Raw genomic sequence first — 288,358 nt, 5'->3', positions numbered from 1 at the left:
TGTAGTAGTAATCATATTTCAGTTAGATTTAGCACAGTTATGGAAAAGGGTGAAGATGAATTCGGAGTAAAGTTTCTAAATTGGGGGAAGGCTAATTTTACTAGGCTGAGAAGTGATTTAGGAAATAGTGGACTGGAGACAACTACTAGCAGGTAAATCGGTGCCAGAGCAATTGGAGACATTCAAGAGGGAAATTTAAGTGCTTAGGGTAAACATGTTCCCACAAATGAAAAGGGTGGGACAGCCAAATCTAGAACCTCCTGGATAATAAGCTGCATCGAGGGTAAGATAAAAAGGGAAAATTATGTCACTGAGAGCTTAATACTGCAGAAAGCCTAGAAGAGTACAGAAATTGTAGGGGTGAAATTAAAAGGGAAATTTGAAAAATAAAGAGATAGCATGAAAAAATACTGGCAAGCAAAATCAAGGAAAATCCAAAGATGTTTTATAAGTCCATAAAGAGCAAGAGGATAACTAAGGAAAGAGTAGGGCCTATTAGGGTCCAAAGAAGTAAACTTTGTGTGGAGGCAGAGGATGTGGTAAGGTTCTTAATGAATACTTTGCGGCTGCCTTCACAAAGGGGGCAATGATGACATCGTAGTTAAGGAGGAAGAGTGTGAAATATTGGATGGGGTAAACATTGGAAGAGAGGAAGTATTAAAGGGTTTGACATCTTTGAAAGTAAACAAATCACAAGGCCTGGACGAAATATATGCCAGGTTGTTGAAAGAAACAAGGAAGGTAATTGTGGAGGCTCTGACCATCATATTTCAGTCAATCTTGGCTATAGAAATGGTGCCAGAGGATTGGAGCACTGTCAGCGTTGTACCATTGTTTAAAAAGGGAGAAAGGGTTAAATATAGGCCAGTTAGTTTAACCTTGGCTGTTGGCAAATTATTGTAATTAGTTCTGAGGGACAGTATAAACCTTCTTTTAGAAAGGCATAGATTAATCAAGTAAAGTCAGCATGGATTTATTAAGGGAAGGTCGTGTCTGACTAACTTGATTGATGTTTTTGAGGAGGTGACAAGCAGGCTTTATGAGGGCAGTGCAGTGGATGTGGTCTACCTGGATTTTAGCAAGGCTTTTGACAAGGTCCCACATGGCAGTCTGGTCAAAAAGTAAAAGCTCTTGGGATCCAAGGGAAAAAGACAAATTAGATCCAAAATTGGCTTAGTGGCAGGAGGAAAAGTATAATGGTTGACAGGTATTTTTGCGACTAGAAAGCTGTTACCAGTGGGGTTCCGCAGGGCTCAGTAGGTCCCATTTTGTAGTTTATAATAATGATTTACACTCAATGTAGAGGGCAAGATAAAGAAGTTTGCAGATGATACAAAAACTGGCTGTATTATTGACAGTGAAGAGAAAAGCTTTAGACTGCAGGAAGATATAGATGGTCTGATCAGTTTGCCAGAGAAGTGGTAAATGGGATTCACTCTGGAGAAGTGTGAGGCAATGCATTTTGAGAGCTGCAACAAGGCAAGGAATTACACAATAAATGGGAGGATACTGAGTCGTGTGAAATAACAGAGGCACCTTGGAAGGTATGTCCACAGATCCTTAAAGGTAGCAGGACAGATTGATAAATTGGTTAAGGCTCTGGACTAGTAATCCAGTGGCCTGGACTAATCCTCTGGGGGCATGAGTTCAAATCCCATTATGGCAGCTGGTGGAATTTAAATTCAATTAATTAATACATCTGGAATTTAAAAAGTGCTAGTCTCTGTAATGATGACCATGAAACTACTGGATTGTCATAAAAAAAATTTGGTTCACTGATGTCCTTCAGGGAAGGAAATCTGCCATCCTTACCGGGCCTGGTCTACATGTGACTCCAATCCCACAGCAGTTTGGTTGACTCTTAACTGCCCTCTGAAATGGCCTAGCAAGCCACTCAGTGTACCAAACTGCTACAGAAAAGTTGAAGAAGAATAAAACCAGATGGAACATCATCCTAGGCACCGGAAAGGACAATGGCACACCCTGCCCAGTTGATGCTACAAAGTCCTTCTTAATATCTTCTAGGGACTTGTGCCAAAATTGGGAGAGCTGTCCCTCAGACTAGTCAAGCAACAGCCTGACATAGTCATACTCACCGAATCATACCTTACAGCCAATGTCCCAGACTTCTCCATCACTGTCCCTGGATATGTCCTGTCCCACTGGCAAGACAGACCCATCAGAGGTGGTGGCAATGTGGTATACAGTCGGGAGGGAGTTGCCCTGGGAGTCTGCAACATTGACTCTGGACCCCAAGAAGTTTCATTGCATCAGGTCAAACACAAACATGGGCAAGGAAATGCTCTGCTGATTATCACTTTCTGCCCTCCCTCAGCTGGCAAATCAGTACACTTCCATGTTGAACACCACTTGGAAGAAACACTGAGGATAGCAAGGGCACGGATTGTACTCTGGGTGGGGGACATCAATGTCCATCACTAAGAGTGGCTTGGTAGCACCACTCCTGACCGAGCTGGCCGAGTCCTGAAGGACATAGCTGCCAGACTGGGCCTGCGGCAGGTGATGAGGCAACGAATAAGGTGGAAAAAACCTGCTGACCTTGCCCTCACCAATCTACCTGTTGCAGATGCATCTGTCCATGACAGTATTGGTAGGAGTGACCACCGCACAGTCCTTGTGAAGACAAAGACCCGACTTCACACTGAGGGTACCATCTATCGTGTTATGTGGCGCACTACCACCGTCCTAAATGGGATAGATTCAGAACAGATCTAGCAGCTCAAAGCTGGGCATCCATGAGGCGCTGTGGGCCTCAGCAGAATTGGATTCAACCACAATCTGTAACTTCAGAGCCCAGCATATCCCTCACTGTACCATTACCCTCAAGATTGGGGACCAGCCCCGGTTCAATAAGGAATGCAGGCGACCATGTCAGGAGCAGCACCAGGCATACCCAAAAGTGAGGTGCCAACCCAGTGAAGCTACATCACAGGACTAATTCCATGATACACAGTGGAAAGAGCATCTGATAGACAGAACTAAGCGATCCCACAACCAACGGATCAGATCAAAGCTCTGCAGTCCTGCTGCATCCAGTTGTGAATAGTGGTGGATGATTAAAGAACTAACAGGAGGAAGAGGCTCTAACAAACATCCCTATTCTCAATGATGGGGAAGCCCAGCACGTAAGTGCAAAGGATGAGGCTGAAGCATGTGCAACTATCTTCAGCCAGAAGTGCCGAGTGAATGATCTATCTCAGCCTCCTCCTAAGGTCCCCAGCATCACAGTGCCAGACTGCAGCCAATTCGATTCACTCCACCTGATATCAAGAAACGGCTAAAGGCCCTGGATACAGCAAAAGCTATGGGCCCGACAATATCCCAGCAATAGTACTGAAGATTTGTGCTGCAGAACTAGTTGTGCCCCTAGCCAAGCTGTTCCAGTACAGCTACAACACTAGCATCTACCTGACAATGTGGAAAATTGCCCAGGTATGTCCTGTACACAAAAAGCTGGACAAATCCAATCCAGCCAATTACCTTCAGTCTACTCTCAATTATAAGCAAAGTGATGGAAGATGTCATCAACAGCGCTATCAAGCGCCACTTAAACAGCAATAACCTGCTGACCGATGCTCATTTTGGGTTCCGCCAGGGCCATTTGGCTCCAGACCTCATTACAGCCTTGGTCCAAACATGGACTAAAGAGCTGAATAGAAGAGGTAAGGTGAGAGTGACTGCCCTTGACATCAAGGCAGCATTTGACCGAGTGTGGCATAAAGGAGCCCAAGTAAAATTGAAGTCAATGGGAATCGGAGGGAAGCCTCTCCACTGGTTGGAGTCATACCTAGTACAAAGGAAGATGGTTGTGGTTGTTGGCGACCAAACATCTAAGCCCAGGACATCGCTGCAGGTGTTCCTCAGGGTAGTGTCCTAGGCCCAACCAACTTCAGCTACTTCATCAATGTCCTTCCTTTCATCATAAGATCAAAAGTGGGGATGTTCGCTGATGATTGAACAGTGTTCAGTACCATTCGCGACTCCTGAGATACTGAAGCAGTCCATGGCCACATGCAGCAAGACTTGGACATGTGAATTAAGAGCAGAAGTAGACCATTCGGCCCCTCTAGCTTGTTCTGCCATTCAATAAGATCATGGCTGATCTGTTTGTGTCTCGAATTCTACACTCCCATCTACCCCTGATAACCTTTGATTCCCTTGCCTATCAAGAATCTATCTACCCGCGCCATAAAATTATTCAGTGACCCTGCCTCCACCACCTTCTGAGCCAGAGTGTTCCAAAGTCACACAACTCTCTGAGAGAAAACATTTCTCCTCATCTCTGTCCTAAAAGGGTGGCCCCTAATTTTAAAACAGTGCCCCCTAGTTCTGGACTCCCCCACAAGAGGAAACATCCTTTCCACATCCACCTTGTCAAGACCATTCAGAATCTTATATACTTCAATCAAGTCTCCCCTCACTCTTCTAAACTCCAGTGAAAACAAGCCCAGTCTGTCCAACCTTCCCTTATAAGACAACCCGCTCATTCCAGGTATCAATCTAGTAAACCTCCTCTGAACTGCTCCAATTCATATCCTTCCTTAAATAAGGAGACCAACACTGCACACAGTATTCGAGATGTGGTCTCACCAATGCTCTGTATAACTGACGCATACATCCTGACTTTTATTTTCAATTCCTCTCGTAATAAAGCAAAACATTCCATTAGCCTTCTTTATTACTTGTTGTACCAGTATACTAACTTTTTGTGACTCATGCACTAGAACATCTAGATCCCTCTGCACCTCAGAGTTCTCTGTTTAAGTAATACTCTGCTTTTTTATTCTTGCTGCCAAAGTGAGGAACTTCGCATTTTCCCACATTATCCTCCATCTGCCATATTTTTGCCCACTCATGCAAGCTATCTACATTGGTCTGCAAGCTCCCTGTGTCCTCTTCACAACATACTTTCCGACCTATCTTTGTGCCATCTGCAAATGTAGTTACCATGCCATCGTTCCCCTCATCTAAGCCATTGATACAAATTGTAAAAAGTTTGAGGCCCAGCACAGACCCCTGCAGGACTCCACTCGTCACGTCCTGCCAATCAGAAAAGGACCCGTTTATGCATATTCTCTGTTTTCTGCCAGCCAGACAATCGTCTATCCATGTTAATATGTTACCCACGACACCATGAGCGCCTACGTTGCGCAATAACCTTTTATGTGGCACCTTGTCAAATCCAAGTACAGTACATCAACGGGCTCTCCTTTATCCACATCACATGCTACTCCTTCAAAGAACTCCAATCAATTGGTTAAACATGATCTCCCTTTCACAAAGCCATGCTGATTATTCCCGATTAACTTACATTTTTTTAAGTGCCCAGCTATAGCCTCCATAATGATCGATTCTAACACCCTCCCCACGACAGACGTCAAGTCATCTGGCTTATAGTTACCTGTTTTCTGCCTCCCCATCTTCTTGAATAGAGAGGTTATGGGTGCTATTTTGCAATCTGATGGAACCTTTCCAGAATCTAATGAATTTTGAAAAATTAACACCAACGCATCTACTACCTCATTAGCCACGTCTTTTAAGATCCTAGGATGAAGCCCATCAGGTAGGTAGGTAAATTGGCCATTATAAATTGCCCCTAGTATAGGTAGGTGGTAGGGAAATATAGGGGCAGGTGGGGATGTGGTAGAAATATGGGATTAGTGTAGGATTAGTATAAAGGGGTGGTTGATGGTCGGCACAGACTCGGTGGGCTGAAGGGCCTGTTTTAGTGCTGTATCTCTAAAACTAAAACTAAAAAAGGACCCGGTGATTTGTCAGCCCACAGCTCTATCATAATAAAAACAAGAAATGCTGGAACCACTCAGCAGGTCTGGCAGCATCTGTGGAAAGAGAAGCAGAGTTAACGTTTTGGGTCAGTGACCCTTCTTCGGAACAGCTCTATCAGTTTAGTCAGTACCGTAATTTTGTGATTGTAATTTCACCAAGTTTCTCTCTTCGTTCCACCTCCTAGTTTTCCACTCTTACTGGAATGTTTTTTGTATCCTCTATAGTGAAGACAGAAGCAAAATATTCATTTCATTCTCCATTTCCTTATTATCTATCATTAACTCCCCATTCTCACTGGAGGACCAACACTCACTTTACTTACTCTTTTCCTCTTTAAATACCTGTAGAAACTCTTGCTATCCATTTTTATATTTCTAGCTAGCTTCATCTCATACTCTAATTTCTTTCTCCTGATGAAGCTTTTAGTCATTCTCTGCTGTTCTTTATATTCTGACCAATTATCTGACCTGCCACTCATCTTTGCGCAATTATATGCCTTTTCCATAAGTTTGATGCTTTCTTTAACTTCTTTAATTAACCACGGATGGTGGGTCCTCCCCTTAGAATTTTTCTTTATAGTAGGAATATACTTATCCTGAATATTCTGAAATCTCCCCTTGAATGTCTGCCACTGCTTCTCTATTGATCTAGCTCCTCACCTTGTAACCCAATTCACTTCAGCTAGCTCAGCTTTCGTGCCCACATGGTTGCCCTTATTTAAGTTTAGACTTAGACTCACTCTTCTCTCTTTCAAACTGGATGTAAAATTCAATCATATGTTGTCTATAGGCCACCAGCTGGTGGGAAGGACATGGAGGAACAAATTTGCAAGGAAATTACAGAGAGGTGCAAAAATTATAGGGTAGTTATAATGATGGACTTTAATTATCCAAACATAGACTGGGATAACAGTAGTATAAAGGGCAGTGAGGGGCAAGAGTTCCTAGAGTGTGTTCAGGCAAACTTTATACAACTGTATGTTGCTAGTCCAATGAGAATGGAGGCACTGCTAGACCTGGTTCTTGGGAATGAGGTGGACCAAGTGGATTAAGTATCAGTAGGAGAGCATTTAGGGGATCGTGATCAAAGAACAAAGAACAGTACAGCACAGGAACAGGGCATTCGGCCTTCCAAGCCTGCGCCGATCTTGATGCCTGTCTAAACTAAAACCTTCTGCACTTCCGGGGACCGTATCCCTCTATTCCCATCCTATTCATGTATTTGTCAAGATGCCTCTTAAACGTTGCTATCGTACCTGCTTCCACCACCTCCCCCGGCAGCAAGTTCCAGGCACTCACCACCCTCTATGTAAAAAACTTGCCTCGCACATCCCCTCTAAACTTTGCCCCTCTCACCTTAAATCTATGTCCCCTAGTAACTGACTCTTCCACTCGAGGAAAAAGCTTCTGACTATCCACTCTCTCCATGCCGCTGATAACTTTGTAAACCTCTACCATGTCGCCCCTCCACCTCCGTCGTTCCAGTGAAAACAATCTGAGTTTATCCAACCTCTCCTCATAGCTAATGCCCTCCAGACCAGGCAACATCCTGGTAAACCTCTTCTGTACCCTCTCCAAAGCCTCCACGTCCTTCTGGTAGTGTAGCGACCAGAATTGCACGCAATATTCTAAGTGTTGCCTAACTAAAGTTCTGTACAGCTGCAGCATGACTTGCCTATTTTTATACTCTATGCCCCGACCGATGAAGGCAAGCATGCCGTATGCCTTCTTGACTACCTTATCCACCTGCGTTGCCACTTTCAGTGACCTGTGGACCTGTATGCCCAGATCTCTCTGCCTGTCAATACTCCGAAGGGTTCTGCCATTTACTGTATACTTCCCACCTGGATTAGATCTTCCAAAATGCATTGCCTCACATTTGTCCTGATTAAACTCCATCTGCCATTTCCCCGCCCAAGTCAACCGATCTATATCCTGCTGTATCCTCTGACGATCCTCATCACTATCCGCAACTCCACCAACCTTTGTGTCGTCCGCAAACTTACTAATCAGACCAGCTACATTTTCCTCCAAATCATTTATATATACTACAAACAGCAAAGGTCCCAGCACTGATCCCTGCGGAACACCACTAGTCACAGTCCTCCGTTCAGAAAAGCACCCTTCCACTGCTACCCTCTGTCTTCTATGACCAAGCCAGTTCTGTATCCATCTTGCCAGCTCACCTCTGATCCCGTGTGACTTCACCTTTTGTACCATTCTGCCATGAGGGACCTTGTCAAAGGCTTGACTGAAGTCCAGATAGACAACATCCACTGTCCTTCATCAATCATCTTCGTCACTTCCTCAAAAAACTCAATCAAGTTAGTCAGACACGACCTCCCCTTCACAAAACCATGCTGCCTCTCGCTAATAAGTTCATTTATTTCCAAATGGGAGTAAATCCTGTCCCAGTACTCATTTAGTACCTCGCCCATTTCTACTGGCTCCACGCATAGATTCCCTCCTCTGTCCTTGAGTGGGCCAACCCTTTCCCTGGTTACCCTCTTGCTCTTTATATATGTATAAAAAGCCTTGGGATTCTCCTTAATCTTGATTGCCAATTACTTTTCACGACCCCTTTTAGCCCTCCTCACTCCTTGCTTAAGTTCCTTCCTACTGTCTTTATATTCTTCAAGGGCTTCGTCTGTTCCCAGCCTTCCAGCCCTTGCGAATGCTTCCTTTTTCTTTTTAACTAGGCTCACAATATCCCTCGTTATCCAAGGTTCCCGAAACTTGCCAAACTTATCCTTCTTCCTCACAGGAACATGCTGGTCCTGGATCATTGTATCATAAGGTTTAGGCTAACTATGGAAAAGGACAAAGAGCAATCCAGGGTAAGAATAATTAACTGGGGGAAGGTCAACCTCAATGAGGTAAGAATGGAGCTGGGGTGAATAAATTGGAGTCAAAAGCTGGCAGGAAAACAGGTCGATGAACAAGGGGCTACCTTCAAAGAAGAAATAGTTTGGGCACAGTCGAGGTAGGTTCCCTCAAAGGGGAAAAGTAGGGCAAACAAATCCAGCGCTCCCTGGATGACAAAAGAGTAGAGATTAAAATAAAAAAGAAAAAGTGTGCTTATTAGAGATGCCAGGTAGAAAATACTATTGATAACCAGGCTGAATATAGAAGGTCCAGAGGGGAAGTGAAAAAGAAAATAAGAGAAGCAAAGAGAGAGCGTGAACAGAGCAGCTAGCACTAAAGGAAATCCCAACATTTTCTATAGGCATATAAATAGTAAAAAGGTGGTAAAAGGAGGAGTGGGGCCGATTAGGGACCAGAAATGGGATTTACACATGGAGGCAGAGGGCATGGCTGAATATTTTGCATCTGTCTTTACCAAGGAAGAAGATGCAACCCAGGCAATGTTGAAAGAGAAGGTAATTCAGACACTAGAAGGGTAGAAAATTGATAAAGAGGAAGTATTAGATAGGCTGGCTGTACTTAAAGTGGATAAAGAACTAGGGCTGATGAGATACTGTCATGCTAGGCCCCCACCTGCCAAGAATGAGGCACATTAATTTTGTCATGAGCATTGATTTTAAACTGTTACTGGAGTGAAGAAAGGACTTGTTAAACAGATCAGACATGGCTGGAAAAGTCATTTGCATAGTAGCAGACGGTGATTGGAAAAGGACAAAGGACCATTCCCTGACACATACAACCCACGATGGACCTTGATCACCAGGTATTGTGTGTAAGAGGAGCATTCCAGAGACTGCTAAGGTGTCACATGACTAACCTGCTTGGCAACCTGGGGTTTTCTGAACTGTGCAAACAGTTTGAACTCAGAAAGCCTGTTTGCACCTGAACTGAGTAGATCTCTCCTGTCTGCTCCCATTTCTTTCTCACAAGCCTCTGAATCCACTGAAGACATATGTACCTCAAGAGAGAAAATTCTCCTACAGCGAACAAGGTTTAAGAAGAATACTGGACCCCAACGAAAAGCAAGATCTACCGACAATCAAGGACTCTACAGTGAGCTCGAAGAACTGTAACAAAAACTCTTCAGATATTGCCTCAAACTTTTCCACTTTATTTTTCTTCTCTTTTCTGGCTCTATTTGCATGTATGTATTGTGTATGCATGCTAGCATGGGCGCGTCGTGTAACCGTAGGCGTCGACTGAATTAGAGTTTAAGTTTCAACTTTTCTTCTTTGAACCTGAGAAAGCCTGTTTGTGCTGGTTTCTTGGCCTTATAATTGGAAAGTGGTGGACAAGGATTCACCAAGGGGGAGCTAAAAACAGTGTGTTTAAAATTAAACTCTGTTACGGTAAGATCAGGTGAAAGCTGAGAGGGACTGTTCGATTCCTTTCTCACCTGGTGGTAACAGATGCATCCAAGGATACTGAGGTAAGTGAGAGTGGAAATGGCAGAGGCACTGGCCATAATTTTTCAGTCTTCCTTAGACTCGGGGGTGGTGCCAGAGGACTGGAGAATTGCAAACGTTACACCCTTGTTCAAAAACGGTGTAAATATAAGCCCAGCAACTACAGGCCAGCCAGTTTAACTGCGGTGGTGGGAAATCTTCTTGAAAAAAATAATAGGGACAAAATTAGTAGTCACATGAACAAATGTGAGTTAATTAAGGAAAGCCAGCATGGATTTCTTAAGGGAAAATGATGTTTAACTAACTTGCTGGAGTTTTGTGAGGAGGTAACAGAGAGGGTCAATGAGGGCAATGCTGTTGATGTGCTGTTCGTGGACTTTCAAAAAGCGTTTGATACAGTGTCACACAACAGACTTGTGAGCAAACTTGTAGCTCATGGAATAAAACGGACAGTAGCAACATGGATACGAAATTGGCTGAGTGACAGGAAACAAATAGTAGTGGTTAATGGATGTTTTTCGGCATCGAGGAAGGTTTATAGTGAAGTTCCCCAGGGACTGTGAGAAGAATAGTGTAGTACTTCAAAAGGGCATAGACAAGTTGGTGGAATGGGCAGACAGGTGGAAGATGAAGTTCAATGCAGAGAAATGTGAAGTTATTCATTTTGGTAGGAAGAACATGGAGAGACAATACAGAATAAAGGGTACAATTCTCTAGGGGGTGCAGGAGCAGAGGGACCCAGGTGTATATGTGCATAAGTCATGGAAGGTGGCAGGACAGGTGGAGAGAGCAGTTAATAAAGTAAAGTATCTTGGGCTTTATTAATAGGGGCATAGAGTACAAGAGCAAGGAAGTTATGTTGAACTTGTATAAGACACTAGTTCAGACTCAGCTGGAGTATTGCGTCCAATTCTGGGCGCCGCACTTGAGGAAAGACATGAGGACATTGGAGAGAGTACAGAAAAGATTCATGAGAATGATTCAAGGGATGAGGAATTTCAGTTACGAAGATAGATTGGAGAAGTTAGGACTGTTTTCCTTGGAGAAGAGAAGGCTGTGAGGTGATTTGATAGAGGTATTCACAATCATGAGGGGTCTGGCCAGAGTAGATAGAGAAGGATCGAGAACGAGAGGGCACAGATTTAAAATATTTGGTAAGAGAAGCAAAAGTAACATGAGGAAAAACTTTTTCACACAGTGAGTGGTTAAGGTCTGGAATGCGCTGCCTGAGAATGTGGTGGAGGCAGGTTCAATTGAAGCATTCAAAAGGGAATTAGACAGTTTTATGAAAAGGAAGAATGTGCAGGGTTATGGGAAGAAGGCACGGGAATGGAACTGAGGGAGTTGCTCTTTCAGAGAGCCTCTGCAGACACGATGGGCCGAATGGCCAGCTTACTGCGCTGTAACAATTCTGTGATATTGTGGTCGCTGCTACCTAGAGGTGTCTTTACTCTGGGGTCATTAATTAATCCTGTCACATTATGCAATACCAAGTCTAATATAATCTGCTCTCTGGGTAGTTCCAGAACGTGCTGCTCTTGAAAGCATTCTATGAACTCCTCATCCAGGCTACCATTGCCAATCTGATTTTTCCAGTTTATATGTAGATTAAAATCACCCAAGATTATTGCTGTCCCTTTATCACAAGCACCCCACATTTCTTCTTGTATACTTCGTCCTACATTATAGTTACTGTTAGGGAGCCTGTAGACCACTCCCACTAGTGATTTCTTTCCCCTACTATTCCTCATCTCCACCCAAACCGATTCTACATCCTGATCTCCTGAACCAAGGTCATCTCTAACTATTGCACCAATGTCATCCTTGATTAAGATTGCTACCCTTCCACCTTTACCTATCTTCCTATTCTTCTTGAATGTCATATACTCCTCAATATTTAGGACCCAATCCTTGTCATCCTGCAGCCACGTCTCCGTAATGGCCATCAGATCATATTTATTTACTTCAATGTGTGCTTTCAGTTTGTCTACTTTGTTATGAATGCTACATGCATTCAGATGCAGAGCCTTTAGTTTTGTGTTTTTATTATCTTTGTAACATCTAGTCTTGACTGTTGGTTTGTTATTCGTTTTTTTCCCTCTGTCCCTTCCTGCCATTCTCTGACCTTCATTTCCCATATTACTATTCTGCTCTCCTGCCTTGACTCTACCCCTTGGTTTGCTACATTTACCCAGGCTTGAAACCTCACCCCCCCTTCTTTAGTTTAAAGCTCTCTCTACTTCCTTCGTTATATGGTTTGCTGGAACACTGGTCCCAGCACGGTTCAGGTGCAGACCCTGCCTATGGTACAGCCTCCACTTTCCCCAGTACTAGTGCCAGTGCCCCACAAGCTGAAACCCACTTCTCCCACACCAGTCTTTGAGCCACATATTCATTTCACTAATCTTATGTGCCTCTGCCAATTGGCACGTGGCTCAGGTAACAATCCAGAGATTATTATCCTTGAGGTTCTGCTCTTTAGTTTGGTGCTTAGCTCCTCATATTGTCCAAGCAGAACCTCTTTCCTAGTCTTACCTATGTCTTTGGTACCTACATAGACCATGACAACTGGATTCCACCCCTATCCCCCCGCCCCACTCCAAGTTCCTGTCTAGCCCTGAGCAGATGTCCTGAACCCTGGCACCGCCTTCTGGACTCACGCTCTTGGCTGCACAGAATAGTGTCAATCACCCTCACTATACTATCCCCTACTACCACTACACTCCTTTTTGCTCCGCCCACTTGAATGGCTTCCTGTACCACAGTGCCATGGCCAGTCTACTCATCCACCTTACAGACCTAGCTTTCGTCCACACAGGTTGACAGCACCTCAAACCTGTTTGACAATTGCAAAGTCTGAGGCTCCTCCACTACTGTCTGCTCGGTCCCTTTATCTGCCTCACTCACGGTCACATCCTCCTGTCCCTCACTGCTGACCAAAACAGATGACCCTGGAACAAAATGTCCAGGTATTTCTCCCCTTCCCTTATGTTGCGCAGTGTTTGCAGTTCGGCTTCCAGATCAATAACCCTGATCTGGAATTCCTGTAGCTGCTTACACTTTCTGCAGACGTGTTTGCCCTGGATCGCCTTGGCATCCAAAAGCTCCCACCTACCATAGATGCAACATAACACCTGTCCTGCCAGTGTTACTTATGATATTAGTTAATTCACTTTAATTACTTAATCACTTCCTTAATTAATTCTCTCACTGTTTCCCAATCTACTATCCTTAACTAGTATTACCAAACAAAAACCTTACAATTTCTAAAATTACCTGAGTTTTGAAAGATAAATGATAAAACACTCACCAACCGATCACCTACCTTGGAGTCAAAGGAAGAAGAGTCACCAGCTGTTGGAGGCTAAAAAAGATAGGAAAAGAAGACCCTCTTTCCCCCTCTGCACAGAACTTCCCACGTGCACAAAATTCCAGCTTCACTCTGGCAATCTATCACTCAGACAAACGTCTCTTCTCATTGCGTCCCCTCAAAGGACAACATTCAGGCTTGGGCTGATAGGTGGCAAGTAACATTTGCGACACACAAGTGTAGGCAATGACCATCTCCAACAAAAGAGAATCTAACCATTTCTCCTTGACATTCAATGGCATTACCATTGCTGAATCTCCCAACAATTACATTCTGGGGATGCCTTTGACCAGAAACTGAACTGAACCAGCCATATAAATAATGGTGGCTACAAGAACAGGTCAGAGGCTAGGAATTCTGTGACAAGTAATGCACTTCCTGACACCCTGAGGCCTGTCCACCATCTACAAGACACAAATCAGGAGTATGCTAGAATACTCTCCACTTGCCTGGATGGGTGCAGCTCCAACAACACTCTAGAAGCTTGACACTATCTAGGACCAAAGCAGCCCGCTTGATCGGCACCCTATCCACCACCCTAAACATTCCCTTCCTCCACCACCGGCGCACAGTGGCAGCAGTGTGAACCATATACAAGATTCTTGCCAAGCCTCCTTTGACAGCACCTCCCAAACTCGCGACCTCTACCACCCAGAAGTTACAAGGGCAGCAGATGCATGGGAACACCATCACCTGCAAGTTCTCCTCCAAGTCACACATCATCCTGACTTGCGTATGTATTGCCGTTTTTTTCTCTGTAGTTGGGTCAAAAACCTGGAACTCCCTGCCCCAGCACCTGCTTCCTGACAGATGTCAAAGAAATACTTAACTCAGAGCACGGCAAACAGCAACGATGCGACCTACCCTTTCTGGCCTCAACTGCAGGGCACCACCCTATCTATCCAGGCAGCGGAATCGCATTTTCAGCATGCTGATCACCTGCTCAATGGAGGCTCTTGTAGCTCCGTGGCTGTCATTGTATCGCTCTTCTGCAGCAGTGCTGGGGTGTCTCACCGGTGTCAGGAGCCATGTCTGCAAGGGGTAGCCCATGTCTCCAAGAAGCCACCCCTCCATCTGAGCCATTTCAGTGAACAGCAGCGGCAACTGTGACTGGCGCAGGATGAAGGCGTCATGGCAGCTGCCTGGAAAGTGAGCACAGATTTGCATGAATTGCTTCTGGTAATCACATACGAGCTGCACATTGATTGAGTGGAAGCCCTTACAGTTTACGTATTCAGCTGGTCATCCAGCGGGAGCCTTGATGACCACAGGGATACCCCTTGCACCTGTGGGAATCCTGCGATGGAGCCAAAACCAGTGGCCCTCTCGGCTTGGCTTTCAGTGTCCGTCGTGAAGTGGATATAGTCACCAGCCCTCCAGAACAGGATACCGGTGGCCTCCCTGATGCAGCAGTGCACTGTTGACTGTGTGACCCCACAAAGGTCTCCGGTGGGCCCTTGAAATGATGCAGAGGTGTAAAAATTGAGAGCTGCTGTCACTTTGAGGGCCACAGGCATAGGATGTCCCCCGAAGCCCCTGGGCTGCAGGTCATCATTCAGTAGGGCACAGAGATGTGTCACTGCCTCTCTTGACATCCGCAGTTGCCTCTGATACTGGCGCTCTGACATCTGCAGGTATGTCATATGGGACCTGTAGCTGCACGGCTATCTGTAGTGGCGAGCTCTCCTTGGGTGCTGCTGGGGCCTCTATGTGTGCTGCAACTGTTTGTTGGTTTTGCCTGCGGTGTATATGGATCCTCTCAAGGAGCGCATCAATGAATATAGGGTGAACCACCCCCATCTTCAAATTGCAATTCAACTTGGTTCCTTCAATGCTTCAAAGGTTCTTGACAGGGCAGAGATTGATGTTGAGTGGTACATCAGGTGCTTTCATGCAGCAGCTGTGTGGTATGGCATAACATTGTCCGTCTTAGCTCCCACTAAGAGTGGCACCGCATGACCACATAAAAATTGAACAAGCTGCATAGACTGTGGCCCACAAAACATATAAGCTTCACATTAAAGGCCTGTTATCCGACCCGAACCCGACGGGACCCGAGGACGTATTGGGTTCGGGTCGGGTCAGATTGCACTTCCGGGTCTGGCATTAGGGCTCGGGTCGGGCCAAGTAGGACACGCTCTATCACAGGAAAGTGGCTCCACTGTTAATTTAATTTTTGGACTATAAAGGTGGTTTTGTAACAGTTATTTTAAGCTTGTGCAGATGAGCAAGAAAGTGAAAAACGGAAGTTAAGTTAACTTATGGGTGGGTCAGGTCGGGTCGAGCTCGGGCCGGATGTGGTTCTGTCGGGCTCGGGTCGGGTTTCTTTTGCAGACCTGAGCAGGCCTTTACTTCACATGCTTACTGTCTCTGGCACTCTCCCCACATACAGATTGACTCGAGTGCCATTGTTCCTTTAATGACAGAGGCAGTCAATGGCACAGAGCTGCCAACCATTACGGAGGGTGGAATTGCAGAGGCTCCCTTTGGTAATGCAGAGTGCAACCCCTGAATATTCCCCCTCCCTCCTCCCTTCCAGTATGCAGAGTGAGACCTCTGATATCCCCTCTCCCTCCTCCCTTTAAGAATGTAGAGTGAGACCCCTGAATATCCCCCCTCCCTTCTCCCTTCTGTAATGCAGAGTGAGACCCTTGAATAGCAGGACTAACCTTCGCTGGCAACAACTTCTGCCTCTGAGGACCTGCCAGCTTTTCAATCGGAAACGGGATGGCACGTGACGGCCGCCTGTTTAGCGAAAAATCCTGAAGTGTTCATGGAGAGGCGGCGGGCTGCATAATCTGCAGCGGTAAGTACCATTTAAAATATTCAAATAGGGGTGCCGCCACCATGCGGTGGGATGGGGTCGCATCGAGGTCCCCCTGCCACTGGTAACTTGCGGTGGGCCCTTCAGAACGTCGCGGGTTGAGGCGGGCTGCTCCCCGAAGAATTTTACCGGCCCCCGCACTGCGACCCGCGCCGTCGAGGGGCCAGTAAAATTCAGCCCCGTGGGTGTACCTACAGCAGATGGACTGCAGTAGTTCAAATTCACCACCACCACCTTTTAGTTTTGGTGACTGCAGCTTGACAGTAGCGAAGGTGCGAGAGCGAGCTTACAGCTGGGAAGTCAATTTCAGTGTAAGTTTAAAAGTTAATTCCCTTTTGTTTTCAGAGGACCAGGGGACTGCTGGGTAAGTAAAAACTATATATTTGGGTGGTTTATAATCTCTTTCTTTTAGTTTTGGTGACTGCAGCTTGACAGTAGCGAAGGTGCGAGAGCGAGCTTACAGCTGGGAAGTCAATTTCAGTGTAAGTTTAAAAGTTAATTCCCTTTTGTTTTCGGAGGACCAGGGGACTGCTGGGTAAGTAAAAACTATATATTTGGGTGGTTTATAATCTCTTTCTTTTAGTTTTAGTGACTGCAGCTTGACAGTAGCGAAGGTGCGAGAGCGAGCTTACAGCTGGGAAGTCAATTTCAGTGTAAGTTTAAAAGTTAATTCCCTTTTTGTTTTCGGAGGACCAGGGGACTGCTGGGTAAGTAAAAACTATATATTTGGGTGGTGGTTTTTCAGTAGATTTGTTGGGAATTTAGAATAGAGGGAATCGAAGTTAAGGCAGTTGTATGTTCCTCCTGCAGAATGTGGGAGGTAAGGGTCGCCAAGAGTGTCCCTGCTGACTGCATCTGCGGAAAGTGCACCCAACTCCAGCTCCTCGAGAACCACATTAGGGAACTGGAGCTGGAGCTGGATGAACTCCGGATCATTCGGGAGGCGGAGGGGGTTATTGAGAGGAGTTATGGGGAGGTAGTCACACCTCAGGTAAAAGAAGTAGGTAGATGGGTTACCGTCAGGGGAAGGAGAGGGAACCAGCAGGCAGTGCAGGGATCCCCTGTGGCCGTTTCCCTCAACAACAGGTATACCGTTCTGGATACTGTTGCGAGGGACGACTTACCAGGGGTAAGCAATGGGGTACAGGTATCTGGCACAGAGTCTGTCCCTGTTGCTCAGAAGGGAAGGTGGAAGAGGAGCAGAGCATTAGTCATTGGGACTCCATAGTTCGGGGAACAGATAGGAGGTTCTGTGGGAACGAGAGAGACTCACGGTTGGTATGTTGCCTCCCAGGTGCCAGGGTTCGTGATGTCTCGGATCGTGTTTTTGGGATCCTTAAGGGGGAGGGGGAGCAGCCCCAAGTCGTGGTCCACATAGGCACCAACTACATAGGTAGGAAGAGAGATGGGGATTTAAGACAGAAATTCAGGGAGCTAGGGTGGAAGCTTAGAGCGAGAACAAACAGAGTTGTTATCTCTGGGTTGTTGCCCGTGCCATGTGATAGCGAAGCGAGGAATAGGGAGAGAGAGGAGTTGAACACGTGGCTGCAGGGATGGTGCAGGAAGGAGGGTTTTGGTTTCCTGGATAATTGGGGCTCTTTCTGGGGTAGGTGGGACCTCTACAAACAGGATGGTCTTCACCTGAACCAGAGGGGTACCAATATCCTGGGGGGGAGATTTGCTAGTGCTCTTCGGGGGGGGTTTAAACTAATTCAGCAGGGGAATGGGAACTTAAATTGTAGTGCCAGTGTACAGGATGTTGAGAGTAGTGAGGTCAGGGACAAGGTTACAAGGACGCAAGAGGGCACTGGCAAGCAAGAACCTGGTTTAAAGTGTGTCTACTTCAACGCCAGGAGCATCCGGAATAAGGTGGGTGAGCTTGCAGCATGGGTTGGTACCTGGGATCTCGATGTAGTGGCCATTTCGGAGACATGGGTAGAGCAGGGGCAGGAATGGATGTTGCAGGTTCCGGGATTTAGATGTTTCAGTAAGAACAGAGAAGATGGTAAAAGAGGGGGGTGTGTTGCATTGTTAATCAAGGAGAGTATTACAGCGACAGAAAGGACATTTGAGGACTCGTCTACTGAGGTAGTATGGGCCGAGGTTAGAAACAGGAGAGGTGAGGTCACCCTGTTGGGAGTCTTTTATAGACCTCCAAATAGTTCCAGAGATGTAGAGGAAAGGATAGCGAAGATGATTCTCGACAGGGGCAAGAGTAACAGGGTAGTTGTTATGGGGGACTTTAACTTTCCAAATATCGACTGGAAATACTATAGTTCGAGTACTTTAGATGGGTCAGTTTTTGTCCAGTGTGTGCAGGAGGGTTTTCTGACACAGTATGTAGACAGGCCAACCAGGGGCGATGCCACATTGGATTTGGTACTGGGTAATGAAAACAGCCAGGTGTTAGATTTAGATGTAGGTGAGCACTTTGGTGATAGTGACCACAATTCGGTTAGGTTTACCTTAGCAATGGGCAGGGACAGGTATATACCGCAGGGCAAAAATTATAGCTGGGGGAAAGGAAATTATGATGCGATTAGGCAAGATTTAGGATGCGTAGGATGGGGAAGGAAACTGCAGGGGATGGGAACAATCGAAATGTGGAGCTTATTCAAGGAGCAGCTACTGCGTGTCCTTGATAAGTATGTACCTGCGAGGCAGGGAGGAAGTTGTCGAGCGAGGGAGCCGTGGTTTACTAAAGAAGTTGAAGCGCTTGTCAAGAGGAAGAAGAAGGCTTATGTTAGGATGAGACGTGAAGGCTCAGTTAGGGCGCTTGAGAGTTACAAGCTAGCCAGGAAGGATCTAAAGGGAGAGCTAAGAAGAGCAAGGAGAGGACACGAGAAGTCATTGGCGGATAGGATCAGGGAAAACCCTAAGGCTTTCTATAGGTATATCAGGAATAAAAGAATGACTAGAGTTAGATTCGGGCCAATCAAGGATAGTAGTGGGAAGTTGTGTGTGGAATCAGAGGAGGTAGGGGAAGTGTTAAATGAATATTTTGTGTCAGTATTTACAGTAGAGAAAGAAAATGTTGTCGAGGAGAATACTGAGATTCAGGCTACTAGGCTAGATGGGATTGAGGTTCACAAGGAGGAGGTGTTATCAATTTTGGAAAGTGTGAAAATAGATAAGTCCCCTGGGCCAGATGGGATTTATCCTAGGATTCTCTGGGAAGCTAGGGAGGAGATTGCAGAGCCTTTGTCCTTGATCTTTATGTCGTCATTGTCGACAGGAATAGTGCCGGAAGACTGGAGGATAGCAAATGTTGTCCCCTTGTTCAAGAAGGGGAGTACAGACAGCCCTGGTAATTATAGACCTGTGAGCCTTACTTCGGTTGTGGGTAAAATGTTGGAAAAGGTTATAAGAGACAGGATTTATAATCATCTTGAAAAGAATAAGTTCATTAGCGATCGTCAGCACGGTTTTGTGACGGGTAGGTCGTGCCTCACAAACCTTATTGAGTTTTTCGAGAAGGTGACCAAACAGGTGGATGAGGGTAAAGCAGTGGATGTGGTGTATATGGATTTCAGTAAGGCGTTTGATAAGGTTCCCCATGGTAGGCTATTGCAGAAAATACGGAAGTATGGGGTTGAAGGTTATTTAGAGCTTTGGATCAGAAATTGGCTAGCTGAAAGAAGACAGAGGGTGGTGGTTGATGGCAAATGTTCATCCTGGAGTTTAGTTACTAGTGGTGTACCGCAAGGATCTGTTTTGGGGCCACTGCTGTTTGTCATTTTTATAAATGACCTGGAAGAGGGTGTAGAAGGGTGGGTTAGTAAATCTGCGGATGACACTAAGGTCGGTGGAGTTGTGGATAGTGCCGAAGGATGTTGTAGGGTACAGAGGGACATAGATAGGCTGCAGAGCTGGGCTGAGAGATGGCAAATGGAGTTTAATGCGGAAAAGTGCGAGGTGATTCACTTTGGAAGGAGTAACAGGAATGCAGAGTACTGGGCTAATGGGAAGATTCTTGGTAGTGTAGATGAACAGAGAGATCTTGGTGTCCAGGTGCATAAATCCCTGAAGGTTGCTACCCAGGTTAATAGGGCTGTTAAGAAGGCATATGGTGTGTTAGCTTTTATTAGTAGGGGGATCGAGTTTCGGAGCCACGAGGTCATGCTGCAACTGTACAAAACTCTGGTGAGACCGCACCTGGAGTATTGCGTGCAGTTCTGGTCACCGCATTATAGGAAGGATGTGGAAGCTATGGAAAGGGTGCAGAGGGGATTTACTAGGATGTTGCCTGGTATGGAGGGAAGGTCTTACGAGGAAAGGCTGAGGGACTTGAAGTTGTTTTCGTTGGAGAGAAGGAGGAGGAGAGGTGACTTAATAGAGACATATAAGATAATCAGAGGGTTGGATAGGGTGGATAGTGAGAGTCTTTTTCCTCGGATGGTGATGGCAAACATGAGGGGACATAGCTTTAAGTTGAGGGGTGATAGATATAGGACAGATGTCAGAGGTAGTTTCTTTACTCAGAGAGTAGTAGGGGCGTGGAACGCCCTGCCTGCAACAGTAGTAGACTCGCCAACTTTAAGGGCATTTAAGTGGTCATTGGATAGACATATGGATGAAAATGGAATAGTGTAGGTCAGATGGTTTCACAGGTCGGCGCAACATCGAGGGCCGAAGGGCTTGTACTGCGCTGTAATATTCTAATTCTAATTCTAAAAAGGGCAATTAGGGATGGGCAACACATGCTGGCTTTGCCACTAATGCTCACATCATGTGGACAAAATGGCATGCTTTCCTTTATTAACCAAGGCATAGAATATAAGAGCAGGGAGATAATGCTAGAGCTGTACACAACACTTGTTAGACCATATCTTGATACAGTTCTGGTAGCATTACTGGAAAGATTTGATTGCACTGGTGAGGGTTCAGAGGAGATTTACAAGGTTGTTGCCAGGGCTGTAAAATTTTAGCTATGAGGAAAGATTGGAAGAGAAGAGGCTGAGGAGTGACTTTAAATAAATTATAATTATGTAATTAATTATGAGGGGCTGATATAAATTAAATAGGGATGACCTATTTACCTTAGCAGAGGGGTCAAAAACTAGGGGGCATAGATTTAATGTAATTGGTAGAAAGATTAGAGGGGAAATGAGGAAACATTTTTTCACCCATAGGGTAGTAGGGTCCTGGAACTCACTGCCTGAAAGGGTGGTAAGAGCACATGGTGTAGTGGGTAACATATTAGCATAGATAAAGAACTGGTTAGCTAACAGGAAGCAGAGAGTAAGGAAAAATGGGTCTTTTTCGCATTGGCAAGCTGTTACAAGTGGAGTGCCACAGGAATCAGTGCTGGGGCCTCAACTATTTTTTCAGTTTATGTCAATGACTTGGACCGAATGTATGGTAGCTAAATTTGCCGATGATACCGAGATAGAAAGGAAAGTAGGTTGTCAAGAGGAGGTAAAGAGTCTACAAAAGCATTAGGTTGAGTGAGTAGGCAAAAATTTGGCAGATGGAGTACAATGTGGGAAAATGTGAACTTGTCCACTTTGGCAGGAAGAATAGAAAAGTTGTATATATTTAAATGGAAAGAGATTGCAGAACTTGGTGCTACAGGGGGATCTGGGTACAGCAAGTGATTAGGAAGGCAAATGGAAAGTTGGTATTTATTGCAAGGGGAATCGAATTTAAAAGTAGGGAAGTTTTACTGCAGCTGTACAGGATCTTGGTGAGACCACATCAGGAGTACTGTGTGCAACTTTGGTCTCCTTATTTGAAAAAGGGTATAATTGCATTAGAAGCAATGGAGACTGGGTCATTGAATTTATTCAAGGCTGAGTTAGATAGATTTTTGATGGACAAGGGAGTCAAGGGTTATGGGGGACAGACAGGAAAGGGGAGTTGAGATCACAATCAGATCAGTCATGGACTTATCAAATGGCAGAGCAGGCTCGAAGGGCTGAATGGCCTACTCCTGCTCCTAAGCCCTAAGTTCCTATTTAGAGGCTGAAAATATGTGCACAAATTGAAGGTGGCAGGGCAGGTTGAGAAAGCAGTTGAAAAGGCATATGAGTACCTGGGCTTTATAAATAGAGTACAAAAGCAAGGAAGTTATTGTGAACCGTTATAAAACACTGGTTCAGCCATGACGGCAGTATTGTGTACTGTGTACAGTTTTGGTTGCCACACTATAGGAATGATGTGATTGCATTGGAGAGGGTGCAGAGGAGATTCACCAGGATGTTGCCTGGACTGGAGCATTTCAACTATGAAGAGAGACTGGATAGGGTAGGGTTGTTTTCCTTAGAGCAGAGAAGGCTGAGGGGGGTTCTGATTGAGGTATACAGAATTATGAGGGGCATAGATAGGGTAGATAGGAAGAAACTTTTTCCCTTAGCAGAGGTGTCAATAACCAAGGGGCATAGATTTAAGGTAAGGGACAGGAGGTTTAGCGGGGAATTGAGGAAAATAATTTTCACCCAGAGGGTGGTTGGTATCTGGAACACACTGCCTAAAGGGGTGGTAGAGGCAGGAATACTCACAACATTTAAGTAGTATCTAAATGTGCACTTGAAACGCCATAGCATACAAGGCTATGGGCCAAGTGCTGGAAAATGGGATTAGAATAGGTAGGTGCTTGATGGCCGGCATAGACACAATAGGCCGAAGGGCCTGTTTCTGTGCTGTATAACTCTATGACTCTATGACTCTTGTGTCCAATTCTGGGCACCGCACTTTCGGAAGGATGTGAAGGATTTATGAGAATGATTCTAGGGGTTAGCGACTTCAGCTGTGTGGATAGATTGGAGAAGCCGGGCCTGTTCTCCTCAGAGAAGAAAGGATTAAGAGATTTGATAGAGGTGTTTAAATTCATGAGGAGTCTGGACAGAGTAGATGGCAGAAACTGCATTAGAGGACCGGTCACCAACCAGAGGACGCCGATTTAAGGTGATTGGCAAAAGAAACAATGGTGACAGAGGGAAATACTCTTTTACACAGTGGTTCGGATGTGGAATGCACTGCTTCATAGCATGATGGAGACAGATTCAAACGGGGCTTTCAAAAGAGAATTGGATAATTATCTAAAGAGAAAAGATTTGCAGGGCCATGGGGAAAAAACAGGGGAATGGGACGAAGTGAGTTCCTCTTGCAGAGAGCCAGCATGGACACATTGACCCAAATGGCCTTCTATGCTGTAACCATTCACAAGGCTGTGTGCCTCAGGTTGAGGGAGAGGGTGGAGTAGTGATAATGTCACTAAGCTAGTAATTCAGAGGCCCAGGCCAATGCCCTGGGGACATGGGTTCAAATCCTACCACTGCAGCTGGTGGAATTTAAGTTAAATTAATTAATAAGTTCAATTAATTGATAATAAAAAAAACTGGAATTGAAAGCTAGTCTCAGTAATGGTGCCATGAAACTATTATCAATAGTCATAAAAACGCATCTGGTTCACTAATGTCCTCTAGGGAAGGAAATCTGCTGTCCTTACCTGGTCTGGCCTACATGTGACTCCAGACCCACAGCAATGTGGTTGATTCTTAACTGCCCTCTGAAATGGCCTAGCAACCCACTCAGTTGTCAAGGGCAAATAGGGATGGGCAACAAATGCTGGCCTTGCCAGTGACGTCCACATCCCATGAAAGAATTAAAAAAAACTTGATCACCATTTTAAATTATACCCTGTCTAGCCCTGTTCCTGCGCCAAGGGAAACCTGGCAGCTAAAGCATTTGAGCAGCGGGAACGGTGAGAGCGCGAGCCAGGGGGCAGCCGGGAAGGTAAGTTGAGCTATAAAGTACTTACCTTGTGATTCGGCAGCTTCCATTTGAGCAGCAGGAGCGGTGAGAGCGTGGGCCAGGGGGCAGCCGGGAAGGTAAGTTGAGCTATAAAGTACTTACCTCGTGATTCGGCGGACGCGGACACGGGGACTGCTGGGTAAGTGAACTTATATATTCGGGCAGTGGCTAAACCCGATTCACTACACGTGTAGTGTCTCCCACCCATCCTCCTCCTCCAACCAAAAAAAAAGGACTCTTGTGTGGAGTGTTTGGTAAGGTAAGGTTTTCCTTTATTTTTTTTTATTTTTTTAAATCTCTGTTGTCAATTTAGAGCGGAGGGGATGGAAGCTAGGGCAGTTGCATGCTCCTCTTGCAGGATGTGGGAGGTAAGGGTCACCACTTGTGTCCCTGCTGACTTCACCTGCGAGAAGTGCACCCAACTCCAGCTCCTCACAGACCGCGGTAGGGAACTGGAGCTGGAGCTGAATGAACTTCGGATCATTTGGGAGGCTGAGGGGGTGATAGAGAGCAGTTATAGGGAGGTAGTGACACCTAAGTTACAGGATAAAGGTAGCTGGGTGACCGTCAGGGGAGGGAAAAGGAATAGGCGCACAGTGCAGGGATCCCCTGTGGCCATTCCCCTCAATAATAAGTATATCATTTTGGATACTGTTGGGGGGGACGACCTACCAGGGGAAAGCCACAGCAGCCAGGTCTCTGGCACTGAGCCTAGCTCTGTGGCTCAGAAGGGAAGGGGGGAGAATAGGAGAGCGATAGTGATAGGAGATTCAATGGTTAGAGGAACAGACAGGAGATTCTGTGGTCGCGAACGAGACTCCCGGATGGTATGTTACCTCCCGGGTGCCAGGGTCAGGGATGTCTCGGATCGAGTCTACAGGATTCTTAAGGGGGAGGGGGAGCAGCCAAAAGTCGTGGTACACATCGGTACCAATGACATAGCTAGGAAAAGGGATGAGGACCTGAAAAGCGAATATAGGGAGTTAGGTTGGAAGCTAAAAGGCAGGACGAGCAGAGTAGTAATCTCAGGATTGATACCGGTGCCACGTGCTAGTGAGGCTAGAAACAGAGAGCGAGTGTAGCTGAACATGTGGCGACAGAGCTGGTGTAGGAGGGAGGGCTTCAGATATGTGGATCATTGGGATACCTTCTGGGGAAGGTGGGACCTGTACAAGAAGGACGGGTTGCATCTGAACTGGAGGGGCACCAATATCCTGGGCAGGAGGTTTGCTAGAGCTCTTCGGGAGGGTTTAAACTAGTTTGGCAGGGGGATGGGAACCGGAGCTACGGATCAGTGGATGGGGTCGCTCTCGAACAAGCAGATACAGAGTGCAGAGAGTCTGCGAGGAAGGTTAGACAGTTGACAGGGCAAAGTTGCAGCCAGTATGTAACTTTCTGAATGAGCCTACCATGGGGAACCTTATCAAACGCCTTGCTAAAATCCATATACACCACATCCACTGCTCTTCCTTCATCGATGTGTTTTGTCACATCCTCAAAGAATTCAATAAGGCTTGTGAGGCATGACCTGCCCCTCACAAAGCCATGCTGACTATCTCTAATCAAACTATGCTTTTCCAAATAATCATAAATCCTGTCTCTCAGAATCCTCTCCAATAATTTGCCCACCACCGACATAAGACTGACTGGTCTGTAATTCCCAGGGTTATCCCTATTCCCTTTCTTGAACAAGGGAATAACATTTGCCACCCTCCAATCATCTGGTACTACTCCAGTGGACAGTGAGGACGCAAAGATCATCCTTGGGTATATCCCGTCTGGCCCCGGGGACTTATCTATCCTCATGTCTTTCAAAATTTCCAGCACATCCTCCTTCTTAACATCAACCTGTTCGAGCATATCAGCCTGTTTCACCCTGTCCTCACAAACGTCCAGGTCCCTCTCACTAGTGAATACTGAAGCAAAGTATTCATTAAGGACCTCCCCTACCTACCCCTCCCCCAATGTGTCTCAGCTTCCTGACCGATCTATGGCCCCCGACCCACGAACTCTCGCTCCTTCCTCTCTGATACTTGTGGCAGCAGCTGGTCAGCCTCAATTTGGCTGGCTAACAGAGCTAAAACATGTTAATCAGGCCCTCCTGTCAATTTCAGCAGGGCCCAAGGCATACTCAGGTTTCAAAACTGCAAAACATCCCCCTCTACTCCACTCCACCTTACAAATCCTTCCCGCCCCACCCCCAGCTTCCAAGTTAATATCAGGGCTTGCATATCCAATTGCATTAAATCAACAGCCAGCTACACACACAAGTTGCTTTTCTTATCAATATTGAAAATATGACCATATTTGCCAATGACAAAGAAGTCTGATTGGATGTGATGGCTCTGGCCACTTAGAAACAGTTAACATTTGGCCTTTTCATTCTGTTTTCCTGAACAACTTGCACCTTGTGAATCCAGCCTGTCTAGTCTCTGGGTTGTCTTTTCTTTGGGAAATAATCTGTTTGAATTTGGATTTTAACCTACTTATATCTTCTTTCTAGCAGTACAAAATACACCAACTAAAAATTCAACAAAGCTAAAAATCCAATTTTTTTATTTTCTGTTGCAGATGTTACAAAATAAAGTGTAGGTCATGGTTTGGAGTTTTACAGGGAAAGGAATATTATATATAAAATAAAAACCACTACTTTATAGTTTTCATTGAATTCTCCAACTCTGTGCATTAAAGCAATGGGAAAATCCTAGCATACTGTGTAATGAAAACTGAAGTTCAGTTGCCTCCGCTGCTTCCCCAGTACCTTAGTTTAGAACCTTTGTTTCTTTATTTTGTATCCCATTCTGCCTGTGATCCATGCCTGTTGCTCCCTCAACCCTATTTCCATTATACTGCTCACAACCTAACTTCTCTGCTGGCCCACATGCTAGCTGACAATGTAATGTCTTCTGTAATAAAAACAGAAAGTGTTGGAAATACTCAGCAAGTCTGGCAGCCTCTGTGGAGAGAGAAAGAGTTAACATTTCAGGTTGATGACCTTTCATCAGAGCTGGCAAAGGTTAGAAATATAATAGGTTTTGAGCAAGTGAAAGGGTGGGGCGGGGGAGGTGGGTGGTGCAGAAGAAGAACTAAAGGGAATGTCTATGATAGGGTGGAGTGCAGGAGAGAGTAAATTACAAGGGTGTCATGGAACTGAAGGCAAAGGGAGTGGTAATAGTTGTAGTAAAAGACAAAGCATTTGTCCAGAGAGTGTTAATGGCAGAATAATGAACAGTTCTGTACAAAAGTAATAACATGAAAAACAAGTTAGTGACTGGCACATGGTTTAAAAAAAACAATTAATATGGGGGTTATGGTCTGAAATTTTTGAACTCAATGTTGAGTCCAGAAGGCTGTAAAATGCCTAATCAGAAGATGAGGTGCTGTTCCTTGAGCTCACGTTGAGCTTCACTGGAACACTGCAGCAGGCCGAGGACAGAAATGCAGGTGTGTGAGTAAGGTGGTGAAGTAAAATGGCAAGAACCGGAAGCTCAGGGTTATGCTTGTGAACTGAGTGGAGGTATTCCGCAAAGTCGTCACCTAATTGGTGTTTGGTCTCCCCAATGTAGAGGAGACCGCATTGTGAGCAGCGAATACAGTATACAAGTAAATTGCTGCTTTACCTGAAAGCAGCATTTGGGGCCTTGGACAGTGAGGAGAGAGGAGGTAAAATAACAGGTTTTACACCTCCTGCGAATGCATGGGAAGGGGACGAGGTGTCAGTGATGGAGGAGTGGACCAGGGTGTTGTGGAGGAAATGGTCCTATTGGCATGCTGACAGGGGAGGGGAGGATGTGTTTGGTGGTGGCATCATAATGGAGGTAGCGGAAATGGTGGAGGATGATCCTTTGGATGTGGAGGCTGGTGGGGTGGAAAGTGAGGACAAGGGGAACGCTATTGCGTTCTATGAGGGAGGGGAAGGGGTGAGGGCAGAAGTGCAGGAATTGGGAGAGACACGGTCGAGGGCCCTGTCAACCACAGTAGGCGGGGTGGGTTGAGGAAAAAGGAAGACATATCAGAAGCGCTGTTGTGGAAGGTTGCATCATCTGAATAGATGTGACTGAGATGGAGAAACTGGGAGAATGGAATGGGGTCCTTACAGGAGGCAGGGTGTGAGGAAGTGTAGTCGAGGTAGCTGTGGGAGTTAGTGGCCTTATAATGAATATTAATAGACAGCCTATCCCCAGAAATGGAGACAGAGAAGTCGAGAAAGGGAAGGGAAGTGTAGCCGATGGGCCATGTGAAGGTATGGAAATAGGTGGAAATTGGAAGCAAAGTTGATGAAGTTTTCCAGTTCTGGGCGAGAGCAAGAAACAGCACTGATTCAGTCATAAGTGTACCAGAACAAGAGTTGGGGGAGGGGGTCTGAGTCAGACTGGAACAAGGAATGTACGTCATAACCCACAAAACGACAGGCATAACTAGGACCCATGCGAGTACCCATAGCAACACCTTTTATTTGGAGGAACTGTGTGGAGTTGAAGGAGAAATTGTTCAATGTGAGAATAAGTTCAGCCAGGTGGAGGAGGATGGTGATGGATGGGCACTGGTTGGGTCTCTCTTGAAGGAAGAAGTCCTGGTTAGGGATGGATGTGTAGACAGATTGGATTTCCATAGTGAAGAGGAGGTGGTTATGGCCAGGAAACCAGAAATTATTGAAATGATGTAAGGCTTCTGTGTTCAGCCAACTTTCCCCTCCCTTTTATCATCCGACTTTACTTATGACCTACTACCCTATCTCCAACCATTTGTTGTTGCTCCCAGATCCATGCTCATCTCTTCAGTCAGGATTCAATTTATCCCGCAGCACCAAAATGACCCTAACCAAAGTCACACATTGTGACTGTGAATGTGATGTGTTCTCCCTCCTCAACCTTTGTAGGCTTTGATACAGTCAACCACACTATTCTCCTCCCAATGCCCCTCCTCCATTATCCACTCTATTTGTATCTGTTCATAGCCATTCCAGTCTGTCTCTTTTCATCGACGTTCTCATTTACCAATGGTTTCTATTCCTACTTCAGCAATGTCAATTTGAGAATTTCCCAAAAGTCCATCGTAGCCTCCCTTTTCCTTACCTACATGATTCCTGGCAACGTCATCTGCGACAATGGGGTCAGCCTCCACATGTACATTGTTTCCCAACTCCACCTCTTCAGCACCTCTCTCAACTCCTCCACCCCCTCTGTGCTGTCAACCTCCTTGTCCAATATCCAGTCTTGAATGAACCATAGTTTCCTCCAGATAACATTCAGAAGGTCTCTGCCACAAATGACATACCCTTGCCGTCAATTATATAGGCCTCCCAGGCCACTGTTTTCAGGCTGAATCACAGTGTTAGCAACCTGTTCAATCTTGAGCTGAGTTTCCAACCCCATATCCTCTTTATCACAAATGTATCCCACTTTCACCTCTAACATCACCTACTTCAGCCCATCTGCACTGATACTCTCATGTTCAGACTTGACTGTGCTCTTTTGGCTAGCTTCCCAAACTGCACCTTCTGTAAGCCTAAAGAAAGAAAGAGAATTGAATCTTCAGACCTTTGTTAAAATCTCTCTTTTTGAACAAGTTTTTGGTTACCCCTCCTTATATTTCTCCTAGCTCCATGTGCATTTTTTCCTTTATGCTTCTGAAGTGCCATGGGACATTTTCAATGCTAATAGGTGCAGTATAAATGTTGAATTTGACTTATTCAGTCACTGTAAATTGGTGGCCTGATATTATACCCTGCATGGTGTAGTGTCCTCATTATAAAATAGCTTATCCTCTGATTCACCAAGTAATGCTGCAGGAAATCTGACAGTATGTAAAGAAAGAAAAGAGTTTTATTCCTTTTTTTTGTTATCTAAAGAAGTCAAATATTCTGCCCATGCTATATAACTACAAGCTGAACAAATTTCTCGAAAAGCGCTTGTTCTGTCCCTCATTATTTAATGTGTTTGCCTGGAGAATTTTCTAGATGAGGTTGACATATTTTATGTTTGAGGAAAACACCGTCAATACTTTACTGTCCCAATTTGTTTCATGAACTGTCTGGCAGCTTCCTATTTGGAGCATCATGCAGGGTGTGTTTACTGGGCTCTTCCCATTTTGACATAGAACATAGGAACAGGAGTAGGCCATTTAGCACTTTGAGCCTGTTCTGCCATTCAATGAGATTATGGCTGATCTGTGACCTAACTCCATAAACTTGACTTTGCCCCATATCCCTTAATACCTTTGTTTAACATAAATCTATCAATTTCAGATTTAAAATTAACAATTGATCCAGTGTCAACTGCATTTGTGGAACAGTTCCAAACTTCTACCACCCTTTGCATGTAGATATGTTTCCTAAAACCTGGCTTTAAGTTTTAGGCTAAGTCACGCCCATGCAATCTGAATTTATGAACTATGAAATGAACTTATGAAGTAAAGCCGAAACGGGCACTTTTCTTGTGAACAATGTGGAGTAAGAGGTCAGGTGAACTTTCCTTTCCTGCCAGTACACACAAAACTTCAGGAACCCTGAGCTAATTTTCATGTCTGGACAAGTCTTGAAGAAGTCATTAAAATATAAATTACCTTTCTGGATGCATCCCCGAGAAATCATTAAAATGCAAATGACCTTTTGTGTCTGCTTCTCTCAAACTGATTGGGTTGACCACTTCTTGGCTCCAAACTCAAATTCCAAAGAATGGGTGTGAAAAGCTCTACTTTATCAAGACGAAATGAGGATGAATGACACCTAGACTCCATTGTCTAACAATGGACTAACCATCAGAAACCATTTATAAGGGCCATTGAAAGAGAAACTATCGTCGCATGGCAGAAACTAGATTTCTGATAAGGAGCTTTAATAAAGGTATATCCTGGGTAGACAAAGGAGATCCATCTTTACCATGGAAGAGAATGGACCCTGCCTAAGATTAACAGCTTTCAACTACATGTAGTCAGTGACTGGAGTTTGGCCTTGAACTCCTTACCTGAGAAATCATACCTGGACTTCGCCAGTGACCTTTGGCTGGAATATAATAAGAGCAATCTGCAACTGCGCATCTGTCTTCTTGAACCTCCCAAGTCTTCAGTGAATAAGGGAAAAGATTACAGGCCTGCACCATTTCAATTCTTCACCCCGGGGAAAAGCAAGTTTAACAGAGAACTCATTAAAAATCATCAGACCTAACGCATGTTACCTTTATACTCTATTTTTTCTTGAGTGTGTGTGTGTATCTGTATGGGAGTGAGAGTGGGTGCTGTATAATAAACATTTATCTTTCTTTTAAACTTATGAGAAAACCTGTCATTTGTCTGTTCTTGGCAATTAAAGCACTCAGGGATTAAAAAACACCTTTTTTTCTTTAAAAGTATGCTGTCTTCAGTCAGTCGAGACATGAAAAAGGAGGAACCATTCCCATCATCTCTTTCCTGTCCATAATAGATATGTCTCCTAGTCCTAGCTGCCCAACCAGTGGAAATAATTTCTCTCCATCAGTCCCCCTTAATATCTTGAGAACTTTGATCAAATCACCCTTAACCTTCTAACTTCCAGGGAGTACAACCCTAGTGTGTATAGTTTTTTCTCTGAATTTAACCCTTAGAGACCAGGCATCATTCCAGTAAATCTATGCTACACTCGCTGCAAGGCCAATATATCCTTCCTAAGGTGTGGTGCCCAGAACTGAACGCTGTATTTCAGGTGTGGTCTAACCTCAGCTTTGTGTAGCTGAAGCATGACTTCTAACCCCTTGTATTCTTATCCTCTAGATGTGAAGCCCAACATTCCATTAGCCTTTTTGATTGTTTTTTTGTTGCTATCCATGACACTTTAATGATCTACGTAACTACATTCCTGCGTCTCTTTGGACCGCCACTATTTCTAGCTTTTCACCATTAAGAAAATAGATCCAAACTGGATGACCTCACACTTGCCTGTATTGAAATCCACTTGCCACAGTTTTGCCCATCCACTTTATCTATTAAGGGGGGGGGGGGGGTGGGAATCACTTCCTTACTGACATGCAGATACCTAATTCAGCTGGTGGTGCTTTGCCATCATAGTGAGGCTCAAATATCTGTTGAACATTGCCTTTGTGTTCTTGGTTTGATAGAAACCTTCATTTAGTGGTACGAAATGCATGTCTCCATCAATTGTTTTTGTTCAACTCTGTCTGGTGTCTAAATCATTCATGAGTAACAGAGTCTGTAAGGATAAATCATCACTTCTAAACCCCCAAAGATTAAATTTGAAGAGGATGTTCTGTTTACGTTCTAGTTGCAGCCTCCACCATCATCCTTGATGCTGCTTCCTTGATGGGATTTTGAAATTAAGTGTTATTTTTGGTCAGGTGCATGTGCCCCTCTTACCCTCACCATGCTCAAGAATCTCCAGGTCATTACTGTGAATTCCATACAGCTAGAATTTCACTCTGTCTCCCATGGAACCCAGTATTTACCTAAGACAGGAAGGCTTGGTTGTAGAATGTCTTTGGGATCCCCAAATATATGTAGGGGCAGTTCTGGAGTTGAACTAGCTAAAAAATATGAGCTTAGCAGAACAATGGACAGATGAGCCTTCCCTGGTTATTCAATCTGGGCCACCCTGTCTGTTGGCTTGTATTATTTTGTTTCCATTGATGGTTCTAGCCCTTCCAACTATTAAGTTGAGGGGTGATAGATATAGGACAGATGTCAGAGGTAGTTTCTTTACGCAGAGAGTAGTAGGGGCGTGGAACGCCCTGCCTGCAACAGTAGCAGACTCGCCAACTTTAAGGGCATTTAAGTGGTCATTGGATAGACATATGGATGAAAATGGAATAGTGTAGGTCAGATGGTTTCACAGGTCGGCGCAACATCGAGGGCCGAAGGGCCTGTACTGCGCTGTATTGTTCTAATTCTAATTCAACTCATAAACTGGGTTAGATGGCCAACCCTGGTGTTATGAATTTGCCTTGCTTGGCGATTGAATTACTGTGTCATCCAGAGATGATTTACTCTGTTCACATCATTTTTTGTCAGGAATGTCATTTTGAAGCTAACTCAATTCCAATGAGTGAAGTCCTAACAATACACATAATGTGAAATTATGCTGTGGAGACTTTACAAGGTTGAAGTTTGTGAGAAATATGTAATTGTTTCAATTACCCGATGTATCAGCTAATTTACAAAAAAGACAGAATTTTAAAATTAGTGTGAACCAATATTTTGCACTTCATGATAATATATAAAATTCCTTTTTTTTACATCAATAGATTATTATAATGGATCGAAAGAAAATCAAAAACCGTTATCTGAAAACTTGGTTTACTGTGGATCTGATTAGTGTCATGCCTGTTGACTATGTATTTCTATGTGCAAAAGTAAGTCATAAATATTTGTAAGTAGCTGGTTTGTCCTTTGAATTTGAGGTATTCTAGAGTAGTTTGATATAATTTTCAACTTTGTCCAAAAAGTAATTCCCTGGCTTCCACTTGCACCTCACCCTGATGCAGATTGATACTTTTGGTACAGCGCTGAAGTCAAAAACCAGAAAGGACAGAGAATGGGCTCATAGCTTGAGTGCTGATATTTGTTTTCTGATGAAAATTCATTGTAAATCATGGTAAGCTCCAAGTAATTAGGGAAATATTTGAAATAAAAACAGAAAATGCTGGAAATACTCAGCAAGTCAGGCAGCATCTGTGGAGAGAGAAACAGAATTAATTTTTCAGGTCGATGACCATTCATCAGGACTGGGAAAAGTTAGAAATGTAATAGGTTTTAAGCAAGTGAAAGTGGAAGTGTGGAAAAATAACAAAAGGAAAGACCTGTGGTAGGGTCGAAGACAGGAGAAATTAAATGACAAAAAAAGGTGGTGGTGCAGGGCCAAAGGGAGTGGTAATGGGACAAGTGATGAAATAAAAGATGTGTCTCGAGGAGGTGTAAATGGCAGAATGAACAGCTACCATCTAGAAGCAAAAACGGGAACAAGAAGAATAAAACTGAAACCTGCAAAGAAAAAGGAAACAAAATGGGACAGAGATTATGGTCTGAAATTGTTAAACCCAATGTTGAGTCTGGAAGGCTGTAAAATGTCAAATCAAAAGATGAGTTGCTTTACCTTGAACGTGTGTTGAGCTTTACTGGGACACTGCAGGAGGGCAAAGACAGAAGTCAGTGGAAAGCAAGGTGGAGAATGAAAATGACAGGTAACCGGTGGCTTGCAGACTGAACGGAGATGTTCGGTAATGTGGTCACCCAATCTGCGTTTGGTCTCCCCAGTGTAGAGCAGATCGCATTGCGAATAGCAAATACAGTTTACTAAATTGAAAGAAGTGCACGTAAAATGCTGTTTCACCAGGTAGGAGCGTTTGGGGCCTTGGACGCCGAGGAGAGAGGAGGTAAAAGGGCAGCTTGTATGGCATGGTGCCATGCAAAGGGGAGGGGCTGTTGGGGGTGATTCAGGAGCAGGATATCGCAGAGGGAATGAATGGTTCCTTTGGTATGCTGAAAGGAGAGGAGAGGGAAAGATGTATTTTGTAATGATGTCATGCTGGAGGTGCTTGAAATGGATCCGTTGAACATGGAGGCTGGTGGGGTGGAAGGTGAAAACAGGGGGAACCCTATCATGATTCTGGGAGGGAGGGGAAGGGGTGAGAGCAGAGGTGCGGGAAATGGGACTGACATAGTTGAGGGCCCTGTCATCCACTGTGGAGGGAATCCTTGGTTGAGGAAGTGCTGGGTATGGAAGGTTGCATCACCAGAACGGATGCACTGGAGACAGAGATGCTAGGAGAATGCACTGGAGTCCTTACAGCAAGCAGGGTGTAAGGAAGTGTAGTTGAGGTAGCTGTGGGAGTCAGTGGGCTTATAGTGAATATTCATAGAGAGCATATCCCCAGAAATGGAGATAGAGAAGTCAAGGAAGGGAAGGGAAGAGTCAGAGATAGACCATTGGAAGGCGAGAGAAAGGCGAACATTGGATGCAAAGTTGATAACATTTTCTTGTTAGGGGTGAAAGCAGGAAACAGCATCGATACAGTCATAAAAATACCAGAAAAAGAGGTGAGGGATGGTGCCTGAGTAGGACTGGAACAGGGAATGTTCCAAATATCGCACAAAAGGCAGGCATGACTAGGCTATGACTCTATGACCAAAAATAAAAAGCAAGTACTGGAAGTACTCAGCAGGTCAGGCAGCATTTGTGGAGAGAGAAGCAGAGTGAAAGTTTCAGGTGTGTGACCTTTCATCAGAACGGCTTTGGGGAGTCAGGAGTCGGGAGTTACTTGCCTCAGGATTCCCAGCCTCTGCCCCATCTTGACCTCTTCCAGAAGTCCCCAGCATCACAGGTGCCAGTCTTCAGCCAATTCAATTCACTCCACGTGATATCAAGAAACGACTGAAACCACTGGATACTGCAAAGGCTATGGGCCCTGACAACATTCCGGCAATAGTACTGATGACCTATGCTCCAGAATTTACTGCACCCCTAGCCAAGCTACTCCAGAATAGCTACAACACTGGCATCTACCCGGCAATGTGGAAAATTGCCCAGCTATGTCCTGAACACAAAAAGCAGGAGAAAACCAACCCGGCCAATTACTGCCCCATCAATCTACTCTCAATCATCACTAAGGTTATGGAAGGTGTTGTCAACAGTACTATCAAGTGGCATTTGTTTAGCAATAACCTGCTCAGTTATGCTCAGTTTGGGTTCCGCCAGGGCCACTTGGCTCCTGACCTCATTACAGCCTTGGTTCAAACATGGACAAAAGAGCTGAACTCAAGACGTGAGACGTGAGAGTGACTGCCCTTGACATCAAGGCAGCATTTGACCGAGTATGGCATCAAGGAGCCCTAGCAAAACTGGAGTCAATGTGAATCGGGGGAAAACTCTCCGCTGGTTGGAGTTGTACCTAGCGCAAAGGAAGATGGTTGTGGTTGTTGGAGGTCAATCATCTGAGCTCCAGGACATCACTGCAGGAGTTCCTCAGTGTAGTGTCTAGGTCCAACCACCATCAGCTGCTTCATCAATGACCTTTCTTCAATCATAAGGTCAGAAGTGAGGATGACTAGAAGCAGCGGCGGCGCCAAGAACGGGAACAAGCGAGAGGGGCCGGGAGGTAAAAGAGCTGCGACCCGAGGCCCGAGACTAGAAGCAGCGGCGGTGAGAGCGGGAACAGGCGAGAGGAGCTGGGAGATAAAAGACCCGAGGCCTGAGACCAGAAGCGACGGCGGCGAGAGGCTTTGTTCTGTTCAGTGGGCCTGCTTGACCAGCAAAAATCAAAGTGTGATGTCACAGGAGAGCTGGTAAGTGATTGGTGGGTATTTCTTTCTTCCGTATCTCTCTTTGTGTTTTTGTTGTTTTGGCCTCGTGATTCAAATCAGGAGACATCATTACAGGTTAAGAGTACACTTAAGTAATTCATTTCTTTTTTTTAAATACTGAGATCCAAATTAATTAATTAAATAGAATAGAGATGGCTGGGCAGGAGATGTGTTGCAGCTGTAGTATGTCGGAGCTGGTGGATGCCGGTCTGATCCACAGTGACCACAACGGCAGCAAGCGTTGGCTGCTCGAGGAACTTCGGCTTAGAGCTGATGAGCTGGAGTCTGAGCTGCTGACACTGCGACACATCAGGGAGGGGGAGAGTTACCTGGACACTGTGTTTCAGGAGACAGTCCCACCTCTTAGATTAATTACATCCAATTTGGACCGTGGTCAGGAACAGGAGGGTGTGACTGCGAGTGAGGCAGGTATGGGGATCCAGAACTTAGCTTTGGAGGAGCCTCAGTCAGTGCCCTTATCCAATAGGTATGAAGTTCTTGCTCCCAGTGTGGACGAGGGCACAGACTGCAGGAAGGATGAGTGAACTGAGCACAGCACTGTAGTTCAGAGCGCCATTTAAGTGGGGGGAGAAAAGAGAAATGTAGTTGTAATAGGGGATAGCATAGTTAGGGGAGTAGATACTGTTCTCTGCAGCAAAGATAGAGAGTCTCGAAGACTGTGTTGCCTATTTAGTGCCAAGGTTAAGGACAACTCTTCTGGGCTGGAGAGGAACTTGGGAGTGGGAGGGAAAGGATCCAGTTCTCATGGTCCACATAGGTACCAACGATATAGGTAGGAATAGGAAAGAGGTTCTGCTGAGGGACTATGAGCAGCTCGGGGCCAAATTAAAAAGCAGAACCATAAAGGTAATAATCTCTGGATTACTACCTGAACCACGTGCAAATTGGCATTGGGTAAATAAGATTAGAGAGGTAAATGCATTGCTCAAAGATTGGTGTGGGAGAAAAGGGTTCCGATTCATGGGACAGTGGCACCAGTACTGAGGAAAGAAAGAGCTGTTCTATTGAACCATGCTGGGACCAATGTCCTGGCGAATTGCATAACCAGGGTTGTAGATAAGGCTTTAAACTAAATAGTGTGGGGGAGGGTTCAATTGAAAGGAAGTTTAAAAAGTCGAAAAGTAATGAGAGAGCTGAGGTGCAGGGTAATGAAGGGGCATACTTTAATCAGAATGTGACAGGAAGGGACAGAGAATACAAGCACAAGTGTACAGCAGAAATTAGAACCAGAGTAGGTAAAAATGGTAAAAAGTCAAAGCTTAAGGCTCTTTATCTGAATGCACGTAGCATTTGTAACAAGATAGATGAGCTGATGGCACAGATAGAAATAAATGAATTTGATTTGATAGCTATCACTGAGACGTGGTTGCAGCATGAGCAGGACTGGAATCTCAATGTTCAGGGATATTTGACGTACCGGAAGAATAGGCTGAAAGGAAAAGGAGGTGGGGTAGCTTTGTTATTAAAGGAAGGGATCAGTGCAGTTGTGAGTAATGACATAGGTGTAATAGATCGTGATGTAGAATCAGTTTGGGTGGAAATACGGAATAGCAAGGGAAAGAAATCATGGGTGGGAGTGGTCAATAGGCCCCCGAAGAGTCGCCTCTCTGTAGGACAAAATATTAATCAGGAAATAATGGAGGCATGTAAGAAGGGCACTTCAATTATCATGGGTGATTTTAATCTGCATATAGACTGGACAAATCAAATTGGCAAGGGTAGCATGGAAGATGAATTTGTAGAGTGCATCAGGGGTTGTTCCTTTGAACAATACGTTGCAGAACCTATCCGGGAACAGGCTATTTTAGATTTGGTCATGTGTAATGAGGTAGGATTAATAAGAGATCCTGTAGTTAAGGATCCTCTAGCGGGAAGCGATCATAACATGGTAGAATTTCAAATTCAGTTTGAGGGTGAGCAACTCAGATCTCAAACCAGTGTCTTCAATTTAAACAAGGGCAATTACAGAGGTATGAAGAAAGAATTGTCTAAAGAGGGCTGGGAAAATAGACTACAAGGGAAGTCAGTGATATTTCATAAAACACAGCAAACATTTATTCTGGTCAGAAGGAAGGACTCGAAGAGAACGATGCCCCACCCGTGGAAAACAAAGGAAATGAAGGAGAGTATCAAATCAAAAACAAAGGTGTACAATGCAGCGAAAGCTAGTGGTAGGCCAGAGGATTGGACTTTATTTAGAAACCAGCAGTGGATGACTAAAAAACTAATAAAGCGGGAGAAAATTGATTATGAGAGTAAATTGGCAAGAAATATAAAAACAAACAGTAAGATGTTGTGCCTAACACGCACTCTACTCTTAAAGAATCCACGGAATCCGATTGGTGAAAGGTATCTCAATATTTTATTCACACACTAAATCATCAAAGTACAAGCTCTCACTACTTGTACAGTATCAAAACTCATCAAAGTACAAGCTCTTACTACTTGTACAGTATAGTACCTGTCAGGACACGAGGTGATCAGTCTCGGACTTGCGGCTGCTGTTCTGTTCTCTGAGCCCCTGGCTCAGGGTATCTTCTCGAGTGTTCTTCCCCGGGGTTCTCATACCTTCCTTAGTTTCAGTCAGGGGTTAAATCTCGTCTCTAAGACCCTTCCCTCTTACTTACTCATAGGGGCCTGGTATAATGACATAATGATAATTCCTTATTTGGCTCAGTGAGAACCTGTTCAAAACTTCACCGTTTCCCATTGTCTACTATGAGTCTAATCATATCTGGTGTCTATGACGACTCCCTATATCTGCTATGTGCAAGGACAGTGTTTGAGATCATCAATATGTCTTTTCTACACTGTCTACAATTCCTGGGCCATCTGTGTACTGTGGCCCCTTGCCACACAGCCCCCCCACTATGCTTTAACACACTGTTCATTGTTGTGTGACTATCCCCTTTGTTTCAAATAAGTTCTTAGGTGTTTTACTATTTGTGTTTTTACTCTGTGTTTTTACTGGGTCTACAAAGAGCTTCTACAGGTATATAAAAAGGAAGAGAGTAGCTAAAGTAAGTGTGGAACCCTGAGTGGATGAGACCAGGGAATTAATAACAGGGAACAGGGAAATGGCAGATAATTAAAACCAATATTCTACATCGGTCTTCACAGTGGAGGACAGTATAAACATTCCAACAATAATAGATGAACAAGGTGTAAATGGGAGGGAGGAACTTGTAATAATATCACGAGGGAAAAGGTGCTGGACAAACTGATGGGACTAAAGGCAGACAAGTTGCCAGGATCTGATGGCCTGCATCCAAGGGTTTTTAAAGAAGTGGCTGCAGAGATAGTGGAGGCATTGGTCATAATATACCAAAACTCACTGGATTCCGGTAGTCTACGAGCGGATTGGAAAACTGTTAATGTGATGCCCCTATTCAAGAAAAGAGGGAGACAGAAAGCAGGAAACTATAGACCAGTTAGCTTAACATCTGTCACTGGGAAAATGCTAGAGTCCATTATTAAGGAAGAAATAGCAGGACATTCAGAAAAACATAATGCAATCAACAGAGTCAACATGGTTTTATGAAAGGGAAATCATGTTTGACAAATTTGTTAGAATTCTTTGAGGATATAACAAGCAGAGTGGATAAAGGAGAACCGGTAGATGTAGTGTATTTGGATTTTCAGAGGCGTTCGATAAGGTGTCACATAAAAGGTTATTGCACAAGATAGGAGCTCAGGGTATTGGGGGTAATGTGTTGGCGTGGATTGAGGATTGGCTAACACACAGAAGGCAGAGAGTTGGGATCAATGGGTCTTTCTCAGGTTGGAAAGCCGTAACTAGTGGGGTGCCACAAGGATCGGATCTAGGGCCTCAACTATTTACTATCTACATTAATGACTTAGAGGAAGGGATAGAGTGTAGTGTATCCAGATTCTCTGACAATACAAAAATAGGTGGGAAGGCATGTTGTGATGAGGACCCAAAGAATCTGCAAGTGAGTGGGCAAAAACTTGGCAGATGGTGTTCAATGTGGGAAAGTGTGAGGTAATCCACTTTGGTAGGAAGAATAAAAAGGCAGATTATCATTTAGATGGAGAAAGACTACAAAATACTGCAATACAGAGGGATCTGGGTGTTCTTGTACATGAAACACAAAAAGTTAGCATGCAGGTGCAGCAAGTAATTAGGAAGGCAAATGGAATTTTGGCCTTCATTGCTAGGGGGTTAGAGTTTAAAAATAGGGAAGTCTTGTTACAATTGTACAGGGTGTTGGTGAGGCCACACCTGGAGTATTGCGTACAATTTTGGTCTCCGTATTTAAGGAAGGATATACTAGCATTGGAGGCAGTTCAGAAAAGGTTCACTAGGCTGATTCCTGGGATGAAGGGGTTGTCTTATCAGGAACGGCTAAACAGGTTAGGCCTTTATTCATTGGAGTTTAGAAGAATGAGAGGTGATCTTATAGAAACATAAAAGATTTTAAAGGGGCTTGACAGGGTAGATGTTGAGAAGATGTTTCCATTAGTGGGGGAATCTCGAACTAGAGGACATAGTTACAGAATAAGGGGGCATACATTTAAAACTGAGATGCAAAGGAATTTCTTCTCTCAGAGGGTGGCGAATCTCTAGACTTCTGTATCTCAGAGAGTTGTGGAGGCTAGGTCACTAAAGGAGGAGGTAGATAGATTTTTGAAATCTCGGAGATTCGAGGGTTATGCGGAGCAGACCCGAAAGAGGAGTTGAAGCCTGAGACAGATCAGCAGTGATCTTATTGAATGGCGGGGTAGGCTTGAGGGGCTGAATGGCCTACTCCTGCTCCTATTTCTTATGTTTGCCTCTGACCTGCTCTGGTAGCCACAGTATTTATATGGCTACTCCAGTTCAGTTTCTGGTCAATGGGAACCCCCAGGATGTTGATAGTGGGGGATTCAATGATGGTAATGCCATTGAATGTCAAGGGGAGGTGGTTAGATTCTCTCTCGTTGGAGATGGTCATTGCCTGGCACTTGTGTGGCGCAAATGTACTTGCCACTTATCAGGCCAAGCCTGGTTATTTTCCAGGTCTTGCTGCATTTCTACACGGACTGCTTCCGTATCTGAGGAGTCGCAAATGGTGTTGAACATTGTGCAATCATCAGCGAACATCCTCACTTCTGACCTTATGATTGAAGGAAGGTCATTGATGCAGCAGCTGAAGATGGTTGGGCCTAGGACACTACATTGAGGAACTCCTGCAGTGATGTCCTGGAGCTGAGATAATTGACCTCCAACGACCACAACATCTTCCTTTGCGCTAGGTACGAACTCCAACCAGCGGAGAGTTTTCCCCCTGATTCACATTGACTCCAGTTTTGCCAGGGCTCCTTGATGCCATACTTCGTCAAATGCTGTCTTGGTGTCAAGGGCAGTCACTCTCACTTCACCTTTTGAGTTCAGCTCTTTTGTCCATGTTTGAACCAAGACTGTAATGAGGTCAGGAGCCAAGTGGCCCTGGCAGAACCCAAACTGAGCATCAGTGAGCAGGTCATAGAGTCATAGAGAAATACAGCACTGAAACAGGCCCTTCGGCCCACCGAGTCTGTGCTGACCAACAACCACCCATTTATACTAATCCTACATTAATCCCATATTCCCTACCACATCCCCACCATTCTCCTACCACCTATCTACACTAGGGGCAATTTACAATGGCCAATTTACCTATCAACCTGCAAGTCTTTGGCTGTGGGAGGAAACCTGAGCACCCGACGGAAACCCACGCGGTCACAGAGAGAACTTGCAGGTTATTGCTAAACAAATGCCACTTGATAGCACTGTTGACAACACCTTCCATAACTTTGGTGATGATTGAGTGTAGACTGATGGGGTGGTAATTGGCTGGGTTGGTTTTGTCCTGCTTTTTGTGTTCAGGACATAGCTGGGCAATTTTCCACATTGCCGGGTAGATGTCAGTGTTGTAGCTGTTCTGGAGCAGCTTGGCTAGGGGCGCAGTACGTTCTGGAGCACAGGTCATCAGTACTATTGCCGGAATGTTGTCAGGGCCCATAGCCTTTGCAGTATCCAATGCCTTCAGTCGTTTCTTGATATCACATGGAATGAATCGAATTGGCTGAAGGCTGGCATCTGTGATGCTGGGGACTTCAGGAGGAGGTCGAGATGGATTTTCAACCTGGCACTTCCAGCTGAAGATTGTTATAAATGCTTCAGCCTTGCCTTTTGCACTGATGTGCTGGGCTCCCCCATCGATTTATGGAGCCACCTCCTCCTGTCAGTTGTTTAATTGTCATTCACGATTCACGACTGGATGTGGCAGGACTGCAGAGCTTAGATCTGTTCCGTTGGTTATGGGATTGCATAGCTCTGTGGTTACAATTTGGCACGCAAGTCTGTGGTTACAATTTCAGAATCTGCAGATCAGAAGGCCCAACATTGAGAGAATGGTATCACACCTTGAAGGACTAGTTGAAATCATGGGTACATATCCACATTTGGCAGTACACTTGTCCTCTGTGAGCATTTCTGAGATGGTGCCATGGAAATGCCACTTTGAAAAAGGTAACTAATGTAAAGGTATATGTGTATTCAGAAGTTTCGCCTGATTTTAGTTTTAAAGAATCTTCCAGAGATTTCCTCAGGAATCAGTGACCTGGGGATAAGCAAGCTGGATGGTCTCTTCCTATTCCATGCTTTCTCCTGAACCATTAAATTGCACGTAGTCAAAACTGAACTCCCTAATGGTGATCAGAATAAAAGGTTTCTCTTCTATTTTGAATAACATCGTGCAGGTTAGAGCTAATTCACATTTGCAAATCACTGGATTAAAATAGATATCCACATTAAATGAAACAAAACAATGCATATTATATGAGATTTTGAATGAGCATAAATGTTTTATGTAATGTTGTATCCTGTTGCTCTGAGCCAGTAACTTTCAGTATTTCTCTGTCAGAAGTGAAATTGCAGAATACATGCCATCACTGCTCAGGGTACCCATGAACTAGCTTTTGGGAATAGTGTACCAGGAAGAATTTACTAACTTGAGATCCTCCATATTGTCAGACACACAATCCTTCACTTCCTGAGACCCTGGACAACAAAGTTCTGTTTTTGAGGTCATTCTTTGGAAGAATAACATTTTGTCTATTTAGTAGATGGTTGCTCTGCACATGCTTGTGCAAGCATACAAATTTTGAATCCTTGGTTCTGTGGCAGATGCTGCAGACCACTGGGGTGGATAAGGCTGGGATCATTAACCTCTGCTCAAAGTCTGCAAAGCCATTCAGATCAATCATGATTGCTAGTTTGTATCAGCAACTGCACTGATGGTGGGAAAAAGTGTAATTTTGAAAATTACAGGTTAGAAAGAAGAGTTTTAAAAGTAGGAATATTTGGAACTTTTACAAATCAATGCCTTGCGGGCTCATTGTTAAGAGCGGAACTGGAGAATTTTTGTAACTGAAATCCAAACTGGTATTGTGTTATAAGTAGTAGTTGCACAATGCTGTAGAACCCACTATCATCAAAGTGAGAGGTATGTCCAAGGGAAAAGAGGAAGTTATCTTTCAACTCAAGTTTTTCTCAAGCTGCAGTCTAGGCCTCAGCTGCACTGGATGAACTATTTATAAAAAGTAGTTTAGTTTTTATTCTACACTGTACTCATAATGTAATTAACTACAGTCTTCACTATTAAAGGCTGTTTTAGTTCATTGAGGCTTACCAGTTTAATCTTGTGTGGTTTCCATTTTATCGTTGTACTTCTAAGAGACCTAATATAACAAAAAGAAAATCTACTGATAGAACTTGACAAATTGACTCCAAAACAAAGCATATGGGAAATTTCTGCCAAATAATCTTCATGGCCAATTTAGCTTCCTAGGCAAAGACAAACCATCAAACAATCAAGACCTTATAGAGCGTTGGAATGAATTAACACTGGGCCACAGGAAGGTAGCTCTGACAATGTTTCTGTCTCCAGACTGGCAATTGGTGCATTGCTACAGCTCATGAGAATGCCATCAAAGAGGCTCAACATTTGAATGCGTTGAATAACCTGAAGTTGCTGTATTTATACGATACATACGAACTCACCACAGAAAGTTGAGGCTTATCAATTCCAGTCTAATTATCCCTTTACCAATGTGATAAGTGTTAATTACTGCCAAATAACCTCTCTGGCACTGAACCTATAACTAGTGTGGAATTTCATTCCTTCAAGTTTTAATTGTTGGAGATTTTTAAAATGTAAATTTTTAAATTAATTTTTTCCTACATTTCCTTTTTGTCTTTTTTTTCTCTGTCTCTCAATCCAGCCTTTTCCTCTCTTCATTTCTCTTTCAGCACCTGATTTGGCATTGAATTTACCCACTCTAATTTGCACATCCTTTTCAGTCCTTGTGCTGTTAATTTCACAGTCCTTCAATCTGATTGGTTAACAAGATACACAATTGCATGCCCGGATTCCTTCACTGTGACACTATCAGCTTGTACTTCCAGCAGCTTTCCACGCAAAGAATTGAGGAACCTAAAGGTGCAAGGGCAGGTCTAACTAACAGCAACTACAACATGAACTCATGGCCTAATATATTCTTTGTAAAATACGTATGTAACTTTGCATATTATTGCCATCAGATTTATTAACATTTTCTAAAAAATAGTTTTAGTTGTTTTGAATATTAAAATGTCCCTGTCTTGAAAGTATGTAGGTGGTGCTGATGTCTCTCCTGTAGGATATGCTACATCTCGATTAGTCCGTCTCATTAAACTAACTAGAATAATGAGCCTACTACGTTTATTGCGTTTCTCGAGCCTTATGCGATATGTGCGGTACTGGAAAGAGGTAAGGGCTATTTTATATTAAACAATTCAAATGGCTTCTTGCATGTACCCATATCAATGTATCACTAGTTTTTTTTTTACATGAGATGTTAGGTCACATGGAGATACATTTGGTTTTTGAGTGAGGCAAAACAAATTCTAGCTGTAGCCTTGTTACTAATTTCCCATTTTTGTGACCCAGTTATTTCATGTATCAATTAAGTTGTTGTGTTTACCATATATCCAATCACTGTGTGTCTGTGAGACTTGACAATCCTTGCCTCAATCAATGACTATATTAACACGATAATACGTGACTGATATATAAGCAAGTCATATGAAATAGAACAATGCAAGTTTACAGCAAGAAAGGAGGCCATATTGTGTCTCTAGAGCAGTTCAAAACTAATGCCATTGCCCTGAGCTGACCATATAACCTGTATCCTACTATGCTGCAAATATCTATGCTGCAAATATCTATGCAATATTCTCTTACAAGAAGCCGATGCCAGTAACCCAACCACTGTAACTCTAAAGGAAGTCCATATTCTATCAACCATCTGCATACATTTCTCATAACTTGTCTCCTCCCTCTTTGTTTTAAATGGATGACACATTGTCAATATGTAAAAATCACTTCACAGTGAATTACTCTTTGGATTGCAAGATACAATAAATGTCAATGGAGGGTTAAATGTTACCTAGGACACAGAGAACTCTTTGCTGTACTTTGAGTAGTGCCAGAAGATCTTTAGGGCTTAATGAGGCCAAACAGTCAGAAAGGGCCTTGATTTTGTGAAGGATGATATCTGGCAGCGCAGTGCTCCCTCAGGATAGGATTAGACCATTTAATCCCCTCGAGCTTGTTCTGCCATTCAGTTAGATCATAGCTGATCTGTATTTTAACTTTATTTATCCACCTTAGTTCTGTATCCCTGAATACCCATGCCTAACACAAATCTATCAATTTCAGTTTTGACATTTTCAAATGACCTGGCCTCAACATTTTTTTGGGAGAAAGTTTCTGATTTCTACTACCCTTTCTTGAATACGTGCTTTCTGACATCATCAAGCTCTAATTTTAAGATTATGCCCACTTACTCTGGATCCTCCCACCAGAGGAAATCATTTCTGTCTGTCTATCCTATCCATTCCTTTCATCATATTAAAGACCACAATTAGATCACCCCTTAATCTTTTATACTTGAGGGAATGCAAGCCTAGTCCATCAACTTGTCCTCATAATTTAACCCTTTTTAGCCCCAGTATCATTCTGGTGAATTTGCACTGCACCCCTTCCAAAGTCAGTATATTCTTGCTGAGCTACCATGCCCAGAACAGATTCAAGTCATCCAGGTGGAGTCTAACCAGAGCTACGTACAGCTGTAACATAACTCCCACTTCTTTATATTTTAGCCCCCATGACATAAAGTCCAACATTACATTAGCCTTTTAAATTATTTTTGATTTCTATAATGTGAAAATGTTCAATTCCATTCGCCAATTCTCAGATAATGAAGAAGTCTGGGCTCACATGCAGCAAGACCTAAACAACATCCAGGCTTGGGCTGTTAAGTGACAGTAACATTCACGTCACACAAGTGCCAGGCAATGACCATCTCCAACAAGAAAGAGTCTAACCACCTCCCCTTGACAATTATCACTGAATCCCCGACCATCAACATTCTGGGCATCACCATTAACGAGAAACCTAATTAGACCAAACACATAAATATTGTGGCTACAAGGGCAGGTCAGAGATTGTGTATCCTGCAGCAAGTGACTCACCATCTGACTCCCCCAAACCGTTCCACCACCTACAGGGTGTCAGGAGGGTGATGGAATACTCTCCACCTGCCTGGATGAGTGCAGCTCCAACAAAACACAAGCTTGATACCATCCAAGACAAAGCAGCTCGCTTGACTGGCATCCTATCTGGCATTTTAAAATTCACTCTCTCCACCACCGGCACAACATGACTGAAATGTGTACCATCTACAAGATGCACTGCAGCAACTTGCCATGGCTTTTTCAACAGCATGTCTCAAACCCACAACCTTTACTACCTAGAAGGACAAGCACAAGGGGCATGGGAACGCCACCACCAACAGGTTCCCCTCCAAGTCACTCACTATCCTGACTTGGACATATAACGCCGTTCCTTCATTGTTGGTGGGTCAAATTCCTGGAGCCCTCTACCTATAGGCACTGTGGGATTACCTTCACCACAGGGAGTGCAGCAGCTCAAGAAGTCAGCTCACCTTTTCAAGGACAATTATCGATGGATACTGAATTCTGGCCTTTGTCAGCAATGTCCACATCCTGCGAATGAGTAAATTAAAAAAAAAACTTGGACAGCTAAATCTCTCTCCTCATCCACATTTCCTAGCTTCTTGCCATTTGGAAAATATTATGATCTATCTTGGGTCGAAAGTGGATGGCTTAACACTTCCGCACATTTTAAAAAATTCATTCATGGGAAGTGGGCGTCACTGGCTATGGCAGCATTTATTGCCCATCCCTAATTGCCCTTGAGAAGGTGGTGGTGAGCCACCTTCTTGAACCTCTGCAATCCATGTGAGGTAGGTATACCCACAGTGCTGTTAGGAAGGGAGTTCCAGGATTTTGACCCAGCGACAGTGAAGGAACGGCGATATAGTTCCAAATCAGGATGGTGTGTGACTTGGATGGGAACTTGCAGGTGGTGATGTTCCCATGCATCTGCTGCTCTTGTCCTTCGAAGTGGTAGAGGTCGCGGGTTTGGAAGGTGCTGTCTAAGGAGCCTTGGAGTGTTGCTGCAGTGCATCTTGTAGATGGTACACACTGCTGCCACTGTGAGCGGTGGTGGAGGGAGTGAATGTTTGTGGATGGTATGCCAATCAAGTGGGCTGCTTTGTTCTGGATGGTGTCGAGCTTCCTGAATGTTGTTGGAGCTGCACCCATCCAGGCAAGTGGAGCGTATTCCATCACACTCCTGAATTGAGCCTTGTAGATGGTGGACAGGCTTTGGGGAGTCAGGAGGTGAGTTACACGTCGCAGGATTCCGAGCTACTGACCTGCTCTTGTAGCCACGGTATTTATATGGCTACTCCAGTTCAGTTTCTGGTCAATGGTAGCCCCTAGGATGTTGATAGTGGGGGATTCAGTGATAGTAATGCCATTGAATGTCAAGGGGAGATGGTTAGATTCTCTCTTGTTGGAGATGGTCATTGCCTGGCACTTGTGTGGCGCAAATGTTACTTGCCACTTATCAGGCCAAGCCTAGATATTGTCCAGGTCTTGCTGCATTTCTACACGGACTGCTTCAGTATTTGAGGAGTCGCGAATGGTGCTGAACGTTGTGCTATCATCAGCGAACATCCCCACTTCTGACCTTATGATTGAAGAAAGGTCATTGATGAAGCAGCTGAAGATGGTTGGGCCTAGGACACTCCCCTGAGGAACTCCTGCAGTGATGTCCTGGAGCTCAGATGATTGACCTCCAACAACCACAGCCATCTTCCTTTGCGCTAGGTATGACTCTAACCAGCGGAGAGTTTTCCCCCTGATTCCCATTGACTCCAGTTTTGCCAGGGCTCATTGATGCCATACGCGGTCAAATGCTGTCTCGATGTCAAGGGCAGTCACTCTCACCTCACCTTTTGAGTTCTGCTCTTTTGTCCATGTTTGAACCAAGGCTGTAATGAGGTCAGGTGCTGAGTGGCCCTGTCGAAACCCAAACTGGGTATCACTGAGCAGGTTATTGCTGAGCAAGTGCCGCTTGATGGCACTGTTGATGACACCTTCCATCATTTTACTGATGATTTGAGAGTAGGCTGATGGGGCGTAATTGGCCGGGTTGGACTTGTCCTGCTTTTTGAGTACAGGACATAGCTGGGCAATTTTCCACATTGGCAGGTAGATGCCAGTATTGTAGCTATACTGGAACAGCTTGGCTAGGGGTGCGGCAGGTTCTGGAGCACAGATGTTCGGTACTATTGCCGGAATATTGTCAGGGCCCATTGCCTTTGCAGTATCCAATGCCTTCAGTCGTTTCTGTAATCGAATTGACTGAAGTCTGGCATCTGAAGCCTGGTAATGCTGGAGACTTCAGAGGGGGCCGAGACGGATCATCAACTCGGCACTTCTGGCTGAAGATTGTTGTAAATGCTTCAGCCTTATCTTTCGCACTGATGTGCTGGGCTTCTCCATCATTGAGGATGGGGATATTTGTGGAGCCACCTCCTCCGGTTAGTTGTTTAATTGTCCACCACCATTCACGGCTGGATGTGGCAGGACTGCAGAGCTTAGATCTGATCCGTTGGTTATGGGATTGCTTAGCTCTGTCTATTGCATTCTGCTTACGCAGTTTGACATGCAAGTAGTCCTGAGTTGTAGCTTCACCAAGTTGACACCTCATTTTGAGGTATGCCTGGTGCTGCTCCTGGCATGCCCTCCTGCACTCTTCATTGAACCAGGGTCTCCTGGCTTGATGGTAAAGGTAGAGCGGGGGATATGCCGGGCCATGGGGCTACAGATTGTGGTTGAGTACAATTTTGCTGCTGCTGATGGCCCACAGCACCTCATAGATGCCCAGTTTTGCATTGCTAGATCTGTTCGAAATCTATCCCATTTAGCACGGCGATATTGCCACACAACACGATGGATGGTATCCTCAATGTGAAGGCGGGACTTCGTCTCCACAAGGACTGTGTGGTGGTCACTCCTACCAATACTGTCATGGACAGAAGCATCTGCGGCAGGCAGATTGGTGAGAATAAGGTCAAGTATGTTTTTCCCTCTTGTTGGTTCTCTCTCCACCTGCCGCAGACCCAGTCTAGCAGTTATGTCCTTTAGGACTCGGCCAGCTCGGTCAGTAATGGTGCTGCCGAGCCACTTTCGGTGATGGACATTGAAGTCCCCTACCCAGAGTACATTTTGTGCCCTTGCCACCCTCAGTGCTTCCTCCAAGTGGTGTTCAACATGAAATAGTACTGACTCATCAGTTGAGGGAGGGCGGTAGGTGGTAATCAGTAGGAGGTTACCTTGCCCATGTTTGACCTGATGCCATGAGACTTCGTGGCGTCCGGAGTCGATGTTGAGGATTCCCAGGGCAACTCCCTCCCTACTGTATACCACTGTCCTGCCACCTCTGCTGGGTCTGTCCTGCCGGTGGGACAGGGCATACCCAGGCATAGTGATTGCAGTGTCTGGGACATTGTCTGTAAGGTATGATTCTGTGAGTATGACCATGTCAGGCTGTTGCTTGACTCGTCTGTGGGACAGCTCTCCCAACTTTGGCACAAACCCCCAGATGTTAGTAAGGAGGACTTTGCAGGGTCGACAGGGCTGGGTTTGCCGTTGTCGTTTCCGGTGCCTAGGTCGATACCGGGTGGTCCGTCTGGTTTCATTCCTTTTTATTGACTTTGTAGCGGTTAGGTACAACTGAGTAGCTTGCTGGGCCATTTCAGAGGGCATGTAAGAGTTAACCACAATGCTGTGGGTCTGGAGTCACATGTAGGCCAGACCAGGTAAGGACAGCAGATTTCCTTCCCTAAAGGACATTAGTGAACCAGATGGATTTTTACAACAATTGACAGTGGTTTCATGGCCATCATTACACTTGCTTTTAATTCCAGATTTTATTAATTAAATTCAAATTCCACCTTCTACTGTGGTGGGATTCGAACCCATGTCTCCAGATCAATACTCTGGCTCGATCTGAATTTTATCCCTTTTTAACTTTCTGTTCCTATCTACACTATTTACTGTGCCGCTTAATTTGGTGTTATCAGAAAACTCAGATATACTCATCTTTATTCATTGATCTAATTGAACTTTTAAATAGAGTGAAAAGTTCATCCCTGGCAGATGTCACTCATCACATTCTGCAAATTTGAGTCTGTACCCATTATCCCTACTTTCTGCCTCCTAGCTCCTAAACAATTCCCTATCCAAGCCAATAGGTTAACTCTAAATCTATGTGCTCTCATTTTTGCTCCAGTCTCATATGTGGAACCTTGTCGAATGCCTTCTGAATGTCCATATAAATAACATCCGTAGACACTACTTTACCTACTATATTATCTCCTCAAAAAAAATTCAACTTTGGTTTATTAGACATGACTTACCAGTTACATAACCATGCTGACTGTTCCTGATCACTGCATATTTGTCCAAATACTCAGTTACTCTGTCCCTAATGACCAATTCTAGTAACTTTCCTACAGCTGATGTTAGAATAATAGGCCTATGATTTCCTCATTTATCTCTCCTACCCTTCTTAAATAACAGAGTGAAATTACCAGTTTTCTAATCCAAGCATACTGCGATGTCTCTTGGGACATGAGTGAGGTTTAGTTGGGTTTGGTATAAGATCTGAGACAGACATTGAGAAGCAGCAAGCTGTTCAACATCATGGAATCTTCTTTATTCTGTTTTATTTTCACTTTTCCTTTCCTAGCACGCGTGTTCTACAGCAGCCTTTAGAGTACACAATGCACAATGCAATTGCAATTTCAAGACACTACAACACTACATCCCTCCCATTCTTAGTAAATGAGAAACATAGCATTTTTCAAACTATCCTTTTCTCCTGTCCTGACTGCAGCCCACTCATGCCTGGTGACTCACCACATCCAAATTCCGACCCTATACTAGCCTCTAAGATACATGCAGGGCCAGTATCTGAGCCAGTGACTGCGAGTGTCAGATCAAGTGACAGTGAATCCTGGTTAGTGTTGTGCTATTGCCCTTTCCCTCCTGGGTGTGCTGTGGCTGGCCAGATGGCAGATCTTGAGTATCTGAAAGCATATAATCAGAAAAGAGGTTTAGGGTGAGGGAAGGAGTGTAGGGGGTCACACAATCTGCAGCTTGCACTTCATGCCAGATATCAGGATGAGGTGTGAGTTGAGAAGCGCCATAAGGCAGTAACATACTATCCTCATGAATGGTCACAGTGACACCCAATGCTTTGGACTCCATTGCAGTCAACCCCATGACTCAGAGCCACATTTCCTCTGTTGGGCTCAGTGGACGAATGCGTGCCTGGCCCCAGCCAGTTCTCTGCTGCTCCTTTGTGTTTCATAGAGTCATAGGCTGGAATTTTATGGGGCCTTTGGGGATGGGCTCAGAGGTGGGAAGGCTGGCAAAATGGTGTAGGAAGGGGACGCCTTCCCGCCACTATGCCATTTTGTCAGCAGCGGGAAAGGTGGCAGGCATCTCACCTACCCGGAACCCAATTGAGCCACTTATGCAGCCAATTAAGGGCCTCTTCCCATCTCCACTGGCATTTTACCAGTGCAGGGGTCCCTCTGCCACATTGGGATGTTAATTGTGTATCAATTGTTTGCTTATATACAGGTGGAAAGCATTAATTGGGGTCTTACCTGAGCACTTATAAGCAGACAGTTACTGAGACTGGTGAAGGGTTAGAGTGAGGAGCCACATGTTTGTAATCCTTTTACTCTGTACAATAAATGTGAAACTGAGTAAAGATAGGCTTCAGCATTATCCTTCCATAACAAGCTTTCTGGAGTTTAACAGGGGAGACTGCCTCGTGAACCCTGGTGGTCTCCCAGTGGGCTCCAGGGGTCAGGGGGAGCCCTCCTTTTTGGGCACTCTTTGGCCCACAAAGAAACCCCCCCGGCGGCAATGGCTACCCCTGTGGCATCGGTTCTGCCTGCCCTCTGCAACTGCCCCTGCATCGCTGGGGCATGCCTGATTGGCCCCAGTATCCCTAGATCCCACTTACCTTACTGTGAGGGCGCACGTCCATCAATGCGCCTTTGTCCTCCAGGTGTAGCCTGGCAGTGGCCACCGCCTTGGTGGCGCTACTGAGCTGCTGACCCTCTGATTGGGCTGGCTGCTTTTGGGGGTGGGCTGCTGTTCTTAATTGGATGGCAACCACTTAATTGGTAATCCAATCAGTCCTATTGACCCACTGTATCCATGTTGCCCTACAAGTTTGTTTCCCTCAAGTACTTATCCAATTTCCTTTTAAAATCATTGATCTATTGACTCTATGACTCTATCTCTGTTCACCAGCCTCGTAGGCAGAGAGTTCCAGGTCATTGCCACTCACTACATAAAAATATTCTTCTTCACAGCCCCTGGTACCTCTTGCCCAAAACCTTAAGTATGTGTCCCCTAGTACTTGTACCATCAGCTAATGGGAACAGCTGTTTTTTTGTCTACCTTATCTAAACCTGTCATAATCTTGTACCCCTTTATCAGATCTCCCCTCAACCTCCTTGGCTCCAAGGAGAATAACCCAAGCATCTTCAACCTAACTTTGTATCTAAATTCCTTCATTCCAGGAGCCATTCTGGTAAATTTATTTTGCACCCTCTCAGGACCTTCATATCCTTCCTTGCCATCTTGTTCTACAAGAGAGAGGGAAAAATATTGTAATTGTGTAGCACTGTGTTTGGGTGGTTTGCCTGCCATAGCTGTTGGCTTCTGGGCCAGACCTGATCAACTATTCACATGTTCCGTGTCACATAAATGCCATTAATTTCTTTGATTTTTCACATTTACCTTACCTTACCTTCTATAGTCTTATGGTAATATCACTTTTACCACATTACCCTCTCATGTTTGCTACTTAAAGACTTTACACATCTTCCTATTTATTTTTTGTGCATATGTGTTTTCCTCCACTCTCCCTTTGGTTTGTTTGCCTGTAATATCTTCCAGTTTTAGATGTGGACCCTTTGTCTCCACAAGATGTGGCCTGCCCAGTGGAGAATTTATAAAATATTCTGTTGGTATTTCAGATTTCCTTCATGTGCAGTTTTTTGCTTTTTGTTTATGTTGCTAACTTAATTGATTATCTTTGTGTTGCAAGAAACAAAAAGTGATGGTAATGTGGATTATTACTGAAAGGCACTTTAGGAGAACATGAATCTGTCAGATTTTTTTTTCACTTCTGGTCCCATAACCTTATTTGGGGTGTGTAGCTTATAAAATCTTCATTTAAAGTCCAGAAATCATCATTTTTCAAAGGCAGCTAGATTGCCTCAGTTGCTAGCATTTACCTGAGTTAGCACCACTTCAGAACTTAACCACATAGTTTGGGCTGACATTTTCATGCACTACTTAATATATTGTTAAAGCTACGATGCTTTGGATAAGTTTTTAAACTGAGGCCTTGTCCACTAATGAAGTCCCATGGCATTATTCAAAGGAGAGCAGGAGTTATCCTGGTGCTCTGGCTAATGTTTCTTCCTCAACAAGCAAAGAAAAAGGCTGATTGGTCATCTCGATCCTGTTTGAGGTACCAGCATGGATTTGTGAAAAGTAGGTTATGTCAGAGTAATACAGCTAAATATTTTGTGGAGATGTATAGGGAACTGTCTATAAATGTTGTCTTTGTGGTCTTCCAAAAGGCATTTTATAAGACTACAAATAAGAGATTATAAGTAAAAGAAAAAGAGAAGGGAATTGGAGGTATCCTTGTGACATGGGTTGGTAATTGCTTGGGAGGTAGAGGACAAAGAGCAAGGATGTTTGATTGGCAGGCTGAGATAAGTGGTGTTCCCCAAGGATCTTTACTGGGTCCTCAGCTTTTCATTTTATATATTGATGACTTGCCAAATGGAGAGTTATATATCCAAGTTTGCAGATGACACAATTAGGAGGCACAGTAAATTATGTAGATGGGAGCAGGAAGTTACAAAGAGGCATTGATAGATTAAGTGAGTGGGGAAAACTGGCAGATGGAGTTCAATGGGTGGGAAGTGTGAGGTCACCTACTTTGGTTCTGAGAAAGACAAATCAGAATATTTTCTTAATGGTAAGAGATGAGGAGTAAATGTATTTAGGTGTCCATGTACACAAATCACTAAAAGCTAGTGCACAGGTACATATTAATTAACAATGCTAATGGAATGCTGGCCTTCATCTCAAGAGGCTTAGAACATAAAAGTAAAAAATGGGATATTTCAGTTGTATTGACCCTTCATTAGATCCTATCCTGGAGTATTGTGTTTAGTTTTGGGCAGTGCATCTCAGGAAAGTCTTATTGATCGTGCAAGGGGTACAGCACTGATTCAGCAAAATTACACCAGGCTTAACATGTTAAATTATGAGGACAAATTGCATAATTTGACTTGTATTCCCTTGAGTTTAGAACCTAAAGGGGTTTAATTGAGCAATTCAAGAGGGTGGATACAGAGGAGTATTTCCTGTTTTGTGGAAATCCAGAACAAGGGGGGCATAATCTTAAAATTGGAGTTAAGCCTTTTGGGAGTGAAATCAGGAAGCCCTTTTTCACATGAAGTGTAGTGGAAATCTGGAACTCTCTTCCCCAAAAGGCTGTGAATGCTGGGTCAATTGAAATTTTCAAATATGAGCTTGCTGGAGTTTTGTTAGGTAACGATATCAAGTAATATGGAGCAAAAGTGGGTAAAGTGATCTAATAGAGTGGTGGAGCAGGCTTGGCGGGCTGAATTGCTTACTCTTGTTCTTATTTCACTATGTTCTATGCATGCAAAATGGCTATCACCTTGGTATATAACTTATCTATCTGATATGAAATGCTTTGGGAAGTCCTGAGACATGTGATAAAGCACTGTATAAATGCAAGTTTAATCTTTCTAATCACTGTTTATACTTCTACAGATACATGAATGGGATGTAGGTATGACAAAAGTCCTGCATTTACTGTATTGGTTTGCTGTTGCTGTGCTTTTCTGTCACTGGAATGCCTGTTTACAGTTCCTCATTGCGATGATACAAGATTTTCCTGAAAAGAGCTGGGTGCATATTCAAGGTCTTACGGTGAGATATGCATTGTTCTTGTACAAACCATCTTGATTTTTCACATCTTTGGTTGCCTTTTAGACTTTTTGTTTTTTTAACTTTCACTGTGCAAAAGATTTTTTTATTAATCTAATGCTAGTGTAAAAGAGTGTTACAGGTATTTTATTTAGAGATACAGCACTGAAACAGGCCCTTTGGCCCACCGAGTCTGTGCCGACCAACAACCACCCATTTATACTAACCCTGCAGTAATCCCATATTCCCTACCACCTACCTACACTCGGGGCAATTTACAATGGCCAATTTACCTATCAACCTGCAAGTCTTTGGCTGTGGGAGGAAACCAGAGCACCCGGCGAAAACCCATGCGGTCACAGGGAGAACTTGCAAACTCCACACAGGCAGTACCCAGAATCGAACCCAGGTCCCTGGAGCTGTGAGGCGGCGGTGCTAACCACTGCACCACTGTGCTGCAATAACCACTGCACCACTGTGCCGCAATGTATTAGAAACCTATATCTATTATCAGCTTACCTACAGCTTACTATGCATTCTTCAACTTTGCTCCAGACTCCATATGCCCTGATTTTAGTCATGAATCTGCCACCTTATCGCATGCCTTTTGAAAATCTAGGTATATTACTGCTGCGGCATTACTCTTATCTGCTCTTTCTGTTACTTCTTCAAAGAATTCAGTAACACTGGCCAATCATGACTTTCCCTGTAGAAATACGTGAGATAGAAATACTAACAATAAGACATCTGGGGGGAAATATCCATTAAGATCCATTCTATGGTGCTGGGATCACGATGCGCAATCGCTCTGCGCCTGGTTCCATCGAGGCAGGCAGCACGCAAACTTCATACCCAGGCAATGGAGCAACAAGCAAGAGAGAGGACTCACAGGTTTTCTAATGTGCACTGGAAGCATTAGTCCAGGAGGTGGAAAGGAGGAGAGATACAATATTTTTGGAGGAGATCAGGAGGCCCTCAAGGCACCCCCTGAGAAGGGAATGGGAGCAGATGGAAAAGGAGGTCAATTCCCAGAATCAGGCACCAAGGACCTGGGTGCTGGAAGAAGTTCAATGACTTCATATAGGTAGTCAAAGTCAATGAATGTATCTTCACATGATATCTCCTACCTACCGCACCACCAACCTCTCACGCTGCTCAATATACCACAGTCCCATCACTCACCCATTAGCAATCTGTAGCAATCAGGAATCCATACCTCACATTCACATACTCCACCTCACTCTCACACACATACCAGTGCTGCCAGCCTCACACCCACCTCTCACTGCTTCTCCAGCTATTCAGCTTTGGCAGGCACATCACCCAAACACATTGCAACACATTCACTGACATTATTCTCTTTCTCTCACAGGATAGGCTGGCCCATAACTGTAGGGAGCAGTGCAGAACCAGTGGAGGACAGGCCTATATCACTTGAGCCCTCTGGAGGAGATGGTGCTCCACGTCATGCGACTGCCTGTGACTATGGCTGTTACATCCGATGTTGCCGAAAATATTCTGGAAGATGGTATGTTCCTGCATTCTCAGATCCCACCTCACCCTCCTTCTCCTATCTGACATGAAGTGCAAACTGCAGATGGTGTGACCATGGCCCTCTTGCTTTCCACCCCACACCCCCTTCCCTCATTCCAACCCTTCCCTTTTGCGTTTATGCTTTCAGCTACCCAAGAACTGACACCTGGCCATCCACTGCAGCCTCATGAGGAAGGGCAACAGCTATATCTGACCTCTGAAGAGGAAGCATGTCACTTGAGCTGACAATCACAGCCACCAGCTCAGATACTGGCACTGTGGGAACTTTAGAGGGTAGTGTAGAGTTGGGATCAGTATGTGGTGAGTCACTGGGCACGAGTGGGCTGCAGACCAGGGGAAAAGGAATGTTTGTGTGCCAGCTCACCAGAGGGAAAGGTCACAGACGAATTCTGCTAGAGGAATCAGATGTGAACTCCAGTGAGGCAGCATACAGGAAAAGGCAGAGGGAAGTTACACTGAGATTCCTGGTGCATGTTTGCTAGATAGCCTTTTGCCATTGTCAAAAAACATGGATGTGTCTGGGTCCAACTTGGTACAGGACTTCATGGCGAACTTGGAGTCTGTCCTTTCAGGACCGAAATGTGGTCAACTCCATGACAGCACTTGCGGACCCATCTGTGATCCAGCGTCTGGTGGCCCATGGCACAAATTCAGAGAGAGCGTGACCGGCGGAGGCCGTAAAAGAGCAGCAGTGGTGGGACGGAGCGAGACTGGCGGAGGCCATTAAAAATCTATGCAGTCCAGCCCATCAGAGTGAACCGACCACATTCTGAGAAAAAAAAAATCAAAGTGTGATGTCACAGTAAAACAGGTAGTTGATTAGTTGGTGAGAGTTTTTCTCCTTTATCTTTCAAAAACGTGGGCAATTTTAGTAATTGGAAAGTTTTTTTTACTAGTAGGAGTAAAGCTTAATGGATTGGCTGCTGAGTATTTCCAAAAGACTTGCAGGTTGGTAGGTAAATTGGCCATTATAAATTTCCCCTAGTATAGGTAGGTGGTAGGGAAATATATAGGGACAGGTGGGGATGTGGTAGGAATATGGGATTAGTGTAGGATTAGTATAAAATGGGTGGTTGATGGTCGGCATAGACTCGGTGGGCCGAAGGGCCTGTTTCAGTGCTGTATCTCTAAAAACTAAAAAAAACCTAAATAATTAAATATTTAAAAAACAATCAGGATGGCAGGGCAGGTGGCTGCAGTATGTGGGAGTTAATGGACACCGATGTGATCCACGGCACCCATGTCTGCATTCAGTGTCTGCGGCTTGAGGAGCTTTGGCTCAGAGTTGATAAGTTGGAGGCCTAGCTACAGACACAGTGATGCATCAGGGAGGGGGAAAGTTACCTAGACACTTTGGCTGGAATTTTACGATGCCCCAGCGGGTCGGATGGTGGCATAGGGGTGGCGTAAAATTGAGTGGCAGGCTACGGGAGGCTGGGGACGTGAAAGCCCGCCCAGCGATAGCTGCCGGCATTTGTGCGACCCGGGCGGGAGCATGGCAGTCGGGCACAGGGTGCCCGATTGAGGGCCATCACCACCTCCCAACCCACCCCCGGGATCCAAGGCACCCCCTCCCCCAAACGACCAACCTAGCCTCACCAGGACACGACCGATCCCACTGATGAGGCAACCCAAACTTACCCACTCTCTCGGGTCCATGGCGTCGGCTGAGCTGCAGTCCCAGCAGTGGCCACCACTCCCGGTGGTGCTGCTGAGACTGAGCTGATTGGCCGGCAGCTCACTAAGGCGGGACCTCCTCTCTCAAGTGGGTGGAAGTCCCGCCTCGGGCCAATTAAAGCTTGGGGATCCATAAAAAATGGGACGGATCCCCAGGCTGGGCGGAAGCGGGTTCATCACCGACATTTACGTCGGAGTCCGGCTCCCGTCCGCCCACTATAAAATTCCGGCCATAGTTTCAGAAGGCAGTCACACCCCTTCGGATCGGGTCTTCTGATTTGCTCAGTGATCAGGGACAGGAAATATGTGACTGCAAGTGAGGCAGCTAAGGAGATCGAGAAGGCAGAAGTGGAGGAGCCCCAGTCCTTGCAGTTGTCCAACAGGTTTAAAGTTCTTTCAGCTTGCATGGATGAGAACAACGGCTGCAGGATGGATGAGCAAACTGATCACAGCACCATGATATAGGAAGCCATTCAAGAGGGGGGAGTAAATAGAAATGTAGTGGTAGTAGGGGCAGTATAGTCAGGGGGATAAACACAGTTCTTTGTGGCCATGAGCGAGAGTCCAGAAGGCTGTGTTGTCTGCCCGGTGCCAGGGTTTGGGACATCTGCTTGGGGATGGAGAGGAACTTACAGTGGGAGGGGGAGGATCCAGTTGTTGTGGTCCATGTGGGTACCAATGACATGGATAGGACTAGGAAAAAGGTTCTGTATAGAGAGTATGAGCAGCTATGGGCTAAACTAAAAAGTAGAACCTCAAAGGTAATAATCTCTGGATTATTACCTGAGCTGCGTGCAAATTGGAGTAGGGTAAATATTAGAGAGTTAAATGCGTGGCTCAAAGATTGGTGTGGGAGAAATGGATTTCGATTCATGGGGCACTGGCACCAGTACTGGGGAAAGAAGGAGCTATACCTCTGGGACAGTCATCACCTGAACCGTGCTGGGACCAGTGTTCTGGTGAGTTGTATAACTAGAGCACTAGAGAGGATTTTAAACTAAATAGTGGGGACGAGGGATCAAGTGAGAGAAGATATGATAAATTAAAGAGAGAGGACAAGGCAAGGGAGCAAGGTAGCAATAAGGGAAATGCTAATCAGGGTGTGGCAGGAAGGGACAGAAGGTACAAAATTAAGAGAGTGCACGCAGCTCAGGCTAGATGTTGCATAAATAGTAAAAAGACAAAACGAAAGGCTCTGTATTTGAATGTGCGTAGCATTTATAACAAAACAAATGAATTGAGAGCTCAAATAGAAATAAAGATGTATGATCTGATAGTTATTACAGAGACATGGCTGCAAGATGACAAATATTCAAGGGTTCATGACATTTTGGAAGGGTGGAAAAACGAGGAAAAGGTGGAGGGGTAGCTTTGTTAATTAAGGATGACATACAATAGAGAGAGGTGACCTTAGTTCTAAAAATCAAGATGTAGAAGCAGGTTGGGTAGAGATAAGAAATAGTAAAAATAGAAAGTCACTTGTGGGAGTAGTTTATAGGCCCCCTAACAGTATCTATACTCTGGACAGGGTATACAGGAATAATGGGGGCTTGTGAGAGTGGTACAGCGATAATCATGCGGGATTTTAATCTACAGATAAATTGAATGAAGCAGATTGGCAAAGGTAGCCTGGAAGATGAGTTCATGGAGTGTTTTTGGGACAGTTTCTTAAAGCAGCAAGTTCTAGAGCCAACCAGAGAGCAGGCTATTCGAGATCTGGGAATGTGTAAAGAGACTGGATTAATTAAGAACCTCATAGTAAAGGCGCCCCTAGGTAGCAGCGATCACAACATGATTGAATTTTACATTCAGTTTGAGGGTGAGAAGAGTGGATCCAAGACTAGTATTTTAAATTTAAGTAAGGGTAATTGTGAGAGTTTGAAGACAGAGCTGGCTAAAGTAAACTGGGAAATTAGGTTAAGGGATAGGTCAGTAGAGATGCAAAGGCAGACATTTAAGGAGCTATTTCATAACACTCGGCAAAGATACATTTCAGTGAGAAAGAATGATTCTCGGCGAAGGACGCACCATCCGTAGCTAACTAAGGAAGTTAAAGATTGTAACAAATTGAAAGAAAAAGCATGCAATTCAGCAAAGAGTGGTGATAGGTCAGAAGATTGGATAGAATATAAAAAATACCAAAGCTTGGGTGGCACAGTGACGCAGTGGCTAGCACCGCAGCCTCACAGCTCCAGCGACCTGGGTTCAGTTCTGGGTACTGCCTGTGTGGAGTTTGCAAGTTCTCCCTGTGTCTGCGTGGGTTTTCGCCGGGTGCTCCGGTTTCCTCCCACAGCCAAAAACTTGCAGGTTGATAGGTAAATAGGCCATTGTAAATTGTATCTCGTGTCAGTAGGTGGTAGGGAATATGGGATTAATGTAGGATTAGTATAAATGGGTGGTTGTTGGTCGGCACAGACTCGGTGGGCTGAAGGGCCTGTTTCAGTGCATTATCTCTAAAAAAAAATGACAAAGAATAATGAGAGAGAAATTAGAATATGAGAGAAAGCTAGCTAGAAATATAAAAACAGACAGTAACAATTTCTACAGGTATTTAAAAAAGAAAAGAGTGAGTGTTGGTCCTCTTGAGAGTGAGTCTGGGGAGTTAATAATGGAAAATAAGGAAATGGCAGAGGAATTGAATTTTTTGCATCTGTCTTCACTGTAGAGGATACAAATACCATCTCAGAAATAATTGTGAATCAAGAGTTGAAAGGGAGGGAGAAACTTGATGCAATTACCATCACTAGTGAGAGGGTACTGAGAAAATTACTAGAACTAAAGGCTGACAATTCCCCAGGTTCTGATTGACTTCATCCTAGGGTCTTAAAAGAAGTGGCTCCTGAGATAGTGGATGCATTGGTTTTAATTTTCCAAAATTCCCTAGATTCTGGAAATCCCATCAGATTGGAGAATAGCAAATGTAACTCTGCTATTCAAGAAAGGAGGGAGACAGAAAGCAGGAAACTATAGGCCAGTTAGCTTAACATCTATCATAGGAAAATTCTGGAATCTATTATTGAGGAGGTTATAATGGAGTCAACATGGTTTTGTGAAAGGGAAAACGTGTTTGACTAATTTATTAGAGTTCTTTGAGGGAGTAACAAGCAATGTGGATAATGGGGAGCCTGTGGATGTGGTGTACTTGGATTTCCAGAAGGCATCTGACAAGGTTACTAAACAAAACAAGAGCTCATGATGTAGGGGGTAACATATTAGCATGGATTGGTTAGCTAACAGGAAACAGAGAGCAGGCATAAATGGGTTGTTTTCAGGTTGACAAGCTGTAACTAGTGGAGTGCCACAGGGATCAGTGCTGGAGCCTCAACTATTTACAATCTATATCAATGACTTGGATGAAGAGACAGAATGTATGGTTGCTAAATTTGCTGATAACACAAAGATAAGTGGGAGAGTAAGTTGTGAAGAGGACATAAGGAGTCTGCAAAGAGATGTAGATGGAATAAGTGAATGGGCAAAGACTTGGCAGATGGAGTATAATGTGGGAAAGTGTGAACTTGTCCACTTTGGCCAGAAAAATAGAAAAGCAGCATATTTAAATGGAGAGAGATTGCACATCTCTGAGATGCAGAGGGATCTGGCTGTCCTAGTACACAAAACAAAAAGTTAGTATGCAGATACAGCAAGTGATTAAGAAGGCAAATGCAATGTTGTCATTTTTTGCAAGGGGAATGGAATATAAAAGTAGAGATGTTTTCCTGCAGTTGTACAGGGCATTGGCGAGAGTATTGTGTACAGTTTTGGTCTCCTTAATTAAGAAAGGTGTCATGCAGACCTCCACCTGCCAAGAATGAGACAAATTAATTTTGCCACATGAATATTGATTTTTAAACTGTTACTGGAGTAAAGGAAGACTTGTTTTAAAAAAGAAAAGCACCAGACCCTTGACTGGAAATACATTTGCATAGTAACAGACAGTACTTGGAAAGCACAAAGGGGCCACTCCCTGCTCCAATTTAATCCACAATGGACTTTTGATTACCAGATATTGAAGGTGGAGAAGCTAGCATTCCAGGTTAACTGCTAAGATGGCCGAATACACAAACAGACATGGTCAGACCAGTTTAGTCACATGACTGTTGGAGTTTTTTGAATTTGAACTTGCCACAGAGTTTTAAAATTCAGAAAGCTGTTTGCTCCTGGACTGGACAAGACCTCTCTCCTGTCTGCTCTCATCTTGCTCTCACCAGCTTTAGAATCCATTGAAGACATATGAACCCCGACAGAGAAAAGTCTACTACAGTGTGTTGTGCCTAACACGCGCTTATTCTTAAAGAATCCGCGGAATCCAATTGGTGAAAGGTATATCAATATTTTATTCACACACTAAATCATCAAGTACAAGCTCTCACTACTTGTACAGTATCCTACCCGTCAAGACATGAGGTGATCAGTCTCGGACTTGCGGCTGCTGTTCTGTTCTCTGAGCCCCTGGCTCAGGGTATCTTCTCGAGTGTTCTTCCCCGGGGTTCTCATACCTTCCTCAGTTTCAGTCAGGTGTTAAATCTTGTTTCTAAGACCCACCCCTCTTACTTACTCATAGGGGTCTGGTATACTGACATAATGATAATTCCTTATTTGGCTCAGTGAGAACCTGTTCAAAACTTCACAGTTTCCCATTGTCTATTATGAGTCTAATCATATCTGGTGTCTATGACAACTCCTTATATCTGCTAAGTTCAAGGACAGTTTCTGGGATCCTCCTCAATACCTTTTCTATAATCATATCTGCAATTCTTCGGCTATCTGTGTGCTGTGCCCCTTTGTTTTAATTAAGTTCTTATGTGTTTTTGCTATATGTGTTTTTACTGGGTCTACAAGTGAACAAGGTTTAAGAAGAATACTGGGCCCCAACGAAAAGCAAGATCTACCTACAAGCAAGGACTACGGAGAGCTCAAAGTGCAGTATCAAAAACCCCTCTTCAGAGATTGCTTCAAACTTCTCCACTATTTTTCTTCTGCTCTTTTCTGTCTCTATTTGCATGTACGTATTGCGTTTTCATGCTAGCGTGGGGTGTGGCGTGTATCTGTCGGTGTTAACCGAATAAGAGTTTAAGTTTTAATAAATTTCACTTTTCTTCTTTAAACCTGAGAAAACCCAGTGTGCTAGTTTCTATGCCTTATAATCGGAAAGTAGTGAACAAGGATTTACCTTGCTCAAGACACGGTGTGTTTAAAATTAAAACCCTGTTACACTAAGACCAGGTGAAGGCTGAAAGAGACCCCTAGACACCTTTCTCATTGGTTGTAACAAAGGATATAAATGAGTTGGAAGCAGTTCAGAGAAGGTTCACTCGACTGATTGCTGAGATGGGAGGGTTATCTTATGAGGAAAGGTTTAACAGGTTGATTCTGTGTCCATTGGAGTTTGGAAGGATTAGAGGTGATTTTATTGAAAATATTAGATCTTGAAGCGACTTGACACGGTGGATGTTGAAAGGATGTTTCCTCTTGTGAGAGAGACTAAAACTAGGGGAACAGTTTTCAAATAAGAGCTCTCCCATTTAAGACAGAGATGAGGAGAATCTTTTTCTCTCAGAGGGTCGTGAGTCTGTGGAACTCTCTTCCCTGGAGAGTGGTGGAGGCAGGGCCATTGAATGTTTTTAAGGCATAGGCAGACAGATTCTTGACAAACAAGGGAGTCAAAGGGTATCAGGGGTAGGCAGAAAAGTGGATTTGAGTCTACAAACAAATCAGCCATGATCTTATAGATTGGCGGAGCAGACTTGAGGGGCTGAATAGCCTCCTCCTTTTCCTAGTTCGTATGTATGTATGTTCAATTGCAGCACAGGTGGAAGTCACTCATCGTCAAAGTGCTGCAGTGAAAGCTTAGGATGAGGCCATACAGGGCTCAGACTGCTGCCATCATGCCTATGGGACATATTGGCTCTCACAGCAGTCCAGAAATCTGTCCTCTAACAGATTACTAAGATTGGTGAGGTACTGCCACAGCAGAGTGCCAGTGGCTTTGTGGAGCATGAGCTGCCGCTCTCTCTCAGGATAACAGCATCCGTGCACCCATCACTGCCACTCAGTCAGTGCCCTTTCTGTTGCCTTTCAGCCACCCAACCCAAATTACTGAACCCATGCTGAGTGGTGCAATCTGAAGCCAGGTCCTCAAGGTCTAAAGCTGCTTGAGGGCGTCCTGCAAGGCCATCTGCAGTCTTGCCCAGTGAAAGTCAACAGCCTTCCACCAGCCTTGTTGCAGCCACTGGGGTAGCACTACATAGCAGCACTAGGACAGGCAAAGGTAACTGCAAGGCAGGTACGAAGGAAATGCACAAGGGTGAATAGATCAGTTTTGTATGTACTATTGTAAACATTGGATAAAGTGGAATTTTTTTTTGGTGGCTTTTATTTCAAGATTTTGGCTAATGGAACACTGTCATGGTAAATAGCAGATGAATTGAAAGGTGGGATATTGTGGAGCAACTGTATACTGGGATGACAGACAGCTTAGGAAACTGGAGTCTCAGTAGCTGCTCACAGACAGTCTGTTTGGAGAGAAGGGATTCTGGATGATTCCTCTTCCACCTTCTCCCAAGGTGGCCTCCGAATGCCTAGTGGCAAGGACTGCGCCCTCATGATAGGTAGGTTTGGACGATGCAGCAGACTATCAACTACTTGGGCATACACTCTGGCGAGTACTGGAGGGTGCCCCCTGAGTGGTCCATGCAGCAAACCATTTCTTTCGGACACCTGTGCTGCATGCTCTTTCTTGGTGCTGCAGTATACACATGCTGTACTCATATGGTTGGGTGGTGGAGGGGAGTCATTTGCCAGGTGTATAGTGGGCATTCCTTGTCACCCAGCAGCCAATCTTTGGTTCTTCGTCGTGGTCCAAATGTGGCAGGTATGGCTGACTGTCGTAGGATGAAGGTGTCGCGGCTGTTGCCAGGATAACAAGATTTACTGAGAGGATCTTTTGGTTTTCGACATCAACTGGACATTGATGAAAAGATAACCCTTGTGGACGGCACACTGGTGCAGTGGTTAGCACCACAGCCTCACAGCTCCAGCGACCCGGGTTCGCTTCTGTGTACTGCCTGTGCGGAGTTTGCAAGTTCTCCCTGTGACCGCATGGGTTTCCACTGGGTGCTCCAGTTTCCTTCCACAGCCAAAAACTTGCAGGTTGATCGGTAAATTGGCCATTGTTAATTGCCCCTAGTATTGGTAGGTGGTAGGAGAATGGTGGGGATGTGGTAGGAAATATGGGATTAATGTAGCATTAGTATAAATGGGTGGTTGTTGGTCAGCACAGACTCGGTGGGCCGAAGGGCCTGTTTCAGTGCTGTATCACTCTATGACTTTATTATAGAAAATCTCCCCTCTAACATGTGGGGCCACAGAGCCACATGCATGCAGTCATTTGCACCCTGCTCCATTAGGAACATAGGAACTGGAGTAGGCCATCCAGCCTGTTCTGCCATTCAGTACGATCATGGCTGATCCACTTCAATGCCTTTTTCTCACACTATCCCCTTATCCCTTTATGTCAATGCTTTTTAGAAATCTGTCAATCTCTACTTGAAACATACTCAATGACTGAGCTTCCATAGCCCTCTTGGGTAGAAAATTCCAAAGATCACAACCTTCTGAGAAAAGAAATTTCTCCTCATCTCTGTACTAAGTGGCTTCCCCCTTATTTTGAAATTGTGACCCCTGGTTCTAGGCTCCCCAACCAGGGGAAACATCTTATCTGCATCTTCCCTGTCTATCCCTTTAAATATTTTGTAGGTTTCAATGCGATCACCTCTCATTCTCCGAAACTCTAGAGAATACAGGCCCAGTTTCCCCAATCTCTCTTCATAGGACAGTCCTGCCATTCCGGGAACAAGTCTGGTGAACCTTCGTTGCACTCCCTGTGTGGCAATAATATCCTTCCTAAGGTAAGGGGACCAAAACTGCATACAGTACTCCAGGTGCGGTCCAATCAAGGTTCTATACAACTGAAGCAAAACTTCACTACTCCTGTACTCAAATCCTCTTGCAATAGTGGCTAAAATTCCCTTAGACTTCTTAATTGCTTGCTGCACCTACATGTTAGCTTTCAGTGACTTATTGACAAGGACACCCAGGCCTCCTACCAAAATGGATAAGCTCACATTTTTCCACATTATATTCCATCTGCCACTAAGTCTGTCCAAATCCCCTTGAAGCTGCTTTGCATCTTCCTCACAGCACACATTCCCAGTTAGTTTTGTGTCATCTGTGAACTTGGAAATGTTACATTTGGTCCCCACATCCAAATCATTGATATATATTGTGAACAGCTGGGGCCAAGTACTGATCCTTGCAGTATCCCACTAGTCACAGCCTGCCAACGCAAGAATGACCCATTTATTCCTACTCTGTTTTCTGCCTGTTAACCAATCCTTAATCCATGCCATTATATTACCTCCTATCCCATGTGTTTTAATTTTGCTAACCAACCTCCTGTGTGGGACTTTATCAAAAGGCGGCACAGTGGCGCAGTGGTTAGCACCGCAGCCTCACAGCTCCAGGGACCCGGGTTCGATTCCGGGTACTGCCTGTGTGGAGTTTGCAAGTTCTCCCTGTGTCTGCGTGGGTTTTCTCCGGGCGCTCCGGTTTCCTCCCACAAGCCAAAAGACTTTCAGGTTGATAGGTAAATTGGCCATTATAAATTGTCACTAGTATAGGTAGGTGGTAGGGAAATATAGGGACAGGTGGGGATGTTTGGTAGGAATATGGGATTAGTGTAGGATTAGTATAAATGGGTGGTTGATGTTCGGCACAGACTCGGTGGGCCGAAGGGCCTGTTTCAGTGCTGTATCTCTAATCTAATCTAAAAAGCCTTCTGAAAATCCAAGTATACTACGTCCACTAACTTTATCAGTTCTTAGTAACATCCTCAAAAAATTCCATAGCTTCATCAAACATGATTTCCCATTCATAAATCTATGTTGACTATGCCCAATCAGAGCATTATTATCCAAGTGTCCATTTATCACATCCTTTAGAATAGATTCTAACATTTTCCCTACTACTGATGTAAGGCTAAAAGGTCTGCAGTTCCCTGTTTTCTCTCTTCCCTCCCTTCTTAAATATTGGGGTGAAATTTGCTACCTTCCAATCTGCAGGAATTGTTCCAGAATCTATAGAATTTTGGAAGATGATCACCAATGCATCCACTATCTCCATAGCTACCTCTTTCAACTCTCTGGGATGTGGAATATCAGGTCCCGGGGACTTATCAACCTTCAGTCCTATTAATTTCTCCAATATAACCTTACTAATACTAATTTTCTTCAATTCCTCATTCTCCCTAATCCCTTGGATGTCTAATTCTGGGAGATTTCTTGTATCTTCCTCAGTAAAGACAGACACAGAGTAACTATTTAGCTTCTCTGCCATTTCTCTATTCCCATTATAAATTCACCTGAGCCTGCCTGTAATGGACCCACATTTGTCTTAGCCAAAAGTTTACTTTTTACATACCTATAGAAGTTTTTACAGTCCATTTTTATGTTTTTTGCTAGTGTACATTCATATTCTATTCTTTCTATATCAGTTTCTTAGTCCTCCTTTGCTGTATTCTAAAATCCTCCCAGTCCTCAGGTTTACTACTATTTCTGGCAACTTTATTGGCCTTTTCTTTTAATCTTATACAATCCTTAACTTCCTCTCTTAGCCACTGTTGACTACCCTTACTTTTGGTGCTTTGGGCCTTGAATGAATGTATAGTTGCTGTAAACTATGTAATAATTCTTTGAAGACTATCCATTGCCTATGCACTGTCATACCTTTTAATGTATTTTCCTAATCCACCTCAGCCACTTTGCCCCTCATATCTTCATAATTTCCATTGTTCAAATTTAACACCCTGGCTTCAGATTGAACTACCTGACTTTCAAACATAACATAAAATTCTATCATATTATGGTCACTCATCCCTAAAGGTTCTTTTAGAACAAGATTATTAATTAGCCCTTTCTCATTTCATGATACTAAATCTAAAATAGCCTGCTCTGTAATCGGTTCCTGAACATACTGCTTTAGAAAACCATCCTGAACACACTCCAGAAACTCATCCTCCACAGCATTAGTGCTCATTACGTTTACCCAGTTTATGTGCCAATTGAAGTCACCCATAATTACCGTATTCCCCATGCTGCATGCTTCTCTAATCTCCTGATTAATTCCATGCTCAACACTACCACTATTGTTTGGTGGCCTATAAACAACTCCTACCAATGTTTGCTGCCCTCGCTGTTTCTTAGCTCTACCCAAACAGATTCCACATTTTGTTCTTCCGATCTGAGATCCTCCCTTACTAATGTACTGATCCCATCCCTTATTATCAGCACAGCACCAGCTCCTTTTCCTTGTTGCCTGTTGTTCCTAAATATCCTTGAATATTCAGTTCCCAGTCTTGGTCACCTTGCAGCCGCATTTCCGTAATGGCAATTCGATCATACCCATTTACCTCTATTTGTGCCTTTCAATGCTGTGTGCATTCAGGTAGAGTGCCCTTAACCTGGTCTTCTTAACATTATTCTGCATTCTATACCTAGTTGATGCTCGCCTTTGTTTTGCCTGCCTTCTAATGTCGCTTACTACTTTTCTACCTCCTGTTACCAGCTTTACTTCCTTTCATATGAGCTACCTCTCAGGTTCCCACCCCCCTGACAAGCTAGTTTAAACATTCTCTGCCCCCCTCACTCACTCTAACCTGTCCCCCTCTGAACTTGAGGCACTCTGTTCTCTCAGGTCTAACCCTGACATGGTCATCAAACCTGCAGACAAGGGTGGTGCTGTTGTTGTGTGGCGTACCGACCTCTACCTTGCAGAAGCTCAACGCCAACTCACAGACACCTCTTCCTACCTCCCTCTGGACCATGACCCCACCACCGAACATCAAGCCACCGTCCAAAGGACTGTCACTGACCTCATCTCCTCTGGAGATCTTCCCTCTACAGCTTCCAACCTCATAGTTCCGCAACCCCGGACAGCCCGCTTCTACCTCCTTCCCAAAATCCACAAACGGGACTGTCCCGGCAGACCCATTGTATCAGCCTGCTCCTGCCCCACTGAACTTATTTCTTCCTATCTAGACTCTATCTTTTCTCCGCTGGTCCAGTCTCTTCCCACCTACATCCGTGACTCTTCTGACGCCCTACGTCATTTTGACAATTTCCAGTTTCCTGGTCCCAACCGCCTCCTCTTCACTATGGACGTCCAATCACTCGACACCTCCATCCCCCACCAGGATGGTTTGAGGGCTCTCCGCTTCTTCCTGGAACAGAGGCCCAACCAGTCTCCATCCACCAACACCCTCCTCCGCCTGGCTGAACTTGTTCTCACATTGAACAACTTCTCCTTCAACTCCATGCATTTCCTTCAAGTAAAAGGTGTCGCTATGGGTACCCGCATGGGTCCTAGTTATGCCTGTCTTTTTGTGGGATATGTCGAGCATTCTTTGTTCCAGTCCTACTCAGGCCGTCACCCCCAATTCTTTTTCCGGTACATTGATGACTGTATCGGTGCCGTTTCCTGCTCCCGCCCCGAACTAGAAAACTTTATCAACTTTGCTTCCACTTTCCACCCTTCTCTCACCTTTACATGGTCCATCTCTGACACTTCCCTTCCCTTCCTCGACTTCTCTGTCTCCATCTCTGGGGATAAGTTGTCTACCAATATCCATTATAAGCCCACTGACTCCCACAGCTACCTCGACTACACTTTTTCACACCCTACCTCCTGTAAGGACTCCATTCCATTCTCCCAGTTTCTCCGTCTCCGACGCATCTGCTCTGATGATGCTACCTTCCATGACGGTGCTTCTGATATGACCTCCTTTTTCCTCAACCGAGGATTTCCCCCCACTGTGGTTGACAGGGGCCTCAACTGTGTCCGACCCATTCCCCGCACCTCTACCCTCACCCCTTCCCCTCCCTCCCAGAACCATGACAGGGTTCCCCTTGTCCTCACTTTTCATCCCACCAGCCTCCATATCCAAAGGATCATCCTCCGCCATTTTCGCCACCTCCAGCGTGATGCCACTACCAGTCGCATCTTCCCCTCCCTTCCCCTGTCAGCATTCCGAAGGGATCGTTCCCTCCGCGACACCCTGGTCCACTCCTCCATTACCCCCACCACCTCGTCCCCGTCCCAGGGCACCTTCCCTTGCAATCGCAGGAGGTGTAATACCTGCCCATTTACCTCCTCTCTCCTCACTATCCCAGGCCCCAAACACTCCTTTCAGGTGAAGCAGCGATTTACTTGTACTTCTTTCAATGTAGTATACTGTATTCGCTGCTCACAGTGTGGTCTCCTCTACATTGGGGAGACCAAGCGCAGACTGGGTGACCGCTTTGCGGAACATCTCCGCTCAGTCCGCAAGCAGGACCCTGAGCTTCCGGTTGCTTGCCATTTCAACACTCACCCCTGCTCTCATGCTCACATCTCTGTCCTGGGATTGCTGCAGTGTTCCAGTGAACATCAACGCAAGCTCGAGGAACAGCATCTCATCTACCGATTAGGCACACTACAGCCTGCCGGACTGAACATTGAGTTCAATAATTTCAGAGCATGACAGCCCCCCACTTTACTTTCATTTTTAGTCATTTTTAGTTATTTTTTCTTCCTTCTTTTTTTTTTACACATTCCTTTTTACATTTTTTACAATCTTTTTTTGCATTTATTTCATTTCATCTTAGTTTGTTCAGTTTGCTTACCCACTGTTTTTTTCAGGTTGTTTTTCTTCAGGTTTGCACTTGCTGCTGTTCAATATTCAGTATATTCACACCTAATCTGTACTAATGCTTTGTCTTTCAACACACCATTAACATATTGTTTGCCTTTGCTGCGTGACCTTTTGGTCAGCTATGTGGCCTGGTCCAATCTGCACCTTCTCCTTTGTTATCTCTTGCCCAACCCCCACCTCACTTGTTTATAATCTGTGACTTTTCTAATATTTGTCAGTTCCGAAGAAGGGTCACTGACCCGAAACGTTAACTCTGCTTCTCTTTCCACAGATGCTGCCAGACCTGCTGAGTGAATCCAGCATTTCTTGTTTTTGAAGCTAGTTTAAACCCTCTCCAACAGCACCAGCAAATCTCCCTGCAAGGATATTAGTTCCGGTCCTGTTGAGGTGTAGCTCGTCCATCTTGTACAGGTCCCACCTGCCCCAGAACCGGTCCCAATGCCTCAGAAATCTGATGCCCTCCCTCCTCCACCAATTCACCAGCCACATGTTCGATCGATCAATCCTCCTATTCCTATGCTCATGAGCATGTGGCACTGGGAGTAATCCTGAGATTACTGCTCTTGAGGTCCTGCTTTTTAATTTCCTTCCTAACCCCCTAAAATCTGCTTTCAGGACTTCATCTCTCTTCCTACCTATGTCATTGGTACCAGTGTGGACCATGACCTCTGGCTGTTCACCCTCCCCCAGAAGGATGTCCTCCAGCTGCTCCATGACATCCTTGACACTGTCACCAGGAGGCAACATACCATCCTGGAGTCACATTTATTGCTGCAGCAATGCCTGTCTGATCCCCTGACTATCAAATCCCCTATCACTATTGCTCTTCCTCCTCCCCTCCTGTGCAGCTGAGTCATCAGTGGTGCCACAAACGTTGCTCTGGCTGCACTCCCCTGTGGAACCATTGCCCTCACCAGTATTCAAAATGGAAAACTGATTAGCAAGCAAGATAGTCTCAGGGGACTCCTGCACTGCCTGCCTGGTTCTCCCAGACTACCTGACGGTCACCCATTTCCTCTCTGCCTGCATACTCCTAACCTCTGGTGTGACCACCTCCCTGAACGTGCTATCCATGTAGTCCTCTGCCTCTCGAATGCACAACAGTAATTCCAGCAGCTTCCTGAGTTCCGAAACCCGGAGCTCAAGCTTCTGCAACTGGTGACACTTCCTGCAGATGTGTTTGTCTAGAACATGTGCGTCCATGACTTCCCACATACCGCAGGATGTACATTCCACTTGGCCAAGCTGATCTGCCATACCGTAGGTTGGAAAACTATTTATTACAATTAAAAGTAGAATAACTTACCCATTACTCACCAATCAGCTTCTTTCCCTGTACCGAGGAGAGAGGCAGCGACTGGAGGCTGAAAAAAGGTAGAAAAAGAAAGATAAAGAATGAAAGGAGCCCCTCCCTCATGCACCAAACTCCCACTTTACACTCTATGCACTCATAGTAGCTCTCAGTGCAGCCAAATTTATTTTCTCTCTTAATTTATAGTTCCCCTCCTTACCAAACTCCCTCAGTTACCGAACTCCCATCTTCATACTCCCTCCAGCAGCACTCAATGGGAATTCTACCTACCTGTCTCATATGCTGTCTCATCCTGCTTTACTGTGGTCAGTGGGAAGACGGTAAAGTCCCATCTCCTATACACAGGGCCTCTATGACCTCCCTGATGCAGTAATGGGCGGCAAGCTGTGAGATGTTGCTAATGTCACCTGCTCCCGCCTGTGGCGTAGAAATTTACAATGACAGTGACCTTGCCTCCACTGGCAGTGCCGTCATTGCCCTGCTGTGTGCCTGCAGACCAGGCTATAGGAGGTGGCACATTTCAGTGACCATCTTCTTATTGAAGCATAGGCACCTCACACATAGTTGCTGACTGAGGTAGAAGTAGAAGTCCCTAAAGTACCTTGGTGGACAGGTCCTTCTATTGACAGCCCACCTCTGCCTCCCTCTGCACTTTGCACCCCTCCCTGCTGCCTGTGCTCCATTTTCATATCATGCTACAGCCAAATAGGGATTACAACTCTAGCCCCTATTTCTGAAGCAGACACTTTCTGTTGACAGGCCAAACAACACCTCTGACCTCTTTGTCAGAATCGAACACCACTCCTTGAAAATCTGAAACGTTAGCAAAATTCCTCCAATAGAACATCGAACAGTACAGCACAGGCCCTTCGGCCCACGATATTGTGCCGACCCTTTAACCTACTCTAAGATCAAACTACCTACATACCCTTCATTCTACTATCATCCATGTACCTATCCAAGAGTCGCTTAAATATCCCTAATGTATCTGCTTCTACTACCACCGCTGGCAGTGCATTCCATGCACCCACCACACTCTGTGTAAAGAACCTACCTCTGACATCTCTCCTAAACCTTCCTCCAATCACCTTAAAATTATGCCCCCTGGTGATAGCCCTTTCCGCCCTGGGAAAAAGTCTCTGGCTATCCACTCTATCTATGCCTCTCATCATCTTGTACCCCTCTATCAAGTCACCTCTCATCCTTCTTCGCTGCAATGAGAAAAGCCCTAGCTCCCTCAACCTTTCTTCATAAGACATGCCCTCCAGTCCAGGCAGCATCCTGGTAAATCTCCTCTGCACCCTCTCTAAAGCTTCCACATCCTTCCGATAATGAGGCGACCAGAACTGAACACAATATTCCAAGTGTGGTCTAACCAGGGCTTTATAGAGCTGCAGCATAACCTCGCAGCTCTTAAACTCAATCCCCCTGTTAATGAAAGCCAACACCCCATACGCCTTCTTAACAACCCTATCAACTTGGGTGGCAACTTTGAGGGATCTATGGACGTGGACCCCAAGATCCCTCTGTTCCTCCACACTGCCAAGGATCCTGTCTTTAAGCCTGTATTCTGCATTCAAATTCGACCTTCCAAAATGAATCATTTCACACTTTTCCAGGTTGAACTCCATCTGCCACTTCTCAGCCCAGCTCTGCATCCTGTCAATGTCCCGTTGCAACCTACAACAGCCCTCCACACTATCCACAACTCCAGCAACCTTTGTGTCATCGGCAAACTTGCTAACCCAGCCTTCCACTTCCTCATCCAAGTCATTTATAAAATCACAAAGAGCAGAGGTCCCAGAACAGATCCCTGCGGAACACCACTGGTCACTGAGCTCCAGGCTGAATACTTTCCATCTACTACCACCCTCTGTCTTCTATGGGTCAGCCAATTCTGTATCCAGACAGCCAAATTTCCCTGTATCCCATGCCTCCTTACTTTCTGAATGAGCCTACCATGGGGAACGTTATCAAATGCCTTGCTAAAATCCATCTACACCACATCCACTGCTCTTCCTTCATCAATGTGTTTTGTCACATCCTCAAAGAATTTAATAAGGCTTGTGAGGCATGACCTGCCCCTCACAAAGCCATGCTGACTATCTCTAATCAAACTATGCTTTTCCAAATAATCATAAATCCTGTCTCTCAGAATCCTCTCCAATAATTTGCCCACCACCGACGTAAGACTGACTGGTCTGTAATTCCCAGGGTTATCCCTATTCCCTTTCTTGAACAAGGGAATAACATTTGCCACCCTCCAATCATCTGGTACTACTCCAGTGGACAGTGAGGACGCAAAGATCATCGCTAAAGGCGCGGCAATCTCTTCCCTCGCTTCCCGTAACAACCTTGGGTATATCCCGTCTGGCCCCGGGGACCTATCTGTCCTCATGTCTTTCAAAATTTCCAGCACATCCTCCTTCTTAACATCAACCTGTTCGAGCATATCAGCCTGTTTCACCCTGTCCTCACAAACGTCCAGGTCCCTCTCACTAGTGAATACTGAAGCAAAGTATTCATTAAAGACCTCCCCTACCTCCTCCGACTCCAGGCACAAGTTCCCTCCACCATCCCAATGACACAACACAGGACTTCCACTAATTCTGCACCTGCAAAAGAAAGTCAAAAACACCTCCTCTGGAACTTGGATGGTTAACCCTTTAAATAACACTAGTGAAGGGGTGGGGGGAGGTGTCCCTCATGCAGCTGAACACATGTTCTGATGGGAGTGATTTTCCGGTCCTCACTGGATACAGGTGTGGTGCCGGAGGATTGGAGAATTGCTAACTTTGTACCTCTGTTTCAAAAGGGAGCGAAGGATAGACTGAATAATTACAGGCCATTCAGTCTAACCTCAGTAGTGGGCAAATTATTGGAATCTATTCTGAGAGACAGGATAAACTCTCACGTAGAAAGGCAGAGGTTAATCAAGGATAGTCAAAATGGTTTTGTTAAGGGAAGATCTTGTTTGACCAACTTGATCGAATTTTCTGAAGAAGTAACAAGGAAGATAGATGAGAGTAGTGCAGTTGATGTGGTCTACGTGGATTTTAGCAGGGCTTTTGACAAGGTCCCACGTGGCTGACTGGTTATAAAAATAAAATCCCATGGGATCCAGAGAAATGCAGCAAGGTGGATACAAAATTGGCTCAGTGGTAGGAAACAAAGGATAATTGTTGATGGCTGTTTTAGCGACTCGAAGGCTGTTGACAGTGGTGTTCCACAGGGCTTAGTACCAGGTCCCTGCTTTCTGTGGTGTATATTAACGATTTGGACATAAATGTAGGGGGCATGATCAAGATGTTTGCAGACAACACAAAGATTGGCCATGTGGTAGATAGTGAGGAGGATAGCTGTAGGCTGCAGGAAGAAATTAATGGTCTGGTCAGATGGACAGAAAAGTGGCAAATGGAATTCAACTTGGAGAAGTGTGAGGTGATGCATTTGGGGAGGTCAAACAAGGCAAAGGAATACATGATTAATAGGAAAATACTGAGAAGTGTAGAGGAAGGGACCTTGGAGTGAATGTCCACAGATCCCTGAATGTAGCAGGACAGGTCAATAAGGTGGATAAGAAGGCATATGGAATCCTTTCTTTTATTAGCTGAGTTATAGAATACAAGAGCAGGGAGGTTATGCTGGAACTGTATAACTCATTGGTTGGGCCACAACATGAGTACTGTGTGCAGTTCTGGTCACCTCATTACAGAAAGGATGTAATTGCACTAGAGAGGATACAGAGGAGATTTACGAGGATGTTGCCAGGACTGGAAAAATGCAGCTATGAGGAAAGATTAGATAGGCTGGGGTTGTTCTCCTTGGAACAGAGAAGGCTGAGGGGAAATACGATTGAAATGTACAAAATTTTGAGGGGCTTGGATAGAGTGGAGGTGAAGGGTCTATTCACCTTAGCAGAGAGGTCAGTGACGAGGGGGCATAGATTTAAAGTGATTGGTAGAAAAATTAGAGGGGAGATGGGGCAAGCCCTTTTCACCCAGAGGGTGGTGATGGTCTGGAACTCACTGCCTGAAAGGGTAATTAAGGCAGAGACCCTCAACTCATTCAAAAGGAGTCTGGATATGCACATCAAGTGCTGTAAGCTGCAGGGCTACGGACCAAATGCTGGAAGGTGGGATTAGAATTGGTGGGTCAGTTTTCGGCTAGCACAGACACGATGGGCCAAGTGACCTCTTTCTGTGCCTTAAATTTTCTATGATTCTATGATTCTATTTTATGATTATGAGAGGGCATTAACTGGCCCTGCACAGCCCCAAATGACACATGATACGCCAAATCAGCTTTACAGGCTGTTTGAAGTCACAATGCATCCACTCTGCCTCTGGCACAGGCAGATGATGCCCGTGCTAGTGCACGGCCAGTTTGGACACACCCCGCTGGAAGCATTTCCGCCAATTTTTTTTCAATTCGGGGCTTCCATAGTGCTGGCACCAGTGGTGCTATGGAGCAAAATTTAATGGTCCTGGTCTATAATTCCCTGGATGACTATATTTACACAGAGGTATATACAAATAATGTTGACTGTGATTGTGCTCTGGTACTATTCCCTTTCCTAATGAATTAAAAAAATATATAATACACATGGACCCCGCTATAATGCGGTCCAAGGAGCCCCCATCATGAAATTACATTATAACACGGTGCTTACAAAAGTGCCATGCCATTGGCCAGAAGAATAAATCAAACAAAATGAAGAAAATCAATTCAAATAACTTATTTTTGTTACCAAAAGAAATAAAAATTGTGAATATACTGTTACGACCAGGTGAGAAAGGGGTCTAGGGTTCCCTTTCAACCTTCACCTGGTCTTAACTGTAACAGGGTTTTATTTTTAAACACAGTGTTTTTAGGTCCCCCTTGGTGATCCTTGTTCACTGCTTTCCAATTATAAGACAAAGAAACAAGCACAAACAGGCTTTGTTAGGCTTAAAGAAGAAAGGTGAAATTTTATTAAACTTAAACTCTAATTCAAGACCATACTTGTGTGTATATGTACATGCAGATAGGGACAGAAAGAGTCGAAGAAAAATAAAGTGGGAAGGTTTGAGGCAATCTCTGAGGAGGGTTTTTTGTTACTGTGTTCCGAGCTCACTGTAGAGTCCTTGATTGAAGGACGGTCTTGCTTTTCGTTGTGGCCCAGTATGCTTCTTAAAGCTCGTTCACTGTAGGAAACTTTTCTCTCTCAGGGTTCATGTGTCTTCAGTGGGTTTCAATTCCGTGAGAAAGAGATGGGAGCAGACAGGCACACAGGAGGTCTTCTTCAGGCCAGGAGAATTCTGCTTTCTCTGCAGGTTCTCAGTTCAAAACTGTCTGTTCAATTTAAAACTTCTCACGTTGGCCAGCAGGGCAGTCACGTGACTGGAATAACCACTCTGGCTTTATGTATTGGGTGGGTCAGGGAATGGTCCTTTGTATACAAATACTATCTGTTAATATGCAAAAATGTCTTTCCAGCCAAGGGCTTGGAAACCCCTTGTATCAGGCCGACTCTTCTTCCCAGCAACAATTTGAAATTTAATGTCCATGTGACAAAATTAATATGCCTCATTCTTGGCAGGTGGGGGCCTGCGTGATAATACATATACAATCAGTCATTATTGAATGGATGGATGCAAATTGCAGAAGTCGGTAACTTTTAACTTCATATTTACTCCTCACCTCTGCTTTTGGTAGATGTAGGATGTTCTGAAGTTGTGTCATACTTGAGGCAGTTGATTTTTCATTGGCTTCCAACTATCTCATCGATTCTTCTAGGTAGTGGATGACTGTATGGGATGATGGTAGTGGCTCAGTCTCAACATCATTGTCGTCATCATCATCATCTTCAGTTTGTTGGACATCTTTAGTATTTGGATCTGTTACACTGGGCAATACTTGATCATCTGTCATTGTCTCATTGGTAGCTTCTTGGGCGTTGATATTCAGCCACGCATTTATGTCATCAGTATCTGTTGTGGCTCCAAGTAGAAACCTGGAATTGTTTAGATCATGGGCATTGAATCCATCATAGTCCACAACTCCCTTCTCACTTTCAAATATTTCTTCTTCAGTGAAACCTTCGAAATCCTCCATGTCATTGCTGTTGGTTTCGGTCTCGAATGCAGCACCCAGGGTATGTCTCCTGTAGTTTTTGATACAGTTGACTAGCACTTCTTGTCAGGCATGGTCGCATATCTATATTCCCTCTTGCCTGCTGAGTTTCTTCAGGTAAGCTGTCATGTCGTCCTTACTGTCCATCATTCTCTTAATCAGTTCTCTTCTGTAGTTACATTTGAATGTTGATATGGTGCCTTGTGCAAGGGGTTGAATTTTTCACAGTTGGTAGATATACGCATTTAATGTTCCCATCTTGTGCTACCAGGTTCTCTGGCGGCGTGTGTGCAGGACAGTTGTTAAGCAGCAAGATGGACTTCTTCAGCAGTTTGTTCTGTCAGATGTTTTCTGACAATTGGTATGAATTTGCGGTGGAACCAGTCTTCAAAAATTTATGAAAGCATCCAGGCATTGGTGCTACTTGCGCATGGTAGTGATTTTAGGTTTAGATGATGGAAGCAGCGTGGTTGGACATATTTTCCAATGGTGAGCGGTGTCAGTTTGCATAGACCAGTTTTGTTGCAGCAAAGGATGACTTGACAATCTTGTCTTCATCTGTTTAAATTCGGATGTTTTGTTGGTGTCGTTTCTTGTCGCTAGTGTTACGACCAGGTGAGCAATGCGTCTCGGGGCCTTTTGCTGTCTTTACCTGGTCTTATTGTAAAAGGGTTTAATTTTAAACACACTTAAACTTTAATACGGTTAACGCCAACGGATATATGACATGCCCACGCTATCATGCACCCGCGGTACACACTTGCAAATAGGAACAGAAAGAACAGAAAGGAGCAGAGAAAAGCTAAATAGAACAGTTTGAGGCAATATCTTATTACTGTTTCTCGAGCTCGCTGTAGTCCTTGATTGAAGATATGGTCTTGCGTTTTGTTGCAGCCTAGTATTCTTCGTAAACCTTGTTCATGTAGGTGATTTTTATCTCTCTGAGTTTACATGTCTTCAATGGTTTCAGTTCCCTGAGAGATGAGCAGGCAGGAGAGGAGAGGTCTTCTCAAATCAGGAGCCAGGAGCTTTCTGATCTCAAGTGCTGTTTTCTCCAATTTAAAACTCTCAGTTCAAACCTCTGCAAGAGCCAGTTAGTCATGTGACTAAAACTGGGTCTGACCACTTCTGCATATTTGGGAAACAACTACTGGGTCCCCATTGTTTCAACTCCATCTGTTACTATGCAAATATCTTTCCAGGCAGGAACTTGCAATTTTTAAGTTTTAATGTTCATGTCGCGAAATCCTGTGTGCCTCAATATTGGCAGGTGGGGGGGTTTGCCTGACGCCGCCACACCCAGGGGAATGAAATGTGATTTGAAGAAAATGGCGCATTTCATGACAGAGTTTGAGAGAAATATAAGATACAGAAAGAAACCATGCATTTCTCTCATTCATTTCCATTCATTCACCAATTTTGAAGCTCATTAAAAATGGTCTGTTCTGGGTTCCTAGGGCTGCTTTAATTTCCCCTTTTTCCCCCTCAGGCGAGTTAGTAGGGGGGGTGGGTCTATCCTGAACTCCGAATCATGCAAAGACTTTTTCCTTCAGGGGATGGGGATTCCCTTTTCCTCTGACGGTAGGAGAGGAGTCTCTATTACTCTCCCCTTTGTTCTCTGGGACACTCCTACCTGCAGATATTTGTGTAGACTTAACTGTATTCACCTGTGACACTTCGACTAGGGGTGAGACATCACCCTCTTGGTTTCTCTGCCCCCTTGAGGTCTTTCTTAGCCTCTGCAGGTTCCTGTAAATGCTGTTAGCAATTCTGGTAGGGTACTTTTAGAGTTTGCATTTACATAGGAGGATGTGGGTTCCAACTTTTCACATTTTTCGGGGTTGGTAGACCAGAGAGTCGGGGCTTTCATCCAGGATCCTTCCCGGAATTCCTTTAACCTGCCCTCTTGGTTACTTTTTTCCCTTCTCTTTCTAAACTTTTGCCAGCCATGTTCCTGCCCTTTTGTTCTCGGCAGGGGTCCCTTACAGTTCACCAGCCTTCTGCTGGAGGGTCCTCCGAACACTGGTACAGGACTTAGGGGTGCAGGTTTTACTGTAGCTTGGGGTTTCCCCTCAACCTGGCACATATGGCAACTCCTGCAGTACTCCACCATATCCTGGTGGAGTTTTGGCTAGTCAAACTGCTGTCTTATGCGGGCTTTGGTCTTTCGTATACCGGCACGTACAGCTACTGTAGTCTCTTAATTTCTCCTCGGTACCTCTGTGGCACTAAAGGCCTGCTACCCGACCCGAATCTGACGGGACCCGACGACATGTGTCGGGTCCTGGTCGGGTCGCCCTTCCGGGTTCGGGTCGGGCAGGGTCCGGGTCGGACACACATAGCAAGAATCGCATTTTGCTCTGCTGGTAAGTGTTAAAAGTCTAAAACCTACCTGAGCTTGGAGTCCGGAACGTCAAGGAGAGAAACTCTGAGTCTGCACAGTGAGCGAGTGAGCATCTGTATGACGTCATCACGCTCATGCTGCAGCTTCCTGAAGATTGGGAGTCGCAAGGTAGATAAAGTGAACATCCCGGTGGTCAGATTGGGCTCGGTACCTCATTCTTTAAAAAGTAGTGGTCAGGGACTCCCTCTGCTTCACTTTCAGACTGGGCAGCCTGTGCTAACTCTTGCAATACTGGGTCAGCGCATTGAGCCTCACCTAGGGAAAATCCATTTAATTTATTTCCTGGGTCTCCTAACTTTCCAAAGAAAGTCTCGGACAGGCAGATCTCATGGTCATTTGCCTGCAGTGCCAATGCAACCTCCTCTGGGGGAGCTGGTTTGATCAGGCCCTGACCCACGACATATTCAGCGGCTCTGTAGGGGACCGTCTCCTGTCATCTCTCTATCTCTCTGACCTCCTGCGGCATTTCTTTCACTATTAGGGGGGCTACCTTCACCCTTGCCAGATCATTACCTCAGAGTAGGTCAACCCCGTCCACAGGCAAACTAGGGACAATCCCTACAGTCACCGGTCCCGAAACTAGGTCGCACTCCAGGTGCACCCAGTGTACAGGTACACTGCCCTCCTATACCATTCACCACCATTTTGGTGTTCACTGCACTCTCTGGGGGAAAAGTCAGGCCTTTTCCCAGTAAAAGGGATCTAGTGGCCCCTGTGTCCCTGAGAATCACTATGGGCTTGCTTGCCCCACTCGAGGGATATGGAGTTACTTTCCCTTTAGATACAAAACCCTGATAACCTTCAGGAATCGTATTAACTTTTTTTGCACTGGCCGTAGTAAGCTTCCTGGATTGCAACCTTACTGCTGTTAAAGCCACAGCTTGTTCTGTGTTTTCCATCAGGGTCCCGTCTGCATTGAATGGGTGTGCCCTGATTAACCCTACCGGTTTCCCCTTTCCTTTCCAGCAGTTAGCTTTTAAATGTCCTGCCTTGTTACAATGGAAGCACACAGGTCTCTGGGTCTCGCTCTTGCTCACAACACCTTCCTTTTTGTCCCATGTCTCCTCCTTTCCTTTCTCTTCCAGGACTGCCTGTGCGGATGTCACCTTCCCATCCTTTGTCCTTTTCGGATTTGTGGAGGTGATTAGGAAAGGTTCTCCCCTGGGAAACCGACTTACAAATTAAAGCAAATTATCGGCCAGAACGGCTGCTTGCCGGACTCCCTGAACCCGCTGCGCCTCCACATGGGTTTTTATTGAGAATGGGAGAGAGTTTTTAAATTCCTCTAACAGAATTACTTCTCTGAGAGTCTCATAGCTGAGCTGTATTTTTAAAGCCCTCAGCCACTGGTCAAAAGCCAACTGCTTACTTCGTTCAACTCCAGATAACTTTGATTGGCTTGCTTTTTGAGGGTTCTAAACTTTTGGCGATACGCTTCGGGTACTAATTCGCATGCCCCGAGGACAGCATTTTTGGTCAGTTCATAATGTGATGAACTCTCATCTGGCAACAAGGAATAAACCTCATGGGCCTTTCCGGTTAGTTTGCTTTGCAGTAAGAGAGACCAGGTCTCAGCTGGCCATTTTAGCTGCCTTGCCAGTTTCTCGAAGGACATGAAAAATGCTTCCACATCTTCCTCATTGAATTTTGGAATTAATTGAGCGAGTTTTTGCAATCTTGTACCCAGCCCTGCATTGTGGTCCTCCATATTGGCCATGCTTTCACTAGGGTTACTCTGTTGCCCCCTGGTTAACTCAAACCGCTTCTTTCTCTCTCCTATAATAAAAGCAAAATACTGCGGATGCTGGAAATCTGAAATAAAAACAAGAAATGCTGGAACCACTCAGCAGGTCTGGCAGCAGTTCCGATGAAGGGTCACTGACCCGAAACATTAACTCTGCTTCTCTTTCCACAGATGCTGCCAGACCTGCTGAGTGGTTCCAGCATTTCTTGTTTTTATTTCTTTCTCTCTCCTGCCTTTCATTTTCTTCAAGTTCCATTTGGAAGGCCCTCTCTTTCTCCCTCTCTCTTGCCTCAAATTCAAGTTTCCTCTGTTCCAATTGTATCTTTGCTAACACTACTCTTATTGGATTCTGCTTCTAAGCCTGTTTCTACTTCTTCAGATTCAAGGGAAAAATGGTCGGCCACTAGCCTTCGGAGTTTAGACTTCCTAGCCTTTGCACGTACAGTGATCCCACTCAGCTATTTTTTTTAACTCCTCCATAGACCGTGCTTTTAACTTATCCCAAGTTACTTCACCCTGGCTTGGAGAGCTACTCGCTTCAGTTGCAGGCGTGTTAGTATACAATCACACACGACCATGAGAAAACCTGTATTTATTTGCTCTTTTTGATTTCCCACTTCAAATTTCACTAGTTTGGCTGTGGGTAACAATCCGGATGCTAGCACCCAATTTCTGTTACGATCAGGTGAGCAATCTGTCTAGAGGTCTTTTGCTGTCTTTACCTGGTCTTATTGTAACAGTGTTTAATTTTAAACACGCTGTGTTTTGAGCTCCCCTTTTTGTGAATCCTTGTTCACAGTTTTCCAATTATAAGACAAAGAAACCAATTCACACAGGCTTTCTGTGGTTTAAAGAAGAAAGATGAAATTTTATTAAAACTTAAATACGGTTAATGCCTACGGATATACGATGCGCCCACGCTAGCATACACCCGCGGTACACACTTACAAATAGGAACAGAAAGGAGCAGAAGAAAAGCTAAGTAGAACAGTTTGAGGCAATATCTTGTTACTGTTTCTTGAGCTCGCTGTAGTCCTTGATTGAAGATATGGTCTTGCGTTTCGTTGGGGCCTAGTATTCTTCCTAAACCTTGCTCATGTAGGTGATTTTTATCTGAGTTTATGTGTGTTCAATGGTTTCAGTTCCCTGAGAGATGAGCAGGCAGGAGAGGAGAGGTCTTCTCAGATCAGGAGCCAGGAGCTTTCTGATCTCAAGTACTGTTTTCTCCAATTTAAAACTCTCAGTTCAAACCTCTACAAGAGCCAGTTAGTCTTATGACTAAAACTGGGTCTGACCACTTCTGCGTATTTGGGAAACAACTACTGAGTCCCCATTGTTTCAACACTGTCTGTTACTATGCAAATGTCTTTCTAGTCAGGAACTTGCAATTTTCAAGTTTTAACGTTCATGTCGCGAAATCCTGTGTGCCTCAATCTTGACAGGTGGCGGGTTTGCCTGAAACTAGTGTCTTTTCTGGTAATATTTTGTACTACAGTGCAGTCTCATTGCATTTGTAGACTTTTCTTTTGGTGTATCTTCCTTTGTGTAAAATCTTCTTTAATTAAGTGGGAAATGATGTTGCAGCTGATTTGTCCACAGACCTGTTATGGACTGGTGGGTGATGGCGTGGCTGGTTTCCACTTTTCACTTCCCGCTTACCAAGATAGTGTTTATGTATTACTAATGTTTCAGCCCCTGTGTTTTGTTTGCCAAATAAACAGACAACGACAGTTTTCTGGTAGGTTTTATTATTAATTATTAAATTAATTAGTATTAAATTAAATACTCGTTGAACAATATTCATCTCCCAAAATGAACGCAACACCACCTGTGCACACATTCATTCTCACAACCACACTCAAGAAGAGATTGATGGAAGGTAAAGGGTAAGAGGTGTTAAGAGTTCAAAGCACAAAAAGTCTGTTGTTTCTGTTCTTTATTCTTTGTTTTTTCAGGAATACCTGAGAGATACTCTCAGAAGGTGAGGTTTAAAGTTGCAGACCTGTTTACTGGTTGTCTTGTATTTGCTGCGTTGCTGAACACTTCTGGCGGTTCACTTCAGTTTGAGGATAGTGCTGATATTCTTAGCTCAGTTTTCACAGGTGGAGGAGTTGTTTCAAAGTCACTGTCTTTTCTTTGCTGCAGTTGGCTTTCTACTTGTCTTAGCAGGGTTGCATATGAACATACGAATTAGGCGCAGGAGTAGGCTACTCGGCCCCTCGAGCCTGCTCTGCCATTCAGCAGGATCATGGCGGATCTGATTGTAACCTCAATTCCACATTCCCGCCTACCCCCGATAACCTTTCACCCCCTTGCTTATCAAGAATCTGCCTTAAAAATATTCAAGGAATCTGCTTCCACCACCTTTTGAGGAAGAGGGTTCCAAAGACTCACAACCCTCAGAGAATTTTTTTCCCCTCATCTCCGTCTTAAAGAGTTGCCCCTTGTTTTTAAAAAGTGACCTCTAGTTCTAGATTCTCCCACCAGAGGAAATGTCTTTTCCACATCCACCCTGTCAAGACCCCTCAGGATCATATATGTTTCAATCACGTCGCCTCTTACTCTTCTACACTCCAGTGGATACAAGCCTAGCCTGTCTAAGCTTTCCTCATAAGACAACCCCCAATTTCAGATATTAATCTAGTAAACTTTCTCTGAACTGCTTCCAACGCATTTACATCCTTCCTTAAAGAAGGAGACCAATACTGTGCACAGTACTCCATAATGGTCTCACCAATGCCCTGCACAAGTAAAGCATAACCTCCCTACTTTTGTGTTCAATTCCCCTCACAATAAATGGTAACATTCTATTAGCTTTCCTAATTACTTTCTGTACCTGCATACTCACCTTTTGCCATTTTGCACTAGGACACCTAAATCCCTCTGCATTTCAGAGGTCTGCAATCTCTCACCATTTAGATAATATGCTTCTTTTTTATTCTTGCTGCCAAAAAGGACAATTTTACATTATCCCACATTATACTCCATTTGCCAGATCTTTGCCCACTCAGTTAACCTATCTATATTCCTTTTTAGCCTCCTCATGTCCTCCTCACAACTTATTTTCCTACCCGTCTTTGTGTCATCAGTAAATTTGGCAACCATACTTTTGGTCCCTTCAACCGAGTCATTTATATAAATTGTAAAAAGTTGAGGCCCCAGCACTGATCCCTGTGGCACATCGCTCGTTACATCTTGTCAACCAGAAAATGAGCTATTTATGCTTCTCTTTGTTTCCTGTAAGCTAGTCAATCTTCTATCCATGCCAATATGTTACGCTTCACACCATGAGCTTTTATTTTCAGCAATATCCTTTTATGTGGAACCTTATCAAATACCATTCTGGAAATCTAAGTACAGTACATCCACTGGTTCCCTTTTATCCACAGCAAATGTTATTTCTTCAAAGAACTCAAATAAAATGGTTAGACATGATTTCCCTTTCACAAAACCATGGTGACTCTGTCTGATTACCTTGAATTTTTCAAAGTGCCCTGCTATAATGTCTTTAATAATAGCTTCTAACATTTTCCCTATGATAAGTGTTAAGCTAACTGGCCTGTAGTTTCCTGCTTTCTGTCTCCCTCCCTTTTTGAATAAAGGAGTTACATTCACTATTTTCCAATCTAATGGAACATTCCCCGAATCTAGGGAATTTTGGAAAATTAAAACTAACGCATCAGCTATCTCACTAGCCACTTCTTTTAAGACCCTAGGATAAAGTCCATCAGGACCCGGGGACCTGTCAACCCGCAGCTCCAACAATTTGCTCAGTACCACTTCCCTGGTGATTGTAACTTTCTTGAGTTCCTCCCTCTCTTCCATTTCCAGATTTACAACTATTTCTGGGATGTTACTTGTATCCTGTACAGTGAAATGCAAAATACCTATTCAATTCATCTGCCATCTCCTTATTTTCCATTATTAAATCCCCAGACTCACTTTCTATAGGACAAATGCTCACTTTGTTAGCTTTTCTTTTTTAAATATGTATAGAAACTCTTACTATCTGTCTTTATATTTCTAGCTAGCTTTCTCTCGTACTCTAATTTTTCCCTCCATATTAATGTTTTAGTCATTCTTTGCTGTTTTTTATATTGTGTCCAATCTTTTGACCTGCCACCCATCTTTGTGCAATTATATGCTTATTCTTTAATTTTAATAATATCTTTAACTTTTTTAGTTTACCATGAATGGTGGGTCCTCCCCTTGAAACTTTTCTTCCTCATTGGAATGCATCTATTCTATGTATTCTGAAATATCCCCTTAAATGTCTGCCACTGCATCTTTATTGACCTATCCCTTAACCTACTTTGCCAGTTCACTTTAGCTAGCTCTGCTTTCATGCCCTGATAATTTCCCTTATTTAAGTTTAAAATACTAGTCTTAGACCCACTCTTTTCTCCCTCAAACTGAATATAAAATTCAGTCATATTATGATTGCTGCTGCCTAGGGGTGCCTTCCCTATAAGGTCATCAATTAATCCTATCTCGTGGCACAATAGTAGATCTAGTTTAGCCTGCTCTCTGGTTGGCTCCAGAATGTGCTGTTCTAAGAATCTGTCCTGAAAACATTCTATGATCTCCTTGTCTAGGCTATCTTTGCCCATCTGATTTTCCAATCTATACGTATATTAAAATCCCTCATGATTATCGCCGTACCTTTCTGACAAGCTCCCATTATTTCTTCCTTTATACCCTGTCCTACCATGTGGTTACTGTTAAGGGGCCTATACACCACTCCTACAAGTGACTTCTTGCCTTTATCATTTCTCATCTCAAAGTGCTTCCACGTGCTGGTTTCTTGAACTTAGATCATTCCTTTCTATTGCACTAATACCATCATTAATTAACAGAGCCACCCCTCCAACTTTTCCTAGCTTCCTGTCCTTCCTAAATGTCATGTACCCTTCAGTAATCAGGTCCAATCGATGTCATCCTGCAGCCATGTCTCTATGGCTATCAGATTGTACTTAGTGCAAATAGAAATAAATATCAGTTCATCTGTTTTGTTTCAAATGCTACGTGCATTCAGCTACAGAGTCTTTAGTTTTATCCTTTTTGTTTTTGTAACCTCTAGCCTTATCTGCTGATTTACTCTTAGATTTGTACTCTGCCCCTTCCTGTCATGGTCTGTTTATCATTTCCCACATTAATACCTTTCTCTTTTGCCTTGTCTCTACTCTTTGATTACCACATCTTCCCAATTTGATCTCTTGCCCCACTATTTAATTCTCCCTCTCTACTTCCCTAGTTACGCGGCTCACGAGAACACTGGATCCAGCACGGTTCAGGTGAAGACTGTCTCGACGGTTCAGCCCCCACTTTCCCCAGTACTGGTGCCAGTGCCCCACGACCCAGAACCCACTTCTACCACACCAGTCTTTGAACCACGCATTCATTTCTCTAATCTTATTTTCCCTATGCCAATTTGCAATGGCTCAAGTAATAATCCAGGGATTATTACCTTTGAGGTTCTGCTTCTTAATTTGGTGCCTAGCTCCTCATACTGACTATGAAGAACCTCTTTCCTTGTCGTGCCTGTGTCATTGGTACCTACATTGGACCAAGACGACTGGATCCTCTCAGTCCCACTGTAAATTGCTCTCCACCCTGAGCAGATGTCCTGAACCCTGGCACTGGGCAGGCAACACAGCCTTCTGGACTCTTGCTCCTTGCTGCAGAGGACAGTGTCAATCCCCTTCACTATTACTTTTCCCAACTACCACTACTTTCCTTTTTGCTCCCCCCCCGCTTGTACGGCTTCCTGTACCATGGTACCATGGCCATTCTGCTCATCCACCCTGTTGACCTCGCTTTCGCCCACACAGGTTGCAAGCACCCCAAACCTGTTTGACAGTTGCAAAGGCTGAGGCTCCTCCACTATTGTCTGCTTGGTCCCTTTACCTGCCTCACTCATGGTCACACCCTCCTGGCCCTCGCCACTGGCCAAAATAGACGATCTATTCTAAGGGGTGTGACTGTCTTCTGGTACAAAGTGCCCAGGTATCTCTCCCCCTCCCTGTGTTACACAGTGTCTGCAGTTCGGCTTTCAAATCAATAATCCTGTTCCAGAATTCCTCTAGCTGCTTACACTTTCTGCAGACTTGTTTGTCCTGGATCATGTTGATGTCCAGCAGATCCCACATTCCACAGCTGCAACACAACACCTGTCCTGCCATTGTTACTTATGTTATTTAGTTAATTTACTTTAATTACTTCATTAACTTAGAATAATTTCTATGTATGCTACAATTTACTGTGCTTATTAAATGCTAGTACCACCTACAACTAAGAGTTATACATTTCTTAATTACACAGTTATGTGTTTTCGATATTTATTTTAAAGTTTTATTTCTTTTGACTTATAGATCTTCCCTAACTCTGGTGTCCTAAGCTGGCTATTAACACACTGTCCCTTACACTAGACACGTACCGGCCAATCAACTTAACAATTACTAAATTACTAAACTTTGCTTGTGCTAATAAAAGCTTAATGTTACTGATAAATTACCTGAGTTTTGAAAGATAAATGAGCAAAATAGCAAATTACTCACCAGCCAATCAATTTACAACTTTCCTGTGATGTCACACCTTGAGTTCCCGCACTGTTTTTAAACTCTCTCTCTTTCTCTCTCTCTCTCTCTCTCTCTCTCTCAATCCCTCTCCCGATGTGCTCTGCTGGTCCTGGAGTTCCTGCGCTGATTTTAAACTATCTCTCTCTCTCTTTCACTTCCCCCTCACCACCACCCCCCCACCCCCCCGATGTGCTTTGCTGGTCCTGGAGTTCCCATGCTGTTTTTAAACTGTCTCTCTCTCTCTCTCTCTCTCTCTCTCTCTCCCGATGTGCTTTGCTGGTCCCGGAGTTCCTGCACTGTTTTTAAAGTCTCTCTCTCTCTCCACACTGATGTGCTCTCAACAGTGTTAGCTGGAACTGCTCTCTCTCTCTTCTCTCTCTTTCTCAGCCTTGTGCTGGAGTTCAAGATGGCTTTCAATGTTGATCATATGACCAGAGAGTCCAGACTGATATTGATGACTAATATTCTGTACTCGAAAGACCCACTTTGTTCTTTAAAATGATTACCTTTAAAGGTGACTTTAGGTTTCTGTTCTTGATGGGCAGTAGCTTTTGATGGCTCCATTTTGATAATATGAGAGCTGTTCACACTCTGTTGTGGTGAAGGGTAGCTGGTGCCATAGAGTCTGGGGAGTGCCTTTGTCTTAGCTTGTTTTGTGTATAGCTTACATCCATGTGTGGTAAGCTGACTCATTTCCATGCAGATGGGATTAATTGGTTTCAGTTCTCGTAGACATGGATGTGGCTTTTAGTGCAGGAGTTGGTATGGGTCATGTGACGTCCTCCATTCTGTTGACAGCAAATGTACCAGTCTTTAAAATTGTTCTAATTTTTATAATTCTTCAGCTTGGTTCTGTATTTTAATCACTGCACTTCTCATGAGCGTGACAGACTGTTGTTCTCCTCTTATAGTAACTTGAAATGCCGTGCTGGTTCTTGAATCTTTCTAACAATCCTTTGCTGGCTCCAAACTCAACTGGAGCATTGGTATTTTCATTCATTTGGTGGAAAAATCTTCTTAGCCTGAGGTTGGATGGAATGGTTACAACACCAACGTAGGCCATTTGGCGAATTGTGTTTGTGCTGTCTCTGCAAGAGCATCTATGCTAGTCCCACTCCCCTGTCCTTCGCTGGTAGCTCTGAAAATTTTGTTCTCTACAGATAATTATCCAATTCCTTTTTGAAAACCACGATTGAATCTGCCTCTACCACATTCTCAGGCAGTGCATTCCAGACCCTAACCACATGCTGCGTAAAAACGTTTTTCCTCATGTCTTGGTTCTTTTGTTGTTCATCTGAAATCAGTGTCCTCTGGTTCTCGACCCTTCCACTAATGGGGACAGTTTCTCCCTATCAACTCTGTCTAGATTCCTCCATGATTTTGAATACCTCTACCAAATCTCCTCTTAACCTTCTCATCTCTAAGGAGAACAGCCCCAGCTTCTCCAATCTATTCCATCTAACTGAAGTCCCTCGACTCTGGAACCATTCTCATAAACCTTTCCTGCACCCTCTCGAATGCCTACACACCCTTCCTAAAGTATGGCACCCAGGATTGGACACAGTACTCCAGTTGAGGCCAAACCAGTGTTCTCTAATGGTTCACCATAACTTCCTTGCTTTTGTACTCTATGTCTCTGTTTATAAAGCCTATGATCCTGTATGCCTTATTAACCACTTTATCAACCTGCCCTGCCACCTTCAACAATTTGCACACATATAACCCCAGGTCCCTCTGTTCCTGCACTCACTTTAGAATTGTAACCTTTATATTATGTTGCCTCTCCTCGTTCTTCCGAGAGAAATGTATCACTTAATACTTCTCTGCATTAAATTGTATCTGCCACATGTCTGCCCAATACACCAGGCTGTTTGTGTTCTCTTGAAGTTTATCACTATCCTTCTCACAGATCACAATACTTCCAAGTTGAATAACAGGTCTGATTATGGGTATACCCTTGGCTCTCTGCTAGGTGAACCACGTGTATATGGCCTTGTAAAGAGCTGTTGTCGGCATTTAAGGCTTTCCTTCTTGCTTGGCTACCTTCATCCACTTCCATCGACACCCTTCTCAACTTCTCTTCATCTTTAAGCCAAATAGGAAGCGTTGATTCAGCGATCCCCATGCTTTGCGAAATGGATACTTGCGTAGCACCTTCCTTGATCTGGGCAATAATTTACAGCTCCTCGGCAATGGTGTAAGATTTTCTCTTTCATGATTTAATACACATGATTTCGTGTTGATCATTGTATGGTGTCAGTGCAAGTTGGACCAGTATTTATAAAGAGAAAACTGGTGCCCTACTTAGTTAGGTGCCTGTAATCTCATTAGCTGTTACTAAATCATTTGTGGAACATTTATATTTCAAAAATATTCTGAAATACATTCTGAAATGATAAATTTACATTAAATTTTTGGGGTCCATGATGCACCTGTGTTATACCGAGCTCTGCGCTACAGTGGGCCATGTTATAGCAGGGTCCGAGTGTAGTGCCTTTGCTATCTGCTCCCTAGCTTCTTTTATTATGTGTGTATACAATCCATCTGAACTATAGAATAGAGTCATAGAATGATTGCAGCACAGAAGGAGGCCATTCTGCCCATCGGGCCTGTGTTAGTCCCACTCCATTACCCTTTCCCTGTAGTCCTCCAAATTTTTTGCTTCAGGTGCTTGTGCAATACCCTTTTGAAAGCCAGGATTGAATCTGCCTATGCCACCCTTTCAGGCACTGCATTGCTGATCCTAATCGCTTGCTGCATCAAAAGGTTTTCCTCATGCCGCCTTTGTTTTTTTTGCCAGTCACTTTAATTCTCTATCCTCAGGTTCTTGACCCTTCCTCCAATGGGAACAGTTTCTCTGTATCTACTCCATCTAGCTGCCTTATGCTTTTGAACATCTCTATCAAATCTCTCAAACTTCTCGAAGGAGAACAATCCCAGCTTCTTCAATCTGCCCATCTAGCTGAGGTCCCTCATCTCTTGAACCATTCTGGTAAATCTTTTCTGTATCATATGTAAAGCCTTCGTACCCTTTTTAAAATGCAGTGTCCAGAATTGGGTACAATAATCCAGCTGAGGCCAAAGAAGTGTTTTGTAAAGTTTCATCACAACAACCTTGCTTTTGTACTTTATGTCTCCATTTAAAAAGCCTAGGATTCACAATGCCTTTTAAACCACTTTCTCAACCTAACCTCCCAGATTCAATGATTTGTGCACATAAACCCCAGGTCTCTTTGTTCCTGTATCCCTCTTTAGAACTGTACCTTTTTTTTATAGTGCCTCACTTTGTTCTTCCTACCAAGTTGAATTGTAGGGGACAGTGGTGTGGTGGTAATGTTATTGGACCACTAATCCCGAGGCCCCAACTAATGCTCTGGGGGCAAGAATTCAAATCCCACCATGGCAGCTGTTGGAATTTAAATTCAATTATTTAATAAGCCTGGAATTTAAAAACTAATGTCAGTAATGGTGACCATGAAACTACCGGAATGTTATAAAAACCCATCTGCATCACTGCCGTCCTTACCTGGCCTGGCCTACATGTGACTCCAGTCCCACAACAACGTGGTTGACTCTTAACTGCCCTCTGAAATGGCCTAGCAAGCCACTCAGTTGTACCAAACCACTACAGAAAAGTCAAATAAGAGTAAAACCGGATGGACCACCTGGCCATCGACCCTCCAAAGTCGTCCTCACGAACACCTGGAAACCTGTGCCAAAATTGGGAAGGCTGTCCCACAGACTAGTCAAGCAACAGCCTGACACAGTCATACTCACTGAATCATACCATATAGCCAATGTCCCAGACTCCTCCATCACTGTCCCTGAGTTTGTCCTGTCTCACCAGCTGGACAGTCCCACCAGAGGTGGCGGCAAAGTGGTATATATAGATGGGAGGGAGCTGCCCTGGGAGTGGCCAACATTGACTGGATCCCCATGCAGTTTCATCGTATCGGGGAAAACATGGGCAAGAAAACCTCTTGCTGATTACCATCTATCGGCCTCCCTCAGCTGATGAATCAGTATTCCTCCATGTTGAACATCACTTGGAAGAAGTACTGAGGGTTGCAAGGGCACAGAATGTACTCTGAATGGGAGACTTCAATGCCCATCACCAAGAGTGGCTCAGTAGTACTACTACTGACCGAACTGGCCGAGCCTTGCAGGGCATAGCTGCCTGACTGGGCTGGCAGCCGATGGTGAGAGAACCAACAAGAGGTAAAAACCTGCTTGACCTTGTCCTCACCAATCTACCTGTTGCAGATGCATCTGTCCATAACAGTATTGGTAGGAGTGACCACCACACAGTCCTTGTGAAGACGAAGACCTGACTTCTCACTGAGGGTACCATCCATTTTGTTGTGTGGCACTACTGCCGTGCTAAATTGGATAGCTTCAGATCAGATTTAGCAGCCCAAAACTGGGCATTCTGCTGCGCTGTGCACCATCAGCAGCAGCAGAATTGTATTCAACTGCAATCTGTAACCTCATGGCCCAGCATATCCCTCACTCTACCATTACCATCAAACTGCGGGCCAACCCTGATTCAATGAAAGAGTGCAGGAGAGCATGCCAGGAGCAAAACCAGGCATAACCAAAAATGAGATGGCAACCTAGTGAAACTGCAACACAGGACTACATGTATGATAAACAGCAGAAGCAGCATGTGATAGACAGAGCTAAGCAATCCCACAACCAATGAATCAGATCAAAGCCCTACAGTCCGGCCACATCCAGTCATGAATGTGGTGGACAATTAAACAACTAACCGCTGGAGGAGTCTTCTTGAACATCCCTATCCTCAATGATGGGGGATCCCAGCAGTGCAAAAGATAAGGCTGAAGCATTTGCAACCATCTTCTTTCAGAAGTGCCGTGTGGATGATCCATCTCAGCCTCCTCTTGAGGTCCCCAGCATCACAGATGACCATCTTCAGCTAATTCGATTCTCTACACGTGATATCAAGAAGTGACAGAAGATGCTGGATGCAGCAAAGGTGATGGGCCCTGACAGCATCCCAGCAGTAGACTTGTGCTCCAGAACTAGCCACGCCCTACAAAATAAAGGCCATCCTCCACAAGAAGCCAAGTTTGCAGATGATAATGTTTTAGAAATAGTTTGTGTGTGACTTCAAGCTATTCCAGTACAACTACAATACTGGCATCTACCCAACAATGTGGAAAATTGCCCAGGTACGTCCTGTCCCCAAAAAGCTGGACAATCCAATCTGGCCAATTACCACCTCATCAGTCGATTCTCGATCATCAGCAAACTGATGGAAGGTGTTGTCAACAGTGCTATCAAGTGGCACTTACACAGCAATAGCCTGCTCACTGATGCTCAGTTTGGGTTCTGCCAGTGACACTCAGCTCCTGACCTCATTACAGCCTTGGTTCAAATATGGACAAAAGAGCTGAATTGACGAGGTGAGGTGAGAGTGACTGCCCTTGACATCAAGGCAGCATTTGACTAGTGTGACATCAAGGAGTCCCAGCAAAATTGAAGTCAATGGAAATTGGGAGAAAACTCTCCACTGGTTGGAGTCATACCTAGTACAAAGGAAGATGGTTGTGGTTGTTGGAGGCTGAACATCTAAGCCTCAGGACATCACTGCAGATATTCCTCATGGTAGTGTCCTAGGCCCAACCATCTTCAGCTGCTTCATCAATGACCTTCCTTCCATCAGAAGGTCAGAATTGGGGACGTTCGCTGATGATTGCGCAATGTTCAGTACCATTCATGACTCCTCAGATACTGAAGCAGTCTGTGTCTACATGCAGGAAGACCTGGACAACATTCAGACTTGGGCTGATAAGTAGCAAGCAACATTCATGCCACACAAGTACCAGGCAATGACCATCTCTAACAAGAGAAAATCTAACCATCTCTTGACATTCAATGGCATTACTATTGCTGAATCCCCACTATCAACATCCTGGGGGTTACCACTAACTAGAAACTGAACTGGACCAGCCATATATATACTGTGGCTACAAGAGCAGGTCCGAGGCTGGGAATTCTGCGGTAACTCACGGTTACGATCCGGTGAGAAAGGGGTCTAGGGTTTCCTCTCAGCCTTCACCTGGTCTTACTGTAACAGGGTTTTATTTTTAAACACACCGTTTTTTTAGCTCCCCCTTAGTGAATCCTTGTTCACTGCTTTCCAATTGTAAGGCAAAGAAACCAGCCAACAGGTTTTCTTAAGTTTAAAGAGAAAGGATTGAACTTTATTAAACTTAAACTCTAATTCGGTTAACGCTTACGGATACAAGGCTGTAGAGTCCTTGATTGTAGGTAGCTCTTGCTTTTTGTTGGGGCCCAGTTTTCTTCTTAAACCTTGTTTGATGTAGGAGACTTTTCTCTCTTGGGGTTCACGTGTCTTCAGTGGGTTTGGAGTTCTGTGAGAAAGAGATGGGAGCAGACAGTAGAGGTCTTCTCAGTCCAGGAGCAAACAGTCTTTTCTGAGTTCAAACGCTCTGTGGCTCGTTCAAAAAAAAAACTCTGGACCAGCCAGTAAGTCATGTGACCAGTTGGTTTAACCAGTCCTGGATTTTGTGGACTGTATCACCGTAGCAGCCTCTGGAATGCTCTTCCTTACACCTTCAATGTCTGGTGATCAATATCCATTGTGGGTTATGTGGACCAGGGAATAGCCCTTTGTCTCCACAAACACTGTCTGTTAGTATGAAAATGTCCTTCCAGGCAAGTTTCTGGTGATTTTTTTAACAAGTCATTTCTTTACTGCAGCAACAGTTTAAAATCAATGTTCATATGACAAAATTAATATGCCTCATTCTTGGCAGATGGGGGCCTGCATGACACTCACCTCCTGACTACCCAAACTACAAGGCACAAGTCAGAAGTGTGATGGAATACTCTCCACTTTCCTGGATGAGTGCAGCTCTAACAACACTCAAGAAGCTGGACAACATCAAGGTCAAAGCATCCCGCTTGATCGGTACCCCAACCATCACCTTAAACATTCACTCCCTCCACTACTGGTGCACTGGCAGCAGTGTATACCATATACAAGATGCACTGCAGCAACTTGCCAAGCCTCCTTCGACAGCACCTTCCAAACCTGTGACCTGTACCACCTAGAAGGACAAGGGCAGCAAATGCATGGGATTGCCACCACCTGCAAGCTCGCCTCCAAGTTACACATCATCCTGACTGGGGCCTATATCACCATTAATTCACTATCACTGGGTCAAAAACCTGGAACTCCCTTCCTAACAGTACTGTGGGTGTACCACACCACATGGACTGAAGCGGTTCAAGAAGGCAGCTCACCACCACTTTCTGAAGGGCAATTAGGGATGGACAACAAATGTTGTCCTTGCCAGTAATGCTCCGATCCCATGAAAGAATTAAATGAAACTTCACATTTCCTTGTGTGAAATTTCATCTCCCACATGTCTGCCCATTCCACCAACCTGACTATGTCCTCTTGAGGTCTATCACTATCCTCATCACAATTCACTATCCTATGCTTCCACATTTTGTGTCGTCTGCAAAGGCCAGGGACCTTATCCTCTCTAAATTAACTCGTTTATTATTGCTCCCCTTTCTGTCTTAAATGTCTTGATAACTTCTGAACAGTTGGTTGAGCCACTCTAAGCATCAAGAGCATACTGTTCCATAAAATGTGACCCAGCAATGGCTTGCTAATTATGCACATTTTGACCTGTTTCCTGGTCCTTTGTTTCGAGGATAAGCACATTTGAATTCATCCAAATTGTTTTTCATTGATCCATCAAGCAGAACAAGGTGAAGACCTACTTTAGCCTGGGAAAGATTGAGCCCCATAAATATACCCTCCACTCAGTGAATCATTTCTATTTTCAAGAGATGGAACAATCTGGAGATGGACTGTATGGCTATTTGTAATGCTAGAGGCAACTAGAGTTCTTCAGATTTCATAACACAAGGCATTTCCCATGGACAGCCTGTTGTAGCCTTGCAGGGTGGGTTCCTGCATGTCTTTCCTCTGGTTCTCTTATTGTTTTGGATCATTCATAAGATTCAGGAGTAGACAACTGTATTGTTTATTGTTCTTGTACTTATTCAGGATGGACTTGTTTCTCAGATAGGTCTTGTCATATAAGGGCAAAACAGGACGGAACACCTGGCAGCAACCTAGGCACCTGATACCACAAAGGCACACCCAGCTCAGTGGACCCTACAAAGTCCTCCTCACTAGCATCTGGTAACTTGTGCATAAATTGGGAGAGCTGTTCCACAGACTAGCAAGCAACAACCTGACAATTGTACTTGCAGAATCACACCTTTCAGCCAATGTCCCAGACTCCTCCATCACCATCCCAGGGTATGTCTTGTCTCACCAGAGGTGGTGGCACAGTGGTATACAGTTGGGAAGGGATGGCCCTAAGATGCTGAACATTGGCTCCAGACTCCAGATGTTTCATGGCATCAGGTCAAACATGGGCAAGGAAATATCCTTCTGATTACCACGTATTACCCTTCCGCAACTGATGAATCAGTGATCTTCCATGTTGAACACACTTGGAAGCACTGAGGGCAGCAAGGAAACAGAATATACTTTGGGTGGTGGATGCAATGTTCTTCACCAGGAATGACTTGGTCGCAGCACTACTGGCTGAACTGTCTGAGACCTGAAGGACATATCTGCCAAACTGGGCATGCAGCAGGTGGTGAGAGAACCAACACGAGGAAAAAACCTACTTGACCTTGTGTTCACCAATCTATCTGTTGCAGATGCATCTATTCATGACAGTATTGGTAGGAGTGTCTTGTGGAAATGATGTCCTGTCTACTTACTGAGGACACTCTCCATCGTGTTGTGTGGCACTTATCACCATGTTAAATGGGACAGTTTCAGAACAGATCTAGCAGCTTATAAGGTGCTGTGGGCTATCATCAGCCAGCAGAATTGTATTCCACCACAATCTGCAAACTCATGGCCCGGCCTATCCCTCACTCTACCATTACCATCAAGCCAGGGGAGCAACACTGGGTCATTGAGGAGTGTAGGAGAGAAAGGAAGGAGCAGCAGCAGGTATCCCTAAAAACAAAAATGAGGTGCCAACCTGGTGAAGCTATAATACAGGACTACATGGATGCTAAAAAGTGAAAGCAGCATGCTATAGACAGAGCTAAGTGATCCCACAATCAATGGATCAGATCAAAGCTCTGCAGTCCTGCCACATGTGAATGCTGGTGGACAATTAAACAACTAACTGGAGGAGGAGGCTCCACTCGCATCCCTGTCCTCAATGATGGCAGAGCCCAGTATGTAAGGGCAAAGGACAAGGCTGAATCATTTAAACTATCTTTAGCCAGAAATGCCAAGTGGATAATCCATCTCGGCCTTCTCCTGAGTTCCCAGAATCTCAGATGCCAGTCTTCTGCCAACTTGATTTACTCTATGTCAGTTGTGGCTCAGTTGGTAGCACTCTTGCCTCTGAATTACAAGGTTCTGGGTTTAAATCCACTCGAGGGTTTGAGCGCAAAAATCAAGGTTGAGGCTCCAGTGCAGAACTGACGGAGTACTGCACTGTCAGAAGTGCGGTCTGTTGGATGAGAAGTTAAACTGAGGCCTTATCTGCCTTCTTGGGTGAATATAAAAGAACCTGTGGTGCTATTTTGAAGAAGAGCAGGGGAGTTTTTCCTAGTATCCTGGCTGTATTTGCCTGCTCGGGTGAATATAAAAGATTCCATGGCACTATTTCAAAGAAGAGCAGTGGAGTTTTTCCTAATGTCCTGGCCGATATTTATCCCTCAATCAAATCAGAAAAAAAAACAGATTATCTGGTCATTATCACATTGCTGTTTGTGGGTGTTGGCTGTGCGCAAACTGACTGCCGCGTTTCCTGTATTAAAACAGTGACTGCACTTCAAAAGTACCTACTAAAATAAAAGCAAAATACTGCGGATGCTGGAAATCTGAAATAAAAACAAGAAATGCTGGAAATACTCAGCAGGTCTGGCAGCATCTGTGGAGAGAGAAGCAGAGTTAACGTTTCAGGTCAGTGACCCTCCTTCAGAACTGGCAAATGTTAGAAAAAACATGAAAAAACAGTGGGTGAGCAAACTGAACAAACTAAGATGAAATAAAAGAAAATAAATACAAAAAGAAAATTAAAAAAAGGAAAAAGAAAAAAATAACTAAAAATAAAAGTAAAGTGGGGGGCTGTCACGCTCTGAAATTATTGAACTCAATGTTCAGTCTGGCAGGCTGTAGTGTGCCTAATCGGTAAATGAGATGCTGTGCCTCGAGCTTGCGTTGATGTTCACTGGAACACTGCAGCAATCCCAGGACAGAGATGTGAGCATGAGAGCAGGGGGGAGTGTTGAAATGGCAAGCAACCCGAAGCTTGGGGTCCTGCTTGCGGACTGAGCGGAGGTGTTCCGCAAAGTGGTCACTCAGTCTGCGTTTGGTCTCCCCAGTGTAGAGGAGACCACATTGTGAGCAGCGAATACAGTATACTACATTGAAAGAAGTACAAGTAAATCACTGCTTCACCTGAAAGGAGTGTTTGGGGCCTGGGATAGTGAGGAGAGAGGAGGTAAATGGGCAGGTATTACACTTTCTGCGATTGCAGGGGAAGGTGCCATGGGAAGGGGACGAGGTGGTGGGGGTAATGGAGGAGTGGACCAGGGTGTCATGGAGGGAACGATCCATTTGGAATTTGATAAAGCGTCTACTAAAACCCGTTTTCACAGCCACATTTCCTTCCTCAGTGACTGTCTCCGGCTCCGACTTGTTCCACATGGATTCCAACTGCAGTTTCACCCAGGATTACAGGTATCTCCGAGAAATGCAATGTTCCTCGGACTGCTATTCTCGCCGCATCCTGAGATCCACTCTCAGTGCTGTGTGCCGCCACATGCACACACTGAAACTTTCTCTCCAGCAGCATCACCTCCCCTTATCTCAAAGCTGTTCTACTCCGCAGTTTCATTTCATCCTTCGTCTCATCTGACGCATTAACAAAAAATTTTTTTTGTCAAGGTGTCAAGGAACGCAAGCTCCAGCAGCTGATGGGGACTAATGCCCCTCCAGATCCTTCTTCCCCTTCACTTCCGTCTGACCCCACCCCTTCTGATCTGACCCCTTGCCGTGTATTCACTATACCCTCTGTCCTCCCCCTCTCTGACACTGAACATTTTGTACTCAGCAAAGGTCTCAGTTTTATCCCCTTACGCCCCCACCTCAATGAATTTCGCGCTTGGCATGACATTGAGCTCGTCTTCTGTCGCCTCCGGGCTCACTTCTTTGACCAGGAGTCCTTCCCCCGATCAATAGACCCATTCATCCGCCTCCAGCATTCTCCCTCTACCTGGACCCCTCCCCCTGGCCTCTTACCCCTCTTGATCGTTTCATTGAAAACTGTCGGCGAGACATTGGTCATCTCAATTTCTCTGCCTCACTCACTCACTCTAACCTGTCCCCCTCTGAACTTGAGGCACTCCGTTCTCTCAGGTCTAACCCCGACATGGTCATCAAACCTGCAGACAAGGGTGCTGCTGTTGTTGTATGGCGTACCGACCTCTACCTTGCAGAGGCTCAGCGCCAACTCTCAGACACTTCTTCCTACCTCCCTCTGGGCCATGATCCCACCACCGAACATCAAACTACTGTCCGCAGCACTGTCACTGACCTCATCTGCTCTGGAGATCTTCCCTCTACAGCTTCCAACCTCATAGTCCCACAATCCTGGACAGCCCGCTTCTACCTCCTTCCTAAAATCCACAAACAGGATTGTCCCGGCAGACCCATTGTGTCAGCCTGCTCCTGCCCCACTGAACTTATTTCTTCCTATCTTGACTCTATCTTTTCTCCCCTGGTCCAGTCTCTTCCCACCTACAACCGTGAGTCTTCTGATGCCCTATGTCATTTTGACAATTTCCAGTTTCCTGGCCCCCAACCGCCTCCTCTTCACTATGGACGTCCAATCTCTCTACACCTCCATCCCCCACCAGGACGGTTTGAGGGCTCTCCGCTTCTTCCTTGAACAGAGGCCCAACCAGTCCCCATCTACCACCACCCTCCTCTGCCTGGCTGAACTTGTTCTCACATTGAACAACTTCTCCTTCAACTCCGCTCACTTCCTTCAAGTAAAAGGTGTTGCTATGGGTACCCGCATGGGTCCTAGTTATGCCTGTCTTTTTGTGGGATATGTCAAACATTCCTTGTTCAAGTCCTAATCAGGCCCCCTCCCCCAACTCTTTTTCCGGTACATTGATGACTGTATCGATGCCGTTTCCTGCTCCCGCCCTGAATTGGAAAACTTTATCAACTTTGCTTCTAATTTCCACCCTTCTCTCACCTTTACATGGTCCATCTCTGACACTTCCCTTCCCTTCCTCGACTTCTCTGTCTCCATCTCTGGGGATAGGTTGTCTACTAATATCCATTATAAGCCCACCGACTCCCACAGCTACCTCGACTACACTGCTTCATACCCTGCCTCCTGTAAGGACTCCATTCCATTCTCCCAGTTTCTCCGTCTCCGACACATCTGCTCTGATGATGCTACCTTCCATGACAGGACTTCTGATATGTCTTCCTTTTTCCTCAACCGAGGATTCCCCCCTACTGTAGTTGACAGAGCCCTCAACCATGTCCGGCCCATTTCCCCGCACCTCTCCCCTCACTCCTTCCCCTCCCTCCCAGAATTGCGACAGGGTTCCCCTTGTCCTCACTTTCCGCTCCATCAGCCTCCATATCCAAAGGATCATCCTGCGCCATTTCCGCCACCTCCAGCGTGATGCCACTACCAAACGCATCTTCCCCTCCCTTCCCCTGTCAGTATTCCGAAGGGATCATTCCCTCCGTGACACCCTGATCCACTCTTCCATTACCCCCACCACCTCGTCCCCTTACCATGGTACCTTCCCCTCCAATCGCAGGAGGTGTAATACCTGCCCATTTACCTCCTCTCTCCTCACTATCCCAGGCCCCAAACACTCCTTTCAGGTGAAGCAGTGATTTACTTGTACTTCTTTCAATGTAGTATACTGTATTTGCTGCTCACAATGTGGTCCCCTCTACATTGGGGAGACCAAACGCAGACCGGGTGACTGCTTTGCAGAACACCTCCGCTCAGTCCGCAAGCAGGACCCCAAGCTTCGGGTTGCTTGCCATTTCAACACTCCCCCCCTGCTCTCATGCTCACATCTCTGTCCTGGGATTGCTTCAGTGTTCCAGTGAACATTAACGCAAGCTTGACGAACAGCATCTCATTTACCGATTAGGTGCACTACAGCCTGCCGGACTGAACATTGAGTTCAATAATTTCAGAGCATGACCTCCCCCACATTTTACTTTTATTTTTAGTTATTTTTTTCTTTTTCCTTTTTTTAATTTTCTTTTTGTATTTATTTTCTTTTATTTCATCTTAGTTTGTTCAGTTTGCTCACCCACTGTTCTTTTGTGTTTGTACTTGCGGCTGTTCAATTTTCAGTCCGTTAACACCCTATCTGTACTAAAAACAAGAAATGCTGGAATCACTCAGCAGGTCTGGCAGCATCTGTGGAAAGAGAAGCAGAGTTAACGTTTCGGGTCAGTGACCCTTCTTCGGAACAGAAACGTTAACTCTGCTTCTCTTTCCACAGATGCTGCCAGACCTGCTGAGTGATTCCAGCATTTCTTGTTTTTATTTCAGATTTCCAGCATCCGCAGTATTTTGCTTTTACCCTATCTGTACTAATGCTTTGTCTTTCAACACACCATTAACATATTGTTTGCCTTTGCTCCACGACCCTCTGGTCAGCTATTCTGTGGCCTTGTCCTATCTGCACCTTCTCCTTTGTTATCGCTTGCCCCACCCTCGCTTTACTTGCTTATAACCTTTTACATTTCTAATATTTGCCAGTTCTGAAGAAGGGTCACTGACCTGAAACGTTAACTCTGCTTCTCTCTCCACAGATGCTGCCAGACCTGCTGAGTATTTCCAGCATTTCTTGTTGTTACTTCAAAAGTACATCACTGGCTGTAAAGCACTTTGAAATGTCCTGTACTTGTGAAAGGTGCAATATAAATGCAAGTCTTTCTTTTTTCTTCCTTTCCACGTGAAACTAAGAAATGGCTGAGTGCACTAGATACAGCAAAATCCATGCGTCCCAACAACATTCCGGCTGTAGTGCTGAAGACTTGTGCTCCAGAACTAGCTGTGCCCCTAGCCGAGCTATTCCAATGCAGCTGCAACACTGGCATCTACCTGAAAAAGTGACAAAATTGCCCAGGTATGTCCTGTTCACAAAAAGCAGGACAAATCCAATCTGGCCAATTACTGCCAATCAGTCTACTGTAATCATCATCAAAGTGACAGCACTGTCAATGGCACTTCCCATCAAGTGACACTTAGGCACTAATAACCTGTACACTGATGAACAATTCGAGATTTGCCAGGACCACTCAGCTCCAGACCTCATTACAGCCTTGGTCCAAACATGCACAAAAGAGCTGAATTCCAGCGGTGAGTTGAGAGTGACTGTCCTTGACATCAAGGCAACGTTTGACCGAGTCTGGTATCAAGGAGTCTGAATAAATTGAAGTCAATGGGAATCAGATGGAAAACTCTCCAATGACTTGAGTCATACATAGCACAAAGGAGCGCCAAGAAATCTCGAGTTCCTCAGGGCAGTGTCCTAGGTCCAACCATCTTCAACTGCTTCATCAATGACCTTCCCTCCGTTATAATGTCAGAATTCGGGATGTTCACTGATGATTACACATTGTTGAGATCCATTCTCAATTCCTCAGATAATGAAGCAGTCCGTGCCTGCATTTAGCAAAACCCGGACAACGTTCAGGCTTGGAGTGATAAGTAGCACGTAACATCTGTGCCACACAAATGCTAGGCAGTGACCATCTCCAACAAGAGAGAATCTAACCACCTCCCCTTGACATTCAATGCCATTACCATCTCAGTATCCCCACCGTCAACATCCTGGGAGTTACCATTGACAAGAAACTTAACTGGATCAGCCACATAAATACTGTGGCTACAAGAGCAGGTCAGAGGCTGGGAATTCTGTGGGGCGAGTATCTCACATCTTGACTCCCCTAAGCCTATCCACCCTCTACAAGGCACAAGTCTGGAGTGTGCTGGTATACTCCCCACTTGCCTAGATCCAAGCAGCTCCAATCACACTCACAAAGCTTGACACCATTCAGGGAAAAGGAACCCGCTTGATCTTAACATTCACTCCCTCTCACCGGTGCACCATGACAGTAGTGTATACCATCTACAATAATGCACTGCAGCAACTCATTAAGGCTTCTTCAGCAACATCTTTCAAACCTGTAATCTCTACTACCTAAAGGAACAAGGGCAGCAGGTGCATGGGGTTACCACCACCTTTCCAAGTTCTGCTCCAAGTCACACACCATCCTGACTTGGAAATATATTGTCAATCCTTCACTGTCTCTCGGTCAAAATCCTGGAACTCACTCCCTAACAGCACTGTGGGAGTGCCACACCACGTGGACTGCAGCGATTCAAGATGGAGGGTCACCGCTGCCTTTTCAAGGGCAATTAGGGATGGGCAATAAATGCTGGCCTTACCAGCAATGCCCACATCCCATGAATGAATATAAAAAAGGCATCAGGATTCCATTGGAGAAGGCCTGTTGAACCTACGTCAATGGTCAGATCTGGCACATTGATTTTTAGAGCTTCCATTTGACATCATAGTTTTTGAAGGAGCTGGTTTAGAGAAGCCAGTGTTCCAGTCATCTGATATAAGAATGGAAAATTCTGAAAATACTCAGCAGATCAGGCAGCATCTGTAGAGAGAGAAACAGAGTTAACGGGCGAGATTTTGCCGAAGTGAAGGCGGTCTTGTCGTCTGGGTGATTTTCGGATGTCTGGCACACTCAGGGGAGGCAGCCAGTTAAGGACAGTGGGTGGGCCTTCTAAGCTGCTGGACAAATCAGAGGACTGGCAGCTCTGGAGCCTCAGCAGCGCCATTGAGAGAAATGGCTGCTGCTGAGGCAGCAAGGAGAATGTGATGGCACTTCCATTTTGAGGCGCCGTCAGAAGGAAGAGCATTTCATAAATTTTTACATGGGCCAAGAAAGCAGGGCGCAGAGAATGGAGAGAAAACCCTTCGGTAGCAGCGTTGGGGCCACAGGGGTATTATTTACTGTGGGCGGCCTCCTCCCTGCAGCATGGACATCTAGCTCCGATGTCCCTCCTGGGAAGCCATCTCCAAGCGGGAGCCAATCTGCCGCTGGCAGAATGGTAGCAGCCAGGGAAATTCACCCTTAATAGGGCCATTAATCATTCAAATTGGCTGCCCGCCTCCATTCAGTGGGCAGCTGAGCCGCTGCCTTTCCCCCAGCTGGGCAAGTTCCCCGGTGGCGGGACTGTGCAGGGAGTCACCCCGATGCGGCCACTCGGTATTTTATCGGCTCCCCCATCTCAGTTCCCTCCACCCGGGGGCCGGTAAAAATATGCCCAACATTTCAGGTAAATGACCTTTCGGATTCTGGATCTGAGAGAGACAACTGGCTCTGATGTAAGGTCATCGTTAACTCTGTTTCTCTCTCCACAGCTGCTGCTTGTCCTGCTGAGTATTTCCAGCATTTTCTGTTTTTATTTCAGATTTCCAACATCTACAGTATTTTTCTTTTGTTCCAGTAATGTTATGTTTTTTAAAAATTTTGATTTCAATCCTGTGATTGAATAACATTGTTTTCTTTATTTCTGCACAGAACGAATCTATAAGGGTGCAATATACGTTTGCTATTTTTAGGGCTCTTAGCCACATGATGTGCCTCGATTATGCAGGTCTTCAGTTACCTGAAGGTAAAAGTCTTGTATTTCTAAATCCTTACATATTAATGATCAAGAATAAAAACAGATGAACCGTTTACAATAATTGTTTTTAACCTTTTGTTTTTAATGATAAACATGCACACATAACTTATCCAAAGAAAATTTCTAGCAAGTAGTGTCCACTTCTGGCAGCCTTCCATGCCATGAAACAATAATTAACACTTTGGTGGTTAATTCTGTATTCAATATTGCCTGGTGTGGCTCAGGAACCCCACTCTGGCCCAGCAGTCTCTGCCGCACTTGCTGCAGATGAAGGTAGTGGGCTGACAGGGTGCAGGATTCGCTGGCCTCTGTATTCTCTGGGCCCTCTTCTCAGCCATCTGATTTTCCATTTCTCCTCCTCTTCTAATCCCCCTATGAACAGTCAGCTTCCAAAGGTCCGGGCCGTCAGTGACTGCCTCCCATTTGTCTATGTTGATGTTTACCATCTTCATAGCTCACTTGCAGGGGTCCTAGTAGTGGATATATGGCCATCCAGCGTGTCGTGACCCAGTGGCCACTTTACCGCACAGAAGGTCTTTGGGTATACGGTTGTCATCCATCTGATCATTGTTGCCGTGCCTTCGCAGACGTTGTTGGCTTAGTAATAAGTGTATACTGATGGAATTAGCCTGCTGCAGGACCTCTGAGTTGGTGACCTTATCTGCCAAATGATGCTGAGGATACGTCTGAAACAGCGAAGTTGAAACTGTTCAGCCTTTTCCCCTGTCTAGCATACGTTGCCCAGGTCTTACTGCTGTAGAGGAGTGCACTGAGGACACATGCTTGGTAGACCTGCAGTTTGGTGTCCTCCATCAGGTTGCTGTTGTTCCACACTCTTAATCAGCTGGGACATAACAGTTGCAACTTTTGCAATGCATGTGTTGATTTCAGCATCAGGTGACAGATTGCTGGTGATTGTGGAGCTTTGATATGTGAAGCAATCAACAACCTCCAACGTCATATTATCAATGCTGATTGATGGTGGTATGGCAACGTTCTGGACCGCAACGTTCGTCTTTTTGATGCTGATGGTCGAACCAAACTCTTTACAGGCATATGAGACTCTGTCCATTTGCTGCTGAAGATGTTCCTTGGCGTACCGACGAAGACCTTCAGCGCAACTAGTGTCCAAAGGATACCAAAAAGAGTACCTTTAAAGTTCTTCACTGACTATCAATAGATGCAAATGCTATCAGGTTTGGTTAGGGGTGGGTTAATTGGTGATCTTGCCAAGGACTGTGTCTAATGGGAGATGTTGGGGCTAAGCATAGTAAGGCCTTTATATAGCTCCTGCTTTATGTAAGAATTCTAAACCCTGTTATTGAATCTGTTAAAATAATTATAAATGTAATTCATTTCCATTTTCGTCAAAAATTGATGCCCTTCTAGCAATTAATGAACAACTTTATTGGTATTTCCATTTCCCAATCTCCACTTTTTCAATCTTAGTTATCAGTTCCAAATGCTTATCTTTCTTCAGTGCTAGTTTATTCACTCTGGCTGAGGGTAAAAATGAACATTCCTTTGCATAAAGAAAAAATGTGTTCACTAAAATGTCAACTGGGTTCATTCTTGCCTCTGAATCAAGAGGTTGTAGGTTCAAACACCACTTCAAGACTTAATCTAGGCCGGCAATTTAGTGCAGTACTGATACTGATGGTGTGCTGCATTTTCCGAGATGCTGTGGGCTAAATTGGATAAGACTGGAAAATGAGTGCAAAGATCCTGTTGCACGATTAACTCGCACTCATTCATTGTGTCGCAGGCAGCACGATAAATTTGTGCTGCCTGCTGTTTTACATGGTTGCTGCATGTAGCCAGCATTACCCGTGCTGTTCATTTGATGCATCAGTAAGGGCCCAATATCGTGAGGCAGTGGGAAGATGTAATAAAAACAAGAAATGCTGGAAATACTCAGCAGGTCTGGCAGCATCTGTGGAGAGAGAAGTAGAGTTAACGTTTGAAGTCAGTGACCTTTCATCAGAAGTGGCAAAGACAACTGGGAAGATGTAGTTTTGCAGGTTAATGCCAGGAGTGTTGTTCCTGGAACATGAAGGCAGTGCAGAAAGAAGTTTAATGCTCTCACACAAGTTGTCAAAGTCAGTGAGTTCATCTTCAAATGGCATATCCTACCAACTGCACCATCAGCCTCACCCACTGCTCAATTCACTATATTACTCACCTACCAACAATCCTAGCAATCAGAACTCAACACTACAATTCACATACTTTATCTCACCCTCATGCACTAAGCACTGCTGTAAGCCTAGCACCCACACAATGGCAACTATTCAACCATGACAGCCACATCACCCACACAAATTCCAAGGCACTCACAAACATATTTCCCTCTTTCTTGCAGGATAAGGTAGCGCATAACAGCAGGCAGGAGCAACCCACTGGAGGAGGACGAGCACACCTGCTTGTTTTAACACTTGTGGAGGAGAAATTGCTGGCCATCCTGGGAAGTGGCATCATAAAGCAATGGCTGCCAGTGGCGCGGAAGCGATCGATAATGAGGATATCATCTTACTGAGGTGGATAGATTAGAGAAGTTGTGACTGTTTTCTTAGAGAAGGTTGAGAGGAAATTTGATAGAGGTGTTCAAAGTCATGAGGGGTCTGGACAATGTAGATAGGGGAAAAGTTGTTCCCATTACTGGAAGGATTGAGCACAAGAGGACACAGATTTAAGATAATTGGCAAAAGAAGCAATAGCAACATGAGGAAAAACATTTTTACACAGCGAGTGGTTAGGATCTGGAATGCACTGCCTGGGAACATGATGGAGGCCGGTTCATTTGAGGTTTTCAAGAGGGAATTGGATTGTCATCTGAAAAGGAAGAATATGCAGGGCTACGGGAGGAAGCCGGGGGAATGGCACGAGGTAAATTGCTCTTTTGGAGAGCCAGCACAGGCATGATGGGCTGAATGGGCTCCTTCTGGGCTGTAACAATTCTGTGATTTTGTGAGCCTTCTCTTATCCCACCTCTCCCTCATCCCTTAATCTCTCTGACTGAGAAACTGCAAAGGGTGTAAGCATGTGCTCCTCACTTTCTCCTCTCCTCTCATCATAATGCAACTCTTATCTCTTTTTCATTTTGGATACCCAAGAACTAGAACATTCCCAGTCAGTGCAGGAAGAAAAAAGTGAAAACGCAGATACCATCACTTGACCTTACAGCAATGGCCGCCAATTCAGACACTGACACTGCACATTAGAGGATCATTTAGGGGAGGGATCATTACGAGTTGAAACACTGGGCATAAGTGTGCAGGAGCTAGGGCTGTGAGGGGAAAGGATAGTGCAGATGCCAGCTTGCTGGAGGGTGGGATTGCATATTAATTCTGTTGCAGAGGACTCAGATGAGGACTTGGATGGTCCAAAGTAAAGAAGAGGGCTGCTGGGTGCACACAACTAAATGCTTAGTGCACTGGAAAGCCGGTGGTCAATGCCAAGGAGCATGGAGGAATTCAGCACCATCCTCGACCCCATCCGTTCCAACCTCAGAATACCTGTGGAACCCATCATGATGCAATGTCTGATGGCCAGTACAAGCAACTTCCATCAAAGGTCTGAGTGCTGCAGTGGAAGCTCAGACTGCTGACATCATGGCAGTGGAGATCAAAGGGGCTTGCAGGGCCTAACAGGAGTCCATCAATCTGTACTCCAACAGATCAGTAGGATTTCTGAGGTGTTGCTCCAGGAGAGCATGAACTTGAGGTACTCTTACAGAATGGCACCATTGTTGTTCCTACCTCTACCACTCCATCAGTACCCTTACTGTTGCCTGTAAGCCAGCAACCCAGACTGCTGCAGCTCAGGCTGAGCTAGTGAGGCTGGGCCTTCTAGGTCCAGAGCTATCTGAGGTCACCCTCCAAGGCCATCTGCAGTCTCTTGAATTGAACTTCAGCAGCCATGCTACAGCCACTGGGGAAGCATCTTGTAGGAGCACGAGTATAGTCAATGGTGCACAAAGACAGATACTAAGGAAATGCACAAGGGTGATTAATTTATTTTTGTTTACAATATGTAATGATTTGAATTTATATATTTTGGATTGGAATGTGAGTTTTCTGGTGGTTTTTATTTTTGTGTTGCCAGAAGAAGGATGATATGGTCAGTGATAGATAGGTAAGCAGCATGGGACTGTTGGTAAATGGTGAAGTGTGGTTGAGTTTACTAGTATTGTTCATTATTAGTTCATCATAGAGCCCAGCAGAAAGGGGTTGTTAACGTTGTAGCTTTCCTTACTCTTTCTGTTCCATTAATTCCTGTTGCACTTCCTCCTCCTTCCTTCTCGTGCTCCTGCTCCTCAGCTTCTCACCTGATCAGTGGTGGCAAGGGCTGTTCCCTCATAATGGTGAGGTTGCGCAGTAGACTACCACAAAACATAATACCTGCTTAGTTGAGCGCTGCAGAGGTTCTGCAGAACCGTCTAGGCAGCAGAAGCATTTCGTGAGGATGACGATGGTGTGCTGTATAATATTCCTTGTGGCAACATGGCTCTCATTGTAGGCTTGCTGTGCATGTGTGCATGGATTCCAGACTGGAGTCATGAGCCATGTCACGAGTGGTTAATCCTTGACGCCCAGTAGCCAGCCTTTGGCTTGCCATGATAATTCAAATGCAGGTGACGCAGAGAACTGCCGCAGAATGAGAGAATCTTGACTACTGGCAGGGTAATGAGCATGCATGATGTCTCTGGTCACATGCTAGTTGCAATTTAAGGGAATGGAGTCCCTTTTAGTTCATAAAAATGGCAAGAGTTCACACGAGTTGCACACAAGGCAATGTGCTGGCAGTCAGTGCCATCCTGCTCTGTGGGGAAGCCCGCAATCTGAGCAAACCCTCATACTTGCTCCACCTGTTTTTCTCTGTCAAGAGGGAATGATATGATGCTGTCTCTCTTTCTATAGAGAGCCTATAAGACCACCTGTATATAGCAGTATACTGCAAACTACAAGTTGTTACTTCTATCTCCAGCAGCAGCCTAAAAAGAAGCCAGAAGCATAAAAATTAAGATGCATAAGTGGTCACCTTGACATCCACAGGCAATGTGATCCTGGCCTTGCTTTGAGGTTGCAGTTGTGGCTGCAGCAGTTGGAAGATTTCAGTCAGGACCTCTTTAGAGAAGCAAAGACTTCTCAAGCATTGGTCATCGCTGAAGTTAAGGTGAGATAATTGCTCCTAAAAACCCTCTGTGTTTATGGCCTCCGGCTGAGTGCCCTTCTTCTGCTCTTTCCTCTTCTAGTAGATTGTCCTGCTGTGGTTGGCCTCTCTTCATTTTCCCAGTTGTGATTAATTCCAAGAGGAAGGCCTACAAGCTCACCCATGTCTGGAAGCAAGTTGTTTAAGCACAAATGTTTAGATGAACAAGAAAATACTTTAGCATCAGCCAGACTACTCCCTGTATACTATTGAAACTTTAGGCAACTATAGGAAGGCTTTGAAAACACGTACGATTGCACCAGTAGCCAGAAGAAATAATCCAGCAACTAACCTGTGTGTAGCGCATGATCCTGCTTTGCAAGGTTAAGACAGGGCTTAGGCTATAGTTTGGCATTACAAATGGCAGTGCAGTATTCGATCAGTGTCACACACTGATTGACATCATAATCTGCCTGCTCTACGTGCTGTTGGTAACCGTTAGATGCGCAAGAGTATATCCTTCACCAAGATAGTGTCTGGCACACTTTCTGTCAGAAATGTGTGCATGTGCATCCTGGACCCCATTTTCAAGCAATATAAAGTTGTACAGTGCCTAAAAGATGGGCACTGCTGAGACTGTTGAGGGTCCCAATGGCGGACCTGGAAGTGGGCGTTGTCCCCGCTAGTCATGTGTGGCAGGCGGCCAGTTATCATAATGGAGGCGCGGAGCCCGGCCAATTATGGGCGATTCAAGGTGCCGAATACAGCGTCAGATGACTCCGGAGCAGATGCTGCCGCCATATTTAAAGCCCTGCCAGCCATGCTTGCATGCTGACTTAGACTCATTTGCTGTCCTCTCTGCTGAAGCCATTGCTGTGGTGACTCCTGGACCCCCCACCCCCGCCCCTACCCCAAGGATAAAGACATGGCAGAATGGGAGAGCCAACAGACAGGATGGCCCCAAGGTTTAGCGATGCCTCCCTTTAGATTTTCCTCCACGCTGTAAGGGAAAGGCGGGAGCCCCTCCTCCCAAGCAATAACAAGAAGAGGTCCACCCATTTGACTAAACAAGCCTGGATGTAGATTACAAAGGAGGTCAGCAGCCGTGGGGGCATACCAGACATCTGACCTCTCTCAGCGGCTGAGGAGTAGGCACTGGAATTAGCAGGACCCAGAGCTGCAGCTCAATGGCTGATGGTGAGACTGGAGTCTCCACGGAAGAGAGTGAGCATTGTCTTCAAACGACATACAGTTCACTTCTGGAGATCCAAATCATGCATGGTTGGCATGACGAGATCTGCACAGCCTAACCCACACATGTTTGTGTTCTGTCATGCAGATCGGTGTCCGGAGGAGTCTCCAGCAGAGGGGGACATAATTTAACCTCTGAGGAAGATCAGCAGTCAAAGAATGCACTGTCGCATAACTCTCCTACCCCTTCCACCAGTGCCGATACTTTCACCTCGGTGGGTTTCCGCTCAGCTTTAGAATCAGGGTAACAAGTTGGTGAGAGGTGCTCATGCGCAACCGAGCAGCTGGCTGAGGCTGAGACAGCTGAGGCCTCTGACAGTCGGAGACTGTGGGTGGCCAGACCCATGCATGACGAGCCTCTGGTGTAAACAGCACAGGGCATTCTGGCGTTGCAAAGAGGGGTAAGGCAACATCTGGCGGAGATGCCAGAGGCAATGCGCAGCCATGAGCAGACGATAGAGGAGTCCATCCATGCCATGAGTGCTGCCATGTCTCAGGCTAGTGAGCACATGGCTTCCTCCATTGAGAGGTTGGCGACCCTCATGGAGAGCCAGATCCCTCAGATGCGCACAGACTGGCACACCATCGCCTTGGTCATGAGCTCAACGCAGTAGTGGCAAGGTGAGAGAAGGACGAGACCCCTGGATCCTTATCCAGCTCCTCGTCCTTCTCTCATCAGCAGGGAGGTTCAAGTGAGCCTTGAAAGAGAGGAGGAGAGGCTGACTTTCACAGCTGGGGGCTCACCTCACGATGCTCTGATTGTGGACAGTGGCTCCTCAGCCCCTCTGCCAATGACCCCAGCTCCAGTAGCCTCAGGCAGCCAGAGAATGCCTGCCGAAGTCTTCACAGGTCAAGTGGCAGCATGATCAGCAGCCTGCCTCCCCCAGCTGCTAGCGCAGGGGTTACATCTCGTAGAAGCACTCGCAAGCATATAAAGAAAACCATGCAGACACACTTGGGCTTTAATGAGTGTTTGAAATTTGCCATTTATTTTGTCTTATGGAACTTTTTTGTTTTTTAAGTTAACTTTCATTGCGGAAAATACTTATTCTATCCTGCCTTAATTGTGAGATGCTGACTTCACTGTTCCCCCTTACTGGCTGCCAGTGTAGGCACAGCGCTCATTTGATTAGCATCTCCCATGGGCCACAACACTTTGTTAAGCTGGGAGCTATGCATGGAACGCAAATAGAAAGGAGGCGACTGACTGAATGCATTGAGGTGAGTCTTTATTGATTTCACTCTGAGCGGCCATCATGTTGGTTGTCTGTTGCCTCCTTTGCCCATCACTTAATATGCCAGGCCTCCAGTGCAAGGGGTTCAACATCCAGTGCTGCCTGCTCATCACCCTTTTCCGCGTCCTCCTTGTCGGTTGAGGACTGGCAGTAAATCATGTCCTTGTCATGCAAGGCCTTCCCCCTCTGCAGTACTAGATTGTGCAGAGCACAGCAGTCCACCATGATATGTGAGACCCTTGCTGGGGCATACAGCAGGGCTCCATTGGATCGATTCAGGCAGCAAAATCTCACCTTCAGCAGCCAAATGGTCTGCTTGATGGTCGCTCAGGTAGAGCTGTGGCAAGTGTTATACCTGTCCTCTGCTGCAGTGCGAGGGCTGCTCACTGGTGCCAGTAGCCATTTCTTCAATGGGTAGCCCTTGTCCCGGAGAATCCATCCCCGGTGATCTGAAGGCGCGGGAGTGCCGGCCACCGGCACGAATATCGCTCTGGGTCGGACGGCAAGAGCGCAATGGTATTTAATTTATTTAAATTGGGCTCCTGTCGCCGAGCAGCTGGGGGGGCCGCCACGAGGCCTCACCGCTGCCGTGTGGGCCGTGCCTTCCCAGCGTCGAGGTCCGTGACAGGTTTCTCCCGGAGGCTATTTCTGGCCAACCCATAACCCCCTCTGCCACGACCCCCGACGTCAGGGGTGTCTGTAAAATTCAGCCCATAGAGTCTGCAAAGGTATGTAGATAGGTTAAGTGAGTGGGCAAAAATTTGTCAGATGGAGTATAATGTGGGGAAATGTGAGGTTGCCCACTTTGGTAGGAAAAATAGAATATTATTTAAATGGAGAGAGACTGCAGAATGCTGTGGTACAGAGGGTTCTGGGTGTGCTTGCACATGAATCACAAAAAGTTAGCATGGAGGTACAGCAAGAAATTAGGAAGGCAAATGGAATGTTGTTCTTTATTGCTACAGCTGTACAGGGCATTGGTGAGACCGCACCCAGAGTACTATGTAGAGCTTTGGTCTCCTTACATAAGGAGGGATATACTTGCATTGGAAGCACTTCAGAGAAGGTTCACTAGGCTGATTCTTGGGATGCAGGGATTTTCTTATGAAGAAAGGTTCAGTAGGTTGGGCCTATACTCATTGGAGTTTAGAAGAATTATGTAATCTTATTGAAACATGGAATATTCTGAGGAGGCTTGACAGGGAGAGGATGGTTTCCCTCATGGGGGAATCTAGAACTAGGGGGCACAGTTTAAAAATAAATGGTCTCCCATTTATGGCAGAGATAAGGATGAATTTCTTCTTTCAGAAGTTTGTTAATCTTTGGAATTCTCTTCCCCAGAGAGCAGTGGAGGCTGGGTGATTGCATAGATTCAAGGCTGAGTTCTAAAAAATTTTGATCGACAAGGGAGTTGAGGACTATGGGGGGCCAGCTGGAATGTGGAGTCGAACTTACAATCAGATCAGCCATGATCTTATTGAATGCCGGAGTAGGCTTGAGGGGCTGAATGGCCTGCTCCTGCAACTATTACGACCTTATGATCTTCTAAAATTAATGCAGTACTTTATAGTTTCCTGGTCCTAGTTTAAACCAATGCCCTAGTTTAAAAAAAAAACTAATACCAATGAATCACCTACCTGCTGTCCTCTGACATCACTCCATGCTTCGTTTGGAAATACACAATCAGGTCACGCATTCCCTTGCGTGCGCTCTCTCTTTGATTGTCCACCACGGCTGCTGGTGTCTCTTTACATGTCTGCACTGCTCCTCTGCTTTCTCTCTCTTTTATCCTCGCCGTCACTGCTGGTGTCTCTTATCAGGTTCACGCTGTTCCCCCGCACTCTCTCTCTCTTTTATTCTCGCTGCCGCTGCTGGTGTGTCTCATTAGGTCCACGCTATTCCCCTGCACTCTGTTTCTCTTTTAACCTCTCCCGCCGCTGCTGGTGTCTCCCATTTTATCAACTTATCCTGCTGCTTTCAAAGATTTGTGTATGCAACCGCCCCCACCCCAGGTCTCTCTGTTCCTGCACCCACTTTAAGATTGTACCATTTAGTTTAAATTGTTTGTCTCTTCTAAGTTTTCCTTCCAAAATGCAACTTCTCTGCATTAGATTTCATCTACCATTTGTCTGCTTATTTCACCAATTTGTCTATGTCCTGAAGTCTGCTACTATCCTCTATTTTTCTGAGTTTTGTGTGATCTGCAGAGTTTGAAGTTATGCCCTGTGTACCAAAATCCAGGTTATTAATCGATATCAAAAAGAGCAGTGGTCCTCATAGCAACCCTTGGGGGTCATCACTATATACCTCCCTCCTGTCTGAAGAACAGTCGTTCATCACTCTATGCCTTCTGCCTCACATCCAATTTCACACCCACACTGATACTGTCCCTTTAATCCCATCAGCTTTAATTTTGCTAATCAGTCTATTATTTGGTACTTTATCAAACATGTTTTGAAAGTGTATATATGCAGCATCTGCTGAATTACCCTCATCAACCCTCTCCATTACTTCATTATACAACTCAATCAAGTTAGTCAAACACGACGTACCTTTATCAAATCCATGCTACCTGCCATTGATTAGCTCATGTTTTTTCAGGTGACAATTAATTTTGTCTCAAATTGTTGAGCAGGATTTTATTTCAACAGACCTGCTCACAACAGGAGGGTGATAGGCAGCAGGCTGGGTACCTATTTGTTTCAGCAGCGGCCTTTGGCCTGGCTCTTTAACTGAACCATGGTATTAGCATTCAGCTTTAGGGTTTCCTGACCAATGACAGAGTGTGGGCATGATGACAATCTGCACCTGTCAATGAAAGGCTCTCTATTTAAAGGAATTCTGGCAGGCATCAGAATGGAAGCATCCTGCATTCTTTCGGAAGGCTGCAGGAAGAAGAGCGTTGGCAGCAAGACATGGGACGACTGCTCCTGTTCTCTGACTCTTCTCTGGAAGTAATGCTGGAGGCAGTAAGTGCCAGAAGAGAAGTCCTGTTTCATGCGGATGCGAGTTAGAAGCCAGTTACCTAAATCAAACAGGTGTGGTTGGAGGTATAAGGAGTATTGAGTAGCAGGAATGTTGTCTGCTCGCAATTGGATACAGTGCTGCAAGAGGTTTAATGATCTAATAAGGGCAGGAAAAATGAGTGGCATAAGACTTTCAGGTGCCAATCCCTACACTCTGACTTCCTAGCATTCTCCTGCACAGCACTGCAAAGAACAGCACACCTTGCAGCTTCACTTGTTCCTCTTTCTCCAGGCACCTTCCCACATGCGAATCTGGACACCCAACACTCATCCTCATCTTATTGATATTTTGCGCCTATCCCTCACAGTCACCCTTCACAAATGTCATTCCATCCTTTCCACACATTTCACTTGTCACACTCATAACTCACTTTTTCTCATTGCAGGAGAAGTTCGTGCACAAGTCCAGGAAGAGGCAGAGAACCAGTGGTTGGAACTGCAGTCATTGCCACATTGATTGCTGCGAAGAAACAGGCTCTGGACATCGACAGGGTAGCACAGTCCATGAGTGTAGATGATGGAGAGATGGGGGTCTCCCAAATATCTGGTGACAGCATGAGATATCACCCAGCCACTTGGCACATAATAGTCACTCATGCTGAATTGATGTCATCACTAACTGAAATATCATGAGATGCAATGTGGAGTTTAAACACCTTCCCTATGTCAGCCATAATTCATGTCTTTCATCTCCCAAAGGTCCTTCAAGCGTGCTGGAGGAGCAGCAGTGGGAGGAGGCCATGGAGTCGTCAGAGGAGGGCGAGCATTCTGAGGATGCACCATCTCATGACTCATGCACACCCTCCACCGAGGCAGGTACACGCATCTCAGTGGATACTACAATGGAGGTGCGCATCATATGTGAGCAGGACCAGGTGCTGGAGACAAACAGCATTAGAGAATCGTGTCGACAAGCCTAGGATGCTTCAACTTTGCTTAATTGGACCTAGATGCAGAGCCTCAGGGGTCATCCACAAAAAGGGCACATCTGCAGTAGCAATGGGAAATGTGCGTGCTTCTGTCAGTATTTTCAGAGGCAGTCCATAGTCTTGGAGAGAGATTAGAGGAGTCCATCTCTAGCATGAATGCCATGATGACTCAGGAATTTGTGCTGATATCACCTCCATGGACAGAGTGGTCACCTGCATGGAGAATCAGATGTGACAGGCAATCGAGTGTATGCTGGCCCTGAATGGCCTGCATACTCAGTCTTCCACTTTACACAGGATAGAGGAAAGCCTCCACACAGTGCACAGCAGACCCTTTTGCACATTTATTTATTTATTTAGAGATACAGCAGTGAAACAGGCCCTTCCTCCAACTGGACCCTTCCTTCTGGCCTCTTACCCTCTCTAGATCTTTTCACTGAGAACTGCCTGCATGACATCAGCCGTCTACTCTCCGTATTCATTCTAACCTATCACCCTCTGAATCTGCAGCACTCCGTTCTCTCAGGTCCAATCCTAACATTGTCATTAAACCTACTGACAAGTGTGGTGCTATTGTTGTCTGGCATACCGATCTCTACCCAGCAGAGGCCAAACAGCAACTCTCTGACACTTTCTCCTTACCTCCCTATAGACTATTACCCCATCACTGAACATCATGTCCAGGACTGGTATGTGATTGAACCTCTTCCTCGTATTAAAAAATGCTTTCGATGAACAATGTTAAACACATTGAAAGAAAAGCCGTTCTGAAATTCAAACTGCACAAGGTCTTCATCTGCTCTGCAGATCTTCCCTCCAAAGCCTCCAACCTCATAGTACCCTATCCCTATACGGCCTGCTTCTATCGATCTCCTTCCCAAAATTCACAAGCAAGACCAGCCTGGTAGACCTATTGCTCCTGCCTGTTCCTGCCCCACTGAACTGATTTCTTCTTATCTCGACTCTGTTTTTTTCTCCCCTTGTCCAGTCTCTTCCCACCTACATCTGTGGCTCTTCCGATGCCTTTCATCACTTTCAACAGTTTCCAGTTTCCTGGCCATAACCGTCTCTTTTTCACCATTGGCGTCTAATCCCTCTACACCATCATCCCCGACCATGATGGTCTGAGAGCTCTCTGCTTCTTCCTTGAAAAGAGCCTCAACCAGTCCCCATTCACCACCACCCTTCTCTGTCTGGCTGAACTTGCTCTCACATTGGACAACGTCTCCTTCAACTCCATTCACTTCTTCCAAATAAAAGGTGTTGCTAAGGGTACTCGCATGGTTCCTAGCTATGTCTGCCTTTTTGTGGGATATGTGAAACATTCTTTGTTCGAAATTAGGTTAAGGGATAGGTCAGTAAAGATGCAGTGGCAGACATTTAAGAAGATATTTCAAAATACTCAGAAAAGATACATTCCAGTGAGAAAGAAAGGCTCTAAGGGAAGGACGCTCCATCTATGGCTAAATAAGGAAGTTAAAGACAGTATAAAATTTAAAGAAAAAGCATATAATTCCGCAAAGATGAATGGCAGGTCAGAGATTGGACAGAATATAAAGAACAACAAAGAATGACTAAAAGGTTACTATGGAGGGAAAAATTAGAGTATGAGAGAAAGCTAGCTAGAAATATAAAAACAGAATGGGGGTAACATATTATATGGATAGAGGATTGGTTTGCTAACAGGAAACAGAGAGTAGGCGTAAATGGGTCATTTTCGGGTTGGCAAGATGTGACAAGTGGAGTGCCACAGGTATCAGTGCCGGAACCTCAAATATTTACAATTTATATCAATGACTTGGATGAAGTGAATGAATGTGTGGTTTTTAAATTTGTGATGATACAAAGATAGGAAGGCAAGCTATTAAGAGGACGTAAGGAGTCTGCAAAGGGATATAGATAGGTTAAATGAGTGGGTAAAAATTTGGCAAATGGAGTGCAATGTGGGAAAATGTGAACTTTGGCAGGAAGAATAGTAAAGCAGCATATTATTTAAATGGAGAGAGATTGCAGAACTCTGAAGTACAGAGGGATCTGGGTGTCCTGGTACATCAATCACGAAAGGTTGGTATGCAGATACTGCAAGTGATTAGGAAGGCAAATGCAATGTTGTTGTTTATTGCAAGAGGAATGGAATATAAAAGTATAAAAGATGTTTTGCTACAGTGGTATAGGGTATTGGTGAGACTACATCTGGACTACAGTGTACAGTTTTGGTCTCCTTATTTAAGAAAGAATATAAATGCATTAGAGGCAGTTCAGAGAAGGTTCACTCGACTGATACCTGGGATGTGGGGGTGGGGGGTCCTTGTTATGATGAAGGGCTGGACAGGTTGGTCTGCATCCATTGGAGTTTAGAAGAATGAGAGGAGATCTTATTGAAACATAGAAGGTCCTGAGGGGACTTGACAGGGTGAATGCTGAAAGGATGTTTCCCCTTGTGGGAGAGACTAGAACTAGGTGACACAGTTTAAAAATAAGGGGTCGCCCATCTAAGACGGAGATGAGAAATCTTTTCTCTGAGGGTTGTGAGTCTCTTCTCTAGAGAACGGTGGAGGCAGGGTCATTGAATATTTTTAAGGCAGAGGTAGATAAATTCTTGACCAACAAAGGAATCAAAGGGTATCGGTGGTAGGCAGAAAAGTGGAGTTGAGGCCACAATCAGATCAGCCATGATCTTATCTTAAATGGCGGCGCATGCTCGAAGGGGCTGAATGGCCTACTCCTGCTCCTAATTCTTATGTTTGTAATCCTACTCAGGCCCCCTCCCTCAACTCTTTTTCTAGTTGATGACACTGATGACTGTATTGGTGCAGGTTTCTGCTCTCGCCCTGAACTGGAAGATATCATTGAATTTGCTTCCAATTCTCTCCCTTCTCCTGCCTTGACATAGTCTATCTTTGACTCTTCCCTTCCATTCCTTGACTTCTCTGTCTCCATTTCTGGGGATAGGCTGTCAACTAATATTCAGTATAAGCCCACTGACTCCCACGGCTACCTCGCCTACACTTTCTCATACCCTACATCCTGGAAGGACTCTATTCCATTCTCCCAGATTCTCTGTCTCTGTTGCATCTGTGCAGACGATACAACCTTCTATAGCAGAGCTTCCGATATGTCTTCCTTTTTGCTCAACTGAGGATTCTCCTCCACCATGGTTGATAGGGCCGTTGATTGTGTCCTTTCTATTTTACGTACTTCTGCTCTCACCCCTTTCCCTCCCTTCCGGAGTCACGATAGGGTTTCCCTCGTCCTCACCTTCAGCCCACCAGCCTCCATATTCAACGGATCATTGTCTGCCATTTCCACCATCTCCAGCCTGATGCCACTACCAAACACACCTTCTTCTCCTCTCCCCTTTCAGCATTCTGAAGGGACATTTCCCTGTGTGCTACCCTGGTCCATTCCTCAGTCACTCCCAACACATGTCCCTTTTCGACAGCACCTGTCCATGTGAGTACAGAGATGAAACACCTACCCTTTTACCTCCTCACTTCTCACTGTCCAAGGTTCCAAACACTCCTTCCAGGTGAAACAGCAATTTACCTGAAACAAAAACAAGAAATGCTGGAATCACTCAGCAGGTCTGGCAGCATCTGTGGAAAGAGAAGCAGAGTTAACGTTTCGGGTCAGTGACCCTTCTTCGGAACTGACAAATATTAGAAAAGTCACAGATTATAAACGTGAGGTGGGGGTGGGGCAAGAGATAACAAAGGAGAAGGTGCAGATTGGACCAGGCCACATAGCTGACCAAAAGGTCACGGAGCAAAGGCAAACAATATGTTAATGGTGTGTTGAAAGACAAAGCATTAGTACAGATTAGGTGTGAATACACTGAATATTGAACAGCAGCAAGTGCAAACCTGAAGAAAAACAACCTGTAAAAAACAGTGGGTAAGCAAACTGAACAAACTAAGATGAAATGAAATAAATGCAAAAAAAGATTGTACAAAATGTAAAAAGGAATGTAAAAAAAAAGGAAGAAAAAATAACTAAAAATGAAAGTAAAATGGGGGGCTGTCATGCTCTGAAATTATTGAACTCAATGTTCAGTCCGGCAGGCTGTAGTGTGCCTAATCGGTAGATGAGATGCTGTTCCTCGAGCTTGCGTTGATGTTCACTGGAACACTGCAGCAATCCCAGGACAGAGATGTGAGCATGAGAGCAGGGGGGAGTGTTGAAATGGCAAGCAACCGGAAGCTCAGGGTCCTGCTTGCGGACTGAGCGGAGATGTTCCGCAAAGCGGTCACCCAGTCTGCGCTTGGTCTCCCCAATGTAGAGGAGACACTACTGTGAGCAGCAAATACAGTATACTACATTGAAAGAAGTACAAGTAAATCGCTGCTGCACCTGAAAGGAGTGTTTGGGGCCTGGGATAGTGAGGAGAGAGGAGGTAAATGGGCAGGTATTACACCTCCTGCGATTGCAGGGGAAGGTGCCCTGGGACGGGGACGAGGTGGTGGGGGTAATGGAGGAGTGGACCAGGGTGTCGCGGAGGGAACGATCCCTTCGGAATGCTGACAGGGGAAGGGAGGGGAAGATGCGACTGGTAGTGGCATCACGCTGGAGGTGGCGAAAATGGCGGAGGATGATCCTTTGGATATGGAGGCTGGTGGGATGAAAAGTGAGGACAAGGGGAACCCTGTCACGGTTCTGGGAGGGAGGGGAAGGGGTGAGGGTAGAGGTGCGGGGAATGGGTCGGACACGGTTGAGGGCCCTGTCAACCACAGTGGGGGGAAATCCTCGGCTGAGGAAAAAGGAGGTCATATCAGAAGCACCGTCATGGAAGGTAGTATCATCAGAGCAGATGCGTCGGAGACGGAGAAACTGGGAGAATTGAATGGAGTCCTTACAGGAGGTAGGGTGTGAAGAAGTGTAGTCGAGGTAGCTGTGGGAGTCAGTGGGCTTATAATGGATATTGGTAGACAGCCTATCCCCAGAGATGGAGACAGAGACATCTCCCACTTCAGGTATAGCAATTGATGCTCTTGATAATGCATCAGCTGTCACCTGATGTTTTCCTGGGACATATTCAGATGTTGTGTCATATCTCACTAGACGTAGTCAAAATCTCTGTACCTTTGCGGTAATTTTGTCAGTTTTGATCTTGACTTTGAGGTGCAGTACCTAGTCCATGTTGCTGCCGCTGCTTCATTTTCAATCACTGCGTACCTTCGTCTGTCTCTAACAAAGAGCGAGAAGCAAAATACACAGGCCTGCGTTGTTAATCTTTTTGAATCTGGAACAGGACAGCACCTAATCCTGTTGACAATGTGTCTGCTGCAATAATGGTTACTAGCTCTGGGTCAAAGAACAAAGAACAGTACAGCACAGGAACAGGCCATTCGTCCCGCCAAGCCTGCGCCGATCTTGATGCCTGCCTAAACTAAAACCTTCTGCACTTCCGGGGTCCGTATCCCTCTATTCCCATCCTATTCATGTATTTGTCAAGATGCCTCTTAAACGTCTCTATGGTATCTGCTTCCACCACATCCCCCGGCAACAAGTCCCATGCACTCACCACCCTCTGTGTAAAGAACTTGCCTCGCATATCCCCTCTAAACTTTGCCCCTCTCACCTTAAACCTATGTCCCCTAGTAACTGACTCTTCCACCCTGGGAAAAAGCTTCTGACTATCCACTCTGTCCATGCCGCTTATAACTTTGTAAACCTCTATCATGTCGCCCCTCCACCTCCGTCGTTCCAGTGAAAACAATCTGAGTTTATCCAACCTCTCCTCATAGCTAATGCCCTCCAGACCAGGCAACATCCTGGTAAACCTCTTCTGTACCCTGCACAAAGCCTCCACGTCCTTCTGGTAGTGTGGCGACCAGAATTGCACGCAATATTCTAAGTGTGGCCCAACTAAAGTTCTGTACAGCTGCAGCATGACTTGCCTATTTTTATACTCTATGCCCCGACCGATGAAGGCAAGCATGCCGTATGCCTTCATGACTACCTTATCCACCTGCGTTGCCACTTTCAGTGACCTGTGGACCTGTACGCCCAGATCTCTCTGCCTGTCAATACTCCGAAGGGTTCTGCCATTTACTGTATACTTCCCACCTGCATTAGACCTTCCAAAATGCATTACCTCACATTTGTCCGAATTAAACTCCATCTACCATTTCTCCGCCCAAGTCTCCAACCGATCTATATCCTGCTGTATCCTCTGACAATCCTCATCACTGTCCGCAACTCCACCAACCTTTGTGTCGTCCGCAAACTTACTAATCAGACCAGCTACATTTTCCTCCAAATCATTTATATATACTACAAACAGCAAAGGTCCCAGCACTGATCCCTGCGGAACACCACTAGTCACATCCCTCCATTCAGAAAAGCACCCTTCCATTGCTACCCTCTGTCTTCCATGACCAAGCCAGTTCTGTATCCATCTTGCCAGCTCCCCTCTGATCCCATGTGACTTCACCTTTTGTATCAGTCTGCCATGAGGGACCTTGTCAAAGGCTTTACTGAAGTCCATATAGATAACATCCACTGCCCTTCCTTCATCAATCATCTTTGTCACTTCCTCAAAAAACTCAATCAAATTAGTGAGGCACGACCTCCCCTTCACAAAACCATGCTGCCTCTCGCTAATAAGTCCATTTGTTTCCAAATGGGAGTAAATCCTGTCCCGAAGAATCCTCTCTAATAATTTCCCTACCACTGACGTAAGACTCACCGGCCTATAATTTCCTGGATTATCCTTGCTACCCTTCTTAAATAAAGGAACAACATTGGCTATTCTCCAGTTCTCTGGGACCTCACCTGTAGCCAATGAGGATGCAAAGATTTCTGTCAAGGCCCCAGCAATTTCTTCCTTTGCCTCCCTCAGTATTCTGGGGTAGATTCCATCAGGCCCTGGGGACTTATCTACCTTAATGCTTTGCAAGACACCCAATACCTCCTCCTTTTTGATAATGAGATGACTGAGACTATCTACACACCCTTCCCCAGTCTCATCATCCAACAAGTCCTTCTCCTTGGTGAATACTGATGCAAAGTACTCATTTAGTACCTCGCCCATTTCCTCTGGCTCCACACATAGATTCCCTTCTCTGTCCTTGAGTGGGCCAACCCTTTCCTCTTGCTCTTTATATACGTATAAAAAGCCTTGGGATTTTCCTTAATCCTGTTTGCCAATGACTTCTCATAACCCCTTTTAGCCCTCCTGACTCCTTGCTTAAGTTCCTTCCTACTGTCTTTATATTCCTCAAGAGATTCGTCTGTTCCTAACCTTCCAGCCCTTACGAATGCTTCCTTTTTCTTTTTGACGAGGCTCACAATATCCCGCGTTATCCAAGGTTCCCGAAATTTGCCAAACTTATCCTTCTTCCTCACAGGAACATGCTGGTCCTGGATGCTAATCAACTGACATTTGAAAGACTCCCACATGTCAGATGTTGATTTACCCTCAAACAGCCGCCCCCAATCTAAATTCTTCAGTTCCTGCCTAATATTGTTATAATTAGCCTTCCCCCAATTTAGCACCTTCACCCGTGGACTACTCTTATCCTTATCCACAAGTACCTTAAAACTTACGGAATTATGGTCACTGTTCCCGAAATGCTTCCCTACTTAAACTTCGACCACCTGGCCGGGCTCATTCCCCAATACCAGGTCCAGTATGGTCCCATCCCTCGTTGGACTATCTATGTATTGTTTCAAGAAGCCCTCCTGGATGCTCCTTACAAATTCTGCCCCATCCAAGCCCCCAGCACTAAGTGAGTCCCAGTCAATATAGGGGAAGTTAAAATCACCCACCACTACAACCCTGTTACCTTTACATCTTTCCAAAATCTGTCTACATATCTGCTCCTCTACCTCCCGCTGGCTGTTGGGAGGCCTGTAGTAAACCCCCAACATCGTGACTGCACCCTTCCTATTCCTGAGCTCCACCCATATTGCCTCGCTGCATGACCCCTCCGAGGTGTCCTCCCGCAGTCCAGCTGTGATATTCTCCTTAACCAGTAATGCAACTCCCCCACCCCTTTTACATCCCCCTCTATCCCGCCTGAAACTTCTAAATCCTGGAACATTTAGCTGCCAATCCTGTCCTTCCCTCAACCAAGTCTCTGTAATAGCAAAAACATCATATTTCCAAGTACTAATCCAAGCTCTAAGTTCATCTGCCTTACCTGTTATACTTCTGGCCTTGAAACAAATGCACTTCACACCACTAGTCCCGCTGTTCTCCTCAACATCTCCCTGCCTGCTCTTCCTCTTAGTCTTACTGGCCTTATTTACTAGTTCCCCTTCATTTATTTCACTTGCTGTCCTACTGCTCTGGTTCCCACCCCCCTGCCACACTAGTTTAAACCCTCCCGAGTGACGCTAGCAAACCTCGCAGCCAGGATATTAGTGCCCTTCCAGTTTAGATGCAACCCGTCCTTCTTGTACAGATCCTAATGGTCCAGATATCTGAAACCCTCCCTTCTACACCTGCTGTTCAGCCACGTGTTTAGCTGCACCATCTTCCTATTCCTAGCCTCACTGGCACATGGCACAGGGAGTAATCCCGAGATTACAACCCTAGAGGTCCTGTTTTTTAACTTTCTGCCTAACTCCCTAAACTCCCCCTGCAGGACTTCATCACTCTTCCTGCCTATGTCGTTGGTACCGATGTGTACCACAACCTCTGGCTGTTCACCCTCCCCCTTCAGAATGCCCCCTGTCGGTTCAGAGACATCCTTGACCCTGGCACCAGGGAGGCAACATACCATCCTGGAGTCTCTTTCACGTCCACAGAAGCGCCTATCTGTGCCCCTGACTATAGAGTCCCCTATAACTATTGCTCTTCTGCGCTTTGTCCCTCCCTGCTGAACAACAGTGCCAGCCGTGGTGCCACTGCTCTGGCTGCTGCTGTTTTCCCCTGATAGGCCATCCCCCCCAACAGTATCCAAAACGGTATACTTGTTAGAGAGGGGGATAGCCACAGGGGATTCCTGCACTGACTGCCTGCCCCTTCTAGCGGTCACCCATCTAACTGCCTGCACCTTGGGTGTAACCACTTCTCTAAAACTCCTGTCTATGACACTTTCTGCCACCTACATGCTCCTAAGTGCATCCAGTTGCCCCTCCAACCGATCCATGCGGTCTGTGAGTTGCTGCAACTGGGTACACTTCCTGCAGATGTAGTCGTCCGGAACGCTGGAAGCGTCACGGACCTCCCACATCTCACAGGTGAAGCACTTCACCCCTCTGACTGCCATTTCTAGCACTAATTAGTTAATCAATATAAAATAAATAAATACTTATTAAATCCTTACTAAATTATTATAATAAACTATATGGTCCCTAGCGCTATATTCCTACAATAAATACTAAATGCTCACTAAATACAGTAATCTCCTCCCTCTGGTTTAGTTACTCTACTTATTAATTAGTTAATTAGTCTTTTAATCAATTTTTATCAGTTTTATTTTCAAATTCGGTACAGATTCCCTACCAGCCAATCAGGTCACAGCTTTCCTGTGACGTCACTTTTTCAGTTTGTGACAACTTCTGATGAAGTTAACATTTCCTTGATCTTCTTGAAAGTATTTTTCTGGCAGTCTCCCAGCACCAGGCATTGTTGCTCTTTAGCAGTTGTTGTAAAGGCTCGTTAATACTGGCTAGATTTGGTAGGAATTTCCCTACCTGGTTAACCATAGCCACGAATTGCTGTAAATCTGTTATGTTCCTTGACTCTGGGAAATCCTTTATTACCTTTGTCATCTGTGAATTTATCTTGATGCCAGATCCATTAATTATGTGGCCAAGGAACCTCACTGTCGACTGATAATACACACTTCTCATTTAATGTGAGACCTGCCTTTTATAAGCGGTGTAATACCGGTCTTACCCTTGCATTGTGTTCTTCTTGGTTTGCTCCATGAGTCAGAACATCATCCATGTGGCAGACGATTCCCTCCAAGCCTTCTAGGATTAACATTGTCCACTGGAAATTCTCAGGTGCTGACGCAATACCGAATGGCAATCTGTTGAAACCAAATAGAAACATAGAAAATAGGAGCAGGAGTAGGCCATTCGGCCCACGAGCCTGCTCCGCCATTCCTTATGATCATGGCTGATCATCCGACTCAGTAACCTGTTCCCACTTTCGCCCCATACCCTTTGATCCCTTTCGACCCAAGAGCTATATCTAACTCCTTCTTGAAAATATATAATGTTTTGGCCTCAACTACTTTCTGTGGTAACGAATTCCACAGGCTCACCACTTTCTGGGTGAAGAAATTTATCCTCATCTTAGTTTTTTTTTAGAGATACAGCACTGAAACAGGCCCTTCAGCCCACCGAGTCTGTGCCGACCATCAACCACCCATTTATACTAATCCTACACTAATTCCATATTCCAACCACATCCCCACCTGTCCCTATATTTCCCTACCACCTACCTATACTAGGGGCAATTTATAATCGCCAATTAACCTATCAACCTGCAAGTCTTTGGCCTTGGTTTAGTCCTGAAAGGTTTACCCTGTATCCTTAGACTATGACCCCTGGTTCTGGACTCCCCCACCATCAGGAACATCCTTCCTGCATCTACCCTGTCAAGTCCTGTTAGAATTTTATAGATTTCTATGAGATCCCCCGTCACTCTTCTGAACTCCAGCGAATAGAATCCGAACCGACTCAATCTCTCCTCATACGTCAGTCCCACCATCCCAGGAATCAGTCTGGTAAACCTTCGCTGCACTCTCCCTATAGCAAGAACATCCTTCCTCAGATAAGGAGACAAAAACTGCACACAATATTCCAGGTGTGGCCTCACCAAGGCCCTGTAATAATTGCAGCAAGACATCCTTGCTCCTGTACTCGAATCCTCTCGCTATGAAGGCCAACATACCATTTGCCTTTTTTACTGCCTGTTGGACCTGCATGCTTACCTTCAGCAACTGGTGTACCAGAACACCCAGGTCTCGCTGCATATTCCCCTCTCTCAGTTTATAGCCGTTCAGATAATAATCTGCCTTCCTGTTTTTGCTACCATAGTGGATAACCTCACATTTATCCACATTATACTGCATCTGCCATGCATTTGCCCACTCACTCAACTTGTCCAAATCACCCTGAAGCTTCTCTGCATCCTCCTCACAACTCACCCTCCCACCCGGTTTTGTGTCATCTGCAAATTTGGGGATGTTCCATTTAGTTCCCTCCTCTAAATAATTAATATACATTGTGAATAGCTGGGGTCCTAGCACCGATCCCTGTGGTACCCCACTAGTCACTGTCTGCCATTCGGAAAAAGACCCATTTATCCCTACTCTTTGTTTCCTCTCTAACAACCAATTTTCTATCCATTGCAATACACTACCAATCCCATACGCTTTAATTTTACATGCTAATCTCTTATGCGGGACTTTGTTGAAAGCCTTCTGAAAATCCAAATAAACCACATCCACTGACACCCCCTCATCAACTCTACTAGTTACATCCTCGAACAATTCTAGTGGATTTGTCAAGCATGATTTTCCTTTCGTAAATCCATACTGACTCTGCCCGATTCTACCACTGTTCTCTAAGTGCTCTGCTATAAAATCTTTGATAATGGACTCTAGATTTTTCCCCATTACTGACGTCAGGCTGACTGGTCTCTAATTCCCTCCTTTCTCTCTACCTTCCTTTTTAAATAGTGGGGTTACATTAGCTACCTTCCAATTGTAGGAACGCGACCGAAGGGTGTGATGAAGGTAGTTGACAATTTAGACTTCTCTACTAAAGGGAACTGCTAGAACCTACTATTTAGTCTAATTTGGTGAATATGGAGCTTTTTCCCAATTTGGCAAGGCTGTCGTCAACTGACACCACAGGGTGAATCTCTCTCGCTACAGCTTTACTGAGTTGGGTAAGGTCCACAGAAATCCTAATAGACCCATTTGGTTTCCTTATTGGAACCATCCCAAAGCAAGACCTAGTGGGTTTAGTCACTGCGGAAATAACTCCTTGGTTTAGCATGGCATCGATTTCCTTCTTAACCTTTTCCAGAAGTGGTTGTGGGACCTTTCTCAGTGTGCACAAACATACTGGTTTTGCCTCTTTGTTGAGAGTAATGTGATACTCTGTTTTTAATTTTCCTAAACCTTCAAATAATTTGGGGAATTCAGCTCTAAGATCGCTGAGCTGTTTCTCTCCCTGATCTTTTACACCCTGCATAACAGCTGGAAGGCTAAATAAGCTTTCTTACTGAGTATTGAACAGGCTTGGTTCTTTATAACATATAAGGTTTCCAGAATGGTGTTATTTCTGTGTGATCAGGTTGTTTGTATTTCTCCTACAACCTTTAATTGAATCCTTCCCAGACCTTATAATTTCTTGTTGGTTTTTCTAAGCCTTTCCTTCCTCAGCCATGGTGTTTTGTCAGATGGGACAGAAACTGCTGCTCCTGTATCTAACTGGAAGTTGGTTTTATTTTTCCCCACAAAGATTTCTGCTTTCCAGCAATCTTCATTTTTATCTTGCACTTCCCCAAGGAAGGGAGTATTGATTGTTTGTTTCTCTTTTATTTCATTTTTTTTTGTTAGTCAGCAGTGTTTTTTTCCTGCTGTGACAGACTTGCTGAAAAGGCCCCCTTTTCTTGCACCAGAAACATTCAGCTTCCCAGCCTGGGCAAACTTCCTGCTTGTGCTGCTCCTGGTCACACCTACTACAATTCAGTGTTGCTGCCTGTAGATGCCTTTCCCACCTCTCGGGCTTTATGGCACCATTATTGTCTGTCTTCTCCACAAACTCATCTGATTCTAGAATTTTTGAGGTTGGACCCCTCCGATTCCCCCCGAACTAGTAGTCGATTCAATTTTCAGACCTCTGTCTGACTGCTTAACAGAATGGCTGTTTCAACTGAAGCTGGTTTGACATTGCTTCGTCTATGACCCCCGACTACTATTCTGTCCTGAATCAGTTCTTCTTACAAGCTCCCGTAGTTGCAATCCTCAGCTATTTTATAAAGATCATTAATGAACAAAACGACACTTTGACTATCTTTTTGGGTGTGTTTGTTGAATTTTACCCTTTCCACGATAACACTGTTTCTGATCTTAAAGTATCTCTCCAAGGCTTTTATTACTTTGCCATACAGGGTTTCCTTTTCATCGATCCCCAGAGTAGTTAAAATATCGTCCGCACTGTCTCCCATGGCATACAGAAAAACATTGACTTGTTCCTTGTCTGGTTGTGCCGCTAGACCTGACACAGAATGGTACTGGCCATTTAGGACTGAAATGAGGAGAAATTTCTTCACTCAGAGGATAGTGAATCTTTAGAATGTTCTACCCCCAAGGGCTATGGATATCAGATGATGTGTATATTCTAAATGCAGATTGATAGATCTTTGGGCACCAAGGATATCAAGGGATATGAGGATACAGTGGGGAAGTGGTAATGATGTAGAAGTTCAGCCATGATCCCATTGAATGGCAGAGCAGGCTCAAGGGGCCCTATGGTCTACTTTTGTTGCCATATCTTTTGTTCTTAAGCCTGGATGAGAACAATACTACCTCCAAGTTCCCCTCCAAGTCACACACCATCATGACCAGAAAATATACTGCTGTACCTTTTATGGTCACTGCTTTATGGCCCTGCAACTCCCTCCCTAACAGCATTGCGGGAGTGCTTTCACCACCACCACCTTCTCAAGTGTAATTAGAGATGGGCAATAAATGCTGACCTTGCCAGCAATGTCCATCTCCTGTGAATGAGTAAATCAATGAAGTAAAATCATGCCTGATAAACTTGATTTAGTTCTTTGATGAAATAGCAGAGAGGACTGACAGTTGATGTGTATGTGGACTTACCAAATTTGTTTGATCAAGTGCCACATAACAGCCTTTTAGAAAAATTGAAACCCACGTGATGAAAGCAGTAGCTGCGAAATTGGATGAGTCGGAAAGTAAAGAGTAGTTCTGAATGGTTGTTTTTTTGGACTGGATGTAAGTTTATAGTGGTGTCCCCTTGGGGTCTATATTAGGACCACTGTTCTTTGAGATATCTTAATAAGCTGGACTTGGGTATGGGGGCATAATTTTGAAGTTTGTTGATGACACAAAGCTTGGAGTTGTAGTAAACAGTGAGGAGAATAGTAGCAGACTTCAGGGGGGTATAGACAATGGGAAGGCAGGTGGCAGATAAAATTTAATGCAGAGTAGTGTGATATGATTCATTTTGGAAGGAAAAATGATGAAAGGCAGTATAAACTAAATGGTACAATTTTAAAGGGGGTGCAGGATCTGAGAGACCTGGGAGTTCACATACAAAATCATTTGAAGATATTAGGATGATCAAGATGTAAACAAAGCATGCAGGGTTCTTGAATATAGATAGAAGCATAGAGTACATAGGAACAGGGGTAGGCCATTTAGCCTCTTGAGCCTGTTCTGCTATTCAGTGAGATCATAGCTGATCTGTGACCTAACTCCATGTACCCGCCTTTGCCCATATCCCGCAATACATTTGGTTATCAAAATTCGATCAATTTCAGATTTAAAATCAACTGCTGTTTGCAGAAGTTCACAACTTCTATCATTCCTTTGCTTGTAGAAGTGTTTCCTAACTTCATTCCTGAAAAGCCTGGCTCCAATTTTTAGGCTTTTTCCCTAGTCCTGGATTTCCCAACTAACAGAAATAATTTCTTCAAGAACAAAGTACTGTGGATGCTGGAAATCTGAAATAAAAACAAAATGTTAGAAATATTCAGCAGGCCTGCCAGCATCTGTGGAGATCTGAACTGTTCATGCTGTTTCTCTCTCCACAGATGCTGTCAGAACTGCTGAGTATTTCCAGCATTTTCTGTTGTACTTTGCTCTTGTATTAATGTTTAATTCACTATTACTTCTCTTCCAGGAAGGCCCACATTGAAAAAGGTCTGCTCTTCTCTCCGACAGAATTTCATTTTGTCTCTTTTACCTTGTTCATCAGAAATAGTTACACTCTATTTAGCCTATCGTTTCTGTTTAATATCTTGAAAACTTTGATCAAATCACCCCTAAACCTTCTAAATTCCAGGGAATAAAGCACTAGTTTGTACAGCCTCACCTTGTAATTTAACCCTTGGATTCCAATAATCATCTTGGTAAATCGATGCTGCACTCCCTCCGAGGCCAATATGTCCTTCCTATGTGGGCGGCACAGTGGCGCAGTGGTTAGCACTGCAGCCTCACAGCTCCAGGGACCCGGGTTCGATTCTGGGTACTGCCTGTGTGGAGTTTGCAAGTTCTCCCTGTGTCTGCGTGGGTTTTCTCCGGGTGCTCCGGTTTCCTCCCACAAGCCAAAAGACTTGCAGGTTGATAGGTAAATTGGCCATTATAAATTGTCACTAGTATAGGTAGGTGGTAGGGAAATATAGGGACAGGTGGGGATGTTTGGTAGGAATATGGGATTAGTGTAGGATTAGTATAAATGGGTGGTTGATGTTCGGCACAGACTCGGTGGGCCGAGGGGCCTGTTTCAGTGCTGTATCTCTAAACTAAACTAAACTAAACTAAACTGTAATGCCAAGAACTGCTCACAATACTCCAGGTGTTGCCTAACAGGGCTTTGTATAGCTGTAGCATAACTTCGACCCTCTTGTAGTCTAGCCCTCCAGATATGTAGGGGCAGCATTTCATTCACCTTTTTAATCATTTTCTGTACCTGTTCATGACATTTTAATGATCTATGTACCTGCCCGCCCCCCATTGCCACATCTCTTTGGACTGCCACTGTTTCTAGCTTTTCACCATTTAGAAAGTATCCTGCTCTGTCCTTTTTAGGTCCCAGGTGGATGACCTCACTTTGGCGTATATTGAAATGCATTTGCCACAGTCTTTACCTACAAAAGCCAGGAAGAACCATAGAAAAATTATGGCACAGAAGGAGGTCATTCAGCCCATCGTGTCTGCACCAGTCGAAAAAACTAGCTGCCCAATCTAATCCCACCTTCCAGCACCTGGTCCGTAGCCTTGTAGGTTATAGCACTTCAGGTGCATGTCCAGGTACCTTTTAAATTCGGGTTTCTGCCTCCACCACCGTTCCTGGCAGTGAACTCGACACCCACCACCTTCTGGGTGAAAAAGCTTTTCGTCGTGTCCCCTCTAATCCTTCTACCAATCACCTTAAATCTGTGCCCCCTGGTAATTGACATTTCCGCTAGAGGAAACAGGTCCTTCCTGTCTACTCTATCTAGGCCCCTCATAATTTTGTACACCTCAATTAAGTCACCCCCTCGGCCTCCTCTGTTCTAAGGAAAACAACCCTAGCTGATACAATCTTTCCTGATACTAAACCTTTATAAATCACTGGCTTAGACCTCAGCTGGACTATTGTGCCCAAATCTGGGCAGCACACTTTAGGAAGGACGCTAAGGCCTTGGGGACGGTGCAGAGGAATTTACTAGAATGGTACCAGGGATGAGGGATTTGGCTACTAAGGGAGACTAGAGAAGCTGGGATTGTTCTCCTTAGAGCAGAAAAAGTTAAGGGGAGATTTAATAGAGAGTTTCAATATTAAGACGAGTTTTCATAGGGTAGATGATGAAATGCTTTTTTCACTGGTCGGAAGGTCGGTAAGCAACAGACATAGATTAAAAATATTGGCCAAAAAGTCACGGGGAAGATGTTCATGTCAATTATCTAATGTCCAAATACTGACTATTCTCTTTGTGAGATTGAGATGTTTCCAATATGACATGATAGGCAATGAAGATTCAGAATCAAATCAACCCAGTGGCAGACCTGAACTAGACAATTCCAAAGTACTTTAGGGCAGGGGTCCTCAACTGGGGTTCTGCGGTCCACTAGTAGTCCACAAAAAGGTTTCTAGGGATAAGCCAAAGATAGACTTTCCCAAAGTAAAGCTGGTGCATAATATCAGTGATCGGACCTGGAATGATGCTGCCAGCCAGTGACTCCCCCATAAACTGCAGCTATAAAGAGTTCGCATTGCGCATAATTTCTGTTTCTGGTTTATTAATTTTAAAAGATTTCCTGAGTGTTCCTTGCCCACAACTACACAGGAAGAGCAGCGAACCAATACAAGCACAATTCCCCTTCAGTTGGATGGCTGTATGATTAATCTGTTTCTCATTGTTCCCCAGAACCAAACTGCTGCTTCGTTTCATCTATTTATATTTTATTTCTAAATGTCACACCTGTGTCTACTAAAACATGTCCGCATCAGAACATTGAGATTTACAGTCACAGGATAATGAAAATCTCTTTCACGCATTCTTCAATCTCCCAAATATAAAGAAAAGCAGAACAAGAGCCTGCAGCCCTAGTGGCCAATTAGAACCAATATTAAATGTGATACTTAGGATAGTTCCATCCAAAGAAAGGGGACATATTGAGGGTGAGTAAGGTAAGAATTTGAAATCGTCAGATCCTTCTAGGAACTGTGACAATTAAAGACACCAATAGATTAGTTCAGTGTCAGGCACTGCAGTGCTGGAGCAGAATTGTGGACGGGCACCTGATAGATTGATGGTTCCAATAAATCAGTGTCAAGAAACAAAAACAGGGCCCAGATATGGATTCCAAGCTCTATTCCTGACAGACATACTCTATTGACTTGATTGCAGAGAGTTTAGCTGCATGTTGACAGAACCAAGGGTTTTTTCTTATTCATTCCATGGGATTTGGGCATTGCTGGCAAGGCCAGAATTTGTTGTCCATCCCTAATTGCCCTTGAGAAAGATAGTGGTGAGCTGCCTTCGTGAACCGCTGCAGTTATCTGGTGCCAATACATTCACAGTGCTGTTCATGAGAGAGTTCCAGGATTTTAATCCAGTGACAGTGAAGGAACGGCGATATATTTCCAAGTCCGTATGGTGTGTGGCTTGGAGGGAAACCTATAGATGGTGGTGTTCCCATGTGTCTGTTGCCCTTGTTCTTCTAGGTGGAAGAGGCCATGAGTTTAGAAGGTGCTGTCGAAGGAGGTGTGGTGAGTTGCTGCAGTGCATCTTGTATATAGTGCACATTGCTGCCACTGTGCATTGTTGGTGGAGGGAGTGAATGTTTAAGGTGGTGGATGGGGTGCCGATCAAGCAGCCTGCTTTGTCCTGGATGGTGTCGAGCTTCCTGAGTGTTGCTGGATCCGCACATCCAGGCAAGTGAAGAGTATTCCATCACATTCCTGACTTGTGTTAGATTCTCTCTTCTTGGAGATCGTGATTGCCTAGGACTTGCGTGGCACGAATATTACTTGCCACTTATCAGCCCAAGCTTGAATGTTGTCCAGGTCTTGCTACATATGGACACGGGCTACTTCAGTATCTGAGGAGTTGCGAATGGTACTGAACATCATACAATCATTAGCAAACATCCTTCTGACCTTGTGATGGAGGGAAGGTCATTGATGAAGCAGCTGAAGATGGTTGGGTCTAGGACACTACCCTGAGGAACTCCTGCAGCAACGTCCTGGGGCTGAGATGATTGGCCTCCAAGAACCACAATCATCTTCCTTTGTGCTAGGTATGACTTCAACCAGTGGAGAGTTTTTCCCCTGATTCCCATTGACTTCAATTTTGTTAGGGCTCCTTGATGCCACACTCAGTCAGATGCTGCCTTGATGTCAAGGGCAATCACTCTCACCTCATCTCTTCAGTTGAGCTCTTTTGTCCATGTTTGGACCAAAGCTGCAATGAGGTCAGGAGCTGAATGGCCCTGGTGGAACCCAAACTGAGCATCATTGAGCAGGCTGTTGCTGTTTAAGTGGTGCTTGATAGTACTGTCAACGGCATCTTCCATCACTTTGCTGATGATTGAGAGTAGACTGATGGGGGGGGGGTGGGGGGGAGTTAATAGGTCAGATTGGATTTGTCCTGCTTTGTGAACAGAACATACCTGGGCAATTGTTCACATTGTTGAATAGATGCCAGTGTTGTAGCTGTACTGGAACAGCTGTGCTAGGGGCACGGCTAGTTCTGCAGCACAAGTCTTCAATACTACAGCCGGAATGTTGTCAGGACCCATAGCCTTGCGTTCATCCATCTCTTGATATCACGTGGACTGAATGGAAATGGCTGCACACTTGCATCTGGGGACCTCAGAAGGAGGCCGAGATGGATCATCTGCTTGGCACTTCTGGCTGAAGATGGTCGTAAATGCTTCAGCCTTTTCTTTTACACTGATGTGCTGGGCTCCTCTGTTATTGAGGATGGGAATATTTGTGGAGCCTCCTCTCCCTGTTAGTTGTTTAATTGTCCACCACCATTCACAACTGGATGTGGAAGGACTGCAAAGCTTTGATCTGATCAGTTAATTGTGGGAATGCGTAGCTCTGTCTATTGCATACTGCTTCTGCTGTTTAGCATGCAAATAGTCCTGTGTTGCAGCTTTGCCAGGTTGACATCTCATTTTTAGGTATATTTTTATGGACCCCAAATATGTCCAAGTGTCTGTGTAGAGTTTACCCAGTGTACTGGGGCCGTTTCCCATTGCAGAGCATTGGGATGGTTCTTGCTGGTTTAGATTCCAGATAATACCTCGATCAGTTGGAGCCCAAGTCTCAAGAGTTTCCTTTTAGCCATGAAATGGGCCAACTGCCATCAGCACAGGGGGTGTGGGATTACATGGCGATGATAGCAGGGTGTCAGCGATCTTGATTTTCTCGATGTTTAAATCTAGTGCCATTTAGCAGGCTCACTCACCATGATATGGGAAATGCATGGCCCCATATCATGGGGTTTAGCAGAGGTATCCTCACCTTGAGATTGATTCTCCCTCTGCTGACATGATCACCCAGAGTTTTCCATCTATGAAACAAGTTACTTTTTTGTCCAAAATCTACCTCATAACTTGGTTGTGGATCTGGTAAATGGCATATCTAGTAGTTCAGATTTCCATGTCTTGACTCAATTGTTCTTCAGCACCAGCAACAAGTTTCACATTAAGTAAGTAAAGCAATAATAATAATAATAAATAAAAGCAAAATACTGCAGATGCTGGAAATCTGAAATAAAAACAAGAAATGCTGGAAATACTCAGCAGGTCTGGCAGCATCTGTGGAAAGAGAAGCAGAGTTAACATTTCAGATCAGTGACCCTTCTTTAGAACTGACAAATATTAGAAATGTAAAAGATTTTAAGCAAGTAAAGCGGGAAGTGGGACAAGAGATAACAAAAGAGAAGGTGTTGATAGGACCAGGTCACAGAGAATAACTGACCAGAAGGTCATGGAACAAAGGCAACGGTACGTTAATGGTGTGCTGAAAGACAAAGCGTTAGTACAGAGAGGGTGAATAGACTGTAAATCACAAAGCACTCCAAGTACATACATTAAATTTTTTTTTAAAGCAGAAACAGTGGGTAGGCACAGTAGAAACAAACTAAACACACTAAAAAACCTAAACTAAAATAACCAAATAAAAAAAAAGAAAAAAAGTAAAAATAACTAAACATAAAAAGGGGGGGCCCATCATGCTCTGAAATTATTGAATTCACTGTTCAGTCTGGCAGACTGTAGCGTGCCTAATCGGTAAATGAGATGATGTTCCTCGAGCTTGCATTGATGTTCGCTGGAACACTGCAGCAATCCCAGGACAGAGATGTGAGCATGAGAGCGGGGGTGGGGGGGCGGGTGTTGAAATGGCCAGCAATCGGAAGCTTGGGGTCATGCTTATGGACTGAGCGGAGGTGTTCCACAAGGCGGTCACCCAATCTGCGTTGTGGTCTCCTCTACATTGGGGAGACCAATTGTGAGCAGCGAATACAGTATACTAAATTGAAAGAAGTACAAGTAAATTGCTGCTTCACCTGAAAGGAGTGGTTGGGGCCTCGGATAGTGAGGAGAGAGGAAGTAAATGGGCAGGTATTACACCTCCTGCGATTGCAGGGGAAGGTGCCATGGGAAGGGGATGAGGTGGTGGGGGTAATGGAGGAGTGGATGAAGGTGTCACAGAGGGAACGATCCCTTTGGAATGATGACAGGGGAAGGGAGGGGAAGATGCATTTGGTACTGGCTAATAATTAATAATAAATATATCTTTAGTTGTATAGTTATGTTTTATGCATAAAAAGTACTGGTGGTACAGGGGGTCTGACGAATGTTTATAACATGAGAGGTGGGGGCCTCAGAAAAAACGAAGTTGAAAACCCCTGCTTTAGGGCACTTCCTGATTGACCAGCTAGCCTGGTTTACGAATGGAACCTAGAGGGGTAAATTTGTGGGCTGGAAGTGTTGAATTCAGATAATCCTAACTGGACAAGCAGCGAGAAGCACTTAATTGTTGTTTCTTTGTAAGGAATGTGACTTTAGCTGGTTAAACACGAGCAGTACTTCACGCATTTTAGGAACCCTAAGCTTTTGATCCACCTACTGGAAAATGTACTGTCTAGCCTTGGTTAGTGGGTATGTTTCTGAAGGCAGAAAGAATGTACTGCACACCAGACAAGCTGTATTGGTATAGAATTGTTAGAATTATTTGGTAATGTGTCCAGGCAATGCAAATACTTGACCAATCATAGAAATACAGCTTTTGGTTCAAAGTTCAATCGTGTATGTACCAATGAGTGCCATTAATTGGCCTGGTATAATTAGTGTGTAATTAATTTTCTGAGTTTTCTTTAAATTTTCTGTGTTTAGGAGTTACTGAAATCTGGATTCTGAACCTCAGCATGCTAACTGGATCTATCATGTATGCTTTACTGTTAGCTCAGGTCACGGCAATGGTTGCCAATTCTGACTCAAGCAGACGTGTTTACAAAGAAAAGGTAAAATTTTTGTTTCAAAATCATGTTAAAGCACTTTTACATAAATTTAGTTAATTGAAACTGACGTTAATTTGAAATTTCAATTCAAGATGGGAATACTTAATAGATAGTTGGAAAGCTGTCCTACTTTGTGTAGAAAAATCGTATTTCATAATTATGGTCATTTTCATTCTTGAGTTTAGTTGCTCACTGAATATTCATCTCATACTCGGACTTCAATTTAAAAGCTAGAAAATAATAGCTAAGCTTAAATGCTCTAGATTTCATTCACTCTCCCTCAAATACATGGATACAGAAAGAAAGGATAAGAAAAATATTGTCTAATTTATTATTTAGTAAAAATGCAAAATATCCTTGCTGATAATTACACTCATTGGGGTAGCCTAACACCACTTCCCAATCCTACTTCATCCTCTATGTCCCTTCCATTTGCTCCATGCGCTGAGATTTTTCTCCCCTTCACCAGCTCCACATCTCCCTGCTTCTGTATTACATCCGCCCACTTTCAAGTCTGAAAAGACCCCGCCCTGCAATTTTTCCTCAAAGCCTTTGAGATTCCGTATCCTCCCCATGCAATTTAGATCCCTCTCAGTGGCTTTTGAGATCCCTTGTTCCCCTCAACGCCTCTCAACTTCCCCTATCTATACATCTTGAAAGCTACTTGGATGTCTCCAATGTCTTGTGATAGCTCTCCATTTAACTCAGTGAGTTTCAGGGCCGGATTTTATTTCAGCGGAAGGCCTAAACGTGGAAGAAGAACCCACCTTGGCCCTCTGTTGGAATCCCCTTGCACTTTAACAGCCGTCCCTTTAAGGCATGAGTTCCTGCCTGTGGAGCTGCGGGCCAATCAGAGGGCCGACAGCTCTGAACGACCGGCAACACCACTGGGAGCGGTGGCCACTGATGGTACTGCAGGAGGTCTGCAGTACTGAAGATGTCGGAGACATGGGACAAATGAATGGGTTCGGGGTTCACTTACACAAATCTTTGAGCGCATCAGGCAAGCTGGTGTTGTCAAAAAGCATATGAGATCCTTAGCTTTATAAATAGAGAGTTAGAACACAAAAGCAAGGAAGTTATTCTAAATCCTTATAAATCACTGGTAGACCTCAGCTAAAGTATGAAACAAAAACAAGAAATGCTGGATTCACTCAGCAGGTCTGGCAGCATCTGTGGAAAGAGAAGCAGAGTTAACGTTTCGGGTCAGTGACCCTTCTTCGGAACTGACAAATATTAGAAAAGTCACAGATTATAAACAAGTGAGGTGGGGCTTACCTCCTGTAAGGACTCCATTCCATTCTCCCAGTTTCTCCGTCTCCGACGCATCTGCTCTGATGATGCTACCTTCCATGACGGTGCTTCTGATATGACCTCCTTTTTCCTCAACCGAGGATTTCCCCCCACTGTGGTTGACAGGGCCCTCAACCGTGTCCGACCCATTCCCCGCACCTCTACCCTCACCCCTTCCCCTCCCTCCCAGAACCGTGACAGGGTTCCCCTTGTCCTCACTTTTCATCCCACCAGCCTCCATATCCAAAGGATCATCCTCCGCCATTTTCGCCACCTCCAGCGTGATGCCACTACCAGTCGCATCTTCCCCTCCCTTCCCCTGTCAGCATTCCGAAGGGATCGTTCCCTCCGCGACACCCTGGTCCACTCCTCCATTACCCCCACCACCTCGTCCCCGTCCCCGGGCACCTTCCCTTGCAATCGCAGGAGGTGTAATACCTGCCCATTTACCTCCTCTCTCCTCACTATCCCAGGCCCCAAACACTCCTTTCAGGTGAAGCAGCGATTTACTTGTACTTCTTTCAATGTAGTATACTGTATTCGCTGCTCACAGTGTGGTCTCCTCTACATTGGGGAGACCAAGCGCAGACTGGGTGACCGCTTTGCGGAACATCTCCGCTCAGTCCGCAAGCAGGACCCTGAGCTTCCGGTTGCTTGCCATTTCAACACTCCCCCCTGCTCTCATGCTCACATCTCTGTCCTGGGATTGCTGCAGTGTTCCAGTGAACATCAACGCAAGCTCGAGGAACAGCATCTCATCTACCGATTAGGCACACTACAGCCTGCCGGACTGAACATTGAATTCAATAATTTCAGAGCATGACAGCCCCCCACTTTACTTTCATTTTTAGTTATTTTTTCTTCCTTTTTTTTGCATTCCATTTTACATTTTTTACAATCTTTTTTTGCATTTATTTCATTTCATCTTAGTTTGTTCAGTTTGCTTACCCACTGTTTTTTTCAGGTTGTTTTTCTTCAGGTTTGCACTTGCTGATGTTCTATATTCAGTATATTCACACCTAATCTGTACTAATGCTTTGTCTTTCAAAACACCATTAACATATTGTTTGCCTTTGCTCCGTGACCTTTTGGTCAGCTATGTGGCCTGGTCCAATCTGCACCTTCTCCTTTGTTATCTCTTGCCCAAGCCCCACCTCACTTGTTTATAATCTGTGACTTTTCTAATATTTGTCAGTTCCGAAGAAGGGTCACTGACCCGAAACGTTAACTCTGCTTCTCTTTCCACAGATGCTGCCAGACCTGCTGAGTGAATCCAGCATTTCTTGTTTTTGTTTCAGATTTCCAGCATCCGCAGTATTTTGCTTTTATCTCAGCTAAAGTATTGTATCCAAGAAAGAGGAGAATTTGTTTCACGGTAAATTGTGATCTTGAATACATATCTAAAAGGGTGGCACAAACAGATGCAATAGTGCCTTTCAAAAAAGAAATGGGTATCTACTTAAAAAGGAAAAATAGGCAGGGCTTTGGGGAAAGAGCTGTGAGTGAGACTAATTGGATAGCTCTTTCAGAGAGCCGGCACATGCACAATGGGCTGAATGGCCTCCTACTTTGCTGTATGATTCTTAGATTGATAATTGGTATTATAGTCGAAGGTTGGTATTATAACAATAATAACACTCCGAACACCTGAGAAACTTTATTGCTGGTATACTAGGTTTTTTTTCAGTGCTATGAAGTATGAGCTAAAAACTTTAAAATATGCCTAGCCCAAGGAAAGCAGAATTTCTAGCAATTGCCAGCATCCTAATGGATCTTGCATTAACAGGTTATGAATTACCAGTTTGAGATTAGGTCAAAGTTCTTTGAAGAGGCATGAAATTAAATGTTTTGTTTACTAGAGTTGGACTCTGTGCTAGAAAGCAAAAGGAATTGTTAACCGTGGAGAGGAGTCAACTCCCCCTTGTCCACAGCTACAGTTACTGACTCAGTACAAAGAGGGGGAACTCAGTCCTTTAACTATCAATTTACTTTATTCACGTTGTTGTACAATGTAAGAATAAGGCTTATACACTTAGTTAGACAAAAACATACAACTCCCCTGAGTTATACAGTTAATAACAAAACTAGCTAGAATTCATAAGCACACCCACTAGGTTCCTCTGACCTTTCCCTGTCCTAGTCACAGAATACAAAGGATATTACCCGAAAAAGGGAGAGTTAACGCTGGCCAGGCGTTCCGTTCTCTTTCTCTCTTCGACGTCGTCGCCGCCGCGTCGCTCACGCAGGGTCTTCCGCTTCCACGATGGTTGATCTCCGGAGTTTTCGCTGGCTCTGTGCCCAAAAAGCTCTATTCTTATCCTGTTGCTTATCTCTCCAAATCTGAGCTGTGTTTTTCCGGTTGGCTTAAACTTGATCACCTCGTTCAAGCTTCTCTTAATTGGCCCAGGCCCAAAGACCCCGGTATCACACCGTGTCCAAATAAGGCCCTTTTCCTGTGTCCTGTTCTTTGTCTTGTCCCATAAAGTAATTAGTTCAAACTGGTTTTTACCAACACAGGCCAGTGTCCGAGCTCCAGGTTACTACAGGTCAAACAATTCCAGCAGTTTGTAACTGATTCTGTGTTTCTTGCAGCCCCTGGCCAACATCTCCCCCCTCATGATCCAAAGATACTTATCTTAGGATCATCAAGTTTCCCTTCTCTGCGAACCATTCCTGAGAATGTCATTGTCCCCCAATGAGTGTGCAATACTGTTACATATAAAAAGCTATGTTATAAAACTTAGCATATACAGTTGTTTTTCTCAGTTTTTTTGTTTATATTGATAACTGTTCCTTCTGTTTCATTATAGTCCCGTCATCCAATCTTCGCAAAAGTTCATTTTTCCACCTTCTAAGCTGATATACATTGAATACAACAATTATTAGCGCACATAGAATCACTATGACAGCAATATGTGATACAATTCTGACCCATGGATGTATTTGAACATTAGATCCCCAATTCCAAAACTTATTCCAAAACCCTGGGTTACGCAACAGTTCATTTGCCTTGTCAGCATGAGTTCTAATTGTTTTAGTGTGTTTATTCCATTGATGAATTATCTCTTTTGCCTCTTCTGCTATTTGTGCCCAAACTGCTGTCAGGTGTGGGATGGGTGGTAATTCAGTGGCAATATATTCCCGTACCTCTTGATCTGTATCAGTACGCTGGACTGTAAGATTTTTCTTTATCACTATCCTCTTTATTGGCTTAGGCAGTACTTGTCCACCAACAACCAAATCCAAGGTTGCATTGTGAATGGCTACATTGTGTCCCTCCAGAGGGCACTGTTTCCATCCCTTGTTGTAGTTCATAGCAGCTATGCTATGTAATACGTTTGCCCCACAAGGGCACATTGTAAAAAGGTCTGGTTATTTACAGGCAAAATGGACAATGAACAATTTTCATAGGTGCTGAGCCCGCAATTTGTAAGTTTCTGTCTCGTTGTCTCTTCCGGACAGGCCCAGTGATTCCCCCCTTGATGACATTTTGACAAATCTACCCCTTTCTCAACACCATCCATTACAATGGCATGAGATGGTGGGTTACTTAAAGATATCCAAATACCCTCTTGGTACTTGCCCACATTATGGACTCTCTTTAAAGGGTAGGTCAAATTACTTCCATGTCGGGGAATATGAAACACTGCCCCAACATAATATCTTCCTCTATCCTCTTCACAGGTACCTAACACTCTGTTAGTTAAGGTCAAACTTCTATTCCCTCCAGTATACCCAATGTTTTTCCCGCGCACACCAACCCATCCACTCCCGCATAATACAAATTTAAATCTTCTCGCTGTCCTTTGTTGGTTCGAACTATCTTGATCTGCCGAGCAAATTGTTTCTAGCTACGTGATAATCTTCCCACGTTGCCACTGCTTCCAGCGCGTTCATTCGTTGTGATTGCTCCAATGCGGATTCACCCATAGTCCCAAATATGGTCAATCCAATAGCAATGCAATGTATCACCCTCTTCATTGTGGGCTGGACCTGTAATATACAAGTGTAATTTCTGCTCTTATTTACAGTTTCTTTCTTATCCTATTTTAAGTCCAGTCTCTCCATACACTGAGCCAGACTGTCTATATCTTGTTCCCAATTTGTTACTGATTCTACCGTCCATTTCTCCTAGCCTACTTACTTTCCCTGTTTTCTTTATTTTTCTTTCGTTTTTTCCCCTCGATTTCCCTCTGTATGTGGAGGTACAACATCAGGTTGTCTTTCAAACACTTCGGCTTGGATCTGCAATTGATCCTGCTCTTGATCTCCCTGACCTTCGATCGGAACATCGGTAACATCAAGCATCACATGCCAACTGTGATTATCTTGTTTTTCTCCTACTAGCTTTAACTGATTAATGTGATACCAGCCACTCTTGTCTGGTGCCGTCAATACTTTGTATACAGATGGACTAACTTTATCTACGATCTCATAGGGACCGGCAAACTTTGGACTCAAAAATGCGATGGGCTGGTATATTCTGATCATTACCCTTTGTCCGGCGCTCAACTCTATTGGGCTGGCTTTCGCATCGAAATAAGCCTTACTCTGCTGTCTCTTCTTTCCCTGTTGGTAAGCTGCCACGTAATTTGCTTCCCTCACTGTTTCTACTAATTGTTGTACCCATTTTTCTGATATAATACTGTCCACCTCGGGTTCGGACAAATCCAAACCTACCAACCCCTCCATTCCTCTCATGTCCCTTCCTGTCATGAGTTTATAGGGAGTATAACCTGTTGATGAAGCTACGGTATTCCTGATTACTATCAACACATAGGGCAAAACAACCTGCCAGGTCGCCTTATGCTGCTGTACCATTTTAGTTATCATGTTTTTCAATGTCCGATTTATCCTTTCCACAATTCCACTAGACTGTGGTCTATAGGGTATGTGAAATTTCTGTTTAACCCCAAAGAGGGTCATGACATTTTGCATTACTTGGGCTGTAAAATGTGTTCCCTGATCTGATTCTATGCTTTGGGGTAAACCCCATCGAGTGAATACCCTTTCTAACAGAATTTTCGCGGTGACTTTGGCTGTATTTGTTCTGGTTGGGAAAGCTTCCACCCATTTGGTAAATGTATCTACTATTACTAGAATGTATTTAAACCCTCCTGGAGTGGCGGGTAAGGGTCCTACAAAGTCTATCTGTAAATTAGTCCAAGGCCCTTCTACTGGTCTAGTATGTCGGAGGGCCCCTTTCTTGACATTCCTATCGGGGTTGTGTTGTGCACAGATCAAACAATTCTTGACGTAGTGTTCCACGTCGCCTTTCATTCCAGGCCACCAGCACACCTCCTTTATCCTTTCCAGGGTACTCTCTGGCCCTTTATGCCCCCATAAGTCATGGTACCAGTGGATTATTTGGTTTCGTCCCCCCTCTGGCACTACAACTTTTCCTTCACATAAAACTACTCCATCCTGAATATTTATCCCCTTGTACTCTTTGTATGTATCTGACTCTACTCCTTCTATCAGTTTTTTCAATTCTCCATCTTTCTTCTGCTCCTCTATCAAATCCATTACCTTAACCGGTTTTCCTTTCTGTTCCCCAATGTCCTCAATCGGTGGCTGCCATTCCTGCCCACTAACAGCACCTTGTTTGGCTAGCTCATCCGCTTTCCTGTTCCCTTCCGGAGTAAGTTTTGAATGAGCTTTGACCTTCGTGATCCCATATCCTTTCCCCTGTGCTCCTTCAAAGATGTATCTTAATAATGGGGCCGATGGAAGGGGCTTCCCATCGGCTGAGACAAAACCTCTCGCCTCCCACAAGGGCAAATGTTCAGTGAGGCTATTACAGACATACATGCTATCAGAATATATAACCGATCCAGGCGGGAAGTATTCTGGGTGGCCAACCACATATGCGATGTCTGCTAATTCTGCCGCCTGCGCGCTCATGGTTTTAGGCAATCTTAAGGCTGCGCTAAACTTTTCCTGACCTTGTTCGTCTTCTAAATATATCCCGCACCCAGTCCTCCTCTCGCCATCCTGAACTGATGAGGAGCCATCCACAAAGATTTTTAAGTGGGGTTCTTCTTGTTCCTTTGCATCTTTACTTTCTGTCCCCATTGCTTTCTCCAATTCTCTCCTACCCCCTCCTTTTTGTTTTGATGCAAATGGTCCCTTGGGATCATTTGCTATCATGACTTGACACTCATGTTTCTCTCCTTGATACACTAGGTTGTCTGCCAACATAGTGGTAGTTTTTACTCCTTTCACGCTTATGTTTCTTCCCTGCAACAACTGTGTCCACCTAGCAATTCGGTTCTGACTTACTGACCCATCTTTGATCCTACCGTCTAATAGTAACTGTACAGGAGTATGTTCTGTCGATATTGTAAGTGGATTCAGTCCCACTATGCGAGTAAAATACTGTACTGCCCAAAAAACTGCTAACAAATGTTTCTCGCACGTCATATACCCCTGCTCTACCGGTGAAAGCATACGCGAGGCATATGCTACTGGTCTCAATTTCCCATGTGTCTCCTGTAACAGAACTGCGAGAGGGTGGTGTCTGTGGTAGCTACCTCCAATGAAAATGGCTCAGTTGGATTTGGGGTTTTCAGAGCAGGCGCAGCAGCTAGTGCCTGCTTTAAATCTGAAATGGCCTGTGTGTGTTCAGTTTTCCACTCCCACGCCACATTCTTTTTCAATAGTTCCATTAATGAGGCCGCTTTTGTAGCAAATCCATCAATGTGGTCCCTGCAATATCCTACCAAACCCAGGAAAGATCTCAACCCTTTTACATCCCTTGGGACAGGGAGTCTGCCAACCGTTACTACCCTTCGTTGGTCAATTTCTCTCTTTCCCGGTGTCAAGATCATTCCCAAGTAAGTAACCTTCTGTTTCATAACCTGCGCTTTTTTAGGGTTTACTTTTAGTCCCAATTCGTGTAACATTTGTAGTAATTCACTTAGTAACTGATAATGTTGCTGTTCCGTTTCAGTTTGTAGCAGTAAATCATCTACATACTGCACCAGACATTCAGGCTTTGAGTACCTTTTTAACCCTTCCCTTAAACGTTGGTGAACGAGGGTGGCACAGTGGCGCAGTGGTTAGCACTGCAGCCTCACAGCTCCAGGGACCCGGGTTCGATTCTGGGTACTGCCTGTGTGGAGTTTGCAAGTTCTCCCTGTGTCTGCGTGGGTTTTCTCCGGGTGCTCCGGTTTCCTCCCACAAGCCAAAAGACTTGCAGGTTGATAGGTAAATTGGCCATTATAAATTGTCACTAGTATAGGTAGGTGGTAGGGAAATATAGGGACAGGTGGGGATGTTTGGTAGGAATATGGGATTAGTGTAGGATTAGTATAAATGGGTGGTTGATGGTCGGCACAGACTCGGTGGGCCGAAGGGCCTGTTTCAGTGCTGTATCTCTAATCTAATCTAATCTAATCTAATAGACGGGGAATTATGAAATCCCTCTGGCAGGGCGGTCCATGTATATTGTTGTCCTTGAAAAGTAAACGCAAATTTATATTGGCATTCCTTCTCCAGTGGAATAGACCAAAAACCGTTACTTATATCTAAAACAGTGAACCACTGTGCATCTTCATTTTGTTTAACTACCGTCTCTGGGCTAGTTGCTATGGTAGGGGCCGTTAACGGGGTTACCTTATTTAATTCTCGATAGTCTATCGTTAGTCGCCAGCTACCGTCTGGTTTCCTCACCGGCCAAATAGGCGAGTTGTTAGTGGAGGCTACCGGTCTTAAATCCCTTGTAGCAACAAACTCTGTATCACCTTTCCTACCTCCTCTTCTGCCTGTTTCGGAAAACCATACTGCTTCTGTGGTTTGGGGTCTGGGCCCTGTATACACACAGTTCCGGTCATTTTCCCACAATCATGTTTATGTCGAACAAATATTACTGAATTCCGTGTGATAATTTGTAGTACTTCACTATCGCTACTCATTTCTTCTGGTCTTGTCCACAGTTCCCCGAACGTACATATCCTATCCAGGACGGATGTATGATCTATACTACCCATGCCCAAGGGCATTTGCCAAATCGCGCAATTAACAGGGTCAAAACAGAGTCCTGCTTTAGCCATGTAATCACACCCTAATATATGTTCTTGTTCTCTGTGTAACTCAATGAGAACCACTGAGTGCTCTATTGCTACGTCCCCCACACTGACTTCCAACGGTACGCTCACATATCCCACTTGTGAATATCCTGTAAATCCACGTAAAACAAGTTTACTTTGAATTTCCCAATTTACTTTACGAACATTGGTGGTGTTTACAGTGGTTCGGGATCCTCCAGTGTCCCAAAGGAACGTGACAGGGCGGCCTCCAACCCTACCATTCACTAGGGGTCTCCCTGTGTTATCCCACCGTGTGTCGCACACCCATAACGGAGAGGCCTGCGACCGTCATTGTAGTTCAGGGTACAACCCCGAAGACGGTGCTATCTCTAGTATATCACATTGAGGATTTGACCTATTTGGTCCTTCCACGGGTAGGCTCTGGCATTTGTTCTGGCCTCCTCCCCAACCTACATTTTCTCGTCTCAGGTTTGGGCATTCTCTTTTGAAATGTCCCTCCTGGCCACAATTATAGCAGTGGGTCGGCCCACCCGGAATTCTCCCTGTTCCTAGGACGGATCCTCTCCCGATGCCTCTATCCCTTCCTCCTGTCTGAAAAGCTGGGTGGGGTGCCCCTTGTGTAGTTCCCCTCCCTTCATTTCTCCAGGTTATTGTCTGATCTTTTACAGGCATTGCCTTTCCCCCAGGGGCCTTGGAGAATTTTGTTGTTTCCTTCTCCCATGCTCTAACCATCCTCCTGAGTACCCAAGCCTATGTGTGCGTGTCATCAGAGGGATCAAATTGATCTAGTGCCCTTCTTGACTCCTCAGTGCCATGCGAAACCAGCGTTCTCAGCCATCGATTTCTAATCTCTGGTGTTGGATTTGCTCTATCTAGGTTTGCGCCATATACCCCTTGAAACACCGCCCAGATGCGAGCCGCAAACGCGACAGGGTGTTCACCTTTTCTTTGATAACATTTCGTTAGCGCCGCCACTGGGTCCGCTCTGTTAGCACCCATGACATTTAATACTTGTTCTTTTAAATCCTCATTTGTGCCTCTACCGAGTTTTTGCTCCTCCGGTAGGGCAGAGTGTATGTGTGGGTGTAGGCACATTATAATTAATTTTCTTTCTTCAGCATCATCTAAGCCGTGTATTCCTCTCTGTTGACTGACCGCTTGGAACAGCTCCCTAGGATCATCCCCGGGTGCGCATGTCCCAACATCTTTCGCAATATCCCTCAATTGCTGTACCCCCATTGGAGTGGAATATGTCATATGCGAGCCAGCTGTCGCCTGACCATCTGCCCCTATCGCTGCCCTAGTGGTCACAAGGGGGGCCATGGGGGCCGATGGCTCCTTTGGCTCTGGCTCATATGCTGGCGGAGGATCCTCGAGTAGAGTGTCTCCATCATCATGGCCATATCTAGCCGCTTCATCTGCTAACTCATTCCAATCTATGCCCCCAGCACCATTGTCCTCACTTCCTTCGGGTGCAAAAGCACAGATTATACCTCTCTGCGTGGCTAGCTGCTCTTGCAGTCTCGCTATGTATTTTTGACACTTTGTGTGATCAGCTGTATTATTTCTCTTTTCCTGAGCTGCTCTCTGAATCACATTCATGGCAGTTTTTAAATCACTGCATTGCTGCTTCCATTCTTCCACCATGGCTGTTTGGGCTTCTCCCTCTCGCCTACTTTTTTCCGTAACTAGTTTTTCGCACTGTAACTGATATTGGTTCATATGCATCAAATCCGCACTTCTCTGTCCCTGCAAATTAGTTACTTTTTCATTAAGGCGGGCTGCCTCCTCATGGAGTTTTTTAATTTCCTCCTCGAGTCTGTTCTGCTCATTTTTAGCCTGCCGTTGGCATTCGATCCATTCTTCAAGTAAGCAGCCGATAGCTACTGACTTCTGTATCTTTTTAAATTTCCTAGCTGATATTTTTGCCTGTGCAGTCTTCCAAAGGGCTTCTCCTACAGGTTTTCCCTGATTACTATTGTGACCAGCATACGGTCTGTATTGCGGCCACTTCACTATTACGTATTTTTGGAGGAATCCTTTCCAATCAAAACAATCCGAGTCTCCAGGGTTTGGAGATTCCCTTTGTTTCGTCATCTTATGTCAGGAGCTACAAATTAACCCCTAAGTTCCTGTTCTCTCTGTACTTTGCCAATTCGGTTCGGCTCGAGTCTCCCGCTGATTCAACGGAGAGATTTATCCTCGAGCCCACCCAGGGACGCCAATTATGTTAACCGTGGAGCGGAGTCAACTCCCCCTTGTCCACAGCTACAGTTACTGGCTTAGTACAAAGAGGGGGAACTCAGTCCTTTCTTTAACTATCAATTTACTTTATTCACGTTGTTGTACAAATGTAAGAATAAGGCTTATACACTTAGTTAGACAAAAACATACAACTCCCCTGAGTTATACAGTTAATAACAAAACTAGCTAGAATTCATAAGCACACCCACTAGGTTCCTCTGACCTTTCCCTGTCCTAGTCACAGAATACAAAGGATATTACCCGAAAAAGGGAGAGTTAACGCTGGCCAGGCGTTCCGTTCTCTTTCTCTCTTCGATGTCGTCGCCGCGTCGCTCACGCAGGGTCTTCCGCTTCCACGATGGTTGATCTCCGGAGTTTTCGCTGGCTCTATGCCCAAAAAGCTCTATTCTTATCCTGTTGCTTATCTCTCCAAATCTGAGCTGTGTTTTTCCGGTTGGCTTAAGCTTGATCACCTCGTTCACAGCTTCTCTTAATTGGCCCAGGCCCAAAGACCCCGGTATCACACCGTGTCCAAATAAGGCCCTTTTCCTGTGTCCTGTTCTTTGTCTTGTCCCATAAAGTAATTAGTTCAAACTGGTTTTTACCAACACAGGCCAGTGTCCGAGCTCCAGGTTATTACAGGTCAAACAATCCCAGCAGTTTGTAACTGATTCTGTGTTTCTTGCAGCCCCTGGCCAACAGAATGATTCACAGATGTGAAACCTTAAGCAGTGAGAAGAGTATCAAATACATTGAACTTAATTTCACTGGAAAATGATGTAGAAAATATTGCACTTTTAATGAGTTTAAAGTATAGATGAAACATGTATAAGCAGGTTATTTAAACAGTGACTCCAGAATTGGAAAGCACAGGAATGAATTGGCAGGTCGCAAATTAGATTTGAAATTAGAAGATTTCTTCTGCCTTAGAATAGTAGACATCTGAGACATCTGAAGCAGTGAATGCAGTGTCAATTGTCATTCTGTCTTATTTATAAAACATCAGATATATTAATTAACATTCAGATATATAAATTAATGTTATTAATTACTCAGTACTTTTATAGAACCTCGGTTAGATCACATTTAAAATACTGTGAACAGTTCTGTTCTCCAAATTCAAAAAAGGATATTGAGGCACTGGAGAAGATGCAAAAGAATTTTTACTAGAATTATATCAGAAATCAGAGGATATCTATCAAAAAAGATTGAACAGGCTGGGGCTCTTTTCTCTATAAAAGGGAAGACTGGATTGCCAATCTAGAGGCCAGGCTAATGCCCTAGAGACATGGGTTCAAATCCCACCATGGCAGCTGGTGGAATGTAAATTCAATTAAGTAATAAAGATCTGGAATTGAAAGCTAGTCTCAGTAATAGTGCCATGCAACTATCATCAATTGTCATAAAAAAAACATCTGGTTCACTAATGTCCTTCAGGGAAAGAATTCTGCAGTCCTTACCTGGTCTGGCTTACCTATGCCTCCAGACCCACAGCAATGTGGTTGACTCTTAACTGCCCTCTGACATGGCCACTCAGTTCATGGGCAATTAGAGATGGGCAATGAATGCTGGCCTGCCAGTGATGCCCACATCCCATGAAAGAATTAAAAAAACAGACTGAGGGGGTCACAAAATAGAGTACTTTAAGATTATGAAAGGGTTTTATAGGGTAGACATAGAGAAGATGCTTCCACTTGCAGGAAAGAACAGAACAAGGGGCCATAAATATAAGATAGTCAATAATAAATTCAATAAGGAATTCAGCAGAAAGTTCTTTACCCAGAGAGTGGTTAGAATGTGGAACTCATTACTTCAAGGAGTGGTTAAGGTGACTGGCAACAACAACAACTTGCATTTATATAGCACCTTTAACATAATAAAACATCCCAAGGTGTTTTACAGGAGTGTTAAAAAGCAAAATTTGACATCGAGCCACATAAGGTGATATTAAGGTGGATGGCCGAAAGCTTGGTCAAAGAGGTATTTTTAAGGACTGTGTAAAAGAGGGAAAAAAGGTAGAGAGGTGGAGAGGCTGAGGGAGGGAATTCCAGAGTTTAGGGCCTAGGCAGCTAAAGGCACAGCCAACAATGGTGGACGAATTAAAATCGGGGATGCTCAAGAAGCCAGAATTAAATGAGTGCAGATATCTCAGAGGGTTGTGGGACTAGAGGAGATTGCAGAGATAGGGAGGGGCAAGACCATGGCAGGCCTTGAAAACAATTTTAAAATCAAGATTTCGGTTGACTGGAAGCCAATGTAGGTCAGCGAGAACAGGAGTGATGAGTGAAATGGACTTTGTGAGAGTAAGGACACTGGGAGCAGAGTTTTGGGTGACCTCAAGTTTACGGAGGGTAGAATGTGAGAGGTTGGCCAGGAGTGTGTTGTAATAGTCAAGTCTAGAGGTAACAAAGATATGGATGAAGGTTTCTGCAGCAGATGAGCTCAGGCAGAGGTGGAGTCTGGTGATGTTACAGAGGTGGAAATAGTCGGTCATAGTTATGGTGGTCAGAAGCTTTTCTCAGGATCAAATGACACAAAGCTTATGAACAGTATGGTTCAGGCTCAGACAGTTGCCAGGGAGAAGGATGGAGTTTGTAGCTAGGGAATGGAATTGTAGCAGGGACCAAAGACAATGGCTCCAGTCTTCCCAGTATTTAATTGGAGGAAAATCCAGTACTGGATGTCAGACAAGCAGTCTGATAATTAAGCAATAGTGGAGGTGTTGAGGGAGATGGTGGTGAGGATGATGCAGCATACAGATGAGCAATTGGAGCGGGCTGAGGATAGATCCTTGAGGACACCAGCGGTAAGAATGCGGGTGTAGGAAGAGATGCCATTGCAAGTGATACTCTGTTTATGATTAGATAGATAAGAATGGGACCAGGTGAGTGCAGCTCCGCCCAGCTCGACAATGGTGGGAAGGTGTTAGGGAAGGATGGTGTGGTCAACTGTGTCGGCTGCAGACAGGTCGAGAAGGACAAGTAAGGATAGATTATATTGCCTCTCATCAGTTTCCTTCTAAAAATTTATCACGTTATATTTCTTTGCATGACATCTCATCTGCCATGTGCCTTTCCATTGCACCAGTCTTTATCCTCCTGAAGTCCGCTACTAGCCTCTTCACCGTTTGCTACATTTCCAAGTTTATTGTCACCCACAAACTTTAAAACTATGCCCTCTGCACCCAAGCATAGGTCATTAATATATATTATCAAAAGGAGCAATGATAATTTGTATTCACCCAATCTTCCCTATACATCCATTTTTCCCGAATCTATCTTCTATCTTACTTTAACTTTCTATTATGTTCTAAAATTTCTAATACGCTGATGAAGATGCATTTAAATATTTTGGTTTGAATGCTCCCACAATTAACACTCATTTTGGGGTGGGATACAGAGGAAATATAAACAGTGGGGTGGGGGTTTAATTTGGTAAATATGACTGCGAGAACAAGAAGAGCACAAATGGGACCACAAACTTTCAATAAATAAAGGTGACTTAACAAATAAAGGCACCACACTTGTCTGTTCTCCTCCACATTCTTGTCAGTATGGATGCCAAACTTTGCCCAGCTTTCTTTGCATGTTTAACCTGGTTCTGTTTTCGAATGCTGCTCCGTAGTATCCTTCGGTCAGAACCATAAAGCAAATGTCGGTCGGCATTACCATAATCTCTTCATTGTTTTCATCGAGAACCTATTCTCCCTTGTCATCATTTGGGCTTACATAGCAGTGACCACCTTTCCTATGTCATCGGTGTCAATTTCAGATGGGATGACACAGCTGAGAGAGTTCTTCCTCTGACCTCCCATCTAGTGATGATGGTATCAATTTCTGCAATAATTTCATCTGCACCTTTCTCTCCACTGATTTATAAAAAACAATTTTTTTTGAAGCAAAGTTAGATGGTTTGTCGACTGACAGAGTCCCATGCAATTTCTTTTTACATAATAGGATGCAACCAGTTCTGCATTAGAGTCCAACTCTTCAAGGACTCTGTGGCCGTGGAATTCAGCTTCTTAGTGCCCGTTTTTTCAGTGCTATAAATGCCTCTTTGCCTCCAAAATGGCATCCAAGGCAGCATGCACATTTGCTGGTGCTAGCCGTGTCAGACGCCATTTTGCGCACGCACAGGGAGAATCAGCCCGAAGTAGGCAGATCGTGATGCTAATCAGTGCTGATTTGACAACAGTACTGCCATTTTGGAGCTCAACGCTCCAGCTCTAGTCCTCTCTTAACTTTGCATAGCTGAACCTGTGTTCAGCAGTGGAAAGGAACACCCCCACCCCTCCACCAGTGCTATTTAAAGAGACCATCAACTATTTTCAAATTAGTCGTTGCTTGATTTCTACTGGCTCTAGCTGCAATTGTAGAAGTGTTTGGTAGTTTCCACAGTTGCTTAAAGTTGCTGGAATTACAAGGATTAATTTGGCACATGCTGAAGGACTTTGTCCTGACTTCAAGGATTCTGCACAAACCACTTGCTTCCAGACTTGGGTGCAGTAGTATGTATTCCCCTTTGGACTACAGCATGACAGGCAGAATGTGCAGAGGTGACACAGAGCATGGCAAGTTGCTGGAAGGAGATGGAGAGAGAGCGGGAGAAGGGCTCTCACCAGGAGGCCATAACCTTTCAGGGTGTTCGGGGAGCAATTCTCCTACCTGAGCCTGTGTCAGACCTCTCCAATTCACTGAGGACGTGCTCACTGAAATCTGCCACCTGCTGCAGCCAGAACTGCAGCCTTAGCAGGGCAAGGGTGGCATTGCCAGTGGCTGTGAAGTTGACCACAGCCATGAACCTCTATGCATCTGGCTCCTTCCTGGTTGGAACAGGCAATATATGCAACAGCTCCCAGTTTGTCATCCACTGTTGCATAAGGGAGGACACTGAGGCTCTGTAGCAGAAGCAGGCAAAGCAAACATGCAGGCTTTCCTATGGTAGAGGGTACCATTGACTGCACACACATCATTTTGCGGGCACCACCCATCAAATCTGAGATGTACTACAACCGAAAGAGATTCCCCTCCCTCAAGATCCAGCTGGCATGCGACCATAAGCAACAAATCATGCAGTTTATTGCCTGGTATCCTGGTAGCAGTCATGATGCCTTCATGAGGAGGCGGTGGCAATGGGGAGGCGGTGGCGTAGTGGTATTGTCATTGGACTAATAACCCAAAGATCCAGGGTATTGCTCTGGGGACATGGGTTCAAGTCCCACCACAGCAGAAGGTGGAATTTGAATTCAATTAATAAATCTGGAATTAAAAGCTAGTCTAATGATGGCCATGAAATCATTGTCAATTGTTGTAAAAGCCCATCTGGTTCACTAATGTCCTTTAGGGAAGGAAATCTGCTGTCCTTACCTGGTCTGGCCTACATGTGACTCCAGACCCACAGCAATGTGGTTGACTCTTACATGCCCTCTGAAATGGCCTAGCAAGCCACTCAGTTGTATCAAACCGCTACAAAGTCAATAAAAGGGAATGAAACCAGACGGACCACCCGGCATCGACCTAGGCACCGGAAATGACAACGGCAAACCCAGCCCTGTCGACCCTGCAAAGTCTCCTTACTAACATCTGGGTGCTTGTGCCAAAGTTGGGAGAGCTGTCCCACAGACTAGTCAAGCAACAGGCTGACAGTCATACTCACGGAATCATACCTTACAGACAATGTCCCAGACACTGCCATCACCATCCCCGGGTATGTCCTGTCCCACCGGCAGGACAGATCCACCAGAGGTGGTGGCACAGTGGTATACAGTAGGGAGGGAGTTGCCCTGGGAGTCCTCAACATCGACTCTGGACCCCATGAAGTCTAATGGCATCAGATCAAACATGGACAAGGAAACACAGGGTTGGTCTGCTGGCTTGATGGTAATGGTAGAGTGGGGGATATGCCGGACCATGAGGGTGGCGCAGTGGTTAGCACCACAGCCTCACAGCTCCAGCGACACGGGTTCAATTCTGGGTACTGCCTGTGCGGAGTTTGCAAGTTCTCCCTGTGACTGCATGGGTTTTTGCCGGGTGCTCTGGTTTCCTCCCACAGCCAAAGACTTGCAAGTTGATAGGTAAATTGGCCATTATAAATTGCCCCTAGTATAGGTAGGTGGTGTGGGGATGTGGTAGGAATATGGGATTAATGTCGGATTAGTATAAATGGGTGGTTGATGGTCGGCACAGACTCAGTGGGCCAAAGGGTCTGTTTCAGTGCTGTATCTATAAATAAAATAAATAAACCTCTTGCTGATTACCACCTGCCGCCCTCCCTCAGCTGATGAGTCAGTACTCCTCCATGTTGAACAGCCCTTGGAGGAAGCACTGAGGATGGCGAGGGCACAAAATGTGCTCTGGGTAGGGGACTTCAATGTCCATCACCAAGAGTGGCTCAGTAGCACCACTACTGACCGAGCTGGCCGAGTCCTAAAGGACATATCTGCTACACTGGGTATGCGGCAGGTGGTGAAGGAACCAACAAGAGGAGAAAACATACTTGGCCTCACTCTCACCAATCTGCCTGCCGCAGATGCATCTGTCCATGACAGTATTGGTAGGAGTGATCACCGCACAGTCCTCGTGGAGACGAAGTCCCACCTTCACATTGAGCATACCCTTCATCGTGTTGTGTGGCACTACCACCGTGCTATATGGGATAGATTTCGAACAGATGTAGCAATGCAAAACTGGGCATCCATGAGGCGCTGTGGGACCATCAGCAGCAGCAGAATTGTACTCAATCACAATCTGCAACCTCATGGCCCGGCATATCCCCCACTCTACCATTACCATCAAGCCAGCAGACCAACCCTGGTTCAATGAAGAGTGCAAGAGGGCATGCCAGGAGCAGCACCAGGCGTACCTCAAAATGAGGTGTCAACCTGGTGAAGCTACAACACAGGACTATCTGCATGCCAAACTGCATAAGCAGCATGCTATAGACAGAGCTAAGCGATCCCATAACCAACGGATCAGATCTAAGCTCTGCAGTCCTGTCACATCCAGCCGTGAATGGTGGTGGACAATTAAACAACTAACTGGAGGAGGTGGCTCCACAAATATGCCCATCCTCAATGATGGAGGAGCCCAGCACATCAGTGCGAAAGATAAGGCTGAAGCATTTGCAACAATCTTCAGCCAGAAGTGCCGAGTTGATGATGCATCTCGGCCTCCTCCTGAAGTCCCCAGCATCACAGATGCCAGACTTCAACCAATTCGATTCACAGCGCGTGATATCAAGAAAGGACTGAAGGTGCTGGATACTGCAAAGGCAATGGGCCCTGACAATATTCCGGCAATAGTACCGAACATCTGTGCTCCAGAACTTGCCGCGCCCCTAGCCAAGCTGTTCCAGTACAGCTACAACATTGGCATCTGCCCTGCAATGTGGAAAATTGACCAGGTATGTTCTGTCCACAAAAAGCATGACAGGTCCAACCCGGCCAATTACCGCCCCATCAGTCTACTCTCAATCATCAGTAAAGTGATGGAAAGTGCCATCAAGCGGCACTTGCTTAGTAATAACCTGCTCAGTGACGCTCAGTTTGGGTTCCGCCAGGGCCACTCAGCTCCTGACCTCATTACAGCCTTGGTTCAAACATGGACAAAAGAGCTGAACTCAAGAGGTGAGGTGAGAGTGACTGCCCTTGACATTAGGGCAGCATTTGACCGAGTATGGCATCAAGGAGCCCGAGCAAAACTGGAGTCAATGGGAATCGGGGGAAAACCCTCCACTGACCGGAGTCATACCTAGCGCAAAGGAAGATGGTTGTGGTTGTTGCAGATCAATCATCTGAGTTCCAGGACATCACTGCAGGAGTTCCTCAGGGTAGTGTCCCAGGCCCAACCATCTTCAGCTGCTTCATCAATGACCTTCCTTCAATCATAAGGTCAGAAGTGGGGATGCTCGCTGATGATTGCACAATGTTCAGCACCATTTGTGACTCCTCAGATACTGAGGCAGTCCGTGTAGAAATGCAGCAAGACCTGGACAATATCCAGGCTTGGGCTGATAAGTGGCAACTAACATTCGCACCACACGAATGTGTGCCAGGCAATGACCATCTCCAACAAGAGAGAATCTAACCATCTCCCCTTGACATTCAATGGCATTTCCATTGCTGAATCCCCCACTATCAACATCCTAGGGGCTACCATTGACCAGAAACTGAACTGGAGTAGCCACATAAATACCATGGCTACAAGAGCAGGTCAGAGGCTAGGAATCCTGAGGCGAGTAACTCACCTCCTGACTCCCCAAAGCCTGTCCACCATCTACAAGGCACAAGTCAGGAGTGTGATGGAATGCTCTCCACTTGCCTGGATGGGTGCAGCTCCAACAACACTCAAGAAGCTCAACACTATCCAGGATAAAGCAGCCCGCTTGATTGGCACCCCATCTACAAACATTCACTCCCTCCACCACCGATGCACAGTGACAGCAATGTGTACCATCTACAAGATGCACTGCAGCAACGCACCAAGGCTCCTTAGACAGCACCTTCCAAACCTGCGACCTCTACCAACTAGAAGGTCAAGGGCAGCAAATACATGGGAACACCACCACCTGCAAGTTCTCCTCCAAGTCACACACCATCCTGACTTGGAACTATATTGCCGTTCCTTTACTGTCGCTGGGTCAAAATCCTGGAACTCCCTTCCTAACCGCACTGTGGGTATACCTACCCCAAATAGACTGCAGCGGTTCAAGAAGGCATCTCACCACCACCACCTCAAGGGCAATTAGGGATGGGCAATAAATGCTGGCCTGGCCAGCGATGCCCACATCTCATGAATGAATAAAAAAGAAATTCTGTAGCAGTTTGCTGTACCACCTGCATTTGAGCTACCATGACAAAGCAGAGAGTAGCGACTCGGCAACAAGGACTATCTTTTGATGACAACCCCTGCACATGTGCACAGCAAGCATATAATGAATGTCGTCCTTCTATACAAAGTGTGATAAAGCAGATGATTGGGGTGCTTAAACAGCACTTCCACTGCCTGGACTGCCCTGGAGGAGCCCTACAGTACCTGGCAGAGCATATGTCAACTAATCAGGCTTGTGCATTCTCTTAGTGTCTGTTTCCTGTGTGCTTTTGCCTAGCATAGTGCACCTACGCACTGCTACCTCAGTGGCTGTAGCATGGCCGGTGGAAGGCTGCTGACTTTCAATGGAGGAAATTACGGATGGCCTTGCAGGACAAGCTTGAGCAGCTTCGGCCCTAGAAGGCCAGACTTTGGACTGCACCATCTGGCAATTGTGACAGCAGTCTGGGCTGGCTGGGTGACAGGCAACAGCAAGGGCACTAGTGAGTGGCGGTGGCAGGAGGACGAATGCTGTCATCCTGAAAGAGGGCAGCAGGTTTGTGCTCCATGGAGCCACTTCCACTTCTCTGGGACTTCGCCTCAGCAGTCCTCGTAATCTGTTGGAGACACATTGCTGGAGTGCTGTGACACCCTGCAAACCCCTTTAAACACTGTTATCACAGCTATGATGGCAGCAGTCTGAGTTTGCATGACAGCAAGTTGAGCTTTTGTGGCAGCAAGCTTAGCTTGCATGACTTCAGTCTGAGCTTCCACTGCAACTTAGGTGGCTTTTGCTTGTGCTGCAATGGAAGCTGATATATTGGCCATCTAACGCTATAATCATGGTTGTGTCTGCAAAGGAGCCAGTGGAGTTGGTCACCACTTCCGTGCTGGAAAGGATGGGCTCCAAGCTTTGTGCAAAGCTCGTGCTAAATTGGCTGCAGACAGCTTCATACTCCTTGACATTGATGGCAGGCTTTTTGGCAAGCATTTCATTGTGCCTATGCAGCAACCTTCTTCTGTCTGCTCATCGAAGTCCTTATCTGAGTCCTCTTCAGCAGAAATCATGGATGCGACCTGTGATGAGCTGGCACCTGTATAACCCTTGCCCCTTCCCTGGCTGCAGGTCACTGATGCCTGGTGTCTCACCATGTACAAATTCCGCCTCTAAGGTGTTCTCTAAAGTACATGCATTGTCAATATCTGAGCTGGTGGCTGCAAGCGTGAGAGTGAGTGATTGTGTTTCTCCTTCAGTGTCTTCCTGCTCTTCTACCTCTTGCTATTCCACCACTACCTAACCAGGTTGCTGTTCTTTGGTATCTGAAAGGAGAAAGACACAAGAGTAGGCTTGTTGTGAGAGTAGGAGGGGAAAGCAAGAGGTGCATGCTTACACCATCTGCAGCTTATAAATCAGAAAAGATTGTGGGATGGGGGGCAAGTGAAATGTGAGAAGGAGGATTAGGTATGAACATACCACCAGCTTCAGTGGTTTCAGCCCTGCCACTGGCCACATCCTCTTCATGGCTGCTCCAATGATGGCAACCACCGTCTCTTCCATTGGGGTAAGGACATGTAACTGTGCCTGTCCCCTGCTGCTGCTGCCTCTGGTTATGCGTCACCTTCTCCTGTAAGAGAGAGGGAAGTGTGTCAGTGAGTGTGGTACAATGTGCTTGGGTGACATGTCATGGTTGAATAGCTAGCAGTATATGCAAGCTATGAGATGTGGGTGTGAGGCTTGCAGCAGTGCTAAGTGTGTAAGGGTGAGGTAAAGCTCTGAATGTTAGATATGATTGATGGAGATTGTTGGTAGGTCATTCATGGGAGTGTGGTACATTGAGCAGTATGTATGGCTTGAGGTGCAGCTGGAGGGATATGGCATTTGAAGATACATTCATTGACCTTGACCACTTGTATGAGGTAATTGAACTTTTTGCAGCATTGCATCCAGGTACTCTTGGCATCGACTGTCGTGGTTATCTGGTCCCAGTGCCTTCACAAAGTTTGTCAGGAGCGTCTCCTGACCCCCTTTGGATCAATGATTTCTTTGCTGCTGTCCACCTCCTGCACCAAGGCCTCCAGTGCAACATCAGAAAATCTTGGATCCCACTCTCTGCCATATTGTGCCATTCTTATGTCTTTCACAGGTCAAAATGAACTGTAGAATTACTTCAAGCATCTGCTCCAGCCAAAATGCATCTCCCTGTTAAGAGGTGCAGACGAGCTTTAAGTAGTGCTGGCTAGCTATAACTCGCGCTAGCCTCTCACAATTTTGTGGCCACTACTGTGGTGCAGTAGTTAGCACCACAGCTCCAGCGACCCGGGTTCGGTTCTGGGTCCCGCCTTTGCAAGTTCTCTGTGACTGTATGGGTTTCCTCTGGATGCTCTGGTTTCCTCCCACATGCCAAAGACTTGTGGGTTGATAGGTAAATTGGCCATTGTAAATTGCTCCTAGTGTAGGTAGAGGGTACTCATTGGGAGGTACTCATTAACTGTTCCAAAAAACTACTTTGTTATTCTTCCTTGATGTGTTGTAATTTTTTTGGAATTCTCAGTATCATCTTAATGGCAGACTTGGTATCTCTTTAATAGATTTTCCCATGACTTGTTTAACTATGGTGGCTATTGTAGAGGTTACAGGATGGGAGGGTAACTAGTCTGAACTAGAATCTGGGCCCAAACTAGTCAAAAGCATGAGGTGATAGCCAAAGTTCTAATTTTTGCATTCCGTACACCATCAACATTCTATGTTAGCAATCTGTCGAGATTGTAATTATGCTGAAGTTTTTACTTTTCATTTGAGAGGGTTATGAGATTAATGTAGGATTAGTCTCAATGGGTGGTTGATGGTCGGCACGGACTCATTGGGCCGAAGGGCCTGTTTCGGTGCTCTATGACTTTACTCAGGCATGCTGCCATTCAACAGCACACTGAGTGCTGGCTGCATGCTATGATCATCTACATTAGCAGGCAGCACAAAGTTTGTATGATACTTGCTTTGGAAGAAAGAGTGAGGATATGATCGCATAGTGGTTACATTACTGGGCTAGTAATCTGGAGACATGAATTCAAATCTCACCATGACAGCTGGGGAATTTAAATTTAATTAATAAATAAATATGACATTTAAAAAAAAAATTGTATCGGTAATGGTGACCATGAAACTACAAGATTGTCATTAAAGACTCAGCTGCTCCCTACTATCCTTTAGGGAATGAAATCTGCAGTCCTTACACAGTTTGCCTTACTTGTACCCACAGCAATGTGGTTGACTCTTAACTGCCCTCTGAAATGGCCTAGCAAATCATTCAGCTGTATTCAAGAAGGTGGCTCACAACCACCTTCTCAAGGGGCATTAGGGATGGGCAACAAATGTTGGCATTTCCAGCAGTGCCCACATCACGTGAATTAATAAAAAAAGGCATCAGTTAATTGCACATTGCCATTTCCGTGCTGGTTTTCCAGTCCTGTCCAATTTTGTGGCCTCTCTCATTGATTTAATGTAATGCTGCTTCATCTAATAGATTGTGCCTTGATCCAACTGCTGGATTACACAGGTTGTGTTAGAAGGGAGAAATATAAAATAAATGTTACTTGGCCCAGAGATTTGAGGGTGACCAGAAAAGTTATCTAGAATCAGAACTCGTTTGCAACTGGATGTTGGAACAAAAATCTCCTAATTGCCTTAAAAACATCCTCAAAATAGAGTCAATAGTCAGACTGAATGCTGTGAAAGAAAAGCACTAATGCTGATTAAATCATGAAAGCTTATACAAACAAAATATGCCTTACCAGGGATAGAAGTCAAGCCATTTAGACCAGAGACCTGGAAACAGCTCATTAAGGGGGACATCAAAATGTCCTGGTTTACCTGGATCTGTGTGAGATCCTTTGTGAACAAAGATCTGGGAAGCTTGGGTAACTTGAATATGTCTAGATGTCAGTGCTTCTTTGATTTAGAGGTCATCAGGGTATCAACATATTATGTGAAGTGAATGATGCCTAAAGGGCTGAACTCCTCCAACACATAATCACTCAGATTTGAGAAGGCTTCTTTGAAAATTATCATAGAATCATAAAGCACAGAAGGAGGCAATTTGATCCATCGTGCCTATGCAGGTTCTTTGAAAGAGCTGTCCAATTAGTCCTTCTACGCTGTTCTTTTCACATAGACCTGCAAATGTTTCCTTTTCAGGTATATATCCTATTCCCTTGTGAAAGATACTTTTGAATCACCTTCCACCCTTTCAAGTAATGCATTCCAGATATTAACTCACTACACAAACGAACTTCATCTCCTTTCCCCTCTGGTTATTTTTCCCCATTAGATTAAATCTATATCATCTGGTTACTGCCCACCTGCCAGTGGAAACAGGAAACAATTTCTTCCTAATTACTCTTAATCGGAGCCCCCATAAATTTGAACACTTCAATTAAATGTCTCTGATCTTCTCTGCTCTAAGATGAATTCCAGCTTTTCTAGTTCCCCCCAAATAATTGAAGATCTTTATCTCCACTATTTTTCGAGTAAATATCTTCTGCACCTTCTCCAAGGCCTTGATATCCAGAATTGGACACAATGGGAGGAATTTTAATGTGGGTGAGCACCTGGGTTTGGGTGCGGATGGGATGAAATCCTGCAAAATGCGAGTGTGTCGGAAGCCGGCTCCAATCTACTGAGTTCCATGTTTCACTCCAGTGCATTAGGCTCCCTGGGGAGAGGCGTGTTGTCAATTTCAATATGTTGATCACTCAATTACAGCAATACTTTTACATGGGTTTTGCAATTTACTTTGCGTCCAAGGGTTTTCCGAGTCTCCTGGAACTTGCCAGTGAAATCAAGGCAAGAACACAATGGCAATTGAAGGAAATGAAGACATGACAGGGAAATGTGTCAAAACGTACTCAGTACTACAGCTGCTTTTCTACCTGCTTGTGTGAAAGGGTTTGTTCACAGTACTTGTGCTGAGAAGTTGCTTTACACACTTTGGAGGTGTCATCTGCACTTTGGAGGTTCGGAGGTCTGATCTACAAATTGGAGGTCTGATTATCAGATCAGCACAGGTACCACTTTGTGTTACTTTGGACCTCAGATGAGGACCAAGATGACTACCAGCAACACCAACAGCAACAGAAACTGAACCAGAAACAGCATGCTGCGCAGGAGAAGGGGATCAGCAGAGAGGTGAAGCTCGCAGGAGGCCATACTCGGCATCCAAGATCTATAGTCAGGTTAAACCTCCTCGACATGCCAGAACACCAATGTCTGAGGAGACTCAGGGCGTTACATCAGGTGGCAGCAGACAACTGCAGCCGGCTGGAGTCAGACCTGCTGCCAGCTGGTCCTTGGGCCACGCTTTACCAGTGGCTGTCAAAACCACCACCCTCAGCCTTTTTGGCTCTGGATTCTTCCAGGGCTCTGCTGGAGACATTTGCAGGATATTGCAGTTGGCAGCTCACAAATGCAAAAGACAAACAACTGATTGCTTCTTTGGCAGGGCTGGCAAATATATCGACTTAGTTAATTAAATAGATCTGATTAAAAAGTAAAATCAGTAATGGCAACCATGAAACTACTGGATTCTTGTAAAAGCCTATCTGGTTCACTAATATCCTTTAGGGAAGGAAACCTTCTGCCTTTACCCGGTCTGGCCTGTATGTCACTCCAGACCCACAGCAATGTGGTTGAATCTTAACTGCCCTCTGAAATGGCCAAGCAAGCCACTCAACAGTATCAAACTGCAACAAAGAAGTAAAATAAGAATAAAACCAGACAAGGCAAGGCACAATCAACCTAATGGATCCTGCAAAGCGTTCCTCACTAAGATCTGGGGACTTGTGCCATCATTAGGAGAGCTATTCCACAGACTAGTCAAGCAATAGTCTGACATACTCATACAGAATCATACTTTTCAGCCAACATTCCCACCAGAAATGGCGGCACAATGGTATACAATTGGGAGAGAGTGGCCTTGGGCATCCCAAACATTGAGTTCAGACTCCATGAACTCACATTGCATATAGCATCATGTCAAATATGGGCAAGAAACCTCCTGCTGATTACCACCTACTGCTTCCCAACCCCCCCCCCCCCCACCCCCCGACCCCGCCAGCTGATTTATCAGTACTCCTCCATGTTGAACACTACTTGGAAGAAGTACTGAGGGTAGCAAGGTCACAGAATGTCCCGTGGGTGGGGGACTTCAATGTCCATCTGGAAGAGTGGCTCGGTAACACCATTACTGATTGAGCTGGCTTAGTCCTGAAGGTCTTAGCTGCCTTACTGGACAGTAGATGGTGAGAGAACCAACATGAGGAAAAAATCTACTTGACCTCGTCCTCACCAATCTAACGGTTGCAGATGCATCTATCCATGACAGTATTATGAGGAACCATTGCACAGGCCCTGTGCAGATGAAATCATGCTTTCACACTGAGGATACCCTCCTGTGTGTTGTTGGCACTATTACCACGCTAAATGGGATAGATTCAGAACAGATCTAGCAGCTGAAAATTGGGTACCCATGAGTTGCTGTGGGCCATTAGCAGTAGCAGAAGATTTCATGGCACATCATTTTCTCATTCTACCATCAACGCTGGTTCAACGAGCAGTGTAGGAGAGAAGGGAAGGAGCAGCACCAGGCATGCATAATAATGAGGTGCCACTCTGGTAAAGCTACTATACGAGACTACGTGCATGCTAAACAGCGGTGATCCCATAGCCAACTGATCAGATCAAAGTTCTGCAGTCCTGCCACATCCAGTTGTGAATGGTGGTAGACAATGAAACAACTAATTGGAGGAAGACTGTAGTATATGGTAAGTGCCCTCTCTATTGGGAGGTTATATTGAATAAAGGAGTGAGATATCATGGCCAATTAAGTAGAGTCTCTGTGTGAGTCATTTCCAGTCCAAAGACAACAGAAAGATGCCAACAAAGATGGGATTTTTAAAAATGTTTCATTGGAATAATCAAGGACTGGAGAACATTGTGACACTTTTTGGAACTCCTGAAGTTAAATTTAAGGATGTTGAACAGTTTAGAAAGATTGCTCTTATATGCACATCTGTGTTCCTGCACAGCTCAGTGAGTCAGAAATGAACTGTGAGCAGATGTGAATTTAGACTAAGTGGTGTATGAATTTGCATGAAAAGAAATGGCACAAAAATCTTATTTGCTATCAAGGGGGAATTCAATCCTGACGAAGAGGACCAGAGTAATTATGAATGAAGGCTTAACATTTGGAGGAAAGCAAATTGGCGATGAGGATACTTCATCATAATGGGGCCAGATGCCTTTCATGTAGTGTCTAACCAGTGTTGGCTGACAGACCCCAGTACTATGAGGTACACTGAAATAAATGAGAATTTGGACTCCTATTATGGCATGACTAAGAACGAAATCACACTGAGAGTTGCATTCCGTCAAAGGAAACAGTTGCCATGTGAATCTGTAGTGGATCCAGGCTACGACAGTCAAGTCCACAGTATCAGAGTCAGAGGTTTAGATGTTAGCATTGGCATGGTAGCCACAAACCATCTCAATGTCTCCATTTCCAATCAGAATGCTATGGATATGGGAAGGTTGGTCATATCAAGGCAGCATGCAGCAATAGAGAAAAAAGTAATGCTCCAGGTCGCGGTCAAACATAGAAACATAGAAAATAGGAGCAGGAGTAGGCCATTTGGCCCTTTGAGCCTGCTCCGCCATTTATTATGATCATGGCTGATCATTCAACTCAGTAACCTGTTCCCACTTTCCTCCCATATCCTTTGATCCCTTTCGCCCCAAGAGCTATAACCAACTCCTTCTTGAAAACATACAATGTTTTGGCCTCAACTGCTTTCTGTGGTAGCGAATTCCATAGGCTCACCACTCTGAGTGAAGAAATTTCTCCTCATCTCAGTCCTGAAAGATTTACCCCGTATCCTTAGACTGTGACCCCTGGTTCTGGACTCCCCTACCATCAGGACCATCCTTCCTGCATCTACCCTGTCAAGTCCTGTTAGAATTTGATGGGCTTCTATGAGATCCCCCGTCGCTCTTCTGAACTCCAGCGAATATAATCCTAATCGACTCAATTTCTCCTCATACATCAGTCCCGCCATCCCAGGAATCAGTCTGGTAAACCTTCGCTGCACTCCCTATATAGCAAGAACATCCTTCCTCAGATAAGGAGACCAAAACTGCACACAATATTCCAGGTGTGGCCTCACCAAGGCCCTGTATAATTGCAGCAAGACATCCCTGCTCCTGTACTTGAATCCTCTCGCTTTGAAGGCCAACATACCATTTGCCTTTTTTACCGCCTGTTGGACCTGCATGCTTATCTTCCGTGACTTGTCAAGCTCTAGGTTGCAGTCATGCATCAGGTTGAGGTCAAGCACCAGGCGGGGCCAAGCGCCAGTTTGTGGTCAAGCATTAGGTTAAGGTCAGGGTACATCAAAAGCTAGTTTGGGAGCCTGGAAGTCCTCGAATATGCATATGGAAACAGAAGTTGATGTCATCGAGCAAGGAGATCAAGAGTTGTACTCTGTCAGAGAGTGACAAAAGCACATGGAAGATGAGTGTGATAGGGCTGAAGATATAATTCCAGTGCCCACAGTGGAAATGAAAGTAGAAGATTCACAACTTACTTTCATTGTTGATACAGCTGCTGCAGTGTCTGTTATCTCAGAAGGAGAATACAGAAAATCCTTAAGTCATATTCCTTTACACAAAACTGGTGTGAAACTGACTAGTTCAATAACAGTATTCCAGTGGTGGGTCAAGTTAGTATTAGGGTGGAATATCATGACGCATCCTATTAATTGCCATTGGCAGTAGTTGGGGGGAACAAAGTTTCCCTGATGGAAAGGAATTGGCTTAAGAAGATTTGACTAAACTGGGCTGAGTTAGTTACAGTAGGGATCAGTAAGAGTTTTCCAGAGCATCATGGATAAGCGACACAGTGGGATCAAGGGAGTGTGCTGCTTCTTAGATGACATTCTAATTAGCAGCAAAGCACAGGAAGACCCATTGTAAGGTTAAATGAAGTCCTAGATCAACTTCAGGAGTATGCATCAAAGCAAAAAAGTACAAATGTTGCTTCATTGTGTCAGGAATAACATACCTGGGTCACCAAATAGATGGTGAAGGATCCACCCAACGCAGGGGAAGGTTGAGGGGATTTGAAAACAAAGAGACCAGAGAGAAAAGAAGAACTTAGAACATTCATAGGCATTGTTATGTATTATTCTAAGTTCATCCGCAACTTAGCTAACACGTTCGGCCCATTGTGTGAACTGCTCAAAAATGGAAACACTTGGGAGTGGTCTGTAAAGTGCCAAAAAGCATTTGAAGAAGTGAAAGAAACACTGACTACTGATGCTATTTTGGCCCACTATGATTCAAAGAAACAACTGGTTTTAGCATGTGCTGTCTTACCACCATAAGCTGTGGCATTATCTCACATAATGGAAGATGGCGTGGAGACGCTTGTAGTGTATGCTTCACATACATTAACAAAGTCAGAACAAAATTACTCACAAGTTGAGGAAGAGGCATTCACCATCATTTATGGTGTTACAAAGTTCCACAAGTACCTGTACGGTAGGAAATTCACTTTGTTAACTGAACACCAAGCCCTTACAGTCATATGTGGTTCAAAGAAGGAGGTACCATCCCCAGCAGCAGTGCAACTTCTGAGGTGGGCGATGATCTTGATGGCCCATCAGTACAATATTAAATATCGTAAGTCAGCAGATCATGCTAATGCGGATATTCTTTCATGATTTTCCATGAAGACTGATTCATTTTTAGCCACTGAGTTATTTGTGAATTACTTTACGTACACAAATGACATGCCAGGGTCTGTCAGAGAAATTAGTGAAAAAACGTGAAGGAATGTGGAGCTTAGTAAAGCACTAAATTATGTCATGAATGGCTGGCCTAAACACAGTGATGATGAGAAACTGCAGGAGTGTTGCACATGTAAAAATGAACGGAGTGTAGATCAAGGTTGCCTCCTTTTGAGTTTGAGTCATTATTCCACCAAGATTTAGAGAGAGATTGTTAGAGGAATTACATCAAGAGCACACAGGGATCATCTCTATGAAAGCAGTAGCAAGAAGCTATATTTGGTATCGCAAGTTTAGACAGAAATATTGAAGAATTGGTGAAAAGTTGTGAAGTATGTCTCAGAATGAGAAATGATCCACCCAAAGTTCCTTTCATTCCGTGGTCAAACACAAGGAAACCATAGGAACAAGTACGTGTCGATTTTTTTGAAGTGGAAGGAAAAGAGAACTTTGTTTCGGTAGATAGCTATAGCAAGTGGATAAACGTTGAGCTTATACCCAATACCACAAGTGCCAAAACTGTTGAGGTTTTGAGAAGTTGTTTGCAATTTATGGGTTGCCGGAGGAATTGGTATCAGACAACAGCCAGCAGTTTACGTCAGAAGAATTTGGAATATTTCTGAGTAAGAATGGAGTCAAACACACTCTGGTACTACCATTGCACCCAGCATTGAATGGTGTTGCAGAAAGGAGTGTCCAGATTGTGAAGAAGCCTTTACAAAAGTATTTACTTGGTGACAAGTTAGGCAGTGATTTCCATGTTTCCCTTTGACACAGGCTAGAAAACTTCCTGTTTTCTTACAGAATAAACCAACAGTCTGCAACAGATTGCTTACCTTATGAGTTAGTATTTAAACATGCTCCTAGGACAAAATTGACTTTGCTTAAGCCTGACGTCAATAGCAAAGTAAGAGAAAAGCAAGACGAAGTGAAAGTGAGTCATGATATACCTGGCATGAAACTTAGAGCGTTCAGTGCTGGTCAGAAGGTCATGGTGAAAAACCACCAAGGTGGTAAGGCAAAGTAAGCGATTGGAGTTGTTATAAATAGACTAGGTGCATTCACATATCTAGTGAAGATTGGAGAAAGACGCGATCTGTGTCATGTAGATCACTAACTTAAATGAGTGATTCCAACAAAAGGACAGCATGATAACCCTCCTATAGTCCAAATTCCTCCTACAGTCCCAAGTGGAAGTTAGGAAGAAAGGGAAAGTCACAAAGAAACTGAAAGTTTGCTGGTATCACAGAATCCACCATTAGAGCAAAGTGAACCAGGGGATTTGATAAGATTAATCAGTCAATGTCACATTCCCAACCATTAAGTGGAGGTGGTAGTCAAAGTCAAAGTTCAGATTTGACACTGTCAGATATGTTGAGAGCAGAGTCAGCTCATGGAAATGGAAATGGGAGAAGATACCCAGACAGAAAGAGAAAGAAGCCAGATAGGTTAATTGAGAGTATGTGGGAAGGAAGAAGCAAAATGTTAAAGAGGAATTGGGAAATTGGAAGTACAAGCCTACTTCCCATTCCAACAGAGGTTAAGAATGTTTTTTATTATTTTCTTGTCGAATAAAAGGCCGTTAGACAACATTATTTGTTGAAATGCTTGAGGTAGTGCAATTAGATACTGTGTGTATTGTTATGACCAAGGTGGGAGGAGTGCACTGTTAATTCAGTCCCACATCTCCACAGGTCACAACATATATTTATATTTTCCAATTTATCAATCATATCCTCCATTTTCCCTAGAATAAAGCACACCTGCCAGGTTTCTTTAATAAACAACAGAACTATCTGATTATTATAAAGCAAGTCTTAACCAATGATGAAGTAAAACATGCACACAAATGGAAGTACTAAAGCCCCTTATTTATCCTAGCCCTCATGCACACATACATATACATACACAACTGATTAACATGAAAAAAGGGATTTGTGTTTACAGCTGTTACAAAGAAAAAGAAGGAAAAAAAAGACACTTATGCTGAAAAGAAGGTATGGAAGGATGTCCTTGGTTTCAGTGAGGTGACCCAAAGGCAAATATGTGGCTGTCAATGGAATCTTCCTAGAACAGTTCTTTCCAGGCTATGTTGATGATCAGTCTGGGCAGGCTTTTAAAGAGATGCAGCTACAGAAGGCTTTGCATAGGTTTAGTTTAGAGATACAGCACTGAAACAGGCCCTTCGGCCCACCGTGTCTGTGCCGACCATCAACCACCCATTTATACTATCCTACACTAATCTCATATTCCTACCAAACATCCCCACCTGTCCCTATATTTCCCTACCACCTACCTATACTAGTGGAAATTTATAATGCCCAATTTACCTACCAACCTGCAAGTCTTTTGGCTTGTGGGAGGAAACCGGAGCACCCGGAGAAAACCCACGCAGACACAGGGAGAACTTGCAAACTCCACACAGGCAGTACCCAGAATTGAACCCGGGTCGCTGGAGCTGTGAGGCTGCAGTGCTAACCACTGCGCTGCCCTTACATCAGATGTGCAGCAACAAAGGTTTCAATTCTCACACATTCAATACAAAGTTCCTTCAAAGATGCAAGGTTTCTGCAAACATTCAGAATTTCTTCAAATACAACAGGCAACAGTACAACTTGATGCAGGAATTCTTTAAAAATGCAGGGATTCTTCAAAGAAAGAAAGATGTCAACTATCTTCTCCTGGCAGGCTCACAGCAACTCCTTCCTTCTGTTTTTAGGCCAAAAACCAACTGGCTTTTAACAATTCAAAAATGAAACCAACTATTTCCAGAAGCAAGTCCTTTGACAAAAAATAATCCTGACTTGTCATTTCCTTGTGAATAGCTCTTCAAGCAAAAACAAACCCCCGCTGGGTTCCTTGCAAACAGGTGCTTTCCAGTAAGACTTGTTCACTAGCCAATCCTCTGTTGACCTTTCTTTTTTGTTAAACACAAAGTTCAGCAATCTCCAGATGAACTCAATGTCCATAATTCAAATATAAGTTCTAAAAACATATTTTACAAAAAAAAACCCAGAAGAAATCTCATACCACCCCCGCCCTTGAAGGAATGCATTTCATTACCAAGTAAAAAACAGAAGTTGAAAACATTTTAAAACACATTCTCACACTCATCCCCCATTCAGTTTTTACTTGTAGTTAATACAATTTTGCTTTGTACCATTGTTGCACTCATATAATTCAAACAAAGTTAAATTTGTGATAAAGCATCTGTAATAACATTTTTGCCTGACAGTGGACAATCTTTAAGTGATAGGGCTGCAAGAGTAAACTCCATTGGAATATTCAGGCATTCTGGGTTTTAATGAGCCAATTGCAACCTTACAAACACAGCTCCCCAGTTGTTTCAAGTGTTCTTTCCAAGTGTCACTGTAGACCAGCACATCAGCAAGGTAAACTACACAGTTCAGAACACTGCCTGCCACTGGATTCACTAGTCTCTGAGAAGTTTATGGAGTATCCCCTATGGTATGGTATCACTTGGCACTGGTAAAACCCATCCAGTGTGACAAAAGCTGATTTTTCTTAGCTCGGGGTGTTAAAGGAACTTGCCAGTATCCCTTTAACAAATCTATCTTTGTAAGAAATATGGCACTGCCCACTCTGTCAATACAGTCGTCCAAGCGAGGGATTGGGTAGGAGTCTGCCTTTGTTACTGCATTAACTTTTCTGTAGTCTATGCAAAGTCTTGTTGAACCATCAGGTTTAGGCGCTAATACTATTGGTGAACTCCAGCTGCTTTGACTAGGTTCTATTAGATGGTTTTCCAGCATGTATTGGATTTCTGATTTTACTTGGGTGTGTTTGTCTGGACTTAAGTGGTAAGCATGCTGTTTAATAGGAACGGATTCCCCTACATCCACCTTATGTGTGGCTAAGGTTGTACATCCTGGCTTATTCCTACAGACTCTTTTAAATGCTGTGAGTTGCCTGTTAGGTCTTCTTGTTCTGCATCTAAATATGAAAGCATAGCAATTTAGTATTAGCTAAGCTGATAGTAAGAGGTTCAATTTGAGAATTGTCTCGGCCTCCTTCTGCCTCATACTCATTATTTCTTTCATTCTTAACTGCCCCTACTACCTGACATACCTGTGCTTGCTTATCCTCCTCCCGGCAATAATATTATTTTAACATATTGATATGACACAGTCGATTCTTTTTCTGGTGATCTGGGGTGTCAATCAAATAATTTACCTTGCCAATTCTTTTGACCACCACATTATATACACCACTGAACTGTGCTTTTAATGGTTTACCCTGTAAAGGTTGTAATGCCAACACTTCATCCCCTAGTTGAAATGTTCGGGTCTTAGCATGCTGGTCTGCCCATTTTTTCATTGTTGTTTGGGAAGCTTTAAGGTGTTCCTCAGCCACATTGCAAGCTTTCGTGAGCTGTTCCCAGAATACGATTACATAATCTTGTACAGACGATTAATCCCTCTGTTCTAAGTACCTTTCTTTAATTAGTTTTAGAGGACTCTTATCTCATGTCGGTAAACTAATTCAAAAGGACTAAAACCTGTAGACTCATTAGGTGACTCTCTAGTGGCAAATAAAGGAAAGTCTAGCCCTTTATCCCAGTCATGGTTTATTCATGACAGTATGCCCTGATGATTGTTTTGAGGGTCTGATGGTACCTCTCCAAAGCTCCCTGTATCTGTGGGTGGCATGCTGAAGACTTCAATTGTGTTACACAAATTACCCATAACTTCTTGAGATATCCCAGACATAAAATTGGAATCTTGATCCGACTGGACTTCAATCGGCAATCCATATCTAGTGAAGAACTGGGTTAACTTTTCTACCCAGCAGTAATTGTTCTCACGGGAATGACCTCTGGGAATTGAGTAGCCATATCCATGATAGTGAGTATATATTAGTGTCCCGCTTTTGTTTTCGGTAAGGGTCCTACGCAGTCTACCAACACCCTGCTCAATGGTTCTCCAAGAACTGGTATGGGAATTTGAGGTGCTGGTTTTATGCAGGTTGCGGTTTTCCCACAATGTGGCACGTATGGCATGTTTTACAAAACTGCACCACGTCTTTAAAAAGACCTGGCCAGTAATAATGTTGACTTCTCCGTGATTTGGTCTTCCGGATTCCCACAAGCCTGCTATAGGAATTTAATGCGCTAACCTTAATAATTCCCGGCGATACTTAGGCGGTATTACTATCTGTTGAACAACCATCCATTCTTCATCTGCAGGTTTGTGAGGTGGTCTCCACTTCCTCATCAGAACCCCATCTTTAATACAATAGCCTTCTGGAACTCCTTTTGCCTCAGCTTCTGTTAGAACTGATTGTGCCACTTTATTTAACTCTGGATCAGCTTGCTGAGCTGTGATCAGAGAAGATTTATTAAAAATTTCCTTTGGATTATCTAAATACCCAAAGAAAGTTTCAAATATTTGGCTATCTGTCTGTGGTGCCAATTTTACCTCCGATACTTGTTTAGCCATTGCTCGGTTACTACACATGAAGGAAATATTCCTGGAACCTTTTCCTGTAACTGTTCTGTCTCTTTAACTTCACTTAGTTTCTCTAAGACTACAGGAGATGCTACTACTTTTGCTCCGGCCAAATCATTCCCCAGGAGTAGATTAATTCCATCTACCGGCAAACTATGGACAACTCTTGCAGTTATCGTTCCAGCCATCAGGTCACATTCTAGGTGTACCCGACACAAAGGTAGGGGTATATACTCCCCACCAATACCATTCACTAAAATGTTAGCATTCAGTGCACTCCCTGGTGGAAACTTTATGCCTTTCCCCAGCAAAAGAATTTGGGTGGCTCCTGTATTCCTAAGTATAGCTATAGATTTGCCTGCCTCACTTGAGGGATAAGGAGTTACTTTTCCTTTTGACAAGAATTCCCTATAACTTCTGGGTATCTTATTCTCAACCCCTACACTCACATTGGTTTTTGTATATGGCTTTACAGCTGCCGTCAAAGCTACTGTCTGATCTATACTCTCAGTTAGAGCCCCTTTCTCTGCATTGGCTTTGTGTACCTCAACAACTCCCATGGGTTTATCTCGTAACTTCCAGTATTCCAAATGAAGATGTTTCACCTTGTGACAATGATAACTCTTCGGCTTGAGGATCTCAGTTCCAATGTTACAACCGACCGCTCAAAACAAAGCCCCCAATCAAAATATATGATCCTGATTGTGGTGGGAGAAATGCACTGTTGATTCAGTCCTGCCCCTTCACAGGTCGCCTAACATATCATTTCAAACTTTCCAAATTAAAGAAAACCACAGCCAAATTGACCATCCACCAACCCCTGAATGAGGCGAACCTAACCAGGTGTCTTTCGATCAACAAATTACCTGTTTAATTAGAAAAACTAAATTCCTAAACACTACTGAGATATAAACAACATTTAAAATAGAAAAATGAGTGTCCTTGCAGATTTATGCACCTGCCGAAGTACAATCTTTCAATGTGGAACAATCCAGGTTTCATGAAATCCGCACTGCTGTCAGATGGGGAAAAAAAGGGGTCTTCAACAGGAGGACAGTCAATAGTTTATTTCAGAAGTTGAAGTGATGTTCTACTTCTCCAGCGATGAATCTCAGCCAATCAACAACTCGCAAACACTTCAATGAATCAATTTGGCTTTAGAATTTTGAGGGATAAATGATTATCACAGTCGAACTTCCCTTCCTTCAGTTTAAACTATCAGAGAACTCTGTTAGGTTCATGCTGGTCCAGCTGTCTGTCTATGTCTGTCAAAAGCCAGTTTTTAGCTAGTTTTCAAAAAGCAATCGGCAACATTGTATATTCGTCCTTGTTCTCTGACTTGCTGTATCTTGGGGCAACCAGAATGCACTCTTTGAATCACAGTCCCTGGAGCTTGTTGCCTTAATGCAGTACTGATCCTTTTACAGCCTTAAAGACACACCGCATACTTCCTGAAAAAAAAAACAGGATCATAACACCTCTGCCCCTGGTGGAATGAAATGCCATTCCTGAAATGCGTTTCATTACAATGCGCAAAAAATACAATTTGAAAAAAAAAGCGAACATTCTTTCCCACATTTACAGATATACAGTCTTCTAAAATGGAATGATTACTGCAACAAGTTCAACCAGAACATTTCCGGCTTTAAATTTTTTCAAAGTTTGCCCCTATTAACCCATTTCAAATTTCCAAGCATAGCCTTCCAGTTGTTTTGTGTTTTCCTTCTAAGTGTCCCTATTGTTCATACCCTCAGCCAGGTGAACTGCACAGCTAGGAGCACTAACCACTACTAGGCTCACTATTCCCTGACAAGTTTCTCGAGTACCCCTTAACCTATGTGGCATCACTTAACACTCGGAAACCCTGTCCAGTGTAACAGAAGCTGACTTTTTCTTACCCTGGGGTGTTAAAGGAATTTGACGGATTTCCTCCAACACATTTATCTCTTTAAGACACATGGTATTACCCTCTGTCCATACAGTTCTTTAAATAAGAATTTGGGGAGGAGTCTGCCTTTTTTACCGCAGTTACTTTTCTAGAGTTTACGCAAGTTTGAGCCGACCTACCAGGTTTAGATATCAAGACCATCTGCGAATTCCAGCTGTCCTGACTAGGTTCAACTAAGTTGCCCTTCAGCATGCATTGTACCTCTGCTTCCACTTGGGCCTGCCTGTCTGGACGTAAGTGGAAAGGATGTTATTTTAAAGGAATGGTTCCCCCTATACCAACATTATGTGTGACTGAGGTTGTACATCCTGGCTTATCCCTACAAACTTTTTGAAATGTTGTGAAAAGCCTGGTTAGGTTTTCGCGCTGTTTTGCCTCTAAGTGCAAAAGCATATTGATGTAACACAACCGGTTCTTCTTCTGGCGATCAGCAGTGTCAATCAAGTAATCTACCTTACTCACTCTTTTGATCACTCTATATGGGCCACTGAACCATGCTTCTGATGGTTCTCCCTGTAATGGTAACTACACTAATACTTCATCCCCTGGTTTTATAGTAGATTGTGGTTTTCCCACCATTTGACAGGTATGGCATGTTCTACAAAATTGTCTCACATCCTTTGTAAGACCTGGCCGGTAATAATGTTGGCTTAAGTGTGATTTGGTCTTCCGAATTCCCCTATGTCCTGCAAAAGGAATGTCGTGTGCTAGCCTTAATAATCCTTGTCAATATTTAGGTGGTACCACTATCTGTTCAACAACTGTCCAGTCTTCATCTGCGGGTCTATGAGGTGGTCTCCATTTCCTCCTCAAAACCCCGTTTGGCATGTAATAGCCTTCCGGAACTCCTTTCAGCTCAGCTTCTGACAGAGCCGTCTGTGCTATTCAGTATATCTCTGGATCAGCTTGCTGTGCTGCAATGATAGACGATCTGTTAAACATCTCATTTGAATTATCTAAATCCCCAAATAAGGTTTCAGATACTCGGCTATCTATTTGTGGTGCCCCTTTTACCTTCGACAATGGATCCTGTTTAGTCATTGCTCGGGTGATTACACATGCAGGAAATATTCCTGGAACTTGTTCCTGTAATTGCTCCATTTCCTTAATTTCAGTTGGTTCCTGTGTAACTATAGGAGAAGTTGATTCTTTTGATCCAGCCAAATCATTTCCTAGGAGTAGATCAATTTCCTTTACTGGTAAACTGTGGACAACACCTCAGTTACTATCCTAGATATTAAGTCACTGTCTAGGCGTACTTTATACAAAGGTACGGGTATATACACCCTGCCAATTCCATTAACTAAAACTTTAGCGTTCAAGGCGCTCTCTGGTGGAAACATTATACCTTTCCCCGACTAGAGTTCTTGGTTGCTCCTGTGTCCATGAGTATAATGATAGGTTTTCCTGCCTCGCTTACAGGATATGGAGTTACTCTCCCCTTTGTCAGAAATTCATTATAACTCTCAGGTATTTTATTTTTAACCTCTACACTCCTTTTAGTTTTAGTATCTGGTTTCACAGCTGTCATTAGCTTTTGTCTGCTATACTCTCAGTCAGAGTCTTTTCCTCTGCATTAACTTTGCATACCCCAACAAGTCCTATGGGTTTACCTCACAATTTCCAGCACTCTGAATGAAGATGCCCCATTTTGTTTCAATGATAACACTTTGGCTTGCAAATCACATCTGCCCTCAGCACCTTCCTTTCTGACCTGAGGAGGTGATCCTGGGCCATTCCCAGCTGTCCCTTCTTGTCCCCGGCTGCTTGCCTTCCTTTCACTCTCCCACCTTCTATCCTTCTTGGGTTTACAGGGTGACGGACAAAATAGGTTGGCTTATTAACAAGCTCAAAATCATTAGCAATTTTTGCTGCATGCCTAGCTTTCAAATCTTTCAGGTTATCTATATGAGTTCTCACTACTGAAGGAATGGAGTTTTTAAATTCTTCTAAGAGAATCAATTCTCAAAGATTCTCATATGGGTTTTCTATCTTCAATTCCCATATCCAACGGTCAAAAGTAATTTTTTTCATCCTCTCAAATTCTAAATATGTCTGCCCAGCCAATTTCCGTAAGTTCCTAAACTTCTGACGGTAAGCTTCAGGGACTAACTCATATGCAGTGAGAATAGCCTTTTTTGCCATCTCATAATCTATAGAAGCCTCTGCAGGAACCGTGGCATAAGCCTCATGAGCTCTGCCTACCAACCTGTCCCTGTATCAGCAGTGTCCAGCTTTCTTTCGGCCATTTCATCTGCTTGGCTATTTTTTTCAAAAGACATGAAAAATGCCTCTACGTCCCTTTCCTCGAACTTAGGAAGAGCCTGTATAAATTTAAATAATTTTTCGCTGGGTCCTGATCTAAATTCAAATTCTTCCTGACCCTTTTGTCTTAGTTCCTTCCCTTTTGCCTAAATTTCCTTTCTCCCTGTCTTCCAATTCAGGTTTTTTCATTTCTAATTGAATACTAACCAATACCACTGCATCACTCTTGGACCTACTACTTCCTTGTTCCTCGCATTGCCCTTCATCAGCATCATCATCATCATCTTCTAACAATTCCAGATGTTCAGCTATTATATCAATTATCTCTGCTTTTTTGGCACCTAATTTCAATTCTAACCTCAATTTTGCTGCCAATTCATTTAATTTGTTCTTAGTTAAAGTTATCAAGTCACTTAGGGAAACATTCTGCTTGCCCAAAAACTCTGCTGCAACCACTAATGCCATTACAATGCTATAGACTGTACCTTATTATACAAGAGACCTGGTTCTTTTATTTCTTTGTAATTGGTGCTAGATTTCGATCCCAACAATCGAGTTTCCGATTGCTATGATCCCAGACACGAGAACAATTAAGTATGATGCCAAACGCAAGACACCAATTTAAATATGTTATCCCAGAGACGAGTAATTAATATTATCCCAAATGTGAGCCTTCCAATTAGTCTGATTCTGATCCCAGACACGAGCCGCTTAATAAAAATATGATTCAATCAGGAGCAAGCTCCCAATTAATATGATTCAACAATGAGCAAGCTCCCAATTAACATGATTCAGTCTCAAGCGAGCCCCCAATTAATATGATTCAATCCCGGACGAGCCCCCAATTAATATGTTATGACCGACCACTCAAGACAAGGCCCCCAATCAAAATATATGATTCTGATTGTGGTGGGAGAAATGCACTGTTGATTCAGTCCCGCCCCTCCACAGATCGCCTAACATATCATTTCAAACTTTCCAAATTAAAGAAAACCACAGCCAATTTGACCAGCCACCAACCTCTGAATGAGGCGAACCAAACCAGGTGTCTTTAGATCAACAAATTAACTGTTTAATTAGAAAAACTATATTATTAAACACTACTGAGATATAAACAACATTTAAATTGAAAAATTAGTGTCCTTGCAGATTTACGCTCTTGCTGAAGTGGAATCTTCCAATGTGGAACAGTCCAAGGTTGCTTGAAGTCCGCACTGCCATCTGATGGGGAAAAAAAAGTCTCTTTAACAGTAGGACAATCAGTAGTTTACTTCAGAAGTTGAAGTGATGCTCTTCTTCTCTAGTGATGAATCTCAGCCGAACAACAACTCGCAAACACGTCAATGAATCAGTTTGGCTTTAGAATTTTGAGGGATAAAAGATTGTCACAGTCTAACTTCCCTTCCTTCAGTTTAAACTATCAGAGAACTCTGTTAGGTTCATGCTGGTCCATGTCTGTATCAAAAGCCAGTTTTTAGTTAGTTTTCAAAAAGCAATCGGCAACATTGTATATTTTTCCTTGTTCTTCGAATGGCTGTATCCCGGTGCAACCAGAATGCACTCTTTGAATCACAGTCCCTGGAACTTGTTGCCTTAAAACAGTATTACTCCTTTTATAGCCTTAAAGGCACACCTCACACTTCCCGGAAAAAAAAACACAGGATCATAACACCAACCTCATCACTTTCCTTTCTGGCTAGAGAAGGGGATCCTGGGGCATTCCCAGCTGTCCCTTCTTGTCCCCGGCTATTTGTCTTCCTTTCATTCTCCCACCTTCTATCATTCTCGGGTTTGTGGGGGTGACGGGCAAAGGCTTTGGGCTTATACACAAGCTCAAAATCATCAGCAATTTCCACTGCCTGACTGGCCCTTGAAACCTTCTGGTTCTCCTCATGAGTTCGTACCAATGGAGGGAGTGAATTCTTAAATTCTTCCAGGAGAATTAATTCTCTACGGTTCTCATACGTGGCTTCCATCTTTAATGCCCATATCTAACAATCAAAATTAATTTGCATTTGACTCTCAAAATCCAAATAAGTCAGCCCAGCTACTCTCTGGAGGTTTCAAAATTTTTGACGGTAAGCTTCAGGGACTAACTCATACGCAGCGAGAATAGCCTTTTTTGGCATCTCATAATTTGCAGAAGCCTCCTCATAAAGCATGGCATAAACCTCATGAGCTCTATTCATCAACCTGCTTTGCATAAACAGTGTCCAGCTTTCCTTTGGCCATTTCATTTGTTTGGCTATCTTTTCAAAAGAAATAAAAAATGCCTCTGTGTCCCTTTCCTCAAACTTAGGGTTAGCTTGTATAAATTTAAAAAGTTTTTCTCTGTGTCCTGGGCTGGACTCATTCATCCTGTCTAGAACCTCCAGTGGCTTCAAGAGCACTCTGTTATCTTATTTTCATCTTTTTAAATTTAAATTCCTTTCCCTTTCTTTCTCTTGCTCTTTCCCTCTCCTTGTGCTCAAACTCTAGTTTTTTCGTTGTTAATTATTTTCCAAACTCAAATTTAAGTTTTTCCATTTCCTGTTCCTGCTCAGGTTTTTTCATTTGTAACTGAATTTTAGCTCATTCAACTGCACTACCTTCTGATTTGCCTTCTGCTTCTTCCAATTTCAAATGTTGGGCTATTACTTCAATTATCTCAGCTTTTTCAGCTCCTGATTTTTATTCTAACCCCAATTGTACTGCCAAATCGTTTAATTTAACCTTAAGTTAAGTTTTGCAATTCACAAAGGGATACATCCTCGTTCCCCAGAAAAGTTTCAGCAACTGCTACAGACATTCTGATGGTGCAGACTTTATCACACAGGAAACTTGGTTCTTTTATTTTCCTTTTTCAATTATTATTACCCCACTTATAATTGAACGTTGTTGGCGTTGGGTTTAAATCCCAGACGAGCCCCCAATTAATATGTTACGACCAAAGCAGGAGGAGTGCACTGTTAATTCAGTCCCACGTCTTCACAGGTCACAACATATATTTAAATTTTCCCACTTACCAAAACAATCAATAATATACTCCATTCCCCAGAATAAAGCACACCAACCAGGTTTCTTTAATAAATAACAAAACTATCAGTTTATTATAAATCAAGTCTTAACCAATAATTAAATAAAACATTCACACAGATGGAAGTATTAAAGCTCCTTATTTATCCTAGCCCTCACGCACACACACATGCATACACAACTGGTTAATCGTGAAAAAAGGGATTTTTGTTTACAGCTGTTACAAAGAAATAGAAGGAATTAAAAAAATATTTCTGCTGAAAAGATTTTGGTGAGGTGTCCCAAAGGTGAATAGGCGGCTGTCAATGGAATCTTCTTAGAACAGTTCTTTCCAGATGATGTTGATGATCAGTCTGGGCAGGCTTTTAAAGAGATGCAGCTATAGAAGGCTTCGTATAGGTCTTACATCAGCTGTGCAGCAACAAATATTTCAATTCTCACATATTCAATGCAAAGTTCCTTCAAAGATGCAAGGTTTCTGTAAACATTCAGGATTTCTTCAAATACAACAGGCAACAGTACGACTTGATGCAAGAATTCTTTAAAAATGCAGGGATTCTTCAAAGAAAGAAAGATGTCAGCTATCTTCTCCTGGCAGGCACACAGTAACTCCTTCCTTCTGTTTTTAGGCCAAAAAACAACTGGCTTTTAGCAATTCAAAAATGAAACCAACTATTTCCAGAGACAAGTCCTCTGACAAGCATAAATCCTGACTTGTCATTTCCTTGTGAACAGCACTTCAAGCCAAAACACAACACCTTTTGCAGACAGGTGCTTTCCAGTAATACTTGTTCACAAGCCAACCTTCTGTTAACCTTCCTTTTTTTTAAATACAAAGTGCAGCAATCTCCAGATGACTCAATATTCATAATTCAAATATAAGTTCTTAAAACATATTTTACTAAAAAAACCAGAAGAAATCTCGTATCAGTATGCAAAAATAAGACACAAGATATATATACATACAGCATTGTTATTTCAGGAAAATTGCTCTTTTCATTATTTCTTGTCCCATGATGGTTTTTGTTGCACACATACTGGTGTTGACGCGAAATAATTTTTTTAAATGTAATTTACTCTGGTTGTACTGGTCATACATGTATTGGTTGTGATTACAGGAAAAATATAAATGCAACCCAGCCTGTTAAATTGCAGATATTGAGATTGGTTGAGTCAAATTGTATTGCGAGGTAATCATTTTTTTAAGTGGGGAGGTTGTGTAGTATATGGTAAGAGTTGATCATTGTGTAATACTGTCCTCTCTGTTGGGAAGTGATATTGAATGAAGAAGTGAGACATCATGGTCTATTAAGAAGAGTCTCTGTGTGAGTCATTTCCAGTCCAATCACATGAAGAATGCTAATTGAACAGCTCCAGCCTCAACGATGGTGGAGCCCAGCACGTAAGTATAAATGACAAGGCTGAACCGTTTGCAACCATGTTCAGCCAGAAGTGCCAAATGGATGATCCATCTCGGCATCCTCTTGAGAATCTCACCATCACAGATGCCATTCTTCAGCCGAATTATTTCACTTCATGTGAGATCAAGAAACAGCTGAGCGTACTGAGTACGGCTAAGGCTATGAGCCCTGACAACATCCCAGATGCAGTACTGAAGTCTTGCGCTCCAGAGCCAGCCATGTCTCTAGCCAAGCAGTTCCAGTACAGGTACAACACTCACATCTACCCAGCAAAGTGGAAAGTTGCCTAGGTATATCATGTCCACAAAAAGCAGGACAAATCCATTCCGGCCAATTACTGCATCATCAGTCAATGTTCAATCATCTGCAAAGTGATTGAAGGTGTCATCAACATTGCTGTCAAGTAGGACTTGATTAGCTTCTCACTGATGCTCAAATTAAGTTCCGCCGGGACTATTTGGCTCCAGATCTCATTACATGCTTGGTCCAAACATGGACAAAACAGCTGAATGCCAGGGATGAGGTGTGATTAACTGCCCTTGGCATCAAGGAGCCCTAACAAAAATGTGAATTGTGGGGAAACTCTCCATTAGCTGGAGTCATGCCTAGCACAAAGGAAAATGGTTGTAGTTGTTCGAGCAAAACATCTGAGCTCCAAAACATCATTGTAGGAGTTCCTCAGGGCATTGAACGAGGCACTTCAACTGCTTCATCGATGACCTTCCCTCCATCGTAAGGTCAGAACTCAGCATGTTCGCTGATGATTACACAGTACCATTCGCAATTCATAATGAAGCAATCTGTACCTGCATGCAGCAAGAGCTGGAAAACATTCAAGCTTGGACTGATAAGTAACAAAGTAATATTTGCACCACACAAGTGACAGCAATGATCATCTCCAGCAACAGACAGTCTAACAGCTGTCCCTTGGCTTTCAACAGCACTACCATCACTGATTCCTCCACCATCAACTTCCTGGGGGTCACCATTGACCAAAACATTGACCAGCCACATAAATACTGTGGCTACAAGAGCAGGTCAGACCCTGCAGTGAGTAACTCACCCCCTGACTCCCCAAAACCTGTCCATCATCTGCAAGGGACAAGTCAGGAGTGTGATCGAATTCTTTCCACTTGGCTGGATGAATGTAGCTCTAACAACGGTCAAAAACTCAACACCGTCCCGGAGAAAGCAACCAGCTGTAGAAGATGTGCTGCAGCAGTTGCTGAGCCTTCTACGAAAACACCTCCCTCCTGGTGACCTCTACCACCTAGAAGAACAAGGGTAGCAGACACATGGGAACACCATCACCTCCAAGTTCCCCTCCAAGCTACACGCCATCCTGACTTGGAAATATATCACTGTTCCTTCATCATTGTTGGGTCAAAATCTTTGAACTCCCTGCCTAACAGCACTATGGGTGTACCTACACCGCACGGACTGCAGTGGTTCAAGAGGTTGGCTCACACCAACTCCTCAAGGGCAATTAAGGATGGGCAATAAATGCTGGCCTTGCAAGCGGCACCATATCCCATGAACGATTAAAGAAAAAACCTTTCCTGCGATGATGCCAGTCAGAATGTGCAGGTGTTCAAGGTTCTGTCTCTGACTGACTTCCCACAGGTCCGGGGCATTATCAACTGCACACATGTGGCAATTAAGGCACTTAGACATCACTCAGGAGTGTTTGTCAACTGCAAGGGCTTTCGCTCCACCAATATGCTGCTGGTGTGCAATCACATAAAGATCTTTATGCAGGTATGCACAAGATTCCTAGGCAGCTGCCATGATGCTTTCATCCTGTGGCAAACAATTCTCTTGATCTTTTCACACCTCGAAGCAGAGATACTGGCTGTCTGTTTGGAGACGTGAAACCCACTTAAAACATAGCTGATGCCACTTCACAGAAACCTGAAGAATAAGGCCCAGGAACAGTACAATGAATGCCACGTGACCACCAGATGTGTCATCAAACAAACCATCACCATGCTGAACATGCACTTCAGCTCCCTGGACTAATCTGGAGGCGCCCTGCTGGCATGAACATTCTTCCAGGGTTTGCAGAATGGTCTTGGTGTGCTGCACTCTGCACAACATTGTGTAGCAGTGATATTTTGACCCGCACAAGAAACAAAGCTTAGAGCACAAGGGCAGCACAGTGGCGCAGTGCTTAGCACTGCAGCCTCACAGCTCCAGCGGGTTCGATTCTGGGTACTGCCTGTGCGGAGTTTGCAAGTTCTCCCTGTGACCGCGTGGGTTTTCGCCAGGTGCTCCGGTTTCCTCCCACAGCCAAAGACTTGCACGTTGATAGGTAAATTGGCCATTATAAATTGCCCCTAGTATAGGTAGGTGGTAGGGGATGTGAGAGGGTAATGGGATTAATGTAGGATTAGTATAAATGGGTGGTTGATGGTCAGCACAGACTCAGTGGGCCAAAGGGCCTGTTTCAGTGCTGTATCTCTAAAAAAAAATCCTCTTTGGACGATGCCAAGGCGTAGGAAGAGGCAGAAGGTAATGCAGGCAGTGCAACACCAGTGGCACACATTGCTGCCTGGGATGCCCTCATTATTGCAAGTTTCACCAGTGCACCCATCTAACAAATAAATGCAATAGCCTGCCTCTTTAACACATGGCAGTCCTGCAAATAACCAAGTCTACTTTTCACAGACCTTAATTGATCATTGTTATTTCATGTCTTCCTATTCATTACCACACTGAAAAGGCCACTAGTCAGCCAGCAGCCAATAATGGGTATGAATGAATGTGGTGCAAAAGAATAATTTTATGTGGTTCAAATATAGAACAGAAACTTAACATTCTAACAATGTGCATATCTTTGTGTAACTACAAATCTTTACTCTTCCTGTCATTTCTACATGGTGCAATCCTGTAGCTTCAGGTTATCAGGTCCCTGCTCTGACTGCTGAGATAATCTTGGTTGACTCCTTCTGGGCCCTGCCAAAGACTGCTCCATCTGTACCTGTGCGTGGGAGACTAGGCCATTGTAACACATGGCAGAATGTGGGGTACTGACTGAGAGTGGTAGGAGGTGGGGGGGGGGGGGGGTGTTGCCGTGGGGAAACAAGTGATAAGTGGAAGTGCTTTAATCTGAGTCCACAGTTCCATCTCCGCCTTGACTATCAGCCCTCTTATGGCCAACTGCACTTCCCTGCTAGCAATGTGCTGGAGAACATTTTGCCACGGATCACTGGGGCGATAAAAGACCGAGGCTAGGGTATCATTTGTCCTATTTAAGGTGGCATTCATAGCATGCAAGCAATTATTGAAGACTTGCACACACTTGTGTCATTGTCGCTTCATGCAGTTAATTACTCTTTCTGGTCTTTCCATGGATGAAGACATCATTGTGAAGGCCTGTGACATCATGCCAATCATGCTTGAGACAGAATATCGACTGGAATGCCTGACAGTACATTGCACATTTTCTGCTGCCTATCTCAAAGTACAGCATCTTCATTCAGCTGGACAGAGCTTGCAGCATCCTGTGCTCTCGACACGTACTCTCCACTGCTGTCCTTGATCGCACGATCTGCTGTTGTTCACTCGCGAAGTGCAAATCACCACTAGTCATCTCTTTAAGTTTTCCTACTGAAGTACGAGTACCTGTGTCGGTGCATGGTCTGCATAAGTTCTGTGATAGTGCACCTGCAGTGGTAGCGAGCTCCTCTGAGGTGTTGCCATTGCCATGGGTGACCTGGACAACTTCCTGCTGGATACATGAAGGACCTGTGGGAGATAAAATATATTTTATTGAGTACTGGGAGGGTCAGAATGCTTAAAGTTATCATTATGCACTTGATTTTATTTCAGTCACTGTTGACATCATGTCAACATGACTGAGTGGTGTATGCCATGTGACTGGCTGATATTTATTATTGCCACCAGATAGCTGGAAGGACCCCATCTCCAGCACCACCTCCTCTGCAGTTGTCCATTGCGAGAGGACTAGAGGGTAATCTCCGGTTTTCTTCCCCTCTCTGCTCTTTTCTGCAAGGAGGGAAAGAAGAGACCAATGAGTGAGAGTAATGGCATATGTTCACCCGATGGATGGAGATCATTTGTTGAGGGTGACTGAGGGATAGGCATGACATTGCATAATGATGAGTATAAGTGTCAGTGCTAGATGAATAGATGGGGATGTAAGTAAGTGCATGGACAGAAATGGATGGTTTAACCTGCTAGTGGAATGATGTGGTGGAGCAGGCTTAAGAAGATAGAGGGATTAGGGAGATATGCTTATCAGGATGTTGGTGAATATAGCATTGTACTCACCTTTCCTGCCCTGCTTAGGTCATTGCCACACTCGTGCTGCTGCTGACCTGGACAACATCCAATCATGCCGTCTTTGTGTCACCTTCAGGCTTCTGCCTCCCATTAATAGAAAAGAGTAACTTCCTCACTGCACTTACAGCCCCCAACAACGAGTCCAGGGTTTTTCTCTGCACAGATGCTGCCTGACCTGCTAAGTATTTGCAGCATTTTCTGTTTTTGTTTCTTACCTCCAACTGCTTCAACTTATGTGTTTGGAGTGTCCCTTTAAATAGTGGAGTTTAAATTATGTTACACAGGTCATCAGCACAACCACTTATGTTAATTGTCCAGCAAACCCAGAACTGATATGTTAATCTAGTGGCTGTTAAAGAGCTGCTGACAGAGGCTATTCACATACTTCTGGATTTCCAACACGTTAGTGATACCACACCCCCCCAAACCCCGCTGCTAGCACATCTCCACATTAAAATCCAAGCCAATATTCCAACTGAGATCTAACCAGTGACTATAAAGGTTTTGCATAACTTCCCAGCTTTCGTACTGTATGCTTGTATTTATAAAGTCAAGGGTCCTGTATTTGTTATAAGCAGCCTTTATCAACTTGTCTTGCCACCTTCAATGATTTGTGTATGTGAATCCTGAGGTGTCCCTATTCCTGCATTCCCTCGATAATTGTACTATTTAGTTTATACTGGCTGTTCTCATTCTTCCTTCTAAAATGCATAACTTCACACTTTTCTGCATTAAATTTCATCTAGCATGTTTCTGCTCATTTCACCAGTCTGCTCATTTCACCAGTCTGTCTATGTCCTCCTAAGGTTTTCTACTGTTCTCCTCACTGTTCACTACATTTCCACATTTCACATCATCTGCAAACTTTAAAATTATGTCCTGTATACATAAGTCCAGCTCATTAATGTATTTCAAAAAGATTAGTGGTCCTGATACCGGCCCCTGGGGAGACACAACCATATAGTTCCCTGCAGTCTGAAAATCAACCATTTACCACTATACTGTGTTTTTTCTCCTTAAATAATTTCATATTCAAGCTGCCATTCCCCATTTAATCCCATGAGCTTTAATTTTGCTAACAAGTCTATTATGTGGTGCTTTATCAAATGCCTTTTGAAAGTCCATATACACAACATCAGAGCACTATCCTCATCAAATGTCTCCTTTAATTCAGCAAAGAACTCACATCAAGCTTGCCAGACATGATTTGTTTTTAACAAATCTGTGCTGGCTTTCATTTATCAACCCATGGTTTTTCAAGTGACAGTTATTTTTAATTAATTTTCACTACCGCCTGGGGACTTGTGTCAAAAGTGGGAGAGCTGACCCACAGTCTAGTCAAGCAACAGACTGACTTAGTCATATACACCAAATCATACCTTATAGCCAATGTCCCAGACTCCTCCATCACCATCCCTAGGTATTGTCCTTTCCCACTGTCAGGAGGTGGTGGCACATTGGTGTACAGTCGGGAGGGAGTGGCCCTGGGAGCCCTCAACATTGACTCTGGACCCCATGAAATCTCTTGGCATCATGTCAAACACAAGCAAGGAAACCTCTTGCTGATTACCACCTACTGTCCCTTTCCGCTGACAATTCAGTGCTCCTCCTATGTTGAATATCACTTGGAAGAAGCTCTGAGGATAGCATGGTCACAGAATGCACTCTGGGTGGGGAACTTCAATGTCCATCACCAAGAGTGGTTTGGTGGCACCACTACTGACTGATCTAGCCGAGCCCTGACGAACATATTAACCAGACTGGGCCTGCGGCAGGTTGAGAGAGAACCAAGAAGAGGGAAAAACCTATTTGACCTCAACCTTCCTCACCAATATAGTCACAGATACATCTGTCCATGACAGTATTGGTCGGAATGACACTACACAGTCCTTGTGGAGACAAAGTCCCATCTTCACACTGAGGCCACACTCCATTGTGTTGTGTGGCACTACCACTGTGCTAAATGGGATATATTCAGAACAGATCTAGCAGCTGAAAACTGGGTTTTCATGAGGTGCTGGGGATCATCAGCAGCAGAATTGTATTCAACTGCAATCTGTAACCTCATGGCCCAGCATATCCCTCACTCTACTATTACCATCAAGCCAGGGGACGAACCTAGGTTCATCGAGGAGTGTAGGAGAACATTACAGGAGCAGCACCAAGCATTCGTAAAACTGAGGTACCAACCTGGTAAAACGTCAACATTAAAAAGTGAAGCAGCATGCGATAGAACAAAGCGATCCCACAACCAACAGATCAGATCAAAATTGCAGTCCTGCCGCATCTATTTGTGAATGGTGGTGGACAATTAAACAAGTAACTGGAGGAGGCGGCTCCACAAACATCCCCATCCTCAATAGAAAGTAGGAGGATAAGAACAGGAGTAGGCCATGCGGCCCTTCGAGCCTGCCCCACCATTTGATAAGATCATGGCTGATCTGCTTGTGGTCTCAACTCCACTTTCCTGTATGCCCCCCATAACCCTTGACTCCATAGTCCATCAAAAATCTATCTAACTGAGCCTTGAATCAATTCAATGACTCAGCCTCCACTATTTTCTGGGGAAGAGAATTCCACAGACTAACAACCCTCTGAGAAAAAAAAATTCTCCTCATGTCCATTTTAAAAGGGAGACCTCTTATTTTTAAACTGTGTCTCCCAGTTCTATTCCCCCCCCAACAAGAGGGAAACCCTTCCCGGTATCCACCCTATCAAGTCCCCTCAGGATCTTATATGTTTCAATAAGATCACTTTTCATTCTTCTAAATTCCAATGGGTAAATGCCCAACCTTTTCAACCTTTCTTCATAAGATAATTCCTTCATCTCAGCAATGGGTCGAGTGAACCTTCTCTGAACTGCCTCTAATGCAATTATATCCTTTCTGAAATAAGGAGACCAAAACTGTACACGGTACTCCAGATGTGGCCTCACCAGCTGTAGCTGCAGTAAAACTTCCCTACTTTTATATTCCAAATCCCGTTGCAATAAAACCCACATTCCATTTTCCTTCCTAATCACTTGCTGCATCTGCATACTAACCTTTTGTGATTCATGACCAGGACATCAAGATCCCTTGGCACGTCCGAGTTCTGCAATCTCTCTCCATTTAAATAGTATATTGCTTTTTTATTCTTCCTGCCAAAGTGGACAAGTTCACATTTTCCCAAATTATACTCCATCTGCCAAATGTTTGCCCAATCATTTAACCTAGCTATATCTCTTTGTAGACTCTTTACCTTCCTTACTTTCCTATCTATCTTGGTGTCATCGGCAAATTTAGCTAGCATGCATTCGGTCCCTTCATCCAGGTCATTTATGTAGATTGTAAATAGTTGAGGCCCCAGTACTGATCCCTGTAACATTCCACTAGCTACAGCTTGCCAACCCAATAAAGACCCATTTATCCCTACTCATTGCTTCCTGTTAGCTAACCAATTGTCTATCCATATATGTCACCCCCTACACCATGTGCTCTTATTTTGTGTAGTAACCTTTGATGTGACACCTTATCAAACGCCTTTTGCAAATCCAAGTATGCCAACCTCTACAGGTTCCCCCTTATCTACATTGCTTGTTACTTCCTCAATGAACTGTAATAAATTAGTTAAACACAATTTCCCTTTCTCAAAACCATGTTGACTCTGCCTGATTCCATTATGATTTTCTAAGTATCCAGCTATAACTTCTTAATAACGAATTCTAACCATTTTCCTATGACAGATGTTAGGCTAACTGGCCTATAGTTTCTTGCTTTCTGTCTCCTTTCTTTCTTAAATAATGGTGTTACAATGATGGGGGAGCCCAGCATGTCAGTGCAAAAGGCAAGGCTGGAACATTTGCAACCACCTTCAGCCAGAAGTGCCAAATGGATCATCCATCTCAACCTCCTCCTGAGGTCCTCAGCATCACAATGCCAGTCTTCAGCCAATTTGATTCTCTCCATGTGAGATCAAGAAACAGCTAAAGACCCTGGACACGGAAAAGGCTATGGGTCCTGACACCATTTCTGTAGGCCTGAAGACTTATGCTCCAGAATTAGCTGCATCCTTAGCCAAGCTGGTGCAGTACAAATACAACACTGGCATCCACCCGACAATGTGGAAAATTGCCCAAGTGTGTCCTGTCCATAAAAAGCAGGACAAATCCAATCCGGTCAATTATCGCCCCATCAATCTGCTCTCAATCATCAGTAAAGTGATGGAAGGTGTCGTTGACAGTGCTATTAAGTGGCACTTACTCACCAATAGTGTTTACCAATGTTCAGTTTGGATACCGCCAGGGCGACTCAGCTCCAGCCCTCATTACAGCCTTGGTCCAAACATAGGCAAAAGAGCTGATTTCCAGAGATGTGGTAAGAGCGACTGCCCTTAAAATGAAGGCAGCATTTAATCAAGTGTGACATCAAGGAGTCTTAACCAATTGGAGTCAATGGCATTGGGGAAAACTCTCCACTGGTTGGAGTCATACCTAGCACAAAGAAAGATGGTTGTAGTTGTTGGAGGCCAATCATCTCAGCCCAGGATGTAGCTGCAGGAGTTCCTCAGGGTTTCGTCCGAGGCCCAGCTGCTTCACCAATGACCTTCCCTGCAACATAGCATCAGAAATGGAGATGTTCGCTGATGATTTCACATTGTTCAGTATCATTGGCAACTCCTCAGATACTGAGGCAATCTGTGCCTGCATACAGCAAGACCTGGACAACATTCAGGCTTGGGCTGATAAGTAGCAAGTAACATTCGAGCCCCACAAGTACCAGACAATGGCCATATCCAACAAGAAAGAATCCAATCATCTGCCCTTGATATTCAATAGCATTACCATCACTGAATTCACCCACCATCAACATCCTGGAAGTTACCATTGTCCGAAAACTTAACTGGGCCAACCATATAAATACTGTGGATACAAGAGCAGGTTAGAGGCTGGGAATTCTGCAGCGAGTAACTAATTTCCTGACTCCCTAGTGCCAGTCCACTAACTTCAAGGCACAAGTCAGAACTCTGATGGAATACTCTCCAGTTAGCTAGATGACTGCAGCTCCAACAACACTCAAAAAGCTCAACACCATGCAGGACAAAGCAGCCTGCTTAATTGGCACCCTCTCCAGCACCTTAAACATTCACTCCCTCCACCACCAGCACACAATGGCAGCAGTGTGTACGATCCCAAGATGCACTGCAGCAACTTGCCAAGGTTCCTTCGACACTGTCTTTCAAACCCGTGACCTCTGCCACCTAGAAGAATAAGGAGACACATGGGAATATCACCATCTGCAAGTTCCCCTCCAAGTCACACACCATCCTTACATGGATCTATATTGCTGCTCCTTCACTGTCGCTGGATCAAAATCTTGGAACTCCTTCTCTACCAGCACTGTTGGTGTACTTACACCACATGGACTGCAGTGGTTCAAGAAGGCAGCTCACTACCACCTTCTCAAGCGAAATTAAGGATGGGCAACAAATGCTAGCCTTGCCAGTGATATTCACATCCTACGAATGAATAAAAAAAATGTCCAGGATTATTGTCTGTAAAAGTTTCCCCACCCCTAGTGTTGGCCTGTAGTTATTGGGTTTAACCCTCTTCCTTTTTGATCAGGGGTGTAACATCTCCAACTCTCCAGACCTTGAGCACAGCTCCCATATCCAAGGAGGATGGACCCTCTGCTTCCTTACTTCCTCACTCCTACACTTTTACTTCCTTCAGCAACCTGGGATGCATCCCATCTGGACCGCATTACTTTTTTACTTTGAGCACTTGCTAACCTTTTAAGTACTTCCTCTTTATTTTTGTCCTATCCAATTTCACTACTACCTCCTTCTTTACCATGACATTGGCAGCATCATCAACTTTTGTAAACAAATGCAAATTACTCACTTCGTACTTCAGCTGCACCCTTAGCCTCCACAAGAAGATTTCCTTTTTGTTCTCAATCGGCCCCACCTTTCCTTTGACTACCCTTCATTTTTTTATGTTTATAAGAGACTTTAGTGTTTCATTTTAAGTTACTCACTATTGTACTCTCATATACTCTATTTGCCCCTCTTATTTTCTTTCTCAGTTCTCTGCACTATCTGTATTCTTCTTGCTTCTTTAATGTATTATGAATCTGATATTTATCATGAGTGTCCTTTTCCTGTTTAAATTTAATCTTTAATTTTAATCTTTATGCCATTAGTTATCCATGGAGCTGTAGCTTTGGACCCCTTCCTTTCTCCATTGTGAGAATGTGCCTTGTCTGTACCTGATCTATCTCCTCTTTGAAGGTCTCCCATTGCTCATTTATTATTTTAGCTGCCAATCTTTATGTCCAATCCACCAGGGTCAGATCCTTTTTCTACCTCCTAAAATTAGCCCTCTTCCAGTTGAGTTTTATTGTTCCTCTTCCCTTTTCATAACTACTTTAAATCTAATGATATTGTGACTACTGTTTCCAAATACTCTCCCATTGTAACATGCTCCACTTGCCACATCTCATTCCTCAGAACTAGATCAAGGACTGTTTGTTTCCTTATTGGGCTGGAAACTTACTGATCAAGAATGTTGTCCTGTATACATTTCTAGAATTCTTCCCCCTTTTTGTGCTTTACACTGTGTTTTTTCTAGTCTACATTAAGATAATTGAAGTCCCCTGTTATCACTATTGTTTTTGCATCTTTCTGAAATCTGCTTGTAGATTTGCTCCTCCATGTCCTTTTAACTATCTTCTGCCTATTATAAGCACCCAGCAGTGTAACACCTAATAACCTATTCCTTGACGCTAGCCACATAAATTCTGTTTTTGAATCCACAACCTCATAATCCTTTACCAGGGCTGTAACAGGTGCCCTGATATTTACAATGACCTGGGAAGGGGGTTGGGATGTATGTTTACGGGACGGGGTTGGCGGATTGACCCAGGAATGTGGAGGCTTTGCTTAATTTTGCAGCATTATCATTTATTTTTACTGAATAGACTGGAGAAGCTGGAGTTTTTTTCCTTAGAGCAGAGAAAACTAAGAAGAGATTTGATAGAGGTGTTTAAAATCATGACTGGTCAATAACCAGAGGACGCAGATTTAAAATGATTAGCAAAAGAACCAAAGATGACATGAGGAAAAACTTGTTTTACACAACGTGTGGTTAGGATTTGGAATGCACTGCCTGAAAGGGTAGCGGATACAAATTCAATAGTAGCCTTCAAAAGGGAATTGAATAAATACTCGAAGGAGAAAAAATTGCAGGGATTTGGGGAAAGAGCGAAGGAAGAGGGGCTAACTGGATTGCTCTCCTATCCCACAAGCATAGTTGTGAAAAGCACTTACCTGCTTCAACAGACTGCTCCCACTTCCCTTTAGCTGCTGGGTTTCCCAACCGCTGGGCAACCTGGTTGTTCAGCATTAAGTTTAAATGGCTGCCAAAAATCTGAGGAACAGAGCCTCATATCACAATCAAGACCCACCTCTCAAAAGTGGTTTACCCAAACTCACTGCAGTTCAACCAGAAGTAGGCATGTTCATGGCGAGTTGGAGTCGGGTTTCACATATTTATCCATTTAACCCCTGATCCTCTTCCACCCAACGTATCTTTATTAAAAATACACCCCAGTATCTTTGATCAATACCGCCATGCCCCCTCTTTTTTACCTTCCCTATTCTTCCTGAATATATTGTAGCCAGAAATGTTAGGTTCCCATTCTCGCCCTTGGTTTAGCGATGTCTCCATAATTGCTATTATATCACAACCCCATGTGATAACTTATACCTGCAGATCATCAACCTTATTTGTCATGCTCTGTGCATTTATACATACACACTAACCCCACCTTTGTCTGCTATGAAATGTTCACCTATCTGATCCCTCCTTTTTGTGATTACACTTTATTACAATTCTGTTTGTGATCCCAATCTCTGTGGACCTTGTTTTTCCTTTCTAATGCTTCATCCTGGTTCCCTTCCCCCGACATGGGATTGCAAGATTGATGGGGTGGCAGTGTATGTGGGTAGGAGAGTTTAAATGAAGGGAGAGATGTTGGCAGCAAAGAAGGGCAGTAAACTCAAAGAGAGAACAAGCAGAGTTGAAATGGAGATTGAAACCACCGAGGATGAGAAGTTCCTCTGAACAGAAGCAGAGAGAAGAAAGGAAAGAAGATATCTCAGTGAGAAATTTGGAATGATATTTGGGTGGGTGGTGCGGAACAAGGATTTTAAATGAGAGGTTTGAAGGGTGTAACAAGGTGAGATGCTAAAAGGAAAAGAAGTTGCCAGAGGAGTAAGAGGGCAGACCAAGGTGCGATTTAGAGATGAAGACTACACCACCACAGCAGTTTGATTGGGGCAAGTGATGGAAGGTGTAGCCACATGGGGAAGCTTCATTAAGGGGAAAGGGGTCATCACTTCTCAACCTTGTCTCTGTCAAGGTTAAAATGTCATAACTCATGGATGGTAAGAACTTTATTAGCAAATGGATTTAAATTTTGGAAGGAGGTGTGGAGGGGGGCAGTGATAACCAGTCTAAGGGCAGAGTTTACAGGGTCAGAGCTGGGAGCGATGAGAGAGGTGGAAAGGAGGGTGGCAATTTAGCCTCCGACAGGCATGTAGGTTGGGAAGTAAAAACAAGAAATGCTGGAACCACTCAGCAGGTCTGGCAGCATCTGTGGAAAGAGAAGCAGAGTTAACGTTTCGGGTCAGTGACCCTTCTTCGGACCCGAAACGTAAACTCTGCTTCTCTTTCCACAGATGCTGCCAGACCTGCTGAGTGGTTCCAGAATTTCTTGTTTTTATTTCAGATTTCCAGCATCCGCAATATTTTGCTTTTTTGTAGGTTGGGAAGGTTGGGGACAGGATAGGATGGGGTAATTAGGGTTGCTACTTGTTAGGAAGCAGCGGCGAGTGCCTCGATGGGCCTTTTGGAGGATACAAAAAGAGACACAGAGGGAGGCTGTGGAATAATTTAAGAGGGAGTCAAGCTTACGACAGCAGCATGAGAGCGGGAAAGACAATGAGTATTGAAATATTGGAGTTTGTGAGGGTAAGTTATCTGAAGGCAGTGAAAGAAGTAAGGAGAAAAGGGGCAAAGGGGGAGAAGAGGGAAAATAGAAATGATGGGCTAGGGTCCAGAGTGTCAGCCAAAATGCACCCAAAAGCACACAGGGATAAATGAATTTACAAAGGCAGCGAGGTTACAAATTAAATCAAGATAGCTAAGATTGAAATACATGGGGTGCAGAGAGGAACTAACGTGGGCAAAACTAAAACATGAAGGTAAACCATCCCTCCTTGCCCTTCTCGACATGTCTGCAGCCTTTGACATGACTGACCACACCATCCTCCAACTCCTCTCCACTGTCATCTAGCTGGGTGGAACTGCACTCATTTTTATCTGTCTAATTGTAGCCAGAGTATCACTTGCAATAGCTTCTCTTCCTGCACCCACACCATTACCTCTGGTATCCCCCAAGAATCTATCCTTGGCCTCTTTCTATTTCTGATCTGCATTCTGCTTCTCAGCGACATCATCTGAAAACACATTTGTTTTCACATGTATGCTGATGACACCCAGCTCGATATCAGCGTCACCTCTCCCAACTCCTCCACTCTTGCTAAATTATCGGACTGCTTGTCTGACATCCAATATTGGATGAGCAGAAATTTCCTCCAATTAAATATTGGGAAGACAAAAGCCATTATCTTTGGTCCCCGCTACAAACTCCATTCCCTAGCTACCGACTCCAGTCCTCTCTCTGCAACTGCCTGAGCCTATACCAGATTGTTTGTAACCTTGGTGTCATAGTTGACCCTGTGATGAGCTTCTGACCACGTAGCCATGCCATCACTAGGACCACCTATTTACACATCTGTAATATTGCCTGACTCTGCCCCTGCCTCAGCTCATCTGCTGCTGAAACCTTCATCCATGCCTTCGTTAACTCTAGATTTGACTATTCCAACACACTCCAGGCTGGTCTCCCACATTCTACCCTCCATAAACATGACGCCATTCAAAACTCTGCTGTTAGGTCCTTTCTCCCGCCAAGTCTCATTCACCCCTCATCCCTGTGCTCACTGACCTACATTGGCTCTTGATTAAACAGTGCCTCGATTTTAAAATTCTCATCCTTGTTTTCAAGTCACGCCATGGCCTCACCCCTTCCTATCTCTGTACTATCCTCCAGTCCCACAACCCTCTGAGATATTTGCGATGATCCAATTCTGGCCTCTTGAGCATCACTGATTTTAACTGCTCTACCATTGGTGGCCATATCTTCAGTTGCCTAGGCCCTAAGCTCTGGAATGCCCTCCCTAAATCTCTCCACCTCTCTACCTCTTTCCTCCTTTAAGACGCTCCTGAAAACCTATCTCTTTGACCAAGCTTTTGGCCATCTATCTTAATATTGCTTCATGTGGTTCAGTGTCAAATCTTTCTTTATAACGCTCCTGTGAAGCACCTTGGGATGTTTTATTAGGTTAACGGTGCTTTATAAATACAGGTTGTTGTTGTTGTAGTGCCAGGGGACTGGTGGGCAGATAATGTTATACCTATATATAAAAGGGGCAATAAGTAGAAAAAACACCTTAGGTTGCCAAGGGAACAAGGGTGGCTGCAATCTTCCAGTTCTTCTTAGATATGGGAATGGTACCAGAGGATTGCAGATATTAGACCTCTGTTCACAAAAGAGGAGAGGGATAAGCTCAACAACTGCAGGCCAGTCAGTTTGATGGTGGCAGTGGTGAAACTTTAGGACAGCAATCCAAGATAAAATTAATTCCCATTTAGAAAAATATGAGTTAATAAATGGAAACCATCAGGGATTTAGTAAAAGTACACTGTGATTGACAAACCTGATTGAGTTCTTTGAGGAGATGTTTAATGATGTTTTGTATATGGACTTTCAAAAGTATAGCATAATAAATTTGTTAGCAAGATTAAAGCTCATGGGATTAAAGGGACATGACACTTTGGATAGAGCATTGTCTAAGGGCCAGAAAGCAGAGCATCATGGTGAATGGCTATTAACAGATTGGAGAGAAGCATACAGTGACATCTCCCAAGTGTCAGTATTAGGACCACTGTCACTGAACTTGGGTATTTTTGGAATAATTTCAAAGTTTTCAGATGGCACAAATTTGGAAATATAGTAAAAGTGAGGAGGATAGTAACAGACTTCAGGAAGACATAGACAGTCTGGTGAAATGGACAGACATTTGCTAGATGAAATTTAACACAAAGAATTGTGAAGTAGGAAGAATGGGGACATGCAATATAAACTAAATAATACAATTTTAAAGGGGTGCAAGAACAGAGAGACCTGGGGGTGTATGTATACAGATCTTTGAAGGTAGGAGGATAAGTTGAGAAGGCTGTTAAAGAGATATAAAAAGATAAGGGATTGTATGAATACACAGCATTTTTTTGCGTGCATAAGTAGTCAATGTTTGCTTGCAAACTTCTTGTAGCGATGCAGAGTATTCCAGATAGATATACGTCTGTCAGGAGTGATCCTGATCACTGTCTCTCCCTCCTCTCTGTCTCTCCCTCTGTTCCCCCTCTTAATGTTCCCCCTTTCTGTGTTATTCCTCCTCTCTCTACCCCCCCTCTCTCTCTGTCCTCTCTCTCTCTGGCCCTCTCTCTCTGCCTCTTTCTCTCTCTCTCTGTCCCTCTCTCTTCCCCTTTCTCTATGCCCCCTCTCTGTGCCCCTCTCTCTCTTTCTCTCTCTCTGACAGTTGAAGAAGTTGGAATGCTCAGGTCCCGCCGTCAGGACCGGAAGCGGGAGCTGCTTCCACTTGTGCAGGGATTATCTGGCCATACACGATCTTTCAGGGGGAAGCCAATTAACAGTCAGGAGGCACGGGGGCTAACTACTGAGGGAGCGGAGGCGTGCAGAGAGGTGGTGTGAGATCACGCCATGGCAGATGCTGGTGCCATTTTTAAGGGGCTGTTAGCACTCAACAGACTTGGGACTGCCTGGAAACCTTTAGAAAGGGAGGAAAGTGACAGTGAGAATGACAGAAGGAAGACCCTGGGTGGCCCCATTGTTCAGTGATGCTTCCCGGCGTGCTCTCCTCCCGGCCACAAGGACAAGGTGGGAGGTTCTCTTCCCTGTGGATGGGAGGAGGAGATCGGCATGACTCACAACGCTAGCCTGGATGTAGATTGCAGAGCAGGTCAGCAGCTGTGGGGTCACTCCCAGAACCTGGATCTGTACTCCATACCCTTTTTCTCTTTGGGATTTGCATGTGGCACCATGAGAGGGTGAGTTGGTGGAGAGGAAGTGTCTACCCAGTCAGTGACAAAGGGATCAGACAACAGTATAGCCTGTCAGAGGCATGGCTGCATGTCAGTGAGAAGTGCCGTCTGTGATTGCTGACTCTCAAAAGATCCCTTGAGAATGGTCACATGCAGGAGGCATTCGTGTTCCCCCCCATCATGGGCCACTAGGTTGCCACCAGCATAGGCATTGGGCTTGTCATTGTGGGTCGACTAACAGTGTGCGTCTTTCTGCTTGCATGAGAAGACATCCCATAACTTCAAAAAACAGGCCAAGACTGGCAGAGAGGTTCCATTCCTGGCCATCCTAATCCCTATGGAGGAGGAGGAGGCGGTAGAACTGGCTGGGCAGCACAGTGTCTGCTCCATCACTGATGGTGAGACAGGAGTGTAGGCCCAAGAGATTGAGTGGCCGAGGGCAGAGGCACAAGGGTCATCTGGTGCACTTAAGACATAGTACCCTTGTGTCCATCATTGGACACATGGAGCTACACTCTAGGAATAGTTGGAAGCACCACGCATGCAATGGGAAGCACATAACGTTTTAATCTATCTCTTCTCTCATGTTGGTCAGGCTGAAGAGCGGAGTGCTACAGTCACCGGGGGTCAGCTGCCCACCTCTGAGGAGAAGGAGGGGGACCTCAGAGGGTGCGCCATCACATCATTTCCCCACACCATCTACCAGCATAGATAATCTCATGTCAATGGGTATCCGTTTGCGTTTAGCTTCAGGGATACAACTTGGTGAGAATAGCACAGATGCGCCAAGCAGCTAATGGAGGTTGTGACAGCCGAAGACACTGATGAAGGACTGTCAGTGGCCAAGGCGATGCTGAACCCCAGCCAATGACTTGCCTCTGTTGGCAACACGGCAAATGTTGGAGTGGGCCTATGAGGTAAGTGAACATCTGGCAGAGATTCTGGACGCTATGCACACCCACGATGAAGGAGTTCCTCCAGGCCGTGAGTGCTATCGTGGCATCCTCCATCGAGACATTGGTAACCCTCATGCACAGTGTGATCCAGCAAACCACTGAGTGGATGCCGGAGATGCTTGCAGACCTGCATGCCATCGCCTTGTCCATGAGCTCTGTGCATCAATGGCTGGGCAAGAGGGGGACGAGGCACCTGGAGTCTCCACCAGGTCCTCACACTTCTCAGGTCAGCAGAGAGGAACAAGTGTGCTTTACAAGGGAGGCGGAGTGGCTGCCTGATGCATCGGGGGCTCCTCTCAGGGCGCTCCTCTGCCCCTCTGCCAGTGACACCAATACGTCAAGTAGCTGCGATGTCAGAGGAGGGTCCTGCACCTGTGCAGGAGGCCCTCAGCATGCCAGAGACCTCCAGGCCTCAGGCAGTCAGAGAATGGCTGCCAAGGTCATCCCAAGACAAGGGGCAGCAAGGTCAGCAGCCTGCCTCCACATCAGCTGCAAGTGCAGGAGGAGCACCATATAGCAGCACACAAAAAAAATTTAAGAAGAGCACCTAGCTGCACTGCGCTCACCGGTGAACAGAGTGTCAAATTATGAAGCCTCGCCCTTCTTGTTGCATTTAATAAAGGATTAATGTGTTGGCGCTACATCTCCTTCCTTTTTTGTGTCCCTATGAGTCTTCAGTTATACCCTGATTCCCTTAAGGGGCTGGTTACGAGGGACCAGCCCACCGGTGTTCGACTCTTCACCCTTGCTGCTATGCGATGTGCAACTGGGCGCAGGGCAATGGAATGGTAAATGAAGGAGGCGACAGTAGGGCTGTAGAAGGTAAGGCTTTATTAGTTATTGATCCAACAGGTAGTGAGGGTCATATGAAACGTCTGTGTATTAGTGCGCCCCAAGTCTTCCTTGCTCGTATCACATTGTGCCTTGCCTGGGGTCGCTCTTCTTGCACTGCCTAGTCAGCAGCCTCCTCCACATCCTCAACATCGGAGGAGGCATTGTGATCCATGAGATCCTCATTATTCAAGGACTTCCCTCTCTGCAGCGCCAGGTTGTGCAGTGCACAGCAGACCACCACGAAACACAAGACTCTCACTGGGGCATACTGAAAGGCTCAACCGGATCGATCACGGCACCTGAATTGCATCTACAGAAGCCCTATGGCCTGCTCGATGGTCGCTCAGGTTGCCTCGAGGCAGGTGTTGTACCTCTTCTCTGCATCCATGTGGTTTCTCTCAGGCGTTAGTAGCTATGTCCTCAGTGGGGAGCCCTTGTCTCCGAGTGTCCATCCCTGATGGCCGGAAATGCTGTGACATCTGGGACTACCAGAGGCGTAGAGGTTCAGTGTCATGATGACCATCAGCGCTACTGGCATTAGGTGGCCACCATCTCCCATGGGGCTCAGGTGGTCCTCCAGCATGGCACAAAGATTAGTGACTCTCTCCTTGGAGAGGTGCAGTCTTCGGCGACACTGCCATTTGGACATTTGAAACTGGCTGATCCTTGGAAGATAGACCCTTCCTGGACGGTAGCCTCTTCTGTGCTCAGGAGGCTGGTCACATGCCCCTCTATGCCCTTCTCCTGCATCCCCACCCTAGAGCAGGCCTTTCTGTTAGCCCAGGGATTGCCAATCTCCTGCTGACTCTGGCTTGCCCTCCCTCCCTCTCTACTGCTCCTTCTCCTTACCAGAGGCCCCAATGCCTGGCTGATGAGGCCCACGGCAGGTGATCTCTCTTAGTTTCCAAAGCCTCTTGTGAAAATGCAACCCCCTATCTTCCTCCCACCACGTTTCTTATGTTCAAGTGCCACTGCCCAGATAGGACTCTGGGGACAGCCCCCCACAGTGCACCACCTGCCTTCGTTTACCAGTGCCCGTGCTGCTCCATCCTCCCTGGCACACCACACTAGCTGTCACAATGGCTGCTGGATGAAGCCAACACTGAGCTCCAGCTTGCTTGCCTCCTCCTTTTACTAGGGTGAGGCTCTAAAACCCTGTGCTTCCCATTGCGCCTTTATAAAATTCAAAAACTCCCATAAAATTGCTCTCAAATGGCCATTTAATTACCCCTCCACCCCATTCATGCAGGATGTTCTCCCACCATGTCAGCAGCCGTTGGGAATATCTGGCAGTGACGTGAAGTCGCTGGACTTCCTCTCCAACGTCTTCCATCCCGATATTCTGCACCACCACCCAACACACACAGCCGCCTCTGAGCCTGTCCCCAAAAGGCCTGGAAAATTCAGTCCATGGACTCAAAACTGACCCTTGGGGAACAACACTGCAAACCACCTCCCCGTCTGAAAAATATCCATCCACTATCACTCTTTGCTTCTTATCACTGAGTCAATTTTGTATCCAGAGTGCCACTTTTGTTTAATTCTATTGGTTTCTATCTTCTTAACAAGTCTCCACTGTGGCACTTTATCAAATGCCTCCCCAAAGTCCGTAAATATAACATCTACTGCATTACTTTGATCAACTTCCTCAGTTACCTCATCAAAGAATTTAATTAATTTAATTAACAGTCATTTGGTAATGCAGAACTTGAGTACTGCTGAAAATAGAAACATTTTGCCAAGCTTTTCGTCATGCACTCATCAGGACAATTCGCAAGAATACCAACGTAAGGGAAGCAGCAAATTTTTACTGTATGAGAAGAGTATGATTGGTTGGCAAAATCTCTCTATTTTCATCAATACTTAATTTAAATTTAATAAAGTTAATTAAGTTAGTCAGATGTGATTTTCTTTCAGAAAATCTATGCTGGTGCTCCTTTATTAGTGCATGCCTTTCCAAATGAAAGTTTGTTTTGTCTCTGGTAATGGTTTCCAGTAATTCTCCTACCAACGATGTTAGGCTGACTGGCCTGTAGATACCAGGTTTATCCCTCTCCACTTTCTTGAATAGTGGTACAACGTTCGGAGCCGTTCAGTCCTCTGGTATTACTCCTCTATCCAATAATGAGCTGTGTTTGTAAATGTATGGCCGTGGTTTTTCCGGGGCAACTTTTTTCTGATGTGGGGCCTTGGCTGCTCTTCTCTTTCCTCTTCCTCCTCTTCATAACACTGGATAGGTGAATTCCTAACACAAACATCATTGTGTCCTGAGCTTTATGGTGATGATCCAAAACATGTCTCTGATACCAGCGATAATTTGAAGCTATTTACAAACTGGAAATGGAAAAAGGCCCCAAAAAGTATGCGGTAGGTGTTAAGACCGAGGCGGAAAGAGTGCACTGTTTATTCTAGTCCCACTTCTCCACAGTTCACAACATATATTTCAATTTTCCCACTTATCGATAAGGTCAATCATATACTATATTTTTTCCAGAATAGAACACAGTAACCTGGTTTCTTTAATGAACAACGAAACTATCAGTTTATTATAAACAAGTCTTAACTAGCAATGAAGTAAAGCATAAACACACAGATTGAAATTTTAAAGTCTCCTTTCTTTTAACCTTAGTCCCTCACATTCACACACTGGTTAACCGGAAAAATAAAAGGGATTTAAAAAAAAAAAATCAGAGCTCTGTTACAGACAAAAAACACTTGAGCTGATAACTTGCTCATTTTTGAAGAAAACAGCAGATGAGATATGTTGATCCAAAACTGGAATGCAGTCTAACTTCTGAGTTCATGTAAACAGGTTACTGGAATCTTTTAGAACAGTCCTTTTTAGGCAGAAGTAATTTAGCAGACTTTTCTTCAAAGACAGGAGACGAGATGAATTGACACAATGGACTTCTCAGGGTCTTTTAGAGAGTTGCTGGAAAGTGAGCTGGTTGTGGTCTTCTCTCCTTCCTTGACACTTCTTCAGCAGACTTGATTTTATCCCATTCCAGAAGGTAATACACACTGACACTATAACCAAAAGCTTGTGTGTTTTCTACCCTCTCAGGTGCGTGCTGCTGCTTCCAGGCTTGTCCAATCATGGGGCACCTGTCACTTCTCTGCCTATTTCTTCCCCTGTTACCAGGGTTTCTGTTCTGTTTTTAACTTGAATCATGTGACAACCAGTAAACATTTTTGCCAAACCAGGTCCTTCAGTGTCCTCTTAATGACTCTTGAAAAAAACTGGTCCAACATTTATTCAGTTTGACTATTAATACTTTAAAAAATATTTTAAACAACAAACAGAACCACCTTCATAACATTGGGAATAGGATTGTGTTGTTCATTTCTGATACACTGCAGCTAGGTTTTGAAAGGCAAATGATAACAATAAAACTCAAAAAGTATTGAAAATGGTGTAATATTAATTCCTTGGTATAATAATTCATCATTGATGTCTTAATAAGATACTGCACGGCCTTCACAGTTAAGAGAAAGAGCCTTCCAAGCCAAATCTTTGAAGCCTTAACAAAGCCATTAACTATCAATGTCATCACCCATTGCAAGAGTGTAAGCATAAAGATATTCTGAATTAATTCCAAGAAGGATTTATGAGGAACATTTAAGGAAGATCAGCCTGCTGTCTTTGGAAAAAAACAGGTGACCTAATTGAAGTACTCAAACTTACAAAGCAAATTGATCAAATTGATCCAAATAAAGCTCTCACAAATTTGAATGATTCATTTGAAGATTGAGAAATTTGGAGTAATTAAAGAATTCAAGCCAAACAATTCTGCATAAATTATAATACATATGTGGATTACATCACCTGGGAATGCCATTGAAAAATAAGTACAAGTGTGTTCAAGAGACAAATAGATGTTTTTCTCATGTAAGAGTTAGTAGATGGACATAGGAACAAGGCATGAAGATGTGGTTGAATTTATTAAGATGAGTGAAGTTTAGTGGGCTGAATAGCCTGTATTTCTTAATAAAATTTCTTGTCTGCATTAATTAATAATATACGGACCCTACTGACTGACAATAGAGTTGTAACAAATTTGGAATGTACTATTGAGAAAAAACATATACTGTGTTTAATGCTGGAGCATTACAATAATCAAATCATTAAATGTAATGCCTTCAGGGTTCATGGTTGATATGAGGGAAATTGTGAAAGCCACAATGGTAAATATCCATGAAATTAATGAGCAGTGACGGAGATCTGTGTGCAACTATTTACATGCTTTTCTTCATCTTTTAAAATTATTTTTGTTAGCTCCATGAGTATAAGGAGTTCCTGCGCCACCATCATCTACCCAAGGAACTTCGGTTAAGAGTCTTAAATCAGCTGTCCAATCAATTTAAAGGGAAATGGTTTGATGAAACAGTTATCCTAGGGGAACTTTCAGAGTCGCTTAAACAGGTGAGCTATAAAAATATTTAATATGTTCAATAGAGTATGGTTCTTCATGGGCCAACTCTTGCTGAGATAACAACGTAAGGTGTTATTAATGAGTAAGTCAGCCAGCAAGTTCAGGGGAAGATGAGGTATGCTGTTAGTTGATTTTGCAAATCCTCAGAACTTTCTAGGAGATTAACGCTGCTCCGTCATTTGTGTCGCAACAGAGGCATCTTGGCCTTAGCCTCCTCATTATTTTTAAGAACTTGCTGAATTTGCACACTAATTGCTATTAAAGTTAGGGCTCATTAGTAATGGTGTAAGTACCCTCTTAATGCGATAATTGTTAATGCAATGCCAGTCAATCTCTCTGGCCCAGAAAAGTAGCAATTTGAACTGCTAAGTCTAATTTCTGCATGTAGTAAATTGCTAGAGATTTTAAAATGATCAATTTTACATTTTTTCTTACTTTTCTTCCCTCCTTTTCTTCTGTTTCTTAATCTAATTTTTCTTTCCCTTTTGTTTCTCTCCCTGTTCCTAATTTGACTCTGATTCACACTCTGTTACCATTGTTCCTCTCTTTTTCTTAATCTTTAAATCTCATTGCTTAGGAAGATGCGCTGTCAGTCCTATTGTTCACTAATGTCCCAAAAACCCCGTTACCTTTGCTGCGCTGTTATCAGGCACTTCCAGCCAGTATGGGACAAATTATATTTGAGCTGAAAGGTGGAGGAAAATGTCTAACTAACAGTGTGATGACTTGCTCCCAAAGATTTGGACCTTTATCTTTTTCCAATGCTTTGCTGGTAAAGCTTCCAGTTTCTACATGTGCACCTGATAAATTCTGTATAATCTGTAAAGAAAAATTGGCAAATAAAATCAAGGAAAACTCACATAATACATAAAGAGCAAGAGAATAACTAAGGAAAGAGTAGGGTTGATTAGAGACCGAAAAGGTAACTTGTATGTGGAGGTGGAAGACATGGACATGCTTCTTGATGAATACTGTGCGTCTACCTTCACATAAGAGGGGGACGATGCAGACATTGTAGTCATGAAGGAAGAGTGTGAAATATTAGATGGGATAAACATAGTGAGGGAGAAAATATTAAGGAGTTTAGCAATTTTGAAAGTGGATAAATCACCAGATCCAGATGAAATGTATCCCAAGCTGCTAAGAAAAGCAAGAGAGGAAATAACAGAGTATCTGACCATCATTTTCCTGTCTATAGGAATGGTGCTGGAGGAGTGGAGGACTACACATTTGTACTGTTGTTTAAAAAGGAAGGAAGGGATAGATTGAGTAATTACAGGCCAGTCAGCCTAAACTCACTGGTAGGCAAATTATTGGAAACAATTCTGAGAGACAGTATAAATTGTCATTTAGAAAGGCATGGATTAATCAAGAACAATCAGCATGGATTTGTTAAGGGAAGGTCATGTCTGACTAAAATAAAAACAAGAAATGCTGGAAATACTCAGCAGGTCTGGCAGCATCTGTGGCGAGAGAAGCAAAGTTAACGTTTCAGGTCAGTGACCCTTCATCAGAACTGGTAAATATTAGAAATGTAAAAGGTTTTAAGCAAGTAAAGAGGGGATGGGCAAGAGATAACAAAAGAGAAGGTGTTGATAGGACAAGGTCACAGAGAATAACTGACCAGAAGGTCATAGAGCAAAGGCAAACGGTACGTTAATGGTGCAGCGAAAGACAAAGCGTTGGTACAGAGAGGGTGTTAATTGACAGAAAAATGAACATCCCTGGCCCCAAGCATTATAAATGAAAACAAAACAGTGGGTAGGCACAGTAGAAACAAACTAAAATAAAATAAACAAATAAAAAGAAAAAAAGAAAAAATAACTAAAAATAAAAATAAAAAAGGAGGCCCATCATGCTCTGAAATTATTGAACTCAATGTTCAGTCCGGCAGGCTGGAAAAATGTCTGACTAACTTGATGGAATTTTTAAAGGAGGTAACAAAGAGGGTCAATGAGGGTAATATGTTTGATATTGTATACATGGATTTTAGCAAGGCTTTTGATAAGGTCCCACATGGCAGACTGGTCAGTAAATGAAAAGTCCATGGGATCCAAGGGAATGTGGCAAGTTAGATATAAAGTTGGCTCAGTGGCAGGAAGCAAAGGATAATGGTCGACGGGTGTTTTTGTGATTGGAAAGCTGTTTCCAGTGTGATTCCACAGAGTTCGGTACTAGGCTCCTTGCTTTTCGTGGCATATATCAATGATTTAGACTTAAATGTAGGGGCACGATTAAGAAGTTTGCAGATGATACAAAAATTGATCGTGCAGTTGAGAGTGAGTAAGAAACCTGTCGACTTCAGAAAGATAGCAATGGTCAGGTGGGCAGAAAAATGGCAAATAGAATTCAATCCAGAGAAGTGTGAGGAGGGAAAACAAGGCAAGGGAATACACAATAAATGGTAGGATACTGAGAAGCGCTGAGGAACAGAGGGACCTTGGAGTGCATTTCCACAGATCTTTGAAGGTAGCGGTACAGGTTTATGTGGTTAAGAAGGCTTATGGAATACTTTCCTTCATTAGCCAAGGCATCGAATTTAAGAGCAGGGAGGGTATGCTAGAACTGTATAAAATATAGCTTGGTCACATCTTGAGTATTGCCTACAGTGCAGTTCACCACATTCCATGAAAGATGTGATCGCAATAGAGAGGGCACAGAATAGATTTATAAATATGTTGCCAGGACTGGAGAATTTTAGCTATGAGGAAAGATTGGATAGGCTGGGGTTATTTGCATTGGAACAGAGGAGGCTGAGGGGCTGTACAAAATTATAAGGGGCCTAGATAGACTGGACTGGAAGGACCTATTTTCCTTAGCAGAGGGTCTTAAAATAATTGGAAGAAGGATTAGAGAGGAGTTGAGGGGAAATGTTTTCACTCCGAGGGTGGTTGGGATCTGGAACTCACTGCCTGACGGGGTGGAAGAGGCAGAACCCTCATTGTATTTAAAATATACTTGGTTATGCACTTGAATTGCTGTAACCTGCAGGGCTACGGACTAAGAGGTGAAAAGTGGGGTTAGGCTCGAGTGTTCTTTTTCAATTGGCACAGGCATGATGGGCCAAATGGCCTCCTTCTGGGTTGTAGTTTTTAAAATATTTTAATATTTCTTTGTTTCTAATCTGCTTCCATTATCCACAGATACATACAAGAAAGGGATTGATGAGTTCAGAGGAAGGGTATTTAAATATCTGTGTCAAAGACGGTGCTAAATATATTAATGGATGTATAATAATATAATTTTATTATTCTCTGTAGACATGGTCAGAAACCACAGGCTAGATGATTTGTTTTACTCACTTGACAAAAACACAAATCATATTAATGGTGTTCTTCTGAAGTGTGGCAGCACAAAATTCATCTGTTAACCCCATTTTCCTGATAGCAAGGCCACAAGTTGCTCCTGCATAATCCCGGACATAATTTTTCTGCTGGAGTCCTCTGCACACCAGCAGTTTTGTGAAGAAACCACATGCTCCAGGCAGCATGGCACAGTTCCTATAAAAGAGAAATTGCAGCAATGCACTGCAGGCTGCTGGATATCGCATTTTGCCACTGAGCAACAAGGAGTAAGGCACACCAGGGGAAGGAGAGGGCTCCCCACTTCAGTGATGCCATCCTAGATGTACTATGCAGAGAGGTGGAAGCCAGGAAGGAGGCCATATTTCTTGTCAGATGGGGAGAAGAAACCCTGAAGACTGAGCCTCCACAGCAAGTGGTAGCACATGGTGAATGTGTAGAGTGTGGCTCCCAGAACATGGCAGTAATGCTGGAAAAAGTTTGATGATCTCACTCGGGTGGTCAAGTGAATGCATCTGCACATCATGAGGGGAATTTTACGCTCGTCCCCTGCTTCGGTTTTGGAGGTGGGGCGAGCATAGAACCCCACCACCTTCCCACTTCCATCCAAATTAAGTCCGGGGCAGGAACACCTGTGAAAGGTTTTCCTGCCATGCCACCAATTGAGGCCCCTAAGTGGGCAATTAATGCCTAATTAAGAGCCTTATCCCACCGCCGCCAGAATTAGCCCACCAGCGGGCGGGCCTGTCGCCGTGCAGGTTGTTTGATGGCTCCGGAGGCATGGGGATGTCCCTCATTAGAAGGCACTTAGTGCCTGAATGAGTGACCCAGCATTGGGAAGAGGGGGCCCACTGAGAGTCACCTCCCTGCTCTTGCTGCCGACACCCCTTGCATACCTCATCCCCTGTGACCACTCCCCGCCCTCCCCGCGAAATCCCTCGCACCCTGACTTAACTGTGGCCTGGGTCCAGGCCTCAGGTGTGTTGAGTACCAGCAGCAGTCACTGCCTCTGTGGTGGTGCTGCTCAGTTCAAGAGCTGCCAGCCTCTGATTGGACAACAGCTCTCAGCAGGCAGGATTTCCGCTGCCGGGGTCCTTCATTCTGGGGAAGGCCCACTGTTGTCCACGTAAGTGCCTAATCGGTACTTGATTTGGTAGGCCATCCCCAGAGGAGGTGCGTGGGGCTCTCGCCAGCCCTTTTGCCGGTGGTCGACACCCCCATCGCCAAGACAAAATCCTGGCCCATATCCCTCACCCATCACACCACCCACCTCTCAGACTGCTCAATGCACCACATCCCATCACTCATCCAGTGGCACACTCAGGACCCAACCTTAACAATTTTATACTACATCTCACACACACACTTTCCAATTCTGCCAGTCACACACACAACTCTACAAGCCTCGGCAAATCTACAGCTATTCAGCTGAGGTAGGCACATCACCTAACCACACTGACACGGGGTGAATTCTACCGGTCCCTGGGTGGAGGGCTAGGAAGTGGGGGGGGGGGGGGGGTCAGGAAAATGCTGGGGAGCCTTGTCGGGATGTCTCCCTGACACAGTTCCGACATCGGGGAAGTTTCCCAACGGCAGGGAAGCTGTAGCCCGGTTGCCTGCTAACCAGAGATGGGCGACCAATTTAGATAATTGAAGGCCCAATTAAGGGCCATTTTCCTGGGCCGTTGGCAAAGGTCCCCTGCCGGGTGGGGAGGCCGTCAGCTGCAGCTTCCCCAGAGGACCATTGGAGCCAAAGCTCCATGACCCAAGCAGGGGGCCATCAGCAGCAAATGTCACCCTGCGTCTCCGATTCCTCTGATGGAGGGGTTTCCTCTCCAATAGCCGGGGCCTGCCAGCTTGGTCCTGGCAAATAAACCTCTCTGCAACCCTTGCGAGGGCGCCTCAAAATGAAGACACCCTCGCATTTCCCTTGCTGCCTTAGCAACTGCCACCTCTCTCAGTGGTGATGCCGAGGCTGCAGAGCTGCTGGCCCTCTGATTGGACCGGCTGCATGGTAGGCCCGGTCACCTTCCTTAATTGTCCGTCTCCTCCCCCGCAAGCTCTGGATTGCCTTTCCTGGCAATATCACGGAAGAGGTACAGCCTCCACCTGAGCATACCGGCCACCCGAAAACTCCCCAACGTCAGGACATCACAATTGGCTGGGAAGATCCTGCCCACAGTCACTGACATTCTGCCCTTCCTCTTGCAGGAGAAAGCCGCGCACAATAGGAGGTAGACTCAAAAGACCAGTGGAGGACCACCATGCATCCAACCCTCAGCACCCTGGAGAAGATGGTGCACAAGATAATGGACACCAATGCCACAGAGCCAGTGGAATCCAGCACTGCCGCGGCCATCCTGGGTAATGCTAAGTTGCTGTCATATGCACCTTCTCCACTCATTCCTCACCCTTATCCTGAAAGATGCCATGAACTGGAAACTGACGATGGAGTGACCATCAATTTTCTGCTCTGCCCACACCCTTTCCTCCCCCCTACCCTCCCTTTAACCTTTTGTGCTTTCAGATAGTCAAGAGCTGCCAGCTGTTCAGCCGCTGTAGTCTTGGGGGAAGGGCAAGAGGAAGAACACATCTCTGAGGACGAAGCACCATTACTTGACCTTATTGTCGAAGCCACTAGCTCAGATACTGGCATCGTGCAAATGTTAGAGGCTAGTTTAGAATCCGGTCTGAGTGGGCTGCAGCCACGACAGGGGATAGGTTAGCTTGAATGTGAACTACCTGGGGGGTGAGGAAACACACCAGTTCTATTGCAAGGAACTGGGATGAGAACTTCGATGGGGTGGACTATCGGAAAACATTGATGATGCATACTGAGATGTATGATGCATTGGCCTGCCAGATAGACTAGGAACATTGAGGAGTCTGGCTCCACCATGGCACAGGGCATCGTGCAGAGCTTGGAGTCCATCCATTAAAGCGTGGAAGAGCTAGGCACCTCAATGGCAGCACTACCCGATTGACCCATCTTGGAGCATCTGCTGGCTTTTGTCTCAGCTGCCACTGTAGCACAGGTGGAGGGTCTTCCGATGTATCATGCTGAGGTGGTGCAGTTTGAAGCCAGACTCTCAAGGCCCAGAGCTGCTTGAGGGCGGCTTGCATGGCCATCTGCGGTCTCCCTCAGTGAAGGTTAGCAGCCTTCCACTAGCCATGAAACAGCCACTAGGATAGCACTGCGTAGGAGCAGCAGGACAGGTAAGGGCACCTGCAAGACAGGAACTAAGAGGTTGCACGAGAGTGATTGGTTCTGTTTGTTTTATATTATTGATGTATTGCTGGTTAAAATTGTTGAATGAAGTGTTTTGTTGTTGCCCTTGATTGGCTGATGTTAGCCAAGGAAACTTAGTGATGGGGGTGTGCAATGGAAATACGATTCGGAATGGTGGGTCCATATTGGAGGTGGGGAAGTTCATTTCAATTGAAATGAAGCCTCACAATGCAGTCCCTCTCACACTGTCCAGTGCATGTGGTGCATGAGGTGTCCTCCCTTCCTCCTCCCCTTTCCCCTCCTCCTCTTCCCAAGGTGGCCTCCGGATCGCAGGAGTAGTGGCCGGGCCCTCATAATTGCTCGGCTGTGGAGGATGCAGCACACCACCACAAATACAAACATCCTCTCGGGCGTGTACTGTAGAGATTCCCCCAAGTGATCTAAGGAAAAAAACCTCTGCTTTAGGTGACGGATGGCTTGCTCCATGGTGTTGTGGGTGGCTCCATGGTTTTCATTGAAGGCCCTTTGGAATCGTGTGGTGGGATGGCGGAAGTAAGTCATGAGCCATATGTAGAGGGGGTAACCCTTGTGGCAGAGCAGCTATCCTGTGGTGTGCCTTGGAAGTCTGAAAACAGTGGGAATTGCTAAGCTTCACATAATAAAAGCATCGTGGATGCCAGGATAGCAGGCATTCACCCAAGACAAACTTCTTGGTGTGGTTGCACCCCAACTGCAGATTGACAAAGTGGTTGCCCATGAGGTTGCAGTATCGCTTCCCATTGTTGTGGGGCCTCACAGAGCCACATGCATGCAGTCAATGGTACCTTGCACCATTGGGAAGCTCACTATCCTGGTGAACCCACATGCCCTTTTATCCTGGCCTTCCCTCCTCAGGGACAAGAGGATGAAGACCCCACTCCTTCTGTAGAGTGCTTTGTCATCCATCGGATACGTCTGTGGACGGTGAACTATAACACGTTGCTGATGTCACCTGCTCTTGATGAAAGGATCCCATAGCATCGAAAGAAAGGGTGACAGTGATCTTCATACCACTGGAAGGACTGTGCTTGCCCTGGTTTGTGGCTCCAGGTCATCGTGAAGGAAGTGAGATGACTCGGTCACTACCTCCTTTGTGAAGCATTGCCTTCTGAGACACTGCTCCTGGCTCATCCCAAAGTAGAACCTGTGCACCCGGAAGACTGTTTCTAAGAACAGCCCTCCTGCTCCTCCTTCCTCGCAGAGGTTCCCCTCTCTGCCTCCTCCTCCTGCTCATGTTGCAGAGCAAGTGGCACTGCTACCACACCGATGCAAGGCAATGTTATTTTTTGCCTGTCTGTGGTCAGTAAAAACCTCCAGATTCCTCTAACAACTCCCTGCAGTGCTTCCACCAACTTTGCCTGAGCACACTAAGTGAAAAGCATTTCAGCTGCAACTATTTGAGTGACCCTTTAAATAGCACCAGAACAGTGCCCATCGTCTTTTATAATGCTTGTTGTTTCAGGAGTCAATAAGAAATATGTTGTTGCCTGCACAGTTGTTGACCAATTTTGTTATCCTGGCATTGCACCAACCAGTTGATGTCAGTGATGTTATGATCGCACACACTCAGTGACTTTGGGCACACATAGGGGAACACAGCTGCTTACATTGTGCGTAGCTAGAAGTGGCACTACGTAAATGAATTTCACACCTGTAGTACCTACCTTAGTTCTTTATTTTGTCATTAATGGTACCAATTGCATTGTGGCTATTCTCTCATGAGAAAGGACTTCCAACGATGTAATGGGTAGATCTTATCTACGATAATTCAATGATTTGGCCAGAAGGAAGATTCATTGGTATTTCCGAAGGATGCTTCCAGTGGTTTCCTCTTGTTCATACCTTGCTAACCACGAAGAAGCACATGAAGTAAAATAAACACCAGCTCTCACTGTTACCTAAGCTTTCACGGCCTTTTACAAAGATACCTGCGGTTGCCACCTCTACAGCTCCAGCAGAGTGAAATCAGTGATTATCTCCTGGGAGAAGAGAAATCTTAGGCTAGTTTAATGGTAGTCTTGGAGAGAGGAAATCGTGTAACTAAACTTCCTGTGGTACTGATTTGGGACATGTCGAGCCTAATTCCAAGGCTGTGGCATAAGGCTCGAGAGCACTATGACACATCCTTAGAAATAGAAGCAGCACTACTTACAAAATCATCAAGGGGAAGTGCAGATGTAATAACTAGGTGCTGTCAGCCATCTGAGATGCTAGTTACCATGTTTCTCTGGGTGCAGAGGGTGCAAATGTCCCTACAACAACTGGAGCCTCATAGTTAGCACAGTGAACACTATGGCACTGGTGCAATCATTCAAGCCTGACTGGAGTGGGAGGCTATCTGACCACTTAAAGAGGCAGCCACCTCATCAACTTTTTTGCAGCTATGCCACTGTTGCTAGGCCCTGCAGCCGAGATCTGATGGCGTACCGGAGAACAGATCTTGGGGTATCTCTGATATGGAAAAGTCTACCATCACTGCTCTTTCTAAGCAATCTACAATTCTCTGTAATCTTGCGGCAGTAGACTCCTGAGGTCTCAATGGCAGCAGTTACAGCATTTGTGAGAGAAGCAATTCTGCACTTGATCTTTTACCACCATGCAGATACCTGGTTCTCTGTGTTTGCTGTAATCTCTCCTGTAGTACAGTAGTGATCAGAAACAAAAACAGAAAATTCTGTAACTACGTGGCAGGTCAGGCAGCATCTGTGGAGAGAAAAACAGAGTTAACATTTCAGGTCGATGGCCTTTCATCAGAACTGAGTGATCCGAGTTACTGTTCTTCATTGTCTTTAATAAATGTAGCATGCATCTCATGCTCTCACATCAACTAATATTTAAAGGCAGGCCTGTTAGGACCTCAGTGAACGTTAAAACATGAGATATGAACTCCCCAGACCAATTTAAAAAAATAAACAACAAGATTTCATGTTTTAAGACTTTGATTGTAACAACTGAACTAAAAGAAATCCCCCTTACCTAAATAGTACTTTGTAAGTAGCCGATACCCCAAATTACAAAGAAAGGTATTTTCTTTACTTATTGTCATGCTAGGCCCCCCAGCTGCCAAGAATGAGGCACATTAATTTTTTTAATGAACATTGATTTTAAACTGTTACTGGAGTGAGGAAAGGACTTGTTAAACAGATCAGCTGTGTCTGGAAAAGCCATTTGCATATTAACAGACGATGATTGGAAGGACAAAGGACCATTCCCTGACACATTCAACCACAATGGACCTTGATCACCAGGTATTGTGTGTAAGAGCAGCATTCCAGAGACTGCGAAGGTGATACAATCCAAGACGTGGTCAACCAGTTAGTCACATGATTAGCCTGCATGGCAGCCTGGGTTTTTTCTGAATTGTATAAACAGTTTGAACTCAGAAAAAGCTGTTTGCTTCTGGACTGAGAAGATCTCTCTCCTGCCTGCTCCCATCTCTTTCTCACAAGCCTCTGAATCCACTAAAGACACATGAACCCCAAGAGAGAAAAGTCTCCAACAAGGTTTAAGAAGAATACTGGGCCCTAACGAAAAGCAAGATCTACCTACAATCAAGGACTCTGCAGTGAGTTTGAAGAACTGTAACAAAAACTCCAGATATTGCCTCAAATTGTTTTCACTTTATTTCTCCTGCTCTTTTCTGTCTCTGTTTGCATGTGTGTATCATGTATGCATGCTAGCGTGGGTGTGCCATGTATCCCTAGGCATTAACCAAATTAGAATTTAAGTTTAATAAATTTTAACTTTTCTTCTTTAAACCTAAGAAAGCCTATTTGTGCTGGTTCCTTTGTCTTATAATTGGAAAGCGGTGAACAAGGATTCACCAAGGGGGAGCTAAAAACACAGTGTGTTTAAAATCAAATCCTGTTACGGTAAGACCAGATGAAGGCTGAAAGGGAACCCTAGACCTCTTTCTCACCTGGTCATACGTTAATAAAACACTTGAAAACCTAACACCGCACTTATACGTTACAGTGTCCTTGATGGTGACACCTTTGTGAATAAAAGTCCAAAACTCCTCCTAGTTGCAATGGGTTGGATCTCCTAGACCTTTCTCAAAGTCAAGGTCCTCTTCGCTTACTACTCCGTGCGCTTTCGACTTGGATGTTCATAAATAAGGCGATCCCTGGTGACCCTGTTGGTCTTTTACTTCTCTGCAAACCTCAACTTTCAAAACAGGCTCAAGTCTTCACAGTCTTTCACTGTATCAGTCTTCTGAGAGCCGGTGTTCCCACTCATTCTCCCTTGAGGGTGCCACTGCTGGTCTTCCTTCTTACAACCTTTTCAGAGGTTGTCACTGCTGGTCGTCTTCCTTACAGCCTCCCTGCTTTCAGAAAATCTGTTCAATTGATCTGGAATCAAAAGACAATTGCCAATTGTCCTTTTCCAAAATGCAAAGCCCACAAGGCTGGCTACAGCGGAGCCACTCAGGCTCTCCATTGCAGCTGCCATGCACATTTACATCCTCAGACTCACTGACTCCTTGTTTACAATCTGATAGTCTGGGAGGGTGAAACCCATTGTTCTTCAGGTGTTATACCCCTGCAGTCTCCCTGGGATATGTGTTGTCCTAGTAATCAAGACCCCTGTCTTGTCTTTAAGCAGAGCTGATCACAGAATCACAGAATTGATACAGCACTGAAGGAGGCCATTCGGCCTAAATGTCTGCGCTGGCTCTCTGAAAGAGCAATTGACCTAGTGCCACTCCCCCAGTTTCTCCCCGTAGCCCTGCATATTCGTGGGTAGACGTAACAAACCAAGGAGTAGAGTCAAGTCAGGAGAGCAGAATAGTAATATGGGAAATGAAGGTCAGAGAATGGTAGGAAGGGACAGAGAGAAAAAAACTTAATAATACACCAACAGTCAAGACTAGATGTTACAAAGATAACAAAAAGACAAAACTAAGGCTCTGTATCTGAATGCACGTAGCATTCATAACAAAGTAGACAAACTGATAGCACACATTGAGGTAAATAAATATGATCTGATAGCCGTTACGGAGACGTGGCAGCAGGATGACAAGGATTGGGTCCTGAATTTTGAAGGGTATATGACGTTCAAGAAGAATAGGAAGCTAGGTAAAGGTGGAGGGATGGCACTGTTAATCAAGGATGGCATTGGTGCAATAGTTAGAGATGACCTTGGTTCAGGAGATCAGGATGTAGAATTGGTTTGGGTGAAGATGAGGAATAGTAGGGGAAAGAGGTCATTAGTGGGAGTGGTCTACAGGCCCCCTAACAGCAGGACGAAGTATCCAAGAAGAAATATTGGGTGCTTGTGATAAAGGGACGGAAATAATCATGGGTGATTTTAATCTACACATAAACTGGAAAAATCAGATTGGCAATAGTAACCTGGATGAGGAGTTCATGGAATGCTTTCGAGATAGTTTCTTAGAGCAGCCCGTTCTGGAACCAACCAGAGAGCAGGTTATACTAGACTTGGTATTGCATAATGTGACAGGATTAATTAATGACCTCAGAGTCAAGGCATCTCTAAGTATCAGCAACGACAATATGATTGAATTTTACATCCAGTTTGAAAGAGAGAATCTGAGACTAGTATTTTAAACTTAAATAAGGGCAACTATGTGGGCGTGAAAGCTAAGTTAGCTGAAGTGAGCTGGGTTACTAGACTAGGAGATAGATCATTAAAGAAACAGTGGCAGGCATTCAAGGGGATATTTCAGAATACTCAGGATAAGTATATTCCCACAATAAAGAAAAATTCTAAGGGGAGGACCCACCATCCATCGTTAACGAAGAAAGTTAAAGAAGGCATCAAACTTAAGGAAAAGGCACATAATTACGCAAAGATGAGTGGCAGGTCAGATGATCGATCAGAATATAAAGAATGGAAGGAAATGACTAAAAGATTAATCAGGAGAAAGAAATTGGAGTATGAGAAGAAGCTAGCTAGAAATGTAAAAACAGCAAGAGTTTCTACAGGTATTGAAAAAGGAAAAGAATAAGTAAAATGAGTGTTGGTCCTCGAGAGAGTGAGAGTGGGGAGTTTCTGACTTCACTATCGAGGATACAAAAAACATTCCAGTAATAGCTGTAAATCAGGAGGTGGAAGGAAGAGAGGAACTTACTGAAATTACAATCACGAGGGAAGCGGTACTGAGCAAACTAATGGAGATGCGGGCTGACAGTCAACTGGGTCCTGATCGGCTTCATCCTAGGGTCTTAAAAGAGGTGGCTAATGATGTAGTAGATGCGTTGGTGTTAATTCTTCACAATTTGCTAGATTCTGGAAAGGTTCCATGAGACTGGAAAATTGCAAATATAACCCCTCTATTTAAGAAGGGGGCAGGCAGAAAACAGGTAACTATAGGCCAGATAGTTTGACGTCTGGCGTGGGGAAGTTGTTAGAATGGATCATTAAGGAGGCTATAGCTGGGAAGTTAGAAAAACTCAAGGTAATCGGGAATAATCAACATGGTTTTGTGAAAGGGTGATCATGTTTAACCAATTTATTGGAGTTATTTGAAGGAGTAACATTTGCCGTGGATAAAGGAGAGCCTGCTGTCATACTGTACTTGGATTTTTAGAAGGCATTTGACAAGGTGCCACATAAAAGGTTATTACGTGAAGTCGGAGCTCATGGTGTAGTGGATAACATATTAGCACGGAAAGAAGATTGTCTGGCTGGTAGAAAACAGAGTATGCATAAATGGGTCCTTTTCTGAGTGGCAGGATATGATGAGTGGAATCCTGCAGGGGTCTGTGCTGGGGCCTCAACTTTTTACAATTTATATCAATGACTTAGATGAAGGGAGCAATGGCATGGTAGCTAAATTTACAGATGGCACAAAGATAGATAGGAAAGTATGTTGTGAAGAGGACACAGGAGGTTGCAGACCAATATAGATAGGTTGAGTGAGTGGGAAAAAAATCTGGCAGATGGAGTATAATGTGGGAAAATGTGAAGTTTTTCACTTTGGCAGGAAGAATAAAAAAGCAGAGTATTACTTAAACGGAGAATGACTGCAGAACTCCAAGGTACAGAGGGATCTAGGTGTTCTAGTGCATGAGGCACAAAATGTTAGTATGCAGGTACAGCAAGTATTAAAGAGGCTAATGGAATGCTATCCTTTATACAAGAGGAATTGAAAATAAAAGTAAGGATGTTATGCTTCAGTTATACAGAGCATTGGTGAGACCCACATCTCGAATACCGTGTGCAGTTTTGGTCTCCTTATTTAAGGACGAATGTGAATGCGTTGGAGGCGGTTCAGAGGATGTTTACAAGATTGATACCTGGAATGAACGGATTGTCTTATGAGGAAAGGTTGGACAGACTGGGCTTGTTTTCACTGGAGTTTAGAAGAGTGAAGGGAGACTCGATTGAAGTATATAAGAATGGCCTTGACAAGGTGGATGTGGAAAGGATGTTCCCTCTTATGGGTGAGTCCAGAACCAGGGGGCACCATTTTAAAATTAGGGTTCACCCTTTTAGGACAGAGAGAGAGGGTTCCTCTGGAGAATGCACCGAGAGTCATGACCAGAATGTCATGGCTGACTCAGCTATGCTGGGATGGAGAAAAAGAGACAAGAGGGCAATAGTGGTAGGGGATTCTATGGCTAGAGGAACAGATAGGTGTTTCTGTGGTCGCAGACGTGATTCCAGGATGGTATGTTGCCTCCCTGGTGCAAAGGGCATGGATATCGCTGAGCGGCTACAAAGTATTCTGGAGGATGAGGGTGCACAGCCGGAGGTCATGGTCCACGTTGGTACCAATGACATAGGTAGAAAGAGGGATGAGGTCCTGCAAAAAGAATTTAGGGAGCTAGGCAGCAGATTAAAAAGTAGGACCTCAAAGTTGTAATCTCTGGGTTTCTTCTGGTGCCATGGGCTAGTGAGTATATGAATACGAGGTTAGAGCAGATGAATGCATGGTTGGGGAGATGATGCAGGAGGGAGAGCTTTAGATTCTTGGATCGCTGGCCTGTTTCTGGCGAAGGTGGGATCTGTATAAGATGGACGGGTTGCACCTGAACCAGAAGGAGACCAGCATCCTTGCTGGGAGGTTTGCTAGTGCTGTTGGAGGAGGGTTTAAACTAATTTGGCAGGGGGATGGGATACAGAGTGGAAGCACAGTAGGGGGTGATGAACAATCAAATATAAATGTGAAGCTAAGTCAGTCCGGAGGAAAGAGTAAATGTAGACTTGCTAAAGCTCAGGCAAATAACGTAAGGCTGGATTGTATCTATTTTAATGCAAGGAGTCTTACTAGTAAGGCAGATGAATTGAGGGCATTGATTAACACATGGGAATATGATATTATTGCTATTACTGAGACATGGTTGTAGGAAGGGCAGGACTGGCAGCTTAATATCCCAGGGTATAGAATCTTCAGACGTGATAGGGGAGGGGGTAAAAGAGGAGGTGGCATTGCACTGTTGATTAAAGAGACAATTACTGCAGTAAGGAGGGATGATATCTTAGAAGGTTCCTCTAATGAGGCCATAAGGGTAGAACTTAAAAACAAAAAGGGAGCTATTACTTGGCTGGGAGTGTACTACAGGCCTTCAAACAGTCAGGCAGTGGTAGAGGAGCAGATATCTGGACAAATCTCAGAGAGGTGCAATAATAATAGGGTGATAATAGTAGGGGATTTCAAATTCCCCTGTATTAGAAGGGATAGTATTAGTGCAGATGTTAACTCGCTGGGGGCGTTCTTGTAGTTCAACAGTGCGGCTATGACAGGTTCCAGCTCTTCAAAGTGAGATTGAAACCAGTCTGCATTCTGCTTCACACGTTTGCCAAAGGTGGTCATTGCTGATTCATAGATGGAGCCTCTGATGTGGGCCCACTTGGTCTCTGCATCCCCTGTAGGAGTGTTTTGAAGGGCTTTTTCAAGTGAATTTAGAAACTTATGTAACAGCTGTGGATCAGAAATTCTGAGTGTTGATGCGCGGGTGGCCCTTCTGCTTGGAGTGATGCAGCTTCTTTGGTTTGAGTCTAACCTTGCTGCACACCAGGGAGTGATCGGTGTCGCAGTCCGCACTGTGGAAGCTGCGTGTAATTTGAACGCTGTTTAAAGAGGCTCGCCTTGTGACAATGAGGTCCAGCTGGTGCCAACGACGTGATCTTGGGTGCCTCCAAGAAACCTGGTGACAGGATTTAGGATAAAAGAACGAGTTGGTGATGCAGAGGTTGTGATAGGTGCACAACTCAAGCAGTCTCTGTCCATTCTCATCCTTCCAATGCCATAGCGCCCATGGCAGGAGGGCCATGAGTCATGGTCGGCCCCAACCCTGGCATTAAAGTTCCCCATCAGGAACAGATGTTCGGCATTGGGGATGCTACTAATGATATTATGGAGTTCCTCGTAGAACTGATCTTTAACTTCAGGTGGGGAGCAGAGTGTTGGAGCATAGATGCTGAGTCGGTGTACTGGACCAGAGCCGGTGAGCAGTCGGATGGACAGTATGCATTCTGAGCCATTTGAAGGTGGCTCCATCATAATGAGCAAGGAGTTTCTGATGGCGAAGCCCACTCCATGCTGCCTTGGTTCTTCAGGATCCCTACCCTGCCAGAAGAAAGTGTAGTCTTGCTCTCTTAGAGATCCGCTCGCTGCAATGTCCACATTGAGTCTACTGAGCTCGTTGTTAATGATGGCAGTATTCTAAGAATCGTTGATTTGTGTAAGGTGTTCCGACAGGCCAGGACACATAGATCTGACATTCCAGCTTGCAAAACGAAGGGCTGGCACCTTTCCTTTTTTTGTCGTGCTGTTTGGTGCGGTGTTACAGTCCACTTGTCGAGTAATGACTCTGAGCTCCAAGCACCCATTGAAGCAGGTGGACTGTGGCAGGACAGAACCTTACTGACCAGGTGCTGCCCGGTTTGAGGCGGGCGGTAGCTGCACAAGGAACAGCCAGGCGCTGCGCAGATGACTACTGGCAACACCTATGCAGTCGTATTTAGCTGGCCTCCGACACGGGAAACATCAGAGGAATGTTTCTCTGGCATTAAGAGAGCTTTTGGGCCAACCATCAGGAAGATTGCCCCCTCAAGTCTAAATCAGGGACACGATCACTGACCAACGCAAACAAATGGACCACTGGGTGGAGCAGTACCTAGAACTGTACTCCAGGGAAAATGTTGTCACTGATACCACCCTCGATGCAGCCCAGTCTTTGCCAGTCATGGATGAGCTGGACGAATAGCCAACAAAATCGGAACTCAGTGATGCCATTGATTCTCTAACCAGTGGAAAAGCCCCTGGAAAGGACCGCATTACCCCTGAAATAATCAAGAGTGCCAAGCCTGCTATACTCTCAGCACTCCATGAACTGCTTTGCCTGTGCTGGGATGAGGGAGCAGTACCACAGGACATGCGTGATGCCAATATTATCACCCTCTATAAGAACAAGGCTAACCATGGTGACTGCAACAACTACTGTGGAATCTCCCTGTTCAGCATAGTGGGGAAAGTCTTCGCTCAAGTCATTTCAAACAGACTCCAGAAGCTGGCTGAGTGTGTCTACTCTGAGGCACTGTGCAGCCTTCGAGCAGAGAGATCCACCATTGACATGCTGCTCTCCCTTTGCCAGCTACAGGAGAAATGCCGCGAACAACAGATGCCCCTCTATTTTGCTTTCATAGATCTCACCAAAGCCTTTGCCCTCATCAGCAGACGTGGTCTCTTCAGACTAGTAGCAAAGATCAGATGTCCATCAAAGCTACTAAGTATCATCACCTCATTCCATGACAATATAAAGGCACAATTCAGCATAGCAGTGCCTCATCAGACCCCTTTCCTATCCTGAGTGGCGTGAAACAGGGCTGTGTTCTCGCACCTACACTGTTTGGGATCTTCTTCGCACTGCTGCTCTCACATGCGTTCAAGTCTTCAGAAGAAGGAATTTTCCTCCATACAAGATCAGGTGGCAGGTTGTTCAACCTGGCCCGTCTTAGAGAGAAGACCAAAGTACGAAAGGTCCTCATCAGGGAACTGCTCTTTGCTGACGATACTGCATTAATATCCCACACAGAACAGTGTCTGCAGAGACTCATCGACAGGATTGCGGCTGCCTGCAATGAATTTGGCCTAAAAATCAGCCTCAAGAAAACGAACATCATGGGACATGGAACATCAGAAATGCTCCATCCATCTATATCGGCGACCACGCTCTGGATTTGGTTCAAGAGTTCACCTACCTAGGCTCAACTATCACCAGTAACCTGTCTCTCGATGCAGAAATCAACAAGCGCATGGGAAAGGCGTCCGCTGTTATGTCCAGACTAGCCAAGAGGGCGTGGGAAAATGGCGCACTGAAATGGAACACAAAAGTCCGAGTGTATCAAGCCTGTGTCCTCAGTACCTTGCTCTAAGGTAGTGAGGCCTGGACAAGGTATGTCAGACAAGAGCGACATCTCAACTCATTCCATCTTCGCTGCCTCCGGAGAATCCTTGGCATCAGGTGACAGGACCGTATCTCCAACGCAGAAGTCCTTGAGGTGGCCAACATCCCCAGCATATACACCCTACTGTGCCAGCAGCGCTTGAGATGGCTTGGCCATGTGAGCCGCATGGAAGATGGCAGGATACCCAAGGACGCATTGTACAGCGAGCTCGTCACTGGTATCAGACCCACCGGCCATCCATGTCTCTGCTTTAAAGATGCCTGAAAACGCGACATGAAGTCCTGTGACATTGACCACAAGTTGTTGGAGTCAGTTGCCAGTGATCGCGAGAGCTGGCGGACAGCCATAAAGGCGGGGCTACAGTGTGGCGAGTCGAAGAGACTTAGCAGTTGGCAGGAAAAAAGACAGAAGCGCAAGGAGAGAGCCAACTGTGTAACAGCCCTGACAACCAATTTTATCTGCAGCACCTGTGGAAGAGTCTGTCACTCTAGTATTGGCCTTTATAGCCACTCCAGGCGTAGCTTCACAAACCACTGACCACCTCTAGGCGCTTACCCATTGTCTCTCGAGACAAGGTGGCCAGAGAGAGACTGACTGAGCTTTTTAGAGAAAGAACTGATTGCTCGTTCAATACCATTATCATCAGCCTGGAGTAACACTGCTCCTGTTCTGACATCACTGGCATCAATAGCTACCTTAAAGGGCTTGCCAAAATTTGGTGCCACAAGAACGGGTTCATTTAGCAAAACAGCCCTTAACGTTTCTAATGCCATTTGGCAGGATTTTGCCTACTAGATCTTCATGCCCTTTTTTAACAAATTTGTCAGTGGGGTAACTACTGTACTGAAATTAGGAATGAACTTCTGATAGAACCCATACATCCTTAGGAATTGTAGTATCTCCTTTTTTGTCTTAAGGACTGGAAAGTTTATTATTGCCTGAACTTGAGCTTCCCTAGGTAACACTTGACCCTGACCCACTACATCCCCTGAATAGATGACCTTGGCCTTGGCAAACTCGCTTTTCGCTAAGTTTGCTCCGAAATTGACTTTCTCTAACCTGTCGAGCAGAGCCTTTAAATGTTCAGCATGATCCTCCCAATTGTCACTGTCTACCAACAGATCATTCAGGTACACAACACAATTGCTTAGTCCAACAATCACCTGGTTAATCAACCTTTGAAATGTGGCCTGTGCATTTTTCGTACCAAAACAGCCTGACCTTACACTGAAATAAGCCATCTGGGATCACGAAGGCAGAAATCTCTTTAGTTTGGTCGGTCAAGGGGATTTGCCAATAACCTTTAAGCAAGTCAATCTTGCTAATAAAGTCTGAATTCCCCACTCTGTCAAAACAATCCTCAAGTCGTGGAATTGGATAACAGTCTGTTTTGGTTACTGCATTGACTTCCCAATAATCAATACAAAATCTATTGGAACCATCTAGCTTTGGCACACACCACAGGTGCAGCAAGCTAATCAATGACTTGCTCAGATTAGCAAGGATAAGTGGTCCTGGCAAGGCTGCTCCATTGTTTTCTTCCATGGCTCTGTGACCTTAAGGCAGAGGGTACGCAAGGGATGTAGTGGAATGCATGAGCAGCCTTGGTGCCATTTACTAAATGATGAAGATTGGCATTGTTTATGTGATCGGATGTGTCACGGGAAAGTCAGTGCAGATGTTGATGCATGTATGCAATGGTTGTGATGCATCATTTGCCATGTCATTAAATCTGCGCTGTCTGTTGCAGGATAAACAAAGCCACAACCAGCATGAGCATGCTAAGACAAGAGGAGGGGTCCCTAACATCAGGCTGCTGACCACGGCTGAGGAGTAGGCTTCGGAGATTGCGAGAGAGGAGGGAGGCAGGGCGAGCGGAGATGGTGACGCAGGAACCACAAGCTGTAAGGATGAAGTGTCATCTCTGCTCTTGCAGCCATATGTGTAAACTGAAGGAAATTTTTTGAACTCATGTGAAGCACATGCTTGAAGTACCTCTGTATGTGTTTCCACTGTAAGTGCCTGCACTAGAGTAGCAAAACACCAGGTAGCCCAAGAATCCTTCTCTGGGGAGGAAGAAGAAGCCAATGCCCCAAAGGCTGCACAATCACCTGCCTCTTCTTTCACCTCTGCCAGCACAGATACATCCACATAGTCTGCAGGGGATTTAAGATTAGAATCTGTGTCACAAGCTGGCATGCGCAACACAGACATGTCCCAGCAGCTGAGGGAGCATGTGTCAGCCAGGTCCCCTGACAATCAGAGGACTGCTGAGGACCAGGCTCTTGCTCAGCCTCACATTCATGATTATCCTCTGTTTGTTGCTACGAGAAGTCTGCTGGATGTGCAGCAAAGCCATGTGGAAAATATATCAGAGATGCCTGAGGTCATGTGTGGCTTTGCACGTGCCATGGAGGAGTCCATGTAAGCCATGATGTGTGCCATATCCCAGGCATTTGAGCATATGACTTCTTTAGCCGAGGGTCTGGTGAGCTCTGTGATGTATCTTGTTGACCAGTCGGGCCATATGCGATCTGACTTCCACTCCATCGCTGTTGCCATGGGCTCTATGCAGCACAGTCTAAGCAAAAGGGGGACAAAGAACTTGGACCTCCCTCCCAAGTGCTCCTCCCCCTCAGGGAGAGAGGCAGGTGCCATCGTGCACATAGATGGAGGAGGAACGCTTGCCAGCTGCCCCGGGGCCTTCCTCTCAGGACACCCCCAGGGTAAAGCGACGTCTTGTACTCCCCCACCAACATTGACTCCCTTATCTCAAGCAGGCAAGCACAGTAGGGATACTCAAGCACCATTGCTGCAGACCCCCAGTGGGATGGAGTCATTAAGGCCCTGTTCCTCCCGAAAACGCCCGCCACAGTCTTCCACAGCAATGGGGCAGTGCATTGAGCAGACTGCCTCCATCTCAGCTGCTAATGTCGGGGTAGCACCTTGATGTAGTGACAGGAAAAGTAAATTGAAACAGTTTTTATCACAAAGGTGGCACGGGTGCTCTACAAATTGTCACGATTGCAAGATGACAAATTGTCACATTTTTGTTTCATGCAAAATTTGATCCACTCTCGGTAATGTTTTGCTTGGTTACAGATGAATACAAAGACATTTTTTGGAGGCCTATGGCAGGAAGGTAATGATGCTTACAAAGCATCTCAGGAAATGTCCAGTGTCCATGTCTCATTGGAATTTGAGCCTTCACTCTTCAATGATGCTGCTTTCCTATTGATGATTAATAACCTTTTCCAATACTGTCATGCCTTACTTTTGTTTTCTACAGTCATAACTTAATGCTGCTTGCAGTGCTATGTAGTCGATTCATCGTAGCCCGTAGGTGATTTCAAATGCCAATCACATGAAAGTACAGCAACGCTTCGTTAAGATTGCAGAGAGGAATAAGACCTCATGCAAAAAGGAATTTCTGTGGGGATTGTTATGTTTCTCCTCCCAACATTCCTTGATGTTGTGGCTTATTGTTGGCTGAAACATGCGTAAATGAGGTTCTCCCTGATGTCCCTTGCATGTATCTCCATAGCCCTCATATATCGATAATGACATTGTTGTCCTCCTCCTCATGTGGCCTTCGTAGTCATCCTCATCTGAGGAGGACTCGTGTTTCACCTGTTCCTCTGCCTGCAAGAATGTTGCCATGTCTAATTGCAAGGTTGTGCAGGGCACAGCAGACTCGTGACACCCTCTGTGACGTGTACTGAAGATCCCCTCCAGACCGGTCAAGGCAACGGAATTGCATTTTCAGCATGCCTTTGGTGTGTTTGATGATGGCTCTGGTGGATGCATGAGCGACATTGTGCCTCTCTTCAGCAGCACTTTGGGCATGATGTACTGGTGTCCTCAACTGTGTACAAAGGGGATTACCCTTGTCACCCATCCGTCTGTCTTCAGCTGGTTACTCAAAAACTGCTGGCAGCTGGGGGTTCCTTAAAATGCTCGGAGTCATGACAGCTCCCTGGGAAATTTGCACAAACATGCATGATTCTTCTTCTGTGGTCGCAAATCAGCTGTATATTTAAAGAGTGGAAACCTTAGCAATTAACAGACAGCAGACTGGTCCCTGGGAGCTCTAATGGCCACATGAGTACAGTCAATCAACCCTAGCACTCTAGGCAAGCCAGTGACAGCGTCGAAAGCCGCAGACCTTGCTGCCGGGCTGTCCTCGTCAACAGGTAAGTAAATGAAATCATTGGCACATCGAAAAAGGGCATTGATCACCTCTTTGATGCACCTGTGAGCTGCAGACTGTGAGATGCCACATATGTCGCCTGTGGATCTCTGGAAGGAGCAGCTGGAAAAAAAAGTTAAGTGAAGCAGTCACCTTGAGGGCAACTGGAATTGGTTCCCACCGAAGGCGAGTGGCTGCAGGTCATGCTGCAAGATCCTACAAATTTCTGTGATCATTTCATGTGACATCCTTAGGCAACTTTGACCGTCTCTCTGATGTTTGAAGGTAATTTTTCCTGGATGCGATGACGGGCCAGTGCTTGTCTTGGATAAGGCCATTCCTCCATGTTATCATTCGGAGTATTCTCACCTTCCTGTTCTGCCTGTTGCTGGTGCTCAGGCATCAGGAGTTGAAGGAAAAGAGCCCGCCTTAGTCTCTCTCTCATTGTTCTTCTTCCCGTGGTGCTAGATAAATTGGGTGTATCAGACGCATGTCGCTGTGGCTTTTTTGAACAATAAATAAGTAGTGCGTGGCAATTCATCGCTCTGTTACTAGTGAGCTGAAGCATTGAGACACTGAATCAGCCTTCAAATTGCAGCCAGGTAAGAGATACACCTACTGTTGTTTATGTCCTCCCACTCTCCTTGCAATCCTTGAGTGCCCATGTGGTTCCCATTATCGGAGAAGATGGTGAGTGTGAATTCAGGGCAAATCTTCCCACCTTCCAACCTCCTCCTGCAACCTTGCAGCTTGAACCCATCAGCCTTGACCTACCCAATGTTACTGTTATCCTTCCCTCCATTACCAATGCGCCTTCCCCCATTAGTGTACAGTGTAATCATCAATGTATTCATGCCATCCCTCCACCCTTTTCCTACACCCATTATTATCAACATGCTGAGTCTTGTCCTTTAACCCCCTTGAATCGAAATGACCATTGTTCTTCCATATGAAGCTGTCAAATACCTACCCATTAGTCTTGACCTTCCCTCCTACAGAATCCATTTGCCCCCATTGACTGTAACTGTTCCCTCTGCTAGCCAATACCCTAAATTTGCCTCAAAGCTCCCTGCGTCAACGGCACTCATCTCTCCCTTTAGGCCCTTGCCAAATATCTTCTCACAGTACTGATTTAATCCACCCACTGCCCTTACAGCTGACAAAATACATCTTCACCATCAACATCAACCATTAAGCAACCTGGATGCTCCACTCCATCCTACCCTGCTCCTCCATGCACCCAATCAACCCCACCCTTCCCTCCCCAACCGCCCTGCCCTGATCCTTGATTCACCTGATCAACCCCACCTTTCTCTCCCGACTACCCTGCCCTGCTCCTCCATGTAGCCTCCGCCCATGCCATTGCCACTATTCCCTGGATGATTCACCCTTGCTGGTGCTGAGCCTTGAGGCAAACATCCATTCTAATGGTGGCGTGGAGGTAAACATCCATTGCAATGCTGGCATTAGTTTAGCAGCTGAGTGAAAGAGAAAAGAGCACAGTCCTAAGACTCGACTGCACAAATCCGACTGTTGCATGCCATGTTGAAACATTCGTGAACTAGGTGGCACGGGAATATCGTTCACTGTTCAGTTAATCTGGCAGGTAGGACTAAATTGTAACTATGCGTAGGGTAATAAGTATTCATGTTATTTAAATGAATGCAAAGCTGCAGTCCGCCAGCGCACTGGGGGAACCCCGGTACGATGTAAACACACCGCCGACTTAATTCCTCTAAAATATCCCACCTTCGGGAATCCGAGAAAACACCTCCCGCCTAATTATATCGCCCCACACGACACCAAATCCACAGCGGCAGACTGCATAAAATTCACCCCCTCCCCCCCACCCTTGTCCCCAGGCTGCAAACTTCATGCCTTAGTTGTCCTATTCGTTTGGGTTTTCATCACTTGCTGAGAAATCGTGAGATGTTCTCTGGCCATCTCACAAGCTTTTGTATGTCTTTCTCGAAACTCTGACACATAATCTAAGAGGACAGTTTCCTCTTCCTGTACCAAAACCTCTCCTTAATGAGTTTAAGGGGACGCCTAACCTCATGCCCATAGACTAATTCAAATGGATTGAAACCAGTGGACTCATTTGTTGTGTCCTTGGTGGCAAATAATAAAAATGATATCCCCTTATCTCAATCATGAGTATACTCAAAACAATAGGCCTTTATCATACTTTTTAGGGTTTGGTGATACCTTTCCAAATCACCCTGTGACTGCAGGTGATAAGCGAACGATTTGAGCTGTTTCACTCCAAAATTACATATGACCTCTTGAAATCCCCTGACATGAAATTTGACCCTGGTCCAACAGAATTTCTTTTGGCCCTCTGAAAAACTGAATTAACCCCTCAATCACAACTTTCGTTGTGATCGTTTTCAAAGGTATTGCCTCTGGAAACCTAGTCGACAAATCCATGATGGTTAGCAGAAACTTGTGCCCTAACTTACTTGTGAGTAAGGGTCCGACACAATACAGAAGAACCTTACTAAACGGTTTGTCAAAAGGTATGCTTCCCAACTACTTGACATGTATGGCGAGTTTTGCAAAGTTCAACCACATCCTTGTACAAGCCTGGCCAATAAAAACACTGTCTTATGCTGACCCGAGTCTTTGAATACCCACATGACCTGCCACTGGGATCTCAAGGTACCCTGGGGCAACAACAACCTGATGAACTATAGCCCAATCCTCATCAGCGGGCCTCTGGGGCGGTCTTCTCATTCAAATGCCATTCTTGGCATAATAACACTTAGGGACATTTTCAGCTTCTGCCTCAGAACATGCCATTTGAGACAACTTCTTAAGTCAGGGTTCGCTGTTGTGCCTCAATCAAAGACGATCTGCTAAACAATTCACCATTGCTAGCCTTGGAGCTTTTTCTACCAACATCCCCATCCAAATCCTTGAAAAACGCCTTAGCCAATCGAACGCCCGAATTGTCCTCCACCACACCTGAATCCTTCTCATTTTGTTTAATCTTATGAGCCTGGAATCTTGTCACTACACAATCTGGGAATATTCCAGGAAATTCCTCCTACATGCCTTCTGCTTCAGCAACCTCAGCTGGCTTTTCCAAAACTGCTGGAGATGCCAATACCTTATCTCCAGCTAAATTATTCCTTCGCAACAAATCCACCCCTTCAATATGCAAATTAGGGACGATTCCCACTGGTACTGGACCAGTGGACTATATCACCTGGTAAACTAACCTTATGCAATGGAATGGATAAATAACCCACTTCAATGCCTTGCACTGTGACTTTCACATTCATAGCACTACTTGTGGGAAAATCTACATCCTTTGCTACCATTAATGACTGGGCTGCACCTGTATCGCTAAGCAGCGCAATTGGCTTTCCTACCTCATAGGAACATAGGAGCAGGAGTAGGCCATTCAGCCCATCGAGCCTGCCCTGCCATTCAATATGATCATGGCTGATCATCCACTTCAATGCCTTTTTCCCACACTATCTCCATATCCCCTTATGTGATTTGTATTTAGAAATCTGTCAATCTCTGCTTTAAACATACTCAATGACTGAGCTTCCACAGCCCTCTGGGGTAGAGAATTCCAAAGATTCACAACCCTCTGCGTAAAGAAATTTCTCCTTGTCTCTGTCCTAAGTGGCTTCCCCCTTACTTTGAAATTGTGTCCCCAAATCTGACAGATATGGGGTCATCTTACCCCTGAACACAAAGCTACTATAACCTTCAGGGACTTGATCTAGTTTATTAGCACACAGTGGAGCACACCCCTTCTCACTATTCAGCATTGCCAAAGCCACTGGCTTGTCAACAGTGGCACCTATTAGAGCATCCTTTTCAGTAAATCTAGCACAGCTACCAGCCTGCCTTTTAACTTCCAGCATTCGGATTTATATGTCCTCTTTTATTACAAAAATAATACTTTGGTTCTTTTGGCTCAACCCTAACCTCCTAATTATCTTTTTTACCACTCCAAGGGTTGCTCGTATCCTCTCCTTTAACCTTTCTCTCACTAAAACCAAATCTCTTCTCATTATCCACTCTCCTATCTTTCTAACTTCTCTGAAAGTTTCCACACTGGGGCCTGTTACTACTGCTTTGGTGGGTCAATTTGTAGTCATCTGTCATTGCTGTAGCATCCCTTATTTTACATACTTTATGTTCTTCCAGGTGGGACCTTATTCCTGAAGGGATACTATTGCCAAATTCTTCTATTAGGAGTTCTTCCCTAAGGTTTTCAAACTCTTGCTCAACCTTCATGCACCTATACCATGGGTATAGCAGTGGCACAGTGGTTAGCTTCACAGCTCCAGCGACCTGGGTTCAGTTCTGGGTACTGCCTGTGTGGAGTTTGCAAGTTCTCCCTGTGACCATGTGGGTTCCTGCCAGGTACTCTGCTTTCCTCCTGTAGCCAAAGACTTGCAGGTTGACTGGTAAATTGGCCATTGTAAATTGCCCCTAGTGTAGGTAGGTTGTAGGAGAATGGTAGGAAATATGGGATCAATGTAGGATTAGTATAAATGGGTGGTTGTTGGTTAGCACAGACTCAGTGGGCCAAAGGGTCTGTTTCAGTGCTATATCTCTCTATGACTCTAAATATCATTTCCTTCCCTGTAGCAAATTCCATAAATGTCTGGCCCTTTTTTTTAAATTCCTGAATTTTTGCCTGGAAACCTCTGTTATGAACTCATTGGCATTGAGAACTCCAGTTATAACCATTTCATAATCACTTGACTGTTCCTCTGAAAGTGTTGAATATACCTCTAACTCTTTTCCCACTAACACAGTTTGCAATAAAATTGCCCAACTTTCTTTTGACCATTGCAACTTTTTAGCAATTTTTTCAAAGGACACAAAATACATTTCAACTCCCTCCTCACTGAATTTAGGCACTAAGCAAATATTACTGACCAAATCAAAACCAGGAGTTAAATTGGATTCATTCTCAAACCTTCCTGTCACTCCCTGTTCTTGTAATCTAAGCTTTTCCTTGTCCAGTTCAAATTTTCTGGCTTCTCTTTTTGTAACTTTCTTTTTCTTTCTCTTCCCTTTCAAATTCAGGTTTTCTCAGTTCAAATTGAAATTGTCTGTCTTTTTCCCTTTCTTTTCCTTTCCCTTCGAATTCAAGCTTTCTCATTTCAAGTTGTAATTGTCTGTCCCTTTCTCTTTCCTTTTCTTCTTATTCAAGTTCCAGTTGCCTCATTTGGAACTGAATTATAGCTAACTCAGTCTGAGAGCTACCAGGATCACCCTTATCTTCCTCAAGCTTAAAATGCCGAGCCAACACTTCAAAAAATTATGCTTTATTAGCTTTTGATTTCAAACTAGCCCCCACTTGCTCTGCTACAGCCATTAATGCATACACTGTTAATAGTGTTAAATCATTGAGAGTCAAATCTTCTCTCTCCGCAACTGCTTAGTCATAGAGTCATTGAGTCGTACAGCATAGAAACAGGCCCTTCGGCCCACCACGTTCATGCCGACCATAATGCCTATCTATACTAATCCCACCTGCCAGCATTAATTCCATATCCCTCTATGCCTTGCTTATTCAAGTACCTGTCCAGATGCCTCTTAAATGTCGCTACTGTTCCTGCCTCCACCACCTCCTCAGGCAGCTCATTCCAGATACCCACTATTCTTTGTGTGAAAAATTTACCCCTTTGATCCCCTTTAAACCTCCTCCCTCTCACCTTAAATCTATGCTCTCTAGTTTTAGTCACCCCTACCATGGGAAACAGACTCTGGCTATCTACCCTATCTATGCCTTTCATAATTTTATATACCTCTATCATGTCCCCTCTCAGTCTCCTTCGCTCCAGGGAAAACAGACGCAGCCTATCCAATCTCTCTTTATAACTCAAGCCCTCCAAACCAGGCAACATCCTTTTCTGCACCCTCTCTAGCTTAATCACATCTTTCCTGTAGTGCGGCAACCAGAACTGCACACAGTACTCCAAATGCGGCCTAACCAACATTATGTACAACTGTAACATGACGTCCCAACTCTTGTACTCAATGCCTTGGCTGATGAAGGCAAGCATGCCATACGCCTTCTTCACCACCCTGTCTACCTGTGTTGCCACTTTCAGGGAACTATGTACTTGCACCCCAAGGTCTCTCTGCTCAACAACACTTCCCAGGGCCCTGCCATTCACTGTATATGTCCTGCCCTGGTTTAACTTCCCAAAATGCATCACTTCACACTTGTCTGTGTTAAATTCCATTTGCCATTTCCTTGCCCACTTTCCCAGTTGATCTATATCCTGTTGTAACCTTAGACAACCTTCTTCACTGTCCACTATACCACCAATTTTGGTGTCATCTGCAAACTTACTAATCATGCCCCTTACATTCACATCCAAGTCATGAATATATATGACAAACAACAAAGGGCCCGGCACCAATCCCTGCGCCACACCACTGGTCACTGGCCTCCAGTCTGAAAAACAACCCTCCACTACCACCCTCTGCCTCCTGTCACCAAGCCAATTTTGTATCCAGTTTGCTAGCTCACCCTGCATCCCATGTGTTTAAACTTTCTACCATGCCTACCATGCGGGACCTTGTCAAAGGCCTTACTAAAGTCCATGTAGACAATGTCCATTACCCTGCCCTCGTCAATCCTCTTGGTCACCTCCTCGAAAAACTCAATCAAATTCGTGAGACATGATTTCCCACGCACAAAGCTATGCTGACTAACCCTAATCAGACCATGCCTTTCCAGATGCATATAAATCCTGTCTCTCAGAATCCCTTCCAATAACCTTCCCGCCACTGATGTAAGGCTCACCGGCCTGTAGTTCCCTGGTTTATCCCTGCTGCCCTTCTTAAATAAAGGCACAACATTAGCTATCCTCTAGTCTTCCGGTACCTCACCCATGGCTAACGATGATACAAAAATCTCTGCCAGTGCCCCAGCAATCTCCTCTCTTGCTTCCCATAGCATCCTAGGATACACCTGGTCAGGCCCTGGGGATTTATCCACCTTAATGTGCTTAAAAACCTCCAACACCTCCTCCTTTGTAATGTTGATATGCTCCAGGATATCGGTGTTCCCTCCCTTGAACTCACTAACTTCCACGACCTTCTCCACAGTAAATACGGACGAGAAATATTCATTTAAACTGGAGTCAATGGGAATCAAGGGGAAAACTCTCTGCTGGTTAGAGTCATACCTAGCGCAAAGAAAGATGGCTGTGGTTGTTGGAGGTTAATCATCTGAGCTCCAGGACATCACTGCAGGAGTACCTCAGGGTAGTGTCCTAGGCCCAACCATCTTCAGCTGCTTCATCAAAGACCTTCCTTCAATCATAAGGTCAGAAGTGGGGATGTTCGCTGATGATTGCGCAATGTTCAGCACCATTCGCGACTCCTCAAATATTGAAGCAGACCGTGTAGAAATGCAGCAAGACCTGGACAATATCCAGGCTTGGGCTGATAAGTGGCAAGTAACATTTGCGCTACACAAGTGCCTGGCAATGACCACCTCCAACAAGAGAGAATCTAACCATCTCCCCTTGACATTCAATGGCATTACCATTGCTGAATACCCCACTATCAACATCCTAGGGGCTATCATTGACCAGAAACTGAACTGGAGTAGCCATATAAATACTGTGGCTACAAGATTTGGTCAGAAGCTTGGAATCCTGCGGCGAGTAACTCACCTCCTGACTCCCCAAAGCCTGTCCACCATCTGCAAGGCACAAGTCAGGAGTGTGATGGAATACTCTCCACTTGCCTGGATGGATGCAGCTTCAACACCATCCAGGACAAAGCAGCCCGCTTGATTGGCACACCATCCACAAACATTCACTCCCTCCACCACCGACGCACAGTGGCAGCAGTGTGTACCATCTACAAGATGTACTGCAGCAACGCACCAAGGTTCCTTAGACAGTACCTTCCAAACCCGCGACATCTACCACCTCGAAGGACAAGAGCAGCAGATGCATGGGAACGCCAGCACCTGCAAGTTCCCATCCAAGTCACACACCATCCTGACTTCGAACTATATCGCCGTTCCTTCACTGTCGCTGGGTCAAAATCCTGGAACTCCCTTCCTAACAGCACTGTGGGTGTACCTACCCCACATGGACTGCAGCAGTTCAAGAAGGCGGCTCACCACCTCCTTCTCAAGGGCAATTAGGGATGGGCAGTAAATGCTGGCATAGCCAGTGACGCCCACATCCTATGAATGAATAAAAAAAAAAATTTAAGCCCTCGCCTATTTCCCGTGGCTCCACATATAGATTGCCACACTGATCCTAAGGGGACCTACTCTCTCCCTAGCTCCCCTTTTACTCTTAATATACTTATAGAATCTTTTAGGATTCTCCTTTATCTTATCTGCCAGGGAAATCTCATGGCCCCTTTTCGCCCTTCTAATTTCCTTCTTAAGTGTAGTCCTACATCCCCTATACTCCTTGAGGGACTCGCTTGAACCCAGCTGCCGATACCTGACATATGTCTCCTTCTTTGTCCTGAGCAGACCCTCAATATCCCTCGTCAACCAAGTTTCCCTAAACTTGCCAGCTTTGCCCTTCCATCTAACAGGAACATGCCAGCCCTGAACTCCTCCTATCTCACTTTTAAAAGCCTCCCACTTGCCAGACGTCTCTTTACCTGTAAACAGTCTCTCCTATTCAACTTTTGAGAGTTCCTGTCTGATGCCACTGAAATTAGCCTTCCCCCAATTTAGGACTTCAACCTGAGGACCATTCCTATCCTTTTCCATAACTATCTTGAAGCTAATAGAGTTATGGTCACTGGTCCCAAAGTGCTCCCCCACTGACACATCAACCACCTGCCCAGCCTCATTTCCTAAGAGGAGGTCGAGTGTAGCCCCTTCTCTAGTGGGGCCATCCACATACTGCTTCAGAAAACTATCCTGGACACACTTAACAAATTCTTCCCCATCTGATCCCTTAGCACTATGGCAGTCCCAGTCAATATAAGGGAAGTTAAAATCACCTACTATTACAACCCTATAATTCCTACACCTATCTGTGATTTCCCTACATATATGCTCCTCCACTTCCCTCTGACTATTGGGGGGCCTATAGTATAATCCCATCAAAGTGATCACCCCTTTCTTATTTCTAAGTTCTACCCATATGGCCTCGCTGGACATTCCCCCCCGGGATATCCTCTCTAAGTACTGCCGTGATGTCCTCCCTAATCAGTAGTGCAGCTCCCCCTCCTCGCTTACCTCCACCTCTGTCACCGATAGATCGATACCCCGGAACATTGAGCTGCCAGTCCTGCCCATCCCTCAACCACGTTTCCATAGTAGCTATAATATCACAATCCCAAGTACCGATCCATGCTCTGAGTTCATCTGCCTTACCTGTAAGGCTTCTTGCATTAAAGTAAATGCTGTTTAGCCTACCAGACCTTCCACGCTCCCTGTCCTGCCCCTGCCCGGCCTGCCTACTGGACTTGCTTTTTTGCTTTAACCTCTACATTTGCCTCAACTATCTCATCTGAGAGACTACTACTTTGGGTCCCACCCTCCTGCAAGACTAGTTTAAACACTCCCGAGTAGTGCTAGCAAACCTCCTCGCAAGGATATTGGTCCCCCTCCAGTTTAGATGCTTGAGCACTAAAAATAGATCTGCTGACTTTTACTTATGAGTATAGCAAAAGTAATTATGACATTTTTTCATTTAAGTTCTAGCAAATTCCAATGTACCCATTTTACAGCCTCTGAATTCGTAACCCTGACCTGAGCCCCCAATTTCTTACGACCTCAGTGTGAGTACTAACGTTAAAACATGAGATATGAACTCACCAGGCCAATTTAAAGAATTACTCAACATGATTTCACATTTTAAGACTGTTATTTTAATAAATAAACTAAAAAGAAATCCCGCTTAACTAAATAGTACTTTGTAAGTAGCTGATACCCTAAATTACAAAGAAAGGTATTTTCTTTAAATAGTCATTTGAGCGTAATGTGATATATGAATGTCAATGCCAGCGTGATGCTAGGTATATAGGCCGTATGTCCAGAAGACTGGCGGATCGTATCAAACAACATGTCCCTTCCACTGTTTGCAATGGGCACGATACAGGCCGTACCCAACCGGCCCATGCTTGCAAAACTCAAAAGACAGTGTCCAACATTAAATGTGATTCTGCAATTGGACAACATTTGATAAGTAATCCTCAGTGTCCTAAGAATTACGCTGACAACCAATTTAAGATTGTCAGTGGGGCTCGCAGTGTGGCACATTTGCATGAACTGGAAGCTACATATATTAATACACAGGGCCCCGTTCTTTGCAGACAGAAAGAATATGTACAAACATTGCACCTGTTACAGCTAAACAAAATAAATGACAGCCATTCACTGGTTCATTCTTCAGGGTCTTGACCAATCAGAGTCAAGCTGCTTGGTTTAAATTTCAAACATAGCTTGGCGGTTCACTGTCAGTTACAGTAAACTGGTGCATTCTCCATGGCAACGCCTCTACCAATCAGAGTTCACATGCCAACCAATCAGTACTCTCTTCTCATACAGTATAAAGTTGTTGTTTTCCCTTACATTGGTATTCTTGCGGATGGTCCTGATGAGTGCAAGACGAAAAGCTTCGACAACATGTCTATTTTATTTACTTATTAAAACACTTGAGTACCTCACACCACACTTATATGTTACACAGTCCTCCTTGGTGGCAAATTCTTTGCGTTAAAAGTCCCAAATTCCTCCCAGTTGCAATGGATTAGATCTCCCAGACCTTTCTCAAAGTCAGTGTCCTCTTCGCTCACTTCTCCGAGCACTTTTGACCTGGACGACCCTGAATAAGGTGATCCCTGGTGAACCTGTTCGTCTTTTACTTCTCCGCAAACCTCAACTTTCAAAACAGGTTCTTGTCTTCACAGCATTTTGCTGTATCAGTCTGCTGTGAACAGGTGTTCCCTCTCATTCTCCCTTGAGTTTTCCACCGCTGGTCTTCCTTCTTACAGCCTTCTCGGAGTTGCAACCACTGCTTGTCTTCCCTACAGCCTCCCTGCTTTCAGAAAATCTGTTCAATTTATCTGGAATCAAAAGTCAATTATCAATTGTCCTTTTCCAATATGCAAAGTCCACAAGTCTAGCTACAGCAGAGCCACCTGGGCTTTCCATTGTTTCCAGGAGTTAGCAGCTGCCATGCACATTTTCATCCTCAGACTTACTGACTCCCTGTTTACATTCTGAAAGTCTGGGAGGGTGAAACCTATTGTTCTTCAGGTGTTATATCCCTGCAGTTTCTGCTTTTCAAAAAGGTCCTTGATCTGGGATCTTTGTTGTCCTGCTAATCAAGACCCCTGTCTTGTCTTTAAGCAGAGTTGATGTGAGATCACCTGACTCCATCTTAAACTACATTAAAAAATAACTGTTTTTAGAGCATAATCACCAGACTGATCCCTGGAAGTTCATCAGACTGATCCCTGGGATGGCGGGATTGTCCTATGAGGAGAGTTTAAGGAGACTGGCCCTACATTCTCGAGTTTAGAAGAATAAGAGATGATCTTGTTGAAGCATACAAAATTATTCCAGGGCTCGACAGGGTAGATGCAGGAAGGATGTTTCCCCAGGCTGGGCAGGGGGGGTGGTGGTCTAGAACCAGGGGATACAGTCTGAGAATAAGAAGTAGGCCATTTAGGACTGAGATGAGGAGGAATTTCTTCACTCATAGGGTGGTGTAACTTTGAATTGTCTATCCCAGAGGGCAATGGAGGCTCAGTCATTGAATGTATTCAAGACAGAGATTAATAGATTTATCAATATTAAAGATATCAAGGGATATGGAATAGTGCGGGAAAATGGAGTTGAGACAGATTTAAAACATTGCATTGCCCCCAAAATTCAAATGTGTGTGGAGGAATGAAGAATGTGCCAAGTAGGTAATGTCTTTAGTCAACTAGGGTATGGTCATTTTGAGGTTCTGGTACTGGGCTAACAATCCAGAGTACATGAGTTTAAATCCCACCATGGCAAGTTAAGAAATCAAAATCAATAAAGATGGGGATTTGTGCACTAGCAATACAAAAAAACCCAAGAGCTGCCAGTAAAAATCCAACCAGTTCACTAATGGCCTTCAGTGGAATCTGTCACTCCTTCCTAGTCCATCCTGCAAGTGTCTCTAGTCCACATTATGGCAAAGCCATTGTGTTCAGTCCCCACCATAAACTGTGTTCCCTGGCCACATAAATCCATTGGCTTCCCTGGCCACATCTCAGGCTGAACGTAACCAAGGCATCCCATTTGGGTCTGAGATGAGTCTTCAACCTCATATCCTCTCCATCACCAAGATCGCCTACTTCTTTCTCCATAACATTGCCTGTGTCTGACCATGCTTCAGCGCAGCTTCTGTTGAAACCTTCATCCATACCTTAGCCACCTCCATACTCCCGCTCCAATGCTGTCCTGGCTGGCCTTCCACTTACCACCCTCCGTAAACTTGAGCTCATCCATAACTCTGCTGCACAAGTCCAACAATAACATATTTATATAGCATTTTTAATGTAGTACAATGTTCCAAGGCACTTAACAGGAGTATTTTCAAGCAAAATTTGACACCGAGATTAGGGGAGATGGAGTTTTAAGGAGCATTTTAAAGGAGGAAGGAAAATCAGAGAGGCGGAGGGGTATAGGAGGGAATTCCAGAGCTTTCAGGCCTTGGCATCTGAAGGCATGGCTGCCAATGGTGGAGCGATGAGAACTTGTTTTAAATCCTGCTCATCCATTGATCCTGTGATTGCTAGCTCCCAGTTCAGTAGCACCCCCATTTAAAAATTTTCATCCTTATGTTCTCTTAGTCGCCTCCAGCCCTACAACCCTCCGCAATCTTTGAGCTCTTCCATTTCTGGCCTCTTGTGCATTTCCGATTTCCTGCACTCCACAGTCTTGTCTTCAGCAGTTTAGGCCTAAGTTCTGGAATTCCCCTCTTAAACCTCAACACCTCTCTACCTCAGCTTCTTTAACTTGCTGCTTAAAACTTACCTCTTTGACAAAGCTTTTGGTCACCTTCCCTGATATCTCTTTCCGGCTCAGTGCTAAATATTGTCTGGTAATGCTCCTGTGAAGCAGCTTGGGATGTTTTACTATGTTAAAGGCACAATATAAATGCAAGTTATTGTTGATTATTTATGCTCTATGAAGTGTCTTAGCAAACCACTCGGTTATAGACAAGACATGTCACCATCTTTTCAGGTCAACAGTGGATGGGCAATAAATGCAGCTATTCCAGCACCACCTACATCCTGAGAACAAACAAAAAATAAACAGTGTCTTATAGGCAATAAAATAATTGTTCTTGTTGTGTACTCTAGGAAGTAATCCATCATAACTGCAGCAGTCTAGTAGCCAACGCCCCCTTTTTCAAGAACTGTGATCAGAACTTCATGACTGCATTGCTCAGTAAACTGAAATTTCACATTTCTCAAAGTGGCGAGGTCCTCTTTCATGAAGGTGCAGTCGGAAACTATATGTTATTTATTGAGAGAGGTACAATGCTTATGGAGGGTCTTAATTTTTCAAAGAAGTTGACTGATGGAGCATTCTTGGGAGGTAGGTCAGACACTTCTAAAACATTTTACACTATACCAGATGTATGTGACCTCTTTTGTAACAATTGAAAATTAATTATAGGCAAAATAAACCTAATTGCTTAGTACTGGTAAATATTCAGCCATTGCCTGGCACAGTGAAACTCTATTACTTTATCATTCATAGTCCATGCTACATGTATCTACTGTATAGTGTTTTTGATTTGCATAGTATTTTACAGTATCGAATGGGGAAACCATTCAATATACTCATCTTATTATGTCATGTATCTCTTTTCCAACATTGGTATTATTAGAATGATCCCTATTATTCATCTAGTAAGCAGCACAATGAAATATATTTCCATTTTGCTATAAATTATTATGAAAAAGCTTAATCCATAAACTGATGAAAAAAATGTTCCGAAATTCATCTATCATCACCTGTAAGTGATTTCCTCCCATTTCTAAAGTACTGACATGTAACTAACAAAAGCAGAGGAAAAGCAATTATGGGCTTGTTAATGACCAATTTATGTGGATGAATTTCCTTCTTCTGCTCTGCTGCCATAACTTTGGTAGAAGTTTGTCTGAAACCCTGTTGCGTTGCTTTACCCATTATTTTAATGGAGGATGTTAACCTGTTTATTTTTAACTTTACCTGTAATGTTGTATTCCAGCTCATATTCCATTTCATACTTATAATATTTCTAAATCTTCCTGGAGAACATAGGAACAAGAATAGGCCATTGAGCCCCTCGCACCTGTTCTGCTATTCAATTAGATCATGGCTGATATACAGTTTAATTCCATCTACCCGCCTTGGTTCTGCAACTGTTAGTACCCTTGCCTAACAAAAAGCTTTCAACACAAAAGCAAAATATTGCAGATGCTGGCAATCTGAAATAAAAACAGAAAATGCTCAGCAGGTCTGGCAACATCTGTGGCCAAAGAAACAGAGTCAATGGATTGAATTTATTGCAAGGCCGCAGGTCCTGGTGGCGACACTGGAAGCAGGTGCCGCTTCTGTTCACGCCTCCTGCGGCCGGCCGAACATGATCACGCTAGTTAACTTAGGGGAGGTATGGGGTCCATCCAATGAAAGAGCAGAAGCAGGAAACAAGATACTGATGGCAGTGTCAGCTGACTCTACGGCAGGTGCTGCCGCCATATTTAAAGGTAGCTGGCCCTGCATTCACTGCTGCTTGGTTTGAAGGAGTGCCTCCCTGACTGGCTGCCTGACGAGCCTCTAAGACCTCTCTGGCTGCCTAACTGACCTCAAGAACCCTCTGGCTGCCTGACTACAGCTGACACCTAAGGAGCTGGACGGAAACCTGCAGCAACCATGGCAGAAGGAAGACCACACATGGCCCCACAGTTCACCAATGCGTCCCCGCAGGTTTTTGTCCAGGCTGCAAGGGCAACGCGGAAGGTCCTCTTTCCAAGGGATGGGAAGAAGAGACAGTCTGTCTGATCAAGTAAGCCTGGACAGATTGCAGAGGAAGTCAACAGCATTGGGCTCACTTCCCCGAACCTCAGTGCAGTGCCACAAATGCGTCAATGATCTCCTTCACTCTGCCAAGGTGAGTTCTTCATTCCACTTTCGTCTTTGGGGCTTACTTGTGGCAATGCGGTAGGGTGCACTTGGTGGGGAGGGAGTGACCACCCAGTCAGTGACAAAGGGATCAGGAAGTGGCATATCCTGTCAGATGCATGGCTGCATCTTGGTGAGAGGCACTCATCTGTCATCGGTGATCCCCACAAGGTCCCTCACGAGCAGCCGCATGGAGGAGGCATCCATGTGTCCCCATCATGGACTGATGGGCTACCACCAGCATAGGTGTGTGATAGTTATCATGGGAAACTAACAGTGCCCCTCCTTGTGCTTGCAGGAGAATGGGCACACAACTGCAGGGATAGGGACAAGACTGGTGGAGGTTTCCAGACCTGCATATCCTGACCCTGGTGGAGGAAGAGGCCTTGGAACTGGATGGGTTTCAGGGAGACCATTCCACTGCTGATGGTGAAACAGGAGTGTCATCACAGGAGAGTAAGTGAATGAGTGCAGGGACACAAGGGTGTATCTGTCGCACACACGATACATAGTGCTCATGTGTCCACCTCTGAACACATGGAGCTCCGCATCAGACATAGTTGGGATGAGGAAATGAGAAGCTCTTAACCCCTCAATGTTTGTGGTCTTTCCCAGGACGATTCCAATCAGGCCAATTATCCACCCCCCCCGGCCCCCATCAGTCCATTCTTGATCATCAACAAAGTGATGGTAGGTGTCATCAACAGTGCTACCAAGCGCCACTTAAGCAGCAATATCTGTTCACTGATGCTCAGTTTGGGTTCCACCTGGGCCGCTCAACTCATGACCTCATTACAGCCATAGTCTAAACATGGACAAAAGAGCTGAGCTCAAAAGGTGAGGTGAGAGTGATTCCCTTTCATATCAAGGCAGCATTTGACCAAGTGTAGCATCAAGGAGCCCTAGCCAAATTGAAGTCAATGGGAATCAGGGGAAAAACTCTGCACTGGTTGGAGTCATACCTAGCACAAAGGAAGATGGTTATGGTTGTTGGAGGCCAATCATCTCAGCCCCCAGGACATTGCTGCAGGAGTTCCTCAGGGTAGTGTCCTAGGCCAAACGATCTTCAGCTGCTTCATCAATGACCTTCCCTCCATCATAAGGTCAGAAGTGGGGATGTTTGCTGATGATTGTACCATGTTCAGTACCTGAAACACTGAAGCAGTCAATGTCCATATGTAGAAAGACCTGCACAACATTCAGGCCTGGGCTGATAAGTGGCACATAATATTCTTGTCACACAAGTGCCAGGCAATGACCATTTCCAACAAGAGAGAATCTAACCAACTCCCCTTGACATTCAAAGGCATTACCATCACTGAATCCCCAACTATCAACATCCTGGGGGTTACCATTGACCAGAAATTGAACTGGAGCAGCTACATAAATACTGTGGTAACAAGATTAGGTCAGAGGCTGGGAATTCTGCAGCGAGTAACCCATCTCCTGACTCCCCAAAGCCTGTCCACATCTACAAGGCACAAGTCAGGAATGTGATGAAATACTCTCCACTTGGTGAGTGTGGCTTCAACAACACTCAGGAAGCTCGACACCATCCAGGACAAAGCAGCCTGCTTGATCAGCACCCCATCCACCGCCTTAAACATTCACTCCCTCCATCACCGACGCACAGTGGCAACAATATCATATATAAGATGCACTGCAGCAACTCACCACTCATCTTTCGACAGCAATTTCTAAACCCATGACCTCCTCCACCCAGAAGCGGAGCAGATGTGTGGGAACATCACCAGCTGAAAGTTCCCCTCCAAGCCACGCTCCTTTGTGACTTGGAAATATATCGCCATTCCTTCACTATCGCTGGATCAAAATCCTGGAACTCCCTCCCTAAACAGCACTGTGGCTCTACTGGCACCAGATGGACTGCAGAATTCAAGAAGGCAGCTCACCACCACCTTCTCAGGAGCAATTAGGGATGGGCAACAAATGCTGGCCTTGCCAACTACGCCCACAGCCCATGACATGAATAAAAAAAACTCCTCTCAAAGCAAAGGGGCGGCACAGTGGCGCAGTGGTTAGCACTGCAGCCTCACAGCTCCAGAGACTCGGGTTTGGTTCTGGGTACTGCCTGTGTGGAGTTTGCAAGTTTTTCCTGTGACTGGGTTTCCACTGGGTGTTCCAGTTTCCTCCCACAGCCAAAGACCTGCAGGTTGATAGGTAAATTAGCCATTGTAAATTGCCCCTAGCGTAGGTAGGTGGTAGGAGAATTGAGGGAAGGTGGGGATGTGGTAGGAAATATGGGATTAATGTAGGATTAGTATAAATGGGTGGTTCGTGGTTGGCACAGACTCGGTGGGCCAAAGGGCCTGTTTCAGTGCTGTATGACTCTATTTGCATGCTTCACTCATTGCCACCACCTTAATCAGTACCTGACATGCTGCCTCTTCTCTTGCTGGCCTGGTCTGACCCTGCGCAGCTGCAGGTGGAGCAGTCATTTGTAGGGCCCTCATAAGCTCCAACATGCTGAGATCTTTGATTGCAAACACTTCAAAAGTCAGAGCAGGGATCAGAGCAACATGCATTACCACTGCTGAAGCCACAGGGACTGCACCAAGTAGAACTGCCAGAGCTAGGAAACAAAAAAGATTTATTGCATATGGATCTTATTGAATATTTATTAATATCGTTAATTTCTTACATCACTTCAAATTTAATAATCTGCACTTTCCTATGTTCCCCATTCTTGCATGGTGAGTGCCAACTCTGTTTTTCATTTGATTTGTGCTTAATGTGGAGACATTAATTGACTGACACCAAATAGTGAATGTGGAATGGGTGGACAGATGGTTACAAGACTGCTTGTGTAAGTGCTGCATGGTGGAGCTGTGTGGTGGAGGTAGTGGCGGGGAATGTTATAGTTACTTTTGTCCAGTGTGAGTGACTAACTGAACCTTTGAGCTATTAGGGCATCCTTGGCATCTTGAGCAGCAATCTGATGGGCTCGTCTGGCATTGTGCGCCTCATCTTTCTCCTCTTCCTCACCATTGGTGGAATCCTCATGAAATGAGAAGTGCTGAGCAGATGGTTCCTCCTGCACCTCTAGTTCTTGCTGCTGCCCACTTATGCTGCTATTGTCATCACAGGGGAAGTTTATATGTCCCAGCCCTGGTAAACAATCCAGCCGTCATCTGCCTTATGCCTTTATGTGCAGCCGACTGTGACACTCTCGCTGTATCTCTGGTAGCGCCCTGGAAGGAACTGAATGCAAATAAATTGAAGGCAGTGGTGACTTTAACAGCCATTAATGATGCAGGTTTACCAGGTCCAGCGAGCAGCAGGTCTTCTTGTTTGAGGCCACAGATATCTGTCGTCATAATGAAGGCGTTCAACAGTGCGCACATAATTGGGGTCACATTTCACATATTTGACTCTTTTACCCTCCCCCACAAACCTATCCCATCCATTGTGTGTGGGGGGCATAGGTTAATATCGAGGCTAGAATTTCAGTAAGGTCCAACACGCCATAATATTTAAATGAAAACCTTCTAGGTAACCTCAATGGAATGTGTTCAGAAAGGAATTTAAAGCGATACAGAATCAGTTTATACCTCTAAGGGGCAAGAGTTCTACTTGCCACAAAAGACAGCCAGGGACAACTAAAGAGGTAAGAAACTAAAGAGGTATAAAAATAAAAGAAAAAGCATACAAAAATTCAATAAAAAGCACAGATCCTGGCGATTGCGAAAGATACAAAGAACAGCAAAGGGTGACAAAACAGATGGTAAGGGCTACAAAAAGGGAGTAGGAAAAGAAACTTGCAAGGGATATCAAAGTCACAGAATCACAGATTTGTTACAGTGCAGAAGGAGGAGATTCGGCCCATCGGGTCTGCACTGGCTCTCTGAAAGAGCAATTTCCTCAGTCCCATTCCCCTGCCTTCTCCCCATAACCCAGCATATTCTTCCTTTTCATATAACTGCCTAATTACCTTTTGAATGCTTCAATTGAACCTGCCTCCACTACTTTCTCAGGCAGCGCATTCCAGACCTTAACTACTCACTGTGTGAAAAGGTTTTTCCCCCTGTCACTTTTGCTTCTCTTACCAAATACTTTAAATCTGTGCCCTCTCGTTCTCGATCCTTTCACAAGTGGGAACAGTTTCTATGTATCTCAACACAACATATTTTTATAATTATTTAGAAAGAAATGAATTTGCATTTACATAGCACCTTTCATGACCACAGGATGTCCCAAAGTACTTTGCAACTATTTTCGTACTTTTGAAGTGTAGTCACGATTATAATGTAGGAAATTAAGAAAAATAAGGTGGTCAGGAGCAGTGTTGGTCCCCTGAAAGCTTGTATCAGTGTATTGTCAATGAAAATAAGTAAATGGCGGACATGCTGAATAATTAATTTGCATCACTATGTACAGTAGAGGAAGAGGTCAGCACGCCAGACATCCCAAGGAAACTAATATTGAATAAGGGACAAGGATTTGTCAAAATTAACATAAGCAAAATAACAGTAATGAAAAAAATAATGTTACTAAAGAGAGACAAATCCCCAGGACAAGATGGTTTTCTTTCCAAGGTTTTAAAGGAAGTAGGTGAGAGTATTGGTGATGCCCTAACTATAAACTTCCAAAGTTCTCTCGATTCTAGAGCTGTTCCTTCAGATTGGAAAATTGCATATGTCACTCTGCTATTTAGAAAAGTTGACAGAGGGAAACTAGAGAATTGAAGACCCGTTAGCCTAACATATGTTGTTGGGAAATTGCTACAATCCACAGTTAAGTATAGCGTGACTGAACACCTTGAAAATTTTCAGCTGCTAAGAGAGAAACAGCATGGATTTGTAAAGGGTAGGTCATGTCCGATGAATCTGATCGAATTTTTTGAAGAGGCGACCAAAGTGGTGGACAGGGGAATGTTTATGAATCTTATTTATGTGCACTTACAGAGGCATTTGATAAATTCCCTCAAAACAGACTGTTACGACCAGGTGAGAAGGGTGTCTAGGGTTCCCTTTCAGCCTTCACCTGGTCTTACTGTAACAGGATTTAATTTTAAACACATCGTGTTTTCAGCTCCCCTGTGGTGAATCCTTGTTCACCGCTTTCCAATTATCAGGCAAAGAAATGAGCACAGACAAGCTTTCTTAGGTTTAAAGAAGAAAAGTGAAGTTTATTGAACTTAAACTAAAAACTCTAATTCGGTTAACACCTACGGATACAAGCCGCACCCCACGCTAGCATGCATACGCGATATGCACATGCAAATAGAGACAGAAAAGAGCAGAGGAAAAGATAAAGTGGAACAGTTTGAGGCAATCTCTGAGGAGGGTTTTTTTGTTACTGTGCTTCAAGCTCGCTGTAGAGTTCTTTTGTAGGTTGATCTTGCTTTTTGTTGAGGCCCAGTATTCTTCTTCAACCTTGTTCACTGTAGGAGACTTTTCTCTCTTGGGGTTTATGTATCCTCAGTGGGTTTCAGTTCCTTGAGAAAGAGATGGAAGCAGACAGGAGAGATTGCTGCAAGCCCGCCACAAGAGGTATTTTCAGTCCAGGAGCAAACAACTTTCTGAGTTCAAATTCTCTGTGGTGAGTTCAAAAAAACCTGCAACAGCCCGTTAGTCATGTGACTAAACAGGTCTGACCATGTCAATTTGTGTATACGACCATCTTAGCAATCAACCTGGAATCCTAGCTCCTCCACCTTCAATGTCTGGTAATCAAAAGTCCATTGTGGATTGAATGTGTTGGAATGGTCTTTTGTCCCTTTTAAGCACTGTCTGTAAATATGCAAATGTCTTTCCAGTCAAGGGTCTGCTTTTTATTTTCAAACAAGGGGCTGAATTTTATGTGCGCCGCAGTTTGCGGCGACACACTCTAAAAATGGCGTGCATCCTGCATGGATGCGCCCTCCCTGAGACTTGCGATATTATGCGCAGGGGCTCATTTAAATTGAGGGGGTGGAGCTGCCACATCCCTGGCAATGGCAACCGGCGCCATCACATAAGCGTGGCACCATTTTCAAAGGGCTTTAAACCCTTAGCAAAAATTAAAATTTTTAAAGGAACATTAGTGCAGATCTTTATTAAATAAACATTTATGTTATGGAATTCCTTCCTCAATCACCCCAATGATCATTTAACTGGCCCTCATTGACAAAAAACACTTTATTCCCTACCCGAACTCCCCCCCGCAACCTTCAATTATTTGCCCTTCAACCCTTTCCCACCATTCACAGAACCAATAATAATTGATTTCCCCGTTCCTGCACCCCTCCCACCCTGAAAATTTTATTCCTCCCCATCCCAACCAGTTTCTCGCCAGGGAACCCCATACGGACTTCCGAAGGCGCGCGAGCTGCGTTCGGAGTCGGTAAAATCAATGTGGGATGTCCGCTGCCTGCAGGTAAGTTTATTAGCATGTAATTTAGGTTCATTTGAATATTTAGATGAAGGGCCCACCGCCAGGCAGCAGAGGGGCCGCACCGAGGTCCCCCTGCCTCCAGTAATATGAGGCAGGCCCTCCTTGACATTGCGGGTCGAGGTGGGCCTCTCCCCGTAGCATTTTACCGGCCCCCGTGCCACGACCCGCAGCATCGAGGGGCCGGTAAAATTCAACCCAAGTTCTTTCTTTACTCCAGTAACAGTTTAAAATCAATTTTCATGTGGTGAAATTAATATGAAAAAAGCGCATTTCATTAAAAGGTTTGCGAGAAATTATAAGATACAGAAAGAAAAACCATGCATTTCTCTCATTCATTTCCATTCATTCATAAATCTTAAAGCTTATTAAAATTGTCTTTTCTGGATGCCAGTGCTGCTTTAATTTCCCCTTTTTGGCCTCCCAGTAACCACGTGGTTCTCTGGGGAAGCTTTTCTTCAGTTTGCCCATTGCCCTGACTGCCGTGGGTCTTTGTCCCTGTGGAGGTCATTTTTTTTAAGGAGAGCTGGTAGTGGGCAGGTCTATCCTGAACTCTCTTTCAGTGCTTTGCTGAGTCATGCAAAGGCTTTTGACTTCAGAGATGGGTGGTTCCCTTTTCCGCTGACTGTGAGGGAGGATTCTTTGTTAATCTCCCCTTTGTTCTCTGGGACATTCTTGCCTGCAGGTATGTGTACAGGCCCTACTGCACTCCCCAGTGGCACTTTGACTAGGTGAGGCATCACCTTCATGGTTTCTCTACGCCCTAGAGGTCTTTCTTTGTCTCTGCAGGTTCCTGTAAATGCTATTAGCAACTCTGGTGGGGTGTTTCTAGAGTCTGCATTTACGTGGGAGAATGTGGGATCTAACGTTCCACATTTTGTGGGGTTGGCTGACTGGACAATAGGGGTTTTCATCCGGGATTCCTCCTGGACTTCCTTTAACCTGCCCTTTTGATCACCTTTTCCTCTTCACTGTCTAAACTTGCCAGCCGTGTGCCTGCCTGTCCCCTTTTGTTCTCGGTGGGGGTCCCTTACAGTTCATCAGCCCTCTGTTGGAGGGTCCTCCTAACACTGGTACAGGACTTAGGGGTGCAAGTTTCACTGTAGGTTGGGGTTTTCCCTCAATCTCGCACATGTGGCAACTCCTGCAGTACTCCACCACATCTTTGTGGAGTTTTGGACAGTCAAACTGCTGTCTTATGTGGGCTTTGGTCTTTCGTATACTGGCATGTACAGCCACTGTAGTCATGTGGGCCCTTCTTAATATTTCTCTCCGGTACCTCTGTGGCATCATTAACTGGTGAACTACTGTCCACTCCTTGCTCTCAGGTCTGTGAGGAGAACTCCATTTCCTCATCAGTACCTCATTCTTTAAATAGAAGCAATCAGGCACTCCCTCTGTTTCACTTTCAGACTGGGCAGCCTGTGCTAACTCTCGCAATACTGGGTCGGCTTGCTAAGCCTCAGTTAGGGATAATCCATTTAATTCATTCCCTGGGTCCCCTAACTTTCCAACGAAAGTCTCGGACAGGCAGACCTCATGGTCATCTGCCTGCAGTGCCAATGCAGCCTCCTCTGGGGGAGCTGATTTGATCATGGCTTGATCCACTACACATTCAGGGACTCTGCAGGGGACCGTCTCCTGCCCCTGCCCTGTCTCTCTGACCTCCTACAGTCTTTCTTTCACTAGTGGGGGGGCTACCACCCTCACCCCCACCAGGTCATTACCTAGGAGTAGGTCAACCCCGTCCACAGGCAAACTAGGGACACTCCCTACAGCCACCGGTCCCGAAACTAGGTTGCACTCTAGAGGCACTGGTGCACAGGTACAGGCATACACTGCCCTCCAATACCATTACCACCATTTTGGTGTTCACTGCACTGTCTGGGGGAAAGGTCAGGCCTTTCCCAGTAAAAAGGATCAGGTGGCCCCTGTGTCCCTGAGAATTACTATGGGCTTGCTTGGCCCACTTGAGGGGTATGGGGTTACTTTCCCTTCAAACACAAAACCTTGATAACCCTCAGGAATCCTATAAACTTTTCCTGCACTTGCAGCAGTAGACTTCCTGGGTCTCACTCTTACTGCAGTTAAAGCCACAGCTTGTTCTGCTGTGCTTTCCATCAGGATCTCGTCTTCACTGAACGGGTGTGCCCTGATTAACCGTGCAGGTTTTCCCTTTATTTTCCAGCAGTCAGCTTTCATATGCCCTGCTTTATTACAATGGAAGCACACAGGTCTCCAGGTCTCACTCTTGTTCACAGTACCTTTCTTTTTGGCTGGAGGAGGGCCCCCTACTTTCCTTTCTCTTCCAGGACTACCTGGGCGGAGATCACCTTCCCATCCTTTGTCCTTTTCGGATTTGTTGGGTTGATTAAGAAAGGTTCTCCCCTGGGAAACTGACTTATGAATTAAAGCAAACTCATCGGCCAGAACGGCCACTTGCTGGGTTCTCTGGACCCGCTGCTGCTCCACATGGGTCTTTATTGAGAGTGGGAGAGAGTTTTTAAATTCCTCTAACAGAATTACTTCTCTGAGAGTCTCATTGCTGTGCTGTACATTAAGAGCCCTCAGCCACTGGTCAAAAGCCAGCTGCTTGCTTCTTTCAAACTCCAGATAAGTTTGATTAGCTTGCTTCTTGAGGGTTCAAAAATTTTGATGATAGGTTGCAGGTACTAATTCATAATTTGATGAACTCTCATCTGGCAACGGAATAAACTTCATGGGCTTTTCCAGTTAGCTTGCTTTGCAGTAAAAGAGACCAGGCCTGAGCTGGCCACTTTAACTGCCTTGCCAGTTTTTCAAAAGACACAAAAAAGTCTCCTGCATCTTCCTCACTGAATTTTGGGATTAGATGAGCTAGTTTTAACAATTCTGCACCCAGCCCTGAATTACGCTCCTCCATATTGGCCATGCTTTCACTGGGGTTACTCTGTCGCCCCCTAATGAACTCAAGCCGCTTTAATTCTCTTCCGTCGCATTCTTTCTGTCATATTCTTTCTCTCTCTCTCTCCTGCCTATCATTTTTTTCACGTTCCTTCTGGAAGGCTTTCTCTTTCTCTTCCCATTTCTTCTGCAAGTCTCTTTCTTTCTCCCTCTCCTGCCTCTCTTTCTCTTTCTTCTAATTCAAGATTCCTCTGTTCCAATTGTATCTTTGCTAACAGTACTCCGTCTGGCTCTACATCTAACACTGTTTCTGCTTCTTCAGGTTCAAGGGAAAAAGTGGGCCCAGTGGCTTGGGAGAAAGCAAGAGAGAGAGAGAGAGGTTTCCTTGTTCCAGGTTCAGTTTCAACTGCCTTCTGAGTCTTCCTCAGTGGCACAATTCAAAAAACCCCAGGTTGCCCAGCAGGTTAGTCATGTGACTAGCTGGTTTGACCACTTCTGTTGTGGATTCTGCTATCTTAGCAGCCATCCTGGAATGTTAGCTTCCTCACCTTCAATGTCTGGTGATCACAGTCCATTTTGGGTTAAGTGGAGCAGGGAATAATCCTTTATCTCTCCAAACACTGTCTGTTAGTATGCAAATGTTTTTCCAGTCAAGTGTCTGGTGATTTTGTTAACAAGTCCTTCTTCACTCCAGCAACAGTTTAAAATCAATGTTCATATGAAAAAATTAATATGCCTCATTCTTGGCAGATGGGGGTCTGCATGACAATTAACAACTTAGCTGATGGAACGTATCGAAATTTGCTGATTACACAAAGATTGGTGGCTTTGTAAGTGGTGTAGGTGAAAGCATAAAATTATAAAGAGATTTTGATAGATTAAATGAATGGGCAAAACTGTGGCAAATGGATTTCAATACAGGAAAATGTGAGATCATCCACTTTGGACCTAAAAATGATAGATAAGAGTACTTTCTAAATGGTGAAATGCTAGAAACAGTGGAGGTTCAAAGAGACTTGGACTCCAGGTACATAGCCCAGTTAGACCATATCTGGAGTACTGAGCAGTCGTGGTCACTACATCTTAGGAAGGATATATTAGCCTTGGAGGGATTGCAGCATAGAGTTACCAGAATGACACTTGGACTCCACGGGTTAAATTATGAGGAAAGATTACACATTAGGTTTGGATTCCCTAATGTTAAGGGATAATTTGATCAATGTTTTCAAGATATGATGAGGAACAGATAGGGTAGCTCAAGAAAAACTATTTCTGCTGGTTGGGGAGTATCATACTAGGGAGCATAGTCTAAAAATTAGAGCCAGATTTTCAGGGGTGAAATTAGGAAACACGGTTACAGACAAAGGGAGCAATTTAAATGCTCTTTTACAAATGGCAATTGATGCTGAGACCAGTTGTTAATTTTAAATCTGAGATTCACAGATTTTTGTTAACCAAAGCTATTAAAGGATATGGGGCAATGGTGGGTTTATGGATATAGATCATATATCAGCCATGATTTCATAGAATGGTGGAACAGGCTTGAGGTCTACTCCTGTACCTATGTTTTTTTGGTCAGGCAGTTACAGTCAGGGCTGTGACTTATCCCTTCTAACCCCACTGCCTTCCCATAGGATATAAATTAAACCTGCTAATTATATCAGGTGATTAGAACACCTGCCAGAAGGCAGCATCTTTAAAAATGCCTTGTCATTGCCCCAACTGTAATTTTAATCCCATATCCCTTTTGGAAGCCGTAATGGCTTCCCTGCCAGGCAAACCTGGTGTTAAGTGCATCATGGGTCCGAATAGGGGGTCATTTGGACAGTTTGCTTCTCACCTCAGCCCCCAACCCACACAACTCCCACTGGGAGTTAAAATCTAGACTTAAATCTCATCCCTTCAGTACTCATATTCTCCTTCAGTTGTTTCTAAATTTACAACTTCTATAAGCTGTACACTTTAGGATTTTCCCCCCTCCAATAACAGTAATCTAAGTATACCTGCAGCTTAAGTTATAAGCTGCCTATGCCCACTGTTGGTTGGCATCCTTCCGTCTTCGAAAGATGATGGACACCCACTGTGCTTTCAATGTAATCAGTCTTTTTAAGATGCCTTAAGGCCTATATTCAGGGCTGTTCCCGAGAGGTATCAGCCTTTTGATTCAGTGGTAACACTCTTGCATCTGAGCCCGAAATTTATGGTTTCAAGCCACACTGTAGAGTCTTGACACATAACCCAGACTGATGTTTTTGAGCAGCACTGATGAGAGAATCCTCCACTGTCAGAAAGGCCATATTTCAGATGAGATGTTAAACCAAAGCTCCATTTGCCCTCTGGTGGTTATAAATCATTCCACAGCACTATGTAAAGAAATGCTGGGGAGCCTATTAGCCTTGTTGCTTGCTGCACTGCATTGATTGGACGTATTTAGCATTGAGTCTATTAAACATAGCACCTTTCACAACCTCAGAACTTCCCAAAGTGCTTTATGAACAATGAAGTACTTTTGAAGTGTAGTCACTGTTGAAATGTAATAAATTAGTCAATTTTCCCACAAACACAATGCGATAATGACCAGATAATTTGTTCTTAGTGATATTTGTTGAGGAATGAATATTGGCCAGGACACCATGGAAAATTCCTCAGCTATTTATTTTATTTATTTATTGATACAGCACTGAAACAGGCCCTTCGGCCCACTGAGTCTGTGTCAACCAACAACCACCCATTTATACTAACCCTGCAGTAATCCCATATTCCCTACCACCTACCTACACGAGGAGCAATTTACAATGGCCAATTCACCTATCATCTGCAAGTTTTTTTTGGCTGTGGGAGGAAACCGGAGCACCTGGCAAAAACCCACGTGGTCACAGGGAGAACTTGTGAACTCCACACAGGCAGTACCCAGAATCGAACCCAGGTCCCTGGAGCTGTGAAGCTGCGGTGCTAACCACTGCGCCACTGTGCCGCCCACTTTTGAAATAGTGCTATGGATCTTTTATGTCGACCTGAAAGGGCAGATGGGGCTTCAGTGTATGATCTCATCTGAAAGGTGGCACTTCCATCAGTTTAGCGCTCCCTCAGTACTCGCTGGAGGGTCAGCATAAATCTTGTGCTCAGATCTGTGGAGTGAGATGTGAACCTACAACCTTCTGATGCAGGTGAGAGTGCTACCACTGAGTCATGGTTAACTAAGACTCCCAAGTTGCTTTCAGTTTCATCATTCTTCTTTTTTTCTTTGGCCTCCTTGTCTCAAGAGACAATGGGTAAGCACCTGGAGGTGGTCAGTGGTTTGTGACGCAGCGCCTGGAGTGGCTATAAAGGCCAATTCTAGAGTGACAGACTCTTCCACAGGTGCTGCAGATAAATTGCTTGTCGGGACTGTTACACAGTTGGCTCTCTCCTTGCGCTTCTGTCATTTTTCCTGCCAACAGCTAAGTCTCTTCGACTCGCCACTCTTTAGCCCCGCCTTTATGGCTGTCCGCCAGCTCTGACGAACGCTGGCAACTGACTCCCACGACTTGTGGTCAATGTCACAGGACTTCATGTTGCGTTTGCAGACGTCTTTAAAGTGGAGACATGGATGGCCAGTGGGTCTGATACCAGTGACGAGCTCACTGTTCAATGTGTCCTTTGGGATCTTGCCATCTTCCATGCGGCTCACATGGCCAAGCCATCTCAAGCGCCGCAGGCTCAGTAGGGTGTATATGCTGGGGATGTTGGCCGCCTTGAGGACTTCTGCATTGGAGATACGGTCCTGCCACCTGATGCCAAAGATTCTCCGGAGGCAGCAAAGATGGTATGAATTGAAGCATCGCTCTTGGCTGACATACGTTGTCCAGTTCTCACTGCCATAGAGCAAGGTACTGAGGACACAGGCTTGATACACTTGGACTTTTGTGTTCCGTGTCAGTGTGCCATTTTCCCACACTCTCTTGGTCAGTCTGGACATAGCAGCGGATGCCTTTCCCATGCGCTTGTTGATTTCTGCATCGAGAGACAGGTTACTGGTGATAGTTGAGCCTAGGTAGGTGAACTCTTGAACCACTTCCAGAGCGTGGTCGCCGATATTGATGGATGGAGCATTTCTGACGTCCTGTCCCATGATGTTCATTTTCTTGAGGCTGATGGTTAGGCCAAATTCATTGCAGGCAGCCGCAATCCTGTCGATGAGTCTCTGCAGACTGTGTGAGATGTTAATGCAGCATCGTCAGCAAAGAGGAGTTCCCTGATGAGGATCTTCCGTACTTTCGTCTTCACTCTTAGACGGGCAAGGTTGAACAACCTGCCATCTGATCTTGTGTGGAGGAAAATTCCTTCTTCTGAAGACTTGAACGCATGTGAGAGCACCAGTGCGAAGAAGATCCCAAACAGTGTAGGTGCGAGAACACAGCCCTGTTTCACGCCACTCAGGATAGGAAAGGGGTCTGATGAGGCACTGCTATGCTGAATTGTGCCTTTTATATTGTCATGGAATGAGGTGATGATACTTAGTAGCTTTGGTGGACATCCGATCTTTGCTAGTCGTCTGAAGAGACCACGTCTGCTGACAAGGTCAAAGGCTTTGGTGAGAGCTATAAAAGCAACGTAGAGGGGCATCTGTTGTTCACGGCATTTCTCCTGTAGCGGGCAAAGGGAGAACAGCATGTCAATAGTGGATCTCTCTGCTCGAAAGCCACACTGTGCCTCAGGGTAGACAAGCTCAGCCAGCTTCTGGAGCCTGTTTAAAACAACTCGAGCGAAGACTTTCCCCACTATGCTGAGCAGGGAGATTCCACGGTAGTTGTTGCAGTCACCATGGTCACCCTTGTTCTTATAGAGGGTGATGATATTGGCATCGCACATGTCCTGAACCTACAACCTTCTGATGCAGGTGAGAGTACTACCACTGAGTCACGGTTAACTAAGACTCCCAAGTTGCTTTCAGTTTCATCATTAACTAGTTGAATACCATTCAGGAAGTACATGCATCATCTACTTTTTCTTCCTATGTGTTGTACTTTCTGTCTGCATATTTTTTTATTTTGTTATGAAAATGCTTCTTTTTTTTAATATTGTTATTTTTTGAGGACTTGTGTTAAAACTGAAAAGATTCCATGGATGTATTTTTTTTTTACCAAGTTCACCGACAGGACAAGATGTTGTTTGAAAGCCACCTGTGCTGGAGGTCATCTGTGATTTGGGCTCAGAAAAAACTAGAACCTTTGGTGATTCGGGGTGAAATGGTTACAGAGAAGCCATAAGTCAAGGTTTATGGAGGTCAGGAGGTCAACTTTCTGTTTGGCGTTGGACATTGTTTACAGTTAGTTGTGGTGTGAACTGTTTGAAGATGGTTGGTATTTTCCTGCCAAGGATAAAGAAATCACCCAGCTCATCTCCTTCTCTACCTTTTTGATGAAATCCTGCCAAGATTCAGTGTGAAAGAGCAAAAAATCCCTAAAGCTCCTGAGGAGCTGAAAAAAAATCCTGCAATTCAAGCGTGTGCTGGCAGAAAAACTTTGATGCCACATTTCTCCTGGAAAGCCTACTAAAATAATTCTTGACATCTCCAGAACAGACTGCTTCTGAAACTATCCTAGTGATCCATCTCTGTACACCTGGATGCCAGACCAAAAAGGGGACAACTGACTTCATTCCATATTCTTCTTACTTTTTTCCATCAAGAATTAGCAAGAATTCTATGATTCTAAGGACGAGAGCATGTCTCGGACTCCTTTTGCGGTATAGTTTCGCTATGTAGCACTTAAAAAAGGGCTATGTGACCCACTTTAGTCTTCTTAGTGTTCAGCATGCAGAATAAATACATACTGAAAACCACCAAGCTCAGACTAAACAATAGTTTTCAGGAGAAAGTAAAATTAGATGGAGTGTAAAAAGGGCAGTTGGCCCAAACCTGCCATGTTCTGCCCAGTGAGTTAAATTTTGCAGACAGGGAAGGAGGTGTCTGAGAGGCTATCTTAAACAGGTTTATAAGATAGTTAAGGGTAGAGGAAAGGTAAATCCAGAATACTACTTGAAACTTATTTACGAGTTGGTGAAGGGAGCACAAGTTCAAAATATCAGGAAATTCCTTTTCACCCAAAGAATGTTGAACTTTAAATGACTATTAGATAAAGTAGTGAAGGTTAAAACCCTGAAATCAATGAAAAAACTACAGTACTTCGGATATGACCTTCCTCTTCCATAATTACCTCATCATCTTGAGAGTGAAGTTGTTGCTAGGGCTGAGGCTAGGTGCATGGATATTCTTAGGATTAAGTCTGAACAGATACTAGTGCAAATGGCAAAATCAGTTGGTGCAACATATAACATATTTGCACAATTATTCTTTATGTTCCGTGTTTTGAACCCTAAAACAGAAACCACTGGAAATATGCAGAAGGTCTGTCAATGTCTTTATGTATACATATATGTATTTATATATAGATATTGTTATGGTCAAGTGAGGAGGGGTCGAAAGGCCCCTTTTCCCTCCCCTTTTGTTTGACCACAACAGGTTTAATTCTTTCTTAAAGTGGATGCACTGGCCAATTCAGTAGGTGTTTGATTACTTACTTGCTATGATCATAACAAGAGCCAATTGGACAGGTTTTCTTGAGTTAACAAAGAAAGAAGTTAACTTTACTGTACCTAAACCAAACAAATAAAATAATAAACAATGTGCCAACTTCCACTCACAAACGCACTCTGGCGGTTTACATACATACAAATAGGTTACAGAGTGGGGAAGGGTAGATTGGTTGAGTTAGAGTCCATAGGAAAAAGGGGTATACATTCTGTGGCGTTTGATGATTCTGCTGGCTTCTTGCTGAATTTGGCGGTCATGAGGCTTTTAGTTTGACTGATTCGGTGGGTCTCTTGGAGCCAGCGATGCAGATGATTTCCTGCAGTGCAGATGATTATAGCCAGAGTATGCAAAGGTGGTCAGTCAACAAGCAGGATTTGAAAGCTTTCAAGCTGGAATGGAGAGAGAGGGACCCGCACTTAGGGTCTGCTCATGTCAGAGTCCAGTTGCTTCTCCTCTGCTGCAGAGGAAATACCAGCTTAAAACTGCAGATGGGGAGGGGCTTGTCACATGATAGTCACTCAGTCATTCAAACATAGCAAATAGCAGTATTTCTTTGCTTGCTGAAAGAGCAGGTAGTTCCTTTAAACTTCCTTGGTCTTGGTTCTTGATGGGAAATGCAGCCATTTCGTCTCCCTCATTACAATCCTTTGCAATGTGGGATACAGTGTTGCAAATTAGGTGATCATCCCAGGCCAGCAGTCATCCTTTTTTAAAACGTCTTTTTAAAAATGTATTTTTAAAAATAATACAAATTCAGATCTCCAATCAGTGGATTAAAGAAAACTATCATTCAACAAAGCACATTGCCATAACAATAGATATAGCGTTTTCTGTTTTTATTTCAGATTTCCAGTATTAGTATCATTTTTACCCTTAAATTGTTTTTCATATGAACATATGAATTCGGAGCAGGTGTAGGCCATTTGGCCCGTTGAGCCTTCTTCACCATGATAAGATCTGAATGTGGCCTCAACTCCACTTTCCTATCTGCCCCCTTAACACTTGACTCCCTTGTCTATCAAAAATCTGTCTAACTCAGCCTTGACTATATTCAGTGACCCAGGCTTCACTCCTCACGGAGAAAGAGAATTCCAAACACTCACAACCCTCTGAAAGAAGAAATTCTTCCTCATCTCCATCTAAAATGGGAGACCCCTTAATTTGAAATTGTGCCCCCAGTTCTAGATTCCCCAATGAGGGGATCCTCTTAGCATCCATCCTGTCAAGTCCCCTCAGACTCTTATATGTTTCAATAAGATCACCTCTCAATCTTCTAAACTCCAATGAGTGTAAGCCCAACTGCTCAACTTTTTCTCATAGGACAAACCCCTCATCTCAGAAATCAGCCTAGTGAACCTTCTCTGAATTGCTTCCAATGCAAGTATGTCCCTCCTTAAATAAGATGACCAAAACTGTACACTGTACTCTAGGTACAGTCTCACCAATGCCCTGTACAGTTGCAACAAGACTTCTCTACTTTTATGTTCCATCCCCCTTGCAATAAAGGTGAATATTCCATTTTCCTTCCTAATTACTCGCTGTAGCCACATGCTGACTTTTTGTGATTTATGTACAAGGACACCCAGATCCCTCTGTATCGCAGCATTCTGCACTCTCTTTCCATTTAAACAATATTCTGCTTTTCTGTTCTTCCTACCAAAATGGACAACCTCACATTTTCCCACATTGGGCTGGATTTTGTAGTCCTGCCGCCGGGAGTGGTGGCGGGCGCAGAACATGGCGGCTGTCCGCCATGGGACCCGAGCTGCCGCGCCACCGCGATTACACGGTGGGCGGCCACTTACCATATTAACGGCGGCTGCCCACCCCCACTCACATGGTGGGGACGGCATTGGCAACACCGTTCATGGTGTCACCTGATGCAGGAACAGGTTCTAGTACCATTTTTAAAAGGCTGCAGCCCTGCACACAGTACAGCATAATGCCCAGTTTAGTTATACACTGAATCATGTAGAGTTGACCCCTTCTGTCCCTTCCCCATACAAATCATGCAGTAACACCTTCCACCTTTCCCTATACAAATCACGCAGAGTTGCCTCCTTCCCCCCCCACCATACACTAAATCATGCAGAGCTGACTCCTTTATCACCGCGGTGGCACCTGCTTCTCCTGGACGGCAAAGTGAAGGCATGTGAGTGCCGCATGACATGTTCAAGATTGCAAACTGAAGGTAAGATTGCAGGGAATTAAATTTAAATTTATGTCGAGTGCTATTTCATATAAGTAGGGTCCCGTTGCAGAGTGGTGGAGATGCTGCCATTGAGCCAGCAAAATTGGAACTGGCAATCCTGGCGTCGGGCTCCATGGTGGCCACTGCCACTCTGATTCTCCGCCCCCTCCCCCCCCTCACCCTGCCACGGAACACAACGTCAGGCTGAAAACAAAATCCAGCCCATTATACTCCATCTGTCAAAGGTTTTCCCACTCATTTAACTTATCTAGATCCCTTTGCAGACTCTTTGTATTCTCCTCACAACTTGCTTTCCTACCTATCTTCGTATAATTAGCAAATTTGGCTACAATACAATCTGTCCTTTTATCCAAGTCATTAATATAGATCATAAATAGTTGAGGCCCCAGCACTGATCCCTGTGGCACTCCACTAGTTATAGTTTGTCATCCTGAAAGTGACCCATTTATCCCGGCTCTTTGTTTCCTTTTAGTTAGCCAGTTTTCTATCCATTTTAATATATCACCACCAACACTATGAGCTCTGATCTTTTATGTGGCACCTTATCAAATGCCTTTTGGAAATACAAATACACTACATCTACTGGTTCCCCTTTATCCATCCTGCTTGTTACATCCTCAAAGAACTCTAACTCAAACACAATTTCCCTTTCACAAACCAAGTTGACTCTGCCAGATTGTATTGTGATTTTCTAGATGTCTTGCTACTACCTCTTTAATAATGGATTCTAGCATTATCCCAATGACAGACGTTAGGCTCACTGGCCTATAGTTTCCTGCTTTCTGTTTCCCTTCTTTCTTGGACAGAGGTGTTACATTTGCGGGTTTCCAATCTGCTGGGAGAGAAACATCCCAAGGTACTTTAAGAATTGCATTTGGAAATGAATGCTAAGCAAGGAAAGGGGTGAAAGGCTTAGTTGGAGAGGGGTTTTGATATCATTTTTAAAGGAAAATGGCTTGGAGAGTTGCCAATTCTGGTTGGAGGCATTCCTGGATATTCTGACCACATGATATCCAACCATGTGTTGCTTGATCTTGTGACACCAGATCACATGATATCTGATTAAATATTTATCTCATTCCTTTTGATAGCTACATGTAGTGAAAGATTCCACTGTCTAATAACTCTCAGTTCAAGAACCTTCCTTCTCCCTTCTCCCTGGGCATCCCCTTATTCCCCATTTGACCACCCATAGAGGCAATCTTTCACTATTCACCCACAGTAAAGTCCCCACCGCTTCACTCATTGCTTTACTGGCTGTTCTCTGAATGAAGCTCCCACTCACCACTTTGATGCTGATTATGGTTCTGCAGCAAATACTGGGCCCCATGCCCACCCCTAGCCTCCCTCTCTCCACAGACCCCTCTTCCGAAGTCACCATCTCTCCCCCAAGCCCCCATTGAATATATACAGAACCTCAATTAAGTGTCTGCTGTTTATGTGGGTGTACTGCAGTGGGAAATTTAATTTGGTGATCTGGGCTGCTCGAGGTACCACTTGGGATAGGAACCACCAATTCCAGGAAACCCTGGTCATTTTGGGAGGGTTGGGAAGCCTACTGGAGAGGCAATGAGGTCCAGAAAGAGACTTTAAGAAACTGAATACAACTGAAGCTTCAATCACTAATGTTGGACAAAGCAAGGGAAGAATGAATAAAAAGCTAGAATTGGAGTGGAGAGAAGCTTTCAGAAATAGGATGAGTAATGTCATGCAGGGATTTATCGACAAGAACAAGGATCTTATATTTAATAAGTTAAGGGACAAGGAGCCAATGGAGATCTTTGAGCACAGGAATTATGGATAAAAGTACAGGACAGAACACAACTGGTGAGACCGTGGGAGATCATTGTAAGAGGGTATTGGCATAATCGAGTCCTGAAGTAATAAAGGCATATTTAAGCCTTAAAGAATCAAAAGGCCTGAAATAATGCAGAGATGGGCAATGTTGAGTGGGTGGAAGTAAGCAATTATTTTGATGGATAGAGTGGAGCGTTGAGGGCTCAACTCGAAATCAAATGTAATACCAAGAAATTAGATTGGCAAAATATAATCGCATCACCAAACTTTCCAAGACATCAGGAATTTACATGCAGGAAGCTGTCCAGATGGTCACAAATGACCTGCACATTTAGAAGGTGAAAGCCTTCGTGATTAATATAAACATGAGTGTCAACTTTTGGGGCCCACAATATTACTTGGGTACAATCAGTAGCCCCACAACCCTGAGGAATCTTGCGTCTGGAGGATTTCTTCATGAAAACCTTTGGCCTCAGATTGAAACTTTGTTAAAGCTAATTAGCCAGTGATGCAAGATCACATACATGTATTGTGTGGTTGAACCTAATTGAATTGGGTAAGTGGGCTCAAGTACCCAATTCGTGATGTGCTGAATTTGGCAAATATACATATTTTGTAGACTTTGGAGGCTTTGCACTGGGTGAGTCTGACATCATATCTGGGCCTGAATTTTATGCCCACCCTTCCCCCCCACCCCCAGGAGTGGGCTGGAGGAGGAGGGTGTTGGGGAGGGGTGTAAAATCTAGTGGGAGGCGCAGGGCGCCATTCCTGTCACCTAACCGCCCCCGTTTTGCCAGCAGCATTGGGGGGAGGTTGAAAATGGCCTGTCCACCAATTGAGGCCCTTAAGTGGCCAATTACTTTTTTTTATTCGTTTGTGGGATATGGGTGTCGCTGGCTAGGCTAGCATTTATTGCCCGTCCCTCATTGCCTGTGAACTGAGTGTCTTTCGAGGCCATTTCAAAGGTCATTTTAAGAATCAACCTCATTGATGTGGATCTAGAGTCACATGTAGGCCAGACCAGGTATGGATGGCAGATTTCCTTCTTTAAAGGACATTAATGAACTCAGATGTTCTTTTTTTCTGACAATTGACACGGGTTTCATGGTCACCATTAGACTAGCTTTTAATTCCAGATTTATTAATTGAATTCAAATTTCACCATCTGCCATGATGGGATTCGAACTCATGTCCCCACAACATGAGCTTGGACTCTGATTTACGTGTCTAGTGACATTACCACGCCACCATCCACCATCCCCATGCCAATTGAGGGCCTCCTGCCGCCACCACTAGTATTTTACCAGCGGCAGCTGGGAATTTCAGCACCCTTGTGGCCCTGGGGTGGGGTGGGGGGGGCCCTCCTAATCGGGCATCTTGTGCCCTTCAGAGGACACCCCCAGTAGCACAAGCTGCCTCTAATCGAGAACCTCCTCCCGCCCTCCTGAACGACCCCTACCTGCCTTGACAGAGTCCAGCCGATTGTCCCTGGTGAGGCCCAAAACTTCACTCACCTTTATGGGGGCCGACGTCCATGGCCTTTTTCTGGCTGGACGCAGTCCCAGCAGTGGCCACCGCTCCCAGGGACGCTGCTGGGACTAAAAAGCTGCTTGCCCGCTGATTGGCTAGCAGCTCTTGGAGGCATAACTACCTGCCTCAGAGGGGTGGAAGTCCTGCCCAAGGCTAATTAATGGCCTGGGCCATGAAAATGCTAAGATTTCCTACTATGGCTTTTTGAACTTTTTATATAGATATTTCTGCATTAGCTTGGAGCATAACCTTCTGTTGCTGTTTGCTGCTATATATTTGCACTGCAAGATTCCTTTGCAAATATTTGTCACAGCACTGTGCTGACAGAAGTTGCTTTGTTCACGATAATACGAGTGTTCAGCATTGGACCTTCCAATGGCAATAATTATTTTGAAGGAATAAGAGTGTCAGGCAAAGGATGAAAAGACAGGCATGCTTGTACCCCAAATATCTGGCATCCATTTGACCTTATTGCAGGAATCAAGGATCGAATTTTTGTTCTGGGGTTGGAAACCCGACGCCGGGAGCATTTCTGGATCCCAACCCCCACTGATGCAACGCTATTTTTCATTGTAAAGTTGCCAATTCGCCTGAATGCAAGTCCGGCGCCCAATTGGAGGTGGCAAAGGTGTCTTGGAGGTGGAAACAGGTCACTGAGGGCAATCTTGAAAGGCAAGCGGCATCCATGACTGGGCTTGCCGTTGCCTTTAGTGATACAGCACCAGGGAGTTTGGAGGGCCTCTGTGGTTACGGCATGTGACCTCAGTGGCACCCCATTTCTTTGATGCCTCCCTGCAGGCACTAATTGATGCAGTATTAGAGAGGAGAGAGCTCTTCTTCCTCGCCTCAGGAAGGAAAAATTCATCCAGCGAGACCAAGAGAACGTAGATGGAGATGACCACAGATGTCCTTTAGGGAAGGAAATCTGCTGTCCTTACCTGGTCTGGCCTACATGTGACTCCAGACCCACAGCAATGTGGTTGACTCTTACATTCCTTCTGAAATGGCCTAGCAAGCCACTCAGTTGTATCTAATCGCTCCAAAGACAATAAAAAGGAATGAAACCGGACGGACCACCCGGCATCGACCTAGGCACCGGAAACGACAACGGCAAACCCAGTTCTGTCAACCCTGCAAAGTCCTCCTTACTAACATCTGGGGGCTTGTGCCAAAGTTGGGAGAGCTGTCCCACAGACTGGTCAAGCAACAGCCTGACATAGTCATACTCACGGAATCATACCTTACAGACAATGTCCCAGACACTGCCATCACCATCCCCGGGTATGTCCTGTCCCACCGGCAGGACAGACCCACCAGAGGTGGTGGCACAGTGGTCTACAGTAGGGAGGGAGTTGCCCTGGGTGTCCTCAGCATCGACTCTGGACCCCATGAAGTCTCATGGCATCTTATTTCCTTCCATCTTCCAGCAGTGCATTGATGTTGTGACCTTTCTTTTTCCCCAAGAGGTCTTTCTGGAACGCTTCAATGGGTGTTGATATAATCACCAACTCCATTATTCAATCTGATAGTCTGAGAAGTTGCATTCGTTGCCCTTACCACGACATCTGCTGCAAACTGGTCTATTGATTCCTGTAGCTGTTGCCTGTAGGATGTCAATTACAGGTGGTGAATTTGAAAATTCACCCTCAATCAGAGCTGATCTTTCAGCATTTTTCATAACTTTGTGGGGTCTTTCTGGTCCAATTCTAATAATCCATAGGTATTGACCCTATGCAATCCCTCATTTCCAAATGCTAGCATTATTTTTACAGCCTACAATTACTTGCTCTGTAAAGCATTCTCTGTTGGGACAGTTTGAACTTGGATAGCATACTTCTGCTGTTCCTTTGCTTTAAGATGTGTTTTAAGACCTGGTTCTGCGACTCTGTACTGTCTTCCGGTTAAAATAATTCTCTTGGCTGCTTGATTGACAGCAGCAGCTTGTCTGTTTATCTACCTTCCAGCACTCTAGTCTGTCTGTTTATACAGCTGTGCAATAGGCATTTCAAGTGCTTTTTTTTAACTAGGGTTTGTTTCTACAGCCATTCAAGAGGCAATTCTTCATGCTTGAGTGGTTTTATGTGTTTTTGTTAAACTCAGGCTGAGTGAATGAAAGCTCTTCATGCTGGAGTGATTTAATGGTTTCTATTTTTAGCACTAGCTCCGAGCTTGAATGGAGGATGCTGCGTGAATGGAGGATTCCCACACTTTTTGCTGTCGGGTGCCTCCTGTAATTGTGCGGACCTGATCAGTGTGAGGGAGCCTTTGAAAACAATCGATCAGCCTGAGATAGGGATTGGGTTTTCCCTGTTTTTTTCTTTTACTGAGCCTTTAAAGAAAACCAACTTTGCAAGCACCTCAAAGCTTATTGTTATTAACTGGAGGTTAATATAACCCGATCACAGTGATTGAATTGCAGCCTGTTGTTCAGCTCTGTCTTCTACAGCTTGAGGCGAGTTTTTTTTTACACTGTTTGGGCCAGTGTTCTTTTAGCTGTCGGTAGTTTTTTTGTATTCTTTCATGGGACGTGGGTGTTGCTGGCAGGCCAGCATTTGTTACCCATCCCAAATTGCCCTTGATTGGCTTGCTAGGCCATTTCAGAGGGCAGTTAAGAGTCAACCACATTGCTGTGGATCTGGAGTCACATGTAGGCTAGACCAGGTAAGGATGGAAGATATCCTTCCCTAAAGGATATGCGTGAACCAGATGGTTTTTAATGACAATTGATGAGTGTTTCATGGCACCATTACAGAAACCAGCTTGCAATTCCAGATTTTGTTTTATTGAATTTTAAATTCCACCAGCTGCCATTGTGGGATTTGAGCCCATGTCCCTAGGGTATTAGCCAGGGCCTCTGAATTACTAGTCCAGTGACATTAGCACTGCACCACCATCTCCTGCGTTTTCCTGTGGTCTTCAGTCTTGGATTCTGTCTTCTCACCACAGCTGCCAACATGTAATGGGAAGCTTTTTATGTTGTCTGATACAACATAAATGAGATGTGTGGAATTTAGTTGATTGAAGATCTCAAACAGGTTTATTAAACAGCTAACTTATACATACAGTGCAGAGCTACCTGTTGACAGGACTTGCCTCCTGGTCTTACAGTTACAGAATGACTCTGACTCTGAGTCACATGACTACTTAGCTCATTAGCATACTAAGACCTTAAATGGACATCATTCTTAAAGACAATCAGACAACATGGACCAGCCACATAAATGCTGTGGCTACAAAAGCAGGTCAGAGACTGGGAATTCTACAGCCAGTAACTCACATCCTGTCTCCCCAAGGCCTGTCCATCATCTTCAAGGCACAAGTCAGGAGTGTGATGGAATACTCTCCACTTGCCTGGATGCGTGCAGCTCCAACAATACTCAAGAAGCTTGACACCATCCAGGACAAAGCAGCCAGCTTCATTGGCAGTTCATCCACCACCTTCGACATTCACTCCCTCTACCACTGACACACAGTGGCAGCAGTGTGTACAATCTACAAGATGCACTGCAGCAATTCACCATGGCTCCTTCAACAGCACTTTCCAAACCCATGACCTCTATCACCTAGAAGGACAAGGGCAGCAGATGCATGGAAACACCACCACCTGCAAGTAACCTGCAAGCCCACACACCATCCTGACTTGGAACTATGTTGTCATTCCTTCACTGTCGCTGGGTCAGGATCCTGGACCTCCCTTCCTAACAGCACTGTTGGTGTACCTACACCCCAAGGACTGCAGCACTTCAAGAAGGCAGCTCACCACCACCTTTACAAGGGCCATTAGGGATGGGCAATAAATGCTGGCCTAGCCAGTGACACCCACATCCCCCGAACAAATAATTTACAAAAAAAGAGTTTTGGATCTTAGACTGCTGTCATCTGAGGTTTTGATTCTGCTGGAGCACTTCTTGGGTAGGACCGTTCTCATCACCATTCTCTTGTATCTCCCACAGGGCCAGATACAGAGTGGCACCAAAGTGGACCTGCTGTATCAGCGCCATCATCCTTGGCTGGTTGCGGAGTCTACGGAACCTGCACTGTCACATCATACTTCGGCACCTTACACCAAATAAGAGACATGCACCTCGGTTGGGCCACAGGTTAGAGTAGAAAGGGGAGCGCTGGGTGAACCTCACAGCACACACGAGCAGGAGCAGGAGGAGGCTGAGGCAGAGACACCAGTTTGCAGTCACACCTGGGGAATGGAGGACGGACACAGCAATGTTTCGCTGGGCGAAGATGCTGGGCCGTGGGTGTCACAATCAGGGATGGCCTTCCTAGAGAACCAGAGACAGATAAAGTCCTTTTTGTCGGCGTTTCCTGAGGCCTTGAGGAGCCATAGGCATGCAATGGAGGAGTCCATGCAGCGCATGTGCTCTGTCATGACTCAGGGATTTGATCGCATGAGCTCCTCCATTGAGAGATTGGGCAAACTCTTGGAGAGCCAAATGCAGCGCCACTCTGAGTAGATGCAGTAGCAGCGCACTGATATGCACCGAAGGAGTGAAACCTTCTGTAGCATTGACTGCTCAGTGTCGCTGATGGCATGAAAGTACTGTGAATGGATGCCTGCTGCGTCCCAGTTGATGGGACGAAAAGGCTGAAATGGTCTTAGCAGCAGATGAAGGTGCCACCTCTCGAGGGAACCGGTATCACCCTTCAACCCCTCGCCCCCTCTGCCCTAGGAGCCATTTATGTGCCGGGGCTCCATGACAGAGGCAGCCCCTGCCATTACGCAGGCCTGGTAGCCTGTGGAAGAGCCCCCATGGGCATCTCCAAGATAAGGACAGAAACCATGGGCATTTCAGCCGGTGGCAGAGAGTAGGGAGCAGGCTGCCTCCACTTCATCCTCTGCCACAGGGGGAGCACCCCGTAGATGTTTTAGGGAGAGGAAAGCACCACGGCGTTAAATTTACTGAATGGGTCACCTGGATACTGTTGTCTGCATCTGTCTGTTATTTCGTTTGCCTCACAATGTAAGTTTATTTCACCACTCTGGCAGATGTGTTGGTGATGTCTCATCTCAGAGAGGGACATCACATTGTGGGATGGGTGGCGGGGCCGTGAGGCCCTGAGAATGTTATGCCTTATGATGTTGGACAATGGTGCACGTTCATGGCTGCCAATGTGACCTCGCACTTAAGGGTCATAGCAGTAAAATAGCTATGCATGCTGGAAGGTGAGTTGTGTGGTGATCAGCCGCAAGGACTCGGGGGATATCAGGTGAATCAGTGTGACCCTTGCTGCCATGCTACCTGCAGTTCACCCTGAGGTCTGGGATAGAATGGCTGGGGGTCCTCCGCTGCCAGGGCACTAGCTGCCTCTGAAGCAATCCCTTCTTCCTCCTCTTCTTCCTCCTCTCATTCCTTCTTCGAAGTGGAGTGGCGTTCCAGTTCCTCCTGCTCATCCATTTCCAAGCCTCTTTCCAGTATCATGTTGTGCAGGCGCAGCAGATGACTATGATATGGGAGACTCTGGCTGGCTCATATTGGAGGGCATTACCTAACTGGTCAAGGCAACAGAAGCGTATCTTCAAGAGGCCAATAGTCTGGTCAATGCAGGTCCGTGTCAGGAGATGGCTCTGGTTGTGGCACCTCTCCCCATCGGTGTCTGGGTTTCGAACAGGTGTCAGGCGCCACCTCCTTAGTGGATAACCCTTATCCCCCAGCACCCACCCACAGAGTCTGGATGTGGGCCTGAAGTGGTGCTGCACCTGAGACTCATGCAAGATAAAGGAGTCATGACAGCTGCCCGGGAACTGGTATTCAGACCTCCAAGATTCACTTCCTGTGGTCACAGACCAGCTGCAGAGGCACGAAATAAAGCTCAGCTGCTTCAGAAGTGCCACAGAGTAGCCATTGCTGGAACTGTAAGACCTGCTTTTCTCAGTGGTGAGTGGCAGGAATCTGGAGAGGGGCATGAGGCCATTAGCATCAGTTGGGAACCTGGGATTGGCAAGGGAAGGCCTAGTCAATGCACAAAGCCCAGGTGATGGAATTAAGATGGGGACAAGCTACTCTGACATTGGACAGAGCAGCCAGGATGAGCTGAGCAACCTCCTAGATAGGAGGAGACCAGAGGAGCACAGCAGTGGGCTGAAAGGGGAAGAAGGCACAACCCAGATATTGAGTCTACTGCCCAAGAATCAGCTGCCTACAAATGACAGAGCACCAGTGTCCTAGGAGACTGCGACTATCTAGGCAGATGGCCTCAGACCTGTGTGCTCTGATCCACAATGACCTGAAGTCTCGCGGCCCCTATGGCAGCTCCTTACCTACAGCCGTCAAGGTCACCATTGCCCTGAATTTCTATGTAACTGACTTGTTCCAGGGATCAGCTGCAGACCAGTTAGACATTCAATGAGTGGTAGCCCTTTCTATTCAGGAATCTGACTGGCTGTCGGTGCCTTCATGGCTATGTGGGTGCAATCGATGTCCCTCTGGACCTGAGGGAATCCATCAATGGCTGAAAACCCCATAGCCGTCTGTGCCTGTGCTGGCCCATCTGTGTCAAAGTGGATATAGTAGCCCGCCTGCCTGAATATGGCATCCGTGACTTGCCTGATGGTGTGATTTTGTTTCAGATTTCCAGCATCTGCAGTATTTTGCTCCTGCAGCAATGTACTGGGGCTGAGGTGATTAGCCTCCAACAACTATAACCATCTTCCTTTGTGCTAGGTATGATTCCAACCAATGGAGAGGTTTTCCCTTGATTCCAATCTGAAATCTCCCCCAATGAAAGTCAGCAGCCTTCTGCCAGCCAGGCTCCGGGCTCTGGAGTAGCATGGTCTAGCTGCACTAGGCCAGGCAAAGGCAGACAGAAGACAGATGCTAAAGGAATGCACAAGGGTGATTGGTTGACGTTTGTATGGAATATTGGATGGTTTGTTTGGTAAAGTTGGTTTGGAATGTGTGTTTTGTGGTGGCTTTTATTTCAGCATTGTGGCCAAGAGGATGCTGTGATGAACATTAACAAAGGGAAGGTAGAGTATGAGACTGTTGTTGAAAGAGCAAGTGGGGTTGTGTTTACTGGACCATGGATGGATGAGCCAATCATAGACATCCTGGCCGGAAAGGGTATGTGTTTGGTTACCTCCTTTATTCCTCCTCCTCTTCTTTCTCTTCCTCCCATCAGCTGCTCACTGCATACCTGGCTTCCAGAGCTCTGCCCTCACGATGGAGAGGCTGTGCAGGATGCAGCAGACCATGGTGAAGCATGACACATGCAGGGCTCCTCCACAGCGGTTCAGGCAGTGGAAGCATTGCTTAAGCACCCCAATGATCTGCTTGATGACATTTTGTGTGGCAGCATGGCTCTCGTCTTTGCATTCTGGCCATTTGTGGTTGAATTGTACACTGGAGTCCGAAGCCAGTGAATAGTCCTTGTTGCTCAATAACCACCCTCTAGTTTGGCATGATGTCTCAAATACTGATGGTACAGCAGACTGGTGCAAAATAAAGGCATCATGACTGCTGCCAGGATACCAGGCATTAACTTGCATGATGCGCTGAACGTGGTCACCCACCAACTGCACATCCAGGCAGTGGAACCCTTTGCTGTTGTGGTACATCTCTGCATTTAGATGTAGTGCCCCCAAAGCAATGTGTGTGTAGTTAATGGCACCCTGCGCTATGGGGAAGCCCATTATCCTGCACTATGGGGAAGCCCATCATCCTAGCAAAGCCACATGCATGCTCTGCCTGTTTCTTGAAAGAGAGAAGGCAAAGTACTCCCCTCTCCCTTATACAGGAGTGGAAGGCGAACTACGAGATCTTAGAGATGTCACCTGCTGCAGCCTTGAAGGATCCCGACTCAAAAGAAGTTCAAGGCCACAGCCATTTTCACAGTCACTGGCAGCACCATCTTCGTGCTGCACTGAGGCTGCAGGCCTACTTGCAACAGGTAGCAGATTTCAGTGAGCACCTCATTCGTAAAACAGTCATATCACACACAGGAGCCATTGCTGGATCTGGTTCTGAGCAATGTCTGTGGGGAAACATTTGGGTAAGAGTGATCATTGTGTCATAAGGTTTCAATGAACAATGGAGAAGAGCAAGGAACAATCTAAAGTAGAACCTCTAAATTGGAAGAGGGCTAACTTCAATGGGATGAGAGGGGATCTATCCAGGGTAAAATGGAACAGAAGATTGATAGGAAAAACTGTAATGGAGCAATGGATGATCCTGAAGGAGGTGAGATACATTCTAACAAGGGCAAAAGGTAGGGGAACCAAAGTCAGGACTGCTTCGATGACAAGGGAGATACAGAATACGATGAAACAAAAAAAGACGGTGTTTGATGGATGTCAGATGAATTCTTCAAGCGAGAACCAGACCAAACACCTTAAGTTGAGGGGGAAGTGAAGAGGAAAATACGACTGACAAAGTGAGAATATGAGAATAGAATGACAGTTAATATAAAAGGGAATGCAAAAATCCTCTACTGGCATATAAAGGGCTGAATTTTTCGTTGCCCCACTGGGTTGGATGGTGCGGGGGGGAGTGGGGGAAGGCCCGCTCGCCCAAGGCCAATCAAGGCCCTTAAGTGGTCCTTGCCCGCCTCCACAGTTATTTTACCCATGGCAAGCGGGCGTGCTGGGGACGTGAAAGGCCGCCCAGCGATAGCTGCTTGCCTTTCTGCGCACCGGGGGTGTCATGGCAGTCGGGCACAGGGTGCCCAATTGAGGGCTACCCCCACTTCCCAACCCACCCCGGGACCCAAGATGCAACCCCCCGCAAATGACTACTCTTGCCTCACCACCATGACCGATCACCCCCCTGGCGAGACAAGCCCAACCTACCTGAAGTCCTGGCTCCATGGCGTCAGCTGGGTGGAAGTCCCGCCTCGGGACAATTAAAGCCTGGGGACCCATAAAATGTGGGTCAGATCCCCGGGCTAGGTGGAAGAGGGTTTGCCACCAACCTTTACATCGGTGGCAAAGTCCCGTCTGCCGATGGTAAAATCCAGCCCAAATAGTAAGTGGGTAGTAAGAGGTGGGGAGGGGCTTATTAGGGACAAAAAGGGCGATATATGCTTCAAGGTGCAGGGCAAGGCTAGAATACTTAATGAGTACTTTACAGAGATGTCAAAAGAAGTGGAGAGGTTAGAGGAAATGGATGAGGTGAAAATTTTTAGGCAGGATGTACTGGAAAGGCTGTCGATGCTTAGAGTGGTCCAGATGGGTTGCATCCCAGGTTGCGAAAAGAAGTAGGAGTGAGACAGCGGAAGGGCTTGCCATAATCTTCCAATCTTCCTTAGATATGGGGGGGAGGTGCCAGAGGATTGGAGAGTGGCAAATGTGACACCCTTATTCAAGAAAATGTCATAAAGTCATAGTCATTTACAGCACAGAAGGAGGCCATTCAGCCATCGAGCCCATGCCAGCTCTCCGTTGAGCAATCCAGTCAGCCCCATTTCTGCCCTCTGTACCCGTAGTCCTTCAAGTTTATTTCCTTCAGTGTCTATCCATTTTCCTTTAATAATCATTGATTATCTCTGCCTCCAGTAAGTTCCAGGTCATTATCTTCTTCTTCTTCTTTCTTCTTTGGCCTCCTTGTCTCGGGAGACAATGGGTAAGTGCCTGGAGATGGTCAGTGGTTTGTGGAGCAGCGCCTGGAGTGGCTATAAAGGCCAAAACTAGAGTGACAGACTCTGCCACAGGTGCTGCAGAAAAAATTGGTTGTCGGGGCTGTTACATAGTTGTCTCTCCCCTTGCGCTTCTGTCTTTTTTCCTGCCAACTGCTAAGTCTCTTCGACTCGCCACACTTTAGCCCCGCCTTTATGGCTGTCCGCCAGCTCTGGCGATCGCTGGCAACTGACTCCCACGACTTTTGATCAATGTTACAGGACTTCATGTCGCGTTTGCAGACGTCTTTAAAGCGGAGACATGGACGGCCGGTAGGTCTGATACCAGTGGTGAGCTCGCTGTACAATGTGTCCTTGGGGATCCTGCCATCTTCCATGCGGCTCACCTGGCCAAGCCATCTCAAGCGCCGCTGACTCAGTAGTGTGTATAAGATGGGGATGTTGGCCGCCTTGAGGACTTCTGTGTTGGAGATGCGGTCCTGCCACCTGATGCCAAGGATTCTCCGGAGGCAGCGAAGATGGAATGAATTGAGATGTCGCTCTTGGCTGACATACTTTGTCCAGGCCTCGCTGCCGTAGAGCAAGGTACTGAGGACACAGGCTTGATACACGTGGACTTTTGTGTTCCGTGTCAGTGCGCCATTTTCCCACACTCTCTTGGCCAGTCTGGACATAGCAGTGGAAGCCTTTCCCATGCGCTTTTTGATTTCTGCATCGAGAGACAGGTTACTGGTGATAGTTGAGCCTAGGTAGGTGAACTCTTGAACCACTTCCAGAGCGTGGTCGCCGATATTGATGGATGGAGCATTTCTGACGTCCTTTCCCATGATGTTCGTTTTCTTGAGGCTGATGGTTAGGCCAAATTCATTGCAGGCAGCCGCAAACCTGTCGATGTGACTCTGCAGACACTCTTCAGTGTGAGATGTTAATGCAGCATCGTCAGCAAAGAGGAATTCCCTGATGTGGACTTTCTGTTCTTTGGTCTTCGCTCCTAGGCAGGCAAGGTTGAACAACCTGCCACCTGATCTTGTGTGGAGGAAAATTCCTTCTTCTGAAGACTTGAACACGTGTGAGAGCAGCAGGGAGAAGAAAATCCCAAACAGTGTAGGTGCAAGAACACAGCCCTGTTTCACGCCACTCAGGATAGGAAAGGAGTCTGATGAGGCGCCGCTATGCTGAATTGTGCCTTTCATCTTGTCATGGAATGAGGTGATGATACTTAGTAGCTTTGGTGGACATCCGATCTTTTCTCGTAGTCTGAAGAGCCCACGTCTGCTGATGAGGTCAAAGGCTTTGGTGAGATCAATGAAAGCAACGTAGATGAGCATCAGTTGTTCGCGGCATTTCTCCTGTAGCTGACAAAGGGAGAACAGCATGTCAATGGTCGATCCCTCTGCTCGAAAGCCAGACTGTGCCTCAGGGTAGACACGCTCGGCCAGCTTTTGGAGCCTGTTGAAAGCGACTTGAGCGAAGACTTTCCCCACTATGCTGAGCAGGGAGATTCCACGGTAGTTGTTGCAGTCACCGCGGTCACCTTTCTTTTTATAGAGGGTGATGATATTGGCATCGCGCATGTCCTGAGGTACTGCTCCCTCGTCCCAGCACAGGCAAAGCAGTTCGTAGAGTGCTGAGAGTATGGCAGGCTTAGCACTCTTGATTATTTCAGGGGTAATGCCGTCCTTCCCAGGGCATTTCTGCTGGCTAGAGAATCAATGGCATCACTGAGTTCCGATTTTGTTGGCTGTACGTCCAGCTCATCCATGACTGGCAGAGACTGGGCTGCATTGAGGGCGGTCTCAGTGACAACATTCTCCCTGGAGTACAGTTCTAGGTAGTGCTCAACCCAGCGGTCTATTTGCTTGCATTGGTCAGTGATTGTGTCCCCTGATTTAGATTTGAGGGGGGTGATCTTCTTGATGGTTGGCCCAAAAGCTCTCTTAGTGCCATCATACATTCCTCTGATGTTTCCGGTGTCTGAGGCCAGCTGAATATGACTGCATAGGTGTTGCCAGTAGTCATTTGCGCAGTGCCTGGCTGTTCTTTGTGCAACACCTCTGGCTGTTTTAAGTGCTACGGATGTTAACTCGCTGGGGGCTTTTTTGTAGTTCAGCAGTGCAATGCGCTTAGCGGCTATGACAGGTTCCAGCTCTTCAAAATGAGATTGAAACCAGTCTGCATTCCACTTCACACGTTTGCCATAGGTGGTCATAGATGGCGTCTCTGATGTGGGCCCACTTGGTCTCTGCATCCCCTGTGGGAGTGTTTTGAAGGGCTTTTTCAAATGAATTTAGAAATTTTTGTAACAGCTGTGTATATGAAATTCTGCTCGTGTTGATGCGCGGGTGGCCCTTCTGCTTGGAGTGATGCAGCTTCTTTGGTTTGAGTCTAACCTTGCTGCACACCAGAGAATGGTCGGTGTCGCAGTCCGCACTGTGGAAGCTGCGTGTGATTTGAACGCTGTTTAAAGAGGCTCGCCTTGTGACGATGAGGTCCAGCTGGTGCCAACGACGTGATCTTGGGTGCCTCCAAGAAACCTGGTGACAGGTCAGTATCACTTGCTGTGTAACATATGAACATACGAATTAAGAGCAAGAGTACGCCACTCACCCCTCATGCCTACTTCGCCATTCAACATGATCATGATTGTAACCTCAACTTCATGATCCCGCCTTCCCCCCATCACCTTTCACCCGCTTGCTTATCAAGAATCTATCTACCTCTGCCTTAAAAATATTCAAAAACTCTTCTGAGGAAGAGAGTTCAAAAGACTCATGACCCTCTGAGAGAAAACATTTCTCTTCATCTCTGTCTTAAATGGGCGACCCTTTATTTTTAGACAGTGACCCCCTAGTTCTAGATTCTCCCACAAGAGGAAACATCCTTTCCACATCCACCCTGTCAAGACCCCTCAGGATCTTATATGTTTCAATCAAGTCGCCTATTACTCTTCTAAACTCCAGCAGATACAAGCCTAGCCTGTCCAACCTTTCCTCATAAGACAATCTGCCCATCCCAGGTATTAGTCTAGTAAACCTTCTCTGAACTGCTTCTAGCACATTACATCCTTCCTTAAATAAGGAGACCAATACTGTACATGGTACTCTAGATGTGGTCTCACCAATGCCCTGTAAACTGAAGCATAATCGCCATACTTTTGTATTCAATTCCTCTCGCAATAAACAATAACATTCTATTAGCTTTCCTAATTACTTGCTGTATCTGCATACTAACGTTTTGCGATTCATGCACCAGGACACCCTCCTCTGCACCCTCTCAAGGACCCGCACATCCTTCCTGAAGGGCACTTGAGGGGAATAAACTTACAGGGCTACGGGGAGAGAGCCGGGGAATGGGACTGATTGTATAGCTCTGCAGAGAGCCGTCATGGACTGAATGGCCTCCTTCTGTGCCTGTTATGACTCTATGACTTCCCCTCCTCTTTGTTGCCTCTGCAATCTCTCACAGTTAAGGTAACATGCTTGTTTTTTATTCTTCCTGCCAAACCTACAATTTCACATTTTCCCACATTATACTCGATTTGCTCGATCTTGCCCACTCACTTAACCTATCTATATCCCTTTGTAGTCTCCTTATGTCCTCTTCACAACTTACTTGCCTACCTATCATTGTGTCATCAGCAAATCTAGCAACCTTACCTTCAGTCCCTTCATCCAAGCCATTTATATAAATTGTAAAAATTTGAGGCCCCAGCACTGATTGATCCCTGCGGCACACCACTCATTACATCTTGCCAACCAGAAAATGACCCATTTATGCCTACTCTCTGTTTCCTGTCAGCTAGCCAATTTTCTATCCATGCAAATATGTTACCCCCTACGCCATGAGCTTTTATTTTCTGCATTAACCTTTGAAGAGGCACGTTATCAAATGCTTTCTGAAAATCTAAGTACTGTACATCCACTGGTTCCCCTTTATTCACAGCAAATGTTACTTCTTTGAAGAACTCCAATAAATTGGTTCGGCCTGATTTCCCTTTCACAAAACCATGTTGACTCTGCCTGATTACCTTAAATTTTTTGAAGCGCCCTGCTATAATATCTTTAATAATAGCTCTTAACATTTTCCCTATGACAGATGTTAAGCTAACTGGCCTGTAGTTTCCTGATTTATGTCTCCCTCGCTTTATGAATAAAGGAAATAAAGGTCTTCCTCACATCGCATCTCTTGCCCAAAACCTTAAATCTGTGTCCCGTAGTCCTCGTACCATCAGCCAATTGGAACACTTTTTCTTTATCTACCTTATCCAAACTTGTCATAATCTTATACACCTCTAGCAAATCTCACTGCAATCTTCTTTGCTTCAAGGGGAACAACCCCACTTTCTCCCCCCTAACTTTGTAGCTAAAATCCCTCACCCCGGAACCATTTTGATAAACCTCCTCTGCATCCTCTCAAGGACCCTCACATCCTTCCTAAAGTAAAGAGCACTTGAGGGAAATAAACTTACAGGGCTATGGGGAGAGAGCAGGGGAATAGGACTGATTGTATAGCTCAGCAGGGAGCCAGCATGGACTGAATGGCCTCCTTCTGTGCCTGTTATGACTCTATGACTCTTTCATCAGTTTCCCCTCCTCTTTGTTGCCTCTGCTGAATCTCCCTGTCATGTTGCAGGCCAAGGGGTATGGAAACTACAGCACCCATGACTGAGAGCAAGTGGTTGGAGTAGGACCATTGAAGTGAGAACCAAGGACTTTATTACATACAACACCACTCCCTGTAGACTGAGAATCGTAGAATCATAGAATAGTTAAAGCACAGAAGGAGGCCATTCAGCCTGTCATGTCTGCGCCAGATCTCTGCAAGAGCAACTCACCTAGTCCCACTCATCCGCCTTTTCCTCGTAGCCCTGCAAATATTTCCTGCTCAGATAATTATCCAATTCTCTTTTAAAGGCCTTGATTGAATCTGGCTCCACCACACTCTCAAGCAATGCAGTCCAGATCCCAACCACTCACTGCATTTCTGCCTATCTACTCTGTCCAGGCAATTCATGATTTTGAATACCACTATGAAATTTCCTCTTAATCTTCTCTTCTCCAAGGAGAACAGACCCAGCTTCTCCAACCTATTCACGTAACTGAAATTCTTCATCCCTGGAACCATTCTTTTCTGCACCCTCTCTAAGGCATCTAAATAGTAAAAGGGTGGTAAAATGAGGAGTGGAGTCAATTAGGGACCCAAAAGGGGATTTACACAATGAGGCAAGGGGCATGGCTGAGGTACTAAATGAGTACTTTTCATCAACCTTTACCAAGGAAGAAGATTCCGCCCAAGTCATGGTAAAAGAGGAGGTAGTTGAGAAATTGGATAGGCTAAAAATGATAAAAGAGGAGATATTAGATAGGTTGGCTATACTTAAAGTTTTGTAAGTCACCAGGACCAGATGAGATGGATCCAAGGATACTGAGGGAAGTAAGGGTGGAAATTGCAGAGGCACAAGCCATAATCTTCCAATTCTCCTTAAATACAGGGGATGGTGCCAGAGGACTGCAGAATTGCAAATGTTACATCTTTGTTCAAAAAAAGGATGTCAGGACAAGCCCAGCAACTATAGGCCAGTCAGTTTAACCTCGGTGGTGGGAAAGCTTTTAGAAATGATAATTTGAGATAAAATTAATAGTCACTTGGACAAAGGTGGATTAATTAAAGAAAGACAGCACTGATTTGTTAAGGGCAAATCATTTTAACTAAATTGCTTACATTTTTTGATGAGGTAACAGAGGGTAATGCAATTGATGTGGTGTATATGGACTTCCAAAAGGCATTTGATAAAGTGCCACATAACAGGCTTGTCAGCAAAGTTAGAATCCATGGGATGAAAGGGACAGTAGCAGCATGATTACAAAATTGGCTGAGTGACAAGAAACAGAATAGTTGTGAACGGTTGTTTTTTGGACTGGAGGAAGGTATAAAGTGGAGTTCCTCAGGAGTCGGTGTGAGTACCCCTGCTTTTCTTGATATATGTTAATAACCGAGACTTGGGTGTACAGGGCACAATTTCAAAATTTGCGGATGGCACAACATTTGGAAGTATTGTGGACTGTGAGGAGGATAGTGATAAACTTCAAGAGGACATAGACAGGCTTGTGGAATGGGTGGACAAAAGGCAGATGAAATTTAATGTGGAAAAGTGAAATGATTCATTTTGGTAGGAAGAACGAGGAGAGGCAATATATATTAAAGTTTACAATTCTAAAAGGGGTGCAGGAGCAGAAGGACCTGGGGGTATATGTGCACAAATCATTGAAGGTTGCAGGGCAAGTTGAGAAAGGGGTTAATAAAGTAAACAGGATCCTGGGCTTATAAGTAGGGGCATAGAGTACAAGAATAAGGATGAAGTGATGGACCAGCATAAAACATTGGTTCGGCCTCAACTGCAGTATTGTGTTCAAGATCCCCTCCAAGCCATACACCATCCTGACTTGGAACTATAACGCTGTTCCTTCACTGTCACCGGGTCAAGATCCTGGAACTCTCTTCCTAACAGCACTGTTGATGTATCTACACTCCAAGGACTGCTGCAGTTCAAGAAGACAGCTCACCGCCACCTTTTCAAGGGCAATTAGGGATGGGCAATATAAATGCTGGCCTAGCCATCGACGTCCACGTCCCATGAATAAATTTAAAAAAAATTGGGGTACCACACTTTAGGAAGGATGTTAAGGCATTAGAAAGGGTGCAGAAAATATTCTCCAATTTAATTATGAGTACAAAGCACCAAACATTTCTACAAACTCAGCAACAGCCAGTAAAAATCAATCAGCAACTAACCTGAAAGTTGCTGATCCTTTTAAATAGTGTTGGTGGAGGGATCCTTCCTGCTGCTGAACACATGTTCAGCTGTATGAGGTTAAGAGAGGGCATTAGCTGGAGCATTGAGGTTGACTGCTGCAGTCAAATCAGCATTGCATGCTGACTGATGTTACAATTTGCCGGCTCTACCTACTCCTGATGCATGCTCCTAACGCCCATTCAAACACCCTTACCAAAATGGAGTTCAGCATAGCTAGTACCAGAAACATGCGCACATGGCATGGATGATGTTATGCACACAAAATGGCGCCTGTAAGCCAAATAACTGGGGTAACGGAGCTAACATTTGCAGCCCAAATCTACTAAGACTTATAGGTCTCTTTCAACTTCAACCGTAGCTATTTTAATATAATTTATGGAGTATATGCATTACCTATTTTCCTTCCTATATCCAGTACTTATATTTGACTGTGGTAAGTTTCATCTTTTATTATTCTACCTATTTGCATATTTTTCCAGATCATTATGTAATTTCTCAACTGCATCCTCTGATTCGACTGCCCATCCTAGTTTAATATAAGATGCAAATTTCATCAATTAGCATTGGATTTCTGAGTCCAAGTCAATGTATTTGTGCTGCCGTGCCTTCGTTGGAATGACGGCAGCTCCCTAAGCATGAATCTGCACACGAATACAAAAGGAAAATACTGTGGTGCTGTAAATCTGAAACAAAAGCAGAAAATGCTGGAAATACTCAGCAGGTCGGGCAGCATCTGTGGAGAGAAAAACAGGGTTAGCGTTTTAGGTTTGTGTGGCCTTTCATCAGAACTGGCAAAATTGAGAAATGTAATAGGTTTTGAGAAAGTGAAAGGGAGAGAGTCTGCTATCCTGCCATTTGCACCTCATCCAGACATGTCTTTAGTTTCTTTACTTGTTCCATGATGACTCCCCTCGGTTTTATACCATGAAACCTTTTGTCATTTAATCTGTCCTGCCCTGCACCCTATCACAAACCTTCCCTTTTCTTCTTTCCCCCTCCCCCTTTCACTTGCTCAAAACCTATACATTTCTAACTTTTGCCAGATGAAGGGTCACAACCTAAAATGGTTTTCTATCCACTGATGCTGCTTCACCTTCTGAGTATTTCGAGCATTTACTGTTTTTGTTATGAATCTGCACACCCCTGCAGTCTGCCTTAGAGCAAGCTAGTACAGTGTCAAGCATCAGGTGGAGGAATGGGGAAAACAAGTCTGGGTATGATTTTTTAAAATTCATTCATGGGATGTAGGCGTCGCTGGCAAGGATGCATTTATTGTTAATCCCTAATTACCCTTGAGAAGGTGGTGGTGAATGATGGTGTGGGAATAGGAGGAGGTTGCTGATTAGATTGTGGAGCTTTCCTTTTTATTCAAGGTGGAATGGAGCAGCTGAATGGTCAGGACAGTGGGGTGCGGATTTGCTCTGTTTTATGGAAACAGGTGTTAATGGCTCAAGGTAGGATCATGCAATTTTTTTCAATAACTATCAAGGTTGCTTATGGTTCTTTCCCCTTGTCTGTTTCCAAATATGTCATTATGTGGGGGGAGGGTACATGCACACCCTCCATTACTAAGTATACAAGTTTAATGCAATTACCTATTCATTGGAAGAAATGTCATTGGAAGCCTCTGATATTCATTTGCATGAAATTTACATTGCTATGACTTCTTCAAGAAAAGCAGACAATACAAAATCCATATGTTGGAACTTTCAATTTTGGTGGGGCGTACAATGAGCAGTCTATCTGATATTGAAAGTTGTGTACCCTCATTGAAGTTGAAATGTCCACCCAATAAGAAGATTGTGTACAAGGCAATTCAGATGTTGAAGTTCCTGGGAAAAAAACAGTAAGATTCAGCCAGAGTCAGTTAGAAACTGTACTCCTGCACGTGCTGTTGAAACATAGATTCCTTAATTCTCTTCCCGACTCCTCTGCTAGTATATGTGTGCATAATAGCCTTAAGTGGACAAAATGCACAATGCAATTTTCAAAATACTACATCCCTCCCCATCTTAGTAAATGAGAACATAACATGTTTCAATGGTTTATTTCCAAAGGTGTAAACAATAAACTTACGTGTAGTTTGAACATTCAACTTCACCAGTAACATTCTTACATATTCTAACTTTTGTATTAATTTAACAATGCACTCAGTCATATACACTGAGATGAAAGATGTGTTCACCAACTGACAATAGTTCATTTTGTAATCATGAGTAGGATATCGTCTGACATCAGGTGTAGTCTCATTTAACTCATGTTCTTCATCTGAGATGCCAATGTTGAAATCGGATTCAATGCTTGTGGATGGTGTTTTCAGTGCTTTGAAAAATGGCGTGTTTCGTGTGATGATTTGCAAACTGCGCTTAGCAGTGATCATTGATCCTCATCCAAATAGTTTGATGTCATAAGGGGTTGTTTGCTTTCCAAGATGACCATCATGTTTCACAGGCACTTTATCTCCTGGCTTTAGCTTCACAGTTCTAAATTTCATGTTTCGGTCTGCATGTACTTTCATTCGATCCTTCTGTTCTTGATTGCGTTCAAGTACATGTTGATCATTAGCTCCAAGAGGTAGCTCAGGAAGATGTGTGCACATAGGATGTGCAAAGATAAGTGTAGATGGAGGTTTTCAAGTAGTCAAGTGAGGAGTTGCTCTGTAATTACGAAGAAAGCAATACAACTCTTGCTTCCACGACTTGCTCTCAGCTGTAGCTGTACGTATCACTTTTGTCATGGTACACATAAATCTGTTGACTTTTCCATTAGATCTTGGCCAACGGGTGTGATTTTTCAATGAGTGAAGCCCAGATAGTTTGCAAATTTACTGAACTCATCGCTGCTGAATGTGGTCCATTTTCACTTCTCACTGTTTGAGGGATTCCAAACAAGGCAAAGATCTGGTCAAGCTTTGGGATAACTGCTTTTGTTGCAATGTAAATTTCATTTCCACGAATGGGAATCTGCTGTAGTCATCAATGATAACAAGCTGATGTTCACCAGAGGGCAAATCTGTGAAATCAGCGCTAGTTTCAAACCATGGTCCTAAAGGTAGTTCGGACATCTTGAGAAGATCACAAAGAGTTGACATTGTGTCTTCTTGACATGGCAAGCTATCTGATTGATTTTGTGCTCTACCATGTGGACAATTCCTGGGAACAATACTTTTTCCCTTAAGAGCTGTTTGGTTTTGACAATTCCCTGGTGACCTTCGTGTGGTATATCTATAACACATTCCCTCAATGAATATGGAATGACAATACAGTTGCTGTGTAATATGAGATCAGATGTGGTTGTAATGGCAAGTTGATTTTTAACATTGTGAAGACCTTGTAGTGTGTGATCGATTTTGTTTGTAGATCCTCTCTCGATCATGTCTTTCCAATTTCAATATTCCATAGCTACCATACATAGTTGCAATGCCTCATTTTGTTTTGTAGCTGCTTTAATGTCAGCTAGTTTTAGCAACTTTGGCACCGCATTTAGGCTTATGTAGTTAAGTTATTGTTTGGCAACCTTTTCCTCACAACTAGTAGGACTGACTGCCGGCAATGGATATCGTGAAAGATAGTCTACTGGGTAGAAATTACCTGGCTAATACTTGTAGTTTGAGTATCCAATGCTCTATTCAAGTAGATGGTTTTCTATGTGGATTATTGAACAAGCTTACTAGTGGTCTATGATTGATTATTTCTTCAAACCTGCTTCCTTACAAGTAGAGGTGAAAGTGAAAGATACCGCATGTGATTGAGAGTGCATCTCTCTCTGTTTGTGAATAATGTTACTCTACAGGCATTAGCAATCAGCTTGCCAGCACAATGATTGATGGGTTCTCTGTCTTGTCTTTCTGTACAAAAACAGCACCTAAACCAACCAGACTTGTATCTATGACTAGTTGGGTGGATTTCTCAGGATCAAAATAGGCATTTGTACAACTTGCTGACAACTGTCATTTGATCTGATGTACTGCCAGTTTGTGTCATTTAGTCGACTCCCACTTGGTGGTCTCTTTTGTCACATAATGTAGCGAGGTCAGGAATGAAGTGATCACAGTATGTGATAGTCTTAGCAGGCTTCAGACTTGCTGCAATTCTTCTGCAAGTTCAATTTGATGGTAGCCTGCATTGAGGTCAAGTTTAGATAAATATTTAGCACCATTCACTTTCTCTATAATATCATCGATTGTTGGTGTCAAGTGTCTTTCTTGTTGTATGGCTTGGTTTGGTGATCACATATCAATGCAGATTCTAATCTGTTTCTTGCTCTTGGGTTTCTTAACAACTTGTATGGGTGAGACCCAAGGGGTAGGCTCATCCCCAACATTCTCAATAATGTCAAGGTCAAATAGGCATTCAAGTTCCTTCTCTGTCTGCCTCTGTCTGGGGCACATTAGGGTCTACATGCCTCAATTATGAGCAATATCGGTCAAATGTCTTGTTTGCTTCTTGCTTAGTGCATCGGAAGACAATTGTTTTGTATGTTTTATTTTTCTTGCGCGTGAAATAGGCCGCTAGTGCATTTTTTGCTGAGTCATAGTCATTTTGCTCAGGCATAAGTTTCATAAAACTATCTTCCAATTCTTCACCTCCATAGTGGAGAAGTAAGGCCTTTTCTCCTTAGTCACATGATTGCAAAATCTGCCATCGGGCCTTCGAAATATCACAGCTACTTTTGTCAGCGTGGGAATACCGATGATGGCTCCGAATGCACATCAAAAGATGGTAGATTGGGCATAAACAATGTCATATTGATCAGCAAAGTGGTGAAAGTGCATGATCAGGGATCCAGGATCATGTTCTTTACAAAGGAAAACTTCTCTGTAATGATCCAAGATTATTTTTATTTGATTAGATGGTTATTTTGGTGAGATCAATGTGTGTGTGTACACTGTGCAAGATTTCCTGTTGTTAATTCTGAGCTGGAGTGGCTTCTATGTGTCCAACACAGCCTCAATGTGTTCCCTATGTCTCCAACTTAAATGCTGTCTGCAGAGTGTTGATAAACAGCTTCCAAAAATTTCATACCTGAAAGCAATGTTTCCTATTCTTTCACCATCCTTGTCACCATTGTGAAGGTCTTGGGAAGAAACAGTAAGATTCAGCCAGAGTCAGTAAGAAACAGAACTACTGCACATGCTGTTGAAACATGGATTTCTTTATTCGCTTTCAGACTCTCTCTGCTGGTATATGTGTATATGGTAGCCTTAAGTGGACAAAATGCAAAATGCAATTTTCAATACACGACAAGAAGCAGATTGGGAGCAAAGCTTTTGTGCCCATTTTTCTTCCACGTAGCAGCAACTTTTTAGCTGTTAATTAGAAACAGAACAGAAGAAAATTATGTCTATGGTTCTCTTGTTACTTGGGTCTGATCTGCCAACTTTTCACCTCTGTGATGTGTGTTCTTTCCATTCTCCAGCACTAATATACCTCATGTATTTGTACATAAAAGTTACTGTATATTATTTTATTGCACAGTGTAAATCTAGGACCAAGATGAGGAAAACATTTTCTTCACTCAAAGCATTGTAAATCTTTGGAATTTTCTACCTTAGAGAGCTGTGGATGCTCAGTTGTTGAGTATATTCAAGACAGAGGTTGATAAATTTTTGGGTACGAAGGGAATTAAGGGATACGGGGATCTTGTAGAAAGGTGAAGTTGAGGAAGACGATCAGCTATGGTTTTGTTGAATGGCAGAGCAGGCTCGAAGGGTCAAATGGCCAACTCCAGCTCCTACCGTTTATGTTCTTATAAGCTCACTGCACTCTGGGATGGTTCCCAAAGACTTGACGAAAGAAAATAAAGAAAGCTATAGCCTGCAGGACGATATCAATGGGCTAGTCACATGGGTGGAACAGTGCCAAATGGAGTCCATTCTGGAGAAGTGTGAGGTAATGCATTTGGAAAGGCTAACAAGGCAAGGAATGCACAATAAATGGTAGGATACTGAGAAGTGTAGAGGAACAGAGGGACCTTGAAGTGCATGTCCACAGATCCCTGAAGGTGTCTGGACAAGTAGATAAGGTGGTCAAGAAGGCATACGGGATACT

Source organism: Heterodontus francisci, chromosome 13, assembly GCF_036365525.1.
Source record: "Heterodontus francisci isolate sHetFra1 chromosome 13, sHetFra1.hap1, whole genome shotgun sequence".
NCBI lineage: Eukaryota > Metazoa > Chordata > Chondrichthyes > Heterodontiformes > Heterodontidae > Heterodontus > Heterodontus francisci.
Note: the sequence above shows the minus strand (reverse complement) of the source record.